Genomic DNA, 288,358 nt, shown 5'->3' with positions numbered 1-288,358 from the left:
TAGCATTTTATAACTTTAGACAAATTTAAGAATATAATATCCAAAGTCAAACATTTAACATTAATAATACCGTAAGTTAAATAAATTCATTACGTAAACTATGAAAATAGAAGAAGATTTAATTACGAATAACAGTAATTGTTATTTTACTACCAAATACAAAATAAATACTAAGAGATTTTTGTTTGCGCTCAGACGAATATGTAATAGGGCAACGCTTTGCGGAGGGAGGCAGGTGAATGCTCTAAGCACTCCCAGGCCGCGACGACGATGCCCGGCGAGTGTAGGACTCATCCTTAAGGGATGCCTACCCACTAAAACTTCAAGATATAGTCCTAGGGGACTGTACAGCCGACATCGGACTGTGACCTCTTATTCGGGCAACAAGAGGCACTAGCGGTGCGGCCAACCTTGTGGCCGGATATCCGGCGGGACTTTACCAAAATTAGAGGAGAAGAGTGTAAAACAGCTGTATCTCACAAAGCTTTAAACTAACCCAACTTACAAAAACCCTGTGTGAAACACTAAAGTCTGATGTACATCGTAAGATTTACCAAATGAATAGTGTAAAAGTCCAAAATAAACGATGACCTCAGTACCCTTACCATGAGTTTTGAAAACATCCCACAATGTAACGTTACGTTTACTCAATCCTTTATTCTGTTCCGTTTGCTTCAGTCGACTGAGTAAACGTAACAATAAGTAAGTGCTCAAGTCTTTTTGTCTGCCTCACATGTTCGCAAAAAAGAGAGATAAAACATAAAGCGCCATTTTGATAATTTAGACATTTAATGTTACGTTAATGACACTATAGTTCTGATGCAATCCTTACAACTGTTTCGCTAATCCTTACAACTTCGGATTTGGCCTTAAATGCCTATTTGAAAAATTAGGTATATAGGATACTGTAAGTGTTACTGTAAAAGTCCGAAATCTGGTACATCTTGAGATTTACCGGTAAATTTTAACATTTACCAACTTACAGTGGTAAATTTTTTACAGCAGCTACAGTGGTAAATTTTTTACCACTGTAAGTTGGTACGTAGTTTATTTTGGACTTTTACACAATTCATTTCGTAAATCTTACGATTTACATCAGACTTTAGTGTTACATACAGTGTTTTTTTTTGGTTGGGTTAGTTTAAAGATTTGTGAGATACTGCTGTTTCACACTCCTTCTCCTCTAATTTTTGTAAAGTCCCGCCGGATATCCGGCGTCCGGTATCCGGCCAAACTGCTATCCGTTGCAACACTACTAAGTCTCAGGAGTCCTAATAAATATATCAAATGTCTAGTATCGGACATACATAGTTTTCGAGTTATTATTGTCGGAAGCAACACCGCCTGACTAGATTCTTATGAAATTGTTTAAAACAACGTTACGTCTCGGAGACTTAACGTCAGAGGTAATATAAGTAAATTCACAAAATGCACTTAAGGGTCGAATTGGTCCTGCAGTATTTGATTTACAGTATTGAAGTTTGCGGATGTACGATATTAATTAAATTAATTGTACCTCACACAAAATGCCCAGAGGCACAGAGGGGTGTCATTAGCAAACAATGAGCGCGCGCGTTTCCTGCCAGTAAGAAATAATAAAACACAACTAATTAGCCGGGGAGGAAAACCGGAGCCTTCTGTGTATCCATCGGTATCAGTATCCGACAACCCGCCTCGCGGAATTGAATAAGCAAAACAAGGATAATGTCGTTTTGCAATAACAATCGCGGGTTCTTCGTATTCTGGCACTATAATACTTATAATTGCAAGTTAATGGAATGCTCGAACTGTCATTTGATGCAAAAATACACCAGACAGTTGAGCTAACTGGGAAATGACTGCAATTGCCTGTGGAAGCTTAACCTATCACGCGAACCAATCTATGGCGAAAGTAAATACGAGGGAATTTTAATTTTATACAATACCTATGTATCTGCTTTTAAATTATTCCTACTAGACATTAATTGTAAGAGAATACGAAAAAACAATGTTCTTTTAGTTTTTATTAAAAAGATGTAACTTACACAAATAAAGTGTATTTGTTATCATCAGTGCATCACTATAAGTTTCCTTATGTTGTATGCTTATGTTGAATCCGAAGACTCAGGATCAACGCAATTAAACAAATTTAATTATCGGTAAATTTAAATATCGGTAGCCTTCATTTAACCACGTAGCTCAATATTAACATTGAACGGAAGGAGTCTGCTAGGCTCTCACTGTAAATTAGTTTGCAGTACGTCTACTCTTCTTTACTCCGTACATTCATCAATGAAGTTTCGAATATTTGTGAAAGTCAACCGCTTCGATGCTTTGATAAGTAATTAAAAGATATTTCACTGCCTTGAAATTGGATGAAGCTACAAAAGGCTAATTTGTCAGTTATCTTTTGAATTGTAGACAAATAAAAAACATTTTTAGAGAAAATGTACGTATAAATAACTAATAATACGAAATACGTAATAAATAAGTATTTATTTATTAGGGAAACATATTTTAGGAACATAGCACGGAGACGTGGCAAAACTTTATTTACACAACAATTTCAATTCTCAAAACTGGTTACACTTTCTTGGTAGGAGTGATCTGTCTACGTATTTTAGTCATTTTTCGATGACATAAAGTTTATGTACAGAATAAGGTTTTCCCATAAAATCGTTCACTCTTTGTAGTCCTATCGAAATATACGCATATCCGTAAGTGCATTGAAATAGAAAAACTTTGAACTAAATTGCTTATTTCGTGCATGAAGTACCCATACAAAATTCACGATGACGTTATCTGAACAGCTTTACTAGACATGACTGATCATTAATGTTAAAGATAAATGAATGTTAATAAATGTTAAAGCGCATTAGAGGATGTAGCTGTACTGTAATTGGAACTAAGGTAAAGTAACAATATCACAGAGTCCTCCTAAAAACCTCACCCGGTATGGAGTACAATTAACTGCCATGCTTTGTGTGACCATAATTACGTTTCAAATACAAGAGAATGATTTTGTCTTACAAATCAATCTATGTTCATGAAGATATTTCATAAATAAATAGATAAATAAACAGAATTTAATTTACTAAATAATAAAAAATATTGAAAATTTTAATTCAATATCAAAATAATTATGCTTATTCATCTTTATTTACACACATAGGTACACAGGTGTGTACCGTGTAGTGTGTGCGTGTGTGCACGACACAGGAAAAAACCCTAGTATCAGTTAATCCTAGGTTAAAAAAGCGTTTGTGCCTGTAGTACTAGAATAGCTGGACTAGAATAGGGCTACGGTATCCCCTGCCTGTCGTAGGAGGCGACTAAAAGGGGGCTTCCGGGGTTGCGGGCGGCAAGAGTGCGAGCTCGAAGCGTCCAGCAAGCCACCCCGGGAAGGACGGCGGTATGTGAGGTCGCATACCGTCGTAAACACTACATGGTGTGGGAGGAGCGAAAGCTGCTCCCCCAGGGTAGAGCCCGTTGGGCATCGCGCTTGGAGGGCTCCGGTTGTGTTCCGTTGGAGATCCCGGAGTTCTCCAACAAGCGTTGAGGACGGCCACCGGGGGGGTTTTAGTGCGGTAAAAATCCCACATAACACGGCGTCGCTCCTACGTTGTCGGGTACCTTTTGAAGGTTTCCCCCTCAAGAAAGAAAAAAAAGGGCTAAGAAAGCGTTATATACTTAACAATAAAATAAATCACATCCAGTTATGGTAGATCTCTATAATACGATTACTTACCAAGTTACTAGACAAAATTTAATAAAAATAAATGTTCAATTTTACAAACGCTATTTCATTAGCTAACAACGAAGATGGAATGTGCGAATTTGACTAAGTAATTAAGTGCGCCTGGGAGGAGGGTTATTGGGTGGTGGAGGTCGGTGGGATGCATTCCACCGTCCATCCAGTTTATTACAATACACTCCGGTTATGAATATATTTTCAAAAGGCTATAGGATTTAATTATTGCCCAAGGCGAATCGTACTCACACACGAATGGGCAAAACACCCGGTTTAAACCCAGTACTGGGTTTAAACCCGATAAATACCCGTTTATACCCTCCCACGGGGTATTTATTCGGGTATTTTAAAATGATTTCATAAAATCTGTAGACAGTTTTTAAAATAGTTCAAATATTTATTGAATAGATGTACTAGAAGTTTATACGGTATTTTCAACATTTTTACATTTTTAATGTTATTTTTGAGGTTTTACCTACTTTTTTACCCGACTGCCACGGAACGGTTATGTTTTTTGCACATATTTTGTATGTTTGTAAATCTTTTTAATACATTCGGATCTGGTTAGATAAATTTCGACAGTTAATTTCGTGTCGTTATATTTGTCTAAAATACCTAAGTGTCATTTTTTCATAGATAGAAGTTTGAAAAAAAACTACTTACTACTACTACTACTACTTGAGTTACGAGGTAAATTGTGATAAAAAATAAAACTGCATCATTAGATTTTTTCAAAAATCGGGGAATCGAACGAGTTCATTTAAAAAAATCACACCCTGTATTATTCCATCATCGCACAGTGTCGCTTACAAGGGTCAAATTCTAGAAAGTAGTAATATATGACAAACTAAAGGAAAAGTGATATTTTGAAAAATTATGCAGTTTAGTTTTTCACAATGTCGGTCTCGTAACTCTCTTCAGCTTTTTTAGCTGATCCTTATAGTTTAGGATTTAGTCTTGAAGGCTCACTTCAAAATTTCACCCTATAATAAATATTTTGTATACTGTAGTCAGAGGACGACATATACCTACTACTTTTTATCAAGGAAACATACACGTTTCCTGATACAAGTCGAACTCACACAAGGAGGGTTCCGTACCACCCAATTGTCATATATTTTTTCATAGCAACCATAGAAGTAAATGTCTTGTGAAAATTTGAACTGTCTACGTATTACGGTTCAATAGATAAAGCGAAATATGCTGAAAAAATTTGATGTTTTTTTATTATTAGTATTTGTTGTTATAGGGGCCACAGGATATTATATTCTAGAATAACAACGGGACGTGGACATTGTTTGAAATTTGCATCAAAGGCATCCGCTAATTGGCTTCTTACCTAAGTCTGCATCTATAATGGCGTGATAAAATGGCATTTTTGGCGCTGTAAATGTCTTTTTACAGTCCATATTTAGTACAGTATCATCATCGAAGTAATAATTGCGCTTAAAAAAGTATAGATATGCGTGAAAATAGTAAATACCCGAATAAAAACCCATTTTCGGGTTTAAACCCTATTTCTTCCCAACGACCGGGTAAAAACCCGGTTTATTCCCGATGGGTTTAAACCCTTTGCCCATCTTTACACACGAAGGGATCCGTACCAACATTTTTATTTACTTTTTATTTTAGTATGTGTTATCATAGTAGCCATAGAAGTAGGTAAATGCATTGTGCAATTTTGAACTGTATATCTATTATGGTTCACGAGATAGACATACAGACGGCTAGACAGTGGAGGCTTAGTAATAGGGTTCCGTTTTTACCCTTTGCGTGTGGAACCCTAAAAATATATAAAGGACTCCAGACTCCAGCAGACATACTACTTTTATCATTAGCGATCGATAGTATAGACACAGATTAATAAATAGTTACTACGTAAGTATAGATGTTTCTCGTGAGCTAGATGCAGTGATGAAAACCCAACCCCCTGTATATGTTAGAGCGTATTAATGCAACAACTAAAGCTCGCCTAAATACTCGAGTCGAAACTACGGCCAGTAATTACGCTAATGGAAAATGGATTCGTCTAAAATGGAACTACAGTACAATACCAACTATAAACCTATACCACTATTATGTAAGATACCAATACGATAATAATAATACGATACATTGCTATCGATTAATTATGATAAGTCAAAAAAATATTGTTTCCAAAACTATTACATTACTGGAAATCTGGATGCAAATATCCTTATAGAATAACGAATACGAAACATGCAATGTTGAAATAATGAATTATTAAAAACCTCGTCAGGAAATTATTTAAAAACCAACTTTTTATAAGCCGAGAACTTTAACTTTCCAAAATAAATTAACAGAAAAACAATTAAGCGCAAATGAGCAACAACTGGCAGAATAACGTTATTTACAATGATCGGAAAATAACTACTCAGTAGACGATCTACAGTGCCCTTTTATACGCCCACTTTTAGTTAATAATTTCATTTGACAAGTATTTTTTCTTTGCTCTTTCCATCGTTCCTAACAAAAAAAAAAAAACAAAATATTATTTTATAAGTCTAGCATTCAAAAATGGTAGAACCCTCCGTGACTCGACTCCGGTGGCACCAGCGCCACACCTATTTCTGCCTAATAAGAGCACTACTATGTACTAGCTTGAAGAGCACGCTCTTCAAGTAAGCGAGACGTACTTTTCTGACGTACATTCCAGCTTAATCCTCAGGGGTATCCGCGCATCTGTGGCCAACGTCAGGTAATCCTATCTAGTGTTGAATACGGATGTCGATGGGCGGCATGGACAATCAATTTTATTGAATGTATTAATTATTGAATCCAATTGTTGAAAAATATTAGATAACTTATAATATCTTTAGACAATGATCACGTTAATTATTTAGACTTCCTTATTTGAAGCAAAGATATTACGTAGTGAAAAAAATCTTATTGTGAAAAGTTCTTATTGTGTGTTTGTTACTCTTTTAGAAAAAATACAGATAACTAAAACAGACAATAATTAAAAGTTGGACATTATTCTGGGTGTGACAGTATATTCAGGCTATAAATTTTTTTAACGAGTTGAAAAACTTGAATGCGGTCACGCATTTGGTGGAATAATATTACTTGTCAATTGATGAATACTTGCCTTTACTGTTAAAACAAACCATTCAATTTGTCCAGCTGATGCCGATAAACTTCATAATTAAGCATTGATTTATCTTGTATATACTCAAATAAACTAATAACATGAGAAATCAATATGTAGAAAGGAATATACCAGTAAAAGAGTATACCAAAATGTACCAATTATCGAAACACCCTAAATGGTGGATAATATGTCTTTGTTGAGGGAGCGCCGAAGTATAAAAGGCATAAAGGGGTAGTACATCGCCTTCTCCCATGTCACAGTCTCCCCCAGGTTTGGCATGAACATGAACATGACATGCGTCGGAAACCGGATATAAATCCGATCAGAAGTACTTTATGGATACGTTACTGTTCTATTTTTTCCATAGTGCTTTTTACTTCATTTCTCATATTAATTACCCTTGTGGTGCCTGAAAGTATTTATCCAATTAACTTAAAAAGTTGAGAATTATACTTTTTCAATTTAAACACACTATTCCATCATCGGTACTAACGTTCCTTTCCTAACGTTCAGGTCATGTAAACAGCGCTGCGGGATGTGAGTAAATATTGAAAATATAAATATTAGCTGCCTCAAATAAAACGTTGCGAATGCCCAACAAGTATGAGTATGTTAGTATTTGTTATTTGTTTTCTGTCTGGTATGCTCTATCATTCAATTCGTAGCAAAATTGGTAAAGTGGGGCCGAGTCCCACTTTACCAATTCACCGAATTAAATCCACAGACGAAATAAAAGAATAGATTGCAAATGGTTTACAAAAGTCCTTAAAATCGCGGTCGTCGTCAACCTATTGTTGTCTCACTACTGGTCACGGACCCTCTCTCAGACTGAGAAGGGTTTAATTTCTAACCACCCGTCTTGTCCACCGCATTGCACAAGTGCGAATTTGTGTGATCTAAACTCGCTGGAAACTGGTGCTCCAAATATTATTTTATAGCTGTTATTATTATTTCCATTAAGTACACTCACATAGCGATAGCTAATACACAAAACATGTAAAAAGTATAAAAAAAAGTTTCTATCAAAACTGTGATGTGGTCATTGAAAATAGTAAATATGATCAAGTGCCAGCATCATTTCCCACATTTTAACATAATAACTGTAATAATATAACATAAGAAATATGAAAATAATGAAAATCTTAAGCAAATAACACATACATACTATGCTATTCATACTAAGGTAAATAGGAGACTACCGGTTAATATGGAGGAAGAGGGAAGGAGGTTTGCCAATCTCGATAAATTGTCAGAGTTAAAATTACGAGAAAGTCTGCATAAAAATTGGGAGTCTATTCGATTACTATTTTGTTCTGTTCCGTGCTCTTATGCATATTTTTGTACTATTTTTATTCGATTACGATCAAGTTGCGATCGTATTAATGCTGAAATTGCTGGGGTTCACTGAAATGAAATCCGGCTACCGTTTAAAATTACTAAAAATTAAATGTGCGAGCGAGTGATACTCCCCAACGAGGCGTATCATTTTTAAGGTTCCGTACCGAACGGGTAATAATTCGCCAAGTACGAGTCGAACTCGCACATGAAGGCTGCCGTACCACCAGATGATTCCAAAACCATATAATTATATACTTTAAACTTATTTTTATTCATTTTATTATTTTGAACAATATTTAGTTCCATCTAGTCAAATCTAAAGATTTACCGATATTGATTTCTGAAAATGTATAAATCATCATAGATAGCGTTGGAGTGATAATAAATGATACGTAAACAATAAATAAAATTAAAATAACATATTTTTGTATGGAGACTCCCTTTCATATAAAACTTTATGAGTCCTCTGCTACTGCGGCCCGATATGCATCTTCTGTAAAAATGTCAAGTGTCTATCTATTACGACAGACAGCGGAGTCTATTACTAATAGGGTTCCACTTTTACCCTTTGGGTACGAAACTAACCAGGAACTAAGCATCCGCTGTCTGTCCGTCAGTCCGTCTGTCACAGGCCTCAATCCCTTAAACCGTAATATATAGACACTTGATTTTTTTTATAATATACTCGTATATATATAACGTTAGCCGCTATAACAACAAATACTTAAAATGAAAAAGTAAAAAACTGATCCAATTGTAATCTATTATTTTTATTCTTCCGTCTGTGCGTACTAGACATATACGAAGTAATACAGAGCTACTGTTCAAAGGAAGAAATGTAGCGCCTTTTCTTTTCAGGCAACCCGTTTCATAGATGTTGGCAGAAATGAAAGGATTTAATTAAATGCGAGCAAGGGATGGCTTCATTTGAAATAAATATTCCTGCAGATTCTGAGCTCTTTTGATGCAAAAATTCATTTGATGTAATAATGTTTTATGGCGAATGGATATTCTAGGGCTTCAGTATCAGAAAAAAAAATTCGAGCTATATCAACTATCATTTCTGTTGCCGTTTCTGTAGAGTATAATAATGTTATCAGCCTATTAGGGGATTTTAGGGCATAGTCCACCACGTTGAGTACGTTGACTTAGTGCGGAATAGAAGTGTTCACAAAAAGAAGTTTCTTAAATATAAATTTATTTTTATAGATCCCTCAAGCGAGTACCATGTTTTTCTTCATCGTAAAAGCAAGTAATAAACATATTGCCCATTGAGAGGATGACTTTTCAGTGCTTTCTTTTAGTAGTATATGTTGACGTAAAAAAATTTTAGTATTATTATATTCACACATACTGTTGTATGCTAGTAACAGTTTAGGAATAGTATCGGATGCAGATTCAGTTTTAGTTCAATTAGGCGAGGCACGGCGTAACTATAGAGAAGAAAGAAGGCATAGGATTGGAGATAATTACGGACTGGGCTCCGATAACGTGCGTGACTTTTAATAAATATCCGCACTGTATATGGCACGGTATCATGCAATCAAGTAGTACCATCACTATATTGCATCTTAGCGCTTAGATTATAACACCGATTTTTTGAATATAGTAATCTTAATATAGTTTAATTGTTATTCTGTTAATTCAATTAGAGAAGTAATATTATAAAAAGTTGGTTTTTAAATAATTGTTGGTTGGTTTTTAATAATTTCTGACGAGGTTTTTAATAGTATATACTAATCAGCTCATGAGATTATCATGTTATATTTTATATAATAATTCGTTTTAAAATGAAGTCATTGTCATTGTTCATTATACGACGAGAGTAATGCTAAAGTAATAATATGTTGGTCAGTACCGTCTAACAATCACAAGATATCAGCCGTAACATGATTACATGACTGAAACTAGAGGCAGAGGTCTATTCTGATCCGATATTTAATTTTAGCTCGCGATAGTTTACCTGATGCGCCACTAGGAAAAAAATAAGTTACCAGTATAGTAACAGTACTTTTCAATACGTTTTTTTCGTTAAAAACAAATGATTATTCAAAAACCACGCTTTTATAGTTAATCAATCTAAAAAGGAATAATTTATGCTATATATTTTGCAATAACTTTGCTAGGAACTTTCTCTAAGGCGCCCGAACACTGTCTCGAAAATCGTTAATCCTGATGATTTTGATTTTTTTTATATGATAGAGGAGTAGCAGACGAGCATGCAGTCCACCTGATGGTAAGTGGCTACTGCCGCCCATGGACATCTGTAATCAACCCCAGATAGAATTAGATATTCCTACCTGAGGTCGGCCACAGATGCACCGCTACTACAACTAAGCTGGAACGCCTCGGAAAAGTATGTCTCCCTTACCACACCCTTCAAAACGGAACACAGCAGCGCCTAATACTGCTGTTATTAGGCAGAAATAGGTGTGGGGGTGGTGCCGCCGGAGTCCAACCACAAAGGGTTCTACCACCTTCAAAATCCACCTCCACATTGTTGATAAGGACAACTGGACAAATGGGCCGTCGGTTTTTGATAATTGTTCAAAAATATGTAAAAATCGCGTTCAAAGATTCCGTTACATAACTACGTATAGATCAAAGCAATAAAAGCATGGTAAAAACGAGAAATTCAATATAGTACCTTAAAGCAAAATTACCTTCTACATCACTTGGGCTGATCATTTTACATGGCATAAAATAATCTGCACAAGGGATGTAGTGTAGTGTGCGTAAGACTCTTAGTTATATAAGTTAGGTTAAGCCTAGTATTAAGACAGTAATAATAAAGCCATCATCAAAGCAAGACGCCTCTTCAATACACACGAGCCTGCCTACATTCACTACATGGCGACCCTGCCAGTCCGGTGCGCGTGTGGCGCTGCCACGTTGCACGCGCACCGGGAGGCGTTATAAATAAAGAATAAATAATAATAAGAAGAACTAAAACAATACTAAAATGAAGATTGAAGTTGATAAAAGTAAAAAATAAAGAAAAGGATGAATAAAATTACATCAATTTGCACCGGAAAAGAACGTTGAAGATCATGAAAAAAAAATACGAAGATGAAAAAGAAGAAAATTATAAAGAAGAACATACAAAGTAAATAAAAGTATGACCATCGTCATCGTAAAGAAAAATATGACAATGAAACTGAAAAATGTCGTCGAGAATATCAATCGTCGTGAAACAGTCATGGAAGTTGGAAGTGTAAAGTAATTACTTAAAGAACACTATCTTCTACATCAATGGACATCGGACCACAAATGTTGTCTGCGAACGGAAACCAGCCCGTCGGAGAACCCTTGGCGTAAGAAAACGGCACAAAAATCATCGTGACACGAAAGACAAGTCAAAGGTGGCAGTCACCATACTCATATACAGCAAGTATAATTTGAATCTTGTAAACTAAATTAAAGTAATAAGTTATCTAAGTCTGTACAAGTATTTAAATAAAATATTAAGTAAAAAAATATTATTAGTAATTTTCTGTTTTAAAGCTTTAATTGGTATTTTTTATTTATTATTATACTTACAATAAAACTATTAAAGCTATTCATTAAAAGTTAGATCGCGTGTTTTTTTTTATTATTGAATCATATTTGGTAAATTTTGTTTTAGTAATTAAGATAATGTTGTGAAATAACGAGCAAACCAGGTAACAACACTAGTCTAATACTTCTTTGTTCTATATCACTGACTAATAAAAGCTTGTTACGATTCATGTTACCCATCCTTTACGGGAATGGAATGTTCTTGGGTTCGGATTGCAATAATGATGCAATACCGACGCCGTTTCTAATTGCATTATATTCTTAGACATTTGATTCCAGCTTAAACTCATAGACAGTTACTATTGTTATTTATTGTTATTTTGTGTATGCAATGGGTACTTTAGATGCATAGTTAAGATGATTATGATGATGTATATTAAATATGATTTAATATGAATAACAAAATTTTATGTACGGAACCCTATAACGGAATCAAAGGAATGTATGTAAGTTTGCATATGGATAGTTCGTATGGAAAATATTTAATGAATTTCTTCTGTAAATAGTATTTTTGGTAATGATCGAGATTGATCCCTCGAGAATTAAGAAGATACCTAATATACTGAAGAAGTATATCGATTGATAGTTAATGTTTATTGTTGGTTTTTAAGGTATAAATAGATGGAAAGAAACTGTAAGATGAGTGTTAGGACTATAATGAGAGTTTAAAAAAATATGAGATATGAGAAGTATGCCTTTTACATTTTCTTGATCATGTAGTTACGCGAGCCGTATACGTGAAAGAAATGGATCGAAAGGATATTTGAATGTTAGAGATGTGACATGTTATGTGAGAGAGTTTTAATTATTATAAAGAGACCATTATAAATATAATAACTATGCCCGTGGCAGTAGACGAAATTGAGTCGTAATAAAACACAATAAAAACTAAACTTGAGAGTCAATGCACCGGACTATTGTACATGTACCTACCTATACGTTTGTGTCAGAGTGAAGCGGGATAAAGGGTTGTATGAAAATCATACCAATATCCGCTTTAAAGCGCTATAAGTGTATATAATCCCTTTGATACAAAAGAGGGAAAAAAAAATGATACAAAAGAGGAAAAATATAGATAGTTGGACGTATTTGTGTGCACATATTTGGAAAATCTGATTGTCTGGGATTTGAACTTCATACCTACATAATAAGATGTTGAAATTCATTCAAAAAAATATTCACTTATTATTATTGTAGATTTATTTTAGTCTATTTTAAGATAGTCTATGATCAATGTAAGTTTAACACAAAATACAGTTATTTAAATCTAAATAAAATAAGTATAATTCTAACAGCACTGTGGCTCAAAATATGAAATATATACATTAGTACAACAACAACTTTATATTGTTAGCTACTGATAACATTATTATTTTTATACATATAATGGTAGAGAGGATCGTAAAAAATATTATTCACTAAAATGGGAGCTAATTTAAGTGCTACTGTAAACTGTTAGGTCTTTAACACTGATTTCAATGTATCAATTTGAGCTAAACTATGTCTATTGTAGGGGAGACCTAGGAGAGTTTTGACAGAGGAGAGTTGTAACAAAGACGATTTCTCCCTACCTGCAATAGTTAGCGAGCTGGCAACTACACTTATCTGCCGATAACGCACAAGAAGCAGTTGCGTCATTATGACGTGTGGGTGCAAAATCGCGAAAAGTAAGTTATTCATTCAAATTTCGATTTACTATTACATGTATATTGCTGTGTTGTTTTTTGTTAAATTGAATGGTTATTCATGTTTTAAAACGTGGCATTGATATTTTGTGTTGGTACAGGGTTTTTAAAAATATATTATTATTCCAACCAAATCGCTATTTTGAGTACCTAGGCGAGTTGTGACAGCCTTTCACAGCCTGTTTCGGAAATTAGGGACAATACAGCAGAAAGAAAAATAACTTCAAATCCAACACCAACACCTGCACTGACGATAATGACAAAATAAGTGTACCTGCAGTATATCTACAGATCTGACAATTTATCGGTTATGAACAATGAACCAGTTGCCTCCAGGTCTAAGGCTTTCTAAATAATCATTATTAATTAATTGAAATCACTGAAGATCATGTTCTAAATAATCATTATTAGTAAACTGATTTTTCTTTAAAATCCTGAATCGTCAAATAGAGATTTTAAACGATTCCACACGTCCTGGACAGTTCTTTCGTTTCTAATACGGACATAAAGCGACGAATCTATGGTCATAATTAATTTAGCTTTAGCCTTGAGAGCATCGGAATCGGGAATAGTTGCTGTTCCTTTAGCTTCGGCAGTTGCACTTTTCTTTATATCCACTCATTCCAAGACGAGAAAGTTTTCTGCGGCGAACGCGCATTCGTCGTAATTTTCACGACCTTTGAGCTTTGTTACGTTGACAATGTAGCTGCCGGCCATTGTTCAAAAAACACGTAACGGTAGAACACTAAGTTCGAACTTTACAGTTTTTGATCTGAACAAATCTATCTGGCAAATACATTTCACACTCGAGGAAATTACTGACAGTTAATATAGGTACGGTTTTATAACGAATTTACGGTTTTTTATCGCGAAATATGTGTCTGGGCCCATAACCTAATAAAACAGTAGCGAACCCAGACAACCTTTATTATTCCTTTTTCTTGTTATTACATTGCTAAGACATTTATCTATCAATTTTAGTGAATAATATTTTTTTACGCTCCTCTGTACCATTATATAAAAATAATAATGTTATCAGTAGCTAGCAATATAAAGCTGTTGTTGTACTAATGTATCCTAAACACTAGAAATGAGGAAAACGTCTCAATGGGGTCGTGTTACTCGTATACAAAATAAAGAATGTGGTATATTTTTACATGCCACTTTTAATAACCATAATATATTAATATGTACTGTTTATATGGTTTGCACTAGCACCAGTAGTGCTGCTAATATGGATTGGAATTAAGAATTCGCACTAGTCGGCTGAAAGCTCCTTGATAGGTTAAGAAAAGAAAATAACAAATGGATAGTTCTGATGTTACAAAATAAACACAATATTATAAGTAACAGTTAAATTATGATAATGATGATACGACATGAGTTTTAACACATTGAGATAAACTTTATTTGTATTTTAAGGGTTGTTATAATTGCGTTTATAGTTTAAGTTCTTGTTAAAAAATGTTATGTTGTATATAGGCTCATCTGTATTATCAAAGATTTAAAAGGTAACAAACCGACAGAAGTCAGTCCATCTAATGATAAGCCTAAGTTTTTCCCGTGTTTGTTTACGCACTCTTTGCTAACAGTGCTATCTTATGTGACGTGCAAGCTGATCATTTAATATTGTGTCGGCTCATATTGATAGATCGATATAAGATATTTTTTTTTTTTATTTTGTAGAAAAAGAAATATGTTATATATAGTTCTTAAAGTCTTATAACATCTATTATAAAGCAATTCTATACATCTCGCAAAAGAAATGCTCTCGATTCGTAAGCTATTCACGCCTAAGCCCCAATTATGTAAGGCGGTATAAATGCTTCCTAAAGAGCTTTAGCAGCAGGGGTTGTTGCTAATTAAGTGCAGCTTAAATTTTGTAAATTTTATATCGAATATACCTTTATAAAATTATTCGTGTCACATAGTTTGTAACAAAAGCTCGTGCGTATAATATTCAGTATCTCTGAAAATAGGACGTACACTATTTTTGTACCATTAATAAGTACCCACCCTTAATTTTCTTATAAAAAATAACAATAATAATAATAATTCCCATTTTCCCAATGAAACGGTTTTTCGATCTTTGCGTCTTTTTTCGTACAACCTTCCAACCTTCACCTTCATTATGAGTCTTAACGCAGTGCGCGTAAGTTTGCTTTTTAACTGGTTCCTTATAACAAACGCTCGGCTCGCTCGTCAGCTGCGTGTCGCATAGCTTGGTCGGTGGTGCTGAGATGCGTTGCATTGTAGTTCTTCGTTATTACCCTCAACTTGATTTTTATTAATACTTTCAAAATTTAAATTATAATTTCTTGGCGATGATTCGCAAATAGACTGACTTAATTGCGTTGTCACAATAGTCTCATCTAATTGTGACAATCCTATCGGTCCACTGTCACGGTATGCGCCTCTTTTCATATTAACTTTCACAGCTGAGAAAGGTGGCGAAGTTAACTTTCCGTTAAGACATTCCCTTCTGATGTCCTCCAGCTGTTCCACAGTCGCATAAGAAGATTTGATATTCTTAATATCTTCCTGTACTAACACCAAGTCCTTTAGCAGCTTTAATACGTCCAGATGGTCGAATGTTATGGGTGGTAGCTTCTCCAGGTCCTTCGCCACAAACACAGGTAGTATGGCAGGATCTGTTACCTTAAACAAACTTATAATATCGTGCAGAAGACGGTTTTCTTTCCCTTTTCCTTTGCGCATTCTTTTACGTACATCCAATGGCAATGATTCCAGAAGCAAGTTATTTGATTTTTCGGTTTGCTCGAGAAAGCAGACGCACATATTTTCACCAATTGAATGTAAGCTAACAGTTCATCAATCACAATATGACATACGTTGCACTTTCGCGTACTCGTCATTTTCGTAACCGCATACATTATTTGCACCCGACGCGGACGGCTGCGCGCGCGCGACTGTTGCGCGACGTATGGTTTAATATATTTTTTTATGATTAAACAGCCCCACATTTTCACTTTTTACCATATTTCAATATTTAGGACCGGGCGAAATACTAATGTCATCAATAATCAGGAATATACTTAGTCTAGCCATACATATTGTAACAAAGAAAAGCATTTTTTTTATTGTACTTAACATTTATGAGTATTAATGTGTGTAAGTGTAATACATTAATATTAAAGCATTAAAAATATATAGAGCTTACTTGAAGTAGTCTCCATTGGCTGCAATACAGTCCATTAAACGTTGAGGTCAGTTATCAATAGTAGCACGTACTCTTTCTTTGGGAAAATTCTTCATTGTCAATCATATGGATTGTTTTAGGGACTCCAAATTATCATGGCGTTTAGAGCTTGCCTTAGTCTCTAAAACGGACCATAAATCATAATCCTGTGGATTAAGATCAGGACTAGGTGACGGCCAGTCTTCAGCTCTGATAAAGTCCGGAGCGTTCGTTTCTAACCAAAATTGGGTGGATCAAACTTTATGACCCGGCGCCGAGTCTTCCTAAAATGACCATTCTTAGTTATCGAACATAGTGTTGTTAAGGGGATTATCTACTTCCTCAAGAATGGTATCTTGATACATTTGTGCTAATGTATTGATACCTTTTCTGAAAAAATATGGTTCAGTTTCTCCTTCATAGCTAATCTCTCACCAAACCATCACTGAAGTCAGATAATGCCCACTTTGTACCCTGTTGGCAAATTGGGAAGCTTTTTTAGACTTTTTAGCAAAAAATAAGGTCATTATGTTTGTTAAAATATTGAAAAAAAATCTCATCCGTAAAGATTTTTTTCTGTGATTTTCCTTTGCGTACCGCTTACGTATTTGTTTTGTATTTAGGTACCACCGTATTATTTTTAAAATTATCGGATAATAAGTTACCGTTACGTCCGTTATAGACTGCAAGTCCTAAGTCATTATTTAAAATACGCGACATGGTTCTAGGTGCTATGTTCAACTCCCGACATAAAATGTTTTGCCTACGGACAGGATTTCTTCGAATTATTTCCCTTACTGCTTTTATCGCCTTTTTCATACGAATACTACGTGGACTGCCAAATCTTTTTCTATCACAAAACAGAGGAGGTTTCATTGTACCTATCAATAGCCCGGTACCCAAACATTTGACTAATATCAAGCGTATGGAGGATTTTAAAAGTTATATTTCCCTCCATACTTACTTTATGTAATGCAATCACAGCCATTCGGTTCTCTTTATCACTCCACTCCATTTTAATATCACAAAATATTTTACAATATATTGGCGCGAAAATAAGAAAACACAATGGAAATCATATAAAAATTACAGATTCTAAATTCAAAAGTAATACATTGTTTATTTTTAATTTTAACAATATTTATGTCCAAACTAAGTTAATATAATAAGGAACGTTAAATTTATAATTTCATGTTCCTGTCACAACATGCGGTATAAAGACAGACAGACAGTCATGACTCAGAATTTGTCTCGGGTCTATATAAATTATATATTAATATTAACGGAGGTCATGGAAGGACCTTTTCGGACGCGAGTGTGTGGGTTGCATTACGATTGACCGGTCACCAAGGATACGATATTTATTTAGTTTTTACACCTGAACTACTACCATTAGTACACAAGGGTAAAAATATTTTATTCGGACAAATACCAGTAACCTTAAATCATACAACCACTAACCCCTATTTTGAAATTGTATCACCATTAGCTAAACAACGGTGTATCCCCTAAATAGCCAAGATGCGTCTACAAATTGGATTTGTGATTAGTTGTTATAAGGTATTCTCGGAAACATTCAAGTAGAGCTTCTATAGAAGTGGTAAACTTGGAAATTGTCGGTTGAGCTATTCTACGTGGATCAAGTGTGTCGGTGTAGTTGTGTATATCTTACATTCCTGTGAGTTCCCGAGATTTATGAAGTATTAAAAATATATTATGTTAATACGAACGCTACATATAATGATAAATTAACAATACCTACTAACAATAATGATTGTTAGTAGGTATTGTTAATTTATTTTCATAACTGAGTTTGATAACAACTGTCCATGGACGGCAGCTACTTACCATTCGGTGGACTACATACTCGTCTGCTACTCCTACATTTATAAAAATATTAATATTAAATATATCGGCAGATGACCACATATCATATCATATCATACCAAATCTTCTTTACTAGCTTCAGATAATAATATCATACATAGTGTCATGTAAGACATCAACGATCCAAATGATAAACGTCACTAAATATTCAACATTACACTTTTATTTTGTGAACACAAATTCACAGAGGACTTCAATTAATGAAAACTAAAAGAGAAAAATAAGATGCATCCATATATCGAATTACATCGATCTGTCGGAGTTTTCCAATCATTTCCACCATGGCTAATGCGTTGTAAACTCAAATACTTTCAGTAATTTGAATCTCTCGAGAGACGTGCGCCGACAAATATTTTTATCAGACATTCTGCATTGCGCTTTCTTTGTCGGTAGTCTATCAGTTACTTACAAATCTTTTTAAATTTTTGACCGACTCGGGAAGTTACTGTTTTTCGCGCGTAATTGTGGCATCTTAAAAGTGGCATAGAGTACATTTTTACATTTTTTAAAAGGCAAGTTTTATGTTTATGTAATAATTGTCATATCTATTCTAAATTAATTTATGTAACCAAGCTAGCAGAATCTGGATATTTATCGTGTAGTGACTACTATATTATTTTATATATAGATAACTTTATCTATAGAATAAGTAAATTGTATTACGTCTTTATTAGAATTCTGCTATAAAACACCCCATGTTAGAATCATAGGAGCAATTTAAACAGTGACGCGCTATGAATAAGTAGATTATTTACTAGAATTTATGTTGGCACTTCCATTACAATTTTTCGTCCTTAGCTTGTTTTAAAAATATACTAGTCAATGGCCGCTTAGAAAAGACTAAATTTTAAACCTCCATGGCTCTGTATTTTTTTCCAAAACCTGGAATAAATGAAAATTTGTGAGATGTGAATTGGTAGACTTCATATATTTTAAAAGTATTATAAGGAATCATTTTCATGTTCAATAATCTCTAATATTAAAGTAAGTCGTAATAAGTACAGTTCAATAAAGAACTGAAACCTGCGTGCCTGAGTTAAAACAATACCAAGGATATATGAAGTGTACCAATTCACATTTGGCCAACGCTGCGACGTTTTGCCCAAATCCCTCAATCGATTTATAACTCTTGATACAATAGTGTTTAAAAAAGAACTGCTATAACTGAAAGTTTACAAACTGCCGAGTTAATTACTCTTCCTTTGTAAGGGAACCAACTCGTGCCTCTTCTCCTCCTACATTTGAATTGACTAAAGGAATAAGGAGTATATACAATAGTATATTGTGTGTTTATTTAAATAATTATACGCACAATGCATATTTATATTATGGGTGTCCACGTTGCGCTATTATGTATTAACTATTTATACCATTTCCAGCTGCATCGCTGCAGTATACATTATGCAGGTTGTATGTACGTCTCACTTACACCTACACAGTTTTTTGTTATGCGTACCTACTTATTCATCGCGCGTAAAATGAATACGGCACCTTGAGTAAGTCGGGTCCCTTTGAATTAGATTTACTAAAGACCGCTTTCTCTTTGCAAGAAAAGTGACTTTTAAGAGCAGTGTATGTTCACCGAGCAAAAAGTACTACAAGCTGTTGCTTTGACTGTGAAACATCGCTTTGACTGAGCCAAAAACGTCAAGTATTTGTTTCCCAAATATGAATACAAAAACCTACTTATTAGAAAATCGGTTTAATTTTAACATTTTAAAACGGATAACGGCGCTCCACATCTTAAAAGTATAAAAACTGGTCCTAATTAAACAACTATTTAAATTGAAATGTTAGCTCGTTAGACTAAGCACTCCACCTACATTACAAGTACAGAAGAAAGAAGTTAGGAAGTACAGAGTTGCCGTTAAGCAAGAGACTTCGACCTGTGCTTGGCTGCAGTTGTAGTTTTAGCCGTTCCGGATGGTCGGGATCTTAACACTAAAGCATAACTTTTAGTTTGTAGTGACATAAAAGTCGGTTGTATTTTTTTGTAATTTTTTATTTGTAGTACAACAAAACGTTGTTTTTAAAACTTTTTTTGATAAAAAATAGCATGTACGATGTACATAGATATGAATTATATTGACATCTATGTACATGCTAAAAATATTTCACCTTCCGACTTCATCATTAGAATCTAAAGAGCATTTTTATCAAGTACTTAATTGAAGAGAAACACGATTTGGAACTCAAAGTATATAAGAATACACAATTTTACACCGACGAAAACTTAACATTTCATTGTGTTAGTTCAAAGTCATACGTGTACTCGGGCTTCAGAGGCTTCCGCGAGTGAAAGGGTGTAATTAGGGCGCCGTTTGCAATTTTCGTAGCAAAGTGTTGAACGCAACACACTGTGTAATGCCAAAGAAAAATAAACGCTTACATTGTGGTGAATGATCTGAGATGTTGCTGTAATCACTACACTTGTTGCATATATTGCATACTATACTTATAGCATACCTGGTGATAAACGGCATCTACCAACTCTACAGAGGAATGAAAGCCTATGATATCAGCCACAGATGAGTTGCTACTGCTGAGGACTACATTGGTATGCCTCAGGAATTCTTTCTTATTATACCCTTCAAATGAGAACATAATAGCACATTGTTATTAACAGTGGCAATACTGCTTGCGAAGTTGAACTACGATTACAACAATATGACAAAATCCGTTTAAAAAAATAGTCATGGGATTTATCTTGCTAGTCGCCTATTCAATTAAATTCGAACCATTCCAAAACAAAATTAAATGTATAAAAACGTGTGAAATATCCACATTCTGAAGCGATTCGAATTTTGGCAAGCGTGTCCAGCGGAGAGCGGAAACGAATATCGAGGAATAATAACTACCGTGCGCTCGAGAGAAAGACCGGAAATTTAACGGACTGAGCTGTGCACAAACATTTCCTCTACCCTCACCACTTCAGCTACTTTTACAAAATGTACGTACATAATACATCGTTATATAAGAGAAATAAGGTGCCCCGGGGCTATTTCAACTAAGGGCATAAGCAACTAATTTAATTAGAATACTCGTATAACTTTAAACAGAGTTTCGTAAACAATACCATTTATGATTTGAAGAAAAACAGTTATATATAGATTTGAATAATTTGGGTTGGCATTTCCTCAAGAAAAAGTAAATTGTGTATGTTAAAAAAGTGGTTTTAGTTATTTAGTTTAGGTCAGGCAATCAATATTCAATAAATATTGAAACACTTAATTCTTTTAAAAGTTCTTTCAGGGAGAAGCTAGATAATTAATCAAAGACATTTAAGACGTTTATATTTATCAATCATTCTTAGTAGAATTGATTATGCCTGTTTTCTGTATGGCAATAGCTGTAAAACAAATTTGACTAAAATAGACAGGGTTCAGAATCAAGCCTTACATGTAATCGGTGGGTATGTTCGAAGTACTCCAATTCACGTCATGGAAAATATGTAGTATATTTCACCTCTTCACGTTCAAAGAAAATATCTAGCAGGAGAATATTGGCTAAAACGTAAATGTAAAGTAAATATTCCATTAGTTTATTGGGAGAGTTAGCGTTACTTAATAACACTCAATAGTGGTCTAATAAAACATTTCATTTACTTATTAACTTATAAAATTCTCTTGGTTCTCTACCCATACATAAATGGGAATCCATACATAATGGGAACATACTACTTGAGATGTTCTCCTAGGATACCCTTTTTTTTCTTTATCGGGGGGAAACCTTCAAAATGATACCCGTTGTCGTGGAAGCGACACAGAGTTACGGATTCTTTCCACACTAAAACCCCTCCGGTGGCCGTCCTCGGCGCTGCGTAAAGGACTCCGGGATCTCCAAAAAAATGCAATCTCTTAGCGCGTTGCCCCGTCGGGCTTCGCCCAGCGACTCCAGGTGCGCATGACGCTCTCCTCATCGTCTGGAGTACTTGACGGTATGCGACCTCACATACCGCCGTCCTGGCTGGGCTCGGGCTCCCACACTTTTCGAATGTCAACAAACTACTACCGCATTGGAAAGTGTTCCGGTATAGAGAGAAAGTTGCGAAAGAAATTCCGTATGTGTGCAAAATTAATTTGTTTAAAAATTCAATATTATACAATTTTACATAATCGTACATATAATTAATTATTTATGATGAATGGTTTTTTTATTATAGTTGTACGGAATGATATATTCGCCCAGCTAAAAAATCCCTTTATCTATTAAAATAAATAAATAAACCTTTAATTTACAGTATATAGTCTAATTAATGTAATATTTTCTAACGGAATAAGCATTTTGTCTCATCGTCATTTCAAAACTCGCTGTCAGCAATAAAATTACTTGGCTTAGAGTTCTGAACAAAATATACACTTGTCATTGCCATAGAAAAGTTCTGAACAAAATATACACTTGTCATTGTAAAGAGTACTCGATAATATACATATTACTCGATAATATATTGCGATACCGCTTTGTCTTGCAAGCATGTTGCTACGCGTGTTTGCTACACTATCTAATGTACTACGCGCTACGATATTTTGCTACGGAGTGTTTTCTACGGCACATAAATTCTACCTGTCGTAAGAAGCGACTAAAAGGGGGCTTCTCGTGTTGCGGGTGGGAGCTGAAATCACCCGGCCGGCGACCCCGGGAATGACGGCGGTATGTGTGGTCGCTTACAGACGTGTACCAGACGATGTGGCGAGCGTCATGCTAACTTGGGCAGGGCGGAGACCGACAGGGCAACGCACTAAGAAGACTCCGGTTGTGTTCCTTTGAAGATCTCGGAGTCTTTACGCAACGCCGAGGACATGCACCGGAGGCTTTTAGTGCAGTAAGAACCACATAACTCTGTGGCGCTCGCACGGCACCGAGAACCTTTTGAAGGTTTTCCCCTTGATAACAAAAAAATCAACAGGTAATCAAATTTCATGTTTATTTGTTGATCATATTGTGGATAACAAATTTTGTATTTTGTACCTATTGTACCACGAGATATCTGGTTTAAATTGGCTTATGGACAAATTTATATCCATAACCTACGAGTATTTATTATATTTAAAAGCTTTTTCCTAAGTTTTACCTAATTTTTAAAAACTTATTATTTATATGTGGTTGATTATATGTCTTATGCTGGCTGAATCTGTAAAAATCGTGAATGTTTGATAAAAAACGCAAAAAGACGTAAAAAAGTTAATTTTTCATCCAGCAAAATCCCTTCAATACAACCGCTTACTCCGGCGTCTCGCCGGTCACTGCACTACCACGCGCCTGTGTGCCACACTATCCTACGTTTAGACCTATTACAGTACTGTAGTAGGGAAGAAACGGAAGTAGGCTATTTTAAGACATTTAATAATCTACCATGTAATGCGGTAATGTTGACGTGTATCTGTCAATTTCTAGTTTTGTAATTGTCTGTTTTAAGTTCTTAAAACTTTTAAATATTATTGATTATTCTTCTTAATTAATATATATTATATCTTTATTTCCAAGGACACTTAATATCCATAATCGTAACCTTTTCCTCACTTTTGCTATTTGTATCTTTCGTAGTTATTAAACCTTTATGCAACGACCTCAACATTTGTGTACACTACTGGCACATGGTCAAAGGGGACAAACTATACCTCGATGACGTAACCTATGTCTACCTCTCCATGTAAGATTACACAATTTCGGTCCTTGTTGATTCAAAACATAGCCTCAACCCAAAATAACATTGAACGGTGATACACTCGCAGTAGAATTAAAATGGTTGATGACGAGAATCTCTGTAACTACCAAGTGAATAATTGTACGTGCATGAAATGAACTTTACTTTATTTCGATTTTATTGTCGTCTGAAATAAAACTTTAAATGACATTACAATGACGGCAAGAGTGGGAGCTCAAGCCGCCCGGCCAGTGACCCCGGGAAGGAAGGCGGTATGTGTGGTCGCATACCGTCGTGCACACCAGACGGTGTGGTGAGCGTCAAGCTCACCTGAGCGGAGCCCGACGGGGCACAGCGCTAAGAGGACTCCGGTTGCGATCCGTTGGAGATCCCGGAGTCCTCTACGCAGCGCCGAGGACGCCCACTGGGGGGGGGGGGGGTTTAGTGCGGTAAGAGTCCCACACAACCCTGTGTCGCTCCTTCGGCACCAGGTACCTTTTGAAGGTTTCCCCCTAGTTAACAAAAAAAAAAAAAGATTGCTACTTACCAACAATTTAATAGATATTAACTATTTTAATAAAATTGGAAATAGATTCTATGAAATAAAAATGTTAAAGAATGTTTTATAGTATTTTATTCAATCGACAATCAACAATAGCGTCGTCTGTAAAAATCCTCCACCGACATTTACACCTACTCCACCAGGGGTGCCGGCAGGATTTGGTCGCGATGATGGTGCACCAGTATGATATTATCAGTTCGAACTTCATAATGTAGTCTCCAGTCGACGTTTGACGAATCCGAACTCCCATTTGACTTTTGGGTCTGTGTATCTCCGGACTTGTACTTTATTACCTTGGCCGAATTAGAATTTATAATGCACTTCATCCGAAGCGCATTATAATTTAATTTGTATGATTGAGCGAGTTTTTTTTAAATAGCATGTGCATGTATGTTCTTACTTCCCTGTCAGACATTAAATCATATGGTGTTACCCCCTTTGAATTGGGTGTTCGTCTCAACCGTGCCTGTATAGTTAGAAGTTTATCGTGAAAACTTCCACTCTCCCGCTATACTTTGCATTGCTTTCTTAATGCTTTTAAATAAATCATTTAGCCTGTCTATTCATTAAACGATGATAAGGGAATGTAATTCTATGTGATATTGGCACATCACATAGAATTACAACCCCTTTGATATAATCAATTAGCCATAAGGCTAATCACACAGATTTTTTTCGAATTTTTGAGAAGCAATTTGTCTACCATTGTTAGATACATCGGAATTCCAACATTGCCAAATACTTCAGGTTCTTTATGCACAATAAACTTGTTGTTATTTTATTGACCAAAAAATAAATTATCAATCCCATTATAAAATTTCCAATGGATTGTTTTTTTTATAGATCTTACGTATATTCTCTTTGCAAATAATAGAATTTTGTTTTCCTTTCCGCAAATTCAATAACTTCAATTTTAGCATTGTAGATGTGTCTTCAAATTCGTACTTTTATTTTATTTCCTCTTCTAAATTTTCTTCTTCTGTAAGTAATTTAAGTTTTGTAGTTTTCTCACTTTTATGATGTATGCATGCACTTTGAGTTTTCAACCATCGTAAGGAAACCTGCACGCCTGGGATTCCTTAAATCCTCGAGAACTTAGAGAACTTCTCGTGAGTCGTTCAACTAATACACACTTGTCCAGCGCCGATGACTATGATCGGAACCTGTCTGGCCCTAGAGGAGACCCACGCTCACCAGTGGCTCAGTAATAGTTTAAATACAAAGCGATTGTGTGCCTAGACAGACTATTAATCGTAACTAATACAAGCAAGGAAAAGCAGAGCATTACTTACACAAAGCCCAAATATACAAATGCTATAAAATCGCGTAACAGCAAAAGTTAATTTTAAATATTGTTTTTACATATTCGAGAAGCATCAAATTAAAAACTCAATAAGTGCTCAGTTGTGGTGTGAAAAAACTATACTTTTATCTAAACTAAGATTTTACTAACAATATCTTAGTGATACGACGGCTTCGTAATTGTGTCGGAGCTAAAAAGTAACCTCCGATCACAACCTTCCTCTACGAGCGCATGCTCTGTACTGACGAAATCACGTAGGGTACTCGGTATTTGTAGAGTGTTTCAACAGCCCATTAGCTCAGTGGTTAGAGCATCGTGCTAATAACGCGAAAGTCGCGGGTTCGATCCCCGCATGGGCTATATTGAGTTCGTAGCGTTCTTTTTATTTATTTTTAAATGCCGTCAACAAACAGGGGGCTTCCCCACTACTACCCCGCTATATTTTTAGCAATTGCGCTGAAAATAATGTGAAATCTTTTCCAACGAATACTACAAAATTTGTGTTTTTATCATTCACTCGCAAATAATATTTTTTGACTTTTTTTCACACATATGTTTTATAGACCCGAGAGTAACCGTTCTTTGCCTTAAATTTTTACCCGACTGCCAAGGAAGGGTTATGTTTTTCGCGCGTATCTTGTATGTTTGTCTTTCTTTATTTGATCCGATCTAACAAACGGCTGGATGAATTTCAACAATTAAGGTGTCATTATATTTGTCTTTATGACCCGAGTGTCCTTAGATGGGTGTTAGTAAAAAAAAGTCAAAATGGCGGATTTTTGGCGCGAAATAGTATCACATTTCAAAAAAAAAGTTAACCGAACCTATCGAGTAGGGTATCAAATGAAAGGAAATTAAACGGAGATTATAAAAACATATTTGTTTATATATATAACAGCAAGGTGACTGACTGACTGACTAACTAAATGACTTTTTCATTTTTCAGAAATCAACGTAAAGCCTAAACCAAGGACCTTATAGTTCTGAAATTTTGCACATAGGTTCTCTATATAGCGTGAATAAGTAATAAGAAAGGCCTTTTGGAAATTCTACCCTTAAGAGGGTAAAATAGGGGAAAACAGTTTTTTTGAAATCCCTTAATTTTGAAGCAACTACTATAAAATTTTGTATTTGGCTTTCTGGATAGGAATAAGGACGCACTTATTTATCCCCCTCCGAAAAATCAACCCCGTAGAGGGTAAAATAAGGGTTAAAAGTTCATTTGAACAATCGTCAATTTTGAAGCAAACAATATGAAATTTTGTATCAGGCTTGTTGAATAAAACTAATGAAATTCTACCCATTACGAGGTAAAATAATGACCAAAAGTTAGATTTACTAAAGTTATATATTTTATAGACCGAAAATGGTGGATTTTTTCGCGAAATAGTAACACGTTTTAAAAAAAGTTAACCAAACCTATCGAGTAGGGTGTCAAAATAAAGGAATTTAAGAGGAGATTACACATACATTATATAATATATCTTATATATAAAATTCTCGGGTTAGTTACCGTATTCCTCCGAAACGGCTTCACCGATTTTCACCTGAGTCTGGGGTCTGAGAATCAGTCACTATCTATTTTTTTACCCCTAAGTGATAAGGGTTGTTCACCCTTAACATTTTTTTATTTATATGGCAACACAACGTTTGCCGGGTTAGCTAATACATATACACTCGTATATACACATCGAGATGACTCTCTGACTAAATGAGTGAGTTTCTGTGCCAGAGATCAACGCAAAGGGAAACCGCTGAACTTAAGCGTGCTGGAATTTTACACATAGGTTCTTTATATAGCGTAAATAAGCACTACGAGGATAAATAAAATAGGATAATATTGATATAGCAGACACCTACTATAAAACTTTGTATTTGACTCTCTGGATAAAAATAATTAAATGCCTATTTCACTGCTTTTGGAAATTCTACTTCAGCCTTTTTGGTGCAGTCGGGTTTTTGATTTTTAAATTAATTACTTGTTATTATTACCTGTTTCGTTTTAAATAGTATAAACATACTACTAAAAAACTTTTATATTTTTTAACTGTTTTATGTATATTAATTCATTTTTATACAATGAGTTGCATGGACAGTAGCGATATAAAGAATATCTACAATTGAGTTAAAAGTGAACTCACTCATATTATGAGTGAGTAAGAATAGAATTTTGAAGACGATCGGCCCAGAACAGTCCTTGTCGTCTTTGAGGTACACGCAATCTCGAGGCTGATAATGTTTTTGACGTAGGACACCCCCGTGTCCTATGCCAATGTCTCCAAAGATACGATCGTATGATCGTAGTTATAAAGTTCGGAGAAAAACACGTACAACCTCGTCAGCGTACGACAAGTAACTGAGCTTCGCCGCCAAGCGCCACGCCGTTTCGGCAACTTTTGTAGATGGAGCTAGTAATGCAAAGCGTAGCAAACTTTTACTAGCTCCATCTAAAAAGAAGCTAGCTAGTAAAGTTACGAGTTCACTATATAGCTACATAGATGACGTTCGTGTAGTTAATGTCAATGAAGCTAGGACTCGCCAACATTCATGATTGTTTCATTTATTTAATTATTTTGAAACACCTATTTGATTAGTTTGACTTCCGAACTACTTGTATTACCTAACCAACTTATATTTAAATTATTTTTCACTTTGTAGTTATACTAAAGTTGGTTCTATTTTTTGTTAAAAACTCACTCGTTTTTTTAACAAAAAATTACCTGCAGACATTTTTTTAATAATACAGGAGTAACAGACGATTACGCAGTCCACCTGATGGTGAGTGGCTACTGCCGCCTATGGACATTTGTAATCAACCCCGAATAGGATTAGATATTACCCCTGAGGACTAAGCTGGAACGCCTCGGATAAGTATGTCTCCCTTACCACACTTGTCAAACCAGAACACAGCAGCGCTTAATGCTGCTCTTATGAGGCAGAAATATATATATATAGATTCTGGCAGAAATAGGTGTAGCGGTGGTGACCGCTACACCTATTTCTGCCAGAATCGAACCACAAAAGGTTCTACCACCTTCAAAACATAAACATAAACCTTAACCTCAACTCGCCCTCAACTCGTTGAGAAGTTGAAGATCTTTGTAATTATATGTCTCTGCTCGACAACCTTATTACATACGTGAGCACCAAATGACAAACTCCTAAAGCTTAGGCAGGCAGAACCCCTGCATCACCAGTGTCATCATCATCTTCAGATTTGATGGTCAAATTTGTCATAAAACGTATATCCTTCAGAACCTTATTACATGAATGTAAGCAACAAATAGGTAGAGTCTATAGTTTAGGTTGAAAGCATATCTGCATTATTAGGATTGAAGAGTTCAAGGTACAATTTTCCATCATATGTTTCTGCTTAAGGACCTTATTACATATTCATAAACTCCAAAATCCTAACACATATGGTTAAGGCTGAAGACTTCTTTGCATCATGAAGATTGAAAGGTTGAACGTACAATTTTCCTTCTTAGATGTTCAATTTCTGTTAATTCCAATTTTCATGACAATTGGGTAGGTAGAAGCTATGTCTTCATATATTATAGGTTTGCATTAGTGCCTACATCAAACGTATGCTTCATAAATTTTGGGCCTTTTGCACGTGGATGTCACGATTTCTCAAATAGTGATTTTTTCAATAAATTTGCATATGTGTGATAGTGGTTCGATGAAAACATTATATAGATTATATATGGAATCGATAACATTTAAATATTGAGCTTATTTCTTAACAGATAAGTGTAAAAATAAGTTTAAAAATACAGCGGTATTAGGTGCCATTAATTTTGGGCCCTCCCTTAAACCAAGGTATACCACGGAATAGCAATTTCATAGACTTGTTTTTCATTTCAATTGTTGTAGTTGTTTTTACGAATAAGCACATCTTGCTTCGAATTTGACGAATTTAATACTCAATTAATATCGAAATCATTTTCCGAGGTACTGCACTATACTGCATTACCTAATTATATAATATCAAAGATGACCTATCTATGTACTTTCATAATTTCTTCTATGGGACAACTAAAGAGAGAAAATGAAGTTCATCCAGATATCAATGTAATATTGAATAAGTATTGTATATTATTATGTACATATGTATTTCAATAAAGCGTCGTTCTGCCCCTAAATTGCGTAAAAGGCTTTATTATTAAATAATCGGAATTTAGAAACTGTGATTTTTACTTATGAAACCCCGATGTTATTTCTGATGTACAATAATAAACCCTATTATAAAGTACACGAAAAAGAATGTCTAAAATTGTATTGCAGATATACGAATAGACTGCAATCTTAAAAAAATAACATGAAATTACATAAGTTAAATTAACCATTCAAGATATAATACTGAAAGAAAGTTTTATTTCGGCAGCTTCCCTTCTTACATAGCTAAGACCACTTACGATAAAGCTACTCTTTAAATAATAAAAAAATTATATCGAAATTGAGACTAAAGTCAATAAATAGCATATATTTTTATACACCATGTAGCACCAGCAATCGGTCTATCTCTTTCACTCCCTTATTTTGTATACATACTCGGAATTAGGAACCAAATACATCTAAACAAGGATTTTAACATCGGAATTATTTTGCTGGCTTGGTTCATATTTATTTTAAACACACATTTAAATAAATATGTAATCGTAAAATGTCGAGTCTATTTCAAGAGTACAGATAATAAAGCTTCTGATAAAGTTATCTAATTCCTTATTAAGCCGTAGTAAATGCTTAACATCTGACGCTATTTCTGGTTTTGATGAAAATACCGCGGAAATAGGTGATTTTGTCTTACTTATTTCTTTTCTAGATTGGCCCATCCATCTGTCCCTGTAGTTCCGGGACCAGAATAGGGCTATGGTATCCCCTGCCTGTCGTAAGAGGCGACTAAAAGGGGGCTTCCGGGGTTGCGGACGGCAAGAGTGGGAGCTCGAACCGCCTGGCCAGCAACCCCGGGATGGACGGCGGTATGTGTGGTCGCATACCGTCGCGAACACCAGATGGTGTGGTGAGTTCCAAGCTCACCTGGGCGGAGCCCGACGGGGCAACGCGCCAAGTGGACTCCGGTTGCGTTCCGTTGCAGATCCCGGAGTCCTCTACGCAGCGCCGAGGACGGCCACCGGGGCGGTTTTAGTGCGGTAAGAATCCCACATAACCCCGTGCCGCTCCCACGGCATAGGGTACCTTTTGAAGGTTTCCCCCTCGTCAACAAAAAAAAAAGAAAAAAAGGTTGGGCCATCCATTAACACTTCAGATTGTAAATTCTAAGAGCTTCGAGTTTATTAGTAGATATGCTTAGTTTGTGAACGGACTTCATGCTTTCGTATTTTGCCGCGTAGTGAAATACCAAGCATAGCTCCTGTCATGCCCCGTCAACCAAGTTTGAAATTTCTAATGAGATCTAAGGTAATGAGATCTAACTGGAGCTAATAATGGATACCAAGACAAAGATGGAGACCAAGAGGACCCCGCCCAGTTATCCAGGAGAGGGATGCAGTATGGCTACCGCTACCACCACCACCTCTATGGACCACTGCGCCATGCTCTGTATCAGAAGGTCCTGTGCAGCGCGACAGTGGTTGATATTCGTCTGAAGTAGGCGATGGGCCATACTTATGTTGACTTAGCGACCACTACCTCCCCGGCCCCTCCTTCAGTGGGCGGACAGTCGACAGCTGCCGGGGCATTTGTAGCAGCAGAAGGAGCCTCGGCAGAAGCAGCAACGGGTGTTTGAGCTGTGGCTGCCTTCACCCCCTTCTTATTTTTCGGTGGGGAGCACGCAATGCTTCCCCACTTTTTGCTTTCCTGTGTTGTGTGCGTGGGTTTGTGCGTGTGTGTTTTGCGTAGTGTGCTGTGTAGTTGCGTAGTTTGCGTAGTTTTGCGTGTGTGTTTGATTATGGCTAATCACACAGATTTTTTTCGAATTCTTGAGAAGCAAATTGTCTACTATTGTTAGATACATCGGAATTCTAAAATTGTAAAATACTTCAGTTCTTTATGCACAATAAACTGGTTGTTATTTTATTTGCCAAAACATAAACTTTCAATCCCATTATAAAATTTCCAATGGATTATTTTTTTCTTAAAGATACGTAAGATACGGATATTAGAACTTCTCGTGAGTCGTTCAACTAATTCACACTTGTCCAGCGCGGATGACTATGATCTGAACCTGTCTAGGCCTAGAGGAGACCCACGCTCACCAGTGGCACAGTAATAGTTTAAATACAAAGCAATTGTGTGCCTAGACAGACGATTAATCGTAACTAATACAAGCAAGGAAAAACAGAGCATTACTTACACAAAGCCCAAATATACAAATGCTATAAAAATCGTGTAACAGCAAAAGTTCATTTTAAATATTGTTTTTAGATATTCGAGAAGCATCAAATTAAAAACTCGAAAAGTGCTCAATTGTGGTGTGAATGACTTTTGTCTAAACTAAGATTTTACTAACAATATCTCAGTGCCAGTTTACGTAGCCATCGTATGATGGCTACGTAATTATGTTAAAGCTAAAAAGTAACCTCCGATCACAACCTTCCTCTACGAGCGCATGCTCTGTACTGACAAAATCCCGAACGGTACTCGGTATTTGTAGAGTCTTTCAACAGCCCATTAGCTCAGTTGGTTAGAGCGTCGTGCTAATAACGCGAAGGTCGCGGGTTCGATCCCCGTATGGGCTATATTGAGTTCGTAGCGTTCTTTTTATTTATTTTTAAATGCCGTCAACAAACAGGAGGCTTCCCCGCTACCCCCCTATATTTTTAGCAATTACTTTGAAAAATTTGTAAAAACTTTTCCAACGAATACTACAAAGTTTGTGTTTTTATACCTCACTCGCAAATAATATTTTTTTACTTTCTTTCACACATATGTTTTATAGACCCGAGAGTAACCATTATTTGCCTTAAAATTTTAGTATTACCTGTTTCGTTATAAATAGTATAAACATACTACTAGAAAACATTTCGTTTTTTAACTGCTTTATGTATATTTTGTTATTTTTATACAATGAATCACATGGACAGTAGCGATATAAAGAATATCTTCAATTGAGTTAAAAGTGAACTCACTCGTATGAGTGAGTAAGGATAGAATTTTGAAGACGATCGGCCCAGAACAGGGTCCGTCTCTATGTGGGATGGCGCTAGAGCTACTCCATCCCGTCATCCGTGAGGTACACGCGGGAACACCGCGCGTGCCAATCTCGAGGCTGATGATGTTTATGTGTCATTTTACCACTTTAAGTCTGAACCCTCCCCACCGAACCTGTCCGGTATGTATAGTAACACATTTAAAAAAAAGTTAACCGAACCTATAGCCATAGTAAAGAAAGAATAGTAGCACAGCTTCATACAAATCGGCCTCCGCTGGTTTGAATGTGTGCGTAATTAGCGGGTGCCGTGTAAGCACGCACTTTTTACGCACACAATCAAATAGAGAAGAGTGGTTGAGAGTTGCCTCAGTAGGGGCTGCGCCACGCGAATGATCGCACGCACTCTTTTTTCTGAATTTAGGATTTGAGTTCACAGATATGTAATTATTCCGATTATAGGTGTGTTTACTTCGTACAAGTTATATATTTACTAGCATAATGTATACAATGTGTTACACGACAATAAATAAAAGTACTCGTCATACAAGGTGTTTAGACAGGTATAATGCGATACTACTAAAATAATGCCTACTCACTATATGAAAAAAAGCTATTTAAGCTTAATTTAGTATTTAACTAAAAATAAAAGTGACAACCATATACATTACTGCAAGAGTAGGTAATTATCTCGCCGAGAGGCCTTAGCTAACCCACTATTTACTATGCTATAACCGAGGGTATCAAATGAAAGGAAATTAAACAACGATTAAAAAACATGTTTTTTGTATATATGTAAAATAACAAGGTGACTGACTGACTGATTAACTAAATGACCCACCACAGACCTTAGAGTTATGAAATGTTGCACATAGGTTCTCTATATAGCGTAAATAAGTACTAAGAAAGGCCTATTGGAAGTTCTACCCCTAAGAGGGTAAAATATAGGGGACGAGGGATTTTTTGAAATCCTTTAATTTTGAAGCAACTACTATAAATTTTAGTATTTGGCTTTCTGGATAGGAACAATGACACGCCTATTTAGCCTCTTCCGAAAATAGGGGTTGAAAGTTCATTTGAACAACCGTTAATGTTGAAGCAAATGCCATAAAATTCTGTATCTGGCTTTCTGGATAAAAATAAAGGAATTCTACCCCTAACGAGGTAAAATAATGGCTGGAACTTTGAATTACTCATATTGTTAATATTGTTTGAACATCTTTTGATTTTGAGGCAGATACGTACTATAAATCTTTGTGTTTGCCTTTCTGGATAAAAATAATGAAACGCCTATTTCACCGTTTTTGTAAATTCTACTTCAGTCTTTAGTGCAGTCGGGTTTTAGATTTTTTAATTAAATTATTTATTTGATAATTTTAATTACAATACTTTATATTAATGTGACCCACTCCACTTCTAATCGTTCTGATCGGACTGAGACTGTCGCCGGTATCTTTCTTCATTAAAAAGGTCATACGACCAGGAAACATGCCGGTGACAGTTTACATCCTAAGAAATGTAATCTTAAGAAATGGATTCTTATCATTATGCAATATTTCACACACAATAAAACCAGAGAATGTGCTTGCCATCCACCTATTATGTAATTCTGAATTATTTTAAATGTTAAACAAACAGTTTGAGCGCAGAATACTTTTTAATTGAAAAAGATTTAGATAAATGCCAATTGTCATGATGGCCAGCGAAATGGTATTGTAGTTTTATCATATATTTATCTTAAAACCAGATATAATAATATTTATCTATTATATATATAAAAGCGAAAAGATACTCACGTTCAAAACGTATTAATCAAGGTTTTGACTAAACTACTAAAGCTAGAATCATGAAATTTAGACTTCAGCTTCATTTTATAATGTAGATGCGCACTAAGAACGGAGTTTGTAATATTCCACCGTTAAGGGGGTTAAATAGGGGTTGAAAGTTAGTATGAAAGTCCGTCAGTTTTAAAGCAAACTCGATGAAAATTAATATTCAGCTTTCTAATTTAAAATATTAAAAAAACTAATCTAAGAGTTTTTCCAAAATCAAACTTTAAGATGGCCAAATAGGGGTTGACAGCTTATTTAAAAATTTGACAATTTGAAAGCCAGCACTATGAAAGTTAACCATTACCTTACTGATTAGATATAGTGAAACTTTAATTCTACCATTTATGAAAAATCAACCCTTATGTGGGTTAAATAAAGGTTGTAAGTTTGTATGAAAGTCCCCCAGTTTTGATGTAATCTCTCTAAAAATCGGTATTTGGCTTTCCGGTAGATAATAATTAAACAACTATTTCATTGTTTTTGGAAAGTCATCCCTTAAGATTGTTAAATGGGAGTTGGAATTTTATTTCAAACTCCGTCAATCCGGAAGCAAAAATTGTAAAAACTAGCTTCTCTGTTGGAAATAATAGAACTTTTTTAACACCATTTATAGAACATCTACCCTTAAGAGGGTAAAATAGGGGTTGAAAGTTTGTTGGGAAGTTCGCAAATTTTGATGCAAAGTTTATGAAAATTGGTATTTGGCCGTCTGATTAGAAATAATAGAACGCCTATTTCACCGTTTTTGGAACATCAACCCTTAAAGTCGTTTAATAGGGGATGGAACTTATTTATTTATTATAAAATCTTTATTTAATCTTTATTTTAAAATCCGATAATTTAAAAACAAGGAATGTAAAAATAGCATTTAGCTTTCTGGTTCGAAATAATAGAGCTTCTTTAACACCGTTCGTAGAAAATCTACCCTTAAGAGGTTAAAATAGGGGTAGAAACTTCGTTTAGAAGTCTCCAACTTTCGAAGCAAAGTCTGTAAAAATTGTTATTTGGCTTTCTGATTGAAAATAATAGGACGTCTATTTCACCGCTTCTAGAAAATCAACCCTTAAGGTCGTTTAATAAGGGACGGAACTTTATTTAAAAATCCGTTAATTTGGAAGCAAGGACTGTAAAATTTTGCAAATAGCTTTCTGTTTGGGAATTATAGACATTTTTATTGAAAGTTTGTTTAAAAGTAAACCGATTATGTAGTCTATGAAAATTAATTTATTTGGCTTTCTGGTTGAAAATAATAGGACACTTATTTCACCGTTTTTGGAAAAACCATTCAATTAAGGTCGTTAAATGGGGGTTGGAACTTTTTTAAAATCCAATAATTTGGCAGGAAGCATTATGAAAATTATCATTAGACACAATGATGCATCTGAGCCACTGTTTTTTTTTTAGATCAATCCTTAAGACAGCTATAAAAGGGTGTATGCTGTATGCCTTTCTGTTTACACACCTGTATCACCATTTTTAGCTACTCTATTGAGTAGAAATCAACCTCATTAGGGTATTATAACTAAAGAAAGTTTCTTTAGAAACCGTTATTGAAGTTATACTTCTTTTGGCGTGTCTGGATAAAGAACAGACTGCAGAGAGGTTTCGTGTAGGGCGATATTCGTGTAGGACACGGGCCGTGTTAAACAATAGCTTTCAGAAATTAGCTGATGAAATATTTATTGATACATACTTATGTACATAGGAATGTTTTCGAAAACCCACTAAGGAGGTAAAATAATATTTATACGGTATATGTATTATACGGAAATCTTTTAGGTTCGAAGTTAGAAACGTGAAATTTCCGAAAGCGTCTATTCACACGTAAGCACAACTACACCACAACGTGGACGGGTACAAATGTCATATATGATAATGCGTAATTTTATTCACGTGATACGTGATTCACATGATAATGCGTAAATTTATTAACGAAGAAAGCTTGACCAATTTAGGTACACAGTGACGAAAAAATTATTAAAAAAAACGTTTATTAATGAAATATTAAAGCTATTTATCGTTAAAATTGTTAAAGGTACAAATTTACAATTACAGTTATTTGTATGTCATATCATATTTTTTTACGCGGACGAAGCCGCCGGTTCTGCTAGTATTATAAAAAGCCATCATATATATTTAAACAACATGTATGTGAGTCAGATAAATTTATTTATACTTATACGAAGGATTAAAACTCTTGTTTCACCAAGATTTTTTCAACCATTATTACATGATGCTAATGTAAACGAAGGTGCAGTTTATTTCACTTTTCTCACTGTTAATATTTTCATATGAAAACAAAACAGAAATGAACGTATTTACGACCGTGTTTATATTACGCGGGTACACGTTATTCTCAATACTAGTTAGTATCTTGTGTTACTTTTGTTCATTACGCAATAGTTTTTTACGCAATTACATAACTACAATTCTATAACCGTTTGTGATTAATTAAACAAAATTATGGCAGGTTTTATAAGTCAAATAAGTCAATTATCATAAAATTCTTATTAGCTCTTATCTTGCAACTGAAAGAGATACTGCTTTTAAATAATATATTATTGAATGTCTTACATGTAGGTAGATAGATAGATAGATAGATAGAATACTCTTTATTGCACACTTACAGATGAATTTAAATAATAGCAAAATACATACACAGGTCAAACAGTATGCAATAGGCGGTCTTATCGCTAAGTAGCGATTTCTTCCAGACAACCTATGCATGAAAAGAAAAAAGAGACAAGCGGAGGAAGAAGGTTAGTGTGCGCGAAGTTAGAGAAGGAATAGGTTATGAAGGACAGGATACATGTAGTATATTAGTATTAAAACAATAAAATGTGAAATGAAATGTGAAACAATTAAATACAAGCAACAGAAAATGATAAAAAAGCACACATACAAACTGTGACAAAGTACATATGAAAACGACGAAAACAAGGTGGAAATCATAATTTTGAATAATATTTAAAGAGCTGGTTTTTAAATGAATCAAGTGATTCAGCACGACGTATGGCCATGGGTAATTTGTTCCATAAACCAACAGCAACTGTAGAGAAAGAGTTTTTGTAAAAGGACGAAGAATGAGCGGGAGTTTGGAGAGAGAGATTTACAGAGGAGCGAAGACAGTGGTCATGTGCAAGGTACAGGTAATGGAAACGGTCTTTTAGATAGGTAGGAGCGATAGGGCTGAACAGCACGCAGTATAGCGCAGAAAGAATATGCATATTCCGGCGAAGTCGGATAGGGAGCCACTTGAGTTTAGTACGATGCTCGGATATGTGGTCATATTTGCGAAGACCAAATATGAAACGAATACATAAATTTTGGAGACGCTCAAGTTTGTTAAGTTGCTCTTCAGTGAGGTCGAGATAGCAAACATCAGCATAGTCGAGAATAGGAAAGAGTAATGAATGAGTTAACGCAATTTTAGTAGCAATAGGAAGAAAGTTACGGAGTCTTCTAAGTGAGCCTACCACGGAAAACATTCTCCTACTTACTTCCTCGATTTGAGGAGACCATGATAGATGTTTATCCAAGTATATGCCGAGGTTCTTAACTTTATCAGAGTATGGAATACGTACGCCGTCGAAAGTTACATCTGGTAACGAACTCAGATCTACTCTGGATAATAAGCGGGAACTGCCTATTATTGTAACCTGCGTTTTGTTAGGATTGATTTTGAGACCATGATATTCACTCCAGCCTACGATCCGAGCAAGATCTTTATTTAAGGAGCAAATTGTCTTAGGCAGGTCTCCTAATGCGGTTTGTTTGTACACTTGAAGATCATCTGCATAAAGGTGGTAGAGAGAAGACAGATTGAGACTAATAGAGTTAATAAAAAGAGAAAAAAGAAGAGGAGACAACACGCCACCTTGCGGTACCCCGGCAGATACATCAGACCAAGCAGACTGCGCTTCCTGGACCTGTATACGTTGCCGGCGCCCATGCAAGTAACTTTGAAACCAACCTATCGCTGTCGGAGATATGTTGAACGAGCTAAGAAGAATGGCCAGCAAGATGTCGTGGTCCACGGCGTTAAAAGCACTGCTGAAATCCAGGAGTACTAACACCGTGAGCCTCTGGCCATCCATACCTCTGCGGATGTCGTCAGTGATGTGCAATAGGGCAGTCGTCGTACTATGACCAGGGCGGAAACCAGATTGGAAGGGATTTAACAGGTTATGTTTGGACACAAAAGAACTAAGTTGTTGGTGAACCAGACGCTCAAGTGCTTTTGATAGGAAAGGTAGGATGGATATTGGTCGATAGTCCGTGAAATCAGAAGGATTGTGTTTTTTCGGGATAGGAATTACTAGAGCTTCCTTCCAAGTGAGAGGAAAGCAACATGTTGAGATGGATTGATTAAGGATGTAGGTGAGGGTAGGAGATATAATGTCGATGATAGGAATGATCATCTTACGACTAATACCGTCGCAACCAACAGAGTCCGAGTGGATGCTTTTAATGCTCAGTTCAACATCAGGAACAGTGAAGGCACGAAATTGGAATGCAGGAAATCCAGGAGTGGCAACATTAGAAAGAGAATTCAATGTTAATCTTGGCGTGCCTTACCAACTCCTAGGGATCTTAGAAATTTCCACACTTTAGCACAGTCTTCGTTTTGAACTGAATTGTAGATATGGCGTCGTTGTGCATCTCTACACACCTTATTGCAGTGATTTCGGACAGATTTATATACTTCTAGATTTTCGTCAGTAGGATTCAACTTATACTTGGTCTTGGCGTTGTTTTTATTGGCAATAAATACTTTAATGCTTTCCGTGAGCCAGGGAGCAGGTAGGTGTCTGACTCGGACAGGTCGAGCAGGTGCGTGCTTATCCAACAATTGAATGAGAAGTGATATAAAAAGAGCCACTTGTTCATTCACACTACTCGCATTCTGTATTACACTCCAATCAACCTCCTCAGCATCACGCCGAAACTGTTCAATATCTATGCCACCAAAATTGCGTCGAAGAAGTATTCTCGACTTAGCTTTAGGAGGTTTCAATTTGTAGGATAGGTAGATAAGGTCGTGGTAAGAGAAACCGTCAGCAGCATGTTGACCGTGTTTTGCAACACTGTCTGGTGAAGATACGAATATTAAGTCTAATAGAGAAGGAGAACAATTGGGGAAGAAATGTGTTGCAGAGAGTGGAAGATTATGGAGATTAGCTACCTCAATGACTGACTTAAGGTGGTTTGATCTACTGTCATTTTTTAACAGACAAGTGTTAAAGTCCCCCATAAGAATCAAGTGGGAGTAAACAGGAGTAATTTCTCCTAATAAAGTTTCTAATACGGAATAGTACTTAAATGTTAATGAAGGATTATAAAATACCCCTAGAAGAAGTTTAGTATGAGAGAAGAGGACTTCAACAAGTAAATATTCGGCTTCACTGCCGGGTTGTGACTGACGAATTATAGAAAAGGGAATATGGGAACGGAGATAAATAGCAACGCCGCCTCCCGCCCGTTCGAAGCGATCGTTGCGAATTAAATGAAATCCCGGAAGTGAATATGAAGTAGAAGGAAGACATGGTTTAAGCCATGATTCTGAAACAAGTATAGCGTGAATGTGTTTGCTATCAAACGTGGAAATCAGATCTGTGTAATGTGCCGGTATGCTTTGGGCGTTAATATGGCAGACGTTAAAATTTTTATTAACATCCACAAATGAGTTGTTTAAAGTGACATTTAAAGGAGGAATGCTCTCAAAACTGGCGTTACTGCTCTCCCCATCAGACGCAGAAGAAAAAGAAAGGGAACATACGCTTTCGTCATTTTCACTATGGGCTACCATCGTAGTTGCTTATTTAATAAAATAACAATAATACTAATCAAAATAACAACAATAAAAAGAGGCAATTAAAAACTAAAAAGCAAAACTAATTAAGGTTCATGATTCAACCCACCAGCAGCTATACATTGTAAATAACTGATGAATAATGCGAGTAACGTTATTTGATGAATGTATGGGCAAAATAAACAATTACATAACAAAAATAAACCAAAAGTCTGTTCAACGGTAATAAACAAGTACAAAGTGTCAGTTAATGAACATAAGTAGTGACATCTGGTGCAAGGCAATCTAAACTGCTAAATTACAATGGCCAAAATCTAAGTATCCACTACAGTATTAAGATTAAAGTGTATCGTTGACCATTGCCATAGACTATATAATTATTCATTATACATTCATAGGCATAACAATAACAAAACAAACTGATAACCTACAAAACAACACTTGCTAATTTAATGTAACAAGGTAAACTAAAAAAATAAAATAATTAAAACAGATATGTGCATACAAAATCAAATACAATAGTGAAATGTTAGTAGTGAGAAAATAATGCAGCCGTGACAGAAGATGTTGAGTGAGAATGAGTTACCAGTTAATTATGGAAGTAAAGTTACTGAAGCACAAGCAAAGCAATAATTGAAATGGTTACTTTCTGTGCGTCCTCTTGGGCCGTTGTCCAGTTTTATCATCCGACTGATTTGAGGGATGCACTGAGGAAGCAGTGGCCCCAGTACCTGCAATGCCGTCAAGATCCGCCAGACAATCCACCTGCTGAAGGGAACCATCGGAGGCCAGGGCATATATAATGCCACCACGAGTCCAACATTTAGTCACCCCAAGACGCTGTCTAACCTGCATGAAGAGTGAATGCCGCGTTTTTGTTAAGAACTCTGACAACGTAAGCCCAGAGCCTTTGAGCTTCGTTTTTCCAAACCATACCTTGTCGCGAATGGGCACTTCACGAAACTTGATAATAATAGGCCTGGTTTTCTTCTCTGAAGGACGTCCCAACCGGTGGCAACGGGTGATGGAGGACTGAGTAAACTCTGTCACGTTCAATTTCTTATTGACCGTAGCGACAGCCAGTGCAGTAGTGTCCTCAGACTGCTGTTCAGGGACGCCGTGTATAAGCAGCATTTTGCGACGCCCTTTCATCTCAAGACGGTCAAACTCTCTTGCGAGAAATTCAACTTGCCTTTGCACAGTTTCAAGTGCAGAAGCAATGAATCTCTTAAATGCTGCAAATTCGACGGCCAGGGTTGAAGTAGACGGTGCCACTGTGCTGGTTTTATGCAGCTCCTGTTGGAACTCTGCCATACGAGAGTTAAAGAGCTCTGACATAGCAGTTAAGGTGCCCTTAAGTGAGTCCATTTTTCTTCAGTTAATGTGCTAGTGCCGTGGAGTGTAAATTGTGCAGGAGATGACAAAAGTAGCTGGTAGGTCTTTTTGAAGCTTATTTACACATAACACCAATAAAAAACTAATTATTTGCAATATTCAAATAGAGTGCAGTAAGAATCGTGTCTAACTTTCGACGCCTACCCGCGAAAAAGTGTAGTAGGTACTTCCTTTTTTAACCGACTTCAAAAAAATGAGGTTTCTCAATTCAACCGTATATATGTTTTTTTATGTTTGTTCGCGGATAACTTCGTCGTTTATGAACTGATGTTGATGTTTTTTTTTTGTTGGGAAAAAGATATTTTTAAGGTCCCATAAGAAGGAAATTAGGGTCTGATGATGGCAGACCAGACAAATCGAGGGGAACTTTCAAAAGTCGTTGGGGCGACTAATGGCAACGCAATACATTGAGTGCCAACTTCAGAAATATGTACTAAACTATTATTTATCTCAATATTTTTTTACTTTGTAGTGATAGAAGTCGGTTGTATTTATTCGTTATTTTTTCTCTTAGGTGACGTCATAAAATGAGTTAAGTATAGAAGAAATAAAAAAATGTTATTTAAATAGAGTAGGTATGTAGTATGTGTCCCTGTAGTTCCGGGACTAGATTCGGGCTACAGTATCCCCTGCCTGTCGTAAGAGGCGACTAAAAGGGGGCTTCCGGGGTTGCCAGCGGCAAGACTGGGAGCTCGAACCGTCCGGCAAGCAACCCCGGGAAAGCTGTGTGTGGCTGTGTGGCTCGAAAACAAAAAAAAAGGTATGTAGTATGTATAATAAGTGTTTATTCACATTGTTTTCATTAGGTTTATCAGCTACCCAAATAAAATGGCGATCGCAATGTCATGCATCTTGTGTTTTTTTTTTTAAATAGTATGAGCAGCGTCATACCGGTGCCAACAAACGGTGCCAACAAACGCAGCAGGCACCCGCTCGCAAAATTCACTCGCATTTGATCACTGCCATTTGGCTGCATAGTACATAACACAACATGTGTGACGGGCACCCGTGGCAGCCCGGGGGCGTCTGGAGCGGACGCCCCCGGGCGTTAGCTTTAGCCGGGCGTTACGTTGCTTAGATACGTCAGTTGTAGCGGACGCCCTGGGTTGCGAGCTAATTAACGATTTAAGCGTGCGGCGCGTTCGCAGCTATATCAACCGAATCCGAGTTCATGTGAAGCTAGCGGCCACACAAACGCCTGGTAGCATGTAAACACGAATTTCAAGCTAGAGCGCGCACGCAACCACACACGCATTACCACCTTCTACACACCACATCTATTCCTGAATAGTGATATAATCCGATAGAATAAGGCGATAGAATCCTTTGTCGTTCGCCTACTGCGGCACCACCGCCACACTTATTTCTGCCTAATAACTGAATCTGTTTTCTGGTTTGATGGGTGTGGTAAGGGAGACATAATTACTTTTCCGAGACGTTTCAGGTTGGTCCTAAGGAGTGGCGGTGCATCTGTGGCCGATCTCAGTGAGGAATATATAATCCTATCTGGGGTTGATTACAGATGTCTATGAGCGACAGTAGCCACTTAGCTTAGAAATTATGGTATCTCATGCTAAACCATACCAGGTGTGAATTAAATAACGCCTGAGGACATTATCACAAATGAATTATTCAACCATCAAACGTATCATAACTGTACTGGTATGAGTGCAGCTTCATATCAATTAAGTATGATGAGCCAGACGGCGGGGGATCGATCGCGGCAAATTTACAAATAACTTCGCCGTAGGTAATTAAGGAGATCCATTTGTAATAAACCATTGCCCTATAGTTATAGCTACCTTAGTACTAAAATGTTACACATTATTATTCTTAAAAACCACACATTATACAATAATAGAAGGAAACAAAACTGGTGCTGTTTTGAATAACAATTTCTATTTTGCCAAGTCACCCAAACAATATGCATATTAGGGATGCTACAAACATGAAATTTCGGATATGGATTCGGATACTGATATATGAAAAATATATCTATTTCGAATAGAGTTACGAATGTAAAACGATTTCCGACTAACCGATGGTTTCGGACAGTTTCATATATTGATATTACATTAATGTAAAAGTATACTGTGTCCCATTTAGGTTCCGCCTGTATCCGAAATTATTCGAAACTTTTCTATGGAATTTGCTTACGGTTTTGAATAGATTGTGCCTTCGGATATCCGATATTTTCTTTACGGGCACGAAGCTCCGTAACAACCCTGATGGATATGAAAGCCCTCTTTTATCTTAATTAACGGAGTCGACATTTTCAATTCCAAACTATAAGTCTGGCCTTTGTTGTTCGGTTAATGTTCATTATACTGTGCAGGTATTTTAATACAATATGCAACGTAATTAAATGTATTCCTTTTTAGAATTCACCTTAAAACATTTTTCGATTCAGCGAGGGGTTCAGTTTCTGGGGGCTTCCAAAGATGTAAAAAAATGAGTGAGCTGGACATACTCGAGCGCGGTAGATCAGTGATAGATTATAAAAAAATACTCCAGCTATTATACACATATTCAGAGGGGATATTAAGTGACTCCAGACGTCGCTTCCATTCGAAGGACAGACGATTCCGATGAGAGGATAGCTCACAGTGACTATTCGAAAATGCAAAAAAATTGCTATCTTGACATACTCGAGCGCGTATAGGCAATTCCAGTTTGATGTTTTAGTTATGATAACCCTTAATCTGACGGTTTCTTATTCTCACGATTTGAACAAAATTATTAGAATGTATGAAGATTAATGTATTTTCCTATAAATTATCCTTTTCCTTTTGTATCATACATCATTACTTTCCAGGGATTCATTTTAATAAGTCACACTATAATAGCGTAATAAAACAGATAAATATGATTTTAAGCTGAAGTTGGTCGAACCCTTTGTGGTTCGACACCGGCGGCATCACCGCCACACCTATTTCTACCTAATAACAGCAGTGTTAGGCGTTGCTGTGTTCCGGTTTGAAGGGTGTGGTAAGGGAGACAGACTTTTCCGAGGCGTTCCAACTTAGTCCTCAGGGGTAGCGGCGCACCTGTGGCCGACCTTAAGAAGGAATATCTAATCCTATCTGGGGTTGATTACAGATGTCCATGGGCGGCAGTAGCCACTTACCATCAGTCATGCTCGTCTGCTACTCCTATATTATAAAAAAAATAAAGACAGACAGACAGAGTTACTTTCGGATTTATAATATTAGTAAGGATTATGTTAAATGGTTGCTTTGTTTCAGAGAAATATTCAGAATAAAGTACCGAACCAATTAATTTAAGTGCAAATGAATTTGCTGTGGGTATATTAATCCCTTAACACCAATAATATTTTGCAATACAAAAACATTGCCGGCATCCAATGTGAATGTGATAATATGTGTGTGAATGAAAATAATATTCAAATCCCATTAAGGCACACTGCGAGAATGTACGATTCATTACCGGACTGACATGGAGGGATTATTTCGGTTTTCGTGCCTACCTTGTATGTATGTAAATCTTTACAACCTCGGATCTTTTAAAAGGCTTAATGAATTTCGATAGTTAGGGATAGCGCGCACTGGTGATAGTTCTCAGGGTGACAATAGATTCTTTGTCACTGTCATGTCACCATATTTTTCGTACAGCGCGCATTTGCGATGACAGTGACGAAATTTTTTGCATTTGATAAAATGGATCTCGAAGAGATGGTTGTCTGTGCACTTATATTAAGAAATAAAAAAAAAGCAAACGTAGAAAGTATTGTTATCACCCGCTTTGGAGTAATAGGCTGATAAGTGGAAGCCATGTTCCAACCAAGTTCTTTTTTCTTTTTTTTTTAACGCGGAGAAATCCTCATGGATTCCCTTCCGCCCGGGGGAACGAAAGGGATATGTCGGACTCTTACCGACTAAAACTCCGCGGCGTTCCTCTGGACGCTCGATGCCGGGTCGCGAGAAGCGTTAGCATTACATTCGCGACAACACCATGTTTGCCAACCTACGTACATATCCAGACAAGGTTTTCGGTACTTCCGGATGAGTGTCACAAGCTTTGATGAATTATTGCTTTTGTTAAAGCAATAATTTTAGCTTTCAAATTAATATTTGAATAATCCTTTAGGGATTTGTCATAGAGCAATGGCCTTAACTCAGTTTCGTCAATCAGTATGTCGTTATCTATTTCATCTTCATAAAAACACACGTTTTGCCTTGGTGATGAACTTCACGCCATTCTTGAAATTAAAATTCGAGCTGCAATGCAACACGTTGTTGTTTCTTGTTTATGCGGAAGACGACTAGTATGGAAACCGCAAGGGTGAGGGCGAACGAAGTGATATTTAGTTTCTAATGCGCGCACGGACATACAAATCTATAGACGCGGTGACAGTTGCGTCACGGGCGTGTTGCCATCCTCCGCGGACAAAAAGTCACCCTATTGTCACGTATCCAAATGCGCGCACCTTCATTAACCTTCTGCGACTGAGGTGACTTTTTTGGTAATACTTGACTGAGGCGTAGTCTAACAGACGTCAAAATAAAATACGCCTATTTTTAATATATATATAAGCCAAAAAAAATATATAATAAAAATAGACATAAATATATGTACTTTGTTAATTTACAATTTCAAATATGAAGGCTTATATATAAAGCTAAATATTTATTTTGTATTTTTTACTGAAATATAACTTTTTTACAAGGTTTTTACACTAGGTATAAGTAACAACACGTATTTTTTAAATAGTCAAAGTAAGTTAACATTTTCGTTTATTATTTTAATTATGACATCATTTAAGACCAACAAAAGAAAATATATTAAAATCACACGGTTATTTTAGCCACAATTTAGCCTCAAGTTTTGCCCTTTTAACAAAAATAAAATTTATAACCTTTGCAAAGTTGCGAGGCACACTCAAGGCAGATTGGTTTTTCACATGCACAGAAGGAGAATCTTGTGTGTCTTTGAGTCTGCAGTAGCCTGCTGGTCCAAATGCTGCATAATTTTCTTCTTTTGGCCTCTCAAGTTAACGCAGACTAGGCCGTAAATCATTTTCAGATTCCTCTATTACTTCCTGGTGTTTTGGTTTGGTTTGGTGTTCCCTTTCATCTTGAACTATATCTTACCTTCTAACTATAGCCATTCTTCAATTTCTTCGTCTCTAAGAACTTTAATATTGAACTTTCCCCTACAGTCTCATTTAGCAAGCCTAAAGGGATCTTTTTGGTTGAACATGTACAAAAGCAAAAAAAAAAATTCACCACTTACACACAGCGCCAACTAGCCCTAAACTTGGCAAGTCCAGCACGGATACACATACTAATGCTTTTTTCTAAATAAAGTGTAAATAAGATACATACGACACACTCAAACTTATAAACAAAAATTGTAATTTTATCGTGTTTGGTCCTGCCAGGAATCAATCCCGAGTCCCTTGGAGTGGTAAATACAGGGTGTCCCGTAAGTACCACGACAAACTTGGGGAGAACATAGGTGAGGGTCTGACCTCTCTGGGAAAAAAAAATTACCTTGGTAAAAGTGTCACCGTTTTTGCACTATCAATTGTTTTAGATTTTTTGAGAAATTCAGCCCTCTTCATCTTCTTTCGTTAACTGCGTGTAAAAATTTGGTGTTGCAGTGTTAATTTTTTCTGATAAATACTATCAGATAGTTGGTCTATCATATTGAAATGTAAATTAGTTAAAAGAGGTAAAGTAACTATGAAAAAAAGAGGGATGTTTTTAGATTTTAATTTTTTTACTATTTTTCCCTCAACTTTGACTCGTCGCGGTGAAAAAAAAATGTACTGAACTATAAGTGTACGTTGCACCAAAAAATATGTCCAGTTAATAGAAATTTCAAAAAGGTACCACACTTACTATTTAAAGTTGAAAAAAAAAGATAAGGCCGTTTTTGCATGAAAGGGACTGAAACCAACTAAAACGTAATTATAGAGTTTTTATTTAAATTACGGTTTCTACCGACTCACAACGTGTCAGGCAGTACTAAATTACATTATTACCTAGTTACACACTTAAAAATATCTAAAAATATCCCTATTTTTTTCAGGGTTCCTTTACATCTTTTAACCAATTTACATTTCAATATAATGGACCAACTATCTGATAGTATTTAACAGAAAAAATAAACACTGCATCACCAAATTTGTACACGCAGTTAACGAAAGAAGATGAATAGGGCTGAATTTCTCAAAAAATCTAAAACAATTGATAGTGCAAAAACGGTGACACTTTTACCAAGGTAATTTTTTTTTCCCAGAGAGGTCAGATCCTCACCTATGTTCTCCCCAAGTTTGTCGTGGTACTTACGGGACACCCTGTATATGTCTTACCATGATGAAAATGAGGTTACGTCTAAGATACTTAGGAATTTTTGATGATCTACTGTGTTACATGGTCTTGCTGATGTGACGTCATTTAGAATCCAGTATTTATTGCTGTACTTACGTCTGTGAGACATTAACACCTCGTAACACGAAAACTCAGCATGGTGTGATCGTCTAGCCGCGACTATCACGTAGCACGAACAATCTTAGGAAGGTAATGAGCCAGACACCAAAACATCACGCCGCATTTCAAAATGGTAACGTTTTTTCGTTTAGCGGTGTCTGACAGACTACCTCAGCCGCAGAAGATTAAGGGTGATGTACACGCTGACAGTGACGCCACAGTCACGGTGACAAAAATCACTAGTGCGCGCTATCACTTACGCTATCGTCATATTCGTCTCAAATACCAAAGTGTCCTTAATTAGGTGTTAGAAAAAATCAGGATAGCGGATTATTGACTTTTTTTTTAAATATGTTACTATTTTAGCCATTAAAAAAATTAAATCTATCGAGCAAGGTATCAAAATAAGCTTATAAACCTTGCATGAAATACCCGAGATTCAAATTAATACTCTGATTATACTGCGAAATGGATGTTATCTATGATGTGTTCATATATTAGTGATGGTGATTTCAGATCTATTTATCGAAGAATCGATCTTTTGGGTAAAAAAATCGATTATTTTAATCAATCTCCAGTAAGAAAAAGATTGAAGATCGATTTTTGGAGAATAGAGACTTTGGGCCTCGATGTTTTTGTGAATCGATTCATTAGACTTCGATTGGAATCGATTCAAGAATCCATCTTTTTCGAAAGAATCGCCATTCCATCATTTTCATATACAGGGTGAATTTTTAAAACGGGCCTTCAGGGCCACATCCGAAACTATGAGGATTAGCGAAAAATGCTGAAGGTTACGAGGCCGATTTTGATAAAAACTAAAACTGCATCATTAGTTTTTTAAAATATCTTTTTCCCTAGCTGGGAATCGAACGAGTTAATTTTGAAAAAAAAAAATACACCCTCTATATTATTCCACAATCTTATAGTGTTGCTTATAAGGATCAAATTCTGGGAAGTAATGATAAATGACAAAGTAAAGGAAAAGCCTCATTTTTGAGAAAATTCAATTTTTTTCATAATAATTTGGCAGTTAAGTTTCCGCCATTCATTAATTTAAACATTCCGCGTATTAACAATTTTTTGGCCTAATATTTCAAATCATTCGAAAGCGGACGTTTTGTTCTCCAAGAATTTATATTTTTATGTTCGACTTAGTTATAATAGATTTTCAACTTGTACCATTGTAACATTATAATAGAGTTTCGTTTAATACAGGTGTAAAGTTGACAATTTGCGAGAATGACTTTTTCGAGTCAAATCCGAGTGATTACTTAACAAACAGATATTGAAAATCATATTCAACGTTGAAACGAAGTTGCAAACAATAACAAAATTAAGAATTTACTAATTAATCACTTATCTATTTTTATTAAAAAGTAAGTCCTAAAAACGGCGGGAACATAATTGCCAACCTATTACTTTCTCATACTAAGCCGTTTGTCATGGCCATAACATTGAAGAATTAGTTGATTAACCAACAAATTCTTCAATGTTATCACTTATGTATAGTCCTAAAGAATTATACATAAGTCATATGTTATCTATAATCCTTAAGGATTAGTATGCCAAGGTATGAAAAAATATGTATTTTCTTCAAAATGTTCCTTTTTCTTTAATTTGTCACATAACATTACTTCCCAGATTTTGATCCCTATAAGCAACACTATTAGATAGTGGAATAATATAGAAGGTGTATTTTTTTTCAAAATGAACTCGTTCGATTCCCGGCTAGGGAAAAAGATATTTAAAAAAAGTAATGATGCAGTTTTATTTTTTATCAAAATCGGCCTCGTAACTCCTTTCAGCATTTTTCGCTAATCCTTATAGTTTGGGATTTGGCCCTGAAGGCCCGTTTGAAAAATTCACCCTATACAGGGCCTCCTTGGATAAATCCGAAACTATGTATAAGGGTTAGCATAAAATGTTGAAAAGTTACAAGGCTGACTTTAATAACATAATAAAGTGTGAGTAAAACATGCTCCCAGGTATCCGATTGAGCTGAAATTTTCAAGCATAATATGTATATCGCATAACAATAGACTATTATTATGATATGGGGGTGGTCTGAAGATGGACCTGCACGATAGCCTTAGAACCTCAGTAATCAAACGACGCAACTCATTTACTCGAGTTCGAGCTCGTTTGATTCGTATTGACAAGGACTAGTCAAAGATGACATCCAAGGTCTGATAGATGATACTAATTTTCAATAGAAACATACTCGTCTGTTTTATCGTACGCCCAGTTTTACGATTTTTACCCACACAATGAAAGTAGCAGCTCGGTACGGACGCGCGGCAGGTGTCCGTTCACATACTTGTTTCTCAGATCAATTAAGCACCGCCGCTACGTTTCGTAGGTCGCGTACAGCGAATGCACTCCGCGGGTCCCATGCACGCGTCGGACGCCCGAACGATCACTTGCTCATGTTTTCTAGTACGCCCTTAAGTCGCATAAGGAATATTTTATTTATATAATATATAAATTAATCGCTGAATTTGTAGCTAAGCGCAAATCTCGAGAGTAGCTGAACCAATTTCGCTAATCATTTTACGGAAAGAAAAAAAAAATGTCTTAAACAAGATTTTTCTATATTCCTATACAAAAGATTCATAATAATACTTAGGAGTCAGTTTACACTTTAATACCATACCATAAAGTTTCAGTGTTAGTGGAGGAGTTCCGGGAAGGCAAAACAATTGAGTGACGTTAGTCTATCTATAAGAACTTATTATGAACTCCCCGCCGCCTCTGTCTGTCTGCACGCGATAAACTCAAAAGCTACTTACTAAACCAATTCTCATGCAGGTTTCACCAATAGATGTTGTGTTTCTCGGGGAAGGTTTTCGTGTATAATTTATTAAGATTTTTTATAAATTGAACTGAACTACGACGGTAAATGTTCCAAATTTCGGGAAAAAATAAGTTGAAGGGAAAATTTACTAGCGTACGCTGCGTGACCCAATAGAGTTATCTGGAAACAATGTACGACGGAATTATTCATCTTAAAAAGATCTACATTAAAGTCCGCGATGACATACGTCTATCTTTGTTGTGTACTCCACAATTATTGTTTGTATGGTCAAAATAGTAGACAAAAATTAAGATCATATTAAAAGTGATTTTAATAGATACCAAATATGAATTCTTATCAAAATAAATTTTTAAAAAAATTCAAGCGTTTATTGTAAATAAAATTTACTTCTTATAGCATGTAAATTGGACTTATAGTTTAGGAGATCCTATGAGAATAACACTTCACGGGCTAAACATATGGAGGCACGCGCTATCCATGAAGGTGATTTTCGTTCGGTTTAATAGATAGTGACCATAACACAGTAGAAAGTATCGACTGTTTCCCTTAATTCTTATAGTAGAAAACGAGGATGCTGTATACCGGATGGAAATTGAACACTGCCGCCCATAAGAATCTGTAACCAACTCCATATAGATTGAGGGTTGTACCCGAAGCAATCAAAGATGCGTAGCCACGCCTGAGTACGTACAGAATTGGTCGTCTCATATAAAAAACGGCCGATATATGGAAACTCTTCCGCCGAAACGTAAGAACTGTTCTAAGTTAGAAATAGGTGAGGCGGTGGTATCTCCCCGGTTGAACACAATAAGAGCTTGCCTATAATTTCGAAAATATTTGTCTTTAAAGCTCTAGTATTAATTATTTGACTCGGCCATTTACCGATAATCGATTTTATAAAGGCAAAATTACCGAGGAAAGAATAAGAAAATTAATAACATAATATTCAAGCCACGATTTATATGCTAACTTCATGGTTAACAAGTAATTAATTAAAAAATCAAAAAACCCGACTGCTATAAAAGCTAAAATAGAATTTCCAAAAACGGTGACATAGGCGTTTTATTATTTTTATCCAGAAAGCCAAATACCATAGAAGCCAAGTATCATAGAAGGTATCTGCTTCAAAATCAAAAGATGTTCAAACAAAATTATCCTATTTTATCCTCGTAGTGCTCATTTACGCTATATAAATAACCCATGAGTAAAATTTCGAGCACTCTAAAGTTCAGCGGTTTACCTTTGCGTTTATCTTTATCACAGCAACATTACTCATTTAGTCAGACAGTCATCTCAATGTGTTTTATATATTATTATGTATATATTATATAATGTATGTGTAATATCTTTTAAGTTCCTTTATTTTGATATCCTACTCGATAGGTTTGGTTAACTTTTTTTAAAACCTGTTACTATTTCGCAAGAACAATCCACCATTTACGCTCCATAAAATATATAACTTCAGTAATTCAAAGTTCCGGTCATTATTTTACCTCGTAATGGGTAAAATTTCATTATTTTTATCCAACAAGCCAAATACAAAATCATAGTGTTTGCTTCAATATTGACGATTGTTTAAATGAACTTTTAACCGTTATTTTACCCTCTACGAGGTTGATTTTTCGGTAGGGGATAGATAGGTGTGTCCGTGTTCCTACCCAGAAAGCCAAATACAAAATTTTATAGTAGTTGCTTCAAAATTAAAGGATTTCAAAAAAACTGTTTTTCCCTATTTTACCCACTTAGGGGTGGAATTTCCAAAAAGCTTTTCTTAGTACTTATTTACGCTATATAGCAAACCCATATGCAAAATTTCAGAACTCTAAGTTGAGCGGTTTTGACTGTACGTTGATTTCTGAAAAATGAAAAAGTCATTTAATTAGTCAGTCAGTCAGCCATTTTGCTGTTTTATATATATACAAATATGTTTTTATAATCTACGTTTAATTTACTTTCATTTGATACCCCACTCGATAGGTTCGGTTAACTTTTTTTTTTAAATGTGTTACTATTTTGCGCCAAAAATTCGCCCTTTTGATTTGTTTTTTCTAACACCTATCTAAGGACACTCGGGTCATTGAGACGAATATAATGACACCTTAACTGTTGAAATTTATCCAGCCGTTTGTAAGATCGGATCAAATAAAGAAAGACAAACATACAAGATACGCGCGAAAAACATAACTCTTCCTTGGCAGTCGGGTAATAAAAAGTAAGTAACTATATTTTTGACTTTTAATAGTTTATCGTTATAAACAATAAACTTTTCGTACTCAACATGTTGTACTCGTATTATACCAACTACGTTATTTGACTTTTTTGTATTTGTATTTTTCGCGCGTCAGATTTCATGCGACTTAAAGCTTTATGACGCTAACGAGAATCTCATAATGCTACAAGGAGACTTTGCATGAGGTAATCATCTTGTTAGTGTTCCGCGTCACCGTGGATCTGTTGTGGATTAGTTTTTTTTATTAAATTATTTATTTATGTATGTTTTTGTGCACGGTACTGTTCAACCGTTAACAATACGTATTTCCGACGCTCATACATTTTATATGGATACCTTTTCTTTCTCCAAAGACTTTTACCTGTGTTCCACTTCACGTATCGCGATGAAAAATATATTATACAAATTTGCATTGTAATAAAAAATAAACATATGTATGTATATCATCGCAACTCGTGGAGGGAACACTAACCGCCTACGAGCGGCGGGGCGGGCGGTTCGGCGAGCGGCGCTGCATGCGTCGAGCGGATGAAACAAGTGCCGCGCGGCGGCGGAATCGGTGGACGTATTTGAATCAAATAATTTTATTTTAATCCCGCGTTAAGTTAAAATGTATGGATACGAAACAATTTATCAGAGACTTGCTCTCGTATATTACTTGATCTCGTATATTTAAAAAAAATCGGGATAGTTCCTGTATTCATAATAAAGTGTGTGAAATTCACCAAGTTCTCTTCCTTTTTGGTTAAGTGGTGGGTAAGAACGCAGTCGTTTCAATGCAAAAGCGACATTTTAAATAGTCCTAAATACGGTTCTAATCCACCGCCGTCGCCGCCGCGAGCTGTGGCATACAGCCGCAGGCCGCGCCGCACGCCGCACCGCCCGTAGCTGTGGCCAGCACTTAAAATAACAGTTCGTCACGTCGGTACTACATCAAAAAAAAACATCGAACCATTTATTGACAAACTGTTAGCTCTATGTTTCCTCTCTGAATGGAGTGGGTTTGAGCGATAAACTAACACACCGACCAATCGCAGTTTGTTTAAGTGAAAGGGGGAAAAAGATAGGAACGTGTGCAAATTTTACAAAAACCCGAATAACTCAAATACCGTGAGGAATTTTATAAAAGTATGTGACGTATAATTTAAGGGATTATTAAGGAAATACTAACATGAATCTTCATTTATTATCCATTTTATAGTAAGTCTTGTAGCAAATTAATGTTGTCACTAGATTATGTAATAACCACTTTTAAAACTAATTTAAGAGGTGTATCCCATTTAACGAAAACTAACTAGCAAACCATAGTAAATCGAAATGTTTCAAGCATTGAACTACTTATTTTAAACAGAAATGTATTTAAATGGCAATACATAACCCGGCTATTTTCGGTAGATAAGTTATAACAATCACTTTATTAGGTATTTAATTTAACAGACACTGGGAATAGTCTAGCAAACAGTGATAACGTAGTGGTTGAAATTTGGCCTCTCGATCGAGATTCGAATGATTCGAGGTTCTACTCCCAGGCACGAACCTCTGATTTTTCGAAGTTACTTGTATGTGCATATTACAAATTAATTATCACTTGCTTTAATAGTGAAGGGAAAACATTGCGTCCATACGTGAGAGATCTTAAAAAAAAGTTATCATAAGTATGTAAGTCTACCAATACGCACTTGACTCTGGCCACGTATGACCAAATCCTTCTCATTCTCAGGGGAGACCCGTGCCCAGCAGTGGGACAGTATTGGGTTGACGACGACGAGGACAATCATTAGGAATGGGCTTATTTTCAAAAACTGACATTCCAAAGAAACTTATACAAAAGTTATTCATAAAGGCATTCTCTCCTAACAGTTTACAAGACCGCTAATGGACAGTCCATTATCGATTGCGCCCTAACCCTGATTCCGTGCACTCTGTGCGCAATGTAAAGGGTCGTTACCGCAACATTCTGCCGTTCAAAAATAGTACTTAGAATAGCAAAATAAAACTGTGTTTCAGTTGCAGATATTTGTAATGAAAACTTTGTAGACTTGATGAGCCTTCTCCCTCGGGATCAGTGTTGAATAAATCGATGCCAGCTGATTAATATGCACTCGCATTGCCGTCACTACTTTTGCTTACTTTATTTATTATCTAATGGATTTATTTACTTAAGGCGTAATTTTATAAAAGTCCCCGAAATCGGATCAGTTTTCTGACATTTTCTCGTTAATTTCTTAAAAAATATAGTATTATTTGAGACTTAGAAAGTTACAAAACCTAGGTAATTTTGTAACTTTGTTAAATGTACCTTTCTCTTGAACGGACGAAAACGCTTATTTTGTAGGCAGCATGACAATGACGTGTACTTATTTATTTATACATTAGATATACGAAGTGATTATACAAAGGCCTATGACTTTTTAAATAAAAAATCATCAGTGACATGCCTACGGTGGCAGAGTTTTAAGTTTGAATACATAATAGGCCCGCCAAAACACGGCGGGTATGGCGTAGGTATACGACGTTATACGCCGGGTAACGTAATAAAACATTGTGCTTGGCTAATAAGTATATCTATACATTTCTTGTGAATAGTAAACATTACAGAAATAAATTACAAAGGACTGCTTTTTTCACAAGTAAATTTTGTAAATCACATACGAAAACAAATTCAGCGCGCAAAAACAAAAAATAAACTATTAAGGTTATAAATACCGATAGGTTATAAATATGTTGTGTGTATATATATATATATATATATATATACAATAAACATATTATATATATAAATTATATTATGACATTGATAAATAATGCTCTTTGACAAAGAGATACTCTTAGAGAGACGAATATGAGGTGGTAATGAATTTCACAGTCTAACCGCATGAACAGAGAAGGAGCGGGAATAGATAGAGGTTTTGTGGGTAGGATAATTTAAAAGGCATTTAAGGTGAGATCTGCAGGGTGCCAGAGAAGGCAGTTCACACGCAAAACGTTGCTTCAGGTACGAAGGAGAGGATGGATTTTTAAGGATATTGAATAAGAGACAGAGGATTCGAGTGGGTATTCTTGCGTAGACGGATTGGGAGCCACTTGAGATCCTTGCGAAAATGAGAAAGTTGATCAAGTTTACGTAAACCAAAAGTGAAACGAATACATAGATTTTGTAAGCGCTCAAGTTTTTTCAATGACTCCTCTGCGGCATCCAAATAGCAGGCGTCCGCGTAATCTATCTAAAATAGTATATAGTATATAGCAGTATCTAAAATAACCTCATAAATGTTTTTTCCGTGCATCTTGTCTCATGAAATTGCACTTGTAATTATAAGCCTCATAAATACAACGTAAATTTTCTTCAACAAGTGTGTCGTCACAAAGCCGGAATATGGCGTTGTTCTAATTTCCCTGTTCGAGCGAAACCGGATCAAAGTAAGGATATCGATCTGAGATAATTTAATAAAAAAGAAACGAACTTACAATTTATTATCAATAAATAAAAATATCTATATACAATTGTACAAGTCCTTTGCTCTCCCTTTTGAAATGCAAAGTAGGTACATGCTCTTGCGGCGTCTAAGGTATCAATGAAAAGTAGCCCAATAACGTCAGTAACATTATAAATAATCAGTTTAATTTATCAAAGGTTGTTGACAATTTCTAGAGTGCATAAATTGACATATTTCAATTTCTGGTCGGCAAAACATTGCCAGATTGATTATTAATCATGGACGTTACAGGCATAAGCTATTAGTTCTGAACAGTATCTACAATATAAACGTATTGAATGCTATCGCTATTCATACTTTAATTACACATTGAACAAAACCATTTGATGTTCAAATGGAACATGTGGCCATATTTTAATCAACGGACACAAAATGGTTTGGATGCAGCTAGAAATTGTAACAGACGCTCCATTTATTACATTGAAATGGGTGAAATTATTACTTTGAACTTTTAATAAAATTCCAAATAGGTAGGTATTTCCTAATAATTTTTGCCTATGTAGCGTATGTATGTTGTATTGGTATTATATAAATTAATAAAACACAGTCACAGTTACAGTTTTCAGTACAAACAAGCTTTCCAGTTGGTGCTTAGGACAAGTTCTGCCAGCGAACTAAACCTTAAAACACACGTTCAAACTTCTTTAAAGCCTTTTTTAAGTAGAAGTACTTATGTTTGTATTGGGATAAATTGTTGTATATTGGTGTATAACTCTTCACAATGTTTGCAAATCACATCATTTTAATTAAAATTCGATTATGGTAACTATCATAAATCAAATCCCTACAGCAACAGAGAATCAAGTGGACGCTTAATCATCTTTTTAATTACGCACAAATCCTTATAAGGCATCACTTTTTAATCATTGATTACCCTTTAATTACCTTTGATAAATAATTATGATAAATACCTTAATTGGATCACTTAACAGTAGTGCGAGTAATATTAAACCTCATGGTGGCCTTTGTAATTGTGGCAACGTGGATATACGTTTTAAAGGATTTAAGTTAAGTACATTATGTATTAACAAATGAAGATGTGACTTTTGACACAAAATAATAAAAAAAAGGTACCTATTATGCGTAAGGTATATGAAATTATATTATTTCATTTAATGATACACAATTGCACTAATAATTACGTATTTTTTTAAATACGGTCTCTAAATTTCGAATCTCAGATACGTACCTCCGAATTTTAAAGATGTTATTTATATACGGTAAAGGAAAATATCCCAAGGAAATCTTCATAACTGTGTGGTCTCTAAAAAGTTGTGAGAAGATGAGTGGAGTTTGCCGCCCCACGGACTATAGTCTATTCTATAGACGATTACACATTGACACATTATGAGCGGTAACACCATGTTAGTGGGATAATGATGAGTCGATATCTATATATACAAAAGCGAAAAAATACTCACGTTCAACACGTGTTAATCAACGTTTACAATAATATTTCCGTACCTAAGACCCACGGCCTGACCGAGCCAGACTGCTTCTATCACTTTTTAATGAACAATTGTGAACTGCAGATTTCGAAGATTCATTTAAGTAAATGCTACAATGTTTTGCTTTATCGCGCATTTATGGATAGTTTTAATTAGTAGTATTCAAAAAGTCTTTCATTATTTCATTTTAACTACACATTTTTTAATGCCAGCCGAACATCACAAAAATAGGTACTATGACATTTAAGATTTACCTACCTAAGCGTCCTGCGTAATTAATCCAATCCATATGTAATATAAAGTCGTTGTTGTTTCCCCAACAGGAATCTCGTTTTAAGTTTAAACTGTAATATCAAAGTGGACGCCGATATACATTATTTCGTTACCTTTAAGTTTTTATAAATAAGAGAAGATCATTAGTTATCGATGGCGTTGAAAGTTTCCAACTCATGCATCCAACATTGTTCTCAAAATATAAAATATTCCAGTATTATATTAAATTATATTGGAAAGGTAACAAAATCCGCTTGCATGATAAAGGTGAAATCTTACAGGGAGACACGTGTAACCACCCTTCAATGCCTGCCTCCCTAGGGGGTGATACAACAGCCTCACTTCCCCACAAAAGGGGCGGGTCTATCTGTGAGGGAGGCTTGATTCTATCTCCCTCTAATAATTAATTATCCCTCCCTTTCATCGTGTTTGCGTTAGTAGAGGTGAGAAACTATCGTATTACATTATTGTGTAGTTGTGTGTACTGAGCGAGTTTGTATTTTTATAAACGTAGTAGCTAGTAAGTATTCATTTTTTTCAAATATATAATGAAATGCTCTCGCTTATCTCAATATTCGCATTTAGCATGTAACTTAGGTAGCATTATGTATCATAGTGAAACCTACTAATTTATGATATGTAATAATTATGCGTCCTTTATTTATATAATTGTATAGAAAAATATCATTTTAATAAAGAAATTGTATACAATTTATTCGTATAGATTATAAAGTAAGGCCCATATTTTTGTTAAAAAACAATGAGAAGTTTATGGCAGATTTTTTAATCACAATTGAAACCATTGCAGGTTAATTATAAAACAGTTAATTCTGAAGCGAATTTATTTGTGTTTTGCATGCCCAAAACCATATTTACATTGCTTGACTTGTTAAAGCATAATAGCTGAGATTGTACCTAAGTCCTGGTATACCTATCTAAAACAGCTTTAGGCAGAAACAAAGTGAAACTTTTGAATAGAAATATTATCAGTATCACACCGGTTGCTCCAGAGACTATCCCCTACACCGATAGGTACCTTCAACTTTACGCTTGTATGCGCACTATCTCTTGCCGCCGTCTGTGTGCAACAGCTGACATCATGAGTCTAAATTAAACGTTATCTGTTTAGCAACACATTATGCGTCCGTCATAGTGCCGTCTAGACTAGACCACTCAAAACTAATCTGCCCTTTACACTCACTTTACATGTCATTATGGTCATGTTTGTTCAATTTTGTTCAATTTCGGCACCCATAGTCATAGCGAAACAAAATCACGAGACTTTAAACACAAAACATTTCAACAAAACAGTCCTGTACTTTTCGCGTGATAGTAGTTCAATCAAACAAATTATTAGAGCTTAGTATACATATACATTTGTTGTCTATCTTTTACATCGGGAATATTTTACTGGTGTGAATTCCAAATTCCAAAGAATAATTACACATAAGAATTGTTTACAGACCACCGAGGGGTTTCACACTTTATGTTTTTACTACGCTTAAGATGTTTTACCACCGCATCTAAATTTAATGCATGGCGTAAAACAGTTTGTCTTTCACGAAAATATGAGACAAGATCTATTCATTAGAGTTCGCAGAGAGTCGTTTGAAATTGAAGAATAGAGGGGTTCATTTTGTACCAGACGCTATGAATAGGATAGCAGAGAAATTCTACTTCAAAGGAAATAGAAGGTAATAGCAAAGTAAACCGGTGAATATTACGTAGCGCGAGTATGTATTTTGTTTTGCTGACATTTTTATAAGATGAGAATAATTTATCACTATAAAACAACGTCTTTAAAACGATGGTTCCAGGAATTATTTTGGTTCCTACCGTAAGGTCTAGGGCAGGGCTAAAATAGGGCAGGAAAAATTTTCAACATATTAATAAGCTAATTAGTGAAATGACTTTTTTTTTTATAAATTTTCCCCAATCTCAATATCGACTCCACCCTTTTCTGTTACGATCGCATCACTTACCTACTTTTTAACTTTAACCAATATAGCCATATTTTAAACCGATTGCTTGATAGTCCGATGACAACTTAATTAAAATATCGGAGTTGATAGAGAGCGTAGCCTCCAGGCTTATCGAAATTGTATACGTCATCTTAATGAGGAACGCTTGATAACGTTGACAGCGTGCTGTCAGATTTTTTGTCGGAACCATAGAAAAGAAAATCAAGTTTCTGTTCCATGGTCGGAACGCACTACACTCATTTCGAAGCATTTCAGATTTGACGTTCAAGCAAACATTAATCAGTATTTTCAGCCCTTTATAGACAGGTATATCGTGAGTATTTTTAAAGTTCTTAGGCACATTCCTATATTTTTAAAAACATATTTTGTTTCTTTTTTGTTTTGATAGGTGCGTGTTTAGCGTCGATCTCACTTGATGATAAATGATAATGCGGCCTAACTTAAGTATCATGTTTACCTAGAAGAAGCCATGGTAAGTGGCCGTGCTAGATAAATCACAAATACGATCATACTATAAGCTCCAACCAGCCATCACAGAAAAACGGTGACGACGGCGTCACTTACTCCTCTAGGGTAGGCCTATTTCTAAGAGTTACCTATGACGTAATTTTATTATGTTTCGGTTAGGTTGGGTTAGTGTGTGACTATGTTTTTTATTATTAAATGAGTTGATTCACTTTGGGAATTTTCACATATATCAGAAATGTATCACTGTTGGGACATTTGATTTTAAAATAGACAGATCAGAGCGTCGTAGGACCGCGATTAAATACGATCCTATGACGCTAAGGTGTCCGGTAAATTTTTCCAAATTAAATAAATTAAATTAAATTTAAATAATATAAAATTGTCTTATAACCCATATGTCTATAAACTGTAATAAGATATGTCTTTACAACCCGTAATATGTACGCAAGATCTCGCACATTTATTAATTTATATATGTAGGTACTTATATATGTCCACCAAACCGCAATATGTAAGATTGTGTGACTATGTTAGGTTAGTGGTTGATTGTAATAGATACTAAATAAAATTAACCATTTATAAAATATCGTAGCATAATATAATAATGAGGCAGGGTTCCCAAAACGCTAGAGACGTTTTCTTGTTTCACGACTTATTAAACTTTGTGACGAAATGTATTGATAATAATACTAGCTTTTGTGACAGGTGCTTAAGTATGTTATTATATCGGAAAAAACATTAATTTTCTATCTCCAAAGTTGGATTGAGTATAACGTAGATCGTGTAGGAGAATAAAAGAGGCGGAGAGTGTCAATAGAATTGGATTATAGTATGTGACTGAGAGTATTCTTGTATAATATATCTATACTAGCTGACCCGGAAAACGTTGTGTTGCCATATAAATAAAAAAATGAGCTCTAGAATTTTTCAAAAAGCGCTAGCCGAAATAATGCAAACAGATGCAAGAGTAAGAGAAAGGGTGAGAGAAAGTTAAATTATTTAACGCACGTCTAATGTAGGGACAAAATCAGCTGGAAATCTTTTAATCTATAACACGAAACACAACCGCTCTCATCCCCGAGTCGGGCTTGAGTGCGATATGTAACAAAGTACGAAAGTACCTACCCGGTGTAATGACCTCGAGACCTGCCCCAAATACACCCTTTTCTCAGGGTCACAATGTTGAGGAAGGTTTTTAGTTCAATACCCTCATATCTGCCCTCACCGTGGCTACATGAAATCATGAAACGATCAGCTGATGTATTGTTTCGTGATTATATTTTAAATTTATAAAGTTGTAATGTCTTTGAACTGTTTTCAAGTGTATAAGGCTATAATATATTGTCTTTCTGTTACATTATGTATAGCGGAATTTTATCACGCTTCTTTGTACGACGATAAATGGATAAGCTTATACTGAGTGCCACAGATTGTCCGTACGCGGCTTTCCAACTACATGCATTATTATAATTCTAAATATGTAATGTTTTTTGTTTTATTACCCGACTGCCAAGGAAGGGTTATGTGTCTCGCGCCTATCTTGTATGTTTGTCTTTCTTTATACCCTCGGAACTAAGAAACTGGTGGATGAATTTCGACAGTTAAGGTGTCATTACATTCATCTCAAGAACCTAAGTGTCCTTAAATAGGCGAATTTTTGACGCGAAATAGTAACACGTTAAAAAAAAAGTTAACCGAACCTATCGAGTAGGATATCAAAAGAAAGGAAATTAAACAGAGATTACAAATATATAATATGTATACTAGATGACCTGGCAAACGTTGTGTTACCATATAAAATATTTTAAAAATCTAATGTCGGTATGAAAAATGATGATTATTACTGAAATGGCTATTAAAAATAGGGGTTGGTGATAAAAGAGTAAAAATGTAGGGTTGTATGTATTTTTAATGCCACATTATAGAAAATAAAAACAAAAAAAAATGTTCAAAACTTAAAAAAAAATGTTAAGAGTGAACAACTCTTATCATTTAGGGATATGAAAAATAGATAGTAGCCGATTCTCAGACCTACTGAATATGCATATAAAATTTGGTGAAAATCAGTAAAGCCGTTTTGGAGGAGTACAGTAACTAACATTGTGACACGAGAATTTTATATACAAGACTAGCTGACCCGGCAAACGTTGTGTTGCCATCTAAATAAAAAAATGTTAAGAGTGAAAGAAAGTGAAATTATTTATTATCACATAGGGGTATGAAAAATAGATAGTAGCCGATTCTCAGACCTACTAAATATGCATATAAATTTTGGTGAAAATCGGTAAAGCCGTTTCGGAGGAGTACGGTAACTAACATTGTGACACGAGAATTTTATATATAAGATATATAAAACAGCAAACTCACTAAGGACTGATGACTAATGACTTATTCACTTTACCAAAAATCAACGTACAGCCGTAACTACTTATTAAATTCTACCCCTAAGAGAGTAAAATAGGGGATGCCAGCTTTTTTAAATCCTTTCATTTTGCAGCAACTACTATGAAATTTTGTATTTGGCTTTCTGGGTAGGAAACAGGACAGACATATCTATCCATTTTTTGAAAACCAACCCCTAAAAGAGTAAAATAGGGGTTGAAATTGAATTTGAACAACCGTCAATTTTGAAGCAAACACTATGAAATTTATTATTTGGCTTGCCGGATAAATATAATGAATTTCCACCCCTAACGAGGTAAAATAATGATTGGGAGTTTGTATTATTGAAGTTATATATTTCATAGGGCGTAAAATGGGCGTTTTTGACGTGAAATAATAACAAGTTTAAAAAATTAAAATTGTATACATAGTTTCTTTACAGTGATAGCCTAGTGGTTAAGATACTCGGCCTCTCGATCGAGGGGTCCGAGGTTCAAATCACAGGCACGCACCTCTGATTTTTCAAAGTTACGTACGTATTAGAAATTAATTATCAGTTGCTAAACGGTGAAGGAAAACATCGTGAGGAAACCTGCATACCTGAGAGATTTTATAAAAAATAAATAATCTCAAAGGTATGTGAAGTCTACCAATACGCACCTGGCCAGCGCGGTGGACTATGGCCTAATCCTTTTCATTCTGAGAGGAGACCCGTGCCCAGCAGTGGGACGATAATGGGCTGATGACATAGTTTCTTTATATAGCGTAAATGAGCGCTACGGGGATAAAATAGGGATTCGCAGGTTGTTTGAACATCTTTTGATTATGAACTAGACGCCTACTATGAAGCTTTGTATTTGCCTTTTTGGATAATAATAATGAAACGCCTATTTCACCGTTTTTGGAAATTCTACTTCGGCCTTTTTATTGCAGTGAGGTGTTGAATTTTAATTAAATTATTTTTAATTAAATTAAATATTGTTCATTTATGTAATTTTAAATAACGAAATCTCCTGTCACGACGTCAACAGGGATGCTATTACAGCATCGTCAGATAGTAGCCGTGCTTCCACTACTGCCAATCGAAGCGAAAAATAAATTAGTCATTGGTAATTATATCAATCAAATTGTTTAAATAATGAAATTAAACAACATAACAAAATCATTTATACAAACCATGTTAGGGCTCCGTACCCAAACGGTAAATACAGAATTATTTTGTTCTAAGAAGTTGAAAATATAATAGAGTTGGCCAATTATTATACGAGTATATTGCAATCACACTTTCCCAAGTAATTGTATAGGTATTGTTATTAGTAGAATTCAGCGAGCTTTTAAACTAACTATAGACTAGCGTAGGTACCTACAGGGGCTACAGGAGATAGAATGAGTGAAGAGTATCTTGCTCCATTAAAGTACATTTTATTGACAATGTTGCCAGCATGCCAGATTATCCTAGCTTTACACGAGAGCCGTTGGTCATGCAAGTAAGCTTTGTTTCAATATGGAGTGTTTGTATAGGCGGGCTGTCGTAGCTGGCAATATAATGAGATTCCGGTGAGATATAGGGTGTCATATCAATATTGTGTATCCGTCATCGTTATTCCATGCGATTGGATTACAATTAATACGCGCTATTGCTAATTAATACGCTGCAAGGGGTTGTAGTCTATACCTACTCTATTAATAGGAATCAAATTCAATTTCCGTCTGGGATGCCGTTGAGATTGTTCATAGCCAAATGCATTTAGATAGATGGCGTATTGTAATTGATATAAGATCATTATGCTCTAGCGGACTATGGGGGAAAGGGTGGGGCGGAAAGGGTAGTCGGTCACTGTCATTGTTTAAGTATAGCCTCCTGGGATCTTTCGTCATATATATAATACACAGAAAATAAAAAAAAATGTTACAACACTATCTGTCGATATTTGCGAGATCTTTTGCTTTTATTCAATAGATAAAATGTTGGCCCGCCATTTTAAACTGTGATTGTCTGACAGGATGATACTATTTTATTGCATTGTGTATTTTAAGCGAACGATGTCTCACGGTCGGAAACACGTAGTAAATAATTTTGAGATTTTTGTTCAAATATCGATGTTTTTATAAAAAATATGTATTCTTATTGTTTATAATAAATCATTTTTACTAAATATGATTCTACAATGCTTGTAGTTAACATTAAAATTATGAAATATCTGGTAAAAGTTTTATGTCATACTGGTACCACATGAGTTCCCAGTTACTACTGTGAATGGAAGAGTCCCAGTGTAATACTTATATGACATTAACATTTTTCTTTCTCGGACTTCATATTTTAATGTTATTCTTGTTTGTTATTACGAGTTTACGCAATTACGAAATATCCGCTATGCTAGACAACTCAAAGCTAGACTTAACTGATGAAGATGACCTAGAAGTCGTACCATTACAATGTCACGACGGTAACAATCACTCGTATTGTGGTTCTTCGAATTCTTCGGATATTGAAGTAAAATGTTGTCCAGGTTTTGATATTTTTATCGGGTCCTCAATTATAACTACTGGAAGGGGCCATCCTAGAGCCTTAAGGATTTGCTTTGGGTGAATCGGCAGTCCGCAAAATTTGTGAAATACATTTTTATTGTGTTCATTATTTCACTTATACAAAATTGGAAGATTTTTTTTTGAAAGGAGGTTTTCATATAACGATATCTATTCAACTAAAACAGAATTACTAAGACCTGCGAATTTTCTAATGAAAAAAAGCGACGAGAATATCGGAATAATTAGCTAGGAAAAATAGTTCTCACTTGGTGGTTGGACAACGAACACACTGGACTCTGTCGTTAAACTGAATCTGGCAGTAATTCGAGTTCGATTGGCAGTTCCGAAGACCAAGACATATTAATAGAAGGCTAAAATAAAACTCATGCCAATCGAAAGTTTCCGTTATCATAAAGTACATAATTTAGTCCATTACTCCAACGTTGCAAATAAATGCAGAAAACCAAAATGCACAGCAAACAAAAGCATATTGTATTAAATGCAATATATATTTCAAGAAAACATAATTGTTTCTTATAATTAAAAAAAATATATATTCTTTAATCACCAATTTATACTTTTTGTAACCATATTTTGTGTTCAGTTATCAATTGTGTCATAACAAGAACGTACACAAAATTTATTAAAGAGCAATTAGTTTTACTTTAAAAAAATATGTATATAATCTGTGTACTGTGACTATATAACAGAACATATTTTAAGTTTATTTGATGCCTGTGATATATGTTGAAAAAATATATAAGACAATAGATAGTTAACTTTACTGCTGAATGTGATTCTGAGAATCTATTTTTTTTAATTGAGTGTGACTGATTAAAATTATAGATTAGGATATCATTGTACACAACACAGACATTATTTTTTTTACAATATATGTCTTATATTACCGAATTTATATATAAAAATATAAGATTAATGTTCTATGTCTATATATGACAAAAATAACAGTTGTAATTGGGAATTCACGTGTTATATATATGACATAGAGAAAATCCATATTTTCCGACTTACATTTTTTATTATATTTTTTTCTGTAATTCTATTACCTATTGTATTGATCGGGATACATTTGGTTTAAATACCTAACAACTTTTTTCCTGGGTCCCAGGAGGATAGACTATTTTACATTACGAAAGTAGTGACATCTAGTGGAAGATAGTAAGCACTTATAATAAAAAGTCTATAAATAATCACCCAATTAATACTAAAATATAGCTTTTATAATTAAATATTAAGATGACGTGATCAAATAATTATTACTTACATTATTATTTGTACAATATTCGCATTTTTTAAAGTAGTTTTCTGAACGAACAGGAAGTGGCGCCATGACGCTGTTATGTCATATTATAATTGTTGTCAGTGTCAAATCGCATGACAATTGACGTGTGTAATGTCAAATGTCATTTTTTTAATGTCAAATAGCCGCGGATAATTTATTAAAGTTGAATAAATTGATATAATTCATGTTGGACTCGGCCCAACAAAAATGATAATGATTATTAAGATATAGGAACAATATTTCATTAATTTTAGTTACGATTTTTTTAGGAAATCATAACAGGTTATAATCATGCTTTCAATCAAGAGATTACCGACTCTTTCTGCGTCTAAAATTCATTCAAAGATACGTGTAGATTTGAACAATCTCCTGTTAGAGAGAAAAGTAAATAAACACTATCACACGACGTTGTATAATTTGTGTAAATCTGCTTCAGTGTTACACAGTTTAACGAGGAAATCAAAAAATCAGGTGAGTTAATACTCTAATCACATTATATTGCACAATATTATTCTTCAATGTACATGTCTAATCTGAAAGACTATTCCTGACGTCAGGTAAAATCTATAGACAGTTTATCCTATAATATTGGACCCATAAGGTCAACAGATATCAGATATGAACGGGCTCTCAATCATCATGTAACTAATTTTACAGGTTATTTCCAAATTTGAGATATTACTGATATACAAATTGAAATTGTTTTTTGCTTAGGAATTATGCAAAAGAATAATTTACTATAAGACTGAAGTTAAAAATTTTGATGCAGGTGTGTGGTTAGGCAGAAACTTACAACTTGTTTCTGAAGGTTAGCAAGGCATATGCAGTCAACATCAGATCCGAATCCAATACTGTTTTGGTTTAACTATATGTACTGAATGCTTGTCTGTTACACTAATATTATAAAGACAGTCGGGTAAAAAACATCAATAACTTAAATGTTGAAGAAAGTTAATTTGTTTTAGAAATTAGTTATTGTAAACAAATTAAACTACTGAATTTTCATACATAGCAAACACACACAATCCACCTGTTTTGACATTGGCATTGCCTCTTATTATGAAAGTATTCACGGAGCGCTGTGACATGGGGCTCTTCAAATAAGGTGCAAAAAGAGCTCTCCTCCGGCTAGCAATGCATTGGCGACTCTTCTGGTGCTGCAAATGTCCATAGGCGACATTGACTACTTTACGTCAGATAGCACGTCTGCTCGTTAGGCTGAACAATAAAAAAAATTAAAAAAAAGTCAGTTGACATCACCATGCAACATCTTTCCACCGAAACACAAGAAATAGCCCTTGGCTTAAAACATAGCTGATCTACCATATTTAACCAACTTTGAAATGGAGGAGGTTCTGTGTTCAGCTACATGTATTTTTAGGGATTTAAAATTTTTATTCATTATTCATGGTTTAGTGTAATGTAATGTTTTATGTTCTATTAATAATTCTTTTTACAGCAACTTCGTCACTTCAATGCAGAATACAAGGCAGCGTGTGCACTATTCAATCGATCAAATCTTGCAGGAATCACATCTGCTTTTAGCAAGAATGGACAATTTAGATCAATTCACACTACATCTCCTAGTTTTCATCAAAATGAAGACAAAGATAAGGTAAGAGATACATTGAATTTATATATTTTTTTGGTTATAGCATATTGGACATATAGTAACACTGATTTTGAAAAGTTACTCTTTGTATGTTCAAATCCAAATGTATGGATAAGAAAATCAATTCACTAGATTCAATATATTGCAGATGTCATTGATCTTAAATAACAAAAATTAAAGTTCATTATTATTCAAATGAGTTTGCGGTCCCTCTAATGGCCACTTACTATTAGGGTACTGCACAATCTTTTGTTTCATAGTAAAACACAAATAAGGTTGATGATAACAAGTTTTTGGCATTTAATTCTTATATAGAGTCACATAAATGCAGATACACGCAGAGCAGTCCAATGTTCAATTCCCTCCTCTAGTAGCACCTCTGTAAGCATAATCAACCCCATATTGAAGTCTTGCCTACTTTGGCCTCAGGTGTGTTTATAACTATTGAACTAGAACAGCACCACTTAACATTGCTGTTTTATGGCGAATAAGTGTGGTCTGGTGTCTCAAACATTCAAGGGTTCACAACAAGCATTCACAATTTCCAGGACAAGAAGGACGGGAAGAATGACGATGCTAATATTCCATCGCTACTGATGAAGGCTGCTTTCTGGATGTTCACAACATGTGTCCTGGTCGTCATGAGTTCCCTGCTCATGCCGACAGATAACACACAGAATGAGGTATGTTTATATACTGTTACAAGTACAAAGCATTGTATGATTAAAATTTTGGTATAGTAATCGAATGTTTTGTATTGTTACCACATATTAGTACTTTAGTAGTAGTTTCATTCTATTATCTATACTTCTTTACTAATATTATAAAGAGGAAAACTTTGTTTGTTTGTTTGATTGTAATGAACAGCACTTATGATGGCGATTTTTTTTAATTTTCTGTAGTAAATGTAGTTGTGGTTTCTTGGCGTTTATTTACTTGTTTATTCATTGGAGATCATTTGTACAGAATTGTCTGCTGCTGCGTTCTGAGTTTTGAATTGTGTTTCAGAGTTATCAATAAATCGTAAACTTATTGGTAATATTATGAAATTGATATCACATAATATAATATAATAATAATAATTATATTATTATTATTATATTATATTATATGACACATAGTTAATTAATTACCTAATAGACATATTAAGATTGGTTTTTGATGATAATTATATGATGCTAATGTCACTTACACCAATTTTACATATGATGAAATTCTTCTAACATACAGTAGATGATTTAGTGGTTATAATTCAACTTTCGCATTGCAGTTTTCGTACATTTTTCATTTTATCACTGTATTTTTCATTTTGTTTACGATTTTCTTTTCATATTTTATTTTTCTGTTGTGTTTGTTGGTATTGGCAAATTGCATGCAATGCAAAAGTTTATTTTAATTTGAATTACAATTATAAAATGTGCCTTACATGAAAGCTCAAAATGCCCACAATTCAAATGTTTTTTTTTTGGAAGGTTTTTGATCTATAAGTAGAGCTGAGCTTTTGTACTTAATTAAATACTTAGTTTTGTCTATGAATGAACCAAAGGTAGTTATCTTTTTTTTTAAATTGTATTGAGCCGCATAGGCCAGCTTGCTTGTTGCTTATGCTTTGCTTTTGTTATTTGCGAATTCTTTTCAAATTTAACTCCGCGGCTGCAATTTGAGTAATTTGCTCTCTGCAGATTTTACGACGAAGCTTAACGCGAGTAGCAATAATGTAAATATAAATGATTGCTTAGGTATGTTCTTCTACCACTGCTATCGATATAAATTGAATGCACAAACTATATAGCGAAGGGGCAATAAGAATCATCATAATCATAGGAAACAATTCTTGGCGAAATAACTTCTTGCGAAAACCGCATCTGTTTATAATTTTTATGTTAAGTAACTGACTTGATTTTTTGCTCTTCTGTGAAATAACTGTGATATTAACATTAGCAATGACTTTTACTGGCTATCTTAAAACCATCCCAAAACTACAGATTATGTTGTTAATATATAAATCAAACGTCTTTAAAAAGGAACTTAAGTTATCAAGGGCCTTTTGAGGTCTATTGGTGAACAAGGGCCTCGTCTTAAACACTCATCATATTTCTATTTATCTGTGAACAATGTTATTTCTCAAATCATTTACAAAACATAAATGCATGTTACTAAAATAATTGAAAACTCATACACATTATTACTGTACACTATTTTCGCTCAAGTAGAATTGCGTTCCTATCGCCTATCCGTCGCGTAGTAATACATTAGATCTACATCTTTTTTCAAGAACACGGGTTACAATGCACATTTAATAGTAATACAAAGGGTCTCCCTTTTATCAGTTGATCCGTTACGTGTCCTGGAACGAGTTCGTGTACTCGATGCTGTCGAAGGGCGAAGTGGACGAGCTGATTGTGCGGCCGGACCTCGAGGTCGTCACTATTATACTCCACGAGGGAGCCATCATTAAGGGAAAGAGGGTAAGCGCATAATACATTATCAAAAAGAACGGATTATTCTTAGTAAGTACTTAGGAAGTAAGCGTACTAACAGATGGACGGACTGTCGACGACATTTAGTAATACGTTTCCGTAAAGAAACCTACACGTGTATGTATTTTACTCATTTCTAACAAAGATTCCTTTTAACATTTTTTCTATAGAGATACAGTATAATGCTTCTTTTGTTGTGTTTAATTGAGGGTTATTTGGCCCTTTATATTATGTAAAATTCTTATTCATCTCATCCAATAGGGCATTGAAATTTAAAAGCGGTCAAACGATATATTAAAATTATATACATATTTTGTAAATCTATGACATCTGGTTACTCCGAAAGAATTTAATATTTTTCGATCGCGTGTCAGGAGAGTAAGATCAGTTCATACGTAGATTTATTTGAAGTCATTTTGTCATCGTTTAAACTAAATTAGGTCAATGGATCATTTGACTGCTCAACTACTGTCACGTAGTTTCTAAGATTCGGATAATTTTGATGGAGAAACGTTTAAACAGATAGAGACAAAATATTTAAGTTCATTATTATAATATGATCTGTTCCGTTACAAACAAGCACAAGTTATACTTTCTTATAAAAGAACTTTTTATCCCGAATATGTTTTTTACCTTATTTTATGTTTTAGACAAACCATCGTGTGTACCACATGAACGTCGGTGACATTCACCGGTTCGAGGAGAAGTTAAGAGAAACCGAGAAGAACCTTGGAGTCAAAGAAGGTAGGTGATAGGGTTATTGAGTTATGCACTACAATAGTGCTGACTTGGGTGTTTTAACTTAGTGCTCAATTAGCATTACATCTGTTATCGACTTTTAAAGGTTGTCGAACTTTTTTATCCCGAACACGTCCCTCTTCCAATTGGACCAATCATGGAGTGTACACCACAGTTTTAATCCATTGTGGATTGGTGAACGAATTACTGGTCTACCTATCTTGTGAGAACGAAGAAAATTTTATTTGTAATATTAGTTGACTCGGCAAACGTTGTGTTGCCATATAAATAAAAAAATGTAAAGGGTTAACAACCCTTGTCACTTAGGGGTATGAAAAATTGATAGTAGCCGATTTTCAGACCTACTGAATATGCATATAAAATATGGTGAAAATCGGTAAAGCCGTTTCGAAGGAGTATGTGACACAAGAATTTTATATATACGATTAATGTCAACTTATTATAGGTAATTATAAATTATACCATGTGTAAACTGAAGATTGTATTGGACTAAAAAATAATAATTCCAGGTGTTCGTGTGATATACGACAGGAACGGCGGTGTCGCCGCCAAGGTGATAACGACACTCCTCCTCGGCGCGGTTATACTCTCCTTCCTGTACTCTACTAAGTCTATGAAAATGAACATCAATCTAGGAGGGTTTGTGAGTATTTATAATATATTATAGTAGACGCTCGTTGCTACACTCGCAGCTCCACACTAGTTTCCCTGTGTTGTGGGTGCTATGGGCACACAAATTATTTGTGACAAATATACCCAATACAGAATACCCAGAACAGATATTCAAATTTATCATTCACAAGTCAGGATGGCCGGAGATCGAACTTGGTACCCGTGAGGCTGCTACATGGTTTCTTCTGTATGACTACGTTCAATAACCTAATTCGAAAAGGTAGTCTTAATTGATATTCATTTTTTAAATATTTTTTTGTCAAGAATAAAACCCTAGACCCTGTACTTCGACACCATTTCGTCAATCGGGTTGCTGAAAATCCGATGGAGAGAAAAGAGCCTCAAATAGAGAATTAAGATAACATTGTAATGGAAAAATAATGATTTTGTTATTGTGATCATATTTAAAGTACTTTTTGAGTATGTGTATGAAATGTATGAAATAGAAAAATATAATGTTATGATTCATATTTTATGACCACGCTTTTAGTAGCTTGACGTATGTATGTAGGTATGTATCGGAGTCATTGAACTCTATTTATACTCACTTTGAACGGTCAGTGTAGTTAAAAAAAATATATTAATTTTGTTCCATTGCCTTTATCACGATTTACGATTTTTTATGCGGTGTTCCAGCGTCTTATAGATAGTTCTTGGCAAAGTTAAAGATAGCAATAACTATTAGTTTTTGATTTGATTAACTATAATAGAATGATTTTAAGTTAAGATAATAGTTTTTAAAAATAATGTTATTATACCTAGTTCCTAAAGTGTATATATCATTCAACAAAATGTATTATAGTGGAGTGAACATTATTTCAGAGTCAGCTTAGTAGGGCCAAATTCACGCTGGTGGACTCTATGAGCGGCCAGGGCAAGGGAGTGAAATTCGAGGATGTGGCTGGTCTCCGGGAAGCCAAGATTGAAGTTATGGAATTTGTGGATTACTTGAAGCGGCCTGAGCATTACAAGAGCTTGGGGGCTAAGGTTAGTATCCTTTTTAGAGTTGCGTACCTAAAAAAATCTTGTAAATAAATGGGTGTCGCCATACAAAAAAAAAAACCGTTATTTCTAGCCGTTTTTCCGCTTTATCTACGTGTATTAAACCGCAATAGAAACACAGATCAAATTTTTACAATGATATTTCTACTTCTATGACTGCCATGATAACAAATTCTAAAAAAAATGATAATTTGGTGCCGCGAAACCCACCGTTATCGTAGACATCGTAGTAACAAACTTGCATAAAGTTCATCTTATCTGCATCTGTAAGAAAGAAAATAGTTTATTCGGCAAAAAAAATATACAATGAACACAAATAGAAAATTGCATACAAAAAAATATTATAATTATTTTTAACCGAAAAGGTCTCCACTCAGCTTTAATGTTTCAGATAAGCTTAGTCATTTGAAACGCTGGTATTCTGTGGAGCATCTGCAACCGCAGGTATGACACAAGGGTTCTAACTGAAGGCGATTACAAGTCTGTTGCACCTCCTGAGGTAGTTACATCTTAGTAGATGATCGGCTTATGACGTATGTCAGCCTATCCTTTTACTCAAAGGCAAGAACTTCACGCCTAAAATAGGTAAGGTGGACGCGCGGCGATATATCCTGAATTTTTTATGATCTTCATGTCATGAAGGTGGTAGAACCATTAATGGTTCGACTCCGGCGGCACCAACGCCACACCTTCTTCTACCTCATAACAGAAATGCTAAACGTTGCTGTATTCTGGTTTGAAGGGTGTGGTAAGGGAGACATACTTTTGCGAGGTGTTCCAGCTTAGTCCTCAAGGGTAGCGACGCATCTGTGACCGACCTCAGGCAGGAATATCTAATATTATCTGGGTTTGATTATAGATGTCCATGGGCGGCAGTAGCCACTTACCATCAGGTGGACTGCATGCTCGTCTGCCACTCCTATATTATAAAAAAAGGTAATCTTTTTTATAACCTTTGGCTTTTTATCTAAAATCACATTAAGCTGACAGTATTGATTTTGTTGGCAGGTACCCAAAGGTGCTCTGTTGTTGGGTCCGCCCGGGTGCGGGAAGACGTTGCTGGCGAAAGCAGTGGCCACTGAAGCCAACGTGCCCTTCCTCTCCATGAACGGATCGGAGTTCATAGAGATGATAGGCGGTCTTGGCGCTGCTCGTGTACGGTAGGTACCTCATATTTTTACTGTGTTTTATAGAATTTAGGCCGTAATTAATATCTGTACGTAAAGGACGTACTTAAATCTTTATATCTTTAGATATAAAGAATATTATAATTATCAGGCAAAATTAATACATTTTGTCATGTTTCAAACTTTGTTATGCAATTGTCTATGATTAATCATTAATATGTTAGTATTAGTGCATGCCGTGTCTGTATAATTGAAATAACGCTTAATTTGTAAGTTATTTAGACAAGTTTGTTTATTGGAGGCATAGATAGATATCTCACCGCCTTGTAATTGAAGGAAGCCATTAAATGGCTTAAATGGCTGTTCTGTCAGTCATTTAATGCCTGTTATGGTGTTAAGTTAAGTGGTGCAAAAACACGAAATCGAAGAAAGAGTGCGGAGAAATATCGTTTCATTCGTAAATGATCTAAAAACAGCATTTTTTTCAAACACGAAAATAGATGACAGTAACAATTTCAATTGTGAAAACTGGTTACATTTTCTTGTTAGGAGTGAGTAATCTTTACTAATCTATGGTTCAATAGGCTTGATGACAGTATTAAAAAATCAAAGAATAAATTATTTAAGTAAAAACTTAAATAACTCGCGCTTAATTCGAAATAAGTATAAAAATATACTATTATTTTCGTTAATATCATCATGAAATAAACTCCATTTCAGAAATTATACGATTTTTTGAATCAGTAGACATGTACGCATGTAAGGCAGTGATAGCCCAGTGGTTAAGAAACTCGGCCTCTCGATGGAGCGGTCCAAGGTTTAATCCCAGGCGCGCACCTCTGATTTTGCGAAATTATGTGCGTATTAGAAATTAATTATCACTTGCTAAATCCGGCGAAGCAACCTGCATACCTGCGAGATTTATATAAAAAAATAATCTTAAGGGTATGTGAAGTCTACCAATACGCACTTGGCCAGCGCGGTGGACTATGCCTCTCATTCAGAGAGGAGACCCGTGCCCAGCAGTAGGACAGTAATGGGTTGATGATAATGATGGTGATGATGAATGTTTAGTAATCTACGGTTGTGTTACAGGGATCTATTCAAGGAGGCGGTGTCGCGCGCGCCGTGTATAATCTACATAGACGAGATGGACGCGGTGGGTCGCGCGCGGTCGACGGGCGCGGCGTCGTGGGGGCCGGGCGGCGGCGAGGGCGAGCAGACGCTCAACCAGCTGCTCGTCGAGATGGACGGCATGAAGAGCCGCGAGGGCGTCGTCGTGCTCGCATCCACTAACCGCGCTGATGTACTCGATAAGGTAATAATAATGATAACACAGATCACATCTACACGTAACACTACACACAACACGCAAACACATACGCACAATACACCAAACACACTCATCAGCACGCACTTCAATCACACAAACACATGAATCAGGTTACTTGGGGTAAGCCCGTACCTGATTCGTATTAAACCGACTTTAGGTCGAGAACACGGCATAGGGGGGTACGTTTTGAAGGTTTCCCCCTCGTAAACAAAAAAAAAAATAGGTCGAGAACACAAAATCTTTAAAAAACATAATAATAATGTCTTGACTTGTGAATATAGTTTTTTTAGATATAACAAAAAGGTATTCTATATTCAACCCTTATGGGCATACAAATATTAATCGTAACTTAAGGACTTAAGGACAAATTACTACACTATAATTTATTTATATAAGTCTGATAACAATCAAAGTCATATATATCCTACAATACTAGACAAAATTCAATATTTATGTCAGTTAAAAATTCATTAATAGAGTTGTATATAATAATTAATTGTTAATTAATACATTTGCCGATTAAAAATCAGTCAGACAAATAGTCATAAATTCTTCTTTAATTTTTTAATATCATCTACATTTATTTTATTTATATACTAGCTGACCCGGCAAACTTTGTGTTGCCATATAAATAAAAAAATGTTAAGGGTAAAAAACCCTTATCACTTAGGGGTATGAAACATGGATAGTAGCCCATTCTCAAACCTACTGAATATGTATATAAAATTCGGTGAAAATCGGTAAAGCCGTTTCAGAGGAGTACGGTAACTAACATTGTAACATGAGAATTTTATATATAAGATTCTCATGTCACAATGTTAGTTACCGCACTATGCATATTCAGGAGGTTTGAGAATCGGCTACTATATATTTTTCATACCTAAGTGATAAAGGGTTGTTCACCCTTAACATTTTTATCAGATAGTATTTATATATAACATAACAAGTATTTTACAGACTTTACCTAAAACATTACATGTACTTAAGAATATTACTACATACGTTTATAAATCTAGTAGGTTCTGGTAGTCTACGTTATCATAAAACACATGAACATCACATTTGGCGAGCGCTGAGAGAGTATCGATTTTGTTATTGTTATAGAGCGTTAGAAATAGCTTACGCCGTAACTCTTAATGTATCGAACTGTATATTGCCATGATATCATGCCACATAAGCAGATACAGTAATGAAACCCCGATAATATTAGGTTGGCAACAGATGCGTTGCTATTCGTGAGGAATAATTAAAGAAAATCGGATAACTATGTCTCCCTTTACACCAGAATACAGCAGCGCTTAACACTGCTGTTATTAGGCAGAAATAGTCAAACCAAAAAGGGTTTATACGACTATAAAGTAACTATCAAAGGTATTTAATTAAAATTGCTTAAACAAGAAAACAAAATTATGTGCAGACACCTAAACAAATGTAGAGATATTGTTAAAATTCTAAGGATAACCTTATTTTAATTGTAACTTTATTTAACGGCAAACGAAATGTCCTTGTCTGAGGACTCCTTTAATTGTGTTTAAATATGTGTGGAAGGTTCACATATCAACCCAAATTGGACCGTATATTCAGTATAGTTCGCGCCAAACCGCTAGTCCGCTCTGAAGTTGTTGCGAGCAGGTGTAGTCATACAATTTACTATGGCGACGCAATTCATTTCTATATTCAGAGCGGACTAGCAGTTTTACGCGGACTATATTGGTGTAATAATGGGTTGATTCCAGGCTCTATTACGTCCGGGGCGCTTCGATCGTCACATCCTTATCGACCTACCGACGCTTCTGGAACGCGAGGAAATCTTCGAGAGACATCTCAAGAATATCGTGCTCGAAGAACTGCCTCCGCATTACGTTAAAAGGTACTTAAACGGCTAACACTAACTTGTGTATATGAATAGTCACAAATTATATTCACAATTAAAATTTAATACATAACATAATTATCACTAATGTGGCAGCAGTATGAGATTTAAATATTTTGAGGTCGGTAATTATAAGTGATCAACCGTCGTAGAATCAACATTTCCTCATAATGCTCTATTTTGAAACAAAACACGTGTTGATGGTGGTTGATATACATGGTGATTGGTGGTGAACATATTTTTTACATGTGCACATATCCTTAGTGAGAGGCCTCCCTCTAAACCACATAGTATGCACTACCTTTGTATTGCATACTATAAGGTTTCAAATATATTTACAACATACGTACAAAGGGTTTAGGCCCTGGTCAGACAGACAAGGAAATGCATATTGTGCCTTATTCCTAATACATAAGGATCACACTCGCAGCAAAAAAATTTACGTCATGACACTGCGCTGTTGCCACTCTTATCAAAGGTGAGTGAACTGAAAGTGATGTTTATAAATGGCGTACAATTTCTTTTTTAAATTTTTAATTATAGTAACATGTTACAAGGAAGGAGTAGAATTTGTGTTTTCATTTATTATCGTATGAAAGTATCCACCCTGTATATTGGTACCGGATTGTTGTGAAGTACATATTTGTTATTTTACTTTATCGGTTGATTTTAATATTTGGTTAGGCTGGCGTACCTGACGCCGGGCTTCAGCGGCGCGGACATAGCGAACGTGTGCAACGAGGCGGCGCTGCACGCGGCGCGGCACAAGCAGAGCATCGTGCGCGCCGCTGACCTGGACTACGCCGTCGAGAGGGTTGTGGGTGAGTCACGTGCGATGCAGCTCTTCTTTAAAAAAAACTTCGCCAAGAACGAGTAGAACTCGCACATGGAGGCTTCCATACCACCAAATGTTCATTATTTTTTACACATTTTTGTCCATTTTATTATTTTCTGTTAGGAAATGGCCACAGGAAAACGAGAAAATAAACTACGAAATATAATAAAATAAAATTCACTCCAAAAAGATACTTTTTATTATATCTATTCATTGACAGGAATGACAGATCAGAAGAAGTAAAATATGTTTTTCAGCTGCCAGCTTTGTCATATACAACCTACTTGAATATTATGAGAGGCTTGAATGTTTGCTATATTCCAAGACCCCCACTCAAAAATTCAAGTATAAACCAATTTATAAATAGGGTTTTTTGCAGAGCACTTTTTGAATGTCTTTTGTACATCTACCACCACTTCACTGGGTGTTTCTGTATGAAGAGGAAGCGGCGAAAGAAACTTCATAACACACTTCTTTTGAAAAAATGTTTTTTACAATGTCAAAGTTAACCTAACGGTACATGTGGAGCTGGAGCTACTTCAGACCACACCGTTTTGTCAGTCAAATAATCACTTATTTATAGTACGCTTTTTACATTTTGTCGTTTGTTTAACGACATGTTTTAACTTTTTTCTGTGAGATTCAAAATGCAGCTGTTTAAAAAAAAGCTATAAAAAATAACTGGAACTCTAAAAAATAATGAACTTTACTTATAACCTTACCTATATGCGATGAATTAACATTTAACACTACTGCCGCGACGAGACTGAAGTTTATGAGCTCTCGAGTCTTGCATGAACCTTTTTCGAAATATGAGTTTCAAGTCGCACCGAGTATTTTTTTTAAAATATCGACCTCTTTGTTTGATTTGAGTCCCTATTTGACACGGACACTGCTGAATTTTCGACTCCTTATATATATATATATATATATATATATATATATATGTATATATATATATATATATACTAATGTATACTTTTCGGCTTATCATACGCGGCTTACGGTAAGGAACGCATGAATCATCATTAGATTGATTATTACTGGATTGATTTCTAAATCCCAGGTGGTACAGAGAAGCGTAGCCACGCGATGTCGCCGGGCGAGAAGAAGATAGTAGCGTACCACGAGTCCGGTCACGCGCTGGTCGGTTGGCTGCTAGAGCACACGGACGCGTTGCTCAAGGTGACCATAGTGCCCCGCACGAACATGGCGCTCGGCTTCGCACAATACACCACGTCCGATCAGAAACTCTACTCAAAGGAGGAGGTTTGTCGTTTTGTTATTGTTTGAAACCGTTGTAAACATTACATGTTATGTTATGGTGTTTTTCGTTTTTTATGGTTCCATACCCAAAGGGTACAAAGGAACCATATAAGTAAACTTAGTAAGACTGAACCAACAATTACTTTGAAGTGATAGAACCCATTGTGGTTCGACTCCGGCGGCACCACCGCCACCTATTTCTACCATATAACTCTCAGCTCGCTTAGGGGTAGAAAAAGATGTAGCAGTCGAGCATTTGGCCCACATGATGTTAAGTGACTACCCCCGCCCATGGACATCTGCAATCAACCCCAGATAAGGTTCTTATCCTACCTGAGGTTTTTGTTGGCCACAGATGCGCCGTTACCCCTGAGGACTAAGTTGTAATGCTTCGGAAAAGAATGTCCACGTTACCACCCTTCAAACCAGGACACAACAACACTTCCCACTGCTGTTATTTGGCAGGTGTGGCGGTCGTGCCGCCCGAGTTCAAAAACTACTACTTCAAAAAAGTCTTCCGAAAGCTTGGCTTTATTCTAAAGTAGTCCCGGTATTTATGTGGTAGGTTGGACTTTATTTGAATTTGTAAAATTACTTTGTTTTCATTAAATACTTTTATAATATAAATTGATATTCGGTCTTTATGCATTCTGCCTATGCGCATGCAATAGTGAATGTTATATAACTGATAATAATAGATGTAACAGTGATTTTTTTACGGTACACGCACACAAATGTCTACACGAATGCTTCATACGCACACAATAACATACCAATGCAACTCAACACAATCACGTTACTTGACTTTGATTGAAACCCTTTGTAATTATATTGCTGAACACTAATCTCATTACATCAGAAGAAGTCTGGAACCCACTACCACACTATATTACTTTTCGTTTTATAAATCGGTTTTTTATAACAAAAAAAAACTAATGAAGAATGAAGTATGTTACGTGAACTCGCGCGGTGACGGATGTTGGTACTTGTGGATCACAGCTGTCGATACCCTGAGATCCATAATTACCTACGTCTGTTCCCGCGGCATCATCTGAAAAGAGAAGACACTCACAACAACGGCATCTGCAGTGGTAATATGGATCTATCTGTCAATATGTTGCTCGACAATTATAATTTATTAACATACAACAAAGTCACTGTTAATGATTTATCAACAATAATAAACATAATATTTGGGGTTAGCTGGCCGTAAATCATTATTGGTGGGTCCCTATTTTGTCCTACGATCTGAGATGACACTGGGCGAGTGCCTAGAGCTCTCCACCACACTTCTCGATATCCCATTCATGAATAGCTGGATTGCTTGCTTGCGAACCCTGATAGTCATCAATAAGGGTGTGATATTTGGGACTGACATTGAAAGATTAAACTATTCCTCGAAGTATGGAATGTTTAGCTACAAGATCATATGTTGTTATAATTAAATCATTTTGAATAATATTTAAAATATATATGTAATTTCATTTCAACGGGATCAATCAAAAGTAATTGAGGCTAAGTACATAATTGTCTACGTGTTTCCAGTTGTACGACAGGATGTGTATGGCGTTGGGCGGGCGGGCAGCCGAGGCGATCACATTCAACTCGATCACGAGCGGCGCCCAAAACGACTTGGAAAAAGTCACTAAAATTGCGTATGCGCAGGTGAGTAGAAATTATTTTGTTTTATTCATATTTATCTGTCCGTTTGGCCATATTGATATTGAAAGGAGCCAACTAAACCAATTTTAGCGGGACAAAAGCAAGACAGGCACCTGGCACGTACACATAAAAATGTGTTATACAAACCTTTGTACTGACGTAAATACTAAAATTGTTCAGACGATTAATTAAATTAAATTCACTTATATTTTTATTAATTTAATTAAAGTCACAAAGTCAGATAAGACCATTGATAAATTAATTACAAACGGATAAAGGTACTGCGTTTTTCATATTTTAAAATTTCACGATAATTAAAGATGCAGATACTTATGTTAATACATATATGTAGGTATTATTATAATCGGCTTAGGGGCCGTTCAAGCATTACGTGAGCTTATTTTGGATGACATGGGGGGTAAGAGTCTAGATGATGATTATGTCATCGGTAGTTATTTACTTGTTTACACGAATGGCAACCCTCGCATTGTATTTACTTGAAAGCGAAACGCATTTTCGGGGATTCCCTCAAATAATGCATACGTTTAGGCATTTTTAAAATTATAATTATAACATTATAATTATAATATAAAAAAAACAATACATTCATTTACATCTAAAATGTTTACGTAAGCATGGGGAGGGGGTAACAGCTTTGCTTACTTTTGCTGTCAAGGGATGGGGGGGTAAATCATTTTTATAAATCTACTTACGTCATACTTGAACGGCCCTTCATTATGGTATGATCTAAAATACTTATAATCTTATCTAATTATCATATAATATTATCAGGTCAGAGTATTCGGCATGTCCCCGACAGTGGGCTTGGTGTCGTTTCCGGATATGAAGGACCGTGGGAAGAGTCCGTTCAGCAAGACCCTAAAGAACCTCATAGACTTGGAGGCTCGTAAGCTCATCGCTTCAGCATACTACAGAACGGAGACCTTGTTGAGAGACAATCAGGAGAAATTGAAAGCCGTGAGTAATGTATTAACGTTGAATAATACCGTAACGTCACTTTGAATGTAAATATGTGCAGTCTACTGCAAACATTACAAAATACTTTTGTTTTCATTTGGAGAAAGGCTGCTTAAATTATTCAAAGATGAATTTAAAGACAACCAAACTTCACGTTCGTGTTTATCTTTAAGATAATATCCTTAATATTTCTCTATAAAATGCTTATGCCCGTTCCTTTGGGAATTACGTTAGTTAAGTTTAGCTTAGCGTTTTAGCTTAGCTTAGAGTTTAGTATCATTATCAATTATGCTGACACAGTAAAAGGATGCAATAGTTGCAGGTAATCGAGTAAAATACTAATTTGTACTAATTGTAATAATAATTTATTGCAGCTCGCCGAAGAACTGTTGAAGAAAGAGACGCTCAATTTCAATCAGGTAAAGGATATTCTGGGCCCGCCGCCATTCCCGAGGAAGAAGTTCATCGACCCCGTTGAATTCGAAAACAGCCTGAAGAACATGGAGAATGCGGCAACAGCAGACGACACTGGCACCGTCGGCGCCCCATCAGCGAAGCCCCAACCACAACCGGGCGTATAAAGAACATGGCATGTTGTTGACACTAAGTTCTATTAATGAGAAATAGTGTAATGTCATTGTGACAGATTCATAGACTGTGCGCCACTTACTGTCCTCCTATGTTTGTAGATTTTCATGGAGTAGGCTGCGGTAAAGATGGATGGATGTTTTTTTATAATATAGATTGTTGTATTATAAATATTACGCTACAGAAGAAAAATAATTCGCTTTATGCGTAAAGATATGTATTCTTTGTCATTGGATTGTTACACTTATCATCTTTTAGATAAATAAATAAATATTTAACCTATTTTTTGTATCATAACATAGTATCATACAAGATTGACAGATTCACATTAGCATATGGTTTGTGGCGCCATCTAGTTAGAGCTTTAGACCACCTTCTATAAATATAACAGTTCGCCCTAGAACCGTTTTATTGATGGGTTCAACTTGCGTAGATTTTATTTAAGTTAGACTGATTTAATAAAACATTGTTGCTATCCACTTGTTTTATTTTATAATTTAATTGAATTAAACATTAACGTATGTATTGTACAATCGACGATATGTTATATTAGAAATCTCGGCTAGTTGACTGGAACTGGCCGATGAAGGAAGATTTTGAAATGATGAATTTTAATTTCTATTCTGGGTGTGTTTGCGTATCAGTCCACGACACCTAATACAGAATATCCTAGTGAGTGAGGGCCTTTGAGTAACTTTATTTTTAACTCTTATCTAGCGAGACAAGTATACAGTGGCTCTTATGTAGTACACAATGTATTAGCTGCGGCATGGCATTGTATTCCATATTGTACTCGCATGTGATCACTGCATCATCTTAATAGATTATTTTGACAGAAAAACATTCATTGCGACTGGTAATACTAAGGTGATATAGTAGGGTGTTAGTTAAACTATCAATTAGTCCGGGAAACAACTTTATTTCATAAAATACACAATAAAGAGGATACACACCGAACATCTATTATTATATACTGTATACAAGAAATATGGATTACAAGAGCGTAAACTAAAATGTTTAAGATGAATGCATCTACGAACAATTACAATACATATTTATCAAACCATCCACAGTCTTCATTCATAATCATATGATTAAACATACCTCAAAACCGGACGCCTATATTTCTAATTTTACAAATAGGTAAAGGTCAGTAAACATTAAATTCGAAGATAGGTTACATAATATATAGGATAAACGTTTCAAAATTGAAGGTCAGTCAAAAGCTCACTTTTAAATAAACATCACAAAAAAAAATAAAGCACTAATATTCAGAAAACAGGACTGTGTTGCAGGATATCATGTTAAAAAAATAAAATAGTTCCAACGATTTCTCACGCAGATAAGGCAATAATAAAATAAAGAAAAAACAAAAAGATTTAAAATAAAATTTATTTCAAAGTGAAACATAAGTACAATATTTTTATCACTATAATTGCGTCCTTATATGAGATGTAATTAGATTCATAAACATTATTCAATAAAATAAAACCGAACTTAATTAAGACATAAACTTAAGACAATACATGTAGTTAAACCAAATTACGCAATTCTGTGTATATAGTTTGTGTCCAGATCAACATTAAATTGTTAACCTCATCACAATGTTTGCTTAAAATATCATGCTACCAGCGCCATTATTGTTTTTTAAAAATTAGTTAAAATAACTGTAAAAAATAACAAGTTTGCCTCTTAGAGCTTTGTGCCAACGACGTAGATAATAAATGGCCATTATCTTGTTCCTGCGCCAAGTAACTATAAACATAAGTAGGTACAAAAATATTTAAAAAATCGTTGACTGGGAGCGCATCCTATCAAAAGTTCTATGAAGAAAAAATATAATAATAGTTTTGTGTATACCAGGAAATTTCATAATCAATGATATTAAGATTTAATCAAAAAGCACAATCCGACTAGACTACTAAGAGTCCGATTACTGTGATAAAGTTAAATTTTTATTTTAGAATCTGAAAGTAAATTAGGGCCAAACATTTTACTGCTACACTTACAGCCCTCATTACATTGTGACACTGTTTAATTATAAACTCAATTTACTTTGCGGTACCTCCTTATTGGAACCAAAAGTTTCCAGTCTAGGGCAGGGCCAATATTCGTTACTAGTGAAGTCAAAGACCTCACACGACTATATATAGTCGCTGACTGAAATAGAGTTACGACCCACGATGCTTTGAATGAAACTCATTTCAATGTTCTACTCTATTCAGTTATCGGATTCCACACGCAGTAAAATATTATAATGTATCGCTGTGTTATTAAAACTAAAAATGTAAGCGTTTTATATCTTCCTCGTAATAATTATAATCAGATCATAAAAGAAACAAAATGATAAAAAAATGTTCACATAATATATATGTAACATGTTGAAATCGAGGATACGATTGATCGTCGCCTGGACGTATAATCGCATAAACATACATAACCACGCATTTATGTACGATATAATGTAATAAATGTTAATGTGAAGTGACGACAAAACCTTATATGACTACAGATAAACATTATAAACGAATATTATTTTACTAAATAAGACGTATTAAATGGGTTAAATATAATACTAATATTGAGCACAATTTTGCTTTTCTAAACACGGATATAATTGATAATTAATAGTAATCGTTGAATATGCGTAATTAACATGTCTACATGACACATAAACAATTACCACACATATTTCATCTACCTAAATATATATGGTTGTTACGATACTTTTTGTGACTTAATAATAGGTGTCTAACATATTGGCTTATTAGAAAACTTGTGACTATAAAACATAAAATTTGGATACATGTGTAATTTTAAAGTCGTAAGATATATATTTTCTTTATACGTCGTATAGATTGCATAGACAATGAAATTAAACAGACACCTAATGTGAGGCAAACACTTTCTGTTTGCAGAATACTTTTGCTCTTAACAACCGTTTGCTTGTCTAAGCCAATAACCAAGCCAGCTAAGAAACTGATGCAGCCAAATCACCTATTACGAGTCTATTTTGGTGATATATCGCATTCAAATTGGAAAGAAGCACGGTGTTAATTAACATGATACGAAAAGCACGACAAATAAGTTTACAATACGATACGATCATATTTAACAAGATTTCTACTGACTATATATTATAATTTCTGACACTGATCAAATAACTAAGTATACAAGATAAATGTTTTGAGTGGGCGTGGATGACCAATCGTCAAGTAGAAGAAATAGCAAAAACAACGCAAAGGTATAACGAGGCCGATTACGATAAAAACTAAAAATGTATACTTAATGTTTTGGAAATTTAATTGTCATAGTCAGAAACTAAACGAATTCATTTTGCAAAACAAAAAATACGCATCCTGTGTTATACCAGAATCACTAATAAGATACTACGAGTAATTGTGGTAAGAAAGTAATAAGTTTCGGATTTAGCTACCCACTCCCACTTGAGAAAATCGGTACATCGATCGTAATACGGATTCAACAATCGACTAACATATATCAACTACAAATATTATGTTTACATTTTATACGAAATTGTAATAGACGCCACATTGAGACGACGTACATAATTACTTACATAGATAAATCTAAAGTGAATATTATTCCAAATTCAAATTTACGTACATAAAACTACTACTAGGCGTAAATACACGGTAGTGACGACAAGATAGTAACGTATGCTTCTAATAAATATTACGGTAATAAACGCCACATAGATTATTATGTTTACCATAGGTTTACAATAATTTAAGGGTACATAGAATATATATGCGAATTGCTAATAAATTTCTTTTAAATAAAATTGTTTATGATAGTATATTTAAAAAGTAGGTAAGACTAGAGGTTTATTATGCATTGCTTGTTTTCAGAAATGTATCATACGACTTAATATAGTATTGTACCTAATAGGTGAATATAATTGTTGTCAAATTCAAATTATTTAAATGTAATAAAAATAATATCATCTTCATGCATTATAAATAAGCGATAATTATAAATATGTAATCATGTTTACTTAAATTTTAACGTTCCCTAATTCCACAAACATAAGTGATTATAGCTATATATTATTCCAATGTATGTTGATTAAACAAGCGCTAAATAAGTTTAGAATTTGTCTACGCTTTCAGGAAAATCAAATAAACGCATAAGATATTATTTATAAGACCTATCAATTTCCATTTTTAAGAAAAAATATAATTTGCGTTAGTTGATTTTCTACGCGGAATTTTACCATTTCGTAAAAATGTATATAATGTGTATTAGGATCTCGCCTAAAGAGAAGGATTTTGCCGTAATCACAACATTTCATTATGAAGTGGTGACGCCAGCAGGAGAATAACATCGCAGAAGAGGCAGTGGGGCTATTCTAGACCCGCACCACACGGCGAGTTGCCAAAAAAAAATGTATTCTTAAAAATGATGGTCGACAGGTTACATAAAAATAAATAAAATATATAACATCTTCCTTTTATACACTCTGTTACAGCTAAATATCTGTGAATAATACCTGATTTACACAAGAGATTCCTGGGAGGCGAACTCCCGGTGTAACTTAAAAAAATATAATGCAATAAGCAAAGCTTTAGTACATCAATAAAAAAAATCTAGTGTACTCTAGGATTAGGTACCTCAAATTTATTTTGCCTTATATTGAGAACAATCCATGTAAGAGAAAAATATTCCATAAGAACCACAGTAGGCATAAAATATACTAAAATCTACTATTTATGAGTATGCATCAATTACCAATGGTTATGTACTATAAGATTAATAATGCTATATGTACTCATTATTGAAACATACAACATTATACTCTTCAGAATGATAAGTATTATAAAGCCGACTCAGATACTATTATAACGATTTCGAGGTCTTTAACACTGAGAGAAATATACTACAATAAAATGTATCATAGTGCCTAAATCAAAAATATTTGCTAAGATATATATCGCCTGGTTACACATACTAGGTCTTGATACTACTAAATGTTTATTACTTTATTATAATATCGTCACTGGGAGGGCTAAGAGTCTAACTATTAACATCGTACCGAGCACTAACAAACGATGGCAGATATTATATTATAGTATTTATTTTGTTATACATCTTATATATAAAATTCTCGTGATACCGTACTCCTCCGAGACGGCTTTACCGACTTTCACCAAATTTTATATGCATATTCAATAGGTTTGAGAATCGGCTACTATCTGTTTTTCATACCCCTAAAGTGACATGGGTTGTTCACCCTAACATTTTTTTTATTTATATGGCAACACAACGTTTGCCGGGTCAGCTAGTAATATATAAAACCGTCCTGCAACGTCACGTGTACAGAGACGGCGCGAGTTTGTGGTTCCAGTACTTGAATCTGCTGCTAAATTTACAATAACATCTATCATACTCCGTACATTAATATTGTTTTCTATTTGGCATTTTGCTGTAAAGATGTCATATTGAAACGGTATCGAATCGGTAGTTCGGTAGAATCGATTTGAATTTAATATCAAATTATAAATACCACATTATTTATGTGTTTTAATTTGCAAAGTGATATTTAGATTACCTTATAAATTTTGTAATACTTTTATAGAATAGATTTTATAGATGGCATAAAATCAACATATGCAACTGAAACGATATCGATTAACATCAGAACATATGCACCTTACTATTGAAAAATGCGAGACTAGGCGTATAAATGTCAAATAGAAAATAATGTATGGGCAGACAACAGTGCCGGTGCTAACTTATCATATTTATGTGAAAAGTACTTAATAATAAATAGACGTGATATACAATGTTACCTGCATTATGTACTTTAAATTTGTGAAGAATAATCTTGTGACGAGTGTACCTACATGACCCCGTTCAAGTAATCACATCTCCCGAATTGTTATCCTTACTAATATTATAAATCCGAAAGTAACTCTGTCTGTCTGTCTGTCTGTCTGTCTGGTTGTCTCTTCTTCACGCCTAAACCACTAAACCGAAATTAATGAAATTTTGTACAAAGATAATCTGAGACCCGAGAAAGGACATAGGATAGTTTTTATCCTGGAAATCCCACGGGAACTAGGGATGGCGATCTACGATCGATTAATTGGAGAATCGATCTTTTGGACCAAAAAAAATCGATATTTCGATATTTTAATCGATATTAGTAAGGATTGAATTGTAAACTATGCATTTGATCAAGTGATAATCTTTAGCAAAGTTGTTGTCTATGAGCCCACAAAGGTTACAGAGTTGGTTTGACCAATTTTCACCAGATCGCGCCACTGTCATTCCAATGAAGGTACGAATTTTCAGTTTTATGTATGTTAGTATGTAATATTATTTTCTTTTAAACGCGGGCGAAGCCGCGGGCAAAAATTAGTACATACATAATTGTGAAATAGGTTTTCTCTACTAATAAAGGTTATGAGTTTATTTTTGTCCGTGTATTGATTTTCGAAGTATTTAAATATAATAAAGGCAATTTTTTTTTATTCCGATTTTTACTACCCTTATATTAGCTTGACCTGTGTATATGTATATAACGGAATTTGAACTCGATTTTTACCCAGTTTGAAATGTCAATTTAATTTTGAGCAATTATCAAGAACCGATGCCAATACACGATTTTATTATCGATACGAATACACAACACGAATATTTCCCATGATCCTACTTAGCATCATCAGGATTAACGATTTTTGTGGCGGTGTTTGAGCGCATTAAAGAAAGTTCATGCCAAAGTTACTAGATTGCAACAATTAGGTATTGTTATTGTTAATCAAACTAAAAAGTAATAAATAATTCTTAATATAGGAATAAAATCATTTTATTCTTATGTTAAGTGTCGGAGGTAAGTGACCGGTCATGTTCGTCTTCTTTGTTGAATATCTGTAAATATATGTATTGCAGAAAATACAATAAAAATATATTTGAGATCTTCACAATAAATCTTTTCATTTGATATGTCATACAATGTAATTTGCGAAACGTTTTTTTTTTTATTTTTTCATTTCGCTTCGCACCTTCAATTGAAAATTTAGTTAATTTCGATGAGCACGAGTGATCATATAAGGGTTCCTATTCAGTTTATTCGTACGAAACCCTAACATCTACCAACAGCGTTCAATTAATGACACTCAAAGACCGTCCTGAGCTGATATAAAAAAAATACTAATATGTTCCTTTGACATTTAATGAAAAGCTTTGCTTCTAGTCCAATCATTTCTGTATGGCTTCCGTTTTATATAAAAGGAAATTAATTTGTTAAAAATGTAGAGACATTTCATCTTTTGATGCGGAAAATTATTGGAATGTAATCAAATTAAAAATGTAAATAAGATTTATGTTAATGTACATATAATAATTTTGTATTTCATGAGTATGTCTGTCTTGCTATAATTATATTTTTTGGTACATTATGGTTTAAACATTGCGACAGATATGAAAAGACACAAAACTAATTCTAATAATTCTGAAGGCCATCATATTAAATCCTTACTAATATTATAAATCCGAAAGTAACTCTGTCTGTCTGTCTGGTTGTCTTTTCTTCACGCCTAAACCACTGAACCGATTTTAATGAAATTTTGTACAAAGATAGTCTGCGCCCAAGAAAGGACATAGGATAGTTTTTATCCCGGAAATCCCACGGGAACTAGGGATGGCGATCTAAGATCGATTAATCGGAGAATCGATCTTTTGGACCAAAAAAATCGATTATTTTATTCGATATTAGTAAGGATTGAATCGTAAACTTTGCATTTGATCAAGTGATGATCTTTAGCAAAGTTGTTGTCCATGGGCTCACGAAGGTTTTAGAGATGGTACGACCAATTTTCGCCACATGGCGTCACTGTCATTCCAATCAAGGTACGAATTTTTAGTTTTATGTATGTTAGTATGTCATATTATTTTCTTATAAACGCGGGCGAAGCCGCGGGCAAAAACTAGTAAGTTCATATTTCATTAAACCCGTAGGTCAGTTGCGTCTAATATTTTGAAACTACTCATAGTCTCCCCTAAAGTTTAAAGGCTGATATAACTGCTGGGACCTGCGGCTTAATATGCCCTCCAAAGCAAGGTAGCAAGCAAGTACAGTTGTAGTATATACCATTGTGATTTATTGGGTATTACTTGTTTTAAACATACAATATTTAACGAGATGTTCATCTTTGGTCAGATATTAGCCCTTAGATTGTCGAACATTTTTAAGAACTTGTTTAATTTTTAACAATAAAAAAATGACACCAGGGCGGTCAAATTTATGTCAAAAGTTCAACAGCAATAAGCAATCCCTTTCTGTTGCTTACATTTAATACTGAATTTATCTTTTAGCCACATATTAAATCATGTGTCTTAAGCGATAAATTGCAACTAATTATTACGCAAAAGTTATATTTTGGTTTGTCCAAAATGTTGCTTACGTTGTATTTAACTGTAGATGTCGCTTAAGACACTGCCCAAAAGAGCAATTAAAACTAAAATCTTAAATTTATTTTTCTTATCACTATGACTATAGAATCTATGACATATAGTGAGACTCAAAACATCATTTTGTGAAAACCGCTCAGAAGATTTTCTACAACCGACACCAAGAAACGTACTTGTTGAACTATACAAATTGTTATCCACAAGACAAAAAGTGTACATATATTTGATATAATTCGAATATCTTACCAATTCTACAAGCATAATGTCCCTTAAATCAGAGAAAATCAATTAATGACAAATTATAATCAAAAGTAGGTATATATAATATAAATAATTTGTACTGCACTAAAACTTTGTTGTCATCAGATTTTAAGCAACGAATAAGTAGGATTTCAGAGAAAATATTGTAGTCAACGTTTGAAATGAGAACTAAATCCATTAATTACACAATTAATAAAATAATAGTTATTCCTAACAAGAATTAAGCCCTTGGATCAAAACTGACTACGTTACTTAACCTAAAAAAGTCACAAGTAACAATTTCGGCATCCAGTACCAATTCAGATTTTTAGATAATACAAAGCCGTGCTGTGCTATTCACAAGATCATTCTACTTTATCTGAAGCTGAATCCACGGTCACATTTAAAATGTTGCGAAGTTATTTCCCGAGAAATACTTTGACTCACAATACAATCTAAATGCTCTATTTTAATGTAACGGGTAAAAAGCAACGTGTCATGTTTCCAACCAAGGGCCATACGTGATATAACGCCATAATTCGACGTTTAGTTACCGTCAGATGAGCACTACACAATATACCTGTTATCAAAATCTAACAACCCTTCGATACTAGATCCTAGTTCATCAAGCTCACGCATCTAACTCGGCGCAAGTAAGCGTTCCAGTTCCATTGTTATTTATCACATACTTTTTACCCCTGAACCGACGGTGTTAAGATGCCATCTCTGCCGTACCTTCCAAATTACTCATAAATATAGTTTTGTATCATTCACATGACATTAGAGTACATGCAGCACTGACGCCGCTAGCGACAATATTTGGAAGCCACTCGGTCCGTCAATTCGATCATGACCAATGACTAATTCAAGTTACGGATACAGAACAGCTTCAGCTCGTATTATTACACGACATAAACATCTGTTGGCTGACAAAATCGACGGACAGAGGACCCGAAGTTGTTACTTTCGATACAATCTAAACGATATTCTGGATAACTCTTTTTCGATTTTTAGCATTTATGCAGATGTTTCGGGCTCATCTGCAGGCTCTCTGGCTTTTTGTTCTTTACCTTCAGTGAGACGATATGCCTGAAATAAATATAAATAAATCGAAATTTTAACATCAATTTTTATATGTTATAAATGTTTGAAGGTAGTAGAACCCTTTGTGGTTCGACTCCGGCGTCACCACGGAGTTTATTTTGCCTCATAACAGCAGTATTAAACGCTGCTGTGTTCTGATTTGAACGGTGTGGTAAGGGAGACATACTTGTCCGAGGCGTTCCAGCTTATTTCTCGGTAGTAGCGGTGCATCTGTGGCCGACATCAGGTAGGAATATCTAATTCTATCTGGGGTTGATTACAGATGTCTATGGGTAGTAGCCACTTTTCATCAAGTGGACTGCATGCTCGTCTACTATTCCTATTATACAAAAGGCACATTACAAAATTGACAAAGAGGTGCGTAATTTAAAATTTCCAAGCGAATGGAAAATATATTTCAAAGAACCAGTTAATTTAAAAAATACCAAAATTAAACAAATGCAAATGAATATCTCGCAAAAAATACGAATCGACAAATTAAGAACAAAACATAAGAAGCGTTTGTTAGCACCTGTCATCACCTCAACGGGGAGAGAGCTGCGGCGGTGGAGCGAGGGGAACGTCTCGGGGACGCTGCACGAGGCCTTCGAGAGCCACACGAGGGGGGTCTGCTTGCGGCGGCCGCTGTTCCCGCCGCGGCGGAGGCCCGGCGCCAGGTCGGAGGCCATCACCGGCGCCGGGGCGGACCCACGCCGGCGGCTCCAACTGTCCTTCCCCGAGAGCGTACGCCGCAACAGTTCCGGTAGAGCTGAACTAATCTCGCGCAGCTTGTAATCCATCGACGCTGGAAACGAACATAACAATTATATGATACCCTTACTTATAAAACTATTACCGTTCTTATCGTTTTATAATAATTTGGTACAATTTAAGTTCGAAAATTTATAAATGAAAATATATTCAATAGCTAATATATTATTATATTGAGTGTAAGGACAAGGTGGATGTCATTTAGGACTGTTAAATTTCCGCCAAAGATCGAAATTGGCTTTAAATTTTAAAATAATCAAATAGGTAAGAAAATTTTGTAAATGTAAATTATAAACTTACATTGCACGACGTCAGTTGGCATCGATTTACGACGTTGCAGCAGCGGATCGGAGGCGATTCCGCTGAGTTGGACTGAGGTCATGTTATCACGCAGCTGGCTGCCAATAGGCGCTGACTCCCGCCTTCCCGTACGGCTCGAAGTACCCCAAGTCAGTTTAGTTACATCCTTTTCAACACTACTTTCTCCCGAAGCGTTACCCTTGTCAGTCTTTTTCGTTTTTGTATTCTTCAACAAGTTGTTGATCTTTTCCTCGATGGCATTTGCTTCCATTACCATTTGTGTTAAATTTTTATTTTCAGGTCGGAACATTGCGTCTTCGTTGCTTGTAAATAGGGAACGAGTCAGCGGTGGGCCTCGAGACGTGGATTCCAAAGGTGGAAAAGTTTGTTGGCGAACCAGTTTCAAGGCCTGGAGGCGTGAAGCTTGGGCTGGTGTCGTGATAGAGGCAATCGACGAATCGGGCAGTAGCTTCTCAGGGCAAAGGGCTTTATCATCGTCGGTGGATTGACCGGGCTCACAGTGGCCACTGATACTCAGCTGCGAGTGCAGGGAGTGCTCACTGCCCATCGGACTTTGCAAAGTCTTGCTACATGATGGTTCATCTATTTTGGATGGTGCGCGAGAAGTTTCTCGGTTCTTTAGACAAGAATCTTGGAAAACGTTCAATGGAACTGAAAATCGCCGGATTTGTCTTTTCATTCCACTTCGCTTCTTCGTGGTTAGAGAGCGTCGGCGCAAAGGCAGAAGCCTCTCAGCGCTATCCGACATCGAGCCAGCCTCGTCTTCTTCGTCATCGTCGTCGTCTTCGATGATATCAGCTTCAGACACTTCGGTTTTAGTCTCCTCGGCGAGTTCCTCAGCCATTAGGGTTTCCCATTTGTTTTGATTGTATAGAAGATTACGCATCATCTGTTTGGATAAATCATTTTGTAGGAAACGGTGCCATTCTTGTATCAGAGGCGTCACCACGAACTTGAAGAATCCTACACAAAAACATCGACGTATTTGTAAGTAGAGCATTGTAAATGTAAACATAAAGTAATCGGAAAACAATGAAAGTCTATACCAAGTAGTAGATAATTAATTGGTATTCAGGACTAAGAATAAAATGTGCATGCGGATCTTAAATCTAGGAATTTATTTTTGTAATTACCGGTTTGTATCTTCGGTATGGAGGTGGTGTGGCGATCGCACAGTGCGGTGACAGGCAGCTTGAGCTTGCGCTCATAGTCACCCTGGCGGAAAAACTCCTCGCACACCTTGAGGCTCCACTTCCTGCTGATCTCCCAGGGGCGGCACGGGTTGGAGATATCCGCGCACTTGAGCGCGATCTGCAGCACCAGGTGACGATGCTCTTTCAGCGTCATGTCCAACGTGTCATTGTCAATGTGGCCCTGGAAATAAATTTATGTTAATTTACTAGCTAATTATCTAATATTTATTAAAGTGGATTTCATACAATTTATGAGCTTAATTAGCAACATTCATTAAATTTGTGGTAGTGAAGGAAACTTTTTTTTATTTATTATAATTTTTATCATTCCTAATACTAATTAGCCAAATACTTCCTAGTTCGGCAACTCATTCTTATAATAATATTTCAGCGATGAAATATGTTGGCACCGATGAAATTGCCGTTTATACAAATATAATATGCAAATATTAACTACTGAATTTGCTGTAAAATATGTATTTAACTCTCGTTTATTAATCCAAATGTTACTAAAACAAATTTTGATATTTATTTGATAGTACGATTATAGTTTTTTATAAGGGGAAAAATATTTTCCATATTTATTACTACATCCATAGGTAAAATGTATTTGGAAGTCTTGACTAAGAACGTTACTTCCAAATACATTTCACAATATACACTTATATTAAGGCACGACATCGGAATATCAGCCGTTATTAGTACTCAATGTAGCCAATGTTAAGCTAAATTCAAATTTGACAATTATGCTTTCTAGAAATCGTCTTCGATCTTTGATAGGGGAAACATGGACCAATTCATTAACTATTAATAAAGGACATTATGCATGTCCATTTTCATGATACTAGATTAGAAAGATAATCAAAAATATACAACGCAGGTACAAATTGTTTATTTAAAATCGCAGTCAGCCTTGTATGCATTGCCGTTTGTTTAATATTGTTTGCAAATAATAAATAATAATAATATTCGCTTTTCCTCTTCCTAGCTTTAGATCAATGGACCGTAAAGTAATAGTTTTCCAAAAAATATTCTTTGTACTATGTATGCGTTATGTTGTGTCATTTCTATTTAACGATATTCTGTGGATTGACCGAGATTTGTATATGCACAACCCAGTTTGACAACCATTGGGATTAAATCCCGAGATCCGGACTTAGCGCGACTCTGACAAAATTATTGATAAACATATTTAAATTACGGTTTCTAGGTTAAGCCGTTACCGTTATCGAATGAAATTTGTATGGTCAGTAAGCACATTGTTAAGTATTGAAAAAAATCTCTACATATATTAGCAAAGAATGAGAAAAAATGTGTTAGTAATAAAACATTGCTTTTAATAAAAAAACCAAGAGTTTTTACCGACGTCCATATCCTACTACTTACATACAATATAATCAACTGGTTTCATTGACAGTACACCTAATAGTTTCTTAAATTTCCTCACTTTCCTATCTTATCTTAAGTACCTATGTATAAAGGATACTATCTACAGTTACCTTAATAGACAATAAAAATATTCAGTAGTAGTGACGTATGTACGATGTATAACTTTCAGACGTGTTTCGAGAAACTATGTTTCCTCACAATATTTCCTTCACCATTATAATAAGTAACGATTAATTTCTAATACGTTGATGTACGAGTATTATAAGATTGGTTTAACTTTGAAAAATCAGAGAAGCCTGGGAGTTGAACCTCGAACTACCCGATTAAGAGGACTAATCTCATCCACTGAGTCATCACTGTCATCTCAAACAATACTCTTACACAGCACTCTAATTCTACTGTAACGTAGCTAACCTAAACGTACAATGGTTCTTAACTCTTTAATCTTACAACACAGCCGGTAATTAAATCTCAAGGCTATCCCAATTATTATTATCTAGGTACCCACTTATTGATCACCTACTCACATGACAAACCCACTGAACTTCCATAGTCTATAATGTGAGGATAGTTTACAAAAACTATTTATAGGTTATATCCGATTTCCGGCGATAGTTTCGGCAAACTTACTTTAAATACTGTGAGTGAACTCAAAATGTAGACCATATTGTGCGAATATTTATAGTTATAGTATGTCATTCAGGTAACTACAATAGGAAAATATTCCACAGGCACCACCGCAAAAAATAAATGCTTATAAAGATTGGTCTACTAAAAGTTGCACTTCGTACTGTTTACTCCTCTGCCTTTTTAATCTCTACCCAATTTTAAGTTATCTCGATAACGCGATGATGTAAATGTGATGAGATATACCGAGATAATGGCCAACAGTAAATCGTGAATATGGGTCACACTATATCTCATGTAATTTTAATCAGCTTTATGGTCTCATCGTTCGAGAGATAATTTGATAATCCTCTCTATAAAAAATGTCAAATATACGTTGACATTTTTTGATTTGTTTATTTCATTGTACCTTCCAAGCTGAACGACAAAAAGATTTTATTTTTCAAAGCGCACAAAAATAAGTCAGAAATAATGAGGAGTCAAATTTAGGAAATGCCAGGAGGCTAATTCCATTCTGGCACTGTCAAGTCATCACGTTTTAAGCTATTTACTTATTCAGCGCACCGGTTTTCGTTTCGTTTGTTTAAACTTAGACACGTCGGATAAGTGCTCGAGAAATAGTCGCGGAGGCATCCAGCGCAAATACGTACTGCGGGAGTCATCCTCCCTGAACCGACAAATATTATTAAAGCAAATGACATTAACACGGGAACGAACTTTCTAGACAATTTAGTTGTCAAGACGCGAAGTTTCCACAGCGACGTCGGAAAACGTAGACGAGGTGACATGTGGCGTCGGGGCCACATGTTCACCGCTTTCAAGTACTCTAACTCTAAGACCCTGACGATAAAATAGGGATGTCACAAACGAGTACATTGATTTGTTACTATATTATATTCGTCTTAATGTGGTACTGGAATTTCAAACCCGTTTGTTTTATTTATGTCTGAATTTATTGGTATGGTTATGAGTTCTTCATCTGGATTCCATGTTAGAACGCTACTTAAGTCATCAAAAAGGAAATTCACCAATTTTGTATCATCAATATTGAAACAAATAGTATTACGTGTTTATGTGTAATTAATGATTCACGAGTGATATACAAACGCATGTCCGATGCTTTACCGCACCGTATCAGGACAGTGGCGACCATACACAGCAACTAACCGTCCAATTCAGCAGTGAAAGTAACTTTTTATACTCCATTAGCACACCATTTATATTTACACTGTAACTTGTAAGTCCCATCCATTTACAGCGCTTACGAAACTAGTTGTGAAACACGCATTTCAACGCAACGAAGGAAACAATACAATCGACCATGTAAAAGGAACTTTATCTTATCAATGTAAAGTAAAAATTGATTTAAAGCCAATTAAGGACCAAATTTTGGTTGGACAGACAGACAAAAATCAACTTTGTTTTATGGCATTAAAGATAGATTTGAAGTTGGGTATCAAAAATTTCAATGTGAATTTATCTCTTCTGTACACACACATGCATAAGTTATCTCTGCCCTAAAACATGTGTGAATGAACTGCTCACGCTCCGAGTTAAAGAACGTAAGAACTGACACCTTTCGCTCTGTTCACACTATATAGTGTACGGTTTGGTTCAGTAGCATTACCATGAGTTGGCATAGAAACGCCACTATAGAAATGGTAAATAGAAAACTATTGTCATTTTGCTAGTGAATAACATAACTACTATCGTTACGGTATTTCTTGACAACGTCTGTCAAATGAATGACTCATGGGACCGAATTTGTATGGCAATAGATCATAATGACATTCGCTAGCGATTTGATTTCGATAGGTTTTTTACGTATCGAGTTACGTCACTCCGGATTTTAGTTCTACGAGTAACCACCAGAGGCGCTGTACAATTTTTCATACATTTATTTTACGCAGTCGCTAGCGAGTAATACTTTTGTAAACTCATGGTAGTCCTACAGAACAAAATATGTTATCGATTAAATGTTTTGTTTGCATGTCAAAGAAATTTTGGTAGACAATAATTGAATCTATTGATAATTATTTATTACTGCATTATTATAAAACAAAGTCGCTTCCCGCTGTCTGTCCCCATGTTCGCATAGATCTTTAAAACAATGAAACGGATTTTGATGCAGTCTTTTTATAGACAGAGTGATTCAACAGGAAGGTTTGCATGTATAATACGTGCATAACATAGTAAAAAACATTGCTCATTTTACGGATTTCGTAAATAAACTCATTTTTTGTGCTTACATTGCAAACGCTGGCTGAATCAAAATAATGTTCGACAGTATTGTACACCTTAAAAAGATTTACAAATAAGTATTTGTTGCGTACTCCACAATAACTGTTTTTATTATTTAAAAAGAAGACAAAAATTTAGTTCATATAAAGATGGTTTTAATAGATACCAAATATTAATCCTTATCAAAATAAATTGTTCCAAAAAATCAAAGGTTTAATATAGATAAAATTTACTCTTTAGAGCACGTAAATTGGACTTATCGTTTAGAAGATCCTATGAGTATTATATTGGGTTGTTCGGAAAGTAATTTCGTTTTTTCCCGATAGAGGATTTAATTGTATTTTTTCGCAACTAACTTCACACTTAAGTCGCATTGTCATTATATGTTTTACAGCTGATATAGCAAGTCTTGTGTGTGAATAAGTTCAATTGATTTTTTGCAATAGTTTTTGGTAGGTGCCCTTTTAAATATGGAGAGCAATAAGCAGCACTTTCGTCATATTTTACTTTTTTAATATAGAAAAGGTAAAAATACTGTCCAAGTCGGAAAAAAATTAACTAATGGGTATGGAGAACATGTGTTGTCAGTACGCTAGTGGCAGAACTGGTTTACAAAATCTAGATCCGGCAATTTTGAAGTCGAAGATGCACCACGTTCTTGTAGGCCGATTAAGGCTGACAAAGGCATTAGTTAATGCAAACCGGCCAATAACAATACGTGAGATCGGCCAGAGTTTAAATTTTTAGAAATAAACCGTTTATGACCACTTGAAAGGCCTGGATTTAAACTTGAAGTTCGATATATGAGTCCCCCGATTTCTCACGATGAAAAATTTGCGTCGAAAATCACGAATGCACGAAAATGATCCATTTTTGAAGCGAATTAGTTACTCTACCACATCTACCATATTCTCCAGATCTGGCACCTTCAGATTATTATTTTTTCCGATCACTGCAATGTTTTTTGGATAGTAAAACCTTTACTTGAAATAAAGAGGTCAAAAATCACCTGCAACAGTTTTTTGCAAGAATCGACGAAACAAATTAAGAACGTGGAATCACGAGAAAGATGGCTTAAGGTATTGGGCCAAAATGGCCAATATATAATTTTATAAAATATTTATTCATTATACGAAAATTGTCTTTCATTTTTACAAAAATAAACGAAATGACTTTACAACCCAATATTTTGCGGTATGAATATATGGACGCACCCGCTATCAATAACTGACCATAACATTGTAGATAGTTTAGACGTAAAGTAAAAAACGTTCAAAGTATAAAACGAGGACACAGTATAACTGGAAAGTGGTCACTGCCGCCCATAAGGATCAATAACCAGCTCCATATAGATAGGGGGCTTTACGTGAAGCCTATCAAAGACGCGTAACCACTCCTGAGTAGATACACGATTGTTCGCCTCATATGCAAATCGGCCGATATGTGTCAACTCTATAACTTAGAAATTGGTGTAGCGGTGGTATTTTTCCGTTTCAACCATATTGACCCTACGAATATATTGTTGTGAAATATTTTACACCAAAAATGCGAGGTTCAGAAGTGGAATCCGCTGTATTTGACGATGAGAGTGTGATCAACGAGGCAGGGATCTTATTAGATGACGGCACGTGTGGTCGTAAACACCTGAAGGTGTGTGATGATTGCAAACCTGTGCAAGGAGAGCCCAAATCTCCTGCACTTGGGGGACTCCGTTTGCGTTCCATCGGAGATCAGCAAGTTCTCTGCATAATTCCAAGGAAGACCACCAAGTTTTATTGGTAAAAGATCCTGTATACCACGGTGGCGCTCACAAATTAGATCTTTTGTATATCGAACCTTGATAAAAAGTGGCTAACAACAACTAACACGGTGCTATTAAGTTAAAATTAAAACTACTTCGCAACAATCCGCTACCAATATGTATGATGGTATGTATTTTAAACTATGTGGTACATTACCACCCTCCCTCGTACAAAGGATGCGTGCAGATGCGAGAATTAAAAATATTTTATTTCACCAACAATTTTGGTGTACTAATACGTACCTGGTTACCGAAATATGTCTGCGAATACACTTAGCCGAAGATGAAAGGGATTACGATCTAAAGCATCTTATAGGACATTGTCGCGAGGTTACTGAACCCAACCTATTGTGATCACGTTAACATTGACATTATAGTCGAACTATTGTATGTAAGATAAAGATATTTGTGATAAGCCGATATTACTCTCGCGTTTTCAAAGATTTTTTTAAAGTATTTAGGCATTAATAATAAGTTACGTACTTACTCTGTTCGTATTAACGTCATTTTGAGTAACTTTGAATTGAGGTTTAACTTTGAATAAAGTTGTGAGAAAGATTTACATTTTTCTTACATGAAAACGTTTGACGTTTCAATATCGAGACTGCCTAAAACGAATCGCCATTTTGTTGTGTAGAAAATGAGAAGATAAACATAAACTGTCATGTCATCATTTCGTTAACTACCCGCCTTTCTGTAGTGAAGTTTATGGAGGCATTTGATGTAAAACGTAACGATATATTTTTCTACCAAATTGGTCCACCTTAATTTATATGGCGAGACATAGCAATCTATCACATTTATACGTGTTGTACATGCCATTTTCATACATTAGGTGTTTCTTAATAAAAATTCATCATTTTACTTTACATACACATTAGAATACTTAATTATTAATTAAAGATTTTTACATTCTAATAAAAAATATATTCAAAGTTACCCAAAACTCATGATAACTTTAAATTTGACTTTTGGGGAAAATTGTGGGTAATTCTATTGTCTGTTCCGTAAATTAATTATGTAATAAAAAATAACCAATTCGAAAGGACATAGCTCATTAAATAAAATAAATGTGTTTTAAATACAAATCAGACTATAATATAGAAAAACTGTAAAAATGTTAAGGTTACCCAAATTGACCTTACATATTTTATTTAAGCACTTGTACACATGCATCATTTACAGATTGAAAGATTTTAGCAGTTAAGCAGATTTTAGAAGGCATTGACAAAAATTCGACAGTTTAAACAAAGTTTTGACAAATAAAACTCAATTCGCCGAATATCTAAAATATTTAAACCGGCGTTGAACACTATGTTACAGTTAGGAGGACACTAGGTCATAGAGAATATGTCCCTGTAGTTCCGAGACCAGAATAGGGCTACGGTATCCCCTGCATGTCGTAAGAGGCGACTTAAAGGGGCTTTCGGGGTTGCGGACGGCAAGAGTGGGAGAGCTAGAACCGCTCGGCTAGCGACCCCCGGAAGGACGGCGGTATGTGTGGCCGCATACCGTCGTACACAGTTGATAGTTTGGCGAGTTTTATACTCACCAGGGTAGAGCCCGACGGAGCAAGATGCTTAGAGAGAGCTTGGGGATCCCGGAGTCCTCAATGTAGCGTCGAGGACGGTCACCGGGTGGTTTTTAGTGCGGTAAGAACCCCACATAACCCCGTGTCGCTCCGAAGGCACCGGGTACCTTTTGAATGTTTCCCCCCCCCCCTCCCGTTAACAAAAAACAAGTCATAGAGAATAATTACACTTTGTGGAAAAGACGGTTATAAATCAACCCACTTGCATGTATCAGTATTAGGACGAAGCAAGAGCACATGTGTGTTATTTATATCAAGTAAACGAACAGTCAATTTGGGTCTACTATGGTGAAGGGTCTATTCACAGAAGAATCCAGGTACGGCTTCCATCTGGACCCACAGAGGACTAAATGGACTGATTCGTCGATAACCTGGACATAACTGCCTGATAAATCTATCCACATCAAAGTTGCATACATGGACGGAACTAGTTTGGGCGATACTGTCGATCACTTTTGGGCATATGGAAATTTATTAGCCTCAAAATTATTGGAACGCATAGGTGCCCGGATTTAAATCCGATTAAGCACAAAAAGATTGACAATCAAGAAAAACTTAGTAAAAAAACTGAAACCTTTAACGCATCTTCGTCAAAACTGCTTATCCCACAAGACCTTTATGAATATCGAAAAAGATTTTTACCTATATTTTTTTCTACTTAAGACGACTTTAATGTTTAATTATTTCATAAAGAAATTAACCTTATAATTTAATTAGGTCCCAAGTAAAACTTTATAGTTTGTTTTCAATACATGACAAACTACAATATACCCAAATATGATGATTTGTCTTAGTTAGAATCTGTGAAAGTTATATATATTTAAATATACTTGGACGATATTTAAACTATGATTAAAGACCGCAAAAAGAAAGAAACAGTCACGTATTAAAAACTATCAACTTAACTCCATAGTAGATCTGCGATCTCGGCTCCTTCGGGATCACGTCATAAGAGTTCAGTCACCTCACAATAGATGCTAGATAAGTTAGTACAAGAGGCGTCTGTACCACGTGGCGAAAATATACGCCGAGAAAGCTCGCTTCAAATTAATTTATCCTCCGTCCTAAAATCTTTAGTTTATAATTTATAAAGTATAAAGTTATATTTATAAAGTTGAGTTTCAACACTTTTGATTTGTTTTGCGCATTGCGGTTGATATATTTCGACTGTAGATTAAGTGACGATGTCGGTATAGCACAAATATTAAAAGTAAGCTTGCAGAAGTGACTCAGAGATCGTTTTTAAAAAAAAGGAAGTAGATACTTATTTCGGCTTACACTTGAAAATTAAATATTTATATTCATTATCCTTAGCGCTAAATTATCGACAAAAATGTAAAGCAATGACATTCTACTTTTCTTGATTTATAACAAACTTACTTTGAATTCAAAATCAGATGCATTTACGACTATTTCAAAGAGTACCTACTAGTTAAATACCTAGTAGTTAGTACCTACTATTGTCCCTGTAGTTCCGGGACCAAAATAGGGCTACGGTATCCCCTGCCTGTCGTAGGAGGCGATTAAAAGGTGGCTTCCGAGGTTGCAGATGGCAAGAGTGGGAGCTCGAACCGCCCGGCCAGCAACCCCGGGATGGACGGCGGTATTTGTGGTCGCATACCTTCGGGAACACCAGATGGTGCGGTGAGCGTCAAGCTCACCTGTGTCGCTCCCACGGCACAGGGTACCTTTTGAAGGTTACCCCCTCGTTAAAAAAAAAGTTAGGCTTACAAAATAAATATATTAATATTCAACTATCCCAAAATTTAATTATCAAATATTTGTTTTGTACGCTACAGCATAACGTTTTTTTTAGTTTAGTTAACTCGGTGGAGAATTTTCGACTTCTCGGCATATTCATGATATTTATAACTATCTTATTGGACGCAACGTTAATAAGATCACTCCAAAACCTGTAAGTTCTGGTATAGTTCGCGCCAAACTGCTAGTCCGCTCTGAATATAGAAATGACTCACGTCGCCATAGCAAATTGTATGACTGCTCGCAACAACATCAGAGCGGACTTGCACTTGGCGCGGACTATAAGCTGCTTGATAATCAATAGAGTGAGACAGACTTAGTTCCACATTCATCACTTTTTAATTATATAGACTTACATTCTGGTTTTGGAAAAATCTGCTGAAAGCTTCACCCTTGACCCGACTAAAAACCTCGTTTCTTTCACGTGAACTCCCGAGGGTCTCTCCCGAAGGAATTCTCGGAGATCGCAGAATCAATTTAGCAGATAAAAGTGTAAAAGTTTTGCTCTAGTAACAATAAGGATCTGGAAAGTGTTTACCTATCACCTCGGTATACGTTACTAATTTTCTTGAAGCATTCTTAAACTATTTTATTTGGTAATCGTATTATTATTATTTGTATTCAATTCATTGTAGAGGCATCGTTGACGCTACAGTGTTCCGGAAGTATGTGGCGTGTGAAATGCAAACGATATATTACACTCGTATCTAATTCTATATAAGTAATATGATTAATAAGGTGATCCTTTGTCCGACACTATGATAGCTTTTGTGTTCAACTCCAGTTAGGAGTTCCATCCATCCATCAATAATAATTGGTGATTCTGATATATAAAGAAATGTTTTATGACAGATGTTTTCCTGAGTTTATAGCTTCCCAATATAAAATAGAGACATCAATAAATAAAACGTACTCAAAGACGCGTAAAGTCTACAATTCCAACTTGGCCAGCGCGGTGAACCATAGCCATTCTGCTCCAGGAGAAATCCCATGCCCACCACCGAAAAGGGTTGATGACGAACAGAATCTCATCATCTCACTTCCCGTTTCCCCGTGGGTAACCCTAGCTGGGACTAAAAGATTTAATATAATAAATGTGTAGCTTCTAAGATATCCACACATTGCGGTCCGCCAAGTCTTATGGAGATCCCTTAAGGGCTGAATTAACATTATATTTGAATCGTTGAAGCGAACTGATACCTTGTTTTTGGCTAAATACCTTTTTATATTGTGTTTCATAATAATCATCATGACCTTATTTACTTTACTATTCAGCGACGCAAAAATATAGAAACCAGTCAAACTAAAAATAAACAATTAGTACCTATTTGCCATGAGCGTGCCTAAACTGCAATGTATCTCAGCCGACAAATTGTAAATAGAGAATTGTTTAACAATACACGACATTAAGTAACTGGTTAAAGGCTTTTGCATACTGCACATCGGGTATTACAGTAGCATCGGTTACTTTTGAACACGATCCAAAACAAGTTATCCAAATAAAGCTATCCATCCACGTTAACTTAGCGTTCAAATCTGTATAAAAATCATACAAAAATAACACAAACCACACCGCCCGGATTTGAATTGTTAAACATGGGTACAAGTAATTTTAAAATATAATTGTTTATTCAGCCCTTCAGAATGTTAACGTGTATGAATGTATAAGAAATTTAAAGAATTTAATGGTTAATTTTACGACGATTACCCATGACTACTTGACTACGTTTATGAATACCTACAATGAAACTACGAGTAATGATCCAACATTAATTGTTAATTATAAAGAACTGTATATAACATATTTTTCTGGATTTGGTCTTTTTCTTATATTTCTAGGTTGTAATAACTTAAAATTTGTAATACAATATGTACAAATTGAACGAATTAAAGCTATTTAGGCGACTGACTATATTTATCTGATATTTAAATGGATTTTTGGAACAGGTTTTAAATACGAACTGCTTGATAATAATATTTTACATAAAAAATATCTCTGAAGCAAAAGCGATGAGATATCACAATATGAACAATTTCCCTAACACAGAGCCATATATGAATTACTAGTAGTAGTAGTATCTGTTACAGTCAAGGCGATTATTATACATAATGAATGGTTATTATTATATTGTATAATAACTAATTTGTCCAGACAATGTAATTAATTAATCATTTTATCCGGTTATTATATATAATGCCAGGTTATAGTTAGTCAAAGTAATAAATATGTTATTGTAAAAGCCCGAAGTACGGTAAATCTTAAGATTAACTGAAATTATTTATGCTTTCTATAAACGTCATCTTAGTTGATGTATTAGAGTAGATAACTATTAACCATATAGTTTAGGTCCGAATTAACGTGAATCGGACCCACCCGCTCATATAGAATTTCTATAGGCTTAGTATTTATTGGTTAGGTTTAGATTGGAACATAAAAGAAAATAGAAAACCAAGAGAGCTGGGCAGCGCCCTGTGAGCGAGTGAGTCCAATCATATAAATTTAGTATCTACTTAATATATAAATAAGCGATTACAGATAATAGTGATCATGGCTGTGTTTATTTATTAATCCACCACATAACTTATGTACATCTCATAATTGAAATAAATACTTATATTTTGTACCTATACTTGTTTTATTACTTTATATAAGTCTTTGGAGATATTGTATATAATAGTTGGTCAAGGTGATTAATTCCGTGTCATTTATCACTTTGCCCAATTGAGTAGATATTTCTCGTATATAGGTATAATGGCTGGATATTATGTATAATACCCGAAATTATTACATTGGCTGTAACATATACATACACTTCCCTGTGTATGAGAGGTTGTATGAATCGATAATATGTGTCTACTCGTCACCATTCTTGACATTCAAGGTTTTTGCGACTTGAAATAAATTGATTTTCCAGATAATGTTTATTTGGCCGAACAAATCGCGCAGTTGTTTATTTTACAGTTAAGAGACATTTATATATACATATAATAGGGTATTACCCTAATTAATTATAATAGTGTTTTAACATAATGTGCGTTCACATTTAATGTGCAGTGTACTTAGAAAATATTTGGTTCATGATTCACGAGCTCTTGTATTATCATCAATAGGAAAACCCACTATCCCACTGCTCGGAACGGGTCTCCTCTGAGAATGATAAGGTACTGGGATTACTTTATATAATTAATATTTAATTTAATTGAAATACTAGAAGCAAACCAGGAGTTACCGTAGTTTTTAATAATGCTTCTTTTATATTTAACACTAGCTGGTTCATTCGTACCTTTGCGTAGGCGCGATGAGTTTAATTTCCTTAACGCACGTGTTTCTTAATATTGAAAAAATACGAAATGTAATTTATTTATAACTGATCACTATCTGCGGTGAGCACAGGTTCAGTGCAACCGACTTTATGTCTACTGCTGGGCATAGATCTATGCATAACTGGGGGTAGTCTGGAGTGTTCTCTGAGACGATGTAGATATGTTTTGTTTAAAATTCTGACTTTTTCATGACTATTGTAGGTCGCAAATAGAAAAATATGACTAAAGTTCCATGATTTTTACACCGTCTCGATGTTTAGATATTAAAGATATTCAAAATATCATCTCAACCAGCCGAATGATTGTGAAACAACGCACTAACGATTACTATAATATATGAAAATATTGACTACTAGCTGATTACGAGCTGAAGTGGCCTCTTATATATCAGATTGGCTACGGTGTACTTCAATAGTAAATCTTTATACAGGAAATGCAGCGAGTGTTATCTCACCACTTGTTTGTATTTGTACGCGATAAGTGCTGAAACAACGTGCACAAGTAATCGATTCACAATTTAGTATTTCAATAATAGAAGTATTCAATCGCCACGACTATATATTAAGTCACATCTCTACACTGGAAATTTGTTTTTACATAGACTTTCATTTCATCTTAGGATTAAGGTAGAATGGCTCCTATAAGTGTTCGATTATAGCACGCCCTTCAAACCAGAACTAAGCAACGCTTTGTATAGTCCGCCCTGAATCGCGTCGCCATAGCAAATTGTATGACTACACCTGCTCGCAACAACTTCAGAGCGGACTAGCAGTTTGTGGCTGACTATACCTTTTTTGTTAACAAGGAGGAAACCTTCAAAAGGTACTCGGTGCCGTTGGAACCACAGCTGATTATGTGGGATTTTAACCTAATAAAACTCCCCCAGTGGCCGTTCTCCGAGCTACGTGGAGGACTTCGGGATCTCCAACACAACGAAGTCCTTCGAGCGTGGTGCCCAGGTCGGATCCAACCCTAGTGAGCATATCCGCTCATCACACCTTCAAGTGTTTCCGATGTGTTGTGGTTCTTCCCGGGGTAGCTGGGCGGTTCGAGCTCGTACTCTTGGTGCCCGCAACCCAGAAACCTCTTTTTAGTCGTCTTTAACGTCACAAGACTAGAGCAACAAACGTTTTACACCAACGACTGTGGTAGGTATTACCAAATTTGAATCACTTCTACTTGTGAATAAGTTTTATTGTATATTAAGTTAATTCAAGTATTTTACCTATAAATACAACCGTGATCATATTATTTTTGATTATAAAATTGATTGATTAACTCGACTTCAGCTTTACGTTGATGAAATTATGCTAATAAGTTTAACTTGCACGAAACACTTAACCTCGTACATACGAGTATATAATCTATTATAATAGGGTAACAAAATATGAATACTTTTACTTCAGATATTAAATGACCATAAATAGTAAGTAAAATGCAACATTTATCCGTGTAAATCATAAGACGCTGGAAAAGGGAAGTGCGGAGGATGTATCGCTCAGTGATTTATCGGCCCCTACACAATTCTCTGTTATTAATTACTTTCACTTTATTGCTCTTCCGTTCCAATTAAAAGGAAAATGTTTTATAACAATAATTTTTACTGAAATACTGAAAATAGAAACTGAAATAGAATTATAAGAGATCATTAAGGCTTGCCAATTATTTAGGGTCATAGATTGTAGACGTAATAAGGCACTACGATATAGGTACCTAAATAAAAACCGTAATTGGTTACTCTAAAAAATAACATAGAATATTTATAAAACTTTCAAACAAGTACAAAACCGTGTCTGACGGCTGCGATAGACACGTGTCGAATTTATAATTAACATTTTGGTATTAAAAAGCAGAATGGTAGGGCGTATTGGCAAGCTAAGTACACAAAAATGGTAACGTACGATGTCTAACCATACACAAATTCTTAATAATGTTAAAAATTAGACAGTGCCTGAACACAACTAGCACCCTAATCAGTACCCTCAATACGAGTTCCGATGCGGTCCACGGGAACGCTGTAGGAGCGAATTCGTAAACGTTGAATTTTCGAGCAATCGTAAAAACTCGTACTAATGGTACAGACGAACGTCGTAAAGTTTCATGAGTAGATGAACACTACAGCGCCAAAAGTAGCTGAACAATGACATATCATACTCGTATTAGTGACGTTAGCTATTTTGTACATATCGGCGTTCAGGTACTTTTTAGTGTATATTTACTTTTGACACTCTACAATGTTCATATAATTATGATGCTAGGGATCATATAATTATGATGCTAGGGATTTTCAGCTGTTTCGGAACGCATGGCTGTATAGGTATTTGTGAAACCTTCATCTGCTCATCTACTCCTGAAGCTGACTGTACATTTCGGATATCAAAATATGATTTACTTAGGAATATTATTTAACAGCATGGATTTTAAACGGCTATATAGCAAAATTATTAAATATTTTCAATATAAACTCAATATTGCTTAGCACTTGCGCAATCCGCTTGCGATATTAATAACACGAGTACCTCCAGTTCCGAGTGGCAAGCTCTGGAAGGTTTAAGCTTCAGGAATGATTTAATTACAGTTTGTCTCGAACGTCTAACTTTACTCGGACAATAAGGTTCATCCGAAGTAAAGGCAAAGAGAAATGGCAAAAATGGAAGGTAGTTGAATCATTTATGATTCGACTCCGGCGGCACTGCCGTCATTAACTATGACTAAAGGAACATTACTATGACTAAAGGAAAAGGGTAATTTTTAGGAAAAAACATTAATCGTCAGTATGTCTAAATAGCGATTTTTTTTGCATTTACGAAAAGTCACTGAGAGCTTTTTTCTCATCGGAATGGTTAGTCTTTAATAGGAGCTTCGTCTAATAGGAGCTTCGTCTGGGGTTACTTAATATCCCCTCTGAATATCTATCGCGCTGGAGTAATTTTTAACTATATTTTTTAACTCACTCGTATGACTGTCCTCCCCACGCAAATCGGCATATTAACGTATTTCCGGCATCAGAGATATATGGACTATATACTCTATTAATATATAGTCCTCTATTCCATTTTTATATATATTAAACTTCCGCGCTCGAGTATGTCCATCTGACTCATTTTTTTACATCTTTGAAACCCTCTAGAAGCTCTCTCTACCGCTGAATCGAAAAATATCATATAATCTTTTCTTCATTCTAACGTCTTATCTACACAATACGACTTTCTACACATTTAGCATTGGCTCACCTACTAAATCGTAATATCTTTTATTTTATTACGTGATGATAAAGAGGTCAGAGCTAATTTTTTATTTAGTCCTGCAATTGAAATGTTTATAGAATTAAGGTCAAAGGTTAGAATGTGAATGCTATCTAGTATAACGATTAGATTAACCTTTTAACAATGTTAGAGATTCTCTTGACCTTCCATGAAATCTCAACACATCCCTAAGACAAAGTAACCGGACGGTCCCAACAAACTACTTCAACAGTATATGGCTCTTGTTGTTATCACTTTATTCCCGGCATCTATAGTTTCTAAGTCTCTTCAATACAGTGTATCGCCTTGGCCTTGTAGTCATTTGCCAGCGAAACTTTTGCTATCAGAAGTTTAAATAAGTTTTACGTAGTCATCTCAGCGCCGCGATATTTTCAGACTTTATGTTATTTTGCCAAAAAGACTTTTCGTATCGACTTTCATTTGCAAACAGAATTAAAAACCATGAGTTCATGGTTTTTAATTCCAATTTCATACAGGATATGCGTCCTATCTGACATCGATCACAGATGCGTTGCTAGATCTGAGAACTAAGATGCATCGCCTCATAAAAGAGAAATCAGTCATCAGAACAGGGTAGATCTGCATTGTTAAAGCAAAAGCTATACTTAGAAACTTTAATCTTTCCAGGTTACATTGTAGTACGCCACAAACACACCTAAATAAATCAAATGTAGATACTCAACCGCACCCAGTGTAATTAAGTTACACCAGTGTTACTTGTTAAACAAATATGTATGTTAATTCTATAATGATGCATTAAAAGTCAAGGTCGCAACGCGAGATCCGACCCAGCCAGCACGCTAAATCTATGAACGCCATCATTATGCATGCATCAATGCATCTCACTTAATTAAGTCAGCTATCAGCTCTTTATAGTACACTTACTTCAGGCTTAAGTAATAACGAATTTATTAAAATACAACAACTCATCAGTCATAATTAGAATGAATAATTATGTTCTTTTAATATTTTTAAAGTAAACCACGAAGTCACTGTTTATTTTTGTCTACTATTTATTCACTTTACTGATCTTAGATTATCTCACAAATGTTTTTCTGTGCATCTTATCTTATAAAATCGTAATTTTTACTTTTATTTATAATTACTGTAAAAAGCATGAAAAAAACGATTTTATAGACACACATGAAGACACTTTCTTTAAAGACGAAAGACAAACCTGAGATAACTCTATAACGTAAAGTGTATGTTTATATTTCTCTATAACAATGTATATTACGTACTTGTTGTTCAAAGAATTATATAACTCAGTAAAACCGTTACCGCTGTGACCAAGTGGTAGGTACACTCGCTCTCTAAATACACAGCTGATGTATTTTTATAAAGATGACATCTACCGCGTTTCGGTTTCGTCACGGAATTTGTATAATTCGTAACAGATACACAAATAACGTGTCTCGAATAATATGAAACAAGAAATGTTACATGTTAGTGCTGCGGAAGCGTATTCAAGTTTATTTAAACAACATGAAACATATTACCTAATAGACATAGCTACGTACGTATATTATCAAAGAAAACATACAATTTATTCATACGAGCTCTTTACTTTTAGTTTGACTCCAGTGGCACCACTGCCAGACTTATTATCGCCTTATAATTAGTGCTGGTGAGGTAATAAAGATAAACTTAAACGAGGCGTTCCAGCTTAGTCCTCATGGGTAGCATGTGGGATCTGTGGGATGCATCTGAGGCTGCCCTCGGGCATACCTCTAATCCTATATAGGGTTCATTAAAATATATTAAAATTTATTAGTCCGAGATTCCTATTAATTTTTTTAAGTGTGATAGCCTAGTGGTTAAGAAACTCGGCCTCTTGATTGAGGGGTCTGAGGTTCAACCCCCAGGCACCTCTGATTTTTCAACGTTACGTATTAGATATTAATTATCACTTCCTTAAAAGGCGTAGGAAAACATCGCGAGAAAACCAGCATGCCCGAGAAATCTTAAAAAAAAACTTTTCAAAGATGTGTATAGTCTCCCAATTATGTAACTATGTTCATGTAATCTAGTAACTATTGCCTAATCTTTCTCATTCTGAGAAGAGACCCGTATTTAGCAGTGGGACAGTAATAGGTTGATGATGATGTTTTAACCGTTGAATGAAATTAGTTTTTCTACACGCGTGTGCACCGCTAGGCACGGATATCCTCACAGGGTGAGAAGGGTTTAGTAACGGGCCGATCGAGAATTGACGGGTTTTACATACCTTTACCAACTTTTTTATTTTTTAACAACGTTAAGGTGATAATAGACGATAAGTTAATTAATTTGAAATACGCACATAACTTAGAGGAATGTGCCTGGGATTCTAATCTCATACCCCCGAAGGAGATGTCGAGTTACAACATCCAGGATCACTGTTTCAACCAAACCGTCAATCCGATAACCGTAATCCACGAATACCTGCAACCACGACCACATAGGATATCTTAAATGAAGTTTGCATATGTACACCAACATAAATAGATGTGACGGAAGAGCCATCTCACTCCAACCACTCGCCTCATTTAATAATTTAGCAGACAACTATTAAATTTTGAGAATCGAATATATTTTGGGACGCGTGTCTGGCAATTTATGAGTGTAAGACGATTTGAAATTTTAATGCGCCGATATAAACATTTTACATAATATATAATTATAATTCATTAAATATATTACAGCTCTTCGTTCGTTGCTTTATTTATTAAATTTAATAATTCTTACTGTAGATTTTTATTACTATATCACAAGGATTAGGCATAATTACTGAATATACCATTTTACTATGTATATTATCTGTTATCTGATTGCTTATATAATATTAAAGTGCAGTGGTAATGGCACATTAAACCGATGTTTCTAGTTATAAAATATTAAAATCAGTTATCGATCACCTTTGAATCGAAAGTAGAAATAAATCGAAGTATCCGTTAAGATTTATAGAATTAAATAGGAATATTATTGCCGAGTCTCCTAATTCCTTGTTATAAAAATATTCTAAAATGTGGGTACCATACCAATAGAAAACAACAATGGAAAATTGTATCAATATTCGAACATAATAAGATAGTTATAGAGCATAGGTAAAATGTACTGTTGTAATAGAATGCTTTGTTGTGTCAATATCGAAAACTTCCTACACTACCCTATATATTAAAATTAAAAGATTTAATAAAAGGGCATTTTAATCTAATTCCCACGAGTAAATTAATATAATGGCTAGTTTGTTGCCTTGTCACATTTCCCTTATTGCACAAGTACTCGAAAATTGACGTCAAGCGATCCACGGAAATTTATAAAAATAAACTAAACATTTTCAACTTAACCTTACCGGAAACAGCGGTATGTAACTTACGTTTTTAATCAGCTATTAAAAATTCAAATTATTCGTTATTTCATGAAAACACGCTGTGACTCAATTTTCACGAGAACGCAATGTTTTAAATCGTTGTAAATTTTTTCGTGAATAACCCCTCATTATTTATAAAATTGTTTCGAATTGCGTCAACGGCTATTTATATGAGTACTAGTTTGTCCTCGCTATTTTGTCTGCGCGACTCAGCTGAAAATATCAGTTTAATAAATTATGAAATATATTCCCCACAGTAAATTATACGTAAATATATGTACATATATCTGCTTCAAGTTTACTTACATGCAGTTTGCGTTGTAGAAATAATAACAGTAATGTCCATTTAAAATCAGAAGTACTGAATACATGTTCCGAAAGTGATATTTCTTCGTGATTTGAGGGCACCATCGCCACTTCTCTTCTCGGTTATTATTTGTATCACACAAGATATTCCAACTTACTGCTCCAGAGTAGCAAGACGTCTGAATTTGACTACTACGTTCTTGGCCAACGGTGGTCAGGTGGACTGTATGCTCTCTAGTTACTTCAGATATTCAGATACAATATTCAGATTCAAACCTCATTCATTCAAAATTCATTCATGTACAATTCTTTTTGAATGTCAAATAACTACCACCGCTTCGGAAGGTTTCGCTATGGAGAAGCGGCGAAAGAAACTTCATACGTTTATATTGCTATTTTAAAATCATTGGCTACTTTCAACTTACAATTTGAACTCGATTTGAGATCAGTACAGACAATATTGGTAACTGAATAATATAACTCAATCATAATACCATATCTCATTGTCTTCGATATAACTCTTAATACTAGATGGAGTTTTAATGCAAAAATGTGATGTTCTTCTGGATAATAAAGGTGTTCATCATTACTTTATCGCACCATTGTCGAAATATGAGGTGACATCCAAACCAAACAAACTTGACGTGTGTCATTCTTCCAAGGTACATATATCTTTTTTACCACTACCACATAATATGTGGAATCCACCCCCACACGAATTATTATGGGAGTACCATGACATGAGCTTCATAAAAAGGTTCATAAGTGTTTTAATGGATCACATTATCAAATATATTTCATATAAAATATAGCCTATGTTACTCGTGGATAATGTAGCTTTCGAATGGTGAAACAATTTTTAAAACCGGTCCAGTAGTCTTTGTGCCTATTTATTACAACCAAACAAACAAACAAAGTTTTCCTTTATAATATTAGTGTAGGTATATCATCATTTCCGAAGCTTGCTAGTTAATCAGATAAGGCCTACAATGGAGCCCTGCTTGTCTGACAAACACATACGCTACATATCTGTAATCAATTTCAAGTAGTGTCTTGTTTAATTAGTTAAAAGTGTCTGGGGTACGTAAAATACACTTATGAAGAAGTTTTGTGGTAAGTGCGACTAATTTGCACAAATATTAAAATAACATTTAAAATCTCAAAACAAACTAAAGCGATGTGTTTCATTAAAATGGCTAAGTACCTCCATACATACTCGTACAGCCCACTGAACTTCAAAGCGACTGAGTGTTTTACAATAATTAATGGTTTATTTAGGTAACGTTTGGTTTCATTCGGTAGATTTATTCGTTTCACGAAAAACATACAGTTATTTTTTAATTGACTTTTAAGTAAAACTACTGGTGTCAGACAGAAGTATAATTTATCGCAAAAATAAGTAGACGCATAATCGTATAAATCTTTATGCTTAACACTTACATAAACGGTCACATGGCATACATTACCGGTAAGGGAACAAATAATACGAGAATTTCGTAATAATCCACTAGAAGCCTGTACAAGATATGGGGGTAACAAAGATAAATTGTAGATAGTAAGAAGATTTTTCTTAATCTTTGGCCACATAACAATATAAATAGGAATAACAAACATAGTAACTAAAAGATATAAATATAAATCTATCTTAAGATAAAGTTAATACAGTACAAGTAAAAATACATATTACACAGTTAATGATTATTTAAATGATAGGTAAGATTACTTTATTGTGACATTTGTAAATGATATATTTACACTGATTAAAAATTTGCTTTATACGATATTAAAAAAAAAATCGACATGAAAATAAAATAAATTGAAATAAAAACGTTTTTAAGAACAAGCTTTTATCTGTACTAAAATGTTAAAGATAATTTTATGTATTCAATAATCATTAAGGATAATAAATTCTAGGATTAGGATTCAATTATCATAAGGATTATAATTATAATCTTCACTTGCAATAACTTTAAAAAGGTAAAATAAAAACCTCTGACCCCAAGTGAAGCCCTTAGTATGAGTATTTACAGAAATGATTGCCCATACATTTCCAATCAGCGCCCCTAGCGGACTGTATCAGAACTGATTGGAATAATAATCCGCTGTTTTATCTTTTTATATGTAACATGTAACGCCACGTATATGTATATATATAGGTACGTATATACTCGTGCCGTTACACGTCGTCATTTCAAAGTCATATTACACAAACTATTTTAATTAAGCTTTAGTGCCATTCGCGTGACAATTAATAACGTTTTTATGCAATTTCGCTGGAACGATTTGATTTAAACGTGTGGTCAAGTCGTGACTCGTCTCTTTTTTCCATAGTTTTAATCCATATGTGACGCGAACACCAAAAGGTCAGCATATACAAAAAATAATTGTTATTATTACTGTCTACTTGCACAAACAGTATGAAACATCGAAATAGACTGTTCTCCTACTTTTAGAATTACTTACTTTTCTGTTTCATTATCCATCGTATTAGTACCTAATCACTTTACCTCGCCTTGTAGTCGCACTGCTGCGAACGAGTCTTAGATAAGAGGTTCTCTACCTAGCTAGTCACAAGGGTGGTTTGGTAGAAATCAAACATTAAGAACTTTGTGTATAAATCTTATACACTGTGTCATAACTAGGGACGTGGACAGACAGGCGGCTATCAGGAGCACAAGCTGCAGGGAACCGCATTTTTGCGACCCACATATGTAATGTACATTTTAAAGAGTCGTCGAAAAAATGGTCATACAAAGAGAATACTATAATCAGAGAATAGGGATTTTCCAGTGACGTTGTCCTAATAATCTTTGAATTTATGGTGTATACATTGTTACTCGTAGTTTTTAACCGACTTCAAAAAGGAGATGGTTATCAATTCGGCCGGTATATTTTTTTTATGTATGTACACGAATTACTCCGCCGTTAGTGGACCGATTTTAATAATTCATTTTTTATTGTGTAGAGACGAGAAGTTGGTCCCACTTAAATATGGTAAGGATCCATCGATGGGTTCTGGAGAAAATGAGGGAAACTCCTCAACCCAAGTAAATATAATAGCCATAACTTCGCCGTTTATAAACCTATTTTAATGCCTTTAATTTCGAGTATGGACAATTGCTACAAGTTGGTCCCATTTAAATATCATGAGGATCAGAGTGGGTTCTGGAGACAAAATATGTAACTCCTCAACCGATGGGTATAATTGAGTTGTGTTTGAATATATTTGGTGTAGGTTCTAATGAAATTGCAAAGCCAGTTCATCATTGACTATTTAGTTAGGTTAGGTTGGCATATAAGACATATAAGACAATATAAAACTAAGCGAGCAGGACGCGGCATCGCCATGCGAGCGGGCGGTTCCAATCAATGTAATATCAGACTTTACCTTCATTCATGATCACGTTTATACAATTTTAAATTGTATTAATATAAATGTTAGTATGTCATCACTATAAAGGGTGAAAAAAAAAATCTCATATTAGACACGCTGTTTACATCATTATCCAACGAAATATATTGAGCGCCGACTTCAGAAATATGTACTAAACCAACATTTATTTCAATTATTTTTTACTTTTTAGTGACATAGAAGTCCGTTGTATTTTTTTTGTTAATTTTTTTTAATACTAAATGTAATTGATGTACGCTACTAATATATTTTAAAACCACCTGTAGCATTACCATGAGTTGGCATAGAAACGCCACTATAGAAATGGTAAATAGAAAACTATTGTCATTTTGCTAGTGAATAACATAACTACTATCGTTACGGTATTTCTCGACAACGTCTGTCAAATTAATGACTCATGGGACCAAATTTGTATGGCAATAGATCATAATGACATTCGCTAGCGATTTGATTTCGATAGGTTTTTTACGTATCGAGTTACGTCACTACGGATTTTAGTTCTACGAGTAACCACCAGAGGCGCTGTACAATTTTTCATACATTTATTTTACGCAGTCGCTAGCGAGTAATACTTTTGTAAACTCATGGTAGTCCTACTGATGCAAGCTTCACTCAAAAATTGTAGTATGTAACACGAAGATAAACTATTGTTTTACTGTAGCGTAATCTTCGTACACTCAATTACTTTGATACGAAAATTATTTGGTATCGAAGTGCTTGTCAATGAAATATCAATTTTCATAACAGATGGGCTCTAACATAGGCTTTATATCAACGTGTGGAGTCCGTGTAAAATATGACCGGCGTATATTCATATGAATTATGAGTGATGTAACAGTATCGAGTGTCCGCATTGAACCGACATGCTCTGTTCTCTATATTTTGTGGTGGTTAACATACATTTGTGGTGGTTAATACGCAATTTTCGAAATTGTCATATAACTTTTTTACCGTTTGAAGCTCAAATTGAATTTGATATGCTGACATAATGTACTCAAAGCAATTTTCCAAGTTTGAAAGGCCTTTGCTCGGTTCACTGTTCCGGGTCAGCTGCCCGTCAGCCTTGTTTAAATATTTTTTGTCCCCATGCAATTGTTGTACCTATCAATGGGAAGTTATTCGCAAAATTGTATTTCGACCTGTCATGCCGGGGGGTTTAGATTCAAATCCTAAGAACGAATTATTCCGATTATTAAAAATTATTATCTATAGCTTTAGTGACAAAGTAAAACGTCTTGAGAAAACCTACCTACATGCCTAATGTTTTGCAAAAAAAAACACTATTCAGAAGTGCGGTGAAGTCTACCCTTTTCATTCTGCGAGATTGATGTTAGCTACGTGGTCAGGTGGCTGCCGAATGTAGTCCTAGCAACTTTGTGCATGTTAGATGGTTTAAAAGGCACTAAAAGTAAAACAAGTGTATACTAATGTCGCATATTCTTTAAAATACCTTGGACTTATTATTATAAAACCCGCAATCTCACAGACATACGAACAAAAATAGAATTCTAAAAACAGTTGTCTTGGACTGTACGAAGCATATAAATACAAACATAACCTTGTAGTCTGTGATCCGACCGCGTGATTACTACGCCCAGGTAATTTTTAATCAAAATGCAATTTTAGCAGTTCATTATTATTTAATAAATATGTCATACACAAGTATGAATAGTGAAGTAAAATTATCAATGATTACTAATCAATTATCGAGAAGAAACATATGTTATGTTATATTTATGTAGAACATATGTTATGGGCTATGTTATATTTTTATTGGCATCACTCAATTCTACATGAAGACAGCATATTAAGTGGTACTTTGTTCCGGTTTAAAGGGTGCGGTAAGGTAAATATTTCTTCGAGGCGTGTAAACTTCGCCCTCAGGAGAAGCAAAGCATCTGTGGCCGACCACAGGTAGGCCTCTAAAATAATTAGAAGGATGATTAAAGATGTGCATGGCAGTAGCCACTTACAGCACGTAGACTGCATGCCCTTGCGCAACTTCTATATTATAAAAAAACGTCGTGTCACTTCAATTTATAAGTGACTCTCAGCGCCGTTAGACAACTGTCAAGTTATTCAACGAGACACTGCTTGTTTGTCTCTTGGGCGTGCAGCTGCAAGCAGACTCGTTGCGAAATGGTGACGCGAGGAAAGCGTCAAACAGCAGGAATTTAGGCGGCCGGCTAGACCATTTCACGCGTAAAAAACAACAAATAGCGATGACTTTAACATACGACATGTTTATATACCAGCGTCCTGTTCATCTCACTTCTGACATACAGTTTTAATATAGGTCCGCTATAATTTCTCGCCTTTCAAATATTATGCTGGAATTTTCATAAGCGCTCACTAGGTTACCAGGTTAGCGGTTAAATCAACTCCGGCCTTACTCACAATGCTTTGGCGCCACAAATTAGGATGTAATTGAAAATAATACATATTTTATAGTACATATATAACTTCAATTTTTTTATTCCTTTACGCTTTTTATTTTGGTAATAGCAAAAACTTACTACTTGTATGTCTTTCTGGTCTAAAATATATATTCTAAATTATATATTAATTTACAGGGTGAATTATTCAAACGGGTCTTATGGGCCAAATCCCAAACTATAAGGATTAGCGAAAAATGCTGAAAGGAGTTACGTGGCCAATTTTGATAAAAAGTAAAAACATTACTTTTTTGAAATATCTTTTTCCCGGGAATCGAACGAGTTTGTTTTGAAAAAAAAAACTCTGTATTATTCCACTACCTGATAGTGTTGCTTATAAGATAAATTCTGAGAAGTAATGATAAATGACGAACTAAAGGAAAAGCCTCAATTTTAAGAAAATACATATTTTTTATATTAACTAGGCAGTTAAGTTCCCGCCATTCATTAATTTAAATATTTCGCGTATTATTAATTTGAACATTTTTTGGCCTAATAATTCAAATCATTTGAAAGTGGACGTTTTGTTCTCCAATCACTAATATTTTTATGTTCGACTTAGTTAAGGTTATTTTTAGGACCATAATAGATTTTCAACTTTCTATGTGCAGAATTTCGATTAATACGATTTGCGAGAATTACTTTTTCGAGTAAAATACGAGTGATTACTTCAGAAAGAGATACAGAAAATCATATTTACCGTTGAAACGAAGTTCTAAACAACAAAAAAATAAGAATATTCTAATTAATCAATTATTTGTTTTTATTAAAAAATATTGATTGATATTGATTAACCAACAAATTGTTCAATGTCATGACTTATGTATAGCCAGCTAAAGAATCATATGTTATATATAATCCTTAAGGATTAGTATGCCAATGTATGGAAAAATTATGTATTTTCTTCAAAATTTTCCTTTAAGTTGTCACATAACATTACTTTCCAGAATTTGATCCTTATAAGCGACAATATCAGATAGTGGAATAATAAAGAGGGTGTATTTTTTTTCAAAATGAACTCGTTCGATTCTCGGCTAAGAAAAAAGATATTTTAAAAAACTAATGATGCAGTTTTAATTTTAATCAAAATCGGCCTCGTAACTCTTTTCAGTGCTTTTCGCTAATCCTTAAACTTTCGGATTTAGCCCTGAAGGCCTATTTGAAAAATTCACCCTGTATAGGAGTATATCTGTTCAAGAAATATGTAATGCCAATAAATATGATCTGTAATACCTCTGCATTTCATTGCATATGTTATATTTTCCGTTTGTTAATTAGGACATATACATATAATCCTTTTTTTAACGAGGGGGAAACCTTCAAAAGGTACCCAGTGTCGTGGGAGCGACACAGGGTTATGTGGGATTTTTACCGCAATAAACCAGACATCGAATCCAAGACATCTGGTTTTCTTAAATGAAAAAAACATCGCTTACAGACTTGAAAGTACTTTTAAAAAAGTTCTCGAACGTGAGTGAGGTCACGAGGCACGAGGAACTATAGGGTAGACCCTTCTTACTCTGAGAGGAGACCCGTGCGCAGCAGTGGGGCAGTAATAGGTTGACAAAAGAAAGAAAATAATAACTAAAGCTTAGCCCTCGTAACGTTGTATAACCGTCACAAAAAAACACGTACGTTTCCACATAGGTATGTTACAAGAACATTGTTAGCTTTCAATATAATTAGTTTTAATTACACTACATTCCTAATTGAACTTGACATTTTGCATTTAATCAACCACACCCTTAACACCGGAATAATTAGGTAAAACTAGGTATTACTAGGAGTTATATCTACTTCTCGTTGTATATCCATTTATTTAGTTATTAACAATAATATAAGTACATACCGTACATTACACAATAAGTATATTTTATCAGACTATACGAACTTATTTAATTACTGTCAACGAGTACGTTTTACTGAGTTCGGTCTTAAAACAAATATAGGTAAAGATTACTCGTATAAGATAGATATTTAACAGAGTATCGTGAGAATTAAGAAAGAAAGAAAGAAACATTTATTCGGTTATTACGATGTATATATAATATGTATATTGTATATGTAAACGTTATGATAGTGTTAAACGATCATCTTTATTTTGAACCAGTGTAACGAGTTTCAGGATCAATATATATTCTCTGATATTTTCACTTACAGGATATACTTACAAGTACCTGAGACTAAGCCGGCGTGTCGTTAATTTTAATTCCGTTACGCTCAATATTTTGAAAAAAGAAGTCACCTTGCCATTTATTTTTACTTGATACATGCGTCAAGGATGTAGCATTATTATTATCTACGCGCGTACATGCGGTGGATATTTATAGTATACATATAAATTGATATCTACAATATGCTATGAGTAAACGACAAAAATATTTTAGCAACCGTGATCCGATTAGTCAGTATACATATTATAAGATGACTTTGAAAACATTTTTGAACACGTTTATTAAAACCAGCTCACATTAATTTCTAGTCATATAATTTGTATTCCCACGAAGGTTGTAGGTATGCAATTGGCAGATTATATTAATGGCCTCGCCTATTTACAATGCTTATTTGAATTTAAAGTGATATCTTCTTTAGCGGCGTTCTGCACTTTTTGGTAGTGGGGGGAAATGTTAAACTTGCGTCAGGTCACGTGTCCTGATGGAAAATTCGTAAGACAGCAAAGCAAACTGCAAAAATCAATATGTTATGCGGTGTCAGCATAGAAAAAATGTCTCAATTTATCAGTTTTCGATAAACGCTTATACTGGTTAGTACGATTGTATGAGTTAGCATAAAAAAGAAAAAGAAGGCTGTGACGTTTGAGTTATATTTTGCGCAGGAATAATAAAAGTGGTAGATTGGTTCCAGAAATAGTCTTATTCTTTCACTTATTATCGAATTAACTTTCGATCATTGAACAGAAAAAACAAGCTTTTGATAGATCAGATCGGTTTGAATGAAATATTGCTATAATTGCTTATTCATAATCCTCCTAGCTACTTTTTATAGACCCGCGATACGCCTACAATAAATAATAAGAAAAGAAAAGAAAAATAACAAGAAAAGAAAGGAAAAAATAATATTAATATATATTAAACAGAAACGAGAACACCTTGAGGTTTTCCTCACATGTAACTTTACATGTTGGAAACTTTTCCATAATGTTTACAAAGGTGTTGGAATTCCATCAAACTGTACTTGTCTCGTACACTTGAAAGTAAAATCTAATATTTTTATGACGAGAATTGTACCCAGCAGTGGGACAGGGAGGGGTCTAAAGTAACGCTTATCACTTAGTACTACACGCATACTTTGATCACTAACCAAGGCCAACTGACATAACTTGTATAAATTAGATTGTATTTCAGCGCTTCTTTAATTTTCTACTGAATAACATGTAAATTATTATTAACGTTATGAGAGAAGGTGCCAACGCAAATTTTATTTATTGCGTAAATATTTAAAGAGAGCTATTACAAAAAACTATTTATTTTAGAATATTCTATTTTGGCGTTTACCTACTGCATACTGACTAACAGTACGTATGGTAAATGTATTATTATGGAATTCACGTGAAACATCTAAAATTTGGAATACCCACTGTGGTAGAATATTCAGCGCGGTCAGTTATTGGATGGATGACCGCTGCAACTGCCTATTATTCAGTTTTTTCCAGATTATTTCCTTCCGTCGCAGGTCAAGTCTTCAAACACTTTACGGCAACAAGTCAGGTATATTTTCAGGTATATACATAATACCCAGCCACAAATAACTGATTGAAGAAGAACTGTTTGATTGAAGGTAGAACCCTTTGTGAATCGACTCCGGCGGCACCACCGCCACACCTATTTCTACCTAATAACAGCAGTGCTAACACTAAGCGCCTAAGCGCTGCTATGTTCCGTATTAAAGGGTGTGGTAAGGGAGACAGACTTTTCCGAGGCGTTAGTCCTCAGGGGTAGCGGCGCATCTGTGGCCGACCTCAGGTATGAATATCTAATCCTATCTGGGGTTGATTACAGATGTCTATGGGCGGCAGTAGCCACTTACCATCAGGTGGACTGCATGCTCGTCTGCTACGCCTATATTATAAAAAAAAACATTCAAGGTAATTCGAACCTAATTTATTTGATTCATAGTTACTCTAACACAACAATTAAAATCAATTATTTTCATACAACAGAATTAATAATTTCCATCACCGCACCAGTAAGCTAACAGACGTGCGACAGCCCGAATATCGACTATCGACAACGGTCATAGATAAGAAAGATGTAATAAATCTAAATCAACTATTTTACTCCAGTTGATCTGTATTAGTAGAAGGGGAGCCCATGATGCTAAATGTGTGGCATTCGAGCGTCATCGAGACCGATTGTTTGTGTACATTAGATGTTCGAATGAAGAAAAGGTTATGATGTTTTCCATTTCAGGAGGGAAGAGCTTCTCGAGGGTTTCAACAATGTCAAAAATGAGTCAGATGGAAATACTCGAGCGCGGCACGTTAGTGATAGTGCATATAGTCCTCATGTCTCTGCTGGAATCTTAATCAGCCGGTTTGCGTGGGTGTAGAGTAGTATGAGTGTTAAAAATGGAGAAAAATAATTACTCCAGCGCATTAGATATTCAGAGGGGATTTTGATCACAAACAAAGCTGCCACTTAAAAGACTGGAAGATTCGTATGAGACGCAAGATCAAAGTGACTTTTTGAAAATGAAAAAAAAAAAACGCTATCTTGGTATACCTGAGCGCGTTAGATTACTATACAGGCAATGAGAGCTTAATGTTTTAGTTATCATATCCATTAATCTAACGATTTAGTAGAGAGGTTTTCTTATTCTGACGATTTGAAAAAAATATAGTATGAGGATGTATGTACTAATGCATTTAGCTAAACATTTGCCTTTTCCTTAAGTTTGAAGAAAATAGAAAGCTCATATATACAGTGAAGGATACACTACAGGGTGTAAAGCATCTCCCATATCTTAATCTGCCACGCTCGAGTCACTCTCGAAAGCCCCTCTTAAGCTCCCCTACTATATGTTACTTAATTTCATAAACCACTTTTTGATACTGGAATGCCTTCAAAAGCTGTCGTATTTCATATAAAAATAGACTGATTGAATTAATTTTAATAAATTCAATTACAGCTCAATGACTTCTTTCCTAACGTTCTATACCTCACAAAAGATTTGATACATTATGTTCTCGTGTACAATCACTAACTGTGGCTTTTTACGAAAGAAGCTGCGACCTTACTTAACTTGTAACATGAAACGGTAAAATCTTCGCTTTGTTCGACAAAATAAACTAAGAACACAATTTCCCACCAAATATTAGCAAACCAGCTTTGGGATTAATATGGCCTGTAATTCAGCCACAGTAAAATCTGCTATATTTTGTGCAAACACGTATATTTAATATACTGTAATTATTAATTAATTTTGACCATAATGAGATATAACAACGCCGTTAGCGATACAGCCCTATTGTGATGATATGACAGCCGATTGACATACACAATTTCCGGCTTAATTTGATAAAGTCAAACCAACTAAACATTTCCGATATATTAAACTAAATTACATTTTAATAGAGGTGTCATATGATGACATGGTCTTCCCTTCAAGGATCTGCGAGTGTGAGTGCCGTGCTCGAAGGGCATTGCAATTTTACCCAAGTATAGTCCGCGCCAAACTGCTAGTCCGCTCTGAAGTAGTTGCAAGCTAGTGTTCTCATACAATTTGCTAAGGCGACGCGATTCATCTCTATATTCGGAGCAGAATAGCAGTTTGGCGCGGACTATACAAGATATAATGAGGATAAAATGTAGCCAAATAATGAAATTTGATTACTTCCAAAGTCGGTCCATACTAACCGATATTAAATAAAAATATGTTTAAATCTATGGCTAAATATATTGGCTATCCTAGATTTTTTTTTACTTTTGAGGAGCTACTGCTGGAGATGGTTAATTGCCTGCGTAACACCTTAATGTAACCCTGAATCGTTCTCATCTCCACTTCTTACATACGAATAAGACATGTAAATGCATATAGTACCACAAAACCACAAAAAGTAATAAATATGTTTACTATCATATTACCTATCATGAAACTTGTAAAATTAAACCATTTTTAAAATACTATCAAGAAACCGAGTGAAAAAAATCCGCACTACAATCTCAAGCAAATCCAAATCAGTATATAGGTTAGACGCAAGTGTTCGCACAAAGCTAGATGAGAAGCAATAAGTCTTCGACGACCCCATTGTAACATTTAAAATAGACCGTGTAGTAAAAATCTAGCGTGCCGTTTATTTTTAGCAGCCACGCTATTTTCGAACGTATTAACATTCCGTAAGATATTCTTTGGCGTGATTTTTTGTATAAGTTTTCTTCGGTGGCCGAGATACATTGATAAGTGGGTGTCAAGCCGAAAGGTCGGTACGGTACGAACGCTTGGCTTATATTTTCGACTATTAGACCTGGCGGGAATTAGCACATACAATAGTACCAACGGTATTTAACTTATTTATTTTTATTTTATTGTATAGGAGTAGCAGACGAGCATGCAGTCCACCTGATGGTAAGTGGCTACTGCCGCCTATGGACATCCGTAATCAACCCCAGATAGTATTAGATATTCCTACCTGTGGTCGGCCACAGATGCGCCGCTACCGCTACTAAGCTGGAATTAAGCTGGAACGCCTCGGAAAAGTATGTCTCCTGTCGCCTAACACTGCTGTTATTAGGTAGAAATAGGTGCGGCGGTGGTGCCGCCGGAGTCGAACCACAAAGGTTTCTACCACCTTCAAACTGACTGATTCAAAATAGGAGGTTCTATATTTGACCGCTATATAAGTTTATTTGTCCGCGCGTTATTTGAAGCATTTGAAAGAATGTTTCGTTGCGTTATTTTATACCCTAATATGAATATTGTCTTAACATGGATTCTGTGAGTTATGGGGTGAAACTCATCATTACCTTAGTTTTCTACGTCGTTTTTAGCTATATCTACAAAACCGTAATACTCGTAGTTAGACGGTTCAAAGTGTCATAATGTATTAACACTATTAACTTCCATCGCTGATACGATAATAAATACTAAAAAAATACATAGTTTAAGGACTGTGATCGCAACCTGAATTTGGAAATTGTGTCAGACATTTATATTCGTTTTCTAATATACGATAAATGATTTGAGTAAGACTTCCATTTTATAAACGTTTTTATTAAATATAGTACGACATTAAATTACAAAGAAATTTTCACGACAGACATTGACACACGGAAAAATACAGAAGCGCCATCAAGTGGCGGAAACATAAACCATACAATTCTTAATTTGAATACACCTTTTTAATTTACTATTTAATACTCCCACTTAAATTAAGAAGGTGTACTTAATACTCTATCTCTAATACATTTAAACTTGTTAACAGATAAGGCCTTTGTAAGAAAATCAGCTAGTTGATGTGAACTTTCAACATAGTTTACATTAATTATCCTATTTTCAACCTTTTCTCTAATAAAATTGTATCTCACATCAATGTGCTTACTTCTCTTATGAAAAACTGGATTATGTATTAATTTAATTGCACTTTGATTATCTACATACAATGTTACAGGATATTCCAGTTCACCTATATCAATTAAAAATTGTTTTAGCCATAATATTTCTTTTGCAGCATCACTAGCAGCCATGTACTCAGATTCTGTCGTTGACAGTGCTACTGTATTTTGCTTTCGGCTATTCCAAGTGACAGGACCACCATTCATTAAAAATATGTATCCAGTAGTGGATCTTCTAGAGTCTAAATCACCTGCAAAGTCAGAATCTGAGTATCCAACTAACTCGGTATTGGTACCATATACAATAGACATATTTATTGTACCAATTAAATAACGTATAATACGTTTTACAGCATTTACATGTATAGCTCCTGGATTACTCACATATCTACTTACAAGATTTACTGCATAAGCTATATCTGGCCTAGACACTGAAGTCAAAAATAACAGTGCTCCCACTGCTTCCCTATATGGAAAATTAATAACAGTTTCATTATTATTTTTAGATAACTGTACATTCATATCTACTGGTGTAGTGCAACTTTTAGCTTCAGACATATTGAACCTATTTATTATACTTTCTATATAACATTTTTGATTTATTGTTATACAGCTTTGTGTTTTCTCTATTTCCATGCCAACAAAACTACTAAAGCTCAATACTTTTATTTCAAAATTCTTTCTTAAATCTTTTAATATTACAGATAGAATTTCTTTATTACTTGACAATAATAATCCATCATCAACAAATATAATCAACAGAACTTTAATGTTATTAAAATATCCTACAAAAACACAATTATCGGAATAGCATGATTTGAAACCGTAACTTGTTAAAAAGTGAGTAAATTTTTTGTTCCAACATCGAGAAGACTGTTTAAGACCGTATAAAGATTTGTTCAACTTACATACTTTCGATGACTCAACCTTAATACCTTGTGGAATCTCCATATAAATTTCTTCCATCAGGTCCCCATACAGAAAAGCAGTTTTAACGTCGAACTTTTCTATATTTAAATTGTCTCTTGCTGCTATACTCAATACCAATCTGATAGAGTCATACCTAGTAGTAGGCGAAAATGTTTCTTTATAATCTATGTCCTTCACTTGTGTAAAACCGCGGGCGCACAAACGAGCTTTGTACCTTTCTATTTCTCCTTTCTTATTTTTCTTAAGACAGAATACCCATTTGCTTGTTATTGGTTTCTTTTCTGTTCTGTCTGTTATTGTCCAAGTATTGTTTTCCTCGTGCGATCTTAACTCCTCTTCTATTGCTTTCCTCCAATTTTCTCTGTTATTTCCATTAACTGCCTCATCATAAGTATCTGGTATGTCTACTTCAGTGAGATTTACTTCCATATTTTTATTTCTACGAGGTCTTAGATTTATGTTACTAAATTCTTCTATAGTAATATCCCGAGGTGGATTATATGTAACATCATATTCATCATCAGCACTCTCCATATTTTCGTCTGATGAAATTTGATTTTTATCAGGTTCATCTGTTAAATTTTCTCGAGAAGACAACGGAACCTGTTTATCTATATCACGTCCATTAACATGTATCTTAACATAATTTTTATTGGGTTCCTTTAGGGTACTGTGCTCATCAAACTTTACATCTCTTGATACAGCTATCTTTTTTGTACTCTCATCAAACATTCTGTAATTTTCTTCATCATATCCTACTAGTATCATTTTAGAACTTTACTTATCTAATTTCTTTCTCTTTTCTTTAGGAACATGGACATATCCTATAGAACCAAATATTCTTACATGATTCAAACTTGGTTTTTCATTATACCACAGTTCATATGGCGATACATCAATTGTTTGACTAGATGAACTTCTGTTTAATAAGTAGACAGCACAATTGACAGCTTCAGCCCATAAATTCATAGGGACATCTTTGGCGTATAACATAGACCTTGCACTTTCCATTATTGTACGTAATTCTCTTTCAGCCCTACCATTTTGCTGTGGTGTATAAGGAGCAGTACATTCATGCTTTATCCCTTTTCTTTCTAAGAAATGCTTAAAATCATGGTTTACATACTCACGACCATTATCTGTATGTAGGATGCGCACATCGTGTTTAAATCTATTATTTACTATGGCATTGTATTTTATAAAACATTCTAGTACTTCAGTTTTGTGCTTCAGAAAATAAACGTGGCGATAACTCGTGGCTCCATCCTTAAATAAAACAAAATAGCGCATTCCTGATACTGACGCCTCCTCTATGGGACCACAGACATCACTGTATACTATATCACCTTCCTCGGCTTGGGCTCTTTTGGATTTCTGAAACGGCAACCTTGCTTGTTTACCATACTGACACGCTCCACAAATAAAGTTATTGTCTCCAGTCAATGGTATAGGAATTGCTCCAGACTTGCTCATTTTCTGAAGTTCTTTAATGTTCAAATGCCCTAAACGCTCATGCCATATTTTGATATCTGACTGTACCATATTACAACTTTCTTGAATAACTGTCTTCACTTGCAACTCATAAAGATTGTTTTGTTTCAGATAAGCACACATGACCACTACATTATCCTTCATTATTAGAGCATTGTTATTATTTTTCAATATTACATAACCTTTTCTGGTCGTTGCTCCTTCAGAGAATAAGTTTTTCCTTAACTCCGGCACATAAAGTACATTTTCTAATATACTTTCTTCCCATTTTCCTTTTACCTTTCTTTTAATTAAAATTGTTCCTTCACCACAAACTTCAATATTCTGTTTGTTTCCTAGCTTCACTATTTTATTTTTATCATGACTGAGATATTCATTTAATTCACAAAAGAATTCACGTCTATATGTCATATGCATTGATGCCCGCTGTCTAATATCCATATGTCATTGTCATTTACATATGAAACATTTTCCGCATTAAATGCTAACATATTATTTTGCTCTTGGTTCTTATGAACAGATTTCTTGGGTGCTCTGCAGTCTCTTGCAAAGTGTCCTCTTTTATTACAGTTGTAACACACAAATCTATGACTTTGTTTATTTGCATCATCTGGAGTGCTATATTTTGGCTTCGCATATTGTTTAACTTGCCTTGGATTTTTCTTAGTTGTCACTAAGGCTGTCTCATTGTTGGTATCAGTAACTAGACTCGCTTCTTCATCGATTAATCGCGATGTCAAATTTTGGATAGTTTGACAATCTGAATCGAGCGAGAGCCACGCTTGCCGCAATGAACGGTATGTGGGCGGTAATGTACTCAATATTTTAGTTATAACGGCCGTATCACTCAACTTCTCACCGCATTCTCTGAGATCTTTAGCTAAGCTTTCTACCTTTGAGACATGTTGTGCCATTGTATCACTTGAACAATAAGTATATTGGTAAAATTTTTCATGGACCATCATCTTGTTGAATTCAGATTTATGTTCATAAACAGCTTCCAATTTATTCATCACACTTTTAGCTGTCTCACAATTCTCAATCAAAGAAATCTGATTCAGATCCATTGACGATGTCAAAATGAACATAGCCATCCCGTCGTCTTTGTTCCATTGTACTAGTGCGGCAGCTTCTGATGGTTTTGGAGTATTTATATTCAAACCTTTTGCCCGCAAAGCACAATTAATCTGGAATTTCCATTGCTTAAAGTTTCTACCATCGAACTTTTCGATTTTCATGGAATTTGTGACCTCCATTTTGCAATTGTGCTTACACCACCTTTTTAACTTTTTCCGTCACGTACTTTTCTTTATATATTGCTCTTTACTCAATATCGCACATCCAATCGTTATTCAAAGCGTCCTGGGCCCATAACCTATTCGTTTTCTAATATACGATAAATGATTTGAGTAAGACTTCCATTTTATAAACGTTTTTATTAAATATAGTACGACATTAAATTACAAAGAAATTTTCACGACAGACATTGACACACGGAAAAATACAGAAGCGCCATCAAGTGGCGGAAACATAAACCATACAATTCTTAATTTGAATACACCTTTTTAATTTACTATTTAATAATTTATATAAGTACCACAATTCCTTTATATTTAATGTTAAATGAACAATAATACACCTATACCACACGCAAATACAGTACCAAATATCTTGGCATGACCCTTCACGCGAAGCTGCGCTGGAAAGCTCACGTCAAGAAAAAACGGGATGAGCTGGAGCTCAAATACAGAGCCATGCATTGGCTGCTTGGGAAACACTCCTCGCTGTCTATATACAATAAAATATTGTTATATAAACAAGTCCTAATGCCAGTATGGACATATGGTATTCAACTCTGGAGCTGTACCAAAAAGAGAAATTCAGATATTATACAAAGGCTCCAAAACAAAGTACTTAGGGGTATTCCAAATGCACCTTGGTATATAAGAAACGAAGATCTACATCGGGACCTTCAAGTAGAACTTATTAAAAAAGTGATTAATACTTATGCGGAAGGTCATCAAAAAAGACTTCATCATCACGTCAATATTGAGGCGATCCAGCTCCTTGATATGACGGACCTAGTGAGAAGACTCGAAAGGACTAAGCCCTTTGAGTTAGTGACGTGACACAGTGTAGTGTTATTGAAATAGTGATAAGTACACACATTAAAGAACATTATAGAACACAAGAACAATGTTTCTACTCCTTTATTTGATAAGACAAAGAAGTGCAGTGTTAGAGGACGCCGCCTTCATTATATTATTATTTAGCAGTTTAAGTTAGCGTACAATTACGCATTAGTCTCCAATTAGGCTAGATTGTAATTAATATAAAGTACCTTATTATTCACTTGGTACTTTATACATACAAAAAAAAAATGAACAATATATAACATGTTTTGATAAAGAATGGATTAAACAGAGTAATGTTTGTTTCTCACTCAACCTTTATAAAGAATGAGTGACGGGCCTCCTTTCCCCATTACAAAGCCTTTATTAACATAATTACTTGTATATCGACTTTCGTAGAAATATTCGGTGCTTTAACACCTGCGCCTGTAACAATCACAAAAGATTTTGAGTGAGACCTGCGCTTTATCTGTTTATTTTCCATGACATAAAATTAATGGAACAAAATTATGTCTAACTTAACATCACGTCTAAAAAGCATATTTTCCGCTATAAATAATAAGTAAGAACACAAAAATAATGTTATTGTTTTTCTAAGCTACAAAAGTAGGATATCAATGTAAAATCTGAGTAAGATATCAATACCGTTTTCATGTTTCCTACGTATAAAGTTGTATCTCAGACTTGTCTGGCATACTTTTATTTGCCTTTTCACGTAGAAACAGTCATCTGTCAGTTTTTCTGGTAAATATAAAAAAAATCAATATTTAAAAATACTAGTACAAAGTTTCGAAAGCTATAACAACATTATAAAAAAAATATTCTTAAAATTGTATAGAGAATTATTTTTAGAGTGGTTTGCACATTAATTACGCTCTCCTGTAAACCTGCGTTTTTGACATGTCGCTTTATACGTAGGGAACGTCGATTTATATTACGTCAATTTCGGTCCATACCATAGATATATTAGCATAATATTTCTATGGTCCATACAGTAATAGATAATACAGTTGACAATGACATTTCTTTGTTTACATTTTGGACATCTAATTATGAATCAGATTACAGTACCTACGCTTTAACAGTTAGAATGAAAAATACCGGTTTATTGTATGGAGTTTCCCTTTAATATTCAACTTTATTTTGTTTTAGCATGTTTTGTCATAGCGGCCACCGTTATGCATTCTCTAAATTTCAAGTGTTACGGTAGATAGAGCCCTGTGACAGACGGACAGACAACGAAGTCTTAGTAATACAATTCAGTTTTTAACTTTTGGGTACGGAACCCTAAAAACGCTTTCAACCCCTTTTAACCCCGTTAGGAGTGGATTATAAAAAAAAAAAAAATTCGTAATATTTACGCATATTCGCCAGACGCAAACATTTGAAATAGTCAATATATTTTAATGTTTTTAAAAGATTATATAGTTCTGTTATACAACAAGCTTTTACGGCAAAGATATTGTCTTAATACCACTTACTGGCATTTTATTAAACAAACAATACTTCTATAGAAAACAATAGAATTAATTATAATTAATTATATTTAATTTTTAATTATATTAATTAATTATAAAATGAATTAATTAATTAAGTTCAATAGATCAGCATACATACAATAATCCCTTACTAACTGTGTCAATCAGCTAATGGTAATTAAAGGAAATTAATTCTGTAATTACTATACCTAATGTAATAAACGTTGCCTGTATTCGGATTCGATACTGTAAAGAGATATAGGAGACTGTACCACATTATAGTATGGATAAATGAAGGTTACGTATTATACCTATCAAAGTATTTAATAACTCCTTAAATTTTTTGAGAGAATATATCCTCCAATTTCCCTTTTAGACGATTATGATTTTAATATATTTTATTATAAATAAAGTTTACATTTGTACAACACGGTCTTTTTCCATCTTCCAAGCCGCTTAACCGATTTCAATAAAATTATTGTCAGGGTACATGGTTGCTTCCAACTTGAAACAGAGTATAATTTTGAACCCAATAAGTAGCAATACTAATAACCAATACTAAATTATTTTCTCTGTGGCAGAATAATATCTGCATAATCCTTAATCTCTTTCTACTATTGCATCTTCTTGCGCCTGAGACGCCATTGCAATTCATTACCATATAGTGCTTGTATTTGTATAATATGTATAATTATTGTATAATCAGGCGGTGGTACTAAAACACTGAAATTCTATACTCCTGAAACTTAATTATGTCAAAGTAAACCTCAAAGGTGATTTAATTAATACGCTGAAACCCTTTGATGTATCGAGTAAACTAGCAGATGACTTACAATATTACTCGCATGTGTTCTTTGTATCCAATACCACGCAATCGTAGCGTGATTAGTTATTGGTACGAGTAATAAGTAATTAATTATTACTCACTTTGACGGTACTATAAATTTAATGGAAACCTGCAGCCCAAAGGGTATTTATTACACAATGTTTTTTGTATGTGAGATCTGTTAATTTGAATAGGTAGAGCATGAACTAAATTCTTTTTAGACCTTTCTATGAATTAGAACTAACGCACTTAGCCCACCCGCTGGTATAGTCCGCGTCAAACTACTAGTTCGCTCTGAAATTGTTGCTAGCAGGTGTAGTCATTCAATATGCTATAGCGACGCGATTTATTTCCATACCTGGTCACTACCGTCCAAATATAATCTTCTCAAATATGATACTCATATTATATAGCGGTGCTAAGCCTAAGTTGGAATGTGGTCGATCAAATGCTATGAGTCCAGAACCTTTTAAAATAATTTAACTAAAAACATTTTAAATAACCGATACATAACAAATTACCGTGTGTTCAAACTACATATATTGTCATATACTGACTATAAGGGAGCGTTACGCTTTTATCTGCTTTCGTTTCATAAATACTTTTATGTACACCGAACCGATAACACGCTGCTTTGCTTTGCGTAGGCCACTGCAGTACGAAGTAATTCTTAGAATAGGATTTGACGGTCACACTGGGCCAACGCGTGACAATGTTTGGTGTGAACGGGCAATTATTAAGTCCAGGAGGTCGGAAGTAGTGTTTCTGCGGACTTTTAATAGGAATTAAGTCCACGCCCTTAGACAACATTGTTATTGGGCTTATTCCCAGCCTTTCTGATAGACGTATGGGATGTATAAAAATGACTAGTACACATTGTGATGGTAAGTACGGTTAACACATAGATTAGCAAAGATTACTCACTCCTAACAAGAAAATGTACCCAGTTTTGAAAATTGAAATACATAGTTGCGTAAAAGTTTTGCCACGTCTCCGTGCTAAAATGCCCTTAAAATATTTGAAATAATTATTTATTTATTATGTAAATTACGCAGTATTAGTTATTTATTCGTAAATTTTCTCTAAAAATGTTTTTATTTGTCAAGAATTCAAAAAAATAACTTACTAATAAGCCGTTTGTGGCTTCATTCAATTTCAAGGCGGCGAAGTATCTTTACTAATCTATGGGTAAACATAAAGGAGTCCAACATAATCGAAGGTAAATCCATTTTCTTTGTCAAAATAAAGGCATGACTAATAGCGTATTCTTTTCGGTAAGATCTGGTGAAATTGAAAATATCGGAATAAAGTTTCATTTCGTGTTCACGCGGCTTAACGCAAGTCTTCCGAATGTCGATTTATTCGGTATTATTTTGTCTTCAGGGAATAAAGGCCAAAAGAAACCATTAAGATTAGTACTTGAAAACAAAATGATTTCGAAGTGTACGTAAGGATGATAATAATAGTAAATACTCTTCAGGTTAATTTGTAAGAGACATAATCAACGTAAGAAAGAATACATCAATTTGGTAAATGTTGGTTATTGAAGAAAATACAAGTACCAAACCCGAAGTGAACTATGGATAATCGTCCACACGCGAATTAAATCGGATCACAGGCAAACGGTTCCACACCTACGTGTTTAATATTACATATTTTAAAACTGTATTTTAAGCATTTTTATGAAATACTAGCTAACCCGGAAAATTTTGTGTCACCATATAAATAAAAAATGTTAAGGTGGTTTTACCACGAACTTAGGTCACTTAGGGGTGTGAAAAATAGATAGTAGCCCAGACCTAAATAAAAAAATAGGTAAAAATCGGTAAAGTCGTTTCGGAGGAGTACGGTAATTAACTTTCGGCCCCTGTATTTACTATATTTGCGAGTCCGGAATCCTTTAGAATCAATGTATATAATAATAGTTGACCGCAGTACTGCGTACATTATGGGACTTAATAATTACCCGTTAAGTGCGGGTTAACGCTCGTAGCCTTTCGTAGACATTTTTCGTAGATCCGTAGAAGACGGCGTAGAGTGATTTAATGATTGTATATAAACAAGCATGTTTTTGATTGTATAAAATTGAAACGATAAAGCGAGCGCGGTACAGAGGTGGTTAAATGGGTTGATATTATTAAAGTAAGCCGATGAATCTTGTCCATACGTTACGGTTTAATAGAAAACAAAGAAATGTAAAAGAATTAGGTTTGACATCTTTAATATTACATAATTTCATAACAACAAAAGTTAAATTACTCTCCATTTAGCGCTCATTATTAATATAATCAGTCTATCCAACATTTTGCAATTAATGGAGAAAAAGACACAACCATAGATGTTCAGTATTTAGAACTGGTCGACATACTGATTATAAATAAAAGGAGTAAATTCAAAAATTAAAAAGTTGACGTTTCTGTCATAACACACATTGTACGGACAGTCGGTATTCGGATTTCGTCACGGGACGTATATAATTATATAGTATATTACGGGGGTCCTGGGGACCTATTTGGGAGTCGCGAGTGTGTGTGCATCACGAACGACCGGTCGCCGAAGGGAGCACCGCACCACTCTACGGTATTTATACATTTATTCACCTACACTATCGTCACTAGCGCACAAGGATTCCAAATTATATTTCGGATCAACCAGCGACCTAAAACTCTACATTTTGGTCACTTCGAGCCGGAATTCGGATTTCCGTGCTCGCAAGTATATTCTTGTGTGTTGGTGAACAGTAGTGAACAGTAGTTATTTTGGATTCGGCCGCGGTTTTCACGTCGACCGTTATTGGTAGCTCCCGCTACTATTTTAAATAAGATAACTAATCAGTTGCCTAGTTATAATTTACCTCAACATATTTATAGTCATTACAAAGGTTTGCCTCTTGCGGATGAATATTTGTACCTCAGTCGGGAGGTTGATATTTTAATCGGAGCAGATTTATTAGGAGAGGTTATGCTCGGGGATATTATTAAAATAAACAATGATTTGCCTTGTGCTATGGAAACTATCTTCGGTTATGTATTGTCGGGGCGTTTTTCATACGCGGTAAATAATGATGAAGGTGCCCAGAATATTAACGTATGCCAAACATTCACAAACGTTGAATCGGTCCATTTTGTACATAAAGTTAGGGACACTAATGATAATCCTAGCGTCATTGCGGATCCAAGACATTTGGATCATAAAATTTATAATAAAAATTATCATCACCGGGATGATACACGGCGATATGCGGTAGGTTTGCCATATTTACCAGATACGTTTACGGTAAATAGTTCTTTTTCATCGATGAGAAAACGGTTCTCTATCATGGAAAAACGACGTGCGGTAAACAAATTTCGGAAAAAAAGGTTGTAAATTTTATTTAGCGGTTTTACGGTTTTAGATATATTTTTATGTTGTTAATTAATTCAATTCTTTTTTATTGGTAAAAGTCTATTATTTTCGTTGTAGGATATTTTATTTTGTTTTTTGGTCAATTGGTATATCATTGATACATTTAATGGGTTCTTTGCCTACGGATAGGGTGAATGCCACCGGGGTATTTCACATGGCAAACGGATTTTGCTTTTCTTTATTTTAAAGATTTTCTTTTATTATTGGGGTATCGCGGTTAAGGAATCCTTAAACTTTATGGTGTATATCTTTTTGAGTTTTTATTTGTTCTTGCGCAAAGGTTGTACAATGTACATTTAGAGTCAAAGATTTGACGACGGAAGGTTTTCTTGTAGCATTAACTACATTTACTTCTCGGCGGGGTCTTTCACATGTCATTACGTTTGAATGTGGGACAAATGTTACATATGCAAGAAGACATTTGATGAAGAACAAGATGTAAAGTCAGCAATAACTTTGTTGAAACGGGTGATCGGTGAACTTGTTTTAACTTATGAAGAGCTTGAAACTGTATTTACCAGGGTGGAAGCAGTTCTCAACTTTAGACCATTATGTACGGTAACGGAACATCCACATGGTTTTGTCGTTTTAACGCCAGCTCATTTTCTGGTAGGCAAATACTTATTATCGGTACCGGAATATAACTTGGCGGATTTACAAAACAATAGATTGAAGAGATGTCAATTGACGCAAGCTCTTTATCAAAGATTTTGGAGAAGATGGAGTAGCGTATATCTTCGTTCACTTCAAACTAGAAGTAAATGGATAAGACTCTACAATAGATAATTTCCATCAAATATGTACCTATGAGATTAAAAATAACAAAATAAAATTTGTAACATTTCTCTAAAACATCTAATAGACTGAAAACGGTGCCGGGAGGCCCCTGGCTGGTTCTGATGTCGGGTTCCGACCGACTTAACGAACACTAAGCTTTCAATGTGGTTAAATATATTGGCACAAATTGGATTTTCACTCCAAAATTATGGTATTTTTCCTCACTGTTGATGTAATGAGGACGAGACTTGTAAGTTAAATTATGAAAAAAAATATGAGGAGAATTGGATAAAATTATTAAAATCGTGTATTCTCATCGGTTCTGATATTTGTTCACAATTTTAAATTAATCGGACCGTTCAAAGTGGGTAAAGATCGGGTTCAAAGATTCCATTACATACAAACATACATAGACACAACCCAAGCTAATGAAAAAATGTGTTAAGGATGGTACATATTCTGAATCATGATATATATTTTGAAGGTGGTGGTCGACACCATTACCGCCTCACCTATTTCTGCCTAACAACAGCAGTTTTAAGCGCTGCTGTGTTCTGGTTTGAAGAGTATGATAAGGAAGACATTCTTTTCGAGGCATTCCAGCTTAGCCATTTGAGGTATCGGTACATCTACGTAAGACTGTAGCCACTTACCATCAGGTGGACTGTATTCTCGTCTGCTACTTCTATATTTAAAAAAATATAAATTACTTTAAATAAAAACCTCACTCATAAATGTATAAAAGTATTGTATTATTATTATCCTTGTTAAAAATAAATAGAATATGTGTTTACTTTAAACAAAAAAGCACCTACTTGCCATCAATCAAATTTCGTAACCACAACGGGATCTACATAGATTGTCGGAATTTCCTTGGTAGCCATTTCCCCTCAACGCAAATAAGAACCGAACTAGACAAAGTAAATAGAATTCTCCTGAGCAAAATCTCTTAAATTCGTTTTCTGTCACGAATGATAATTCTTGTGTAAATCTAGCTATATCTGTATTTAAATACTTGTGTTAGTCGCAAACACCATGATGTTGCACAAAATAATAAAATGTGCTTGCGAAACTGTGACTGAACTTATTTAAATACCCGTATAGGTATTTAAATAAGTTCAGTCACAGTTTCGCAAGCAATACAAAATTTTCAGACCGAGACATAGTTTAATTATGTCACTGCAACTCTTTTTATCTTAACTTTCCTAGGAATAAATACAATTATACGTGTATTTAAGAGAAAGTTTACATTTGTATTCGTCATTAAAATAATATAATGGTATTTCAAATTTCAATAATAAGTGTTTAAGTGTAAAAATTCAATAGTAAGTATAAAAGTGAATTATGATCAATATAAACTGTTGCGAAGTATAGGTATCCCATTTTGTTTAAAAAATAGTATAAGGGGTAAATTTCATGTGTAGTGACATCTTTACGAGAGTTTTGATTTTTATTCGGGGAAATGTTGCTGGGTTCATCTCAGCCACGGGGACAGCGGACTCCCACTGGCTAATGCTAATGTACAGGTACAGGTCAGTCAAAGTGACACAAATTAGGTGAGTCTAATCCAGCGGTGGTCGTACAAAGACCGATGAGGGGATGAATAATTCACACCAGGTCTGCAGAAGTTAAATTATTACGTGACTTCAGTTCACGATAGAATAGCGTTTCCGATCACGATAGAATAGAGATTCCGCTTCGAAGACATAATTGAATTTATTATAGTAGATGTTAATCTCTGTCTCAAAAATCTAAACAACATAGACAGTAAAGTATGCTACGATACTACTTGAAACAATCGATTGCTCCTTATCTATTGTTCCCTGAGCAATATACGACAAGTATACAAGTAGGTACTTTAGGTTCAAATATAAGTAATAAATCATACAATTACTGTCCAGAATAATAAACACCTGTTATCTCAAAAAAGAAATCGAAGTCCGAGCCGAGGCCACAGACGCGGACAAGGACTAAGTTGGAACGCCATGCGTAAGTGTTTCTATCCAATTACATCTAAAAATTAGAGAGTATTGCGCTCTTAACACTGCTATTAATAATCAGTAGTAAGTGCAAAATGGTTAACGCCATTCAAGAAAACCATAGTTTGAGCTACTTCGAAACATTAGCGGGGTGGGTAACTTTTAGTAAATCATGGGGGTTGTCATACTTTTAAGGAGACACTAATTAATTTTGTGATCTACGCCAACGGTTCGGCTCTTTTATTCGAAAAAGGAACTTTATTTAATACTTTACGTAAATTTTAATTGGGATCGTTGCTACCAAATAGTTTTTTTAAGTATATTTTATCCAGCTATTAAAAATAAAAATAAATTGTAATTTAAAAAAGTAGACACACGCTTTAATTCTATCAAAATACCTAAGTAGCAAATGTCTTAGTACCCTAAATGTCAGATAACAGAGAAAAGTTTTAGGAAACGAATCATCATCATCATCAACCCATTACTGTCCCACTGCTGGGCACGGGTCTCCTCTCAGATTGAGAAGGATTAGGCCATAGTCCACCGCGCAGGTCAAGTGCGTATTGGTAGACTTCACATACCTTTGAGATTTTTTTTTATAAATCTCTCAGGTATGCAGGTTTCCTCACGATGTTTTCCTTCACCGTTTAAGCAAGTGATAATTAATTTCTAATACGCACATAAATTTGAAAATCAGAGGTGCGTGCCTGGGATTTGAACCTCGGACCCCTCGATCGAGAGGCCGAGTGTCTTAACCACTAGGCTATCACTGCACTATAAACGAATATAGAGCTGGATTTCTGTAAAGCAAAGATTATACAAGTAGCACGCAACCATGCAGTCTATCTATATAAGTAGCAGCTGCATAAGTAGGAGCGCCTCGGGCAAGTATGTATCCTTCATTCAATCAGAGCGATTCTTGATTCGATCAGGGCCGCAGATCTGATACATAATATAAAACGTCTTTTAAAATTTTCGTTACCATGCTATTACCATTAATTGACTTTGAATCGTGTATACTTTTTGTCGAGAAAGATTTAGGAATAAATAATGTAAAAAATATCTCATAACCAATTAAGCTTAAAAACGATAATTCATCGGGTTCTTCGCCTACTTTGATAAACGCTATACATTTTACTTACCGCTCATCAAAGCAGTTATGAATATAATACTTGCTAAAAACATTTACCTACGTAAATAAAATAAAAAAAAAAAACGAGAAACGCGCGTACAATTGAAAGGGTTTTATAATTGTAAGGATTTTTTTAATAATCCCATTGTGAGCTTCGTAATATCAGTGAAAAGAAAAAAAACGAGTCAGAATTGAATGGCTTGGGCTCTTTGAAGTAATTTTCTGATTGGCGCTGCCATTTCCTACTTAAACCTTTTATTATTACTGTAAGTCTCTGTAATACCCACAAAGCGCATTGACAAATAATAAACCTAATAAACGCGAGTTAAACTCGCGTGGAGAGGGTTCCGTACAAATTTAACACTGGAAATGTAAAAAAATCGTTCTTCGATACGTAATGTATGGGAAAATATTTTTACCAACTGAAAATGTATAGTCATACATCCAAATTAGGGAAAGTGTTCACCCATCTGTTTAATGCGGTTAATAAAATCTATTTTATATCGAAGTGAGTATGTTAAAAAATAGGCTTCATATATTAGTACGGGCACCGGACGGCTAACTTATTTATTATTCGTACGGTAATTGCATAAGTAACTTCTTTATTATTTGTCTGTGTCATATACTAATCATAAATAATTTATTATAAATTCATACAGTATATTCTGGATGAAAAGTGACGCACGAGTGAGATTATAAGGGTTCCGTTTTATGATTTTTCCTACGGAACTACTACGAATAACTACTTACTACTTACTACTATTACGAAAACGATATGGGTTTAATAGTTTTTTTTTATGAAAATATTAAACGTTTGCCTGAGGAAGAATCAAACCAAGTGTACTTTTACCTGGATATGTTACTTTAAGTCTTTATTTTTTAAAGATATTTCGCTTTATTAAAAAGTATAAAATCAATTATAATAGAATTAGGTGTCTGATTAGCCAATACAGTGTGGTAATCTATTACTTTAAACTGAAATTGTACTGTTGGTAAGTATCTATTAAGATTTTAAATATTAATAATGCCTAAGATCCGTTTAATTTAAAGTTTAACTCCACCATTTTAAACTTCGTCCTGACATCATTGTGGACAATTAATCGACTAGATAACGAATAAACTGTTGGTTATAAAGCAAATTAAAGTTCTGAAAGACTTGTTTGTATCTACTTTCGTCATCTTCGTTTAATAAGATGAGACCAAAAGTATTATGAAAAAGATGGCGGAGAAGATTTTAATTCTATGTAGAGCAAATGAAATAGGTTTGTTTTCCATTATGGTACTCAGACTTAATTGAAGAAATAATTTTCAAAATCATGATTTATAAAAAATGTAAGTAGTATTTCTATTTGTTCTGTGTTGAAAGTATACTACACAGTATACAGAGCTACACACTGTCAGATCTGTGCTGTGGTCCACTTACCTGAAATCCATCATCCAACCCGCATACGACTTACCTTGAAGCGGCTTAGATACTCCTGCTGCCTGGTGATGTCGGTAGCGAGGATGAGCGACGATATCTGTTCGACGAGCTGTTTGCGGGTCGAGTCCACGAGCACGTGGGCCAGCACGCGGCTCTCCAGGATACAGGACACCGCCGAGCGCCAGTGGTGATTCTCCAACACCGATGTGTTCTGGATGAAAAGGTTTTGAATTAAATTTATTGTGTTAAAAGTAATTATGGCGTATATGCGTCTGCGATATCTGCATTATAAAAGGAGTATGATTTGGTAAAACAACCGAATTTGTATTTAATGCACTTCATTGAAAGATTTCTTAAGTCAAATTACCAACTTGAGCATCCATTTAGTTCAAATCAGAGTGTCAAGCGTGTGCAAACAAAAAATAATTCTTCTATGCAATGTGTAATGCCGTATTTATACCTCCCATATAAAGATATCGTATAAAAATATGATTTTGTAGGTGTAGACTTCAAATAGAACTAATTTTCTATATGGTTTTGGTAACTTATCCACGTGTCGAAATGACGTTAAATTACAAAATTATTACAGTGGTAGTTTCTTGATTTTAACCAAACAACGGAAGAGTTTTACTTTAGTGTTGTCGTTGTTGTAGAAAGAAGCTAAAAAAATGACGGCTTAATGCCGTTCAATACGAGTATACATAAGAAACGCCAGTTACTTTACCAAAAAGCGCTCGGCCGCAGAAGCAAAGTGCAAAAACGAAAAGTTTTCACAAGAAAGTGGACGTTTCCTCACTCCACTTTTACTCAAAAATTACCTCGCTACCGCACTAAAAGAGGTAAATTTATTCATAAATAAATCTTTCAACTTTTTGTATGTGGGTACTACCATCGACATATACTACGCTACATACATCAAACTTGCCTGCCTGCCTCCGTACTTGAATAATTTATATGAATAATATTTACTATTTCCTACTGAAGGTAGGTGGTAGAATCCTTAATGGTTTAACTCCGGCACCACCACCGCCACACCTATTTCTGTCTATTAACGGTAGTGTCAAGCGCTGCTGTGTTCTGGTTTGAAGGGTGTAGTAAGGAAGACATACTTTTCCAAGGCGTTCCAGCTTAATCCTCGGGGGTAGCGGCATATCTGTGGTCGACCTCAGGTAGGAATATCTAATCCTGTCTGGAATTGATTACATATGTCCATGGGCGGCAGGGCAGTACCATCAGGTGGATTGCATGCTCGTCTGCTACTCATATTTTATATAAAAAAAAACGTGACGAGGTAGACATCTTAATATTTACTCGTATATAAACCCAAGTACAGCATGAAGGTTAAACCGGCGAATCATTTCAAAGAAGTATTATAAGATCCAAACTTGAAAGTACGAACAGTATTTTGGAACCAACAGGCGCGGACGAAATTAAATCAGATCGACTGAAGCACAAAACTCTATTAGACATTCGATACTGCAACTGAACCGTTCATGGACTCGACATAGGTCTGCGATATTACATTCCTCAGTTGCAGCACGTGTCCCACTATATCCGTAGAAACTTATCCTCTCGATATAACCTTTGATTTATTCGTATATAAATCCTTCTCTTCATGCGTATGCCTCTCTCTATGTATTAGAAATTAATTGTCAATTGCATAGCGGTGAAGAAAAATACCGTGAGGGAACCTACCTACACGCCTGAGAGTTCTTCCGAAAAAAACAGTACAAAAAATTGTGTGAAGTCTTGGTGGGTTCCCTAGCCCCTCTCATTCTGAGAGGAGACCTGTACCCAGAAGATGGATAAATTATTTATTATTTATGGTTCCTTTTTCTTATTATCCTACTCTAGTAATTATTACATATGTAATCCAATCTCATCTCACAAGATAAAAACGTACGTTGCATGGAGAAATAAACCTACAAAATTTTTTTCCATTAAAATTTCAAATCCTTTGTTACAAAGTTAAAACAACGGCTCAGCCATTCTATTTCCGGGATTTTAATCGAAGCTGACTGAGATCGCACTTCATTTTCGATTTGTCTTTTTCCTTTGCAATGTTCAATTTCCTTTTATTATGGATTAAAAAAACTTTATGCAAGTGCAGTTAGTTATTCACGCTTGCCAAATGATTTTAATAGAAACCACAAGACTCTGTATATAATACCGAACCGAAGAATTAAAAGTATAATATTTTACAAGCTCTTATTTTTTCAATTAAAAGAATAATAAATTATATTATTTAAAAGGCTTGGTAAATAGTTGCTATGACAGGGTTGCCATCCGCATATACGCATACAGTACTAGATGACGCTGTACACTTTTCTGAATCACGCTAACGATGTGACGACGTAACCGCTATAAGTAGGTACGCTCTGGATTGCTGTCTGCGTTAAGCATATAGATATCTTCATGAAAATATTTTTGCATAGTACAAAGAGTCAAACCTTTGTGCTTATAAATAAAACAATAAACCTTCACTAACATTAGACGTCATAATTTAATAAGTCCTTTTTGACACATGCTATCGTAATGTCATTAAAGTTTTGGACTAACTTTGTATGAACGTTTAATACGTAATTGGAAAGCCAAATACTTGTAAATACAATTACGAAATAATTTCTAAACAAGAATAATTAGTAAAATTTATAAATCGTATTACACATTTTATTTTAGCAAAAATGTATGCAGAAAACAATTAATCCTACATCAAAAAGTATCTACGGCTAGAGTTTGCGGCTTCAAACCATTCGGAAGAAACTAATCGATCTACTTTCCACTAATAGAAACTTTGAATCACCAATGATTAACTAATCATCCCTTTTTCAGAATGACAAAAATAAAATAACAAATATGTTGCTCTACAGTGCACGATAAAAAGTCAGTCAGTCACCTTGCTGTTTTATATATACAGGGTGAATTTTTCAAACGCGCCTTCAGGGCCAAATACGAAACTATAAGGATTAGCGAAAAATGCTGAAAGGAGTTACGAGTCCGATTTTGATAAAAACTAAAACTGCATCATTACAATCATTTTTAAAAGATCTTTTTCCCTAGTCGGGAATCAAACGAGTTCGTTTTGAACAAATATACAACCTCTGTATTATTGCTTTGCCGTCTTACGAATTGTCGATCAAGTCACGTGTCCTGAGGCGAGTTTAACATTTTACCCACCACAAAAAGTGCACAACGCCGCTAAAGAAGTTTTCACTTCAAAAATAGATACAGGTTACGATAGCTTGATGTTAATTTATTTTATTTTCTTTATATTTTTATAATTCTATAGATTTAGACAAATATTATGTTTACCAAATATTAGGTTTCTTTGCTTATCGATTTGTTTGACACATGCTTATTGCCGTTGCGATGTCATATGTCAAAACGGACCTAGTGACTACTGTAGTACTGTATTATACTTAAGGAAATTTGACGACATTACTATGTGTAAAGAGAATGTATTATAATATATTGTTTAGTGATTTTCAATATTTAGAAATAGGCCGTCAAAAAAGGAAAGACTTTAGAGAAATTTATGCACAATATTTTTGGAATACTTTTTGAAAAAAAAAACTGTTATAATAGATGGCAGCAATCGTGATGATAGAATAGAATTATATTGTCACTTAACGTCGGTGACGTAATAAGCTGAGCTGCATGCTCATATTTAATTTCGATGAAATAAAAAACTAGTAATTTTTTATACGTTTCTTCTACGGATGGGAAAGTTACCAGGTGTGACAGGTATAATTTGCGACATATCGATTTGATTAGCCTAGATAGACGGTACTCGTCGCATTTTCGCAAGGTGAGGGCCACGATTAATAAAATGTCGAATGCACATTGAACAAATTATAAGACGTGATTAGATAGTGGTTTGTACGTGATGCTTTAAGTTTTAAACACGAAATTAATTATTAGGTAGGCACTATTAAGTCCACTGTTCTTATTATTAGATGGATCGTGAAAGTTGGGGGCCTTATGAGCGGTTAGAAAGTTATTCGTGTGTGTAGCGTGGGAATCCGCTTGTTAGGTGGCACAACGATCTGCGTCGGCCGGCAAAAAGTAATTGGATGAAGAGAACCGAGGACCCAGCTAAGTGGCGCTCCTTGGGCAGTCGACTGATCGGCTGATGATAATAATGATGATGAAAGTTATCTCACAAGGATTAGCCAGTCTCTGTAGCCCCTAGTAAGAAACATTGACATTGGAGTAGCGCGGTCGTAGACGGAGCCCTATGTTCAGTACTACGGCATCAGAGAGTTGGAGCCATTTGGTAAGAGAAGCCAGAAAAAAAACCCTGTTGTTACTCCTTACCAATCCTTTTCTCTGTAGCGAAAAGGACGAAAGAGTGTCGTAATCGTAAGTGTATTTATAACATATCCATGTTTAATAATAAATAAATATACTTTAACGTCAAAACCACTTCAAAAATTATTCAGCTACTAGTACATAGTCAGCGAAAAAACGAAGTAGAAACGGCTTTAAAAATATCAAGAACTTAATAAAGTTTTAAATTTTTATGGTTCCGTACGGAAAGGGCAAAACTACTAAGCCGCCGCTGTTTATGATATATGTATATACACTTCATTTTTTTGAGTATGAATTAAGGTGGTCGCTATACTCGTAACAACAAATACTATAAATAAAAATGCTTGAAAATAGTTGGGCGTCGGCATCCAAGAAACCGCCATATTTTAAACCGGGCGCAAATTTGTGTCAACGCTGGTGGAAGAGACTTGACAGATGTCGTATTTTCTAATTGGCAAAAAGAAAGTTTCAGGTCCTGGTAAAGATTTCTATTACTAAAAATTACTTTTTTTACTTATTACAAAAGTTATTCAAAAACAAAATAGGGTGATTAATCATGCGCCACTCTATACGTTGCAACTAACAAGTTACTCGTTATTATGAATTTTATAAGTAGCATTTGCTCGCGACTTCGCATGCGTAAATTCTAAACCGTTATTCACCAACCCTGTAGGGGTTGATTTTCTAGAAACAGCGATAAAGCTGTATAAATTCAATTCAGATTTCTATTCATATTTTTCTATATTTTTTATTACTTTAAACTTCACGTATATAACAAGTTTAAATTAAATAAAAATTCATAATGTCAAATTTTAAATTTCATAACGTTTGTTTCAAAATTGACACAATTTCAAACAAGCTTTAAGACAAATTTACCCACACTTTACCCTCTTAGCGGTGGAATTTCCCAAATTTCAGAGTACTCACTTACGTTATAAAAAAAAATCAGGATTCTAGTTCAGCGTTCTCTGTTTTGATCTTTGACATCATGACAATCATTCCCCTTGCGATTTTATATATATATATATATATATATATATGTATATTTATTTATATCTATATATTTATAGCCGTTTTTAATTAGTACTCGTATTTCATTTGCTCCACTTATGTCATACATGAGCATTCTTCTGTAATAACCATTCAAACATTGAACTATTATTGTGAAATAGTCCCCTCTAAATATAGTTCCGTCCTGATGTCTTGCCACTATCACATCCTGGATGATTGGTTTTTAGACAATTATTATCAAAAACTAATGAGTATTTTCGTGTACCCGCCAACAAATCGGTTCCAGTAGCATGTCACAAAAGATGTGTTTAAAATACTATAACACCATATGACAAACGAATTGACAGAAAAGTATATAGAATAAACGACTGAATAAACTTTATTGAAAATTTAGTTACGAAGTTTATTATTCCAAGAGTAAATCAACAATAACTGACCAAGTGCGAGTCGAACTCGCACACGAAGGGTTCCGTGCCATGAAATTTTCATTTATTTTTATTTTTAGTATTTGATGTCGTAGCAGTCCTAGAAGTACATACTCGTAAATGCTCTATTACGCTTCAATAATTAAAGAGAAAACCGTCGAAAAACAGCGGTTTCTTGTATACCGACCCCTATTAATTTTCAAGATTTTTACAAGTTTTTATTTAACTTGTAATGTATGTCTGTATATATTATATGTATGTTAGTTCGGGTCAAATCTTACAAGCTAAATTTGACCCACTTCCAGATACTCAATTGAGCTTAAATTTTGCAAACATATGTAGGTCGCATAACAATGCAATATTATAATTATATGGAGCTAGTCTGATTATAGAGTTGGAATAATCATTGATTGTTGTAAGCTTTTAAAATCATTTATTGTACAGCAATATTATAATTACAAATATTTCTTTATTATGAATTGCATAAAATTATTATTTACATTTTAGTACAAATAAAAGGTTATTATCAAAACGTTTTTTATTTATTTATTATTCGTTGTTATAGCGGCAAGCGTTATACAAATTCTGTAAAAATGGTCTATCTATTACGATTCTAGGCGTGTGACAAACGGACAGACAGCGAAGTCTTCGTAATAGGGGTTCCGTTTTTACCCTTTGGATACGGAACCCTAAACTATTTTACTTTACACAATGAGTCGAATTAAAAGCCGACATTATTCATCGTTGCATCCAAAAAAATCAGCGAAAACAAATTGAATGGTCTGAATTCAAAAGAACCAAATCACAGGATTTACGTGCATTTGTGATGGAAATTGTGGTAGGTACTCGTTTCAATAAAGCGCTTCGCCGGAGCGAGTTAAAAATTGCATTTTAAGACTAAAATGGATCCTATTTTCGTCGACGAATAAAATTTAGTGGATAGTGGGTGAATAAAATTCCGAATCAGCTGATGTAAACTGAAACGATCGCAAGAAATTATGTAATTCCGAATATTGGCGTTCGAGACCACTTTCAATGGGCTTTTCTTTATTCAACGCACGTTATGTTCTATTTTATGAATTGAATAACATTGTATTAAATTTTAGTTATAACGAGTTTAAGTTTCCGAAATATTGAAGTTTAAACAAAGTTGTAGCTTTTAAAAATAAAACGGCACATAAAACAGATAAATAAATTAAGGCTTATCTATTTTTTCCAACTAAAATTGAATTCAAGTGGAAAGTAAAATAAATTTCAGTCCAAAATACCTATTTACAATACGCATGTTATTAGGCAATATAATTAGATTTTTCAAACTCAACACCACCAATTTTGTCTAATAGGTAAATTATTCCGAGCCAAAGAACTACCACTACCACTAACATTGGTATGTGTGGTCGGTGGTGAGATGGTGGTAAGTGGACGTCCAGTGAGTTATAGTCAGTACTGAAAAAACGTAATGAGCAAGTAGGATGTCCAATTATTGATACGCATACAGCAACATCAACTTACATTATACAGAGCTGCCAAGTGGTTGGAAGTTGCGATCAAAAACGGCTGGTTGACTCCGGGGTGGTCCAAGTCGTGTGCGATGGCGGCCAGCAGCGACCCCAGCACCTCCATCGGCTGCATGTGTTCGCGAATCTGCGCAAAATACATCAATATATTAATATTATTACAAAGTGATACCTACCATTTGTAATTCTACTAAAACACCTTCAAACCCTTTAGGATACCACGGATTAATACTTCTGTGACCGACTTAAATAAAAATTTATTTCTATTTGGCGATACTCACAAGTGTCTAAGACAGTGACCACTTATAAATGGCAGTGTGACGCGTTTGCTACTTCATTTCCAAAAAATACATGTACCTATGTGGGGTAAAGCAAGACTAAATATTTAGATCTGATCAAATCAAGCAACATGTCTGCTAAATTGATGTATCGATGCCAAATACAAATGAAAAAGCCCAATGTCGTAAAACTGAGATATTATTATTATTAAAAACCTTTTAAACCGACACGACACGGTCTTATACACTCGGAAAATGACGAGAATAGTAGTGAATTATTTAAATTGAATTGAATGAATAAATTTAATTAAAACGAATTTAAATAATTCACTACTATTTAATAAAAAAATATAAACACGTACGGATTTATAAACCAATTCCTATATAATACTTATAGATACTTTTCATATGTACGCTACGAACATCAGATACATAAAATCATTTCAGAGCCATTGAAACATCTCAGGAATAGTTCACATCACTTTAAATAGCAATGTGAATATATAAGTAAGTATCTGATCATTTAATTACAGCACGTTTTGAACTTAATGTTGGTACTGATTCTACTCGTAGTAAGTTCTAGTTACTCGTACATATCGTCATTATATTATAACTAACTCAGCTACAAATTATGCAGCAATTGTACATTTGAATTATTTATATGTTCAGATTAAAATCTTAAATTTAACGATGGCACAATAAAGTTCCCGGTGACAAATCTTAAGCTATTCCCGGGACCTCTTTTGACTTCAGTACCGCGACTATCCTATCCATTGTAATGAAACAATTTCACTACATACACAAACAAAACTCAATCAAACCTTGGCAAACTGAGCACGTATGAGTGATTATTATCAATTAATTGCATTAAATCGATTTCTTAATGCGTCTTGGCAACTGAGCGTTCCAAATAATGCTTCAGTTAGATAAAGTGCATTTGATATTTTTGTTGTAACAAACAACTCATGCCGTTCGTAACTTTAGTTGTTTAGTAATTACACTAGAATACATATATTGTAATGCACTTAGTAAAACCCTAAGATTTCAGTAACCAGTTGAATATATTATAGACTAACTAGAGATCTATTACAGATAATAATGATCAATGGGCGCACGTACCTAATAAGGTAACACGATAATGTACGCTGTAATTAATGAACAATGCTATTGCTTTAGGTATTATTTAGGCGAGCTGCGTTATATATGAAAATCATGTGCTAAATGTACCCGTTAAAGGAGTTCTATATTAGATGGTTTCGAGTTTCAAAGTAAGTCAAACAACAAGATCGATCTATTAAATATATATATTAAATATATATCTTAAGTATATAATATCAATCGCCTTCAAGCAATTAGTTCAAAAATTCAAAGATTTATTTATCATCATATACCTATATACATACAAGCAAACTTAATCTTTGTATATATATTTCTTAAATGCGTGTGTATGTCACTGAACTCCCCCTAAACGACTAGACTGATTTTGATGAAATTTGTTGTGTGTGTTAAAGGGGACTTGAGAATGGTTTAGATTCACAATTTAGTCCGTGGGAAAAGGTTTTTATTAATTATTTTTTAATTCGTAAGTAGTTGTTGATTTTTGAATGTTTCACATTGGATTCGACAGACTTCGCTACCATCGCAGTTTCAAATATTAAATAATAATCTATTTTAATGATAGTTTTTCCCAACAGTTGGCGCTGCGATCGAATTGAAAAAAAATATTTTGTTATCATTGAGTTATTTTCGAACACGTGCTGAATCAATATCTATATATAAAAAAGAAAGTCGTGTTAGTTACACTATAACTCAAAAATGGCTGAACCGATTTGGCTGAAAATTGGTGGAGTCGTAGCTTAGAACCAGGAGACGGACATAGAATACTTTTTATCCCGTTCGACCGCGTTTCCGTGAAGTCATTTTATAACTCAAACACGGCTCAACCAATTTGGCTGAAAATTGGTGGAGAGGTAGCTTAGAACCAGGAGACAGACATAGGATACTTTTTATCCCGTTCGACCGCGTTTCCGTGAAGTCATTTTATAACTCAAGAACGGCTGAACCGATTTGGCTGAAAACTGATAGAGATGTAGCTTAGAACCAGGAAACGGCCATAGGACACTTTTTATCCTGTTCGACCGCGTTTCCGTGAATAAATAAGGGTTGAAAGTTTGTATTAAAGTTCCCCAGTTTTGATGCAAACCTATATGAAAATTGGTATTTAAGATTTCGATACAAGAAAGTAATTAAATATCTATTTTACGATATTTGGAAAATCAACCCTGAAGTTGGTTAAATAGGGGTTGGAATTTTATTTTAAAATGCGTTAATTTGGAAGCAAAAACTAAAAAAAATTGCATTTGGCTTTAGAAGGCACTTCGTTTAGAAGTCGGCAGATTTTGAAGCAAAGTCTATGTAAATTCGACTTTAGCTTTTTGATTGAAAATAATAGAACACATATTTCACCGTTTTTTGGAAAATCAACCGTTAGGGTCGTTTAATCGGGTATGGACCTTTAATTTAAAATCCGTTAATTTGGAGCACTAAGAAAATTATCATAATGAAGCATCTGAGTCACTGTTTGTTTTTTTAGATCAACTCTTAAGACTGTTATAAACGGCCTTTCTATTTACACACCGGTTTCAGCATTTTTAGCTATTCAACAATCAACCCCATTAGAGTACTATAAGTTAAAAAACCGTTATTAGAGTTATAGGTACTTCTTTTCGCGTGTTTGTAAAAATAACAGAGTGCAGATAGGTAGAGTGAATTTTATTTAATTGTATTTTTTATTTTCATGTTCTCCTGTGGCCATTTCCTAACATTTACCAGTAGTTTATGAACATAATACATAAATTACACGAGTGAAACCACAGGGTACAGATAGTCACTCATAATTAGGTGGTACGAAGTTCACCGGGTCGTCTAGTATTTTACACAGTTCTTTAACAATATGATCCTTATTAAACAAATATTAATATATGTATAAAATTTTACTTTGTAATAAATAAATTAATAAATACAAAGAAAAGGTATGAATGTGTTATGTGGGTGTGTGTGTGTGTTAGTGTGTGCGAACAAATTTATATCTTGTGTGTACCATATTGTTAAGAGTCCAGTCACAATAAGTTTAGTCTGATCGTATTGAGTCAGTCTTATTCCTGTTATAAAATGTGGGTCGTTTACAAGGCTTTGATTATTCCCAAAAAAGAACAAAATATATATTTTTCAAAATATCCCTTACAAATTCTTAGTGAAGAAATTGGAACGACACTCAAAAAGTTCCAACACGAGGCACATTATCCTCATAATCTCCACCTGGTCTCCGACAGATATGCCTTGGGAGAAAAAGATTTTGGCAGGATAATGTTAGATAAGTGCCCTTAACTCAATTTATCTCATTACAATATTTAAGTATGCATCTACGCCAGTTGAGACCAGTTGAGTATTAAAACGAACTATTGAGATTTGACAACTAGGTCGTCGGATGTAGCAGCGTGTTAGTCTAAATTGATAATAGTCCCGACAATGAATACGTAAAGCAGTCAATATTCGGAAGTCCAAAGAAGGTCAACAAATTATTTTTACCGACGTATGAGACATTATTTTTTTGCTCTTGACATATTTTTAATAATTATCCTATTACTAGCAACCCACCCGCGCCCATAGTTCACTACAAAAAAAATAAGATACTTTATCTATTCGCACGGGCAGAATAGATAAAGTATCTTATTTTTTTGTAGTGAACTATCAGCTTTTTGAAGTTGGTAGAACCCTTTGTGATTAGACTCCGTCGGCACCACCGCCGCAGCTTTTTCTGTCTAATAACATCAGCGACGGTTGCGGCGCATTAGTGCCTAACCTCAAGTATATCTAATCCTATCTGTGGTTGATTACATACGTCTATGGGCGGTTTTACGTGACGAATAGACAACCTCCATTCTTTGGAAAGTCTCTTGAAAATACATCAACTCCATGCTGTATTTTTTGCCTAGAAAATCCCACAGCTATTGGTGAACAGACGGACGCATTCCAAGCTTTGGCTGTACAAATGGAAAGGAAGGTGCACTCTGCCTCTGCATACGTGTTTACGCAACTTCAAACAAATACGGGAACACTTCGCTGTACAACGAAATAGCTGGTAGAACCGGATTACAGATACCACACATGCATGCACAAGTTTCAAAATATGTACATTCCACAAAACATTAACTTTAATAATATTTTTAATTTAGTTGTATTCTTTTGGGACTCTATTTGGATTGGATTATAAAGTTTTGGATGCATGATTAAACAGACGCTTTCTATACTCATTATCCCTACACTATGATTCCCTGTGTAGTGGATGGCATGCACACATATATAGAATACACAGACACCCAGAGCCAGAACAAAAATATACATTCATAATTTAGATGTCTGGCTGAGTGTTGAACCCAGAACCCTTTATGAGTCAGACTGGAATGGCAATCGCTCCGCCACAAAGGTCGTCAACTTTTTTTTATTTTTAGGGTACGAATCAAATCAAATCGTTTATTTGCGGAATAATTCGTAATGTAACAAAAAAATTAACCCTTATATGATCACTCGTGTGTCCATCCCTCTATATTCTGTCATAATTAATTTGTTCCGAAACTACTGAACCAAATAAGTGAAATTTGGTACTAACATGCTTTTCCGTTATCCAAAGTCGGAGGTATAAACAAGTGAACTTTGAGTTATCATTAGGTGACTTTTGGAAGGCGAAAAGAAATTGTGAAATTAAATTTTGCAAACCGTATCGAGAGGCAAATGAAAGGGCTTGTTTGGATATCCAATATATTTTTGTTACAATTCTACGATACATATTTTTAGTAATTCAAGAACGAAGCCGAAAATTAGATACTATTTACCTCCGAAACTATTGAAGCTAGAATTGTGAAAAACATTTATAAAATAATTCTTTATTTAAATATTACAGAAAATTCTATACAAAGTCTAGGGTCTTAAAAGAAAAAGCACAAAATTACATTTTCTGTTGGTAAAAGTATTTACATATTTTCATTACATTCATAAAATATTTTTAATTTAGAGTTGCATTTGTAACTAACCGAACCTTCTCCACCCGAGTTATATCGCTACTTGCTTTTTTTAATATACAGTCCTTTTCAAACTCAAAGTTTTATTAATACACTTTTTGTTATTTTTATAAAAAAATAATATAAATAAATTTGCAACGAGAAATTTTAATTACTAGTGTAGTGTACTCTAGAGCATAAAACGTTTAAAGTTAGCATTACTTTCCTAACATGTTCTTAACTACACGATTATGTACGTTTGTGAGAGAGCAATTTCTAACACTGAGCAAGCTTATGTAGTATTGACATCAGCTATCGGTCGGACTACTGTTCGGATTTTAATATGGTTTTCAGTTATGGATTATGATTTGTTTGGTGCATGTTCTTAGATAGGTGTTAAGTTAACAATAATTACCAGGGGGGCGCTGCAGTGAACATTTGCTTGTGCAAAACCAAAATTACCTGTTTTGAATTTCAACATAAATATGCATAGAAATAAAATATCTCGAAATTATTAACGTTACTGTAAACGTACAAAACTAGTTCATTTGATGGCAGTCCCAGAAACCAAAATTAAATGTACACTGACCCTATAAAATGTGTTCCATGTAAAAATAATTCCTGTAAACTTACGTTACAAAAATCGTATCACTCTCTACAAAGCCAATGCCAATCATCGCGCCAAAAACAAAGGGATGAAAAATCGACGCTCATACAGAGTGCGCACTGTTGTTTAGCTGAATCCCGACAGCCTTGCGTTTTTTAGTAAAAAATAAATTGGACTTTACACAAAGGGAATGGCCCTTTTTAATTAGAATGCAAATACTAAGCGCATTTAGTTATAATATGTTGATCGCGCTATGCTATTTCTATATTGTATTGAAATCTCAGGTATATCCCGATATGTATTAGTTATCACTACTTCCTTTCATTGATTTACCCGATAAAAAATATTTATCCTTGTAATTTTAAATCTAACTCACTGATACTCGTAATAACGTTAAAATATACTTATACTTCTATTAGTAACCACTGAACCCGATGGTTTTGTACTACCCATTTAACTCCCGACTCTACAACTGTGGATCAGTTACAATAAATAGACTATACTGGATAACCCGATACACATCTGAGAAAATATATTGTTGATTATAACAACCGCTACTATTTGATCACAAATTACTATAATTAGATTATTGGTTAGTAATAAATCAAATGGCTCGTATCAATCATTATAATCGACTAGATTTGTTTATAAACAGATCGGCGATACAACGCTCGACCGTGACATATTTACATGGCCGCACTATATAATTTTAATCGTCTATTACGATAATCGTTATAGTTTAGTCAACTTTTATAAATTTACGAAATTATAAAACAAATTTAATAATATATAATAACTGAGTAAATGTTACTGAGTTCCATAATATTTTGTAAGTTGTATGACCCACAATTCCTTTGATAAAATAGAGAGAGAGCGTACCTAACCTGTCACGAATGTTATATGTATTATAAACTAGCTGACCCGGCCAACTCCGTACCGCAACAGAATCTATTTATGAAATATAATTAATATTTACTCACCTTTGAAACCTTCCCTGGACTTCCACAAATTATTCTAAACTACAATTAGCCAAATCGGTCCAGCCGATCGCGAGTTTTAGCGAGACTAACTAACAGCAATTGATTTTTATATATCTGGATGAAGTACTGTTGTCACGAATGTTATATGTATTAAAAATTACCAAATACTCATACGTATCAGACGATGAGATAAAAAATTCACGTTATCGACTACATAAACTGTGAAAAACAAAATTATTTCGCCGGTCGCTAAACGTATAAAAATATGAGATATCTCAAAAGTTACGTAGTAAACTTTATAAAACAATATATATTATGTGTAGCATTAACAAAAGGTTAAACATAAATATAAAACTCCACCACATTTATAATCAAATTTCAAGTTCAAAGCACTCTTCAGTTTTTTACTCCATGTAAAGCTGCCATCACTTCATTTTGTATGATGAAGTCATTATTTGAGGATGATGGTAAAATAACAAAGGTTTCTCTTACAATTATTATGTAAAACGCTCTCAATTGAATCGCTGTTATAATTTTCCATCCTTGCACAAGCTAACCTCATTTTTTCTTTGACTGAAGTAATTATTGCAGCCGAGGTCATCTTTCCACAGTTATCTATATGAAGTAATTAAATATTGTATAAAGATGGAAAGTTCACGATACTGAACTGCAATGGCCCCTAGTATTTTAGAAGGTTATTGGAAATAAAAAATATTATAAACCAATTTATGGAAGGAAATGTGAAGCTGAAAAATACTTTTTTTATGAAATTGAAGTAGCATTGAAATTGAAAAGTGTTATATTTTAATCTTTCTCTTCCGTTTTCTTAAAAAGCGGTTTAAACGAAAATATTTATTTAAATAAAGCCGTTGATTTTAATTAGAAGTTAGTTCACAAACATATTCGGAAGTAACTAAATAAAAAGCATACGTACCTAATTCAAAAGTATCGATTTGTTTTTTATTAAAAAAAAATGCCATAAGAAGGGTACATGAGCATAAATGCCTATACCTACTGGTTTTAACAAGTTTAATTAAATGAATATGCCCAAATTTGTATGATATCAAGTCCGCAAGTCGAACAAAAAGAAAGTGGCACGGCCTTAACATGTTTTTCTCGAAGCAATTTAGATTTTTATAAAATTGATCTAGATATTGTATGCACAATACCTATATTTAATTTTGTCTGATTCATATCATGATAATGATTTTTTAACTGGTGCGTACAACATAAAGGGCAGATGTATTGCGTTATTTATGTAGAGTTACGCCCGTTAATAATAATTAATCTATCCTATTTTTGGTACAATAGAGAAGCGCAAACATAACACCTAGATCTATATAAATATATTTGAAAAACAACGATTTGTGTATTAAAAACAACTCACTCGTTCTTGTTGCAGGAAACAGTGCATCGCCTGCGTGACGTCAGCTGCGTGGACCGAATTGTGGTAGGGATTGGTGCTGTGATACCCCTCCTCGATGATGCTGAACAGCTTCCACACTCGCTCTGCGTCCAACTTGAAATGTTTGATCAGTCCGTACATATGAAAAAGATGTACGCATAGTACTGGAAGGCATCGGCCAGCTGCAAAAGAAATATTTTGTTATCGTACACCGTTTTGCGATCACTGTAATAATTGGGATGTGTCATTCTAAACGTAACCACGCATAAAGTATTGTAAATATGTAACAAAATCTTATCATACTGATAACTATTAAAAATTAATTCGAGAGCTTATCAACTTCTATAAACTGTTTTGAAATTACTCGTTCGAAAAGGTGTGTAGAAGATATATTACATAAAATTCTTCTAATTTGAAAAAAAAAATGCGAGTAACTCGAAAACCACGAGGGATTCAACTTTAATAAAAATCAATATTTTTATAGTGTGACCTCAACAGGTTTTAAAGGTTATCTACTATTAAGGCGACATTGTTCATGTATGATTCTACACAACATGAAGGCAACCAATGCGTTTGTTATCTAAATCGTACCAGTACATAAATCTAAAGCCTTTGTTACGATTTCGTAGCGCAGCGCGTAGCATTATTAGTATTGCGTAGCATGTATTGCGCACTGCTAATACTTTCTACAGTACACGCGGCGTAGCTCTACGCGTAGTACTCGATTTGTTCATTTTTGTAAATACATTTTGTCCATCGAAACCAAATATAAAATTATTATAAATTTACTAAAATATGGCCGTACATTGGCGTACTTATATTAAAACACAACACTAACCTAACCTATCCTAGGTAACATTGCAGATCCAATTATTTTTTATTGACACAGTTGAATACATCTCGATATATAAAACGTTAAAAACAAAATGTACGATTCAAACAATACTTCAGATTCAAATTAGCAGCGCTTAACGCTGGTGTTATGAGGCAGAAATAGACGTGGCGGTGGTTCTGCCGCAATCGAATCACAATGGGTTATACCACCTTCAAACATTTCATTTCTTGACTATTTTCATGATGTGAATAAACTCTATATAGTACTTCGCATATACATTTGTAATGTTTTCGCGTCAAAATTAATTACGTCGACACTATCACAAAAAAAACAACTCTTCTTTAGTGAATCAACATAATTGTAATAATTCGAGCAATAATGACCGTGTACAAGATATTCGCTCCGCTTACGGCTGAAAAATTTCGCAGGTTCGATAGAAAAGGGTTGACCGTGTCCTTGGATGTCCGCGTTAAGGGAGGCGGATCACCGTAACGTGTCTAAAATAAGATGAACCTCTCCACAAGAGTCAATATATCGATCAGATGGGAACGTTTGCGCAAACTTTGTATTTTGTACGTGAAATACGCATATGGCAGAACTCTCTTAACAATTCATTTTATACCCGACGCAAATGCATTATTATTCTTCTTGAAATCTATACAGTTCCGTTTTGTTAGTGACAGGCAAATCACACAAGTGGGGTTCTAACTTAATCTGCCTATTGACGTATTTCGGACGATCCAGAGTACAAGTTGAACTGGTTTGTTTTAAATTCGTTCCAGACAATTGCATGCAATGTTTTTACTAAGTCTATTAATATGTTACAAATTCACGCTCTATTATTTATATCGTCGATATATCTGATAAAACGTGAAAGTCAAATGAATATTGTTTAAACAATTAAGATTGCAAATAAAGTAATCTATAACTTTGGTTCTACAATTTTTTAATGTAGAGCGAAAATTGATAAACTTAATAACGGGAATAAATGAAAATTTGAGAACAAAATTTTTTTCAAATCTTTTTTTTTTTCAGAAAAATAATATCACAGCATTTTGATGGGTTTTCAAGGAATAATTTTACCTGTTTTTTATTTGAGCTTAATTCATCGCAAAACTTTTTTAGATATACGCCGGTCGATTTAGTTAGATGATCAAATATAATTATATTATGGTTGAGGTTGAAGACGCCTGCAGGAAAATTAAAAATGTAAGGCGGTTTCCTTTCGGGATCCTCATAGGAAACGAACTCAAGTATCGGAATGAGAGGTGGGTGAGGGTAGGTGGCACCCTTATCCGCGGGGTAGAACCCCTCGTATAGGCCGCCTGGATTTATTATCAAACCCTGTTGGCACGCGCCAATGACGTTCATTATGTTAATTAGACTGGCGGAATCACGAGGGATTTGTAGGGTTCATATGTCGCGTAAATTTGATCTCTTTGAATAATTTTTCGATCTATAACATAAAAATCAATAACATATGCATATACATCGATATACAGTGTATGTCTTGTGCGCATGTGTAATAATCGATTTTGTCTGTATTTTTGTATACCAGTCCGTATATATGTGGCATATGTTGACTAATGTTGACAGCAGCTAAAGTAAATAAGACGGGATTTTACTGCGAAGATATCCTGCGCAAAATTAAAAATTCTGGAGTGAAAATATGAAAGCGAATAACGTACAACAGATAAAAACGAAAAACTACAAAAATAATAATGTTTGCATATTTTCTGGCCTCCATTCGATTCATTTAGTCTCTCAATTATTCGTCCTTCATTGTTTATATTTGCATAAATTGTCTCAATTGTGGCCTGTCTCCAGGATCTCTTGTTGACGAAACAATTAGTAGAAAATGGTAAGTGTGCGCCGTTCCATATTTTTTTCAGTGAATAAAATTATGAAATACCTGAAAAATATGCACCAACAATTATGCATTAATTAATTTTATAAACTAATAAAATGATTAAATATCGGACTTATACTTTTCTAAATAGAGTTTATGGGTGATAGAGGACGCAAGAAAAAGGCTTCCAATTATGATCTATTATGTAGCGCCGTATATATATATATATATATATTACTTCCCAGAATTTGATCCTTATAAGCGACACTATCAGATAGTGGAATAATATAGAGGGTGTAATTTTTTTCAAAATGAACTCGTTCGATTCCCGGCTAGGGAAAAAGGTATTTTAAAAAGTAATGATGCAGTTTTGGTTTTTATGAAAATCGGCCTCGTAACTCCTTTCAGCATTTTTCGCTAATCCTTATAGTTTCGGATTAAGCCCTGAAGGCCCGTTTGAAAAATTCACCCTGTATATCTCGGTCATCCAGGTACTTATTATTATATAGGAGTAGCAGACGAACATGCTGGCCATTTGATGGCAAGTGACTACTTCTGCCCATGGATATCTGTGATCAACTCCAGATAGGCTTAGATTTCTACCTAAAGTCGGCCACAGATGTGCAGTTACCCTGAGGACTTAGCTGGAACGCGTCGAAAAAGTATGTCCCCCTTGCCACCCTTCAAACCAGAACACAGCAGCGTTTAATGCTGCTGTTATTAGATAGAAACAGATGTGGCGACGGTGCCTCCAGAGTCGAACCACAAAGGGTTCTAACACCTTCAAGAATCTGCCCGTTATTAGTAATCGTTTAACCAATTTTTTGTCTTAAAATATCGTCATTTGAAAATTACTTCATAGTAGGATTTTTTTATCTTTAGCAGGGAAAATTGGAATAGCTTTAGTAATAATAACGTTCGTAGACAATATACGTGCGAAAATCTCGTCAGTGTATTTTATTTTTCACAAGGAAAAAAATTACATACATCGAAGTGACAATAAACGTTCAATTTTTATAATATTATATACAAACTAAAAAAAAATAATAAAGGTAGTGATGACTTAGTCTGAAATATTAAAACTTGCTTGGAGCGGAAAACACAGGTCTATTACAGTCTTTACAAGTGGCACTCAAGCTTAACCTGGCATTACCGTTGAATAATTAAGAAACTGAACTTGGGAATAGACGTTTGTTGCCTGTAAGTAAATATTAAATGTAGTTCCTGGGGAACATCGACAGCTGAAGCTATTAAATGTACAGTCTGCATATGCATTCGTAACGGTTCTAGCTTCAGGTGAATCTCAAAATAGATAGAAAGGTTTCGAGTTTAAATACACCGGTAGTTTTAATTACAAATAAAGTAAGTTCTTTATGTAGGGAATTTAACTTTGAAATGATTTGCGAGGAATTTCGTATTACATTTTTAAGTCTTTTACAAATAAAATAGCTGACCCGGCAAATGTTGTGTTGCCATATAAAAAAATAAAAATCTAACATCGAGCGGTATGAAAAGCGATGAAATTACTGAAATGGTTATTAAAAAATAGGGGTTGGTGATAAAGGGTAAAAAATTAGGGTTGTATGTATTTTTAATGCCACATTATAGAAAAATGCAAACAAAAATTTTTGTTCGAAAATCAAAACAAAAATGTTAAGGGTGAACAACCCTTATCACTTAGAAGTATGAAAAATAGATAGTAGCCGATTCTCAGACCTACTGAATATGTATATAAAATTTGGTGAAAATCGGTAAAGCTGTTTCCGAGGAATACGGTAACTAACATAGTGACACAAGAATTTTATATATAAGATAAATATCGTTATTTGTTTATCTTTGTAGTAGAAGAAGATTTCATGAACATTGTTGTGTTTGTTTGTCCCTTGCCACGGGGTAACTAAAATCAAAAATAGTCTACTATCATATTAAATTATATCCTTTATAGAATCATTTTTAAATGCCAATAACCTCCCACTTCTTCACTGTCACAAGTGACGTAAAGGAAGACTTTGATGTTTCGTTAATGACATCGCAAGAATATATTAATGAGCTAAAATTTAGATATTAATTTTATGAATATTTAAATAATTTTATTCATATATATTTTTTTCTCAAGTCATTTTTATAAATATCTAAACAAAACAGCCATTTTTTATATTTAACTTTAATTTTATACTTTATATTTTATATTTAATTTTATACTCCGGTCAGTTGAATTGCATATCAAGTAAGCATTGAGTGTAAAGTAAACATGATGTATTCCCAAACACAGGTACGCCCCGTTCTCAATCAAATATTGATGAACGGGATTTCCCATAATTATATTGAACATGCATTGATTGTTTGAATCTGCTATGCGTTGTTGGTACTAAAGAGTTAAAGAAATTTTAAAGGACTCCGTATAAAATATATTTTATTGAAATTTTATGGGATATATTGTATATTAATACAGGATGTTAGGATTGTAAATGAATAGATAAGTGTATAGACATGATTATGTAGTCAGGGTTTAAGTAATGTAGTGCGTTTAATGCCGCTATGGCATGTCGTAAATATAATTTGCTAATTTTCCTCGTATTATAGATCATAGACTTCGACCATAGGGATAATACATCTAATTCCAATTGAATGAATTTAAGTACAACTCGTTACATTTGAAAATAGTATCTACCAGTTAAATGAATATATAAAGATATATACTTTATTTGCATCGCTTAATATTAATATAAGACCATAATTGACATCTGCACACAATGCTCTACTACTTTAATTAATATCTACATAATTAAATTCTGAAACAAAAGCTCACTTGACAGTATTCTGACAACTTATGCCTCAAGCGAGATCATGGAAACGACAGTTGCATTATCTGCCGCCCCAGGCTGCGGGCTTGCGGTGGACGGGTTAAATTGCAATAATTAGTTCAACTGTATTATTTCGTGTACATTATACAAATACCGTGTAATTGACAAGTGGTCATAATGTACACCTAATCGGATATCTTTATATCGACACTTTAGGTATGATTAAATTCATCTTAAATACCTCACCTCTAAATATTAAAGCTTCTAATAAGGGTGTTTATATGAGAGTAATTATATCTTCAGGTAAAATATAGAATAGCCGGTCGACCACTCTCCGCTATGACTTATTCTAGATATTAATTATATAACAGTAAATAAAATTTCCGTCATCGTTCCCGCAGAAACTTTGCAAGAAGATAGAACTCGACTACTTTTCTAATTTCGCGAATACAAACATACAGTAGTTAATTTGAAATGTATTTTAAAGATATCAATTATTCATTTCAAATATAGTTTTTCTTTTTTAATATTCAGAAGTGGAACGAGCATACAGTCCACTTGACAGAAGTGGTCAATGCCGCCCATGGACATCAGTAATCATTCGATCATAGATACGAGTTTCTACTTTGCTAATGAGTAAGCTTGAATACTTGATAAGGACTAAGCTGGAACGCTTCGAAAAAGTATGTCTCTCTTACAGTATTCTGACAACCGCATTCTGCAAACCAGAACACAGCAACGCTTACCACTAATGTTCTTAGACAGAAATAAGTGAAGCGGTGGTGCCGCTGGAGTCGTATCACAAAGGGTTCTAACACCCTTAACTCAACTTGTGAAATCCACCGAAACTAAGAAACAATATTTGTAATTCATCTTTTAACTTTAGGAACAGTATTGAAAAATTTTCAAATTGCAAAGCTAAAATGCAAAAACACTTTGTTACAGTTTCTATATTTTCATATTACAATAAAAAAACCAAGATGATACGAGTACCTTACGAGTATCTGTATGTAAAATATGTAGCTAATAATAAAACTAGCATAAGTGATTGTATTGTTCGTTGTTTGGTTATAAGGTATAGTAAAACGTTTTTAACTTACTAATAGTGCAAGTACAACGAGCGAAGCCTACTGACTGTTTAAATGACAGGGAAAATATACTTATCATTTACAAATAACATATAAGTCAGTATTATAAGGTTAAAATACAAGTGGTTTGAATTAAAATCTCTACCCTTGGGGTTCCGGGGTATAAACTTCATGCACGTTGCTTTTATTACGTGCATACTTGAATTCAACGCTAAACTTTTAAAATTTTCACTTGGGAAAAAGGGCGTAAAATGGCGGAAAATACCTTGGAACTCAAGCAAATTGTTGACGCACGTGGAAATAATCCCCTTTATGTAGTTATTGTAGTGTTGTGGTACCAGCGTGATGTTACTCGTAGCTCTTACAACATTATATTAATACATTATGCCAAGAGGTGACATGAAGAAGACGACGAGCGAAGCTCGCTCGCCTAGGTATCTACTATCATATAATTAATGCTCATTGTTTAGTAAATTGGCTCTGAACTAGTATACAACGCAAGCCTTTGTGTATATGCAGGTTATTTTATTAACATATTTGTTAACATATGTATTTATTAATATATTTGAGGAACGAAACACACCTAAGTAGTAATAAACTGTCTATAATTAACTGGAATACTTCCTTTCAATTACAAAACAATTATATTATAAAATTACGAATTAAATCATAAGAGTTTTATGCGATGACGATTCTTTTGGTCGGATCCACTAATAAGTTGATTTTATAAACGTTTATTATTATACGTCGTATAAAAAGAAAAGAATGCTTCTTAAATCGACAATTCAATATATAATTTTCAATATATAAGATTCCTTCAAATATAGTCCCATGCTATCTTCTAAACTGCACTTTGACTTTACGTTATAAATATCAAATCAAATCAAATTAAAAATCTCTTTACGCAACAAATAGTGCATATGTAATTATTATAGTGTTAGGTAGGTACCATTTGACCAGAATTTAAATTATTATTTATCGAAAGATTGTATTAGAATGGCTGATCAAATGACCACAACATCTTTTATATTATCCTGCTATCTGGCACGGTCATCGGTACCGCCACGTGTTGGTATTGTCGAGCCAGACCCACGTGCCGCCCGCCCGACCCCGTCTAGACTTACCGCACCCACCACGCCATATGTACGGTGTATGACCGAAATGCACAGACGTCCAAAGACTTTATTAAGAATATAATGAGACTTTAAAGTAGCGAACATTACATATATTACAGCATATTTATATAATTCTGTTATCTGGCACGGTCATCGATACCGCCACGCGTTGGTATTGACGAGCCAGACCCACGTGCCACCTGCCCGACCCCGTCTAGACTTACCGCACCCTGTCTTATGAATAAAATGAGACTTAAAATTAGCAAATATTTGATTATGATTGATTTAATGCTATTATTATTGCATATAATAAACCAATGTTTTATAGACTATATTTCAATGGTTTAATAAAACCTATATAGTTCAGTTTAATTGCAGGAAAGTCTTTTCTTGCAAACCTACTACGGTCACCAACGCACAACCGAGCGCGGTGACTTGGTGAGAATCCGTCAAGTTCTGCGAAGATTATACCTCACTAATCCCTCCGTAAACCAAATGTGAAATTACGAGTTCACTTAAACACGTGTCGAGTACTTTACATCACCGGCAATTAAGGCGTGAAAGCACTAATGCGGATCATTGTGAAGTGGCACGTCTGTTCTTCCCCAGGGCCGGTCATCATTCCATACAAGTTCGACAACAATCGTGTTACTAGACTCGTATCTAGACTGTCGTTATCCCCACGTTTCTACCATTTCAAATGTAAATTGCACAGAACATAACTAGCCATTGTCTGTTTATAGAACAACACAATGCAAGCAATTGGCGAACGGAGATTTTAGCATCACAATGACTAACTGCCACAGCTTTACTGTTCGTCGCAAATAGGCGTAACAACAACGGACATAAGTACGTCTTACGTTATGTCATCTTGGACCTTACAAAATCGTACGCTAAATACATTTCACGCGGAAACCTTGGTGTCAACGTGTGAGTGCGTGCCTTTGTTTCAACAAGAGTGTGTAAGCGACAAGAGAAAATTGATACCGCGCTACCATGGTAATGTCTCGTCTGGCCCCTGTCACCACACTATTTGAGCCGTTTAGATCATCACATTTAATATGTTGCAAGTTGTGTTTTTATTAGGCTTGCCAAGACAGCCAAGTTCTGAAAAAGCTATATTTTCTTTAATCGTATACATACCTTATGAATAGCGTCAGTAGTCACACACGTACCGACACATAAGTGACAGGTAAAACGTTTGAACTTTGGCAAGACGAAAACAATTGTTGATTATTTTCCTCCACCATCAGGGTCGAGTACTGTTTTCCTTTTATGTCAATGGCATCATATTCTAATGGACATATTTGTACGATCGCAAAAGATACGAGAAAAACTGACATAACGTAGTATTTTTATCATGTTTGTTGTAATTTTAATAACTTATTAAATAAGTAGATATTAAATAAAATTAAAAACCCGACTGCGGTTATATAAAAAAACAATTGAAAAGTATTGCCCCTATTTACCCCCTTAGGAGTGGAATTTTCAAAATTACCTGGTTATTGCTCACTTACGCTATATAATAAATTGAAAAATTCTAGAATTCGTAATTTTAGCGTTTGTACCCTTTTGTTTTCCTTTATTTGGGTACCCTACTCGATAGGAATTATAAATTTTTAAACGTATTATTATTTCGCGCCAAAAGCCCATCATTTTGTTTTTAAGTTTTAGACCACAGACCTATATCTAAATAGATGACACATGTACCTACCTTTATTTGTATGAAAACCAAGCGTGCCACTTTTTTCCGATCGACTGACACTTGTCAAGAACGTTTTAGAGATGTGGATATGGAATTCTCCGTCAAATAGAAAATCGATTCAAAAGTCGTGTCGATTCTTCTATAAAAATCGATTTTAAAATCTAAAATTAGAAAAAAATAAAAAAAAAGGAAAAGTTGAGCAGAAAAAAATTCAGAAATGATCGATTTTCAAGAAATCGATCGACTAGATTTATTTTACTAATGCTCTGCGAATGTTGTACGAATGCGTGCCATTTTATACGAGTAAAAAGTGGTTAAAAAATAAATTTTAAATTTAAAAGTTTTTTTTTAAATTTTATCTTATTTTGTACAAAAATGTGGTAGAAAATAGAAAAATCTCTCTAATTACATATTGGAAATAAAAAAAAAACTTACAGTGATTAAAGTATTTTTTTATATAAATTTAATTTACTGATACAAAACATAGATACATCAATACCTTATACAAAGTTGTAAAGATATCGCTATTAGATTGAGATGCGTCGATGTTGCGTTGGCGTACTCGTAATCACGTTACACATGAAAAAATCCGCCGAAATGACCACGACAACTCAAAGATACCATATTTGATAATTATGTTATAAATTATTTGATTTTCTTATACTAAAAAATTAATCTTCTATCTGGCCATGATCCAGCCATAATGAATTCATTAAAATGAGCAGAACAAATTCAGTTTTGTTTGATTGGGACCAATATTTATGCCCGGTCTTTAATCCATCTCTCTTTAACCTTGACATCACTTGGAAACCTGTAAATTTAATGGTAAGTATTTTGAACAAAATAATTAATAATTAATAAGGACGGGCACAGCTCCCTTACAAAGATCATTAAATCAAACTGTGCTAACCAAATTTCACTAGTCGATGTTTTAAAACAGCCCAGTTTTTCGACTACAAATCTAAAGAAAAAAATAGAACAAAAAGTTAGCGATGGCGATCTTAAGGGAGCTGCAACTCTCCTTTTTTCAAATGACACTATTGCACCTGACTCTTTTGAAACTATTTCGGCCCTTAAAGATAAGCATCCGTCGCCTTTACCATCATTTCATCTTCCAGATCCACCTAATTCTGATGACATTTGCCTGCAAGTATCTAGTAAAGAGGTTTTGGCTGCGTTGATGTCCTTTAAAGGTGGTTCTGCAGGTGGCTTGGATGGACTATCTCCACAACACCTTAAAGACCTGATATGTAAATCTACAGGTGACATCGGTAGAGCCCTTTTGGAGGATATCTCGCAGCTGATAAACTTCATGCTTGCAGGTAAAGTTAATAATGAAATTACAGGTATTTTATACGGTGCCAATTTATGTGCCCTTAAAAAAAAGGATGGCGGAATTCGTCCAATAGCTGTAGGCTGTACTTTCCGCCGTCTTGCTTCCAAAGTCTGTTGCAGACATATTTCACCTATAGTGTCGTCAGAGTGTTCACCTGTGCAATTGGGCTTTGGAAGCAAGGGAGGGTGCGAGGCTGCTGTACATGCCACTCGAACTTTTCTTTTAAATAATGGAGGTGAAGTGCTGTTAAAGTTAGACATTAAAAATGCATTTAATTCGATTGATAGGGGCGCCTTGCTAAAAGCAATTAAATCTTCCGCTCCCAAAATTTTCAATTATATTTGGCAGTGTTATAGTACCCCCTCAAAATTAATGCACAAGAATAACGAAATAGTTTCTTCTGTTGGTTGTCAGCAAGGCGACCCACTTGGGCCGGCCATTTTTAGTCTAGCCATACACCCTATAATTTCACATCTAAATTCTAAATTTAATGTTTGGTATTTAGATGACGGCACTTTAGGAGGTGAAGTAAATTCAGTAATTTCGGATCTAAAAGAGATAATTGAAAAGTTTTCAGATATCGGTCTAACTATTAATTTTTCAAAATGTGAACTGTATATTAATGAAACTTTTAACAACTTACAAAATTCTGATATTTCTGTCAAATTTAGTGAAATAGCTCCTGGCATCAAAATTTTAAATAAAAATACACTTCAACTCCTTGGTGCTCCAGTATTTCTAGAGTCTGTGACAACGCTCATAGATCAACATATTCAGAAATTCAATGATATTTCTTACAGACTTTATGAAATCAACTCTCATATGGCTTATTTTATTATTAGAAATTGTCTTTTCGTTCCAAGGTTTACATATTTATGCAGATGTAGTCCTATTTTCAAATTTACAAGTATTCTAAATTCTCTGGATTCACTTATTAGAAACACTCTTGTCAAAATTCTTAATTGTAATCTTTCCGAATATGCATGGTCTCAGGCTTCCCTTCCTATTCGGTACGGAGGTTTGGGAATTCGCAAAATTTCCAGTGTATCCCTACCGGCGTTTTTGGCTTCTTCACATAGCACGCAAAGTTTAATTGACAAGATACTACATAAAATGTCTTTTAGTAATCCTGAAATTGCTTATGTGAACGAAGCCGAAACTGCCTGGACATTGGCCTGCCCAGGGCAAAATTTTCCAGATGATAAAACTGTTCAGAGATTGTGGGACGAGCCCATTTGTAAATTATACCGAAAACAACTTTTAGACAATTCACCAAATCTTTCAGAGCGGGCTCGTCTTTTAGCAGTCTCTGAAAAAGAGTCAGGTTTTTGGCTGCAGGCTTTACCATCATACAATTTAGGTACGTTTTTTGATAATATTTCATTTTCAATTTGTGTCTGCCTGCGTTTAGGTTTGAAAACAAATGAGCCACATCGCTGTCTCTGTGGTGAAAATGTCAGCCAGTATGGCCACCACGGACTGTCTTGCCGCCGCAGTGCTGGTCGCTTGTCGCGTCATGCGTGTGTCAACGATATCATCCGAAGGGCCCTTGTTACCGTCAACGTGCCGGCTTGCCTTGAGCCGAATGGTATTGCACGTGACGATGGCAAGCGGCCCGACGGTATGACTCTCGTTCCCTGGAAACAGGGGATGTCACTTGTATGGGATGCGACTTGCGTGGATACGCTGGCTCCATCCCATATTTCAGTGACCTCGACGCATGCAGGTGGTGCGGCAGAGGCGGCTGAATCTCTGAAGCGGCGCAAATATGCAGCCTTGGGGGAGGGCTACATATTTGTGCCGTTTGCGGTAGAGACACTGGGTCCGTGGGGGCCAGAAGCACGACGGTTCTTCAAAGAAATGTCGTCGCGTCTGGTTGACGTTTCTGGAGACCCAAGAGCTGGTGCGTACTTTGGCCAAAGAATAAGTTTGGCCATACAACGTGGCAACGCGGCCAGCATTCTTGGGACTCTACCGGGAGGCAGTGATTTGGACTCATTGTTTTATATTTAATTTTTTTATATTTCCTTAAGTTTTAATATTTCTTTTTTGTTTAAGTTATATTTTTTGTATATACTGTATATAGATTTATAATTTGTAAATAGTTAGATGGATTATATTTTCATTTACTATTACATTTCCTATAATTATACATCAATCGCAAATAACTTAACATAAACATGTAATTAAAACAAAAATGTAATTAAAAAATACTTAAACGTTACACGTTTAACAATTCAGTTAAATAGTTACAAAATATTTATTAAGCAAATATTATTCATCCATTTCCAAAATCGATTAAATAGTCGAGAACAAGAAACTGGCATTTCCAACACCAGTTACTCAATTTGAAATAACCAATGACAATTGTCTTTGAGCGACGAGAGCAAATATCGATCGTTTTACTTTTCATTGCGGGTTTTAATACATAAGATTTATAACTTTATAACCAAAACTGGCAATGTACTATAAATTATGAAAAACACATTCGGTTACTAGTTGTCTTTGTAAAACCACAACAAATTTTTAATAATTTATTATAAAATAAATCATACATATTTTAAGAAAAAAATTACTTACCCATAAAAGGAAATATTTTCTTTATCGCTGCAATATTTTCTTGTGGAATTTGTACAATTTATTACCGCGCAATTCGGCATATTTATTGATGTTAATTAACATCCGATGTCAACAAATGTTACTTTCGGACTAAATGAGATTTCATCAAAGTGAGTTGAATCCACCTCCTTATTTCGAGGTTTAACCATGCTAAATCGTACACATGCGCGATCTATTTAAATATAGGTCTGTGTTTTAGACACTAATCTGTATTTAAGACACACACATGTGTATTTAAGACAAATTTACGTTAACTATCGAATTCTATCCACTAGTTTGGAAGATTTGAAGTAATAAAGAAATTTACAAACATACAAAAAACGGGTTATGTTTTCCTTGAAAGTCGGGTAGAATACGGATTGGGGACAGAGATGCGTGTGATTGGGTCAGGGATCGTATTATTATAAAAGAAAAGTACCATTTATATAATTATGGTATTGTATACATCATAATGTTTTTATTGTAAAATTTGGTAGAGGGAGCGCGCGGGTTTATACCCCGCACGCGCGTCTCAAACGCGTAATTTCCATCCTATCGTTTGATAGATACTTTTCGTATCAAGTGTTCCAAACGCATACGGTTCTTGAAGAGACTGCAGCGGATTTAAACACGCGTGCGGATCGAACTCGCGTGCGGGTAAAGGAAAAATGCCTTGAATAAAATGCCGAAATTTTATTCATACCACACTATTTATGAAATTCATTCTATGCATTATAATTATATAAATCTAATTAAATATTGTATATAGCTACGTGTACTTGCCCTTTTGTTTACGAAGAAGACATACAAAAATCGTACGTTTTTTTAGATTATAGTAGGAGCAGCCGGGCATGCAGTCCACCTGATAGTAACTGCCGCCCATGGACATCTGTAATCAACCCCAGATAGGATTAGATATTCCTACCTGAGGTCGGTCACAGATGCGCCGCTACCCTTGAGGACGAAGCTGGAACGCCTCGAAAAAGTATGTCTCCCTTACCACACCCTTCAAAACAGAACACAGCAGCGCCTAACACTGCTGTTATTAGGCAGAAATAGGTGTGGCGGTGGTGCCGCCGGAGTCGGACTACATAGCGTTCTACCACCTTTCAGTACTTAACGACGAGATACCGTATTCTGTTGTTACTTCATTAATAAGGCATAAATAGCCAATTACATATAAACAAGTTTTAAAATTCATTTTGAACGGAAATTTCTGGAAATATATTTTTAATGTGAAATACAAAACTATTCTCTTATTACTTTTATTTTTTATGATTCACGAAGAGTGACTTCGATAATTTATTATTATCCTTAAGAACCTTCTTACAAATATTAGTAAAATATTCATGTTTGAAATTTGGCAATTAAATAAACAAATTTGAATATGAGTAAGTATACAAATATTTATAAACATAATTAAATCGAATACGACTCGACTCGATGCACAACAAGATGGTTCAGCTACGTCACTAGTATACATTACAGCCAATATAATTAGCTAGAGAGTTCAAGAGTTCAGCGTTCAAGGCATATAAGCAAGGTAAAGAAGGTCGCTGCACTACTTTACTGACATTTATAAAATGATGAATTATTTTTTATCCTATTGCATTCGATTGACATGTGTCATTATTTTTTGATATTTTTTCAGACCCTACTTAGAGGACATTACTTAATAAGACACTATATGATCCGCGTAACACATACAATAGTTACACCTTTTACTTTATGTAAAGTTGTAAAAACCGCTCTGAGACCGTATGGTACATATACGGTATATGGTACGTAATATTGGAATTCTCTATTGGAAAAGTACGGGACTATCACTGTAATCAATTTAAGTAATAATTAGCCCTGCGATTCAATGTTCAACTACGTATTAAGTTAGTCAATCATTTGCAATAAGTGTCATTTATTGATTGAACTACTGAACACCAGGGACTGTCGTATCGGTCGTCACAATGTGAACCAGTGTAATAATTATGAGTATATAAGTGTTCCATATCTAGGAAGAGTTTTCTGTAAGATCTAGATTAAATCCTCCGAGACGGCCCTGCAGTAATAATACATGCGACTTTATCGCTCTTTGAATACGCACTTAAGCTTATTACACGCTTTATATTAGCTTCACTTGTATGTTTGTCAGTGAGTAACTCCGTATGACGCTTTGTGGATGCTTAATGTGAACAGTAGTATAAATAAAACAATAATTAATAATTAAAGAAACTAAAGAACTCGTTTTTATAAGAAATTCAACGTAAATAAATAAATATATATATATATATATATATATATATATATATATAGTTTAAAAAAACTAAAGTACGCGCTTTTATAGAAATCAAACTAAAAAATATAAAATAAACTTGTATTAACAACCAAAAAGTGTTGGTCCTTCTGCTCATGTCTGTCAGTAAAATATTTATAACTACCGAGAGTGTGCACCCCACGCTTTAATACAATTTTTCATTAAAATTTTTGTAAGTCTATTTTATATTTTTTATATTTTAAAAGCGTGTACTTTAGTTTTTTTTAACTATATTTATTAATTTATATAGCAGCTAATAATATTACGTTTACAGTAAATAAAGTACATATCTTTTAAGTTATGAAGGTGAAGTAGTTCATAACAAATACTGCTAATTCTTTAACCGCGCCCCAACATACTTTCGTCCTTTATTGCACGAGGATCGCAAAGAATTTTCTTCTAAATAAATAGGGCACTATACGTTTAAACTATATTGCCTGACTGACCCGCTTGACCGAACGATGTAATAGAAGTGATTACCCGGCACGTTGCATGAGCGTAATAAGTTTCTTATGACCATACGATCTATTTGCCGCAGACGAGACTTACTGATGGACATGGTAAAGTGAAATGGAAGTGAAACACTACACACCATTTCTGTGCTGTATATCACTTATACAGAATAATTAAAAAAAAAAAAACTATAATGAATTTATGATTCGACCGGGGTGTTACCATATACCTGTGTGGGTTATACATTTCGTTGTAAGGATGAATTCTGGCTGATTAGAGATTACATATTGTAAACTCATTATTCCTGAAAGGCTTTTTATGTAATAAAATATTTAATAACAATTCCATTATTTATTTTCTTTAAAAATCTATTCTATGACATCTTATTCTCTATAAACATATAATATCCTTCTTTCTTTTTATATAATTTGTCGCTACATTATTACTCACCAGCAATTAAATGGACTCTTATTAACATAAATTAACTAAAAAGTATTGTCATGAAAATATACCCTTACAATATCAACTAACCATACTAGTCCACAGGAGTAGCAACGTAGTACATTTTTTTTATAATATAGGAGTAGCAGACGAGCATCTAGTCCACCTAATTGTAAGTGGCTACTGCCGCCCAAGGACATCTGTAATCAACCCCAGATAGGATTAGACCTGTGGTCATCCACTGATGCGCCGCTACCCCTGAGGACTAAGCTGGAACGCCTCGGAAAAGTATTTCTCCCTTCAAACTAGAATACAGCAGCGCTTAACACTGATGTTATGAGGCAGATATAGGTGGCGGTGGTGCCGCCGGGGTCGAACCACATGGGTTCGACCGTCTTCAACTTCTATATTCACACACCTACATTTTCATACTTAGGACAAAATCTAGAAGATTTGAAGTGTGCGTCAAATTGAGGACTTCTTTTTATTTCAATGCCTGTACTTCTTATAGCCAGATATAAGGGAACCCCACACAGGACAGTCAAATCAAATATATCACAATCGTATCGTAATCGTACGAGTAATCTTCATAGGATAAGGTTAAAAAAACACAAAGTCTACGTAGCCGAGGCCAAAGCCAGATGTCAAAGCCCGATTGGAATACATTTGTATAGTAAATCGAACCCAACCGAACCATTTACTTAACTGTTTTCGTATAATTCATTAGGTTAGTTTGCAACAAATTAATTATTCATGCAACTGTTTATTTTGGAGCTTCCCTTGAAATATGGCGCTATTGCCGATATAGATCCCAATCAGCGACGAACCAGGACATTGAAGTTTGTAAAGCACTTGGAAACCCTCAACAAGTTGAACAAGTGTTATCTAATTGTAATAGCTAAAAAATACAACTCTTCCTAGGAAGTTGGGTTGTAAAATAAAATGGTTAAAATGACTTTTAACCATTTTATTTTACATGCACAGCGCAGCAGTCACCGTTTCCGGTACGATCCCAGACCATTCCCTACCATGAGTTTTCAAAACATCCCACAATTTTACGTTACGTTTACTCAATCCATTATTCTGTTCCGTTTGCTTCAGTAGACTGTACAATGTAAACGTAACAAGAAGTAAGTGCTTCAAGTTTTTTTGTCTGCCTCACATGTTCGCAAAAAAGAGAGACAAAACATAAAGCGCCATTTTGTCAATTTAGACATTTAATGTTGCGTTACTGACACTATATTTCTGATGCAATCTGCTAGGGGCGATGATTGGAAATTGTATATTCCCAAAACAGTCATATTTTTCAAAACGTAAAAACTCATGGTAAGGGTACAGAAAATATATCCAGGCGAAGTAAAAATTGGGCTCATTTCATGGTCCCGAATCCAGGTACACATACAGAAAAGAAGAATAGTCAGGTACTGGTTTTGTTTGTGTTCCTTTCAACAACGACACTGGGAATCGTAGTGTGAAGCTTGGATGTAGTAATCATTATTAGGTATATAATGTAGAGTTAATATATAATTTCATCGATAAGTCGTCATAGTGTGTTTATGGTTGACCGTCATAGGGTTATGATATACTGACGATGTTCGGTGTTGTAGCGAAACACGTGTTGGTGGCGATATACTGGAGGAGTATATTTTATTTTGCATGCGCACCAATCCTTTATGGGAAGGCATAACGCACGATTATTAAATTAAAATCATCATACGTATCGGTAGCTTACTGTTACGAATCTTTTATCGTAACTTTGTAAGCATTACTATTATTAGATTTTTCCACTTACAAATCTTGAAGGTCACACCTATTTCTACCTAATAACGGCAGTGTTAAGCGCAGCTGTGTTCCGGTTGAAGGGTGTGATAAGGGAGAAATACATTGCCGAGGCATTCCAACTTAGTCCTCAGGAGTAACAGCACATTTGAAGCCGACCTCAGGAAGAAATCTAATCTTATCTGGGGTTGTTTACAAAATATGTCTATGCGCGGCAGTAATCACTTACCATCCGATGGCCTGCATGCTCGTCTGCTATTCCTATATAATAATAATAATAAAAAATACTATTACGAGACTATCTCGTTTGTAATACATCTCAACCTTACAAATAAAATAAAGGTGTCAATACTGTACATCAAAAACAACAAAGCAACAATGAACTAGCAGTAAATATCACCAGCGCTAAAGGTCAACAGTGTTGGAAATCCACTCGTTGTCACTTTGAGTAAAATGCATTCTACTTACTGCTGATACAGTTTAAACGGTTACGTTTGATGTTGTACGCGAGCGCAGTAAATGTGTTTATTGTGCCTGTCTTGTCAGATTAGATTATTGAAAGGAAAAACTTCAAAAGAACTAATTAAACATTTGAAGAACATAGACATACCATGAGACCAAAACTATCTTCGGGCATTTACTTAAAATATTGATCACTTTATACTTGTTACTTTGAAGTAAGTAACGAATAAGCAGGATAGCTATTATACGTGGGTATATATATAAAATATCATATTACTATATAGGTATATTATTGTTTTACAGTTTATAATACTTCAGTGCACACATGCAAAGTTTTAAACCAGTCGTAAAGGCCGATGCGATCGTAAAGCGCGGTGCAGTGGGAAAACGCATAAACTGTAACTAATTTGATACGGACGTAGTAAACAAATGTTACGAATATAGTCACTGGTATCTCGGCTAATACGTACTTTGTTAGGTTACAATGGAGAATATTTATACTGACAAAAATACAAATCACAATCACTACAAATATAGCCTCGCGGACTAGGTTTCCTATAGCTAAAATTACCACTGATACTTTTTTCGAAGCTTATGATTATTGATTGTTAGAACCTACGATACTGATAACAATTAACAAAAAATATAAATAGCACAAGATCGTAAGCGTTATAGCGCGACCATCACATTGAGATGTATCGATAACACCCACACGTTCACATACATTACATTATTTTTTTGTCCCTATCTAGTGATGCTTAACCTTAGCGAAGATACTTATTAAGTTAAACCCCGAGAATACTTTCTATCACGAAGTTCCTAGGGTGACGAAACCTTTAATTACTTCCTTAATAATTAATATCAAATATAGCCACAACGAAGCATGGCCGTATTTAATCCGCAACTGGCAAGGCGAATTTACATAAAACTCACAATCAAAAAGTGCCTTAGGATGAACTTATCTCAATGATTTTGTAAATGGCTTGTACTTGAAATGTAACATAAGGGAATACTTTCTCAATTATAACTATGTATTTATTTATAAAAAATTATGTTACAATAATAATAAATCAAAATGCGCACGAGCACCGAAAAGGTTGAGAGCATCTGACCACGCGGACCCTATACGGCGAACGGGTGCGCGACAAGACAGGTTCCATTCATACGAATATATTACGTTCTTACTGCATACAAGTAACGAGTACAGTTATAAAGACCTTGTAGAAGGATACATAATGCATGGCGTAGTACCTACAACGAGCAGATGCCCAAATTAAGGACGTAATGTTATGTTCGCAGAAACATACATATTACATGAATACGGGGCTGTTTCTGTTTTTGAGCGGGCAACTCTTACCGCTATATACAGGAGAGAAATGAGCGACGTTTGTGCAACAATACTTTAATAAACTTCTATAATACTCGTACACATTCTGCGTACAGAGTGACGCGTGGTACGGTCCTCATATTTGTTCGACACGAAAGTTTCGATGATAAATTTCGGTTTCCAATTTGTTTTTGGGTCTATATTTATGTTTATTTACAGTAAATATTTTCGTACTCGTGTTTGTAAATATGAAACTGAAATATCAAACATCACGTAGGTCCACTATTGAAATAGGTGCAATTTATTTATTTAAGCATGCATCAGTGGATATATTTTATATCAATACGGAAAATTCATAAATATTATATCATGATCATAAGAGGTATACTGATAAAATAATGTTATGTTTTTATTCATATTTATAAGTAAAAGGCGAGGTAGCATTGTTTCTTAATTAACTTTTTATGTCACGAAAGTGGAACAAAGGGAATAGGTGTCTCCTTTGTTCTTCAGTATCCGGGTTCTTGGCAGAGTTATACCTCCAGTAACCCGACACCAATATCTTTCGAAAAGATATTATATCCACTGTTTATTAATGTTGAGCTGACGCACCAAATATAACTATCAATATATACTATTATTGTATAAAAGTAAAAGAAATAAGTTATTTGGTGTCTATGTTCCAATCAAAGTGAGCCTTTTTTCATAATGTTATTTTTTTTTATAAAAACCTGGGCCGTTGGAGCCATTGAGTAAATTAAAAAGTACGAAAGATTTCAATTCTTATGTACAAGTACTTCTTGTGCTTTTATTTTATTATTTGATTGACTCATTGATCGTAATATCTTCATCAATGTATACAATGTTTGTAAATTATACAAATACACAGTGTTTTATTTTTTCGCAGTTTTCATGTGTGTTCAATAATTCTCTCACGCTGGCCGAGGGGGAGGCTTTGATGCTCGCTCAAGCACCCTCGTTTTAGGTGACTAACATGTTTTTAGGATCCATCATAATCTCTTTTGATATTTACGCATAAAACATTTAACTGAAATATATTATTTAATTATTTTATTTTATTATTATTTGAAAAACATGCAATATTTATTACACACAGTAATTTTCACATAGACATAACAAAAATCAGCAAAGTTTACACTAATATAATATGATACATAAGATTTTAAAGATGCAATTGTTTACATTGTTAGGAGTAGGTACATTAAAATAATAAATATATGTACAAGTAAAATAGAACTAAAAAAAGCGAATTGTTAAATAATGCAATTTTTTCAAGAGTCTGTTTCAGTTCACGCTTGTATGCAAGCCTTGAACAATCAAATATTTTCAGTTCTTGTAGATGTTTATTATAAAAGTTATAGGAAACATATATACAATTATTTTAAGGATATGAGCTGCAATAGAGCTGCAATCAAAATCCAGTAGACAGATTCGATATTTTACGATGATGATCCAAGTTTCCAAAAACACCAGTAGATTGGTATACTCGTATCTCATAATATTTGTTTCCAATCAAATATCAGTTGAATGTTGACGAATCTGAATGTCTTAAATAATAATACAAGGAGCTTTCCGTTCAAGTGGAGCTTCGAATCCAAACGTGATTCGGTCGGAAAAGCGGATTATTTTGTTGCGATGGAGATTATATTAACTCTCGATCTCTCTTATTGTTTTTATTGTTACTCGAATATTTAACACATTAACGTTTATACTTTACACAAGTTATAAAATGGGTAATGAAAATTTCTCCGGGTCTTATTAAATTCAAAATGCGATTTTAAGCATAAGACTTAAAAAAAAAATGGAAATTACGCTAAAATCGCACAAGGAAAATCGTAAATCCCGACGATGTTACTAGGAGAACGGGACAAAAATATTATAAACGTGTATAGTCATCAGTTCTTGATAATTGTTCATAATTTGAAATTAACCTGACCAGTAGCTATAAAAATCAAGTTCAAAATGTCTTTGATTTACATATCCAGATATATATATACCTACCTACCTACCTACTATAAATTGGATTAAAACCTTAAATTACAATGAAACTGAATATCTTTTATTTCAACAGACGTAAAGCATACATACTCTCTATGTACACTAATATTATAAAGAGGAAAACTTTGTTTGTTTGTTTGGTTGTAATGAATAGGCTCAAAAACTATAGGACCGATTTTAAAAATTCTTTAGCAAATTTAGATTATTAATTTTCAATATAAAGTAAAATTTGTAGCTTATCCGTATCTTTTGAGAATTATCTACTAGTATTTTTAATATTAGGAAATATAAATTTGGTCAAAGTGAAAAGTACTCATACCTCATTCCTTTCATGTCGAGCTTTGTTTATACTTGAGCCTAAAGATAAAGCAGACGTGCTACTTGATGGATTATTGCACCTTTTTGAACCTAATGTCATAGCGCTCCGGGAAGATCTCAGGAGGAAGTTCATTCCACATTTTGCACGTTCGTGGCAAGAACGTCCGTGCAAAACAAAACGTGGAAGACCGCCACTAGTCCAGTGGGTGTGGATGTAACTTCATCCTTCGGCAAGTTGTGCGATGGAAGAATGGTGACGTAGACATCATGTCAAATATTTACTCCGAACACTCGCCATTGTAAAGCCGGTGGAACACGAAAAGGAAACCTATGCCCCTCCGATACGATACGATTCTGGAGACGTATAACGATTCTACGTAAGAACAGCAATTTTAGACGCTGCTGTACTCTGGTTTAAAGGATGGAATAAAGGAGAGATACTTTTCCAAGACGTTGCAACTTAGTCCTCATAGACGACCTCAGTTTGGAATCTAATCTTATCTCGGGTTGATTTCAGATGTTCATGGGCTTGTACGATACCATCAAGTGAACTGCATGTTCTTTTATGTATCATAATATAGTACATACCACAAGGAAAGGAACGCAATACAGGAGCATTATTTAATTGCCCCGTACGATTAGCAACGATCTACCCACAATATACCTATTATATCTATTAATGATATCTTTTGCTAAATTGTCGAAAATAATGTCAAGAAAACGTAATCGTTGATTACAGAAGTTTACATAACCATTTGATTACATAACTATTTTATTGAAAATCAGTTACAATAAACTCAATTCGGATCATATTTTACTAACGAACGCCATTATTGAAATGTATTTCGTTGCTACCAACCGGCATGTAGTCCACTGAAAATTGTCATACAAGCCTGGCACAATTGTTAGCCATATTGATTGAAAATCTTTACATATATCTTTCATAAGTACACAACTTCTTTAGAAATGAAATTCAAGCCACAGCAAAGCCAAGTAATCTGGCCAAGGACCGGCTCTTCGACTACACAAACCTTTGAGAACATTATACAGTACATTCAGTCATAGCTTCACTGTTGAGCACCACAGACTTCACTTTAAAGCAAATCCTTTGCTTTTCTGTGAAAGATTAGAAAGTGGATTGCGTCACACAGAAATGTTTATTTAAGTATAAAAATAAATTATATTTTATTTGAGGGATGTAAAGTAATATTAAGTATTAACATATGTAGCCTAAATTACAACATTCGTAAATCAAGAGTGCGAATAGAGGTGTTAATAAGAAGAAACTCACGATTTCAAACGTGTTATTAACGCTACAATACGTTACAAGAAAACGACAAAAATACCGTCATATCATCATTCTTCTCGTGGTATCATTCATCTAGTGGTCGCCCAGTGCTCGAAATTCGACCATAATTATACAAAAAATAATTCGCCAAGTACGAGTCGAACTCCCACACGGAGGCTTCCGTACCACCAGATGTTCATTATATTTCACCTTTTTTTATAAAATAACCATATTAAAATATGTTTTACGGCTCTTCTTTTTATGTTTACTATGATTTAGACATATTACATGCTCGGTTCATAGGTTACTTTTGTACAAAGGAGGGAATAACAAGGTAAAGAAAGATCATATCAAACCAAATCAAATGTGTCTGTTAAATTTGAAGATAAAAATAAAAAAGGTTGACGACCAAAACATAAAAGTCGGCAACGTCGGCAAATAAACGTTATTTACACAAATAAAACAACATTGTAACTAAATACGGTAGATTCGTACATTTGTATATTGGCAATACACTATACAGTGAAAAAAAAATAAAGCAATTTTTTTGAAAATACAGTAGAGAAGCACTGTTATAAACAAAAGAGTATGTATGTGTAAGCTAAGTTACTTCGCTTAATTTACATCCACGTAGATTGTTAGATTTTTCATGATAAAATATAATAATGTAAATGTGTCATTTTATAGGAAACATATTGATTACATAGTTTGTGAATTGTATGTGTTTGTATCAAATGCCTTATTTAAAAAAATATTAGCATTCTTCACGTCTCCTCTATATACAGTTGTTATGGCATTTTTCATACTAAAGGGGTACAAAGTTTTCGCTTCACATATATTTGTCATATATAGATGTCATGATTAAAGGAGAACTTATTCTTGAAAGGATTTTCTTTAACCGTCATATTATTCAGAATCGACTGTGCCTTAACTTTATACAGTGCATTAAATCTTTTGTTTTGCGTAATAGATTCCCGACGTCACAAGTGGAATAAAGTTCCTCATACTTTTCAGGTCAAATATTTACATGTTCTACTTATAATTCAACGACACATTTCTTTTACATCGAAACGGTATTTATGATATGCAATACTAACCGTTATAGGTACGTCGTACTGTTTTCTAAAGGTATTATTCTCAGAATTATGTATTTATTTTTCGTATCTTTTTTATAGTGAATTAATTTATTTATAGAGTGTCCTTTTAATATTAAGACACGTTATGTTAAAACGCAATGCCTAATGGTGAGTATCAGCTTATTGGGCTGAGGGTAAAAAAATCGAATACCAGACACCAAGGTGAAAGACAGCACCTTATTTTACAAAATTCTGCGTCATTTATAAATTAATTGTCACCCATACACAGTAAAAAAATCTTCATAATTGATACTAACGATGCTAACGATCTAATCCAACGATGAGACGAATTACCAAATGATAGAATTGAAACTTTAAACGTGACGACAAAAAATCCCCCTTTATAACCTTCACCTAGGTATTACCTGACCAGAAATAAAATTATTTATTTTTGAAAAACGATGCATCCTTTGAAATATATTCTGCATGGATCGTATGATTGTTTATAAAATCAAGCTGCATGCACGCACACCTCAACTTTATGCAGCACATTAAATCCTTTGTTGTACGTATTCCTTACGTCACAAGTGGAAACTTCCTCATACTTTTCAGGTCAACTATTAACATGTTCCACTTATGAATCAGCGAGACATTTCTTTTGTATTGAGATGGTATTTTCTTTGTAGTAGGTCATTCTACCGTAGGGTTGAGATAAATGGGAAATAAATTATTCATTATTGTGTTTGCGAATACAAATAAGTTGAACGAAACAATTGTGTACATTTTTTGTCCACCAATTTTCTCTTCTTTCGTTTGGTAGTGACATTTAGTCACTGGAAAGCAAGACAAAATGTAGGTACGTTTTATGAATGAATATTTGAGGTATTTAATCATCATAGAATATTTATACATTCACGAATTTTTTACAATAAGTATCCTTATTGCACTGAAAATTGTGACTGATAAAGTGTAACACTAGTTAAAAAGAGGGCTAATACAAACAGAGTAAATATACATTTGTAAATAGACATAAATATAAGTATAAATATAGATGTATACCGCTATTAATACAATGAACTGATATTTTATATCAGTTACTACAATTTTATTAAATTGCAGGTACTAACCAGACTTAACTCTAATATTCGTAGGCGCAGTTTTGCATAAGAAAGAGGACTAAATCTTATATCTTTATATTTTGTGTCGGTATTCTATTTAGTTACTTGATCAATAAAACACCACGTGGAACGTTTGCTTATTCATTTACATTAAATTAATTAGTTCTCCAACAATAACACGCTTTCCTTAGTTACATTTGGTTTATATTGCCGCCTGCACAAACAAATAAATCTAATAAATTGTACATTTGTCTGTAAAACAAGTAGCACAGAGAATTACACGGCTGATTGATCTTCACAAGATATTTCTGACTAATCGAAAGAAAACAAAAGAAAAAGAAAAACGTTACTTGCTGCCGTAGGTACAGTTCGTACTGAATACAGTACGGAATAGTACTGTGAAATATGCAATGTAAGGGTCTGGACAATAAAATGAATGTACATTCCTACTAAAGCACCCACTGGCTCTATCATCATCAACCCATTACTGCCCCACTGCTGGCCACGGGTCTACTCTCATAATGAGAAGGATTATGCCATAGTCCACCGCGGTGGCCAAGTGCGTATTGGTAGACTTCATATACCTTCGCATTTTTTTTTCAAATCTCTCAGTATGGAGGTTTCCCCACGATGTTTTCTTTCATCGTTTAGCAAGTAATAATTTCTAATACGCACATAACTTTGAAAAATCAGAGGTGCCTGGGATTTGAACCTCGAACCCCTCGATCGAGAGGCCGAGTTTCTTAACCACTAGGCTATCACTGCCATACCCTCCAGCCCGACATAAAATTCTTATATTCTATGGAAAACATTCTAATATTTTGGTTTGAAAGTTACCTACGAGTATACGTATGTATGAGCGGTCCCAATGTAAACATCTGACGTCATTCGTGCATTGTACTCTTACAGCATCCGTTGCAACATCCCGATAGCGCCACGGTATATTCAACTTTCAGATCAGCAGTGTATTCAACTTTGTGTCTATACAAAACATTGAAAATAATGGTTGAAGTACGTGTTAACATTTTTATGCAATACTACTCTATACGTACGAATTCGTATACGAGTCTCTTAACATGGATCAACCAGGACGATAATTAGATAAAGATTAAAAGTATTTTCTTCGTAATCTCATCTCTTTGTAAATTACACCATTCTTCAATTTCAGTTAACACTACATGATAGTGGTAACTGAAATTGTTGTATTTTTACCCGACTGCCAAAGAAGGGTTATGTTTTTCGCGCGTACCTTGTATGTTTGTCTTTCTTTATTCGAACGGATCTAACAAACGGCTGGATGTACTTCGACAGTTAATGTGTTATTATAGGTATTCGTCTTAATGACCCGAGTGTCCTTAGATAGGTGTTAGAAAAAAAATCAAAATGGCGTATTTGTGGCGCGAAATAGTAACACATTAAAAAAAAAGTTAACCGACTCTATCGAGTAGGGTATCAAATAAAAGGAAATGAAACGGATATTATAAGAACATATATTTATATATATAAAACAGCAAGGTGACTGACTGATTGACTAACTAAATTACTAATTCTCTTTTCAGAAATCAACGTACAGCCGAAACCACGGACCTTAGAGTTCTGAAATTTTGCACATAGATTATCTATATAGATTAAATAAGTACTAAGAAAGGCGTTTTGGAAATCCTACCCCTAAGAGGGTAGAATAGGGGATAACAGTTTTTTGAAATCCTTAAATTTTGAAGCAACTACTATAAAATTTTGTATTTGGCTTTCTAGATAGGAACAAGGACACACATATTTATCCCTTTTCGAAAAATCAACCCCGTACAAGGTGAAATAGGCGTTGAAAGTTCATTTGAACAACTGTCAATTTTGAAGCAAACACTATGAAATTCTGTATCTGGCTTGCTGGATAAAAATAATGAAATTCTACCCCTAAGGAGGCAAAATAGTGGCTGGAACTTTGAATTACTAAATTAATATATATTATAGAGCGTAAATGGTGCATTTTCTTTTGCGAAATAGTAACACGTTTTAAAAAAAGTTAACCAAAACTATCGAGTGAAAAAGAGATTACAAAATGTGTAGTGTTGCTGTTCCAGCGATCAACGCAAAGGGAAACCTCTGATCTTTAGAGTGCTGGAATTTTACTCATAGGTTCTTTATACAGCGTAAAGGAGCACTACGGGGATAACATAGGACAATATTATTTGAACATATTGTGATTTTGAAGCAGATACCTACCATGAAACTTTGTATTTAGCTTTCTGGATAAAAATAATGAAACGCCTATTTCACCGTTTTAGGAAATTTTAGTTCAGATTTTTTTAGTGCAGTCGGGTTTTTGATTTTTTAATTAAATTACTTGTTAGTCTATTTGTCCATTGTTTATGCGTTTCATCATGTTCACTCTATTTAAAACTAATCTCCTCTTCATGGGAAATCAAATGCATCAGAAGTTTTTTTTTATATCTCCAGCACCCGTTTTGTATAAGTATTAATAAAAGCATTAAAACACAAAGACATTCGTTAAAATCAGTCACATAAAGTTTCCTGAGGCTCGAACACATTCATGGTATAGAATAGCACAAAATATGTAATTAGTTAATTTAATAATATATGGTCACATAGTGGACATGATCCCTAAAGACTCTTTACTACTACTACTTTATGGCGTCACCCGTTCATTGTACCCTTCCAGATTCTACTGCAACTTTTCTAAAGAGACAGTGTATTCAACATAGCGATATCAGATTACTGCCACGTCTTTAGTTAATGGGTATAAAATAATTTTACATTTCGTTCAACGTAAACATGTCATATACATTAGTATAAAACGTTAGCTTACTTAGAAACTGAAACGAGTAATGGTAAGTAGCTACACCTATAGACATCTTCTGTATAGTTTCATTGGTAATATATATATGTTGCTCTTATTTAAGAGCAGTATTGTATTATGCAGCAGCATGCAGTTCACTTAATAGTAAGTGGCTACTGCCGCACCACACCCTTTAAATCGACACAGTAGCGTTTAACACTGCTATTATAAGAAAATACTAGAGGTTACGGTGGTAGAACCCTTTGTGATTCGACTCCGGCGTCACCACCGCCACACCTATTTCTACCTAATAACAGCAGTGTTAGGCGCTGCTGTCTAATCTGTCTAATATCTAATCCTATCTGGGGTTCATCACAGATGTCCATGGGCGGCAGTAGCCACTTACCATCAGGTGGACTGCATGCTCGTCTGCTACTCTTATATTATAAAAAAAGGTAGCGGGGCGGTGCCTCCGGAGTCGAACCTTCAGAGTAACTACCAAATTAGAATCACCGCGGCGCGAAATATGCAAATTCCATATTAAATCATGTTACATTGTACCTACGTCACATATTTCACGACAAAATAATCAAAGTCAACACATATCCAAAACATATTTGAAGTCTTCAAATATTTTTGTAACATTAAAAAGAAGATATGTCGTACGAGTAAAATATATTAAAAAATAAAACTAAAAACCACGCTTTTATAGTTCTCAAGCCGATAAGGAAAATCAATTTCAGTTTTTATTTATCTGATCGTTCAAAGCGGCAAAAACGTTCAAAGATTCCGTTACATACCCAGATAGATATGTACATACAGATATAATATGTACGGTCAAGCTAATAAAAGTGTGGTACCTAATTAATATTATTGCTATATAGTCCAGACGGAACTCGTTGGCCGCTCCTAAGTTATGTAGGTGGCTCGGGGATGCATCAGCATTTGTTGTTGTTATTGTCAAATTATGTCAGTTCGCCGTCAATCACCCCGTCACATGAAGGTAAGATGAGTGAGACGTCGTGTAAATTAAGAAATAATATTTAATGTAGACACTTTTTTATCTCATAAACGGAAGGTCGATCCTAACAGTATCGAATATACTAGTAATACTTATGGAAATAAATTATTAACAGAGGATACATCGGCTATCGACTTCTTACTACCTTAGAGGATTAATTTGGGACGCCTTACGCAAGTGTTTATTAATACCTAACCTTAATGGTGGAAATTGGTTTAGAGTGTAATATTTTTGAGTAAACTATGTACCGCCTCAGAATCTATTTATGAAATATATTTTATATTAACTTACCTTTTAAACCTTCCCTGGACTGCCACAAATTATTCTAACAACTAAAATTAGCCAAATCGGTCCAGCCGTTCTCGAGTTTTAGCGAGGGTAACGAACAGCAATTAGTTTTTATATATATAGATAAATCAACTTGAATGAATAGTCTAGTGTGATTAATTACTTTGACAGTCATCCGTTTCACACCTATCACCTAGGACGCGGCCAAAGAGTTCCACATGGAATTTAGATATCTTACCTCCAGACACGTTCTCCAGGGTAAAAGCATTAAACCGCCACACGACGGAATTGTTAAGTATGCACTGCAAAAGAAGCATAGAGTTAATATACCATATCAAGAAACTACCAAACGTATGTTTCTTAACCACCAAAAAAATAGATTGATTTCCTGTAATGTCTAATAGTGTAAAAATCATAGTGAACAGTGAAAGGTACAATAAACGTAATAAACAAGTATAACAAAAAAATCAAGTCAACTACCAACATCTGCATCTCGCTGCTGAATTTAACATAAGCTCTGAGCACAATGGCGTATGTATGCATGTTTATCAGATTCTTGGCCGTTTGTCAATGGTCACACTGCATCGGAAAGGAATTTTAATACACATTTTCGTCAACATTGCGCTCAGCGCACAGCGACCGAGGATGCGTTCGCGCTGCGGATTACCTCGCAAGCCATTAACACCCAAATTGTGTTAGGCTCAAAATAGAAATTGGAATGAACGATTATCACAAATGCTCCCTAACTTCTGTTCATCGCGAAACGCATGGGAAACACTTTACGTCCTCAGAACTGCGCATTGTATAGTTGTAACCTTTAGCGACGGCGATTATTATTAATGGTTTTCATTCGTATTATTCTTGCGAAAATAAACTAAACATACGGTCCGATCTAGGTAAACGGTGCATACATATTCTGGCTCCACGCGCATAAACAAATAACTAGTACAATAAACACTCGTACGCATAAACATATTATTCTGTCCTTAGTAGTTTTTTTAAAAGCCACATAAATAATGACTCATGATATTGCATCTTCCACGATGGGATGGTATAAAAAATATCATATTTCCGTGCTTTAGGGGACTAACTGAATAGCACATTTATTGTATCTACAGTAAGACCAGATTACTCTAGGTCGCCCGTGATATTTTCGTATGGAAGGTCACTCTCATATTTTCTTATGCCACATTCACCGGTTCACCGGCAGTTGCAAATAATGCGATGAACGCAACGTAAATACAAACCGTGATAATTTCTCTTGTATCGTCCTTGCTCAAACTACTTGGAACGCGGTTTGTCGCCGGCCGTATGTCACACGCATACACAACGGATAGTACGTGTGAATGCCTCATGAATACAAATAAATGACATTTAAATTTGTGGTCCGAGTAGGCGCAATGCCGAAGGACTGTCGTACGACCGTGATGGGAACGGGCGATCGGGCAGCTCTCGGCACGTCTTCCTCTTATTAAGGTTTACTTTGAGCTGACTCGACGCAATTATAGCTCATTTTAGAGGTCGAGGCCCAGAGTGCAAGAACGCTCATTAATAGCGATAGAGGCTCTTGGGATATATTTTAGAAACAGGAGAGTTCAAGTCACTGCGAGTATAGAAATAGTTAACGTGTGATGCGTCATCACAAAACTAATTTCATATCGCAAACTTTAAGGAGGACACTAAGAATTGTAATGAGATATATGTAGGGAAGCCATCGTCTACTGGAAAATGTTTGATCATCAGTCACATAGAAATAGACGCTTTCTATGTAATGAAAGTAGGTATATAATGTCAGAAGAGTGCAATGCCTCATCCGCGTTTCATCGCTTCTCTGTTGAAGGACCAAAGTACGAGAGACCAAAATATGCTTAAATTAAGGACCCCTAAACATATTCGCAATTCGCAAGCTCGCACGCACGCTAGCTACAATATACATGCGCGTTGTTATATTTAGTACCTCTTCCCAATACAGCTACATTAGGTGATCGATTCATGATTTTTTAAATAATTATGATAAATTTACTTTGGTGTAACTATTATAATGACGGGATACAACATATTTTTACTGAAAATCCAACGAATAGATATACATTGTAATAATTATTAATCTTAAGCTGTCGTGGAAAGAGATACATGTGCGATAAGCGTGATAGTCTAAGATCCGACTACGTGATGATTTATACATCTTAAATTTAAAAGCAATATAATATATTTTTAGTGATTTTAAAATAAACTGTTAAAAGTATTATTTGCTTTCATAATTTTTTTAAAGATTCATAAATCTTTCAATTATGCTTTGAATACATGTCTTTTAACTATTTCAGTAGACACACCAGAACCGTATCCCTGTATGAATACGTACAAAAGCACTCTGATAAAAAAGTAAGCAGTCGGACCTCATACTGTGTGTACTAGGTGTGTATACTAAACTTACTTGCACCTGGCCTAAGAGGAGGTCATCGAGCAGTGCCATATCGCCAACGAGCGTCCGCGTCACCTGTCGTCGCCTGCGGCGGCGGTGCAGCGTGAGGAAGCGGCCGGTCACAACCCCCTTGAGCGCCATGTTGGCAAGCTCTTCGTGGTACTCCTTCCGAGGACATAATGCCACCGGCTGGATTGTTACTGTAAAAGAAAAATATATGATAAGGACCAGTTGGTTTCACGCTAGTCAAAATCTAAAATAAAAGTTATTGTTTTTCACATCTTATATTAATTTTAGCAGTGCGATCACAAACCTGTATTTGTTTTGTATTTATATATAGGTCTGTGAGTACGATCTACCTCTGACTAGAAATGCCAATTTAACCAAATTAATTGTTTTATAAACCTCCGATAATGTTCACTATTTTTCGAAATACATATGTTACACCCAAAGTAATCAATTCAGATATTAGACATATCTACTCAATTTGGTCAAAGTGATAAATAACTCGGAATTAATTACATTAACCAGTCATTTCATATAATATTTTGAAAGACTTGGAAAAAGAGTATACGAGAATAGGTAAAGGTTATTTAAGTAAAAGTATAAAGGCTATTTCAGTTTTCCTTAAGCATAATTATATTTTTTGAAATTTTATATTGATCCACAGGTCGAAAAATAGACATGTCGAAATGTTTTACGCCCAGTCTGTGTACACGATGTACGTAAATTAGCTATTGGGCGGATTAATAAAGAAACATGCATAATAAAATAAATATGCCACACTAATTTCTGTAATCTTTAAGTATTTAATGATTCTGAATTTACATGATTCCACCCAGGACGCTATCGCGCCCTGCTCTCTTAGTTTTATGTTTTCTATTATGTACGAACCTAACCTGACCAATTCTATAGAATTTCGTACAGGCTTGGAATTGGTTAGGTTAGGTTAGGTTGGTACATAAAAGAAAATAGAAAACTAAGCGAGCAGGTCGCGGCAGCTTTATATATAACACCCAGATAAAGTGATTAATTTATTACACTTTCTCGAAAAAAGAGTCATTATACATACCAGTCATTATGTATAATAGCTATTTGATCACTTTGATTGTAACACATGTATTATTGCTGTTCAGTTGACTTTTCTATCCTCGTACTAACAAGCGATTATAATGGATAACAGTAAATTGTAAAGATCCTCATCCCTAAATAATTCTGAATGTCAATTCAGTTGAATTTACCTTTGAGTAAATACCTACCCACCTACTAATCGTAGTGATAGTTAAGACTTTGTAGTTACAATACAATAGATTAATATTAATCTAATCAAGCATTCTCACATAACGCTACAGGGAATAACAATTAAATATAACAACCTATTAAGACGTAAATCAGAGAATGCGATGAGCAATTCCACGGTTAACAATGCGATAGCGATGTATTTATCAGTAGGGCTTGAAATCGATACCGGGATGTAGTCGACAATAGGTATACTTATATTCATAACGGATAAACTTCCAGTATGTAATTTTGTACTAAAATCGTCAACAATACACTACTTTTGAGGAGAGTAGCAAACTAGCACATAGTCTAGTTTGACTAATTATTTATTTATCAGTTGATAAAGGCCTTGTACAGTGTGTTTATAATTGTATGTCATTTTTTCAGCTCGTACGTGTGATTCAACCGCATGCGTACCAATTATTATAATAGTGCCAGCCTATGATTTTATAGATACTTTTCCAACCATGACTTCTGTAAGCAACTCTAAATAAAATTTTAGGTTTACTTGATCTGTTACCGACAGATGCGTTACTAGTAATCGACGGTAATCAGGGCAAGTCGCTTACGACACGCGGCGACTAGTGTAGGTATTAGCTTAATGTCGCTCGTGTGTTACTTCCGTAGGTGAGTTGTGGTCAAAAGGCTTCGAATTATTATTTTTCACATCCTTCTGACCAGAGCTAATAGTACGAAAAGTGCTTTTCGTAACAATATACAGAATTAGTTGCATCGACGTGGTCACCGCTATTGCAGTTTCATCGCTCGTTAAACGGCTCTAAAGATAGTGCAGAAACAATTTGCAGTCGGTTGGGTACCCATGGGAAACAATAATCACTTAACCGTATACGAACTTAAACCGTTTACTCCTTCTGTTACGTAAGAAAAATGTAGTTAAGAAAACTGCATTGATCTATCATACCGAGATGCCTTTTCCTCCGATGTTTTCCTTTTTTGTAGCGATGACTACCAATACGTTGAGTAATAGCTTAGCAATACGCATAACAAATTACAGTCTAAGAGCACGCATTTAAATGTTTCTGTACATAAAATAGATATATATGTTTAAATAACGATATAGTTCAAAATGAACAGGAATATATTCATATATGAAAACAGTTCATTAAACAAAAAAAATATAACGTTGTTTTGTATAAGCTTGAGAATTTAATAAAGGTTGTATTTTCGTCTGAGCCTTGGGAATTAATATGGTTGGCTCTTGGGCTACCACTAAAGGTTTGTGTCTTTATGACGGCTGTTTATGAGACTCGTCACGTACATGGCACAGTTGATGCATGTCAAGACGGCGCCTAGATCAACCAATATTGAACCATCTGTGCGCGTTCAAATCAAACATATTATAGCTGAAGTGAAATACCCTAATAATACTGCGCAGAGCATAACTGCTCGTAGCTTCTACTATACTGTATGTACTCTTGTTCACATCGAAGCTATATTAAGTGTGAAGAAAAATTGATTATGAAAAAAAAAGAACACAACGGCACCCACCCACAGTCAGCGCAATGACAATTAGTTTAAACGTGCTCTAAGTTTAATAATAGAATTTTCGAAACGTGTCTTTTAATTCCATTTCTAATCACCTTTTACTAGAAACGTGCGTAATCAAGCTTATAAGTCAAAATGTCCCTTAAGGAAAAATCTAAATATTTTTTCAGCATTATAATATTATACTAGTCTAGAAGCGACAGACCGCTTTTACCTAAATTTACGATTTTTACATTCGATCTACCCTAGGTGGAGGTGGTACAGATTGGTTTTAAAGAACTTCCTCCCAAAAATTCCTCTTACGATACAGCGAACGCTGTTTTGCACTGAGGCAACGGATCCGAATACTTTGAACTACTACAATGTTCTATTATCACGGGATTCGCCGGGATTCCAGAAGCTTATAGCAACGCAACCCTAATCTGAATTACTGTTTATCACCATGTTTACTGAGCGTTGATAAAAAAGCCAGTAAAAGCTTGTATGAGTCGCACCCAGCTAATGTCACGTTTGCACGGTCGAACGATTCTTGTTTACAAAGTCAAGTGTTTATAAAAACACTTTTGTTGTTATTCTGGAGTCCATACATGTACATATATGTATGTTGTACTTTCAAAAGTTTAAAATATTTGTATCAATGAGGGATTATATATTACGTTTTCAGATATTTGTCTGCGGCCAAATATGAGCCTATTTATTAACATAAGAACCATGCCTCATTATTACTATGCTTTTATTAGCTGACATGTATGTATCTAGGTATGTATGTACGGAATCTTTGAACTCGATTTGTATCCTCTCTGAACAGTCAGTTTAATTTAAAAGAATGATGAATTATCAAGAACACGACAGACAATACACGATTTTAATAATTTTGTCCCATCGTCCTTATCAGGCTCATCAAAATTAAAGATTTTCGAGGCGGTGTTTGAGGTAGGTGGCGTCGCGGCGATGTGGTGCGGACTAAATCATAACTAACACTGGTCTGCAAAAAAATCCTCCTTCAAAAAATTAGGTCATAAATATGAAGATTTTGATGCTCTGAATCTGTTTCCGGTGGCAGATTTTTTCCATCACGTCTAGATTTTTTTAAATGAATTATTATTTTCCAAAATATCATGAGTTTTTATTTGAGTTAATATCATAAACAATATAGTGTGAATTTCCATTATATATTGAAACAGGGTAAATTAAACCGCATTTTATCGGCAAAAAAATATTTCTTTTTTTTTTGTTTTACGACTTTTTAATTTTTTTTGGGGGAATTGTGCACCTTAAGTACATAAATCGCTATAACTTGCGAACTAAGAGAGTTAACATGTTGAAACAAAAATACAACGATTGAATAAATAGGTCGCACTGATCCATGAAAAATAAGTTATCTTTTTTGGAAAAAAATCAGACTTGTGTAAAGACAGTATTTTTTTAGGTTAAATTTCAAAAAAACGTGATTTTCCTCAAAAGAATCTATTTTCTTTATTACTTTTTTCTTTATTATTCAATGTAATTCTACGTCGTATTAGCTATAAGTAGTACCTATATACGGGTATTTGTAGTATAGTAGGTATTTTCGAGAGCTTCTTTCAGCTTATAAAGCCTTAGGATGCAATATATCACTCAAAATTAATTTTTTGGACTCGCATGTAGATTTATTTCTAGAAAATCGCGATGCCGTATCAGAAGAGCATGGTGAAAGGTTTTATCGCGATATTATGCATATTGAAAGACGCCACAATGGAAAATAGTCAGCAGCAATGCTTGCTGATGTTTGTTGGTCGATTCGCAGAGAATTTTACATGGAAACGATAAAAAGAAATAAAACTATAAAATAACTTGAATTATATTACAATATTGAGACAAATGTACTGATACATGAAAACATAGAGAGGAAAAAAACATTTTCTTCGCAGACCAGTGTAATTAGTGAAATTAAGCTGTTATCGATCTAGAAAAAATCGTCACCGAATGGCTGTAATTATTGAGATAAAGGTCATGGAAAAATAGAAGAACTTGTAGAATTTTCAAAAGGCCTTTCTTAGTACTTATTCACGCTATGTAGAGAACCTATGTGCCAAATTTCAGAACTCTAAGGTCATTCCAGTCGTTTGTTAAATCCGACCAAATAAAGAAAAACAAACATACAAGATACGCGCGAAAAACATAACCCTTCCTTGACAGCCGGGTAAAAAAAGATAATAGTAATGAAAAAGGATAAAGATCTCATCACTTTGGCGCAGTACGTATTGAGTTATTATCACGATCCGATTACGGGACCCATCTTGTCTTTTTTACTCATACTAATTATAACGCTGGCGTCGAGCTGAGTGGATTATCAGCATGAATTATAAAAAAGATAATGGACATCCATTATCAGAAAAAAGTCAGTACATTAGACAACACTACTTTGTTGAATGAACTTAGAGAAAGCGCAATCCTCGGCGGTTCTATTTCTGTGGACTCCACCGCCACACCTTCTGCTTTATAACAGCAATTGTATAATGCTGCTCATTTCTGTTTGTATAATATGCCAAGGGAAAAGCATAACGAACAACAAAACATCGTCCTCAGTTTTTCAGAACCAAATGTTTGAGGGCGGCACTGAGTCTTTACTAATTGGTGTTCCGTTCTTTATCATATGATATCAATTACGCGAAAATTTTAAAGTTAATTTCTTGCAATAATTCATAATTAAAGGGCACTTTACCTAAGATATTTCTGGAATAGACAGTCACGTCACGACATTATTTCAACTTACAACAAACTAAATAAAAATAAGTGTAACTGTACAAAAGTAACCACCGACTTCTTAAATATGAATATTTGTTTCTTGTTAAAAAGGAACTTTCTTACGTTGATCGTTAAATTTTGGAATACAAAAACTTAATTGAACCCAGATTTTTAGTATCACCAATGTATCTTGTAAGATAGAGAGAATGTTTACAATCGCATTACCCGTGGACCACAGCTGAGCCGGGAAGATTGATCGCCCGGGGGATTTAACTCGGGCACTGCTCGTGTACTAACGTTGACCGTTTACGCTAAGCTAAGCTGAGGGCACGATTGATCAAATGTAACTCTATACTGATCTAAGCGCTTGAGGTTACATAACTAGAACTACAGGCGTAACACAACATACGTACGATATTTTCTATTTCTTATTTAGATACGGGACACTTATTTTTTCTTATCATAAGTACTCTAATACCGATTCGGAAATAGTCGTCTTGATCAACCGAGTAGTGAGAACTTTCGAGTGTTTAGTCTACAACTACAACGTGAAGCAAAGTAATAATTAGAATTAACATGCACATAAGTTTGAATCATCAAAGTACGTGCCGGGGGTGAGTACCTCGGTCTCCCCGATTGAGGCCAATTGGAAGCATTTTACTAAAACGCGGCAGCCAATTTCACGTAACAATGTTTACGAATGATCATAAACAAAAACAATGGAGATGTTGACATATCGGCTATAATAACACATACCTATTACACAACATTTTTAAACTTCCATGTGCATTCTAATAAAAAAGTACAGTTTGTATGATCTAAGTTAAAACGCATTGTTTCTATTGGCTTATCTTTCATAAGGAATCGTAAAAAAGAATGTGAATACAGAAGCATATGTATAACACTATTAATTCGGGAATCCTAATCCGACAATAAAATGTCTCAATTCCGCCATAATTTTAGTCTAAAATCATATAATCCAGATCCGGTCTTCAGGCTCGAGATATCGTATGTGCGTTCTGCACGCTCAATGCTCATCTCTTGAGGGACATAACTGAAAGGGGCCCCTCCCTCTCGGGACGTGGCTGGCTTAACGCTTCTCGTGACCCGACACCGAGCGTCCAGAATAACGTCGCGGAGTTTTAGTCGGTAGGAGTCCGATACCCCTTTTGCTACCCCGGGAGGGAGAGGTTCCATGAGGAATTCTCCGCGAAAAAAAAAGGTACCCTAAGAACATACCTTATAGTGTCGCTGAATAAGATAGAAATACAACTACCCGAAGCATTTTTTAAGTACAAAGTATTTTCAACCAAAAGATAAGAGGACCAACAACCTCAAAAGAAGCGCCAATATATTGTTAGCTGTTTCCGTCTTTTATATAAGTCTCAAGTCATAACACTTCAACAATATATCTGAAAAGGAAGCTCTTTACACTGCATGAGCGCTGTAAAAATAATTGTACCTACAGGATACAATCTCATTCCCGTCAGATGAACTGTATGATCGTTTCCTATCTTCCCGATATGTTTTTCATTGAATTTATCTAACACTGTGTTATTGAAAAATTTCTGCCTATTATATAAAATATAATCTGCCATACCATTGTATTTAGCACATAGATAGCTTAAAATCGATCTTCCTATTAAGAGGAATTTATATGAAAATCTATTTTGTTTTCATATGTGAGTAAAATTTATGCAATAAAAAATGCAAGAATAATTATTCCCATAGTTTTCGTGTGCTACTTAAACTAACATACAAAAGAACAAATAAATTTTCTACTATATCTTCAAAACGCATGAATAATCTCAGAGTTATGGCCCGATGCTTCGAGTTTTTGGTTCATGATATGCGTCAGCACTGTAATACAAATTTCTACTCTCGTCTCAACGGTTCAGTTCTATATAAGTTGACTTCGCCGTCATGTTGAGTGACGTAAGAAACTTATATAAACGTGTCTCCAAATTTCGTAAAGAGGTAAAGAGATCTGTTTCTTAAACGATTCCGAAAAATCCAGTTCATCCAAAAATTCAAAAAAGATCACGCGTGACTCTACTTCCATAAATATTTATTGGCCTATAAATGGTATCATGATATACAAGAATTGTTTTTTTTCCACCATTCCTCTATTTAATTTTAGACAGTACATCTATTTTGTTTAAAATTGGCTACGATAAAGTGGTGCGGAGTCCACTTAATACATATTATCCATGTGCATACGCAGTGATCATTCAGTTAAGAGGATAAGAAGGACTGCAAGCATGTTTTGTTTCTAACACATACCCATCGTTTGCAAGTACATCCAATATACATTTATTATAGACACTTCACGCATACAATTCACACACCATTCTTTATACAAATAATTATAGTTCAAAAAACTAAAAAACACGCTTTTATGATAAAATCAACTAAAAAGTAGAAAATAATTTTCAATCTAAGAATCAATTAAGGAACAGTAAATAGTATAATTGTGGAAAAAGTGTGGGGTGCTTTTCGAACCTGATAAATGGAGCACCCCACACTTTTTCCACAATTATACTATTTACTGTTCCTTAATTGATTCTTAGATTGAAAATTATTTTCTACTTTTTAGTTGATTTTATCATAAAAGCGTGTTTTTTAGTTTTTTGAACTATAATTATTTATTAATTTTTAGTATTTCTCGTTATAGCGACCACCATTATTCATCGTTTGTAAAAAAATCAAGTGTCTATCTAGTACGATTTAAGAGATAAAGCCCAACGACAGACGAACAGACCGCAGAGGGTTTCGTTTTAACCTTTGAGTACGGAATCCTAAAAATCATTCTACAAGAGCGCATTATAGATATGTTTCAGAACATTTGAGTTATAGGGAAATAACATTATTATTTTCTAAACTAAAAATCACGATATAAAAGTTACGCCTATTGAAACTAAATAGCAATAATTATTATTTGCAATCTAAAGTTGCGATGAACTTTGCTAAGGTGTTTGAAAAATCTCGCCTCGAAAATCGTTAATCCAGAGGATGTTGATAAGGACAATGGTACAAAACTATTAATGTTTAAAATATTGAATTGTCATCGGTCCTTAATAAGTATGCCAAATTTCGAGTTAATCCGACGTTTTGAAGGGGGTTAAAATCATGTTCAAAGATTCCGTTACATACTAACATACCAACATACATACGTCTGAAGCTAATAAAAGCGTGTTAAAATCACGGTCGCTCAATTGGGTTGCCCAACAATATTGTTAGCAAGACGCTAAAGAAGGTCGGTTTGAGGGGGTACTCCTTATTCCATGTAGCAGTACAGATAATATATTCGGAATCTGGTATTTGTCAGATTAATTTAGATCGCAGGTAGATTATATTTTACCTTTTTAAGTTCTATCATTCACCTTTCCTTTTAATAGACATAACATCATCATATTTAAAAATTATATAAATTAAATATTATATACTGATATATAGGTACATATGTAAGGAGATGAACGTTTGATCATCATGCTATTAGAATAAAATACGAGAAACTGCAATACTTCGAGTACTCGAAGAAATAAATGACTTCTCCGCTATTCTTATGTCTATGCGCAATAATGTGTCCATTTTTAATACATTTATAAGTATGTATGTATATGAAAAATAACCACCAAATACTAAGAAAACCACGGTTTTCCACATATAAATATATTTTCTTACTATCAACGAGGCACAGCTTACAGGCAGAATTTATTCCATAAGCTGCTTAAGTGTAAGTACATTGATAACGAGTTCACGAGAATATTTCCACGTGCAATACAATTGTATCTTGTATTCGACGATTTCGCTATTTGTCTGTAGCACAACACCATATTGGCTTGCTCCAAACAATGTCAAATTTAATTGATTCCGATATTATTCGCGGTGATAACATTCAATTACACCAATAAGTTGAAGTGTTCGCCGCTACATTTGAATTGTATTTTTAAATACATACGTATTGAAAGATTCACAGACGTCATTATGTCAGGTGTCTCATGCTGCAGAAGTTCACTTTTAGAATTTCTGACATCTGATTACCATGAAGTCCTACTTTTTGTGTTCCAAGAAAAAATCTTATTCATAAATAATGTAAATTATTATAAAATACTATCTATGAAGTGAAGAAGATTTTTTCTTTATTTTTACCCATTATCACTTCCCAGGCTAAAAAATTTAAGCCGGTATCCGACTGCGGAATATAATGTTTTTCGACCGTTTGTATGATCTTTGCTTCATTCTACGGCCTACCTTGATGCCTAAACGACTTCACAAATTTTAATATATGTACTGTAAATGTAAGTATATGTATATTTAAGCAGTTGAGTTTTTATATCATTATAAAAAAATTAGTTTGCTTGGTAAAAATAGCTGATTTATTTCGCACGTGCCGACATGGGGTCGGATACGGGTTGGAAATCCTGGAACATACTGCATCACTACTTGGCAAGGGATGGCATATTATTAATAAATGGTAACAGGATCAATGCATCTTACTTTATTATCATTATTCACTACTGGATCCCATTAAGTACGTAAATATTCTATTGACGGATCAAAATGGGAATTGTGAAGACTCTTCCACAAATTACCTAATCAATCATCTGTGAGAAATCGAGTATTCCTGAGGATTGAATCGGGAAAGTTTTATTTGAATATCGTTTATATAGTCGCGGGCAAAAAATCGGGAAAAACTAAAATTACTACTAAAATAATAGAGCTGTATGTTGCAGATAATTTATCAAATAACAAAACGGAACCAAATTTCGAAAAGGAGATTAAAAAAAGGGAATTAAAAACTTTAAAGTGAAAAAAAAATTGTTTGTACCTCATATAATACGAACTCATATATCGTATGGCCTTCCCGGGCTCGCCTCACAGCTGCCAGGCGATCGGGGATGCTATTTATTAAGTGACACACATAAGGGTTTTGATTTTGATAACATTTTGATCGTATTAGCTTAGGAAAGAGGTATTAAGGACCTCCTACACTAAGTAATATTATTTGCATATATAATTTGAAAGCCACAGTTAACGTAATCAAAAAAACTAAATCTAAACAGTCGTTTGATTTTAAGACAAATAATTGTTAATTTGGAAGATATGAGAATACGTTTGTATATCTTACGTTTCTTCTGATCTTTAGTTTATTTTAATGGTGATTTCCTTCAGTGCGATATTTTAAAACTAATGATACCGGTGCACCGATATACCGCACTAAGTAACTCGCCAGCGGTGTTGTAGGCGAGTTTAATAGCAACAAATCCGTTGAAAAATAATAATAAATGTAGAATCGTAGATCCGCAAGGATCTTAACGCTCAATGAGTGTATGTGATGAGTGTAACACGAATGAATCTCGGAGGTGTCGTTCTCAGAGATTACAATTTTGTCACCACCTGACTTGATGGTCAGGATCATATCGAGAGGAAACGTACCTGACCTGATTACTAATTATTATTTATTTAGATACCACTTTACTATGCTTATTTTATAGTAAGTATTTACTTAAATCTTAAAAAAAATACCTTTATCACCTTTGACATTTCATATACATAAACTTTGCCTTTTACATTAAATAATTTGGACGGATTGAATTGAAACATGCTAACACAACAAGCATGTGAACGTCAGTTGCTATCAGTTGAATTTATTTCTGCTTAAAATCAAACATAATGTCCATGAAAGCATAATTTCAACTATTTAGATGTACATTATATTATACTATTTTCAAACTATTTGTTTAATAAGTGTAGAACAATTTACAATTCTTTGTAATCAAATTAACAAAGCAAATATAGCAATTTGTGTAGGAAATTAACAAGCAACGTTTGATGAAAGTCATAATGAGGCCGCATCGTAGCTCTTCGAAGAGCACTTTAATATCTCTACACTACAGTATACCTGGTATAAAACTTTATTAATATAATTGTAGCATCCGATCGCTGAATCGAATCATTTGAAATGAAAATATTCCAATTATAAAGAGTACTTGACGAAATATCATGAAGCGATGAATTGATCATCCCATGATCTTATGAAAATATTACAATTATAAATATAATTAATAGCCTACAAAGTTAAGTGAAGCTGACGCTGTTGGGAGTTGAGTGAGTGACCTAGTGGTCAGCCACTAGTACGGTTAAATTCCGTGCTCGTTTCCGTACTTGCGAAAATACATTGAGCCCTCGACATCGCCTGTTATTATTCAAGGATTCTGCTTCGTATCTCCACCAGTTATGGTAGGAGTTTCTTATTATATGTATTCACCAAAATTATTTAATGAATTACCCAATGAGCTTTTCCTATTCCAGCTGCCACAGAACAATCGATCTATCTTCGTTCGTACATGGTATAACTAAACAACGCTGGGCACAATGTACCACACGGAATAAACAACAAAGAAATGTATATATAGTAAAATCTAACAACTTGTACCGCAAAGAGTGGAACAATCAGATGCTGTTATATGTAAATAATCTATGTATCGGTGAAGATGTCATAGACAATAGATCAATGTCCCTGTAGTTCCGGGACCAGAATAGGGCTACAATACCGCCCGGCTAGCTACCCCGGGAAGAACGATGGTATGTGTAAGCGCATACCGTCGTACGCTCCACGAGGAGTGGCGAGCTTCATGATCATCTAGATAGAGCCCGACGGGGCAACGCGCTAAGAGGCCTTTGGAGATCCCGGAGTACTCTACGCAGCGCCGGTAAAAGTCCCACATAACCCGTCGTCGCACCAACGGCGCCGGGTACCTTTTGCAGGTTTCCCCCTTGTTAACAAAAAAAAAAGAATAGTCTTTGCCAATAGGACGAGACTTACATATAGGAAATAAAAAAATAACGTAAGCGCATCTATCAATATCTTCCAAAATGATGTTTGAATTTTGTTAATTATAAATAAAAAATCCGGTTAAAATTACATAATCTCGATATTTATAATCAATCATTTTAATTGACGTCTACGTCTTAGAAAATAGCTTCTCATATACTCCTCGTCATCTATGTTGCGATGATATGGGTGGGTGAAACCTAGTACATATTAATTTAAGTACGTATTCAGACGGTAAGAAAATAAATTACATGTTGACAGAATATTCGACGCTAATTTATTAGTGCGCGGCAAGGCAATTTGATATTTCAAGAGGCTCGTACATGGTAGTTTTATGAAAATTTCTAGCTGCGCTTGTAAAGCCATCTAGTTAGGGTTCATTTAAATCTGCAGTCCTAGAGAATGTCAGGCAGGTGCTATCGCTGACAAAAAGAAGTCTCCTATTGTGTATCGATGTATTTATATCATACTAACACAGCCGCGCTGACACGGGCTGTACCTGTCATAATATTGTAGGTATGAACATTTTTCGCTATAACATTCTATATGCATGGTATAAAACAATATGATTTTGTCTTTCATTGACCGTGGCTGGCAAGTCCAATGTCTGTAGATGTAAATGGTGATTCAACACTAGCCTAACCTAACCATAACGCGATCCATGTTACATAGATAGATAGATTGAATAAAAATTATGATAAAAATGTATTAATTACGCAATTAATTAGATATTTTCGATGCGCATTATTTAAATTTTGATTGGGGCCAAAATAAGTAAGCGAAATTAACGTCAATTGAAAACCGAAATTGGGATTTTAATTGTAATACTGATAAGAATTGACATCCCAATGACAAAAATACCGACTATCTACTACCGATTTTCTACCGATTTTCCTAAAATTCTGCATCAATTAAATTTAATGTAACTTAACTTAATAACTTACTTATCGCTAGAGAAAATGTCGTAAAGAAAAGATATCTACTATTCCATATCTATTATATATTTATATGGAATACTTATAAACGGTGTAAGTCACGACTGTAAGCACCGTTTTTATAGCCGAGTTTTATATTTTTTAAGTTTAATAAATAAATAATGCGGAAACGCAATAAACGCGTCTTTTTTATTGAAATAAGATATCTGTTTTTACATCCATGACCCTAAGGCTTAAACGCACGCGTTTAACCGCAAGTATGAAACCGAAGAAAAATGAAACACATTGCTCTCTATACAAAAGCACACACTAGTGATTTTTTTCAGTGACTGATTTAAAAGAAGTATATATAATATATATAAGTTATATCCACCAAGCCAGATACAGAATTTTATATTGTTTGCTTGAAAATTGACGGTTGTTCAAATTAACTTTCAACCCCTATTTTACCCTCTACGAGGTTGATTTTGCGCAAGGGGATAAATAGATGTGTCCTTGTTCCTATCCAGAAAGCCAAATATTAAATTTTATAGTAGTTGCTTCAAAATTAAAGGATTTAAAAAAAACTGACATCCCCGATTTAACCCTCTTAGGGGTAGAATTTCCAAAAGGCCTTTCTTAGTACTTATTTACGCTATATAGAACCTATGAGCAAAATTTCAGAACTCTAAGATCATTGTTTTCGGCCGTACGTTGATTTCTGAAAAATTAATTAGTCATTTATTTCGTCAGTCAGACAGTTGCTGTTTTATATGTATACAAGTATGTTTTTATAATCTCCGTTTAATTTCCTTTATCATACCGGTATCAAATACCATACTCGATAGGTTCGGTTAACTTTTTTTTTTAAATGTGTTACTATTTCGCACCGAAAATCCGCCATTTTGTTTTTTTTCTACCACCTATCTAAGGACACTCGGGTCATTGAGACGAATATAATGACACCTTAACTATTTAAATTCATCCAGCCGTTTGTTAGATCCGATCAAATAAAGAAAGACAAACATACAAGATATGCGCGAAAAACATAACCCTTCCTTGGCAGTCGGGTAAATACTGCAGTCGGCAATCTTGTCTGAAACGCTAATCGGGGCGCGAATGACGTCATTTTTGGGTATGTCACTGAATTGCTTGAATTTTGTATGGGATGTTCTAACTTGACGTCACCAACGGACGCCATAACAATCGCGAGCGTTTTCGCGCTTAATTCAAAATGGATATAAACAAATGCTATTATTTTCGTTAATACTGAATTTATTACCAAAATAATAAAATTTTTGGAATCCATGTATTTGGTATCCCCGTTTTGTAGCCATGTACCTACGTTATAGACGGGGTTTTCAAAATTTGTCATCATGCCTATTCGTTCGTGGCTTGTCAAGCGCGTTTTTTTTTTGTCGCATAGTAATAATAATATGGTGGCTCACACATTGCGTTTAACCGCATTCGGTTTCTTTAGCCTTAAAACCCGTAAAACCTAAAAAACGAGTACATGTTTAGAGGGCACTCATGGATACTACAATGGGTGTAGTAGTAACTACTGAATACTACTATATAGAAGCATTAAATAAAAACCATCAAAGTATTGTCATGCACTCTACTATACCCGTGTAAAATGGAAAAGGTACGAGCACAGCATTAATCAGCACCTTACAAAGGTAAAGCATTAATAACTAAATTGAAAACCAGCGCTGCATTTCATTAATTTATACGGCTTTTCCCTAATTAAATGGACGAGATACGGAGTGTAATATTCTTCAGTTTGTTTATTCTTTTCGATGGGGAGTTTTTAATTTGATAGAACCGACTAAATATTTTCGCAATAATGCAAATGACGCTTCACGAATAATGTAATTGTATGGACATAATGTTCAAACTGTCTTATATTATTCCAATTTAGATATGTCATGGAACTCTTAGGTTTGCTTCATATGTTTTTTCATATTCGTATGTCTGTAATACATCCCAAATTTGACACTCATCTTGTTGTAGTCATTAAAAACCCTTCGTTTAAATCGTCGTCCTACTAGGCTTAAAAATGTAAGCTAACAAAACAGTGGTTGATAACATTTACTTAAAACGCAACGTACCTTATATGCCAGGGGTACAAATCTTTCATCCACCCGTTACCCACCGGGTACAAGATACTATTAAAACTGCCAAGCCACAAAATTTTAGTTGCGAAAGCTCTAAAACTTAAAGGTATTTCCCTAGACGGTATGCCCCGATGGAGAGATGATTTCTTATGTCCAGGCCATTCACCTTAGTACAGTGTTTCGCAGTACTCTACAAGATAACTCCAAGTTTCCACAAGGTCAGAATAAAACGACGTCTATCTTACGCTTCCAAAACTCATAAAACCGACAATTCCATCCGGATCAAAATTCTACATCTACTATTTCTAGACAGGCACAAACGCTACCCTGCTTTATTTATTGAATTATATTCCATTTTTAGGATATTTGGAATTCACTTAAAAATAAGTCGTAGGCACACGACTTAACACAATCTTGCGTGATTAATATTAATTGTTTTGGAGAACGATAGCAGCCACTATTTAAAGTCACTAGAAACTTTGACTACAACGACAAACGTTAACAAATCTCGTTGTATATTTACTTCTAGACACAATATCCTCTCAGAATGAAAATGTTTGTGAATAATATCATGTGGTTTGACGTTCTAAGAAATCTCTGTCCACTACAGAAAATTCAAATAGATTGCACTGCAAAACGGGCACAACGATTCCAAAAAAAAATTAACTGTTACAGTAAACGTTTTTTCTTCATTAGAAATTGAATCCAGACATTTTTTTTTTTTTTTAATATAAGAGTAGCAGACGAGCATGCAGTCCACCTGATGGTAAGTGGCTACTGCCGCCCATGGACATCAGTAATCAATCCCAGATAGGATAGGTCGGCCACAGATGCGTCGCTACCCCTGAGGACTAAGCTGGAAGGCCTCGGAAAAGTCTGTCTCTCTTACCACACCCTTCAAACCGGAACACAGCAGCGCCTAACATTGCTGTTATTCGGTAGAAATAGGTGTGGCGGTGGTGCCGCCGGTGTCGAACCACAAAGGGTTCTACCACCTTCACACAACATTAATGGCATTTTAAATCCATACAACTCCAATAATTTTGCCCTCAGTTCAGTTTCAGTTTTTTTATGATTATATAAAATAATTGTTGTAAAACGGAGAGCGTTTGGATAAGTCATTTTTTTTTTGTGAGATACCTACATCCTACGGGAAAGAGTCGAATCGCAATCACATATCAATTAAGAATGTTTTTAAAAGAAATAAATACAGCATGAATAAAAAAACCTCTTGCGCATCAAAATACTCCTGTTTATTGACGCGAATAATAGACATGTTCAACATCAAGGCACAACGGAGAAAATACAACAATGCGGATGATTCGCTCGGTACCAAAACTAGAAAGTCATTTGTCGATTGCATCGGAATTTCTGCTAGAAATTTAGGAATTCTTTGAAAAGCACGAGCTCGTACAATTCGAAATGTTTGAAACACTCTTCATATATGTCATTATGTACCTATGTAGAAAGCTTGTGTATAGAACACGTGTTAGATGAAAGAGGCATTGCGAACGTAGACGGAAAACGATTATTGTTTAAGTTACGTTTTAAATACTGTTAGAAGCGAGTTTTACCATACTACACAAACCCGTCAAAATCCTGCCGTATAGCTGATAATAGTACATTACGATACGCGTGGCCAAAGTAGCCTATTTTTGCACGGCGTGAAGTTAGCGCCCGAGCGCAGTGAGGGTGCTAAACGCCGTGCACATAATAGGCTACTTATGTCACAAGTATCGTATACTATTTTATAGCTCGTGTGACATAAACCCGTTTATACTTGTGAAGTAATATGAAAAAATATGATAATTATTTTGAAACATATAAATGATTGAAACTAAAAATTATGAATTAAAAAAACAATAAAAATGTGACACAACTAAAACCATTGAAATTTGATGTGAAGAAGTCTTGATTTAGAAAATTTAGTAATTATTTTGCTCTTGTGATAAAGACAAATGTAACACCACACATACGTCGAAATGTATCAAGCCATTTAGGCTACATACAGGCGTGACCATGACATGCTACATGACAGGCTACATACTAGACCAATGACTTATAATGGGAACTCCACCTAAACGTATTAAAGAAACATGATAAGCAATCACATAATGTACTAATACATGACTAATACTAGTGATATGCGGACCTCAGTTATAAATATTCGCGATTATTCGGATTGACAAACGTGAACAAGTAACTTTGTAATAACCCTTGCAAATCAGCCACATTTTGTGTGACATCTGCATTTAAATTCCGGAAAGTCGCCGAATCGCAACTAAAAAGTTACTATAAAAACAAAAACCCGATTGCTAAAAATATAGCCTATGTTATCGCCACAATTTAGACGAATCCAACGACACATCATATGTCAAAATTAGTGAAGTCGTTTGAGTTTGCCAAAGAATGAAAAATACATACGTAACAAACATATAGTCGAAAAACATTACCTTCCTAAATCGGTTTAAATAGCTTTTCTTCATAAACTCAATTATCCAAATTTTCGATAATCCGAATGCCACAAATACGACAACAAATAGGTCGCTTAGGGCCGATTTCACCAACGTCGCATAAATCTTATTCCCAGAATAAGTCGTTAGTTACTGGCGAGTAAGCCTATTTTACGTTTCACCAACATTTATCCTAGTGACAAAATCTCTACACTGAAGTAAAGTCGTATACCGCCGATTTCTGCGGAATAAGCGGTTATCTTAGATTAGTAGTGTCAATTTTCTGTCACTGTATTGTATGTTGTACAACTTGTACTTATTACTTATATCATTGATTAAAACCTTAAAAATGGCACGTCGTCTAAAGACAGAAAATCGGTTTCGTTTAATAGTACTTTATATAATTATATAAAACAATAATAAAGATTTGTTTACGCCAAATTAAAAAAATCGAAATACGACAAAACTAAACCAAAAAGCTCGGGATCACTGTCAACTAAACTGTCAAGATAACGTATTATCCAAAAAATGTAAGAATACGCAGCGCTATTGTGCAAGTATACGTCAAACTGACTATTTTACTTGGATGCATTACGTATTTGTTCAATTCATTCGTTGAACGTCACAGAGTAATTACGTGAGAATAAGATATCCTTAGACTAACGTGGTGAAACGAAATTGAAGTTAACCATGGAGTAAATTGACAGAGTAACGTTATACTGGGATAGCTACTCTAGTATAAATTAAGTGTTGGTGAAATCGGCTCTTAGTCGAAATTCTACTGGAGTAGTATTATGGCTAATTTTGATAATGATTCCTAATTTAAATATCTCCTTCTATGGTGTGTAGCGAAAATACACAGTCAAAACAAACAATAAACTCGATAAAGCCCAACAGTTAGTCTTATAGTTATGCTATTGCTTAGTATATACACATTGCCAAAAACATTTATAAATACGTCCAAAATAAAATATTAACATAATTTAAACAAAATACTACTTATCACTTTTAATTTTTAAATGGCATTTAAAAGTATGAAACGTTCATAGCTATGTTTATTTTTTACAACTGTGAGGGTAGTGTATTAATATTCGTACGGTGTAAAAATAGGCTACTTTGGACACAGAAATACGTGGCTAGAATGCGGGTTTAGGTCACAGAGTGCTATAAAAATTATTCTTTTCACTCTAATTAAGTTTACACTTAGGATAATGATATTGAAATCAAAGTCATCTTGAAGGTCTTGAAGTCATGTAATAATATAGTCACATAAACGGTACAGAGTAACGATATAACAATTATACGTAAGTAAGTTCACACTAGTGATTAGAAGTATTATAACTACACAAGTATCTCCGTTATTCGACTGCTCTTGCTGAAGTCTCCGACCAGAATGTCGCTCTCTGTTAATTCGAGCGCCGCCATGGTGTCGTTCCCACTTCACCTACCCGCATCTGTTTTTAAACTGTAGTATTAAATGAGTCACTTATTACTTTAATGTAACGTTATAAAAATGTGATATCGTTAATATCCAAGCTTCTTATTAACGACGATAACATTCGGCCGTCCTGCTCACACGTTCGTCCTCGATCGTGTATGGTCTGATGCAAGAGCTGCAAAAGAAAACCAGTTGTTTAATGCCTAAGTCCAGAAGAGTTACACATTTTCTTGTAATACCGACTCGCACGTAAGAGGCCCGAACTGTTTATCAAAAACATGGCTTAAACTATACGCATTTTCTTGCAATACTGACTCGCATGTAAAAGGCCCGAACTGTTGATCCGAACCAAGGCTTAAACTAGGTGATGTTCATATAGAATCACACTAGTTGTGTATTACCTAGGTTATAAATCTGCCCCAACAGTGTTCACCACGGATTTCTGTTGCAGGCATAGTTCATAAGGACTCTTTACATAAATGTCATATGCGCGACAGGTATTGAAGCGAATGCATTAGACCATTGTTAAATAATAAAAAACACGGTTATAACTAGGTGATGTTCATATAGGATCACTCTAGTCATGTATCACCGCAGTTTTTGTACCTTGTTTACGATAACATTCGGCCAGTGCTCAACTCAAATTTACTCCAAAAATGCAATATTCACTTAATGTCTTCCAGGTACTCGATGCCTTGGGTCAACCCAACCATATGCATCACCAAGAGACACCCGTGAACATCACATTGCTAGAGGCATCTGCAGTAATCCATCTTAACTCCAGATAAATAAAAATCAAACCACAAAGTTTCCTACACCTACAGTAATGACAACATCTAACTGCCCACTTTACTTATGCCTGGATTCTAAGTCCAATAGTTAAATCTCCAACAACTATTGATTCGATATAGTTACGCATCAGAATAACGACGTTTATCTTATTAGTCCATTTCGGAATGCTCAACAACCTGTTCAATAACTGTTATACTGATAGATAGATAGATCTATAGTTGGCCACTAAATGAATCTGTGCGACTCAAAATACTATTATAACATTATTTTATTACTACTTAGTACTTCTTTTAATTATTACAATGTTATTTTATACAAATAGTTGCCTTTCCAACGTCTTTTATCAACTGATGAAGCAGTATCAAAATAATAATATATCGTTTATATTTGAAATGAATTATATCAAAGTTAAAGACTAAAATGGTAAACAAACCATGAATTTCACACAATATAACACGTAATAAGTTGTATGAACCCAAATTTTTACGTTATTTATCACAAATTCAAATTATTTCTTTCAAAGTAGGGCCACATAACCCACTTTTGAAAATAAGAAAGAAATTTCATTACATTAAATTGAATTTATATTCAGTTATAATAATACATACTATTACATGAATTTCAAAATTTAATTAACAAAGCAAAGGACCCATGCGTTCACGTCAGCGACATACTTGTCAATTGTGTAATAAGCTTAACTACTTAACTTTTTTTTTATTTCACCAAAAGTTTTAAATTAAAATTCCCATAAGGAAGTTATAGTTTGGGCTATTTTATTGTTAAAGTTATGCATTATACTAAGGAAGATTTGCTAGACTTTACGTAAAACGTCGTTTTTTAAAAAAAAATCAAATAATGTTATGGAAAGAATAAACACATTAAAATGGTCCGTTAATCTAAACGGAGTTTAAACAGACCTTGTCTTACATTGAGTTCCTCGGAAGCGGATTTTTTTTTCGTAGTTATCAAACGGATAGTGTTATTGAATACATACTCGTAAACTACCTACCAAGAAAAATTACTTCAGAAACCGGCCATTATTTAACTATACTTATTTGTGTCTACAACTGATAAAAGTTTTTTTTTTAAACACGCTTTTATTTTTGCCACGCTTTTATTAACTTGACCTGTATGTATGTAACGGAATATTTGAATTCGATTTTTACCTACTTTGAACGGTCAGATTTATTTAAAAAATTTGAAATACTTATGACATGACATGATTTTAATAATCTTGTCCAATTCTAATTTTGTCTCATCAGGATCGTCAGATTTAAAACTATAACTGTTTTACATAAGATGTGGCTCCTTATCAATCACAACCTAAAATTTCTATGACCTGAAAAAGGTCTTTTAAAGTTGATCATGATTTTATACCAGCCAGCCAAACAAACAGTTAGTCAAACTATCTTACGATACACCTTATTACCAAACAATTCATATTTATTATATATATTTCAAACGCCTCGGCTTCACCTGACTTTTATATAGTTTGTAATAAAAAATATATTAGTGCGTAATATCTGTATAGATTATGTTAATATAATATGTATCATTTACAACCAACACTCTCAAGGAGACGCTCGATGTTTCTATAGAGAAAACCTAGACATGACGCAATTGTGAACCGTATGAAATTTATATGAAAAGTAAATTATTGTATAAGAAAATGCCATCGAAATGTACCTATGTTTTATTTAATTATATTATTAAACAACATTATTATTCATTTGGATCTGATATACATATAATAAGAATGAAATCTTCACGTGTTTACATCGAATATATTTGAAAAAGAAAAAAAAATCTTGTCTGTCGGTTTGTATGTTTGAAAATGCATTAAAACCAAAACTACGAAGTGAATATCAAAAGTATACATTTTTTTTAAACATTACATGACCAGGTAATGGGAATTCCAAATTACCAACGTACTCCGTGATCTTGACAGAGGGCATTGTATAATTCAAATTATATTTTGAATCCACATGAACAAAGTCGCAGGCAAGACTCGTTTTAAAAATGCAATTCAAATTATATTCTGAATCCACATGAACAAAGTCGCAGGCAAGACTCATTTTAAATATGGTATACAAAAGACTATCTACTCGTAAATGTATGTAGGCTTCAGTGACCGTTTCTCACTTAATACGTATAATAACTTAATTGCTGTAACTTGTAAATAGAACTAAGCTCTAGTTATAAAAGCATCAATTTATTATTATTATTAATATTTTACTTAAAATTATTTATTCTCTGAATCCCATACAAAGTGGATCCCGTTTATCATTTCGTAAGTGGCTCACATAATTGATAATATCGATAGTCTAAGCGTCTCAACGTTTAAGGTACAAACTTCATTTACCAGTATTTGATAGTGCCCAATTTTCAAACCAAAAGGACGTGTAATGTGTCAAATTTAAATTCAAATTTAAAGGTTTAAAATTACGAGATGTAAAGAAATATTAATACAAAACGAAACGTTGCATACTAAATTTAAAACAGACATTTAATATTCTGTATAAGTGAGTCAGTCAGAAGTAAAATGTGAGATTTTTTTTTATATATAATATTCCAAAGACCGCTGCGCATAAGTTTCTCTGTTTTCTTATAGATCATTAACTAATGTGCATTTATACTTAATGGGAGTCAAAACATAGTAGTACACAGTACTGCGTGAATTCGCCTAGAATTGATGGAAAGCTAAGTTTGGCAACGTACGTATGCTTCTTTCATAACAATTACGTATCAAGTATATGAAATCAAAAGGGAAATTTCATTGATTTATAAAATGAAAATGTGAACAATGTAGATGTGAATGCAAGTTTATTTTTAAATATAGTCAATTAATATCCGAAAAAAAACAATAAACCTTAAACTCATTTACCATTTCCCTCGTGGGTACTCTCAGCCACTCAATACGGTGGTCGTGATACTTATTTGCAGTCAGTTAAATATGTACCACGTAGATATTATACATTTCTGTACAATTATGAATAATCAAAATTTTGCAACTTAATAAACGTGTCACTTATATCTAGTAGGTATACTGTACTCTGCAACTGCGTTTGTTGCTACCGCATAGTCCCTTCCATACAATAATAACAAACGCATATTCGTAAACCCAGTTTGAAACATTAAAAGTTATCAAAAATAAATTCAAATGTAACCTGTATGCAATTTCTGGCGTACATTAGCCTATATTAACAACCATTAGGTTCCCATATCTATAAAGCCTAACATTTAAGATTAAAGATCCTTAAAATATTTTCATAAGTACGTGTATTTCTATATATTTCAAAGTAGGTGTAACTTTAGAACAATTAGGATTTACTTTTTACACCACAGACTTTAACCAAATGGACAGATTTACCACAAGAACTGCCTTGCAAAATTACTTTTAGACACTTCTTCACAGAAAATGCACTTATTTTGAAGTAAACACCTCAGTTTACAATGTTAACAAGTAATTTGATAAGAGTAAAGTTTGTTCATAAAATTTAAGTATATCATTTTCAGAGGGTATTAACATCTCATTGAATTACTAGTCTCAATCTATCCATGTTCTTAATTCAAATGAGTTTGCCCTTACATCAACGACATTTATCTACCCCCATTTTTACTTATTCTACCAAGATGAATTCACATATGACAAAATAATGTTTTAACTCACGGTTTTTATTCCTGTGTCAAGTATGTTCGTACTTACGAATCGCCGTCCATGATTGTGAGCGGGTTCTTCTGTTCTGTACACTTCTGATGAAATCAAAGTCATCTTGAAGGTCTTGAAGTCATGTAATAATATAGTCACATAAACGGTACAGAGTAACGATATAACAATTATACGTAAGTAAGTTCACACTAGTGATTAGAAGTATTATAACTACACAAGTATCTCCGTTATTCGACTGCTCTTGCTGAAGTCTCCGACCAGAATGTCGCTCTCTGTTAATTCGAGCGCCGCCATGGTGTCGTTCCCACTTCATCTACCCACATCTGTTTTTAAACTGTAGTATTAAATGAGTCACTTATTACTTTAATGTAACGTTATAAAAATGTGATATCGTTAATATCCAAGCTTCTTATTAACGACGATAACAATATGATATTAGTCTCGTCTCCACAGTCCTTGATCTGAAATGGACGTTTAATAATACGCGTATTGCACTATATTTTCCACTTATGTGACGCAGAACTAATGTTAGGTTAGGTTCTATTGAAAGTTAAAAACACCTTTTGAATTACACCTACTACACAACAGACCTAGTTAGGTCTGAGTTAATACGAATCTGACTTTATAAACTGATTCAGTGCAAAAATCTGCTTGGAATTCCATAAAAATACCAACATAAATAGGTTGAGAGAGATCTATCAGCTATACAATTTTGTGAATAAACATTATTATACTCGTACATTAACTGAGCAAAAAATTTCGAAGCGAAAGGTATACAAACACTATTTCAACAACAGGATGTTCTTGCATACTTGTAAATTGTATAAGACGTTGTCTATTATCCATATTAATATATAATCTCTATTCGAATTACACCCTGCTCTTATTCATTAGTTACTTATCGTAACCACACAATGTTAAAACATCGTTTTAAAACTCAAACAACACAATGAAGTCTTACAATATTGAGCTGTTGGAGAATCTTAACAAGACCTTAGGCATCTGTCCTCATTAGGCCGCGTCGCTGTCACGGCCAGTCATATATTACTTAGCTACTGAACTATGTATGTATGTATGAACTAAGTAGTAGATAGTTAACATTAATTTAATGTAGAATATAATACATAAATCGTAGAACGTAGAATCATAAAACAAAACTCACATACATTCTTACCCGGATAGATGGTCAAAAATGGAGATGGGCTGGGCATATGCTACGCCACCCCATTAACAAATGGAGCAAGCAAGTCACCCTTTGGCAACCAAGAGACGGCAAAAGAAGTAGGGGTCGTCAAGTCAGATAGGAAGTTGACTTGAAACAGACAGCGGGACCTTTCAGGTTGACAGTGGCAAGGGATAGGGTCTATTGGAAGGAATTGGAAGAGGCCAAAAGGCACACCGAACTTAGGGACTTCTTATAACAATAAAAGTAATAAAAGGCTATTATTATCATTATTATATAATAAATAATAACATGAATCAAGATTTTAAACGAGTTAAAACGTATTTGTTTACAACTTCGCCATAAATCCAATTGAATAAGTAAAGATAAAAGTTATAATTCGCCAAGTACGAGTCGTACTCACACATGGAGGCTACCATACCACCAAATGTTCATAATTTCTTACTTATTTTATCCATTTTATTATTTTAAACAATACTTAGTGTTATGAAACAAATATAGATTGCGTTGGGTTGATGATGATACGTAAACGTAAACAACGTATAATTAAATTATAATATATTTTTTGTTCACATTTGTATTTATTTTAATAGCAGTTATAGTAGTAAATAGATTATTAAAATTTCAACTGTCTTACTAGTACTGTTTAAAAGTTAGTTCGAAATCTACCAATTTGTTGTAGGTCTCCATACATTTCCCTTTAATATTAAAATTTGTTTTAGCTTTAGTATTTGTTGTAATGGCGGCCACCGTTACGCATCCTGGTTCATGACCAGGTTTCTTCAGGTAGAACCCTGTGACAGACGGACAAACGGATAGACAGCGAAGTTTTAGTAATAAGTTTCCGTTTGTGCCCTTTGGGTACGGAACCCTAAAAAGTATTCGCTGTTAATTTTCCGCTAATCCGATAAATTAATTCCATAACACATACGAGTAGTACCTACCTACTCTGTCACGAACCATATCGATGCGACAAAGCTTTTCTATTTCCCAGGAGAGCTCACACTTGCAATGCAATTTAATTAGATAATGCTTTTCGATAGTCCTGCTTCAATGTCAAGTGGACCAAGCGCTATTTCTATTTCGTCTATTTTTGTCGTTGGCGTGTGGTGAGTGGTGAATCTTTTTTGTAAATCCATTTAACAACTTTATACAGATAACTTCGACTTCTTATGTAAACGGTATTTTCTGCAAAAGAAAATTTAAACTTCTAACACAGTGGAGATTACAATAGGACTTATAATATTGTTTGTTTTTGTTTTAATATTAGGGTGTCGTACCCAAAGGGTACCCTATTACTAAGACCCCACAGTCTATCTGTCTATCACAGGGCTCTTGAAATTTTTACAGATAATGTATAACGGTGGTCGCTATAAGAAAATTAATTTATATATTTAAGATGTTGAGGAGAATTAATGACGAGCAAACACTCAAGACGGTATATTACTGTTTGACACAGTCTTTTATGACTTACTGCCTTTCAGTCTGGGGCGGAGCTGGCAAAACCAGTTTCCTCCGATTGGAGAAAGCGCGACGAGCAGTTTTCAAAGGTGATAGACTCAAAACCAATTCGTTTCCCCACAACTGGATTGTATACAATCTCCAAGGCTCTGTCAGTTCGCCAGTTGTTCATTCGGCAGATATTCGGCTCCGTATACATTTAAGTACCCATTCTAAGTAAGTTCTTACAAAACTTAAAATATAATGAGACTGAGTCACTTATTTCTAATTACTAACTATGAGACGCACATACACTCACCCACACCCACAAACACACACATACACATACACATACACACACAACATACACACACATACAACGTACACCACATCTGCGTTGAATTTTGTCGTAGATTTAAAATGCATATAATTTTAATTCCTTTAATTGTATTTTTGTAATTGTTTTTGTAATTTTGTATATTCCTTTATTTTATTTCCGTACTCCGAGGTAGGCGTAAATAGTGGCGACACAGTTTATACTATAGCCACTGTTTACAATATCATTTATTAAACTGTTTTTGCTTCGAAATAAATCTTTAAATCTTTAATGTCAAATATTTATTATTTTCAACTTAATTTAAGTATGCCAAAATACTATAGGTAACGCCGTGTACCAGAATCCACCATAAGACCCGAAACCAATGTAATATAAATCGCACGCAAAAGAAGTTGCGAACGAATGTTAACTTTTAATAAATTTATTAAAAGCGTAAAGTTCATAGTTTTATTCTCTAGTAACAGAATAAAATATTCTCTTAGATATGAAACCATAATACCAAGTTATTTAAATGTATAACTATTCGATATGCCTTATATAAGATGCATTAAATACGTCGTAGTATTTTGAAACATAAATAGTCACACCATCCCTTAATGTAACGAGTTTGAAAATTGTCGGAAACGGGATCCCTAAGAGCTTTACATAATATCATATGTCGCGTTCATTAGCAATTCTAATGTGTGCAGGCGTGAACTTTGTAATACATGCATCACGTTATAAGATCGCTTGCATATTGACTACCCATGTAAATATACCAGTATATTATAAGATATGAACGTTCTGTATAAAATTTACACCCCTTTTAACGTCTATTAGGTTAGTCATCAGAGAAAAGTAGTATGCTTCTCGGTTTGGCAGCATTTACAACATTACTATACTTATTTCTGCGTCTTAACAGCAGTATTAAACACTAATGTTTTCGGGTATGGCAAGGGCAGTAAATAAATACATACATGCGTTACATACCTCAAACCTTACTTTTTTTGTCGTTATGTAAATAAATATTTTACAACAATTTGTATTGAATCGAATAAATTGAACCCTAACATATACAAACTCCTTTTTAGGACACCTGTATGCCTGAGAGTTCTGAAAAAAAAATTAAAAATTTTAGTTAACATGGGAGACAATGGCTTAATACTGTTTCACACTTAGAGGAATCCGAGTTTACTGAGGACATTAATGGGTTCGAGACAAATAATAAACGCTTGAATTATCGTGTACAAAAAAGTTTTTGCTTTTTACTAATTGGACATAATAATACTAGTGGTCAAGAGCACGTTGATTGTGGTTGTCGGAAAAAATAACCAGTTCCGATTCTTGTTCGTAGTAATAGCTGCTGTTCTCTTAAATCATCAGGACCACTATTACATTGTTATCCTCGAGTTCCCATTATTCTATAGAGACCAATTCTTATATATAAATGTAGGACGACAACGTTTGATTGAAGATGAATTCTGATAATTTCCAAAATACTATTTTTAAATACATCCCAGTGCGTTACGATTTTTTGATATGAGTATTATTATTATTTTTCGAGAAAAATGCACATCGTGTACTGAATCTCTTTTGAAATCTTGTTATTCGAGTGATTAAACATATTTCAGGCAATGTTAATTAATTCGAAATCAAAAGTAATAAAATAAAGAAATAAAAAAAAATATATATCAACATTTAAAATTCAGATCTTTATTCGATGGTTGCGAAACGGGCATAATTTCTTATGCTCAATGCTTGAAATCAAGAAGTATTGATCTAGTGCTCAATGGCACATATATGTACGTCATATACTTTAATACTTTAAATGTCTATGTTAAGTCTCTTGAGTCAACACTCAACAGTTTAGGTGATATTATCGCCATTGACCTAGTTTTCTTTTTTAATAATGAACTACAAGGGTTTGAGTTAAGTCTCAATTTTCTTTTATATTCAATTTGATATAAAATGATATATATGATATGTAGTTATATCATTTTTGATATTAAATTCAACTTAGAAGACGGACAGAAATCGACCGACAACTTGTATGTCTAATTAACAAATATAAGTAAATAAATGAACTGAAACTTGATGATCCTCTCCAAATCAACCGCGCTTTATACCTCCGCCACGATGCGAAGAGAATTCATGTAAACAAACCGATATTAGGGTCATCAAAATTTTGGTACTGTAAAAATTACTATTATCCTTGTTTTCATTTTTAATTCAACAAAAAACTTCACAATTAAATTGTATCCATTATTTCTATACCTTATTACATGCAAAGTACTCTCACAACTTTCATATTGTTGCGTAAAGACAAAGATGAATAAAATATCCTTATCAGTAAGTAAGTGAAAACCCTGTAAATAAGCGTATGCCAGGTAATAAGAACTTTTGGTTACGATTTTGAAAAATCGAAACAGTCCATCAAAAAAAAAGAGTACGTAAATTTCTTTACAACCCCACTTTTACTGCTTCATTTTAAATTAGCTGCATAATAATTGCTTTATAATCCGACTATTTAAAAAACACAATTGCGTTTCGTTTTATTTAAAGTAGCAAATAATATTTTTTGAAGTGTAAGCTGACATTTTAATTTATCCACTATTTTCGTAGTATATGATTAAATTATTATTTGAAAATAATTTTATTTATACTAATGTATAATATTTTAAATATAACTTTATAATAATAGTTCATTGTTACAAATACAAAAAAAACATTTTGTTTACATTGACTGCTTAGCTATAACGAAACGCACTCTCCGAATTTGGTCGTGTTACAATGATGTTTACAACATGGCTGCTTACGATTACGAGTACTGTGCGTGTTAATATCTCTGTTATCCATTGTTATTTGTTTGTTAAATATTCCTGTTATAGTGTTGTTCTGTTATTTTGTTGAGTTTTTTTTTGTTTCGTTTTGTTTGTTTTGTTGTTCTTGTTATAATGAGTGATTCCCAACCGGGTCCGAGTGGCCTGCAGAAGTTTTCTTCTCCAAAGAAGAAACGAGCGAGGTGTTCACTCAGTTCCTCGGAGAAAACAGTTATATGTAACATTTATAAAACTATCGAAGAAATGTGGCCAAAAGATAGTTTTATATACAGTAAAGATGTCGCAAAAAAAACTGCAGAAACTGCCGGCGTACATTTGAGTACTGTGTACGAATAATAAAAGAATATCGAACTCATAAACGAGTTTCGTCACCGACTCCAGCTCCTAAAAAGGGGACAATAATGGACAAATTGGACGATATGACCTTGAGTGGAATTCGTAGGAAGGTGCACATGTTATTCTTTGATAACGATCCACCAACAATTGAAAAAGTTTTAAATTTAGTGAACGAGGACGACAGCTTACCAAGCTTTAAAAGAACTACCTTTCAAAAAGTTTTAAATAAACTGAAGATTAAATATTTGAAACGGTCGAGACGAAGTGTTCTCATTGAAAAGGAAGAAATTGTGCGATGGCGCTTCTATTATCTTCAAAAAATGTTAAGGATGAGAGAACAAAGACGCAAAATTTATTATTTGGATGAGACTTGGGTTAACGAAGGTACATAAACAATTTTAACTTATTTTTTATATAGAATCAATCATTTCTGTATACTTATTGATCTTTATTTAAACAGTAACCATATAAATTATTATTAATAAGTAGAATTTAAATGTCATAATCAATATTTTATCACATCTTTGGCACACACTGTGTATAAAATTATTTATATTAAAATAATTTAAAGCAATAATATATTATTTGGTTTCAGGACATACAAAAAGTAAAATATGGCAAGACCTTTCCATTGAGTCTGCTCGACAAGCCTATCAGGAGGGACTCTCAACTGGCTTGAAAGCTCCATCGGGAAAAGGGAAGCGCTTGATAGTTGTACACATTGGTATGTTATCATCCTAATATTGTTAGCTTAAGATCACATAATTTTAGATGTGTGTTATCATGGAATTGAAAAAAGTTTTGTAAAAAAATAAACTCATGCATAGCTAATCAGGTTAACGTAAAAGTATAGTTTCTATGCCATATAGTCAATATATGATCACTAGACTGCTACATGTACTTTTCACATTTTAATATTTATCTTTTTTTTATAGGTAACGAGGATGGATTTGTGGAAAATGCAGACTTAATTTTCGAAAGTAAAAAAGGTGAAGGCGACTATCATAGAGAGATGAACTCGAAGGTGTTTGAAGAGTGGTTCTCTAGAACTCTGGAAAAATTAGAACCAAACTCCATAATTGTAATGGACAATGCCCCATATCATTCTCGACGCTTGGAATGAGTTCCTTCTATGAATTGGTTAAAAAAAAGACATACAAAGTTGGCTAACAGAAAAAGGTATCTCGTTCCAAGCAGAGATGATAAAAGCACAGCTTATCGACTTGGTAACACCTGAACGGGAAAAATACTCAGCATTTGTATGCGATACAATGGCGAAGCAGCACAACATTGAGGTATTAAGATTACCACCGTACCATTGCGAATTAAATCCTATCGAGTTGATATGGGGCCAAGTAAAAGGCCATGTCGCAGAAAAAAACAAAACATTTAAAATAATTGATTTAAAAAAAATATTAAGTGAAGCAATTAAATCTATAACTTCTGCGGCATGGCAACAATGTGTCAATCATGTAATTAAAGAGGAAAAGAAAATGGCAGAACTTGACGGCATTTCAGATAATGTAATTGACAATTTTATTATTCGAGTGACAGACAGTTCAACAAGTCCATCAAGTTCTGCCAGTGATGAAGAAGATGAATAATTTATTTATGATGGTATTCTTTCCCGTTTGATGTAATTCCCGTTTGACGTAAATTTGATGAATAATAACAACATGTCTGTAATTTTGAACAAGACTCTTACAAACTATAATAATTACAATCTGGAGTTTACTAATATCTGCATTCTCTTTATATATAAAAGTACTAACTGGACTAACCTTCGAAACTTCTTCAGGAGTCTTATTCAAAATCTATAATGGGCGGCCAAAAAACCTTAAGGATTTGTATTTTTACATGATGTATTACATACTTGTAATTTGTGCTATTTAATTTAATCATTTTAACCCGTTCATACATGTAATAATAGCTAAATAAATATGTACAAAACTCCAAGTTTTTATTTTTATTTACTACTAAACCAATTTCAATTTTATTTTCCAATCTACTCTGGGAGTAGAGTATTTACTAACTTACAGTCTATTTATTCTCTTAGAGTCCAAATACGAGACGTGTACATATTGCCATGGAGGATATTAAACTACCATTACTCTAAATTACATTATTTTATTCATTCTGATTAAAATAGAATATCACACAGCATAATATCTAAGAAAATTGTATAAATTCACTTAATACGCATTTAAATGCTGATTTAAAATATATCTTGCGAGATTATTCTCGAAATCTAATTAAACTCAAGGTCAAATATTTATTCACAATACTTAATTCAAACCAGACATTAGGTATAGTGTATAGAATAGGATAGAAAATAACGGAAATTTTCTTTTATTTTACATAATATTATACATTAATAAATTGTGCTAATGAAAAAAGGTTATTGTTATATGCCCGTTATCGGTTGCTAAGCGACGATTGTTGGTAAACATTCTTCTTCCAATTTGGCTGGAGTATAGGTATAACTGTCACAAACTGAAAATTCAAACAAGGATTTACAAACTATTATCGAACTTGCATCGATAGTTCGTGATATCTTGCAAATGAATTTTGAAGCTACCTCTACCCAGTGAGGTGCAATTTTGCAAACACATTTGGTTTGGATTAGTGACTGACCAAAGTTTCAGCCGAAAAGGAGATTTCGTTAACATTCGGGTTGGGTTCGACTGTACTCGAGCATTTCACTAGCATACGTTTCCTGTCACTTGACCCTCGATATTCCGATGACCACCAATGCCTGATAATTCAGATTTTTGGAGTTTACTCCTTAAGAAACGATTTGAGTTATAAGGCCCGGTACGGAAATTTTATGAGGAGTAAAATCAAGTGTAACACGAAAAGTTGAGGCGTTACGTAGAAAGAGACAAACATATATATCCACACTTTACGCGCAACACCAGTGAAGTCACTGAATAGAAATGTCATAATTATATTTTTTTGTACTACTCAATAAATACTATTAAACACCTTATTAAAACACGTCAACGGCATTACACATGTCAACCTTGCGTATTATAATAACAAATTCCTACCAAAATAAAAAAAAATAAGTTATAAAAAATCTGTAGTTTTCGGTTTATTTAACACATTATTAAATTAACTTAATTAACAATAGGAAATAGTGTTTTATTATAATAAATATTTCTTACTGGTAGACAACCCTACAATTACGACTCGCACTTGACTAATTATCTTCTATTGGTTGGTGCACTTAACAGATTGATAGACACACAGATGATAGACTAGATGTAGATTGTAGGCGCATACAAAGGCAAATGCACCGAGGAGCTTAACAAAGGTAACACTAATCATGTACCTACCAATCTACTACCAATTCCAATCAAAATTATACAAGTAGTAGGTATACAGTACAGCCTTTGATCTAATAGAAACGGTTAGGTTAGGTTAGTATAGTCCGCACTCCGCGTAACTGCTAGTCCTGAATATAAAATATCTCATATATGAGTATATAATATAAAAAATGAATCGCGTTGTCATAGTAAATTGTATGACTACACCTGCTCGGAACAACTTCAGAGACGAGAGGACTAGGAGTTTGGCGTGGACTATACATCAGAGCATATACAAATACTTTCGTTTTATTTTCACCCGTTATTAATAATGAATCTCCGCCCTTTATTATTAATAATCAACCAATCCAATGTTATCAAATCGACATCGAAAAACTGGTTAAAAATCGTATATAACATTTTGGAAATACAATTTCAAATAAAAAATATGTGATTTTAATCGTTCAAGTGTTCAGAATTCAGATAAGAGGACATATTTTTCAATATGTTTTCATTCTGAATCTCATTCATTCATTCATTTTTCGTTATTCAGAATCAAATAAATAGCTCATACCATTTATATTTTTTACCTCATATATTTTTAGGAGCTTTATCTCTATTTTTCACGTTTATTAATTTGTTGACTACACTTTTATAACGATCAAACTCTCTGAAGCATACAAAGCAATACATGGGACCAAACCCAGGGAATGCGAAAATCAGAGGACGCAAATTTTAATTTTTAGTAATAACATTGTAAAGAAGCATTGGGAGTAGGATTCTTTAACGTGTATTAAAGCAGTGGTGAGGTGCCGTGACAGGGTGCAAGAAGGATATAACCTCTACGTTTCAACAGGGTGGATGAGGCGAGGCGAGCCGAGGGGAGGAGAAATAATTGATATTCGGCGGAGCTATCATTAATTATACTTAAAATATTTAGGAAAATATTTTTGCTCTTTCTAATTATTAGCCATAGTCATTACTTGCTTGGGTACCATTTGCACTATTTTTAGGGTTCCGTACGGAAAATCGTAAAACGCAACCCTTATAATCTCACTCGTGCATCTGTTCGTCCGTCTGTCACGGTCACTTTGCTCCGAAACTACCGGACTAAATGAGTTGAAATTTGGTATCTACTCATATGCCCTTCCTTAACCCAAAGACGAAGGGATAACGCAAGTAACTGAATTTTGATTTTGGGGGTGAGTCTTTGGGGGCGAAATGAAAAATTTAAAAAAAGTTTGGCAAACTGCATCGTGTGCCAGGTGTGGCATATCACATGACAGGGCTTGTTGTGGAGATATCAAATATATATTTGTTATTATCTTAAATTTTCTTTAATCAGTAATTTTAAAGTTATTCCAGAAAGAAGACGACAAATGACCGCCCCCTCTCCCTGATCTCCGAACCTACTATGGGAATTTTAATTTACTTTAATTTAAAAAATACAGAAAATAGTTATTTACTTACAGGTAAACCTATGAGAAGCCTGTGGTCTTAAAAGAAAAAAGGGAAGATCCCTAAAAAAGTTCAGTATGAGAATATATTAAAAATTTATTTTCACCAAAATGAACCTTTTCCTTCCGTTTGTCATTAATCATTACTTCCCAGAACTTGACTTTTATAAGCGACACTAGCATATGGTGAAATAGGTGATTTTTTGTTTTTATTTTTGTGTACTTTTGTTAAAACAAAACATACAAATACATTATCATAACTTAAAACGTGTCGGGTGTGTTTCGGGCGAAAAGATAACAGGAACTGAAAATTCAGTTTCGTTTTGGACTGTGAGTGAATATTATATAAATTCCCAAGGTTTTCTGGGCAGAAGGGAACAATGTGTTGAAAACTTATTAATCTATATTTTTATAATGGCAGTCGCGTAGGAACTTGCAGACCACTTGAGGTCAAGTGGCTTTATTTTCCATGGACACATACATTGCAAAAATCAGTAGGTACGAGATTAACCATTTTTTAGCTAGTAGCAGACGAGCTTGCAGTCCATTGATGGTAAATGGCTACTGCCACCCATGGACATCTGTAATCGACCCCAGACAGGATTAGTTATTCCTACCTAAGGGTCGGCCACAGATGCGCCGCTACCCCGAGGACTAAGCTGGAACGCCTCGGAAAAATATGTTTCCCTTACCACACCGTTAAAACGTGTTAAACCAACTCAGCAAAGCTATATTTTACACAAACCACTGATCCAGCCATACTATAACATTTGATCCAACTGTATGCCAGGTATGATGTAGCGATACACAATGAAACATCGTATTACATCAGGTGTTAAAAAGTAAAATACTTGGTCATATATAATATGAGCGTAATATTCACAGTCGCGCAACATGAAAAGCAAGTATCTGAAAGGCCCACAACAATATTTTTCACTAACCCGCATTCTATCGAGTAATATTTTCTCATCTTGCACAAATTCACTTACAAGTGTGACGATGATATTAAATTCTGACACACGTATTATATGATTTTATACCTGAAGGTACACAATATTAAACTGCAAAGTAGGCATGCTTCACCGATCTTGAACTTCTACGTGTGACTTCAGGATATTAACCTATGCAAGTTGGCTCACATTATATCGTTATATCATCACACAGCACCATGAGGCATATGGGTAGTGTAAGTGAAATTGCTGTAGTGTAAGGGGCAAATCGCTTCGAGGAGGGCCTAAAGTCATCACGCTGGGGAAGCAGCGGTGCGTTCATTTTTCGAAATCCCGAGGCTTCTCATGCTATTTCATGCGTAGTGAGGCCACCGAGGGGGTTTTATTGAATACAAATCTCACATAACTCGGTCTTTCCCTCAGAAGATCAGGTATCTTTAGAAGGTTTCCCCCCGATACCAAAAAAAAAGTGAAATTGCAGAAAAGGTATCAAATATAAATATAACCACAATAAGAACTTATTTTATATTAACTTTATATAAACTTTAAGACCCACTCGCCATTTTAGGGATAGAGAGAAATGAAAATTTGCCTAAGCTTTATGGCGCCGGAGATTACATTAAATAATTTTCATGGAAGTAACTTTCCAATACGAAAGATACGAGGTCCAACACGATAAGCGCGTACATGCTTTACAAAGGATCGAATATAATTCTTAAGACATGCGGGAGAAGTACATAACCTGTTTCGTTTGAGAAATTAATATATGTTCTACTCAATTATACAGGGAAGGTATTTGTACTCGTAGTTTATAATCAGACAAAAGCATCACATAAACTACATAATTGTAATAAAAGATATACAATGGGAATGACCAAAGAGTACAAATATGTTAAAACTACCACGATTGAATCTAATTCCTGTTATCTAAAAACAATCAATCCAGTATCCCAATATTTGTACGAAAGATCGACATTTGACAATGTACTAGAAATAGGCCTACTATAAATTATTTAATTTTGACTATTGGTAGAAACAATTTGGAAAGACTGATCATTACTAAAAACAGGCGTTGGCACATGGCATAACAAATGGCACATCTCTGGAGAATATTCCACCATTATTTTCCATTACCCGTTAGTGGTATCGACGGTAGCAGAGCTTTGAATAAATTTACGAAATATCTTCAAATTCCTATTTATATCCCCTTTTTTACATTTTGTTAAAAATAAAGCAGTATAAGAGGCTTATTAAAGTCATTATCCTAGATTCTAATGTTTCCAGTATATTTTAATAAATCTTAAAATAATAAAATATTTTTTATCCAGTTCTGGTACAAACATTTTTAAGAGAGTAAAGAAGGCTTACCTAATTACAAATAATGTGTTACATGACATTTTTTTACGTTTGTAATGAGGTTCTCGGAACCTTCATTTCTTATTATTTTTGTATTGTTGTAAGGAAATTTCGTTTGTAACGAGAAAAAATAATGAAAACATTCAGGAGCGTGGTATATTTTCTAATCATGTTTATATATCTTACTCCAGTTAAGAAATCTTGCGGAGTATAAGCTTGAGCAACTTATTAAATTTCGGGTAATACAGACCATACAAAAGAATGATGTTTCTTCTTAAAGTAAGTACTTGGCCTGTTTGTTAAAGAAAAATGCAAATTACAATATTTTGCATTAAGTTAAAGGAACACATGTACATATAGAAACTTCAATGATTACTGAGGTTGTACTCGCTCATCTCATGAGGGAGAGCACTAAGAGGAGCCCCTCCCTCTCGGGACGTGGCTGGCGTTAACATCAGCGTCGACCATCACGTTGCCGGGTCGCGAATGTAATGCTAACGCTTCTCGCGACCCGGCATCGAGCGTCCAGAGGAACGCCGCGGAGTTTTAGTCGGTAAGAGTCCGACATACCCCTTCTGTTCCCCCGAGCAGAAGGGCATCCAAGAGGATTTCTTCCCATTAAAAAAAGAAGGGAGACATCAATAACCAGCAGTGGCGCATAATTAAGCGTGTAAAACACGCACATATGTTCACACAACCCGTTTTGCGCATAATATTATTGATTGATAAAAGTATTTCAATTTTACATTTCGATCCCACACAGCGACGCTAAAGCAAATAAAATGCTTGTTACCAACATGAATTAAATCTTTCCGTATTTCATATTCACAAGCTCATATAGAGACGCTGCAGTTGGTGTTGACAGAGAATAGTAATTTGAATTCCGCCCTGCGCGGACCCTCGTTAAACAAACTAAACGATGCATCGTTGGGTGCACAGTAGCTGCCCTCCCACTGGACAAACATACAACCGACAGCTATGAATTCTATCAGCATGAATAAAAATTTGCAGTCTACTAATGATCTCCGAAATTTAACGTTTGATTTTTGTTTAGTTTGGTTTGAATACTCATTTATGAAAGCGAAACATCAAAACGTTTTTAATCCCATAGGATTAAAAACGTTTTATCTCTTTGTACAGTTTCGTTAGTAGGAAAGATAATTGGCCGATTACGAGTCGAACTTGCACTACTATTCCACCACCACATTTTTTAAAGCTTTTATTTTTGTATGTGTTTAAAGTCTTTATCTATTACGCTTCGATATAAAGGTCCCTGTGTCAGCAAAGACAAAAAAAATACTTAGTAACAGAATATGCTAGAATGTGGGGAGCCGCGAGAGGTGTTTACTTACTGCAGAATTTAAAAAAATGATTTGATTTGATTTGAACGATAAAATCACATTAAAATAGTCTATTTAAAATAGAAATTAGTTAAGAGTTTAAACTATATTATGATTGTTCCATTTCCATTCTAAAATTAAAACGTTCTTCTCTGGCCAAACGGAGAGGAAGTTTGTTTAAACTAAAGTAAATTAAAATGATGTAATATGTTTGGGTTGATATTGAAACTGAATAATTTACGTTCTACTCCACGAGTCTTCGTAGAGCGGAATTGTCTGTTTAAATAGCGAATGCATGTAGCCGAATCATAATATAGCTATTTTACATAAATATGTATGTCAATACTTATAAATACATAGCAGTGATAGCCTAATGGTTAAGAAACTCGGCCTCTCGATCGAGGGGTCCGAGGTTCAAATCCTAGGCACGCACCTCTGATTTTTCAAAGTTATGTGTGTATTAGAAATTAATTATCACTTGCTAAACGGTGAAGGAAAACATCGTGAGGAAACCTGCATACCTGAGAGATTTATAAAAAAAAAAAATCTCAAAGGTATGTGAAGTCTACCAATACGCACTTGGCCAGCGCGGTGGACTATGGCCTAATCCTTCTCATTATGAGAGGAGACCCGTGCCCAGCAGTGGGACAGTAATGGGTTGTTGATGATGATAATGATACTTATAAAAAAAATTATAGTATATGTCAGTGACAACCGATGACTAAGTATTTTTTAATAATATAGGAGTAGCAGACTAGTATACAGTCCAACTGATGGGAAGTGGCTACTGCCACCAATGGAATGTAATCAACCCCAGGTTACCTTAGATTCCTTCCTAAGGTCGGTCACAGATGTGCCGCTACTCCTAAGGACTAAGCTTAAATGCTTCTGAAATTGATCGCCCTTCATAGCAGCGCTTAATATTGCTATTGTGAGGCGGAAATAAGTGTGGCGATAGTGCCGCCGAAGTCGTACATTTAAGGGTTTGCCATCAGACGACGAACAAGTGAGGTCCCGTAGTTTATGAGCAATACATCCGATATATGCCTACCAAAAAAATCGAAATATGACCATTTCTATCAGGAAGTAATAAACAAATGTTGATCTTTGGTAAGCAAAACAATTGATTATTAATAAGAGGCGTAAAATGGATGCCTATTATTCAGTTATACATCATTAGCGAATTTGATGAAAGTAAGCGAATGGATCTGAATTATTGATTACCACGCAGTATTTTAATACCGGATAAATTAATGCAATAAACGTTGATACATCCGATTATTGCTGGAGAGCTGAATTTCGTATGGTGAATAGGATTGAAAAGATCCAATCAGCGTCAGTTCCCGCGGATACCAGTAACGCGATATGGCGTGGGGGCCGTTATGAGAATTCCGTATACAAAGGGTTAAAATAAAAACAGAACCCTATTATTAACTCTACGCTGTCTGTCCGTCTGACACAGAGATCTATCTATTGAACCGTTATAGGTTTAAATTTTTACAATGCTTAGTTGAAATTATAACTAATACAAAAAAAAACATTAATTAAAAATTTAGAACATTAGACCGTTGATAATATAATTAGATACCTAAATTACCCATTCCTGTTGTTACTCCGAAGCTATTTCGTTTAATCTATCCATATCACCAATCTCTAAATGTAGCACTACGCTCAATTGCGGAGCCCATCCCAGAGATGAAACCGTATCGCTCTTAAGGAAATTGAAACGGCTATGATTCCCACGATGCGGCTCGTGCCTATAGCTCTCGAGAGATGGTATGTTACATCTAAATTGCATTACGGGGGGAACGACCACCTTAAAGAGAGTGCATCGTAAAGACACGTGTAAACAGACAGCTCAACGAATACGTAGCAAAGCTAATCGGTACCACGTTAATTTCTTTTAAATGTAATCCTAAAGAACTGAATGTGCTTTACCACATTTATTAATGTCCGTTTTTTGACTGCCAGATATACTAGTAGATATTTCACAAGTTCAAGTAGGCGTGAATTTTCAAGGATTCAAAAGTCAAAAGTTTGGTCACTTCGGATTTTTTCACTTGTTTTACCGGTGCATACCTGGCAGATTTAAGGTTTCAAAGAATAAAAAAAGGTTTCAAAGATATGCGAAGTCTACCTATACGCACTTGGCCAGCGCGGCTATATCCTAATCATTCTTATTCTGTGAGGAGACCCGTGTCCAGCATGGTCCAGTAATAGGTTGACGACGACCAACTTTTAAACGTCGATTTGGATATACAAAACATGGAGAATAGTTAATGTTTCATAAAAAACGACGTTACACACATCATCAACGCACAACAACATCACACAAACGTGCCTCCAAATCACTAGCAATTAGGTTTCAGATTACCAAATTCGATTCACGGGCAGCTGTCGTACCGGTCAGAATGGTAATAATTGCAGTAATTGGAAACGCTGATAAAAAAACCAGACGGACGCTTGTTACAGCATAATGATAACCGTTGAGGTAGATCATGTTTCAAAGCAACACGATATGCGTCTTTCGCTTAATTATGCAAATATTTACATTCACGCAATCAATCTCCTTCATCTTGAAGCAGCGCAGTGGAATGCGTTCCAGGCTCTCTCCCCTTATGGGGGAGACCCGTGCCCAGCAGTGGGACATAAGAAAAGGTTGCAGCAAATGTATTTGTCTTTATAATCCCACTGATAGACATCGACCACTGATGGAAATACGAGTAGACTATTTAAACGGAAGGCAATATATGGCATACATAAGGTAGTTACTACGCTTAGTGCTATGTTTGCTGACCGCCATGGATGACGACGATGATGATGGAAGACATTGCTATGTGCATCTTGTATTTAATCCCAAACGTCGGTTACGAATAATCACTGTATCTTATTTTTACCTACCAAAGACTGAAAGTTGATATTTGACAATTTCTTCATACAGCATAGCAAGAAACGAAGACACCACTACATTTGTTTCCCTGCTATACTTGAATAACGCTCTTAAATGTTTTCTATACGTATATATTTTCACCACATTTCAATGTGATTGCATTAAAGTGCAACCATTTAAAGCTACACGAGACGGACATTTAGAACCTACGTCATTGTTCGAGTACATGAGTAAATAATCGATAAGTTCGTCGATTGTCTACTCTTATGCCTTAAGTGCGCAATAATGTCGGTATAGACACACATATACCCGACGCAATAAGCTTATATTTTGTATAAATTTTTAATTCACTTTTTAATCTGACCAAAGTTATAATTTAGATAAAGTCTGGGACCGGCCGCTTATTGTATTGCCCTAGATTAAATTAATTCTACTTAAAAGCTTTGTACAAAAGCCGTTGTGTTCTGGACTCAGGATTACAGAATTCAATTCAAAACACTAATAAATGCTACTTTTTGGTATATTAATTTATATACGTACACTGCTCTATCGCCATTAGCTTAGTGGTTTAATAAAGTTTCAACCTCTCAATTATTTTATTTACGTTCTAAATATTAATGATCACATATTTAAAACGTTAAAGGAAAACACCGTGAGACAACCTAAGCTCCTGACTCCTTTCAAAAGAAAAGTCCTCAAAGATGTAAAAAGTCGCATTAAGTCAGCGCGGTGGCCTAAACTCCTCTCACTCCTAGAGGAGATACATGCTCAGCAGTGGGTTTGACCACGACATTTACAAGCTATTTGCACAAGCCATTCAGTCTGTTTCAAGGGTAACCTACCTTAGTATGATAAAAGTTCTAAGACCTTAGCAAACTTGGTTATTCTCAAAAACTGGAGATACAATCAAAAAAATCACACGTAACTCTGCTTGTCGTTTTATTTGTTCCCGCGAGGTACAATAACATCAGTTTAAATACCGCCATCCAATAGCCAAGCAACTCTTGCAGAAATCTTTAGGTTTTGAGGTTTAACTGTAGAACAAACAAAACTTCTGTCACACAACAGCATGAAGTGTGATTAAAGCTAGATTTATAAACGTGTCAACTCAACGCTAACGAGGCGCATTGTGCGGCCAACGACGTAACAATGTACGAACATTTACAGTTTACTGGGAATTATAATCGTGCCTGACTGAACTTTGTTCCATGTGAAGTTAACTACGTACCTAAGTTTATATAAGTCTGTTATATGTACGTAGCGTGTAACGTAAAATCTAGCGAACTACCTAACCACCCTTTTGGATAGGATACTGTGAAGCGTGAAAGTCTGTCAAATATATTGTTAATATAGTCTTTCGAATTTAACACATAACACCATAGAAGAGTGAAAACATACAAACATTTACCATGATGTTATGCATATAAGTAAAACTATAAATAATATAAGGAAAAATGATCAATTAAATGTAGTGGTACGAAATCCTTAGTACGCGAGTCTAATTCGTACTTGGTTGATATTTGTATGAATATAATACTGTGTCGGCTTTTATCTCAGCCAGAGGTCCTCCGAAGCTCACTCCGGAAAGCTTTTCATAAACTTTTGCTGCAGCACTTGATAATTTAGATGTGGAGATTTAGATAAGTATTTTCAATTGAATATGAAAATGTCATCACCACTCACTTTGTCAGTTTAATTTATAAATTGCCTTATTAATATTTTATATTAGTGTTAATTATATAAACGTCTAATAAACACAATTTAGTTTTTGAGATTAACGATTTATCTATCTAAATAACAGAGAACACAGCCAATTTGCGTAATTGAAATAATTCAAGCACAACTTGATGTGTAGCGACGACACGTCGACGTCATCGTGTCGTATTCGTGATGAACGAATGTATCTATCAAACTCGTTTCCGTAACTTCATAAACATTTTTAATACCCCAAAGTTGTTTTGGACGTCAACTTGCGAGTTGCTAAACGCGTTGCTCAAACTTTTAGTCCGATTCGTACATATCTCTATATCTAATATATAAAGGCTATGCTTTATCACAAATCGTTTATAAAAAAACATTTTTTAATGTTTTCCCTATTTTTAACGAAATTGTTGAAGCAGAATATGCAGAATCGGGATTTAATAATCGAACTTATACAAATCCTTCAAAAGTACCGGACTGTAGTGTCAAATTGAAAACATTTTTTGTATAATACTGTACACAATACAGTGTCGTTCTCACTTTATATTAGCCGCGAGAAAATTGGTTTCCACCCAGAAAGGATAATTGAAAACTACAGAAAGCTGTTGTGAAAACAATCTCATCGCCACAAAGTTCGAACGATGAATAAAATTGTAACAAAATAATACCACTTGAAACCCCGCTACAATTATTTTATTTTACTTAACAATACGCCTGAGATGGACGGAATTTTATGTAATAGAAATAAACGAGCATACATTCAATACAACACAGACTAGTAACCAAGAAATTAACCGAAACACTATCAACAAATTGACTATCGGCAATTTCCGGCCACAAATCTTGTGTATCAAATTCCACAAAAATCAAACAAATTTCGACATCTAGGTAGCAATTACTGTAATTAATCGGATTAGGACTTATTCATTTTGCGTACCTAATAAATTCCGGCGTGGATGACGAGTACGCTACAAGAAACGTTTAATCGATAATAACTCTTCATCAAACACCAAACAATTGATAAGCCGATATGTATCGTAATGTACCGATTGCATCTAATCGAGTGATTATGTGATATACAACATTTTGTGATTGGCTAATCATTTGTCATCTATCAAATCTGATGAAGCTTTGATGATGGCTTGATATTACTCGTACAAAGGAGTTTAGTTATTTACCCGAACAAGTAGACCAAACAGACCGTTATACAACAAACTAAAATTGCAAAGTAAATTTAACTCCCACCAATGAAGTGTATTTTTTACATTGGTGTAGCGTTTTTTCTCCCATTTTAGGTTTCATTTCTGTTGGTTACAAATTTGTTAAAATTGTATTTTTGCAAATTATAAGGTTACCTTTAAGCTTAACAATAAAATGTACCTACTTTGTGGTATAACCAAAAACAGTGGTACCTACAGAAAATACAACGCAAGCTTGGTATCCATCACTAAAATTAGGTATGTATTCACAACCTTCATCATCCCCTTAGGTGTTCTGTGTATTTAAAATGCTATCTTTTCAAAATTTACTCCAATGGATTTTTCGCCATTCGGCGTAACGGAACAATCACCTTCACGTGCCGGCCACGGCTACGAGCGGTGCGGCGAGCGGGGCGGCGAGCGGGGCGGCGAACGGAGCGGCGAGCGGAGCGGCGAGCGGAGCGGCGAGCGGAGCGGCGAGCAGCGGTATGCCACAGCTCGCTGCGGCGGCGATGGCGGAAAACGTATTTAGAATTAATTAAATTTAAAAAAAATGTCGCCTTTACTTTGAAACGAGTGCGTTCTTAGCGGTCGTAGCTTTTAGCGCCGCTCGTAGCTGTGGCCAACTTCATACATTGTCCTACATTTGTTTTCGCCGCTCAACGCTCACCGCGCCGCTCGCCGCCCCGCTCGCCGTGCCGCTGTTGCTGTGGCCAGGCGGTTAGTTTGCCTATCATTTTCCGAACAAAAAGATAATATTTATTTCATAAAAGAAAGTACCTACAGCATGTAAATAAATTATATATTTATTAAAGTTATTTTTCGCAATATCTAACAAATATTTAATATCGAAGCAGACCTAAATTCCATATGTAGTTTATGTTTGTATTACGATAAACAAATATTTTTTTATTAAATTTATGGGCTTCTTTGATTGTTACTTTCAATTTAGGAATTAAATAAAGTATAAATTAAGTTTACCTGAAAAAAACGTAGTACATAGCTATGTAATATTGCAAACTGTTTCATGCCTACAAGATTCATAGACTTTACAATGAGAATTCACTAGGCCTTTTCAGAAGCGGATTATATCCAGTTCAAACATTTACTTGCGTTGGCCAACGTTTGGAGTAATGATTGCAACTAACGCCATATATTTTAGCCCCAAACAAACAGATACTCAAATAATTCACAATATCACATAAAACCATAACCTAACATTGTATTTGTATTTAGTATATTAAAATATTCAGGTATACCAAAGTAGTAGGTAGGTACATTAAGATATAACTTATATTAGCATGCTATGTAGGTTTTGATTTTTAGAATATACATAGCATACAGTATTCGCGTTACGAACAATATACGAACAAATATCTTCTTCTTTGTAAGTATAGGTATCTACAGTCTGGATGTGAGCGAATAAGAAAAGTCGGTGTTCTTTTTTGATAACTCTTATCACAATGAAAGCACAATCCCATTATACATATATTATTCATATTATACTATTGTGTTAACCTCACATGTCAGGCAGACCGCGACTTTGATGAGGGGAGCGGCTGGCTGTACATGACATTTTAAACACGTATAAACTTTCTACATACATTATACTTCCTATGTTCTAATTCATCCGTTTTAAAATAAACCCTGCGGTAGGTATTTTTTTTTAAATTATGATACGTCATAAAACAATCATACATCCTAATATAGTACCTCGTTTCTTTACGAGGTCGGTGAAAATAGGATATTGCAAGTTGACAAAAATATATGTTTTTTTTTTAATTTGTAAATAAATCGCGCATGATAAGGTTTTTATTTTAGTCAAAATATTTTGTAGAACTGTTATTTACGAAAATAATACTTAACACGAGAAGGTGGTAGAACCTTTTATGGTTCGACTCCGGCGGCACCACCGCCACACCTATTTCTACCTAATAACAGCAGTGTTAGGCGCTGCTGTGTTCCGGTTTGAAGGGTGTGGTAAGGGAGACATACTTTTCCGAGGCGTTCCAGCTTAGTCCTCAGGGGTAGCGGCGCATCTGTGGCCGACCTTAGGTAGGAATATCTAATCCTATTTGGGGTTGATTACAGATGTCCATGGGCGGCAGTAGCCACTTACCATCAGGTGGACTGCATGCTCGTCTGCTACCCTTATATTATAATAAAAAAAAAAAAAAAAAAAAAAAAAACACCTAAACATTGCTCACAGCGGTACATTATATTTAGCAGATGGCAACAAAAAGTTGTGTAACAATCCAGATATGTGTGTAAACGCGGCCTTTGGGGCGTTTTAACAAATTATCGGGAGCGTATTTTTACCTATATAATTGTGGTAACATTACTTTACCATATTTGCACAACATTCAGTGATCAAGTCACTTGTAGAAACCAAATAATTATTACTTTAGTGAAATCATCATGTAAATTTAAAGATCGTCGATCGTTACACACACAAATATAAAATATTTAACATTTCCTTTAAAGTTATAAGATTAGCTTCAAGCTATTATCCAATTTGTACATTGTCTAGCGACGAGAATGCGGTTGTCGCCGGCCGACGCTGTTTGCAGATAATTTAAATAATTACAAAGATACGTTCAAGACATAGTTGCTATCATGTCTACTGCTACCTCGAGACAGTTAAGTCTGAAGCAGAACACGTCACCATGCTAGAAGTATTTTATACTAAACGATTGCGATCATATCATACCTACTATTGTGATCGCCTTTGATTTCTTTTATTTCAGTGATCACTAGTTTATGAGACATTGCGATAATAATAAATAATAAGTTTATAATCACATTTAACTTTAAAAAGACGCCTATTTCATATCACGAAAATGGTCTGCTTTCCGAGTTAATATACTCAGATGAGATTCTAATGGGCATTATTATTTATTTAAATTATAATAGTAGTCATAACGTCAAAGATTGCCTTCATTTTAAAACGAGATTTCAACGCCATGGTTTATTATTTTAGCATGAAATATAAAATAATTAACCAAAAAAAAAACATAATAACAAAAACTATACGAAAAAACAAATTCTTAAGTCTTGTATTTTCTCATCCAATTATAACGACGAATTAAAACCTTCCGGCCAAAACACAAGTATTTATTATAATTTTACTTTTTTATATAACTCAACTGTCGCTTATGTTATATTGTCAGATACATAATGTTTTGTCTATTAATTATTAAGATGACTCAACCTTGGATTGCATTAATTTGGTACCTCGTATTGATTTTTTCCTTATAATCCAGAAAAGAACCCAGAAATGTAATTTTAATGTTATTACGGAAATTTGAACTTTTAAACACAAGACATTATTACAAAAAAAAAACTTCAATCCTTAACTTATCGTAGACCCTTCAATCTCACTCTGTTGAGTGCGGGAGATATGGCCACTCCACCGCGCTGCTATGCGAGCATTATTTTGGTTAAAGCGAGAGACAATTATTTTTTAATACGAATAATCATGATTGACCATCAAATGAAATTTATTATCATTTCAACACCAATACAAAAATACCCAATACATGAGACCAACAATCTTTATACAGGATTCAATGACTACGTAATACAATCCGCTTGAAACCCTGCAAGATCTTTAAAGCCAAATTGAATATCAAGCTCTCAAACAAATTAAGCGAGTTAATTATTTTCCGAAATTGCAGGTGGTGAGTGCAAAGCGCAAACGAGTGGAATTGATCATTCCATTACCAAAATTGATCTTTGAAAAGGGTTAATGATTTTGTCATTCGCGGATCTGAAATTATCCATGAGACTATTTGATAATACCTTTATTTATTGTATAGAACTAATAGTCTTAGCTTTGTTCATATAAATTAACAGCGAAAATAATAAGCTTATAACGTGATAAGAGCGAAACAAAGGACAGAGTAATTGTGATAAACATTAACAGGGCGAATGAAGATGTTTCTTTGTGTAAAACATTGTTCCTCTTAATTTCATTGGGTGGGGTTGGGAACGGGTGACAAACCACGCAATTTAGAAGTCTACGTAGATGTGAAAATGCATTTTTGCAACATTCCGAAGTCGCGAAGAAGCTGCGGCAAGACTACTTTCAAGGATAATTCAACTTTATAAACGGGTTACTGTGTAGTATGAAAGCTATTAACCGAGATAAAGGCTACCTCGATAGACATGCAGATACAACATTGGTTTCCTTTTACCAGTGCGTATAAGCAGTTTGCAATTAAAATAAAATAGTACATTACGATACGCGTGGCCAAAGTAGCCTATTTTTGCACGGCGTGAAGTTAGCGCCCGAGCGCAGCGAGGGTGCTAAACGCCGTGCACATAATAGGCTACTTATGCCACAAGTATCGTATACTATTTTATAGCTCGTGTGACATAAACCCGCTTATACTTGTGAAGTAATATGAAAAAATATGATAATTATTTTGAAACTTATAAATGATTGAAACTAAAATTATGAAGTAAAAAAACAATAAAAATGTGACACAACCAAAACCATTGAAATTTGATGTGAAGAAGTCTTGATTTAGAAAATTTAGTAATTATTCTGCTCTTGTGATAAAGACAAATCTAACACCGCACATACGTCGAAATCTATCAAGCTTATTAGTGGAGCCTAAATAGCTTGATAGCTACAGTCGTCTAGACCAATGACTTATAAATAATGGGAACTCCACCTAAACGTATTAAAGAAACAAATGATAAGCAATCACATAATGTACTAATTCATGACTTAAACTAGTGATACAGTAGAAAATCGATTATCCGGACCTCAGTTACAAATATTCGCGATTATTCGGATTGGCAAACGTGAACAAGTAACTTTGTAATAACCCTTGCAAATCAGTCACATTTTGTGTGACATGTGCATTTAAATTCCGGAAAGGCGCCAAATCGCAACTAAAAAGTTACTATAAAAAACAAAACCCGATTGCTAAAAATATAGCTTATGTAATCTTATATTAAAAAAACATACGTAACAAACATATAGTCGAAAAACATTACCTTCCTAAATCGGTTTTAATAGCTTTTCTTCATAAACTCAATTATCCAAATTTTCGATAATCCGAATGCCACAAGTACGACAACAAACAGGTCGCTTAGTCGAGATTCTACTGGAGTAGTATTATGGCTAATTTTGATAATGATTCCTAATTAAAATATCTCCTACTATGGTGTGTAGCGAAATACACAGTCAAAACAAACAATAAAACTCGATAAAGCTCAACAGTTAGTCTTATAGTTATGTTATTGCTTAGTATATACACAATGGCAAAAACATTTATAAATACGTCCAAAATAAAATATTAACATAAGTATAGCTTTAAATAAAATACTCATTACTCACTTTTAATTTTTAAATGGCATTTAAAAGACATGAAACGTTCATAGCGATGTTTATTTTTTACAACTGTGAGGGTAGTGTATTGATATTCGTACAGTGTAAAAATCGGCTACTTTGGACACAGAAAAGCGTGGCTAAAATGCGGGTTTAGGTTAATAAAATTTGGTGAAAATCGGTAAAGCCGTTTCGGACGAGTACGGTAACTAACATTGTGACACGAGAATTTTATAAATAAGATGAAATCTACAAGAGGATTTTAATTATAGAAATACCAACTTGAGCGAAGAGGCGTAGACAGCCAACCGAAGTATTTTTTCTTTTCTCAATATAAAATGCTGCACAATATGAAATTCCACATAGATAGCGGTTGAAGCCATATTTCCCGCAAACATGGATGTTGGACTGTCTCGTCTCATGTTCGTGGTGGTCTGTACAAGGGATGCAGCCATGTCCATTTGTATCTGTACCAGTGTTCCAGGCACATAACTATACCACGTACACACACTGTAACGTACAGTTACTACGAAGCTTTTCAGATAATAAATTGCAGGACGTTTAGTTTTTCCATTTATTATAAATACTTATTTATATATGCGCTAAAATATTTCAAGAACTATTTAGAATGGTTACTTTGATACTAGATTTCGAAATGTTTGGTATTAAAAATTATAATTTTAATTTAACAACCACAGACCTGTATTTGTTTTGTACCCAATAAAGGTCTGTGTTAAATATACCTGTTAAGGATTTAAAACAAGATTTAATCATTGTACTAAACAATGTAATTTGTCCCTCAAGCGCAACTCTGTTTTAATCTTGCTTTGAATGAAAGGTACTTATGGATGAGTTTTATATCATAAAAATACAAATAATATAAGTTTGTATCGATGCGCCTTTCTGTGCTGCCTAAAAAAAATGTTGTATCGTATATCTGTAAGTGCTTAACAACAATTTCCACGAATTACTGATCCGTATCTTGTAGTATTACAACGTGTACGCACATGCATGATAATATTCGGTGAGGAAGGTTGATTCGTCTTGATAATGTATGTATGTGATCTTATCAGATGACCTAAATTGTAACCGATATAATTTTAAACAAACAGTGAAAGTATTACGGTCGTTGATAACAAAGATTTTCGTATTATGACGACGTTGGTGAATAGCATGTTTACTGCCTGTCTCTACCAGACACCACGTGTTTTACAAATTTTATACCGTCTGAATGTTTTCGAAAATGTTTCGAACGATATATTTAAAATAAAATATTTGATATACATATCGGCAACATGTGTAAGAATTTATACCATACTATACCATGTACCATACGTCACACGTAGAATTTATATTTCTGTGAAAACGTCTTTGTTGCAGCTAATAATAAGTCAGGGACGCAAACGAAAATGTTAGCAGAAAGCAGAACATAATTAAGGTTTTCATTTTATATATCAATCATACATAACGTACAATATGTGGACTTCGCAATAGCTACTATGTACCTCTACATACCAACTCTCTTAGTAGAGAAACGTGTAAACAATAACACATTGATAGTTTACACGATACCTACTTGCTTGGAGAAACGTGATCATGGAGCCTGGCCATAGCTTAGGCGATGACAATTATTTGATCGTCAAAGATATTCTTGGATGTGGTCTTTCTATAGTGTTCTAGTGTTATTATTAACACATTAGGTACTTAAATGAATCCCTAATCCTAAACAGCGCATTTGGATGGTACATGAGTCAAATGGATAGTACATGAATACAAAATGGATAGTAGTTGTACAGAATTTCAGTATTTAATAGTAGTTCAGAATTTAGTCAGTCAATCGTTAGGCTGCTTATCTTGAAGTCAAAGACAAAGAAGACTGAAACGATTCCATACATTTCTGGGCCCGAATGTAACAAGATAAAAATGGTGTGAACTTAAAAGTTCCATGTTAGTAGTCCCTCACTAGAAATTCTACATATTTTGACAATCTGAGAGCTAAGATAAACTGGTTTTAAAAACAGTTGACAATCTGAGAGCTAAGATAAACTGGTCTTAAAAACTAATTATTATTATATTCAATAAAAAAATGTTTGAAAAATCATAATATGATAACTATCAAAAGTTTCGAAGTGTCGTGTGTGAGTAAATATGATAATTCCCACAGACTATATTAATACAACAATGATTTAAATCGATAAGAAATCAATATTAATATTTTTATTATTGTTTATTGTTGGTTTATTATGAGATTATATTGTATTATGATGCGTGTGATATGATGCGTTTATTTACATATAGTGCAAAGGTTTCCTTTTGTTTAAATGTCTAATTGTTTATTTTACAACTAATCGATTATGTCATGAAAAACATTTTTTTTATATTTCTCCACTTTCAGATTGAGAAATCAGCTGAATTTTTATAATCGTATATAATAAATATGATCGATTTTTTAAACTATATCTCAACTTGTTACATTTTAGTCCACTATGTCCATTCTCCTTTAATGCCTTCATTTAATAGGTAATCATTTGTCATTTGTTATCTCAATTATTTGTGCAACGGTAGTCAATAGGCGATTATTTATGGTAAGACTATCCTTATCGTTTACTCGGGTAATCAAACTTTTGTACGTTGCAAACTCACCTGATTAGTACTTATGTGACTGTCAGAATTTAATCTAAGATTCCTATCGCATCAATTGATCGTACGTACTTAAATAATTTGTTTTTTAATCGCTTCATGTGATATACTAAACATCGAACATGTAATATTTTAAAAAGTTTATCTATGGCAAATTACATCACTAAGGGCCGATTTTTCAATTCTCAAATTACTCTCCAGATAGTTAACTGACGGGTAAAATTACCTGGCTGTTTAACCAAGGAGTAAAAATTTTCAATTTTTCGATAATTTTTTATCCGAGCAGTAACTATCTATCTGTTGTCTATGCATTTCTGTTGCTAATTTCACTCTAAATGTACGCAAGCGAGATGCACATATACAATCACTGCAATGTTAGACTGAAACAAGGCAGAAGTTAATGTTTTACAATGACATACGTCAAAAGGGACGTCAATTGTGTTTATTGGTGTATATTTGCGACTTGGTGTTCGTTTCTTTATTTGTGTATCGGGGTTAAAATGAAACAAAAATGGATATAAAAAAACGTGAACGATCTTGCGCTGAAAAGCAAAATGACCCCAGAACTAAAACTAACCAAAGCCAGCGTTACGGCAAGACTCGAGGAATTAAGAGCTGCAAGGCATGAACTAGTGCGTTTTCATTAAGAAATTACTAAAAAATAACATTTATCTATTGCAGAAGAGCATGAGTTAAATAATAATATAATATGAAATAAAAAAATAATAAAAATCAATATGTATTTATTTTAAAAGTATTACACCAATTTAAAACAATCAATAAGTAGACAAGAACTCTCTTCACCATATTGGTGATTCAAAATATTCAAGTACACGGTCCCTTGTGTTCTAACACACTGTGTGTGTACTGTTTGTCCCTCATTGTCAGCATATTTTGCTGAAAATACTGGATGTGGTGGCATCAGTACCTCGGTGTCTCTAGGAGGCTCTCCCCCGTGACTGCGTGCCATATTATGCTATATTGCTACAGCCACAATTATATCTCGTGCTAGAGGTTAGGTTACATCTAAGTCCAATCCAATACTTCGAAAAGGTTATACAATTGTTCAACTTGTTCGCGTACGGGGTATGCTGAGAGGGGTCAATAAGTAATTATTTAAGAAATATCCACTGTCTCCGAGCACAATTCCATTACTAAAGTCACCATTATCACCGCAATATTACACCAACAACATCAGACCAATAAATGACACATGACATAACCACAAAATGTCATAGAAAACAGATAGGTAAATCGTCAGATAAATCTTAACTGGCCCTCCAAGCAACAGATAAATTTATTCGTCAGTTAGCGGTTTTATTCGACTGATAACCTCTATCTGATGATTGAAAAATTAAAAATCTTATTATCTGCCAAATAAATTTTATTCGATAGATAAAGTCCACTAACTGAGGATTGAAAAATCGGCCCTAAGTGTCTAATATCGAAATCCATTCCACATAGGTATTTTAAAACAACACAACCGTAAATATATGAATAGTTCTACATACTCATGCAAGTAGAATTATTCACATATTTACTACTCATCATTTCAGCATTTATTATTCGACTGCTGGACATAGGCCTCCCCTAAGGTGTGCCACAACACTCGGTCCTCCGCTGCCCTCATCCAGCCACTACCACCAGCCCTCTTAAAGTCGTCGGTCTACCGTGCCGGAGGGTGCGTTCTACGCTCCGCCTGCCGATACGTGGTCGCTCCATAGCTCGCGGAGCCACCTTTAACTTTTGGACTAGTCCCAAAGCTCTGACTTCACGTGTCCGCAGTGTAGGTCATTTTGACTACTACTTATACTAATAGTTACGGCATTAACATTCCAACCTTTGACGCAGAATACTTGAAAAACTTTGAGATGTGCTGAAAATATAATAAATTGAAAGTGAAAAGTCCAGTGTAAAGGTTAAACAATAAACATGTTGCTATTTTGTAAACTTAAATACAACCAGTTTAGAACATTTAAAATGCCGCGGAGTTTGAAGTTTTGCATGGAACAGATTAAAAGCTAGTTCAAAGATAAGCATATACCTACTGTAGCGTTACAAAATTGAGGTGAACTTCACCATGATAGCAGTATTAAACGGGTTACGTAAACTGTTAAGTTATGCTGATATTAGATCGATGTAAGTGAAGTACGTAAAGCTTTCATATAATATTCTACAAAGCAGAATTGTAGAATGTCGACGCAAATTATTAATTCAACGCTAAATTATAGCATAAGGATTAATTAAGATGAGAATATTTGTTTGCATATCTCTGTTACTGAAGACACGAACCGCTTTGACAAGAATTGATTTATTCCTAAACAAAGTATAGAAAGATAATAAATAACAAAGACAGCTACTAGCTCGGATAGTTTTATAGCAAATCACTACGGTCTCCCATACGAGGCGCAAATTAAGCCTCTTCCGAAAATTTCACTCTAACGTACGAGTACCTATTAATTATTCCACGGCGTCGTCTCAATGCGATTTAGCGATAAGAGAATATTCATGCGAATAAGATTCCGTAACAAATACATGCAATTTAGTTCCAACCAAGTAGGTTAAGTATTAATCTGATCAAATGGCGATTTATGACTGTAACGACTTTAAAACATCTATTAGTTATTTTTATTGATATACACATAACACCAGCTTTCAATATATTAAAACCATTTGATTTTCGGATAACAGTATTAAGTACGTGACCATTCCTACGTTGGTCTTCAAGGATAGTAACGCCCTCAGAAGGTTGCTCAACCAACCCTTTGGTAAAATTTCCATTCTACTTTGGGTTCGAATACGCAAGAGTGACCGCATAATACATAGATTGAATACCATTATTGCTATTTTAATAATCTATAAATATATCTTACTTTCAATACAACAGCCACTGAGCTGTATACGAATTGACACAATATGCATTCATTATGAGAGTCCAAAGTGACCCAATGTTTCTCATAGAATATTAAAAAGAAAAACCTTCGCAAACTTGACTTGTCTTTTCCCATAAACGTTGTTTATCCTTTACATTTTGTTATTTAATGTCTCTCGGCGCGGCTTATGCGTCATAATAATTTTAATATTCTGTCTACGCAAGATATTTGACATATTTTTCTTTCGATTGATCTCAGCTATTAATGGGTCTGGACGCACTTTATTAATCGTTCAAGTAGAAACCGATCCCTGCGATATTCACTCCATTCAGATAATCTGTCAATTGATAAAGAGGCCAGTCTATGGCCCAATGTGCCTCCAATGACATATTTTAACATGGAAGGAGTAAACAAGAATTATGTTTCCATTTATTCGATTCATAACTATTCTCTCATAGATAATTGCCAATGGAATAATTGTAACATTTTAAATATCAAGCACCTCACACTTTTTACTCTGAATTGAATTATTACTTTAATAACTTTAATTTTATTTTGAGGCAATTCATTATGATTGATTGTTCGATCTTCTACTACTGTAATATTAAACTAAAAAAAAATTTTTCGCAATAAAAGCATGTTTTTTTAGTTTTTTTTTTTTAACTATTATTTATGTGGGTGGGTAAGGCGTTCACAGAGTAATAGGAATAACACCGTTATGTTGTAATCACAAAAAATACAACCGACTTCTATGTAAGTAAGATATGTCCGCCAGAACCGCCACAAAAGGTTCTACCTCCTTCACTCTACTCTATATACGAATTACGCCAAATATAGTTGTCGTAGGTACAATTGTGCACGTGTGAACATATCACTCAACAGGTTATATTAATATTCGAATAAGTAATAGAGCATACAAAGTAAAAGCCATATTCCAGATAGAAACCTAAGTTCTACGACAGAAAGGTATAACGCTCGGATTCTATCACATGAATTAATAATACCGCCTAGATGTGAAAACATAGCATACATATATTTACCTACGCAATGAAACCGAATGCATTGTCATCGGTAGAGTAATAAATCCAGGTGCGTTTCTAGGAATCTCTACAACTTCGTCCGCATACCACCGTAATATTAAATACAACGGAAGACGAGGTCCTAAATTAGCGCGAAACGAAAGACTCTATAGTAAAATGAATATCAATTTCGTATGATTAAACGAAGACGAATAAACGATACTTCATATATTAAAATCCGTCTAGCCGTTTGGGCTACGGTGCGTGACATACATACGCTCGAAATAATTATATTACCGCCCACAGTCTCGGTAAAAATGATACCTCTACCAACGTTTATATATGACCATCGAAACCCTTCTCTGTAAAAAATTCAAACAACCGAGGTTTTTTGTCGACTTAATTGACTTTTATAAATTTTTCAATTCAGTCGATCAACAATTTGATACTAAAACAATTATTTACACTAAATACCTGTTTTAAAAGTCTGTTTATATGAAGATAACAAAATTGGTTTCCATATATTTCTTCCCATATCTTTGTAAGCTCTCGGCATTCCTCTTTAACTCCAAGTCGGCTGTCGCTCAGCAAACAGCCGTCTGTACTGGGAGCCGCTGTTTGCCCTAACGGTTACCGTCTAGACTGAAAATCCGTAAGTTTTTTCAGCAAATAAATCACTTAGATTGGATAGTCGTATACTACCTATACACCCTACTTACGTCACCTTTGTCGTTGGTCGTTATAAAAGCAAAGCGGCCTCCTGGTCTGAGGAATTAACAACAGAACGTTCTTAACAATGTAATCGATTCAGTAACATTTAGCCCTTAAATAATAATAATAATTAATCTTTAAAAAAATGTCTAACACATAACACATCACATATACAAGTAGGGGGAGAATTCTGAGGTTCGACTCCGGTAGAGTCACCGCGCAACAAGCGATGCTATGTTCTGGTTTGAAGTGTGGGAAGGGAGAAATACTTTTCCGAGGCATTCCAGTTTAGCGGCGCATCTGTAGCCGACCTCTGGTAAAATTCTAATCTCATCTGAGGTTGATTGCTTATGTTCATGGGCGGCAGGTCAATCGCACACTCGTCTGATATTTCTATATTTAAAAAAATATGATTTCAATTAGTTGTTCAACTGCTTGTAAATACTTTTATGAGTTGACCTGGGACAAAAAAGTCTCACTAGTTCAACGGGTGAACGTCTGAGAATGAGCCGTGTATCTAAACGTATACTGCCTCGAATTTGAACGCGTTACCGAATGCTTATAAACCGTTTAACAAAACTGTCACTCGAACCAACCATTCCATAAGTTCTACGGCAGAAGTACAAATAAGCTCGCAATTTAGATATTCCAACTTCGCCAATTGTAGTGTGGTAGTAGGGTGTCGTACACTTCCTGTCGATGGCTCTGTAGTATGTACGTCCGTTACGCAATCGAAGACGGCTACGTCACTGATGTGCATTCATATTGTGAAGTACATTCAGTACTATTACTCCCCAGCGTTTATAATGGATAGACGGTAAAACAATGGTTTATAATCATACATACCATTATGCAACGTTGATGCTCATGTCTTATCGGTCGCACCGTGGACTTAATGATTAGGTTAGCAAATGATTTTAATTAACTAGTCTTGTAGAATAGTCTAGATATATTTCCATTGAATGCAACCAAAATAGTAATAACAACTGTTGCTATAGAAAATTGTTTTATATGGTTTTATTAAATTACACAATTGATGTGTTTATTTTATTCGTAATTTGATCAATATTTATTAACAATAGATAATCGGATATACCTACTGTATATCTCATTCTAATAAGCATAGTTATTAAATACGCGAGAAAGAAACTTCGAATGCTTCTGTGAAATTATGAATAATATCAGTGAACCGCCACATAATCGGAATATTTGTTTCAGGGTGAAAAGAGGATGGTTACAAGGAAATAGGTAGATAAGACACGGCGTAATTGTGAGTTATGTTCACTGAACTTTGATGGTAGGAAATCGCACGCAATTTTTAACGAGCATCCGTCTTGTGTAATTTAAATTATGTTTAAAACGTAAAATATTAAGCGTTAGTACTTTGAATTAAGTTGGGCTCAAAACTTTGAATGAGTCCGTATGGTAGTTGTTTAAGTGAAGCAATATACTACACATCATTATTGAAATAAACGAGCATCCCTCCCGAAATACGAATAAGCCAGAACAAGCGAAATAGAAAAAACCTTCCTTTTTCCTTATTTCATCCCACTGCGGAGGGTATCGTTTCAAGTTTCAAGGAGGGTGTGTATGCCTCATTCTTTGACGCGCTCTACAGCTTAAACGCCTTAACGGATTCAAATATATTATGAGATATCGCATAAATCGTTCAAACTGTGGGAGTGACCTATGTCACTAGCGTCATAGCATATAATTTCACATCTGAGTTTTTTTTTTGTTTTTTTAGTCTATTATTCTATTGATAACGTGTTTGTTCTTAGTTCGAATTATAAATACATAAAAAGATTAATGAATCCATAAGCTAGTGGTCGAATATCTTTAAAAGAATTCAGTAAACGTTAATAGGCAAAACGTTCACCTATTTAATATTTACAAATGTTTTGTATAAAAAGTTACTCTTGTGAATATATTTATACAAAGAGATAATATCACAAACAAACAAAACGATACTTTTATTTCACGGTTTAACTTTGACGAGTTAGACGCTATATTTGCATAATTTTGATATGCCTATTAATGCCCCTTTGATATTCTATTAATTGCTAATTGTATACAGCCAAATAAACAGGTCAATGGCTGCAAACTTATTATCCCAACGCTAGCTAAATCCTGAGACTTATCCGAGCTGCTTAATTCTCGGTATTAGTTTAGGGCTACGAGTTTTCGTATAGGTCCATAAGGCCTCAAAAATTAACGGCTGCTATCTATTGATAACAAATAGGAACAACAACAACAGCTTAACGTGCCCTGTATGGTAGGGAAGTGCGTGTGAAATTTTGCCACCACTCGTGAAACTTATGTCTGTAGCATACTAACCTCAGGCCTACATCATACTAGAAGGCAAACTACGTGCATCATATTTCAGCACACATATTTGTTTCATAAGAGGACGAAAATACATCATACGTAAATATAATATAGGTTCAACAACGCATCTGTAATCCGTCCATAGAAAAGACGCAATACGGCGACAATGTTTTTAACGGCCGTAAATGACGTGGAAAAACTATTAAATCACCGTTGCATTACAATTTTATTTACTTGCGAAGGTGAAGCCGATATGCCGCTGATTACACACACGTAGACTTCACGACGGCCGCGATGCGAGTGTCGGCGAGTATGAGTCATGCTCGCGAGTCACGAATTCAAGGGTCGATGTTAACAAGTTGTTTAGAGGTATCATTTAGTTTTCGAACTTTTTTAGGCAGTAGCAAACGAATATTCATTTTATTTAACAAAAAGTGAATACTATTGCGCATCTACATCTGTAATCAACTTCAAATACAGCAACAACTGAAGATCTAATGTTAGCCACAAATGTGTTCTATGTAAGTATTCAGTTGTAATGTCTCGTGCCTTTCTTTGCTACATCCAAACACAGCATCGCTGCCCACTGTTACTATAAGGCAGAAATAGATGTGGTGGTAAACCACTTTGTCCGTGATTGTACACTCATAGACGACTGTGAAAATGTATATATACATTATACATATATAAATGCGAAAGACACACACTAATCAGTTGACTAATCATCGCAGTGCAGAATTCCCAAGCAGATCCTGCCTAAGGCTCACGGCTCAGAGGACACTGGTTTATACCGTTGTAGCTCCTGAAGCTACATTGCGCAGAGAAATATAGTTAAGAGGTTTATATGCGATAGTGTTCCCACATAAAATGAAAATCTATACTTATAATAAATCTGTAGAGAGGTCAATTCTGTACATGAAATATATTTCCAAAATAACTATCAGGGGGTGATTAGGGATCGATACTGATGCCAAAAATGCAATCAGTAAAATTTTTGTCTGTCTGTCTGTATGTATAACCGCTATAGAAACAAAAACTACTCGACGGATTTTAACGAAACTTGGTACAATTATTTTTCATACTCCTGAGCTGGTTATAGTATACTTTTAATCACGCTACAATCAGTAGGAGCAGAGCAGTGAAGGGAAATGTTGGGAAAACGGGAGAAGTTACTCCATTTTTTAAGCTTCCGTCGCGTGTGCAACCTAAATGGTTAAAGCTACACAGAAATTATGTATGACGGAAATGTTCTCCTTAAAATTATATAAAACTTATCCCACGACAGCATATGTCTATCTTTTATGGTTGACTCACAATAACACGTGTAACTCCCGATAGCTTAGCAGTTCAAAGCTTTCCGATTATATTTGTCTACTCCTACGTTTATAACACTCTCAGTCATCCCTAATTAAAAAATTATTCCATACAAACGAATCATAGAAATCATACCCCTGAGTGATAAGGGTTGTTCACCCTTAAAGATTTTTTATTTATATGGCAACACAACGTTTGCCGGGTCAGCTAGTAATAAATTAGGTTATTTGTTAATTATAACAGTTAATGACCAACGGATCGATATGATAAAAACAGGGCCTTAGTCGGCTTCAAATATAACTCCTATCTTAGTACTAGTCCATTTTGTAAAGGGGATGCATTGATTTTAAAATAATATGGGCTGCGTATATTATAATAATAATATTTACTTTATTTAGCACAGGAGTCATAAAATACTTAGTTTTACTTGTATATTCTGCAGACATTGCAGCACATAGGTATAGAAATATTTATTTTAGATCGAATTAATTATATCACCGCACTAATTAGTGATACGAATATCAAATAAGACGCTCGCTAAGGTTTAAAGGGGTTATCTGCATGTGTGCGAGGTGCTAACAACACGTTTTTACTTTTATGTAAATAAAAAATATATTAAAGTAATGTAATAAAATAAATTTTGAACTCCGTTTTCAAAATCATTTCTTTTTAATACTATACGTCGCTTATTGATATGCTGCAAATTGTGTATGATAATACATGTAGATATTACTGAATATGCATATAAAATGTGGTGAAAATCGGAAAAGCCGTTTCGAAGGAGTACGGTAACTAATATTGTGACACGAGAATTTTATATATAAGATAAGATAGACTTTTGAACTTCATTTATTGATATGAAAACATCAGCTTACTTACTCGTATATTGATATATAAGATTTTGCGTGCCGAACAGTTATTCACTTGAGTATTCAGGGAACTTAAGTGCATGAAACATTGTATGAATATATAAGGTCAGATATAAATGCGTTATCAAGTCATACAATATTGAGTATTACAGAATACGTAAACCAATTTTAATGACTAAACCAATAAAGGTCACTATACCGAATTCACCGTATCGAGATCCTAACTAAGATTTGCGAGAGAAAAGCAGTTGTGAAACTACATAGAAATAGTTAACGTCTTTAAGTGGATACACCACCATACCGTTTATACCGCGAGTCGCGGTCCGCATCCGATAACGATCAATACATACAGAGAACTATAATCATTAGGTTGATATAATTATAAGATGCACTTACCAATTTCAGACACATCGGAGCAACTCGACGATCTGTTCTCAACTTTCTGTAACAAAAAAGAAATAAAATATTAAGCCAGCACGTTTTATTAGAATTGAGAACTCAAGGAGCGGTTTTCTTCGACTGTCTTTTGTTATGAAAATGACAACTATATTTGACTATTTTCATATTCTATAAAACAAAAACAGCAATCAATCTGCGCACACGCGCGAGATCAAAAACAAATCGCTTCGTGAGTTTTAAGCCTATTAAAATAAACCTCAAAGATTATTACCTCATCCCCATACAGATAGGTACTGGATTTAATTTATTAAAATACACTTGTATTTTTACTAAATCAGTCTATTTTATGAGACTTCACTCACGTGGTCTCTGAAGCAATATCATAATCACTGAAACATCAGTACCAAAACCAGGAAACGAATTCGAGTCATTTGTAACAAAAACTTCTTTTTGTAGCATACTAAATAAAATTCATTACAAACTCTTAATACCTACTACCGATGAATATAATTTTTACATCTTTGTTGTTGTTGTTTCTTTCTCGACGCACTAACGCATCATCGGTTAGGTGTGAAAAGTTGAATATTTTATTATATAATTGTCTGTTTGGCGTAACGCGACCGATAATACGCGACACATTTTCCGTCAGATATGTACCGACCCAAGGGAGATAATGTACGAGCAACAGTAAACTAATACACCCGCGTTAACGGCCGTCGCCGTCTGTCGTCAACGGCGGTTGCCGACGCCGGCGCGGTCTGTCTTTTGTATAGTAGAGCCCTAATATCATTTTATATATAAGTCTGGCTCTGCTTATCTCAGTGATATAAAATATATACGCTTTATTTCAAGTGTTAAATATGAAGTATTAAAAGCACTTAACCTGTATTTACGCGACATTCTAACAAACAGACAAACAACAGCTCCAATATAATGTTAATAAAATAATCATATTCACTTGCGGTTTTCTAATAGCAAACGTCATTTAATTATAATTTCGCACAAATCACTCTATGACTCACCCAGGTGCAATGGGACTGTTGATATCCTCACATAATATGTACAAGGTCGGTATAATACATAATAAATAAATAAATAAATGTTTTTGTTCAATATTTTATCTGGAGGCACGGCAGTGCCTCCGCCAAGTCGAGCCAAAGCCAATTACTTTTTCTGGTTTGGATAAGTTATGTTGAGGTTGATGTTCTTTGGGGCATTTAACTCCCTTAGTGCTACGTATTTCTTACTTATTTTTACCCGCGGCTAATAAAAGATACTCTATATCTTTTATAAACCAGTGACAAGTGGTATTCGAAATTTTATGACATCGCTGTGGTAATTAGCATGAAAGCGTTATAAAGTAACAAGTAAACAAACAAACTCGCTTTCGCATCCTTACTAATTGAATATTGTAGTGTATCATATTGATGGATAGTTTATAGACCGTCGGTGAGGACGGGCGTGTTGGTGCGTGAGCGAGCCAAATGGGGTTTAAGTGATACTACTATCCCGACGTTGAGTCGGGAACACTACAAATATTACAAATGCGAATATGAGTTTGTTTATTTGCAACGCTTGCACGCTTTAACTACATAACCGAATATTATGAAACATTTGTTAGGGGTCCGGAGAAGGACATAGATTTTTTCCTTCTTATTGTACCTTACATCACAAAAGAAATACTGTTCCCTATGGACAGATTAAAAACCACTATTTTGTTTATTTTATGAGTAAAGTAAGTTATATTGTTTACGAATTTGGAAAACCGATCTGTTGATAAATAAATCACAAATTCTCATTTTATGTGATAATATTTTTTGCTTTTTCATGTATCTATAGACGGGTTTAAACAACACAAGGGTTAATAACGGGGGATTGAGAAAATACATTACAACACTACTACAATGAATAAATATGTACGAGTAAGATCCGCCAAAGCATGTTGTGTGCGATAAAAATGTAATTTAATGTATTATGAGCTTGAAATTTCAGACATAATTGTACAAGAGGTGACAAGAAATTACGACCCACACGTTACGTAGGTGGCTAATGAATGCCCGCCTTTGCTCAGTTCTACATACGTGATATTATTATATTTTAAGAAATTAATATATATGTTCTATACATATAAAACATTTATTCCAATCAATTGACCGTAATCGCAGAGCCTGAGCTACCGAAGCTACAAATTTTTGGACAATGGGTTCCGCTGTAAACGCGCAGACTTATATCCACATAAGGTTAACCTCAACAAGGTTGATATGAGGCTGCTAGAACCAGAGTGGCATAACTGCATTTTTGACCTATCTGTATTTTCATAATTAAAAATGTTGTATAGTCCGCGTAAAACGGCTAGTCAGCTCTGAATATAGAAATGAATCGCGTCGCCATAGTAAATTGTATGACTACACCTCCTCGCAATAATTTTAGAGCGGACTATACACTTTTCGTTTTCTTCATATTGTAAATCGTTTTTTGTAGTTAGGCCACTCTGGTTCTAACAGTCTCATATAGGCTTTAATTAGAAATATAAATCAATGTGTTTAATAGGTTATCAAAATTTTAATGGACTAGTTAATTAATAGGTAAAATTGGGGTTGTATATTTATAATAATTATAGTATCAAAAGTCTGCGCCATGTCATCCGTAAAAGCTAAATTGATATAAAATTGTGGTTAGCTCGTTGTACCCAATAAACAATAGGAGTTTCAAATAGTATTGCAATCCTAGTGAAACTAGCAAATATTATGATAATTTCTGCTATTGCGCTATTGCAATTTTAGTTGAGTTCAACAAACATGAAAAATGAATTCTACATAAATATTTAATATACTATTAATTGAAGTAGCAAGCGACCGATCAGTGCCCTTCTTGTAACTTGCTGCTGCCGCCCATAGACATCTGTAATAAAACTGATAAACACTGCTTTTATTCCGCAAAAATAGGAGTAGCATTGTTGATTACAAGTTCTACCAAATTCACCTTTTCTACAATAAAAAATAGTTATATCTTAATACTTACACATCTTATAAGTGCACAAGCATATTTTCTGATAGAGTTGCCCGCTTCGTGGACTAACTGGCGTATTCCAGACCGCCTGGAACCGGCCGGTCGGTGCTTCAGCCGCTTCACTTCCACGTCTCTACTCATGGTTGTTGGTTCAAATTAACACTTAAGTATTTACTTTTGTTAATTTGTATTATTAAATCGCTGACATCACATTGGGCGCTGAGAAACGCTTGGTTTACATCTTTAGTCAGTCACTACATATAACTACACAGTACACACCTTACACTCAAATTAGATTGTTATTATATTGTTATATTTTCAAAACAATATTAATATCCTGGGAATAACACACATTAAAAATAAACTATATGCTTACAAAAGAACTTAGGCGTCATTTACTCTTTATTTTGAACTATCGTCATGTCACTTGCACACGATGCAGATTGAGGTGCATAATGCATATAATTATATCTATTTCATTATAGAAGATAATTATGAACAGTCTATCAATGTATGCATAATAATATTAAGTAGCGAGATAAATACTGTCGTACCAGTAGATTATTTCTTAATCGCATAAACACACGTAAGTGTTTCATGTGTGCACCTATATATAGCAGAATTATTGACTTCTTTATATTTAATAGCTTACGCCCACTCAGCCGGGGTCAGAACACACGTTCTAATATTGTGAATTACGAATACCATTACATGTGTATAAGCTATAAACTAAACTTGCTAACGACCTGCACTTGCAGTTATATTCATAAAATGTGTCATTAAAATCCGCCTTTAGAATTGCATCGAATATCTAACGTTGAGATGACTCTCTAAAAGTGGGACAGGTGGATACAAAACTATCTCGGTGATTTTTTAATGATATAAGCCATACAGTTTGGCCTGATTCCTATGAAACTCCACTCAGACAGCTCAAAATGGAAATTGTCATATTTAGTCAATGTTCATGAAATGTCACAACTGTCATTACAGTTACTTGTAAAACAGGGATGAATGAATAAATTTCAAAAAGTCAATAACCATCATGACCATATAAATATTTTTCCTTCATAATATAGTAAGACAATACTCACAAAGTATAATTTATTCTTAACGGAAATAAATAAAATGTCAAACGAGTAGGATTTTAAAGATATTCCATTATCTTTTAATTATTAGATCATACAATTAGACACTTTAGTTTATCCTATCAATTCTTAATCTTTAGAACTTTAGCCTCAATAAACTCCAGCTATACTTGTAGTTATTTGTCACTTGTTATGTGCTGCAACGTTGTACTGTACGCGCTTGTGACGATGCAGATACAAAGGAATTTAGATTGAACGGCTTTCGTGATCTCAATTACATTTGGTTTCTAGTCCTCCAATCGAAAAAGTGGAAATCAATTTGCAATTCATATAACTAATGACACTGCATAATGCGCACAGTGCGTTCTTAACACAAAACGTAAACAGCGACCCTAGCGGACTGTATCAGAACTGATTGGAAATGTATGGGAAATACGTAAACAAATACAAAAACAGTCATTTTTGTAACAACTCATAATAAGAATACAGGATTCTTTTAGACGAAAGAGATGGAGCTACTCTACGCCACTGAAGGTTTTGCGAAAAGGAAATGTAAACCTCAAAGGAACGTAAAAAACGTTTTTAATTTTGTACACGAGCGAAAAGCTACTCAGCTTCAAGATGAAATTAGTATTTCTATTCGTATGTTCTCTTTTATATGAGAATCTTGAATATGGCTTCAGCGGTACGCTTAAAGAGACTTACTTTGAAGACTAGGACGCGAATGTAATTCCAACATAAATATGAAGTGGTAGTTAAAATGTAAATGTACAAATATCCATGCAACGCAAAAATTGTAATCCACAATTAAGGTATTGAGAAAATTGAGATAAAAGTTGACAATCATATTCCCACATATAAAATTAAAATGAAAAGTGTAACCTACCTGACAATGGTAATGTACACATGATAGTTAGACAGACTTAGCCTATATTAGAATTTTTTTATAACCATCAAACTATAAATCATTTATTTCTAATTATTAACAGCCTGACTGCCGATTCGATCTAGATTGGTCCACACGTATTTTTTTTTTAATATTTAGGTAGCAGATTTAGTAATAGCTATTAAATTAGCAAGGACAATACTGATTTGCGACAGATAGGATAAGCGATAGGATGTGTTGGATTATTAAATTCAAACAATATTAAACCGCTGAATTTAGATAAAATCGTGGTGATACAATTGCAACGTCAATACTTCTTGTTTTTCGTACATCAAACTCAACCCACAGACACATTTAATATGAAGTCGCACTAGTTGAAAATATGGAATGTGTTTGCAATTCCCACGCAAAGTTCAGTCGATCAGAAGTAAAGATTCAAACACTCGATTTGAGTTTCGTAATAAAGTGAATTCGTTAGCAATTTATTACTAAAGTGGAAATTACATAATTATAGGTACTATTTGATTCTACTACAGTATAAAGAAATTCCAAGTGGTCATCAAACAGTTTTTACCCATTTTTTTACTCAATATAGGCATGTGGGCGGTTCTGTACAAACAGAACTGCACTGCCGCAACTGAAAATTTATAATTTTACAGTTCCAGCATTTGAAAATGAAACTTTGAAAAATATATAAAAGAAGTTTGTACCTACAGAACCGCCTATTAGCATAAAACAATAAGATTCTCCGCCTGACAATGTAATCCTGAGATTACCTTAAAATCAAATAGTGTTATAAATATTTTAAAATATATTGACTTGCCCAAAAAAAGTTTTTCATGTTACTGATATTAACCAGTTACTGGTAACGCGAATATTTACGTTTCTATACCAATAATCCAAACGTAACACAACAAGCATCAAGATTTTTCCGGTACTATTATTATTTGTTTATCGATACCTTATCGACAGCGCTGTTTCTCGGCGGAACTCAATTATGAATATTATATGAGACGAGACATACAATGACCATAATCGCAGTCAAATAATACAGACATGGGTGAAATTCAAATCTATTTTGCAATATAAGGATGATACCGTTTATAATGTAATAACCCTTGATAACAAACGTGGACTACAAATTTGAAATAGAAATAAAGAAAATGAACATTCTTCAACCGACTGCGGAGGGTAAAGTTCTTCGAGCGTATGTACGAGTATGTGTGCCTCATTACACCTCAACCCAAACTGCTAGACGGATTTTAACATATGAGATGTCGTCGTATTCGTCTAAATTGTAAGTCATGGTGAAGATATAGACTTTGAGGCATTGGGGGATTTGGGTTTTAAAAATGATTATCTAATTAATGAATACTAATACCATCAATTAAGGCATTAAGTATCACATCTTCAATTACACATACAATTGCACATTATTAAAAAGATGAGAGGTATATATTGTAGCACATGTACGTCATAACGTAATAAAATGTACTTAGGGTGGGTTGCATCATGTTACTTTAACATTTACAGAAGCCTAACCAACCGTTAAATCCATGGTTTGAAAAAAATATTTGCACCATTTTAGTTGAGGTTGAAACGTCATAAGTAATACTTAACTTTAACCGCTCGATTTCGATCGGTTGAAGTTACTGTATTTGTCAACTTCCCTACCTGTCAATTTCGAATAAAAATTGCATTGACAGCGACACAAATGACGTTAATGACAAATCAATTGGTGCAACACAGACCGTAGCAACTAGTCAAAACAACCGTCAAAGCAACCGTCAAAGTTACTGTTATATTTAACTTTAACGCAAACTTTAACCGTGCTCTCGATGCAACCCACCCTAAGAGTTCCAGTCTGTTTTAATTGTAAATAATTACCCCTCATACATGAACAAATGAAATCGCGCAAAAGCTTGCTGACAAGCATAAAGTTAAAAGCGCATATTTTATGCAAGAAGATCTCAACGAATGCTATACGCTTGCAAAGCTACTAAAAGCGAATACTGTGTGCAATTGAGAAGATCTGCCTTTGGGATAGGCCAACTTTGGTAAGCCCTACGTGTCAAAGCATTGACTGCAATTGCAAAGTTATTCCCAATTAGCTTTTCTCGGCCAAATTTTAACTTTATATGTCGCATATTTTCTGAAATAATTCACTGTGATGAAAGACATGAAGACAGACACAAAAATGTAATAATTAGGACAAAATCAACCAGGATACATTTTTCAATATATCTGCAATATTTGACTGATAGCTTTGTGAAGTGAAGTAGACAAACACATAGTATAATACACCATAATTAGAAAATAGAACTAGAAATTATTAGGCATAACTATGAAAAATACAACAATAGGTTTAAAGGAAGATCCTTCGTTAATGGCCCAAATAGTATGATAAAAACACATGTAATCTAACGTTTAACAAACAAGCAATTGTCATCCCCTCGTCATTGACTACAATATGTAAGGTTACAATGTGTCAAGTTCGCAACAAGTGCGATTCATCTACAAAGTAACAAACAATAACATCGTTTGACTGCAGCGAGCGATACGACGTGCCCACCCCGGCTTACAATCTATTGTTGAGGCAGGTCAAAGTTGTTAAATTGTAAACGTCAACGTTCGAAGATTAAAAAGGTAACGTATATCCACGAAACTTCGCGAGGTCCAATACATTGTAGGTATAATAAATGCGCCGTCCAACACATACATCGCATCCGCTACTGCAACGACAAAACTAAGTTTCGCTTTCCTAAAGCCTGTCCGAGAAATAAAGCGCCTACTATTATTTTAATATTAGAGGCAAGGCAGCAGAACTCGTTAGATAACATACAAAGGAAAAGATTTACCATGCCCGTAAGGTATATTGAAATATGCATTATAGCCGCTTACTAAAAATAAGCTCAATATTATAACGACTATGTCTACTTCAAGGTATTACTTTATTATTGATTACTAGAAGCGACACTATGTCTACTTCAAGGTATTGGTTTATTATTGATTACTAGAAGCGACGCTCGTGTCAAAGTAAAACACTAACATAGTTGGTATGAAGCGAGCGGTGCCTAGTGATACAGATCACTATGCACTTTAATTTGTTGACGCAGGTCGAGGTCGTCGCAATATAAAATATTTTTACCCGACTGCTAAGGAAGGGTTATGTTTTTACTCTATGTATATCTAATATATATGTGATATCTGCAAGTAAGACTCATGAAATCGCACCCGAAGAAAGCGAGAACAATCTTATATTAATAGGGATGAAGCTAGTCGGAGCCAGTTGAAAGTCAAATACAAAGTAGGTATACATTTTACTTTTATATCTACATAATTTCAATACTCAGATTCTATAATATCAGCTTTATTTAAATGCATTTAGTTATCAACTACTCATACAAATATTTATATCTGGTTATTTGATCAACTAAAATATTTCAAAATGGAGGTACCTAGTACCTACATATAATTAGTACGATAAATTATTAACTAATCAAATATTACAATGGAAATGTATGTACTGCCAGTCACGCATATAAGTACTAACAGCAAAATAAATTATTTTTCATAGGAATCTACACAAGCCTCTACATAAACGCGGAAGTACACGGTCTTTCCTTTATACCACCACTATTCGGTGATATTGATATGGCTATAGATCAACTACTTACACCACCTTTAACTTTAAAAAGTAACAGTCTTGATACAATGAGGGAAAATGATAAAACTATTTAAATGCACAGACCTAGCACTTTATGCCATAGTACGGCATTGATGTGACGAGCCTACATACTGGAGTTATGTTAAGGTAGGTCAAAGCGCAACCCAGCTCATTTTATATCAGAAGTGTCGGATAGCATTCATTCGCATTGAATGAAATGTGGAGTCGAGTTTTCGTTCCTAAGCATAAATTACGCATCAACAAATATAAATATATTTTATAAAATTATTTTCGAGACGTAGACTAAACAGGACCTTAATAGGGACAACTTTCAAGGAAAATACACTTTCTACTCTCCCTCTGTCGTGGATGTAACTAAATTACACAAGTATGTAGGTATAGGTAAGTGTTGTTTCGGCGATAATAAAATTATAGATAGTATAAGAAATTTGATTATAACAATATAATTGATAATAACAAATAAAGAATACCTATATGAACTAACAACATAATATTTTTATTTTTTTAACTTTTACTATTTGCTTATTAAGTACTTTAGAAGATAAAATCTAAATAGCCCGATGTTAATTTCTTCTTCATTCAGAAGCTAACAAAATAGTTAAGAAATCGAAAATTCACCCATTCACAGGGACGCCATCATCACAATAAATTAATCCAATAACTATTCATGCATGTTTTGCGATTGAAGAAGAAGTGCTATCAAGTTGAATCATACGAATTGCGTACCTAGACAAACAATACCTAGATGAATGCGCTATGTGATACCTTAGGGACGTTTAACAACGTATAGAATTAATGGGATCAACCTGAACTTTTCTTGGCACAGCAAAATCTAATCAAATAAAACAAAAATTAACCGACAAAGGATAGCATAATATGGACGTCATAATAATTATTTAATCACTGCTATCCAATAAAGCAGCGTTAGAATATAAATAATATTATATATAATTTTGATGAAAACTTTCTGTTTAAAAAAATATTCTAAGGAAGAGAGAACCTACAGCTTACTTGCGGGTGTAAATTCGTAGTAAACGCAGATCTTTCCTTCTACCAGGGATCTTATCACAAATCTCCACGCCTTTTTATATTTATATATTATACGTCTGGTCCTTATCTTATTTATAGTCCTAATCGACAACAAAGCTAACGAAGGCCATTTGTCTCTACTAGATTTTAAATTAAGTAATTGTTTGATAGGAGATCATCGGAAAACTCAAATCATACTTCGGGACAAATGGCTTCTGTACCGTACGACTATATTTCGTATTGTATTTGTCATGACTAGCATGAATTGCGACGGTAATTCAGGTCTTTTCAACGATGGAATAAAGTCGAAACATTGGGATATATATTTTAAAGCAAAACATACATAAAATAAAACCTACTCAATCAACCATCTCATCTATTAATTATTTACACCAACATTAAACAGAAACAAACTGAAGAGATACTTTTTCAGATACCGTGTACAAAATAATTATTAACAAACGCGTAAATTATATATGTACTACTATTTACGACGTTTGTTAAATTAGACGATTTCATTCAGACCGCTACCTCAACACAATGAAACGATAGTCGAACTGCACACGAACTATGTTTTTTCATACAATATCACACGACTCGAGATCTTGCCTAAGCGGAAAGCAGCTCGCGAAGCCCACGTGCTTCATTGATGTTTATTTTTGAAGATAGTACAACACGTTGTCATTTTGTTAATAAATAAATTTGCTTACCTATGTTACTATCGATAACACAAAAATGAAATTGTTTGAAATCATTTTCTTGCAGTTGAATAATATTTTTACCTATGTCATGTAAACATTGTCCATAATAATTCTAAAAAATGACTGGAATTACTATTTATTACGTATAGAGTTTATAGAAATCGCCAATTTGATGTAACATACAAACATTCGACGAATTCTAAGACGGAGACGTTTAATTTTTTTTACCAGAGCAACAGCATCCTCCATCGTCAACATTCACGTCTTGAAAAAAGTTAATATTGGTCTAAATTGAAAACGCTCTAAGAACTGCCTAGATTCACAGTGTTCTCGTCAACAATTAAACCGATAACTTTTTATAATTATATTAATAAGGAATAGCTAATCGTTGGCTGACAATTATTGTCATGGAATTTCTCAAACTGTGGAATGTTTTTACTACTTCATCATGTTTTTTTTCATTTGATCATTCAGAACTTCTTGTGCTATAAATTTAATTTGTAATTAATTATCTATGTCTTACCTAAAGAAAAATATGAATTGAACAATTATATTGTTAATATGTTTATTTTAAATCGATATCTGCAAAACCGATCCCAATTAGCAATGTCAATATATATTATAAGAACATTGAACATTTAAAAACATCAATTTTAACACCCATGGCGAGTTGACTTTTAAATCGTCAACATAATATTGGGGTTTTGGCTTAGTTATGGCTTAGTTTGCTGTCTACTATGAATAATTACTCAGTTCAGCCATTGTTTGAAGTCCAGCTCTTTAAAGATACCTATAACATTGAACGATCAAATAATATTATCATAATTTGCGTAAGAATATTCACGTTTTAAGATATAAAGAGTACAACTCACGAACATAAGAGAATACATGTTTATTTTCAAATAAATACATCAAGCAGTTTATTATATTTAACTAAACAAAACCCATTAAAGTTTGGCAAATAGTAGAAATATTTTAGTGGGCAGCAAAAAATAACAGAATTAACAAGTTTTGCAAGAAATGAAATCAAAATGATAGCTGCTTATTTAATAATATTGACATTTACATGCATATGCAAATGTCATTGTGTGGTTTACTTATGTAAATTAATGCAATGCCATGTGAAATCAATAATATTTGGAAAAAAAACTAGAATAATTTTATTTACGAATAATAATAATAAAAGTTAAATGTCATTTTTTTTAATTTGTAAACATTATTGATCAAACAAACATAAAATCCAAAAAGTTTACTTAATTATCTATAATACTTATCAAGAGTCGAGAAGATGAGGCAAAAACCTATAACTACTACCTACTTCTACCTATAATTATTTCAGTTAATAATTTAATCACAAATTAATAATATTTCCAGACTTATTTCCCACTTTATAATTTCCCTATTTGTATCATTAAAATTACCTTTAAATACCAGAAAAGTAAAATAAGTTTTATGATGAAAAATAAGTATTTTTAAACAGAAAATAAGCTGTCGGTTCTTTTGTAAGCACAACAGCGGAATATATATTTGTTTGAAAAACTTCGCGGCGTTGAAACTCGCAACAGTTGGGTATCATGCGCTAAGGCTGACACACCCGCACTGTAGCGCGGAACGTCCCCGACTAACGTGCGGTGGGTCCTGTAGGTGCTCGGTAGGCTCTAAGTAGGCGGGTCGAAGGGGTGCGGAACGGCGGAAGGCAGAGTTGCTCGTGAGAAGACAACTGCGCTAGTGTGCTTTCTTGCACTGTAGTGTGAAATCTACAGCGTAGGTACCAACAAAATTTTGTAAGAAGTTTAATTTGTTTTGACGTACCTTAACGTATTTGCTTCCAAAATGCTGTCACTCGTTAAAATTAATTCCTCTAAACTATAATCTTAAAACGAATCAATTGTAACAACTTAATAGGGAGTCATTGTACGTTAGCAAACTTTATTTCAGTCCACTTTCGTTATTTAGAATATTCATGGGTTCACACGGTGGCGGCTTTTCGGTATCCGACACATGCTGGTGCAAAATTAATGCAAATGTTGAAGATAGAGGGAAATGAGGTAACTAGCGCACGTCCTAACAAGTAAGGAGACAATTAATTAAATCAGTAATTAACAACATAGTATTTCGACGTTTAACGTCACTCGGCGTCGATTTTTGAGATTTGATGTCGTTCAATATAATTATACCGAAAAGCGTTACATCATAGTGCGGTCAAATTAGATAAATTAAATAACATTAACCGGAAAATCTAAATTTCCTTAACCATTACAAATAAAGTGCCAAAAGTACCCATCGGATCATTCACCCATTGATCCCATCTAACGGCACTTATTCGGAGTCAAACGTCAAAATTTTAGCTATAGGTATTTTATGATTCTTACAAGAGCAACATCTGGGAAATGGTATGTCTTAGAGAAAAATGATCAGGACCATTTCTATAGAGAATTTTGAGATCTACAACTTTGGTGTGAGGTACTTTTATCATAAAACTTACCGTTTTCGAGAAAAATCCAAATAACCTACAATTTTGACGTTTGATCTCGCATGAATTCCGTTGCACACATGCGATCGATGGGAACTTTCGGAACTTTATTTGTAATGATAAGGTCTCCGCAGAAATTTGGCTTTCCCGCAATTTTCGATTTGATCACTATTTTCATGTCTAAATTGATTGGGCTAATCACTGGTTTTATGAAGTTATGCAAGCTTTACACGTACTTTGTAATGAAACAGTGATTCGGTTACTGATACGAGTTTATCGCAGTGTTCAATTGTTAAACTTAATCATGCATTAAATTACTTCTTGTTGTATTATGCATTTTAAGTCCTGCCTGACCTGTGAAATATATTTCTAATAATTCATGCGACTTTCTGCGATTTTATTATTAAAAAAGACTGCCGCTTTCTAAGACCTACTTGCTTCTATCTTAAATATAAAAAACTTTGTCGGACTGTTTCTAGAACCGATACTTACTTGGTGAGAATTTCACACAACATAAACTTAGTATAGTTTTATATTTATTATATAGTATAGTTAGTATACTTAGTATAGTTATAGTTTTTGAATTTATTTGTATTTAAGAGGAGTTATTAAAAAGGGCAAAAATCTTAAATGACTTAGGTTATTTTATGTTAGGTTACTTTGACCAAGACATGACAATCACTTCAGGTCTATTCTACACTGTCCCTGTAGTTCCGAGACTAGAATAGGGCTACGGTATCACCTGCCTGTCGTAAGAGGCGATTAAAAGGGGGCTTCCGAGGTTGCGGGCGGCAAGAGTGGGAGCTCGAACCGTCCAGTATGCTCCCCCGGGAAGAACGGCGGTATGTGTGATCGCATACCGTTGTAATTACCAGATGTTGTGGGAGGAGGGAACGCACCCCCAGGGCAGAGCCCGATCGGGCCATCGCGCTTGGAGGACTCCGGTTGTGTTCCGTCGGAGATCCCGGAGTTCTCCAAAAAGCGCTGAGGACGGCCACCGGGGGGGGGGGTTTTTAGTGCGGTAAAAATCCCACATAACCCGGCGTCGTTCCCACGTCGTCGGGTACCTTTTGAAGGTTTCCCCCTCGAAAAGGAAAAAAAAATAAAAAAGGGTTATTCCACACGTACAAACCTGTAGTTTCGTTCGAAGCATCACGCATTTTCTACTTTGGATTAACATGATGTGTTTCGGACATCCAAATAATATTAGTTATTTCACAACTAAGAGCGTTCCCGACAACAGACGCTCGAGTATAAAATGTAGTATGAGGCGCGCGCGCTTCCTTCGGGTTTTTACACGCCTGAGGAGCGGCGGACGCCCGCGACCGTCGAAAGCTCGTATACTATTTCAGTTTCTCCGTCGCATGCAACACCGTGATTTTTCAGTCGTCCGCAGTATGCACTAGCGCAAGTTTTTGCGTACCTATCCCCTGAACTCTACTAATATTTCGACATCATAGGATAGCAATTTTAAGCACTATTTTTCGACGGATTCGAGGCTTTAGTAGACCTCGGAAATATAGGGTAAATATGCATGATTAAATCCAAACCTATAAAAGTGGAAAACTGCTATTTCATAATTAATAGAGGATGTTGATGAAAGCTTAAACTGCATGGTACGATAATTAAAACAATACACAGAGGGTGGGGGCAACCCTAAAAACGATTTCCGTATCGGAAATTAAACGAGTTAATTGGCCGGTGGCGATCTTCAACGCTACGTGGAGAACTTCGGGATCACCACAGGCACGTTCCTTTGAGCGCACTGCCAGGGTCGAAGTCTGTCCCGTTGAGTATTTTTGCTCACCACACCTTCGACCGTTTACCGTTTTGTGGCCACACATACCGTCACCCATAAAATATACAATAATTGGATAGTCAGGGTTTGTAAATGTGTAAAATAATTGTAGTCTATCTTTTTCCATTAGTGCGCCATTTATTATTACTATTTAAGCGACACTTTCCGCGAGTGGATTAATACAAGGTGTATTTTTTCCAAATGTATTATTTTGTTTTTTTTTTTAATCTAATGAGAAGATTTTAATTTTTATCAAAAACTCTTTTCAGCATTATCTGCCTGCTAGTTTCGAATTTTGCCATCTTCGCCACTTGAAAAATTCACCCAGTATACAATATGTAAGTATTTATATAAATGCAGATATATAATATGTATTATTTAAGAATTTTATTTAAATACTTATAATTTCAATAAAAATCAAACAAACAGAACAACATGAGGTATGCCAATTTATTCCATAAGCAACAACGCATCTGTGTATGGCCTTAGGTATGGTTCCTATCCACATATATAGAAGTAATCAATTAACATTAGATAAGCAATTAATTTTTTTATTTATTTATGATTTTTTCTTGTTTAGTTTAATTAAATAACAGATTTACTTCTGCTTAAAGACAAATTAAATCTGTATAAACTCAGTTATAGACACAGTCCGCCATTCATACTGTCAAAAATGTAGGAGCAACTGCCATGTATAACAGCTGTTTACTAGTATAGTTTGTTTTTTTAATTTTGTATGGTATTAGATAGGATTTTGCATAAACTCTATGTGACCCTCATAACTTTTAATACATGTTGACAATGTCAACTCTATGAAATATTAATAATTATATACATATGGAATAATATATTATTAACTTTTTTTTAACAATTGGACGGAATATTGTATATTGGATATTGTATGACCCTCCCAAGTTTTATCAGATAACAACTGTATTTCATTTAGTAATTGTACTCATTAGTCCTTGCATAAATAAAACAAGTAAATAAGAAACACTGTTTTTAAAGTAATATAATTTGCTTTAATTTACATAACTGAAATGTAATGGATCCAAAGTATAATATGGTATGGAATAAATTCTAGTGAATTCCTATATGAGGATTGCCACAGTTAAAAGCATGTTTCTTATGGATTTTGAATGTTTGGACTTGGAATGTTTCTTAAAATGCCTTCATGCATAGCCTATTTTGTCTATCTGTTTGTCGTTTTTTTATGGTTCTTATTATTATTATTATAAATAATTAGTTTATTGTTATAGAATATGATAAGAGATTCACACATTCCGGTTTAGTTATTGTTAAGACTTCTATAATACAGTTCTCACAAATTAAATTTTATTTTCAGAGCGTGATATGTGATATATTGTATTTTTTTTAAATACTTGACATCTTTTAACCTAGTTCTGACTATTTGTTTTATCTTTTAGCCTGCCAAACTGACTCGTAGATATATTACTGAGAGTTACATTGTATAATATGTTGTATAATGGTTGTAGCTATTGAATAAACATGTTTGCCGTGAATGGCTATTGTAAGTCAGATGGTGCTACAAAATTATATTTTAAGGACACCTTAAGTAGTCTTTGTAAAACAGTACAATAAAACGTAATGGTAAGCAATAAACAGTATTTTGCCTCTTCAAACCTTGTTAACTCTTGTTCGGCTGTTGTGAAGTGTAATTTTTAACATGAAGATGACTAGGACAGCTGGGCCTGCTACACATCAGGTATATATTATTATAAGACATGGGTTTGCTAATTTTATTATCTGAATATATGATAACATAATAAGTTCATTAAAAAATCAGTCAGGCTATCATCATAGGGAAAACTAAACTACTCATATTTCATTATTTTTACTTATATTTATTTACTTAAAATAGTTTTGTTTTTTTGTAAAAATGTTTAAATCATATATTTAAGAAACATAGTTAGGAAATAAGATCAGGAGTATTCTAAAAGTTTGACAATAACTTTATTCAATTAGAACAAAGTTAACAGTGACACAGCGCAGCGCGAGTCAAAGTTTTATATTCTAATGTTTATAATAATAAAACACAAGTTTATCAGTACACATACATATTTCATTTTAACTTCTCTTCAGGAATTTAAGATCCAAAATAAAATTGAGTTTGCGTTGAGTTTATAAATTCATAGCACAGACTGTAAGCATTACACTAAAATATCTAATTTCATTTCGTTTTGTCCTAAAAGTTTGTTTTTAACTTTTGTAAACCATTAGGTACTCAAATTGTAATGGCCAATAAAATTAAATAATTATAGTTTGAAACAATTGTTAAGTTATCATTTAAATATTACATAGGTTATTACAGCTGGTACCCTAAACTTTACTATTACAATAACTTACAAAATTATTGTAATATCAATATACCAATAAGTTTATATATACACTTAGTTACTGAAATATATATTTTGTCTACTTCAATTTAAATCTTTGAATAAAATGTATTACACATGTACTTCTTATATCATATTGAAATTGTACAGTAGTGTGAAGGCAACATTTCATGGCATGCTGAGATAAAAGGCACACAAGAAAATTAGCAATGACTAACTTGAGAGAAATTCTACTTTCACTCTAAAACCAAATACGTCTGTGGTTAAAAATGCGTGGTAAACAAAATAACAAGGTATTTTAACGAAATAATAACTCACGTACGGACAAGACGTCAATGAAAAAATATTGAATATAATTAACATTTGGTAGATTAGCATAGCAGATCTGGACTAATTTGTATGTAGCGTAAGTGTCCAATTAGACACACGTACCTAAACATACAAGTTGGCGCTTCGAACTATGTTAATTAGCGATTTTAATCATATATATGAATGAAGAGCGTATGCTAATCCACAGTAAACGACGAGTATACTCACCAAAGTGTCTTGGTCTCCGAGTTCCCGATAATATGATTCTGTTGAACCGCGTCTGCTGCCAATACACATGAAACTCCTGAGCAGACTCGACAGCAATGTGCAAAAGCCACATTGCATTTTCCTGTTTCTTTTACGAAACATTGGAAAATGCTGTGGCTTAAGCACAGGAATGAACACAAACTACAATGTCATACCATCAACAACACTTTCGGGTTAACATAAAACTTTTTACATTTTCACCCATACAAAAAGATTTAGTCACAACACGGCTTCAGATGATCGAGTTATATCTCATTAAAAGTTCCCAAGAATTGGTTTAGTTAGTTTTATGGAAGTAAACGATACGACACCACTTCGCGACCAAGTGCAACTGCAATGCACGAAAAGTGAAGCGACTGAGCGTACGGACACCCGCCGTGCTCCGAACGCCGCTGGCAACCTAGATGAATGCAGTGCGACTGTAGAGTAAAAGACGCTTAGATCTTAATGACAAAAATGTGATAAGTATTTTTTTTTTATATTCTATTTTTTACATTTATATAAATAACACCGTAATTTAAATAAATAACCTATTCAAGATTGAAAAAATTTTCAAGTATTCGCAACACAGAAGCAAGAGTCGTAATTAAATCTGTGTATCGATGAATTATAATAATATTACATTTTAATGTTTTATCATTTCTATACGTTAATTTAATAATATCGCATATACAACTATCATTATGCATCTTAAGTATATTATATACATAGAAAGTTTGAAATTTCACAAATTAATTTTGGAAGTCTTAAAATCACATTCATACTAGTAAATTGTTTATATTCATAACTTATATTTAAACAGGAAAATTAATTCTATTTTTGAATTAAAATAAAACCATAAGCTACGTTGATAAAAAAAAATTAATTGAAGCTTAATGAATTGTAAAAAAAAAAATATTATGGATAATATAGAAGAAAAAGTATTGTTGAAAATGTAAAATTACAATATTAATATATTTAACAAAGTAGAAAATGAAATTTTATTCTGAATAACTCATTAACCGGGTGCGAATGGACACATAAAGTAACGAAACATTTTTAGACGAATATTTTAAGGGACGATTATTGCCCATTATTATTCTCACTAAATAACCTAGTGACAGACGGACAGTGTAACTTTATTAGTGGTATTCCACTGACATCGTTTATTTACTCTAAAAACAAAGCACAAACAAAGAATTAATTACTATAAACAAGAATGTAATAATGAAATATGACATAATTACAAAAAATATATAATAATAAATAACTAACTACTAAATCAATCTAATCTCACAAAGAGATATATTTAATAACTGGAGTGTTTTCTTTTTGTATTTGACAAAATTTAGAATTACAATTAAAACTAATAAATGAGTTTTATTACCAATACTAAATTTCGGTAACAAAATAATATTGTATTTTTATGTATGGATGTAGTTTTATGCATATACGTTATGTTGTTCGTATCATATTATATATATTTAATTTACAGTATTTAATTATTAAATATTTCAGTTACATGGTTTTACATTCGGCATACAGTTTCATTGCCAGTAGTAACATTACATTTATTTTTGTGCGTAATGTTGCTAGATATTTTTTTGACGCACATCTTTGTAAATTCATTAAAAATCGTTAACTTAAAATATTATACAGCACTTTTTTTCATTAGTTATAAATAGAAAGTTACTTACTTTATTTTTATACTTCTGACTATTGCAAATATAAAACAAAACATCTGACCACGCTGTCAAATTTCGAATTAAAGACTCGCCGAGCAGGACACCGACAGTCTGGCGTTGTTCACGATTTTTAATTTATAATAGTGCATGACAGAAGTAAACATTCTATTTATTGTAACAACTTTTTTCTTTGTTATTTCCTACTTTTTAGGGAATATATACATTATAGCACATTATAAGTGATGAACAATAAATGGCAACAAATTTCATATCATCAACAAATTGCAATATTCTTTTATCAGGCGCTTATAACCACAAATCTTAGAAACAAAACGATACATTCATATTTATACAAATATATATAAGTTTCAAATAATTTTGCAAACATTTGAGCTCAAGTAGGTATTGCCATACGCATTTCTTGAGCTCCGAAACCCCAAGCCTATCGATTGCGTTAGGGTGCGTGTGCTGAACCAAAGTATTAGGGCACCGACCGGCGCGTCATCTTACCCGACTACTTCACTCGTATCGTGCCAAATATATTGGGAGCGTTGAATACGAAAAACGTATTTATTGTATTAATTCCACAATTTTTATTATTTTTTACTCCTTATCTTAAATTATTAATTTTCTAATTTACCTATACCTAACTAGGTACCTTTTTATTAATACAGCAATACGTTTTAGCTTTCCTCTGGAAAAGACAAGACCTAAATATTTATGCTACTTCCCTGTCAAATGTACTATTTCAACTGATCACCTAAACTTCTAGAAGCCCACTCCTGGTTAGGAGCCCCTCACGGGCGGAATGCCCATATGAAGTTTTTATGTGAGGCTACATAAGAACTACATATGGCACCAATGCTTTACAAGGAAATGCTACTACCGATCCCTTTAATTACCTAAACCTATTTCTCTATTCAAGATTGACTCTAAAATCACTAAAGTTAACATAGGTACCTAAATCAATTACCACACCAAGAATATATCAGGGATTTGATGGAGATGCCTAAAATGAAGAAATGTAATGGTACAACTGCGACTATTATCCGTAATGAAGGCGAAACTGGGACCGCTTAAAATGAAACTATTATATATATATATTGTTATTTTACTACCGCTCTCTATGACAATTTATACTGTACAGTAGGTAGCTATCGCCAGACGTACATAACTTATAATAAATATACCTACCTACTCCGCTGACTGCTTCATATTTTGTAGTAGTGTAGGTAACGTATGTTGTCAGTGTGTGTATCCGTAACATTTAGGCTAAGTTAAGGTAATAGATTTAAGACAGTAATAAACTATCAATCATTCGGAACGCTCGTCTTTCAATCGTAACCCCCACACTTCAATTTCTACCTCGGTCTCAGTACCATAAATTAATGGAGATATCGTACCAACGTAGAGATATAGGAAGGTACACCAATTGACGAGTCATTATTGTAACCAGTTACTAGTAAAACGACCATTGCCCACGAGTTGGTTGACGATGGGCGTAATTCGGTCAAGATGTAGGCGTTATAGAATGAAGTGTCAAATAGAAATGGCAAGTAGAAATCTCGACAAGACTAGCACGACGCATAAAAAATGCCTATGATTTGCACAATTGCACGATATTTGCTGTTTTAGCTTATCGGCAATTTTAAAATATGTGTTTCCCTGTCTTGCCCCTTGCCGTTGGTAAGATGGGATGGGGAGGATTTTAAGACAAAATTATAAATATTTAGACTGGCAAAATTTACATACGGTAGAGGTTTTGCCCTCATCACGACTGCACCTGCACGGTTATTACGTGCCCATTTCCCACAATTCAAACATGCCCTCAACTGCCTTCAAGGGAAATTAAATAGAGCTTCATACAATGCAAGCACGGCGGGCCTTCCTCCAGCTAAATTTAATTTCCTGACTTGCGAACAATTATAAATGTTAGCAGGCAGTAATGGTGGCAGATCGAAACATGTATCGATGAAAATGATTATTCAATTAAACCGTGAATTTCGTCGGGTACCCCGTCTTACCCGCTACCCCATCTTACCTCCCTTTCCTTGAACCCTTTTCCTGTTTCCCTATAAGTTGTCACGCACAAAGTACTTGGACTTTTCAAGAACATCCTTATAAACACAAACTAGCAGCTAAATATTCTTATATTGAAAATGTATTGAAATTTTGAAAATAAACATACACGAAGTCTTAAAATATAATAACAATTAGAAAGTACAGCGTGACACTTTTATTTCATTATGGCATAGATATTATTTTGGCCAACTAGGCTTATTACCCTCGGAGATAGTCACCGACGGACCACACGTGGCAGCTGACGACCGCTTTAGAAGGTCTCAGACTGTCGTAGGCAGGGTCGTAGGTAGGGTAGTAAATACGCAGGTAGTTTGTAATTGACGACAGGTGGCGACGGCTGACTGCAATTGCTAGCGGTTGCAGGCGACATCCGGCGATAGACGGCGGTTGTAGTAGTCGTTAGCGACTTCCTCGACCAAGGGCTATAGTCGCGGGCGCGGGCACGGGCTGGTAGACTGGTAGAATCTTATTGCCTCTAATATATTATGAGCTAAATCTTGTGCCTGCGATCGTCGTCGACGGTCGGTGGCAGTCGCTAAGAACAGGCGGTGATCATCAACGCCAGAAACTGGCTGCCAGAAATAATTCAATTACAAACATACTTCTTTCATTTAAAAATTAAGTTTTTTTTATAATATAGGAGTAGCAGACGAGCATCCACCTGATAGTAAGTGGCTACTGTCGCCCATAGACATATGTAGTCAACCCCAGTTAGGATTGGATATTCCCACCTGAGGTCGAACACAGATGCGCCGCTATCCCTGAGGATTAAGCTGGAATGCCTCGGAAAAGTATGTCTCACTTACTATACCTACAAGCTTACCACACCCTTAAATCCAGAACTTAACAGCGCTTAACACTGCTATTATAAGGCAGAAATAGGTGTGGCGGTGATGCCGCCGAAGTCGAGTCACCACCTACATGTCCTACCTACACCTAAAAGTTCTACCACCTACATACGAGTAAGTGGAAATGGATACCTCCTCATTTAAATACATATAGATCGTCTAAAGTTTTAATGATAAATTAAAAGTTTCAGTTGAGTACAAGATCTAACCAAATTAACTTTTCAACCACATTACTCTTCATAAGAAGTAGAAGTGACAGAATTTTTTTTTAACAAAAAAATACAACCGACTTCTATGTCACTACAAAGTAAAAAATAATTGAAATATATATATTTCGTTGGATAACGATGTAAACGATGTACTTAAACATCTTTTTAGTGATGACATAATAACATTTATATTAATAGAATATAAAATTGTATAAACGTGATCATGAATTAAGGTAAGGTCTGAATTTACATTGATTGGAACCGCCCTGCTCGCTTAGTTTTATATTGTCTTATATGTTCCAACCTAACCTAACTAAATAGTCAATGATGAACTGGCTTTGCAATTTCATTAGAACCTACACCAAATATCTTCAAACACAACTCAATTATTCGCATCGGTTGAGGAGTTGCATATTTTGTCTCCGAGCCACATTATCAGACCCTTAAATAGTCAATTATGAACTGGCTTTGCAATTTCATTAGAACCTACAACAAATATCTTCAAACAACTCAATTATTCCCATCGGTTGAGGAGTTACATATTTTGTCTCCGAGCCACATTATCAGACCCTTAAATAGTCAATGATGAACTGGCTTTGTAATTTAATTAGAACCTACACCAAATATCTTCAAACACAACTCAATTATTCCCATCGGTTGAGGAGTTACATATTTTGACTCCGAGTCTCATTATCAGACCCTTAAATAGTCAATGATAAACTGATTTTGCAATTTCATTAGAACCTACACCAAATATCTTCAAACAAAACTCAATAGGATAGTTTTTATCCCGGAAATCCCACGGAAACTAGAGATGGCGATCTAAGATCGATTAATCGGAGAATCGATCTTTTGGACCCAAAAAATCGATTACTTTAATCGATATTAGTAAGGATTGAATCGTAAACTATGTATTTGATCAAGTCCATGAGCCCACGAAGGTTTCAGAGTTGGTACGACCAATTTTCGCCAGATGGCGCCACTGTCATTCCAATGAAGGTACGAATTTTCAGTTTTATGTATGTTAGTATGTCATTTTATTTTCGTTGAAACGCGGGCGAAGCCGCGGGCAAATTCTAGTGAAATAAACCTGCGCGCAACAACTTTAGAGCGGACTAGAAGTTTAGCGCGAATTATACCAAGTATTAAAAATCTAATGCGTCCTGCGAACAAAGTCGAAAGCACCCGACCTTTTTATCAAATCGAGTCATGTCAGGCCAAAGCGCTTGGCTCCATTCCAGGGTTCCACCGATCTATTTATACTCTAGAATGTATCAGCAATAAATGTACTTTATTCATATCTTCATACTGTAATCGTTCTATTTTCGATCTTGAGTAGACTTGCGGGAGACGGTCTTTGAATTAATTACTTAACACGTTTTATAAATATAGCTAAGTAGGAACTCAGATGTATCTTAATACATAGTACTACATAATAGTTATATTAACATAGTGTCTAGTGATAATTTTTTTAGGGTTCTTTGATGACATGTAATTGAAATACTTGAGCTTGAATAACTGATTCTATTCCAGACAAAAGCTATGAACACTATTTCAAAAACACACATTTTTATTTCAGTAGAAATATACGATAAGAAAAACGATAAAGGAACTAGGCAATGACATTTTATACGGAACTAGATAATAATTATAACCACAAAATTAAAATGTTTAAAAATATAGGCTATCCACTCCCACAATTTGTTAGAATATAACCACACCTTGTATGCTTTAAACTATTCAAGCCGTTTGAGCTGCATCGTTGATCGTACGTACGTACATAGTATGTAGGTACTACATACATACATAGCGAAAAACACTAACCTCCGCAATCTGAATGTACTCGTATATACACTGTAAGCAAGGGATAGAAATTACAAGACTAGGTGAATGAATGAATGAGTGGCTAACTATCTATACGAAGTTCCATCCGCCTTTGAACTTATTATTTACGAGTACATAAATACGACCCTGCAAAATATAGGTATCTAACTATCTACCGATGTTATAATTTGCTTCATGACGTAACAGCAATGATAACTTATTTCTGTCTTCGTAACAGCGGCAATCTGTGTGTTGTTTTCTGATTCGTAAAGTAGATTTATTCATACGAAACTTTCTCATTAGTCTTAATCTTTGATGTTGCAACGCATCCGTGATATAAGATACCTTCATTAACGGTTTCAAATAGGCACGTAGGTAATTGGTGAACCATTGGCATTTTGCAAATTATTTGTAACTATTATTTGTAATTCGTACTAATTAATATACAACCTCGGTACAAGTAAGTACCTACAGTAAAGGGTACCTAGGATTAGGGTAAGTAGTACCTACAAATACCTACTATTGTAGAAAAAAGAGCAGTTCTTATGCTTTGAATTTCAGAAAAAAATAAGGTAACCATAGACCTTACAATCGCACCTATGCGACAGTGACATACTGAATTCGCATAAAATTGTTATGTTAACATTATTTTAAATATCACTAAATCCCAGGGTCTAATGAAAGTTTCGGTATGCATTAGGTGTGTACGGTCTATTCGCACTGAAGTACAAAATGGTAGCTTGCTGTTATAATAATAAAATAAAAAATATGGTTAACAAGATTTATTCCAATTAAAATTTACAGAACAAAAAAAAATATACAAAATGCATAACACCAGCCCCACACTACATACATATTACAGTGCGGTTAATAATAATTATGATTATATTATATTTTATAATATATTATTGTATAAATCGTAACAATTTCAGTAATCGTATTTAATGTCATGATTATTGTCAACCCAATAATAATTTATTGTCGTTTTACTTGACTTAACAATTACTTCAAGTATTTCGAATAAAACAATCATACCTAAATAAACACTGTGTGTATTCTAACATGTCCGTAAATAGTATATTAGATAGTTATTTATAACATACATATAGATTTATTTCATGAATTATATTATTATAGGATTAGCATAAATTGTGGTTATTTCTCGTTACCTTGTGAGTCTCAAACGAATACGTGCTATTTGTGGGCCTAAAATATTCGTAATATGTAGGTATCCTCGTATTCTTTTTTCTGAGGGACCATAATCTTAGGAAATAAAATAATATACTCGTAACAAATCACTTATAACTAAATAATAAATAGAGCTAATATTTTCATACACAATCTGTAGTGGAAAGTCTGGTCGCGCGAAATGCTTGTTTGTTTGTTATTTACGTAACACAATTAGATGTCAGGTTTAACGATATCATTTACGGAGCTTACGTCATAATACTACTAAAAAGAATAACAGAACAATATTAAACTACGCGTTGTTGTCTGGAGGATTAAAGAATTCCCAATGATGGTGATGTATCGTCCGGCTGTCACTGAGCCCGAACATTATAAGCCCAGCGATTAATACAAGGAATATGACGAGTGCCATTTGCACGTCCTTTTTATCCTCTCTGCCACTTATATACGACATGAAAGAGTTGAATATATTCCTTATCGTTCTGCTTATAGAATTTTGGCAGACGCGTAGGAACTGTGCACCGGCTTCGGTTATCGTAGGTTCAGGGGCCCTCACGGGGGGCGGCACTCGACGAGGAGAGGGTCGCAGCTTCCCTTCATCTGAGCTGGACCCGCTATAAGGGGCAGTTGGTTTCCTCTTCGTCCTTCGTGTCGGAGGTGGAGGTGTTTGATGTTGCGATTCGAGGTGCTCACCAAAAGGTCTCTCCCTAAAGCTACGGGCCTGATAAGAGGCCGGACTTAATGCAATATCTTGAAGATAGGAGTACAGTAATGGTGTTAAATCAGGTGGCGGAGGTCTCTGTGGTGGTACTGAACCCTCTTCCATTCCGGACGTTGGCGAGACGGGTGGAGGCCGTATTTGATCGTAGTCGACACTTGATTTCGATTCTACTTTAATTTCCACAAGTTCTGGTGGAGATGGTGGTGATGGTGGAGTGTCCGTTTGAGTTTGTTCTTCTTTACTCTCCAGCTTTTCTGTCAACGTAGATATTTCCGTAGTCTGCTGTTCTTGTGCTTCTAATTTTTGTCTCACTGGCACGGTTGGTTGGGTGCTTGTAGTTATCTCAGAAAACTTTTTGACTATTTCGTCTATAACTGACTGCGAGAATTCAATTCCGCTTACTGATATGTGCCCCGACTTAGAATCTAATTCAGTTACTTGTAAGGTCATACCTTCTATGTCCGAAACAAGAATTTTGCTTGCTTGAAGCTCGGAAACGTTAAGTCTACCAACATCCAAATCTTTGACTTGAAGACGTTGTGTAATTAAATTATCCAATTGAACTTCCCTACAAGGTTCGGACGTTCTTTCAATAGCCCTTTCCTCACTAACTGTACTACTTCTCAAAGCTGAAACAATTTTTGTACCATCTGCAGTACTAGGGGTTCTTCTCATTCTGGGTAAGGGCGGTACGTCTGGTATTTGGCTTTCATCCATTTCTATAGGTTGGACAGTCAAAGAAGCTTCAGTTAATATTACTTCATGTTCGTTTATTCGTGTGGGACTGGACACGCGTTTTTCTACAAGAATAACAGTAGGCGAAGTTCTTCCTACGCTTGGCTTAGATAATTCAGAAATCTTAGGATCAGAAAACTTAAACGACCTTTCCGATCTAGACGTAGGCCTTGAAATTCTAGAGCTATCTGCTGATTTAGTACGACCTTTTCCTATAATAGAGTCTTCGTCAATTATATCACGTAGGGAACTCGACATCGATAAATCTAAATTATCATACATGCCTAATTCAAAGTCTTCATCATCGGGAAGTGGATCTGTTTGTGTTGACACCTCGATTTCGACTACATCTTGAATTTGGTTGTCACCATCAATGGGAAACGGTGTGGTACCTGAGGAAAACTTTGCTTCTATGCCATCTTGTTCTTCGCATTCGTCAGTTGACCTTTTTTTTCGTCTTGGTCCTCTAGGTGGCCTAGGCGGAGGGGGCAATGGCCGATCCTTCATTTTACTTAACACCTCACCAGACTTTAAATCCTTGTGTACTTCTTCAATTTGAGGCTCATCAATTTCGACATATTGTGTTATGTCTCCACTGAGCGAACGCTTAGTGACACTATCTAAAGTAACGAGACTTGTTGAAGATTTCTTTCTAGGTGGTCGGTCAGGCACGGTTTGCTTAGTCGCACCAACTGTATAATACTTCCGCTCTGAGCTGTTGCTTTTACGACGCCTTACTGGGGGAGTTTTGCTCTTCGATCGCCTGATGCCTTTGCTAGGTGCATAGGGTCCTTTGTCTACTGTGGCATATCCAGGGCTCTCGTGTCTTATTTCTCTTTCTACATCAATTTCGTCGGCTGGTAGTGCGTGAGTATCAAGAGTTAATGATTCCGCACCATGAGAGGTTCGATCGTCATCACATAGGGACGTCCCTCGTGAGCTTCTTGAACGAGTGCGTCGTGGGGGCAGCGGACTGCGTTCAATTACAGCGATCTCCTCTTGTGGAACCACATATTCATGCTCCGTTCGATACACGATTATCTGAAATTATATAAATAAGATATTAAAAATGGTAACTGATATTTCAAAATTCTTACTTACGAGTGTTTTACTACAACAATAATTTGCATCAATGGTATAATTTTATATATCTCAATTAATGAAATGAATGGTACCTAACTAGCCTTGAAGAAATGCGGAATTGTATTTGATCGAGCCAATGATCGTAACAGCGGTAGGGCTAATTATCTTGTTATTAGTTTTTGTCGCTGTGTCTTCCCAATGGTTATTTTTATTGCGATCTGTCACAACAATTTATATTGGAGTAGTTCTTTAGTAAAATAATTTGATTATTGCTTGTTCTGTTACAAAGTTCCATTAACAAATGTTCATCGTAATTCTTAGCCGATACGTTACGTGAAAGCAAATAATTTTGGACTTTCATGCCCTCTCGAGATCGGTTGCCCTGGGCGCGGATCCCCAGTTCTCATAGAATAAAAATGGAATAGGTTCCTACGGATGCAGGAAGGCGAAACGAATAATTTGACCATTTTGCTCTTCGTATGATAATCCCAAGTTGTCGACATACTTAATCTAATATACTTAATATAAGTTTTATTTATATTTATGAATTATCAAGTTAGTTGAAATTATTGTTTGTCAATTAAATTACTAAAAAAAAATAGTATCTAATAATATAATTATCGCGTAGGTACAATCTATAATAAAGAGGTTATGGGACAATTAATCTATTTAGGGGTGATAATAAAGAAAATAAATGTAACTAAGTTACCTTATCAAGACCAACGTGAAGTAAAAAAACGAAAATAGAAATATATTTGACTTATGGTATAAATAAGGAAATAGTTGTGACTTGCGATAGTAAAGAAGCAAACGTGCATGCTGCATAAACTTCGGTTTTAGTAAATATATACTCGTAGCAAGTTTCGGAAAATCGGAACCTCTCCTGTAAAATTGTCGTTTTGTATTTTGGGCCTTAATATTTAATAGCATAACAAATATACATGTATGTTCAGTGCGGCGAGTTTCTGATTTTTTGTGTACCTAAATTTTTGTTAATAGGTAATAAACATACAGTAGAAACTCGATTATCCGGCCCTCAGTTATACGGATTCGCGATTATCCGGACTACCTCTGTAAAAAATTGGTAGCTTTAAAAAAATTAAAAACCACAGTTTAATGTTGAATTTAAACAACCGTTGACTGCATAATTACGGTAATTTTTTTTTGTTGTTCCATTTCTTGTACAAGACAGTTCCAAATATTTGTCAGAAGCGGACTAACAGTCGCGCACGTATGCACTCGAGTCCCTCCGAGTAAGGAGACAAACAAAAGAAAATTTAGACGTGGAAAATGATGCAGGAATATCTCATGATGTAGCACTTCATGCCCTGGAAAGAGCTTTAAAGTGGTTTGAAAAACAAACAGAGAGTGATACTGTGAGTTTACTACAGCTGAAACTAATTCGTAATATAATAAGAGAAAAAGTGGCTAACGTCAAATGACAATTACCAAATATTTTAAATCAAACTAAACTTACTAATTTATCTATTTCATGATTATCAAATACAAGTTACCAAATATTAAACAAATTATACGTGTTGTACAATGTACATATGTACCTAAATATTTTATTTAATGATTAAGGCTGCAGTACATACACGTATGTATGTACTCTAGGAAACTGTAACTCTTTGTAATTTCTTAATAAATGTTGATTTTCGTTGATATTTGTTGCTTTTAATAAATATAACATTATGTATGTACACAAAATCCGCTTTTCTTTATACATTCGATTATCCGGATATTCGATTATCCGAATACCTTACGACAACTATTAGTCCGGTTAATCGTGTTTCTACTGTACTTGTATTATTTCATGTGCACAACATTATATGATACCAATACCATATCAAACCTCTCAATGATTCGCTATTTCTTAAGAACGTTAAACTTTAATTATATTCACGAAATTCAGTAAATAACAATATTGTTCCCTCCCGTAACGCTATCTTTCGACGTTTTACATAACCTCTTTGTAGGCGTCGTCTCACGTTTTAATACGTAGCAGTTCATAAAACTTTTACTAGATGTCGCTTATAAGTAGAAAGTACCAATGTAACATAATTTATACTTAATGTTACACTGTTAAACTAACATTATTACAGGCATAATAGTATATTCTTGAACATAATATATTGATATATTATTTAAACTGGTTAAAATTAGTACCATAAAAGGATCTATTGCGTGATATGTGTCGATAGATGTCGCTAGGAAGCTTAATATTTTATGTTTCTACATAAAGGTTGACACAAACCACACCAAGTTATCCCCAAGCACAGCGGCGAACACCGATCTAAGAGATGATGCTGCAGCGGCATGTCATTCGTGGTAGAACATAATGTTTGTGAATACTAATTAATAATGGCCTTCTTCCCATAACTATGTATAATTGTATAATGGTTGTATAATGGTAAACAAAATAACCTACCTAATGTACCTAATGTTTTTTATATGAAATGTGTATTAAGTTTAATATGGTACCTAGTAGTAATGTAAGTATATTCCGTTCCTTTTTTTTTCTTTTCGAGGGGGAAACCTTCAAAAGGTACTCGACAACGTGGGAGCGACATCGGGTTATGTGGGATTTTTACCGCACTAAAACCCCCCCGGTGGCCATCCTCAGCGCTTGTTGGAGAACTCCGGGATCTCCAACGGAACACAACCGGAGTCCTCCAAGGTCGATGCCCGGATCGGGCTCTGCCCTAGGGGAGCGTTCGCTCCTCCCACAACATCTGGAGATTACGACGGTATGCGACCACACATACCGCCGTCCTTCCCGGGGTAGCATACTGGACGGTTCGAGCTCCCACTCTTGCCGCCCGCAACCCCGGAAGCCCCCTTTTAGTCGCCTCTTACGACAGGCAGGGGATACCGTAGCCCTATTCTAGTCCCGGAACTACAGGGACAAAGTACATTCCGTTCCTAGTTATGGGTGAACATCTTGTTCATTTACCTATAGAGTTAAATTTTTAGCGGACCCTCTTCATGTAAGTTAATTTGCTATTTGCACGTTTTTTTTATTTAAATATCATTATTTTCGGTTTATATCACATATCCTACGCTTTATTTTGTATTATACGGGACAAACCAACGGCTAGCAATATTTTGGATAACAATGGCCACATCGTAGCTAAATATATGTATAAATTAAATAAAACTGATTTATTGCATGAAAAGTAGTACCTACATTGTTTTACAATATTGTTGGGTACCCTCTTTTAAGTGCTGTAATACCTGTAGTAGAGCGTCCTGCTCTTCCCTTATACTCGTACAATACCAAGTACTACAAAATAAAAAATTCTAAATACATATATAATACGTCAATATAATTATTTGAACAGAGTTAAATTAATTTTATTTTAGAATATAGTGTATAATTATGTAGTGAATATAGTGTCTGTGTATTATGTCTCTGTGTGTGAGAATGTGTATGTGTGCTTATGGATGTGTTTATATATGTCAGGTGAAGTTACAAAGAATAGATTCTGTTTCCATAATTAAGTTTTTGTAACCATTGTGAAAAAATGCAGTCATAGTATTTCATGGTGTATGTGTGTACACCCCGGTTTATTTTATTAAATAGATTATCTTGCATATTGTCTTCACGCAAATTTACTTTTGAATGAGTCGGTAGGTATGGGGCAACGTATACCTACTTTCTATTTAGTCATCACTGGAGGCTAATAAGGAGCTTTTATGGAGCTTTAATATAGTTGCTAATACACAAAGTTTTGCAGTACATCACTTTTATCAGTCATTTTTGAGTTCTTTTAAGTTCAAGGATCCTGGTCTAAGCTGCTCCACCCCCATATAGGAATGCAGTAGCTCATCGTAGATTGTCCCCGCCAAGTCAAAAAAAATTGCAATGGTACTCTATTGAGCAATGATTTTAGTGAGACTTAAAGATTAAAATTAATTTTCTAACTTTTCTATGTAGGTATGTAATAATTTTAATATATTAAGTAAGATATAGGATGTTAAGAATTGATCGTCATTGAAAATTGTCGGCTACCTATTATCTATTTAAGTACTCATATTAAATTTCATTGACGAAAATTCCATAGACTGTAGGAGTTTAGTGGGCGGCGGTCAAAACTTTCTTCTCCTGAGAATCGACCTGTTCCCGTTAAGTATTGTTCTATTGGCAGTACGCAATAAGTTGATTATAATAATTACCCATTACCAAAAAGGAATCTCCCCACGCGACACTCTCTCTACATCTATTATTTTATAGCAAATTTGTTACTTACAACGTTACAACTGATTCGTCAAGAACGTTACTGTGTCACACTAGGTCAAGGATAATAACGTAAAGTAGCTATCGCGAAATTAAATATTAAAGAATCACTTACATAGTATTCATATCAAGAGCCTTGAAATTTTATAAAATCGAATTCAAATGATGTTTATCGTAAAATGACTGGCCGGAATGCATGTCTTTTTCATTTCTTATATCGTCATCGTTTGGAGACTATTTCCAAATAGTAAAGTAGATAATAAATAGTAAAGTAAATAAATAAATAAATAAAAAAAATAAGTATTATACTATGGTGAAGTGGAATCAAGCCAAAGATTATAATATGAAGTGTAGATACGTATTATGAAATAGATATAATTTTTTGTTATGTAGCCATATATATACTCGTATCATGCCAAATACAGCGACCAGCGTGGCGGAGCGCGCACCATACCGGTCTGACGCGCGATGGGTTCCGGTTCGGACCCCGGCCAGACAGATATCTGAATGATGAATTTAGATAGCTGTTCTGGGTGTTTCTGTATTTATCTTTACGTGTCTCCATGACAGCCACGATACAGGGAATCCTAGTGTGGGGCGGTGAGTGTAGAAATCGTTTAATTATTTAGCTTCCCCTGATGCTCGTTATTAATAAAAAAAAACAAACAAATACAACCGACTTCTATGTCACTACAAAGTAAAAAATAATTCAAATAAATGTTGGTTTAGTACATAGTTCTGAAGTCGGCGCTTAATATATTTCGTTGGATAACGATGTAAACAGCGTGTCTAATATGAGCACCGACATCAGAAATATGTACTAAACCAACATTTATTTGAATTATTTTTTACTTTGTAGTGACATAGAAGTCGGTTGTATGTTTTTGTTAAAAAAAAAATCACCCTTTTTAGTGATGACATAATAACATTTATATTAATACAACATAAAATTGTATAAACGTGACCATGAATTAAGATAAGGTCTGAATTTGCATTGATTGGAACCGCCCGCTCGCAGGGCGCCACTGCGCCCTGCTCGCTTAGTTTTATATTGTCTTATATGTTCCAACCAAACCTAACTAAATAGTCAATGATGAACAGGCTTTGCAATTTCATTAGAACCTCCACCAAATATCTTCAAACACAACTCAATTATTCCCATCGGTTGAGGAGTTACATATTTTGTCTCCGAGCCACATTATCAGACCCTTAAGCAGTCAATGATGAACTAGCTTTGCAATTTCATTAGAACCTCCACGAAATATCTTCAAACACAACTCAATTACTCCCATCGGTTGAGGAGTTACATATTTTGTCTCCGAGACACATTATCAGACCCTTAAATAGTCAATTATGAACTGGCTTTGCAATTTCATTAGAATCTACACCAAATATCTTCAAACACAACTCAATTATTCCCATCGGTTGAGGAGTTACATATTTTGTCTCCAAGCCACATTATCAGACCCTTAAGCAGTCAATGATGAACTAGCGTTGCAATTTCATTAGAACCTCCACGAAATATCTTCAAACACAACTCAATTACTCCCATCGGTTGAGGAGTTACATATTTTGTCTCCGAGACACATTATCAGACCCTTAAATAGTCAATTATGAACTGGCTTTGCAATTTAATTAGAATCTACACCAAATATCTTCAAACACAACTCAATTATTCCCATCGGTTGAGGAGTTACATATTTTGTCTCCAGAACCCACTCTGATCCTCATCATATTTAAATGGGACCAGCTTGTAGCAATTGTCCACACACGAAATTAAAGGCATTAAAATAGGTTCATAAACGGCGAAGTTATGGCTGTTATATTTAAATGGGTGGAGGAGTTCCTCTCATTTTCTCCAGAACCCATCGATGGATCCGAACCATATTTAAGTGGGACCAACTTCCAGCTCGTCTCTACACAATAATTCGTGTACATACATAAAAAAAAGATACCGGCCGAATTGATAACCACCTCCTTTTTGAAGTCGGTTAAAAATCTGAATATCCAATTTTCGCTTGCGAAAAGATCGTAATTTGGTAAGTTCTAGTTAGACCAAATTGACAATTTTTATGTTTGGAAGGCAATAAATTTCGTAGCTTCAGTATTAAATACGGGCGTTATTACCTTCATGTTTCTGTGAAC

The 288,358-nt window shown here is 34.6% G+C and overlaps 5 protein-coding genes and 2 non-coding genes across 12 annotated transcripts in view; 5 read left to right on the top strand and 2 right to left on the bottom strand.

Annotated features, from left to right (window-relative positions):
- The first annotated feature begins 26,305 nt into the window (after window positions 1–26,305).
- On the top strand, window positions 26,306–26,378 carry TRNAI-AAU (transfer RNA isoleucine (anticodon AAU)). Its single transcript has one exon. It is a non-coding gene; the product is annotated as a tRNA-Ile (tRNA).
- A 6,267-nt stretch (window positions 26,379–32,645) lies between these two features.
- Window positions 32,646–32,719, top strand: TRNAI-AAU (transfer RNA isoleucine (anticodon AAU)). The gene has a single exon. It is a non-coding gene; the product is annotated as a tRNA-Ile (tRNA).
- A 34,940-nt stretch (window positions 32,720–67,659) lies between these two features.
- Spg7 (SPG7 matrix AAA peptidase subunit, paraplegin) lies at window positions 67,660–84,215 on the top strand. Its single transcript, XM_073075257.1, has 15 exons — window positions 67,660–68,024; window positions 69,013–69,168; window positions 69,714–69,848; window positions 71,496–71,633; window positions 72,296–72,389; window positions 72,914–73,047; window positions 73,899–74,063; window positions 75,087–75,238; window positions 76,301–76,523; window positions 78,275–78,408; window positions 79,096–79,232; window positions 80,313–80,515; window positions 82,058–82,177; window positions 82,967–83,152; window positions 83,527–84,215. Exons 1-15 carry the CDS (start codon window positions 67,845–67,847, stop codon window positions 83,731–83,733), a joined length of 2,364 nt encoding a protein of 787 aa, XP_072931358.1. The 5' UTR covers window positions 67,660–67,844; the 3' UTR covers window positions 83,734–84,215.
- Window positions 84,216–91,738: 7,523 nt separating this feature from the next.
- LOC140743732 (uncharacterized) lies at window positions 91,739–272,008 on the bottom strand. Of its 3 annotated transcripts, none has more exons than XM_073075255.1 (11): window positions 271,581–272,008; window positions 254,015–254,060; window positions 192,484–192,671; window positions 190,288–190,351; window positions 160,007–160,206; window positions 151,693–151,824; window positions 144,468–144,644; window positions 95,725–95,965; window positions 94,571–95,554; window positions 94,032–94,304; window positions 91,739–93,505 (listed from the first exon to the last, which is right to left on the bottom strand). In XM_073075255.1, the coding sequence occupies exons 1-11, from the start codon at window positions 271,719–271,721 to the stop codon at window positions 93,489–93,491; spliced, it is 2,463 nt and encodes an 820-aa protein (XP_072931356.1). In that variant the 5' UTR covers window positions 271,722–272,008; the 3' UTR covers window positions 91,739–93,488. The 3 variants fall into 3 exon arrangements, with proteins under 3 accessions (XP_072931356.1, XP_072931354.1, XP_072931355.1); XM_073075253.1 differs by having other exon boundaries at window positions 94,042–94,304; XM_073075254.1 differs by having other exon boundaries at window positions 94,042–94,304; window positions 192,490–192,671.
- On the top strand, window positions 170,601–172,769 carry LOC140743174 (uncharacterized). Its single transcript, XM_073074229.1, has 3 exons — window positions 170,601–170,742; window positions 171,262–171,370; window positions 171,638–172,769. Exons 1-3 carry the CDS (start codon window positions 170,601–170,603, stop codon window positions 172,767–172,769), a joined length of 1,383 nt encoding a protein of 460 aa, XP_072930330.1.
- Window positions 221,848–224,278, top strand: LOC140743734 (uncharacterized). The gene is made up of 3 exons (XM_073075256.1): window positions 221,848–222,706; window positions 222,918–223,046; window positions 223,258–224,278. The coding sequence occupies exons 1-3, from the start codon at window positions 222,388–222,390 to the stop codon at window positions 223,443–223,445; spliced, it is 636 nt and encodes a 211-aa protein (XP_072931357.1). The 5' UTR covers window positions 221,848–222,387; the 3' UTR covers window positions 223,446–224,278.
- Window positions 272,009–279,019: 7,011 nt separating the features above from the next.
- The window catches only part of LOC140743731 (uncharacterized), an 18,885-nt gene continuing 9,546 nt past the window's right edge, over window positions 279,020–288,358 (bottom strand). For all 4 annotated transcript variants that reach the window (XM_073075252.1, XM_073075251.1, XM_073075250.1 and 1 more), the window contains one exon: window positions 279,020–281,931. In XM_073075252.1, the coding sequence (XP_072931353.1) occupies window positions 279,727–281,931 (2,205 nt within the window). In that variant the 3' untranslated portion in view covers window positions 279,020–279,726. The remainder of the gene's footprint in view (window positions 281,932–288,358) is intronic.

Source organism: Epargyreus clarus, unplaced genomic scaffold, assembly GCF_041222505.1.
Source record: "Epargyreus clarus isolate Ecla_fem2 unplaced genomic scaffold, WU_Ecla_fem_2.2 ptg000007l, whole genome shotgun sequence".
In the NCBI taxonomy this organism is placed as follows: domain Eukaryota; kingdom Metazoa; phylum Arthropoda; class Insecta; order Lepidoptera; family Hesperiidae; genus Epargyreus; species Epargyreus clarus.
Note: the sequence above shows the minus strand (reverse complement) of the source record. Positions and strands in the feature narration are given on the sequence as shown.

What these genes read in the sequence shown, in the direction of transcription:
- Spg7 (XM_073075257.1), top strand. Translation starts at nt 67,845, where the DNA reads ATGCTTTCAATCAAGAGATTACCGACTCTTTCTGCGTCTAAAATTCAT. An exon ending in GAACCTTGGAGTCAAAGAAG is followed by an intron (nt 72,390 to 72,913) that starts GTAGGTGATAGG and finishes TAATAATTCCAG; the next exon opens with GTGTTCGTGTGATATACGAC. An exon ending in CCTCCGCATTACGTTAAAAG is followed by an intron (nt 78,409 to 79,095) that starts GTACTTAAACGG and finishes ATATTTGGTTAG; the next exon opens with GCTGGCGTACCTGACGCCGG.
- LOC140743174 (XM_073074229.1), top strand. Translation starts at nt 170,601, where the DNA reads ATGTCCTTTAAAGGTGGTTCTGCAGGTGGCTTGGATGGACTATCTCCA. An exon ending in GATAAACTTCATGCTTGCAG is followed by an intron (nt 170,743 to 171,261) that starts GTAAAGTTAATA and finishes TTTGGTATTTAG; the next exon opens with ATGACGGCACTTTAGGAGGT. An exon ending in AATTTTTCAAAATGTGAACT is followed by an intron (nt 171,371 to 171,637) that starts GTATATTAATGA and finishes ATATTTATGCAG; the next exon opens with ATGTAGTCCTATTTTCAAAT.
- LOC140743734 (XM_073075256.1), top strand. Translation starts at nt 222,388, where the DNA reads ATGGACAAATTGGACGATATGACCTTGAGTGGAATTCGTAGGAAGGTG. An exon ending in TGAGACTTGGGTTAACGAAG is followed by an intron (nt 222,707 to 222,917) that starts GTACATAAACAA and finishes ATTTGGTTTCAG; the next exon opens with GACATACAAAAAGTAAAATA. An exon ending in CTTGATAGTTGTACACATTG is followed by an intron (nt 223,047 to 223,257) that starts GTATGTTATCAT and finishes TTTTTTTTATAG; the next exon opens with GTAACGAGGATGGATTTGTG.
- LOC140743732 (XM_073075253.1), bottom strand. Translation starts at nt 271,721, where the DNA reads ATGTTTCGTAAAAGAAACAGGAAAATGCAATGTGGCTTTTGCACATTG. An exon ending in CCTGGAGAACGTGTCTGGAG is followed by an intron (nt 160,207 to 190,287) that starts GTAAGATATCTA and finishes TTTCTTTTGCAG; the next exon opens with CTGGCCGATGCCTTCCAGTA. An exon ending in ACTTGGCAGCTCTGTATAAT is followed by an intron (nt 144,645 to 151,692) that starts GTAAGTTGATGT and finishes CTTTTCATCCAG; the next exon opens with AACACATCGGTGTTGGAGAA.